Source organism: Dama dama, chromosome 15 (assembly GCF_033118175.1).
Source record: "Dama dama isolate Ldn47 chromosome 15, ASM3311817v1, whole genome shotgun sequence".
Taxonomy (NCBI): Eukaryota; Metazoa; Chordata; class Mammalia; order Artiodactyla; family Cervidae; genus Dama; species Dama dama.
Window position 1 is genome coordinate 65000329 of NC_083695.1, and position 288358 is coordinate 65288686.

The 288358-nt window shown below is 46.5% G+C and overlaps 3 protein-coding genes and 1 non-coding gene across 5 annotated transcripts; 1 reads left to right on the plus strand and 3 right to left on the minus strand.

Annotated features, from left to right (window-relative positions):
• Positions 1–6848: 6848 nt before the first annotated feature.
• Positions 6849–171497, minus strand: SLIT1 (slit guidance ligand 1). The gene is made up of 37 exons (XM_061163120.1): positions 171301–171497; positions 152383–152454; positions 150148–150219; positions 145115–145186; positions 64332–64403; positions 63189–63260; positions 62542–62613; positions 61977–62140; positions 59396–59543; positions 58918–58989; positions 58359–58430; positions 56035–56106; positions 55206–55349; positions 48551–48714; positions 47910–47933; positions 47642–47786; positions 46945–47019; positions 46656–46799; positions 43690–43833; positions 43240–43406; positions 41690–41822; positions 40607–40675; positions 38034–38105; positions 36027–36098; positions 35119–35190; positions 24377–24540; positions 20756–20880; positions 20377–20474; positions 17079–17222; positions 16811–16900; positions 13930–14067; positions 12398–12635; positions 10659–10789; positions 10013–10167; positions 8660–8948; positions 7891–8102; positions 6849–7088 (listed from the first exon to the last, which is right to left on the minus strand). The coding sequence occupies exons 1-37, from the start codon at positions 171495–171497 to the stop codon at positions 6850–6852; spliced, it is 4605 nt and encodes a 1534-aa protein (XP_061019103.1). The 3' UTR covers position 6849.
• Positions 171498–207518: 36021 nt separating this feature from the next.
• Positions 207519–268504, minus strand: ARHGAP19 (Rho GTPase activating protein 19). Of its 2 annotated transcripts, XM_061162290.1 has the most exons (12): positions 268434–268504; positions 241224–241489; positions 240194–240274; positions 238082–238291; positions 235253–235479; positions 233820–233906; positions 222087–222152; positions 220884–221075; positions 218281–218379; positions 216140–216250; positions 215540–215618; positions 207519–211407 (listed from the first exon to the last, which is right to left on the minus strand). In XM_061162290.1, exons 1-12 carry the CDS (start codon positions 268487–268489, stop codon positions 211403–211405), a joined length of 1479 nt encoding a protein of 492 aa, XP_061018273.1. In that variant the 5' UTR covers positions 268490–268504; the 3' UTR covers positions 207519–211402. The 2 variants fall into 2 exon arrangements, with proteins under 2 accessions (XP_061018273.1, XP_061018274.1); XM_061162291.1 differs by lacking the exon at positions 233820–233906.
• An 8225-nt stretch (positions 268505–276729) lies between these two features.
• On the minus strand, positions 276730–276862 carry LOC133070910 (small Cajal body-specific RNA 11). Its single transcript, XR_009696300.1, has one exon. It is a non-coding gene; the product is annotated as a small Cajal body-specific RNA 11 (non-coding RNA).
• Positions 276863–284053: 7191 nt separating this feature from the next.
• On the plus strand, positions 284054–286594 carry FRAT1 (FRAT regulator of WNT signaling pathway 1). The gene has a single exon (XM_061162292.1). The coding sequence runs from the start codon at positions 284189–284191 to the stop codon at positions 285023–285025; it is 837 nt and encodes a 278-aa protein (XP_061018275.1). The 5' UTR covers positions 284054–284188; the 3' UTR covers positions 285026–286594.
• The last annotated feature ends 1764 nt before the right edge of the window (positions 286595–288358 follow it).

Consider the following 288358-nt stretch of genomic DNA (forward strand, 5'->3'; position numbering starts at 1 on the left):
CCCAGGGTCCTCCTTTCAGGCTAGAGTTAATGCCTTTGAGAGGCCAGAGCGTCCTAGGAGGCCCATGCAATTTAACTGAAGCTCAGGTGCCGTGTTGGGTTTTTTATTCTTTTTAGGCCACAACCTTCAGAATGAGTTTAGGGCAGGGCTGCTGATCCAGCTGTGGATCCAGGGAGCTCTAAGATGAATCTCTACCGTTCCTGTAAAGGTCTTTCTGGTTCTTCCCAGTGTTGTCCTTGCTGAGGTCAGTCTCGTAGTTGTTCAGGTGTGCTCCTCTTTTGCCGTCTTGTGAGTTGTAGCCAGCGATCCAGATGCCCAAGGACAGTCTCCAGAGGGCCTCGCTCCTTCCCGGTACCATGTGTGTGCGCCTGACCTGTGTGAAGATGGTCTTGTCAAAAGTAGTGACATGAGAAATCCTGCAAATGGTAATCCGGTGATCAGCATGTTTCCCTTGGGCCTGGATTTCCACTATGTTAGTGAGTGTAGGAAAATACTGTGTCTGTTATGGATGAAAATTCAATGTATGCTGTGAATTTGTTGGTTTGAAACATTGAAAAATTTTCATTAGACAATGTTTACATACCTCACCTGAAGAACCTTTGAGAGTGTATATATGAAATTTAAAATATATTAAGTTGCTTTAAAAACAATATGTATAGCTATAAAAGTTGGAGTTATTTTAACTTTGAATATGTACCAAGTCTCAAATATTGAAATCTTGTGGACTCTGTGCTTCTGTGTTTTGCTTTCCTATTAGACTGTGTAGGAAACTGTGTTCTTGTTACTGGTAATGGGGCCCTCAATGAAATCCAAGCTTGGAAGAATTTCCTAGGTTGTTTCAGATTTTCTTGTTTGGTTTTGAGGGGTGGGGTGTGGAGCTGGAGGCTGTGTGGGAGGGATTTCTCTAACATTGACATCTATTCCATGAGCTTTTCCTAGGCGCTTATTTTATTGCAGTGTATTAAACTTCTTTGATATTAAAGTGTGTTTGTGTAGTTACTGGAGAGGGTGCAGAACACATGGAAACCTAGCGTTCAACTTGTAGTCTGCGGCAAATTTGCTAAGTTGCCAGAAGGAACCAGAAAGCAATACTTCCTGGGACATCCCTCATGGTCCAGTGGTTAAGACTTCTGCCTTCCAATGCAGGGAGTGCAGATTTGATCCCTGGTCGGGAAGCCCAGATCCCACATGCCTCACAAGCAAGAAAGCAAAACATAGAAACAATATTGTAACAAGTTCAATAAAGACTTTAAAAATGATCCACATTAAAAAAATTCTTTAAATAAACAACTCCAGAATACTTAACATGACTTTGGCCTAGGCCACCGATATTGGGATTTAAATCTGTTTGCTAGATCTGTGGCCATTTTGTGAGTTATGCCTAACTTCAAACAATAGGAAACCCAATGAATGGTCCTTGGGAATTCCCATGGCAGAACTGGGAAGGCACTAGTGCTTCATCTTGAGGTTCAGGGAGCACCTGAATCCATGCTCCTGACCTCATTGCTAAATCTAGGGGGTGAAGTGCACAGCATCCCAGCTCCCTAGCCCATGCTGGGTTGTGGCAGAAAGGTGGCAGGAAATCCTTCCATCTACTTGCCTCATGACCTATTCCATTATAGTCTTTCAACTCTCCTGTGTGTGTGTGCTAAGTTGCTTCAGTCATGTTCATCTCTGTGTGACCCTATGAACCATGGCCTGCCAGGTTTCTATGTCCATGGGATTCTCTAGGCAAGAACACTGGAGTGGGTTGCGATGCCATCCTCCAGGGGATCTTCCCAACCCAGGGATTGAACCCACATCTCTTATTGTCTCCTGCACTGGCAAGTGGGTTATTTACCACTAGTGCCACCTGGGAAGTCCTTCAACTCTCCTGGAGATGGGCATGTTGATGGATCCAGCAGGCCAGTGATTCATGGAATCAACCGTGATTTCTTTAACAGGTTCATCTGACATTGGCCATTGACACGCAGAACCCAATGGAAATAATCCAGCGGCTGGCAGTCATCCCGGACACTTACCTTGGAGAATTACCTTGTTCAAGATTAGGACTTTTTGTTGTTAAAATAGTCCTCTTTTCTTCCAGTATTCATCCTGTGGTAGAAGAACTGAAGTCTGACCTGAGAAGTACAGACTGGCTTGGGATGAGGGGTCATCTCTAACTCTGAGGGCTCAGGACATAGGGAGATTCATTATCGCCAAGAGCAGGGAATCTCGGCAACTTTAGGGCTTCCCTAGTGGCTCACTTGGTAAAGAATCTGCCTGCAGTGCAGGAGACCCAGGTTCAATTCCTGGTTTGGGAAGATCCCCTGGAGAAGGGAATGGCAACCCACTCCAGTATTCTTACCTGGTGAATTCCATGGACAGAGGAGCCTGGTGGGCTACTGTCCATGGGGTAGCAAAGTCAGACACAACTGAGCAGCTAACACACTTTGGCAACTCTAGTTGAAAGCCTGGGCATTCCTTTGACTGCCTCCACCCTCCAACCAAGCACTGCTGTGCCCATTCCTCTAGCTGGGCATTTCCTTAAAACTGAAATCTGCCACTGGAACTCAGAGGTTGCGGACTGGTGACTGACAGTTGTGTTTTATTTAGCCCAGTATTTAAAAAACATCTAAAAACTGAGTGTTTAAATAAAAATTGATTCCTGGCTTCTCTTTTAAAAAAAAAAGATCATGAAGACCTGACAATTAGCACATGGTAGGATCCACTGAAGCTGGGTAGGTTGGAAAGCATGCCTTTCAGGTCATTACAATCTCCATCAGTGATCGTTTGTCCCTTGCTCTTTATAGGAGGGAACCAGGTCCCTGTCCTGACTGCTGTAGCAGAAGTGGCAGTACAGTTGATGGGCAGGGGGCTCACTTAGGTAACCTGCTGGCCTCTGCAAACTCTGGAGCTGGCAATGCTATTTGAACACACTTTATCCCCTGAACCTGGTTCATGACATTTCCTCCCAAATCCTTGATTACTTTGAAGGCGCTGCAGCTACCATCACCACCCACTTCCAGGGTGACAGTGTGCTGTTTCCGTGTGATTTATATGAACATCACCACGAATGGGAGATTTGTTTATGCATCAGGGGAGGGCCAGCCGGGTCCCCTTGGTGTCAGGGGCCTTGTCCAGCCTGACTGCCTGACTCAGCGGGCCCAATTGCCAGGGCCTGTCTTCCCTTAGACATGCAGGTGACACATCCTACATAGTGCAATTCTGTGGTCTGAAATCCTACTAGAACCACTGTAGAGGAACATTTGCCTCCTTTCTCCACTGATGCCTAAGACCCACTGTTCTGGCGCCTGGCAGGTCAACCTTATGGGACAGTTTGAGAGGTCACACTGCTCGAATCTGTTGCCCGGATGCTCTGAAACCTTCAGAGCCAGGTTAAATATGGGTGTGGCTCGGTACACAAACTTAACACAATGTGGGTGTGACACCTGAAGAGAAGGTAGGGTGGACAGTGTCCCCAGATTCCTGTGTGCTGTGTCCTGTTGGGCCCTGTTCTCACACTGCCATCTCCAGGGAGCTATGACCAAGTCACCCCCCAGACCTCCCCTTGCTTCTTCATGATGAACAGACCTTCTCTGCTACTTCAGGTAGACTAGAGAGTTACAAGGGCAGATGCCCCACGTGTGCTGGCTCTGGGCTCCATCCCTCGATTGTGGCTGGTTGATGGACAGTCCAGAAACTCTTGCCTGTGTGAGAGTGGGTGTCAGCAGCCCCGGCCTCACCCGTGATGCAGAAAAAGACATCAACAAGACAGAACCCAAGTGAATCCATGTCATGTTCACATGAAGACAACAGACAATATCCAACATGTTCTAAAACAGCTTCTCAGGAAAGGGCAGGTGTGGCTCCCCACGGGCTTGTTCTAAACCAGTCTCTTTAAAGGAGTGATCCAAACAAGACTACAGAAACCCCCCCACCCCGAAACAGAACATCACAACTACGTAGCATCTGAAAATCAAAAACAAGACACTGGATGTTGACTTTAACATATAAAAATACTATAACAAAATGAAATACAAATATATATTAGAATCTGTTAAGTATTCTGTATAAAGAGATACTTTCATGGTTAGGCTAACAGCAGGCAAAGAGGAGATAAAGTCCAGCCTTTTCCATTTCCAACACCTGCAGGGGGAGCCCAGGCCATGCCGCCTACATCGCTGGCCAAAAGCAGCAGCACCCACGGGACGGGCCCTGTTTGTCTCTTCAGTGGAATCAGCCGATGACAACATGAGCGTGAACTGGAGGTCTTTACCAAAGGGGTGACAAGGCTTGGAAACGATTTCTCAGGTGATTTCGTGGAAGCTTTCTCCCGGGACTCAGTGGGCCCAAATTCAAATAGGCAAGATGCGTGGTGGTCCAGCTTCTTAGCAACTTTTGGGTTGGTGGTTCACTTGATGAAAAGTTGATCCTGGGACACACAGGTCTCTTGGGCCCCCTTGCTGTACTCACCCTGTGATGGATCCCAATCTTCCAGCTCAACAGAGGGTGAGTGTGGAGCTGGGTTGGGGTGTGGGGTGTGGTGGAGGGTTGGATGGGGACAGCGGCCAGCTCACAGAATGCTCCCTAACACTCCAAACACTTCATCCTCTGCCCTCCCTACCCCAGGACTGCAGGACTCCTGGCAGCCAGCACCTATCTGCAGATGTCCTTTCCACCTTCTGCAGAGTGAAGAGGCCCTGCCAGTCAGTGCCCCTCAAGCCCAGGGAGTGGCTTCTGCAAGTCAGCAGGCAATGGTGGTGGCTAGGGGAAGGTATGTGTCTCAGAGTTGGTGGGTTCCAGAACCGTCTTTTCCATGGAAAGGGACAAGTTAGCTACACTTGAGCTTTCATGCCGACCCAGCCTGGTGCTGGCTGCTGTCCAGGGTCCCGCAATGGCCCAGAAAGTCTAGGTAAGACGGGGATACTGTGCAATCTTAGGAGAGGCCCAGGCTGCTGCCCATGGGTGTGAGGGGTGCTGTGGCCTTGCTCAGAGTTTTGAGAAAATAGAGCCTGGCCCCTTTTGAGGGGCAGATCCAGCCAGGAGGACACGTCCTCAAGTAGGCAGGGCAGGGTTCTTTTCCCATTGCAGGGCTCCCAGGACACAAACTCACTGGCCTGAGTCCCAGGGGAGTGGAATGTGCCAGGTTTAGTCAGTCGTAGAAGGCCCTGGAGTACCCAATATCAAGGACTTTGCCCACTGCCCACAGGCACAAGGCCCACCTCAACACAGTCCCCTAACCCTGCCTTCTGTTTGCAGATAGAAGGACCCAGGAAAGGGACATGCTCACCCTCCTTGCCCATCAGGGGCCCCCAGGGGCACATGCTCTTGGGGAGATACTGGGACGGGAGAGCATGACCTATCCTCCTTCCAGCCAGCTTGCTGTTGAGGTGAAAAGACCATCTTCATAATGATCTTTTCATAAGAAAAGACGTCTTCATTATGCATGGAAGAGAAACACTTGTAGTCACATGACCATTTATTCGATGGCTCTTCAGATACTGAGTCCTTCCTTGCAAACACCTAGAGTGAGCAGCTCTGGCCGGGGCCGGGGTCTGTGGGTTGGAGCCCTCACTCAGCTCAGCTCTCTTCCCAGGCATCCTGGTCACTCCTATGATGCTCAGTTCACGTCCATCTGTGAGAGCAGAACACCCACGGTCCCCAGCCCTGGTTAGGCACGTAAATACTTGCTGATGTGATTAATGAAAATAGATCTTCCGACTCCTCCAGCTTCTCTCCTGGAGCCACAGTGGAAGGGTCTACCTTGTCGCGCGGTCATCCCACCTCCCCATCAGCTGAGCAGACTGAGGCCCATGGGAAAGAAGTTTGCCTGGAGTGACAGAGCCAGCAGAGGTTTCCTGATGTCTGAGCCACTGCTCCCAACAGGTCTGCAGCTCAAGGAGCCCTGAGCCCAATTTACATGGGACGAGACCTCTCCCTGGACCTGCAGCCTGGCCCAATCCCCCTACAGCCCCAAAGACCTCTGCCAAGGGCTAGCCAGCAGCTGATGGCTGGCTCGTGGCTGGGGAAGCCCAGGACCAATGCCTCCTTGGTGGCTAATGTCAGGAGGTGGTGATGTTTATTCAGCTGGAAGCAAGAACCCCTCTGTCCTCTTTGGTGGGGTCCCCACCCTAAGCAATCCCAGCGGTCATTTATCTCCACACGAGCACCCTCCTTGAAATTGTTAAGTCATCCCATAACTTTAGGATTCAGAGGTCTGGTCCTAAGATCTACCGCCACCCCCAGGCCCGTTCCCAAGCAAGGAGTGGCTTCCATTCAGCGCCCCGGGGTGGGGGGGGGTGGGGGGCAGGGGTTGGTCCCGTCCTGGCCAGCAGGAGGGCGCCCTTCCCCTCCGCAGCCCGGCCTACCACCGGCAGACGCGCAGCAAAAGCCAAAAGCCAGGCCGGCTGCCCCAGGGGAGGTTGGGAGTACTTCAAGGTTATCTGCAGGGGGCAGGGGGGCCTGCCCGGGCCACAGGGGAGAGGGGACGTCTAGTTTGGGAAGGGGCAGTCCCTTCCTGAGACCCAGGAAGCAGGCAAAGAGGAGGTGTCACCATTCTGCACTTCTTGGCCTGACCTCACGCACACATTCATTCAACAAGTATTTATTAAGCGCCTATTTGTGCAAGGCACTTCCGGAGAGGGCGGACTGCAGCCCGGGCCACGCCCCCCCGCCCCGCCCCGCCCCGCCAGTTGCGGCGCCCTCGGCTTCAGAAAGGTGGTTCTGGCCCGACCCGCCACCGGAGGGCGGGGTGCCTAGGCGACTCCGTGGTGATGGCCAGCACCCCGGCCCAGATGCCGGCCACTCGGTCTCTGCTGCGGCCGCGCCCCCTCTCCCGCCCTCTCCCCTCCCCGTGCACTCCAGGCGCTACGCGCAGAGGGCACAGCCACACTTCGTGGGCTTCTCCACCTCCTCAGCAAAAGAGGTCCCGTCGCTGCACTCAAAGGTGAACTTCCTCCGCTTCAGCCGCAGGCCCTGGCAGCAGCCCTGGCCCGGACATGAGCCCCGGCACTCCACCCACGACAGCGGGCGCGTGGTCCGGCAGATGGCATAGCCCCTCTGGACCTGGTGAAAGTCCCGGACAGGGTCCCCCCGGCATTCGGACTCTGGATGGGACAGACACCAAGAGAAAGCCTCAGGGCACACCCGAGGGCCAGCACTGCCCTGGGGAGGCAGGAGGAAGAGGAGAAGGAAAAAACGAGCAGGAGTCGGGGACAGCAGCCTTGGACCCGGCCCTCTGTGCTCTCAGACCCCACCTCCATCCTCGCATCCTCCCTACCCGGCATGCACATGCACAGGCCTCCTCCTGGGCCCACAGTGAGGGCAGAGGAAAGGAAGAATTTTCTAGCAGCCAAGGACCTCCAGGACAGATTGGGCTGCGCCAGTAAGGTGGGCTCAAGAAGTGGCTGGAAGCCTGGGAGGCAATGATGTCAGAGATGGAATTGGAGCCAGAGGGTCTGGCCTAGGGGACCTGAAGGTGCTTGAGTTCTGGATTTCTCAGGTTCCTCCCTACCCCCTTCAGTGGAAGACCCTTGACCATCTTGGTCATGTGGGCCAGAAGGGCCTGGGAAGGAGTCCCCAACTCTCAGACCTCCTGCTGTTCTCCAGGTCCCAAGATGACGGGCTAAGATGCTATTACCCTGGTCGTCTCTTCTGTGAGGGGAGACCCCAGCCAGAAGGGGCACTGAGCCCAGAAAAAGGGGTTGCAAAGCAAGCTGGGCCAGGGAGAGACAGAGCATTGGTCTGAGGGTGGGCTCAGAGCCCAGAAGGTTGCGAGCACTACTGCCCCCAAGGAGGGGAGAGGGGCACAGAGGGGCCGCTGAGGTTGGGGAAAAGAAAAGTCAAGTCGCTAAAGCCAGCTGTGGAGAGGGACCCTGCAGAGGGCATGTCAGGAGGGGGGCCCCTGACCTTGCTCACATAGCTCTCCCGAAAAGCCGGGGTCACACACACAGTGTGCCCCCTTGGTGGCTGAGGCCTGGCAGTGGCCACGCAGGCACCGCAGGCCCCCACAGGGGTCTGCAGGTGCACCGGCCTGGTTGCACAGGGCCCCCGAGTACCCATCCTGGCACTGGCAGCTGTAGGAAAGAGCATCCAGAGGCACGCACTTCCCGTGGACACACCTGGAGAGACAGAGAAGAGTCACTGTGAGGACAGGCCAGAGCCAGTCCAAGCCCACCCGAGGGGAGCCCTCCCCACCCCCCACCAGCCCTGCAGCCCTGGGCTTCACCGGCTGTTATTTAGTTCCCAAAACTGAAACAAAGGGAGCAAAATGTCCTTCTGTGTTTGTCCCTAGGGTCCTTTGCCTGTTAATAAAAACTGAAAACCAAGAAAAATTAATAAAAACCCTGTGTTAGGCTACATGTTCCAATCTGGGGGTTTAAATGTATAGTCTTTCCTTACCATGGGGGCTTCCCTGGTAGCTCAGACAATAAAGAATCTGCCTGCAATGCAGGAGACCCGGGTTCGGTCCCTGGGGTCAGGAAGATCCCCTGGAGAAAGGAATGGCAACCCACTCCAGTGTTCTTGCCTGGAGAATTCCATGGACAGAGGAGCCTGGCGGGCCCCAGTCCATGGGGTCGCAAAGAGTCGGACACAAGTGAGTAACTAACACTTCCTCACCATGGGGAAGTGGAACTTTCGGGGGAGGGAAGGGAACCCACAGGTGGGCAGGGCTCACTTGTGGCCATGGCAGGGGCCGTCGGCTGGCTGGTCACAGTGCAGGCCCCCCCAGCCGGCCTCACAGTGGCACACGGGCCCCGGGGTGGCATTGGGCTGACAGATGCCATGCAGGCAGTAGAGTTTCCGGCAGGGCTCGCAGCCGGGCACCACGCCTGGCTTCATCCGTGTCTTGGTGAAGTCCTGCAACTCGTTGTTGATGTACAGGTTTCGGATGCAGCCATGGAAGCTGGTGCCATTGAGGATCTGCCACAGGCGGAAGGCAGCTGAATTCACATCCACCGGCATCCCTGGGATGGAGGGGAGGGGTCAGAGCTAGGCTGAGCTGGGCTCAGACCATGCCCAGCACCCCACTCTGAGGTCTGCTGGGCATATCTACAGTGTTCCCTGGTGCCCTCAGTATCTGTCCCCCAGTCTCTGCAACCCAGAGCCAATGTTTCTTTTGCCACCTTAGAGGGGCCAGACTTCCTTCCCAGGAGAAATGGAAAAGCTCTTTTCCTTGTGATCAGCTGACAAGAGATGCTCTGGGTGCCTAAGCCTGGCCACCCCCATCCAAGGTTCCTGCCCAGAAGCTCAGCGTTTACCTCCCAGTAGCGAAGGACTTGGGCCCCGAACTCGTGTGTACAGCACTTTGTCACCCACTTTCGTGGTCATCACTTCACAGCAACCCTCTGACTTTAGAGCTGCTGAAACCCCTTTGATTTCCGTGCTCAAAGAAATTGCACGACCAGTAAACAGCAGAGCTGGGTTTAACATCCAAGACCCCATCCCTCATACCTGTCCAGAGTCTCAGCAAGGCCCTCCACGGCACTGAGATGGCCCCGCTGCAGCTAGAAACCTGTCCCATTGGGACCTAGAAATGTTCTCAGGTGCTGGGTGGGGTCATCTACCCGCGAAGACTGTAAGCCCCATTGGGAGGTCCCCAGCTGATGCAAGGAGTCTGTGCGTGGGACTCCCGAGGGCCCCGAGAATGGACCCTGAATGACTGACAAGCCCCCTTCTGGCCTAAAGCCAAGAGGAAAGGTGGCTACCATGCAAAAGGTGGCTGGGAAAGGCCAAGCCCCCTCCCAGGCCAGGCTGCAAGTCCAACCCACATTTCCATCCTTCTTGGTCAGTCTGGGGTGGGCAGCAAGGAGCGTGGGCTCCAGGCAAGGAGGACAATCCACCAGTAGCTTGGCCATTTACTAGGACCTCCCCAACCCTCACTGCCACCTTGGAATGTCCCCCACAGGACAGTCCTGATCCTGGCAAGCTTCAGGCCAGAGGGCAAGAGAGGCCCCACCTGGAATAACCACCACACAATGGAGAGGCCCGGGGAGGGCCGGCTACAGCTCCACCCAGGCCAGGTCCTCACCTCCCACATAGAGGGGGGCGTCGCTGTTTAGTGTGTAGTGTTTGCCGAAGTTGTCCATGGTCATGGGGCTGCCGCCATCGATGGAGAGATTCACCATCTGGTCAAAGGTGACCAGCTCAACTGTGTGGAACTGCCCATCGTTGATCGTCTCAGTGCTGGAAGAAGATGAGGTGACCCCACCCCAGGGAATGGCCTTCAGTTTGACCTGTGCCTGCCCAGGCACTTCCCCAGAAAGGCCTCTGGTCCAGCACCCACTTCCCAAGAAACCAAATCTCTGAGAGAAAGGACTGTGGGAACTCGGTGGCCTCTGACCTGGCCCCTCCTGTTCCCCTTCGGGGGACTCTCTTGGGAAAGCTGAGGAGTTTGAGGCAGGGGTTTCCAACTAATCAGCCTCCCCTCCTCACTATGGAGCCCCCGGTGAGGTGGTGGTGGGATGAGGAAACTTGGGACCACAGCTCAGGCCCCAGATCCTCAGACCCAGTGTGGGACTGGACTCAGCAGTTTGAATGCCATTTCCACTTGGGCAGCCCAGGTCTCTGGGAGTCCTGATAACCACCTGCTCTTGGCCCAGAAGACCTCTCTGTGGCGCAACCCCACCTCCACCCCCAGCCCTTGAAGGCAGCTGGTGGGCAGGAGGAAGCACTACCTGTAGATGGCGGAGCTGGGGTAGCTGCCCGGGTCATAACTGACGCGCACGTGGCCCTGGTAGAGCTCCACTGCAATGTGATCGTTGTCCCCATTGTACAGCAGGATCCCATTGTCTTCTGCCGTGGAGACCTATGGCAATGGCACTTTCTCTCCCACCCCACCCCACGCAGCAGCAGCACAGGCTGGCGGGTGGGGCAGAAGGAGGACCCACCATTAAAAGAGAAATGCGTGCAGAACTGTCCTCCCCTGCCTGTGTGAGTGACATAGCCTTCAGTGGGTGCTGACCCAGGCTGGCAGTCCTCTCTCCCACTCCCCCTTCCCCCAACCCCACTAGAATCCCATCCACTGCCAGTCCGGCCATGGCCAGGCAGGGGAGGACAGGTGGGCCAGCTGAGGTCTGGAAACTCTGTGCTGGGGGTATGTAAGAGCTTGGGACCACCTGCCCAGAGAGAACAGTTAGAGTAGCTGTGGGGTATCCTGTTCTGTGTGCCTCAGGAAGCTGCCTTGGGACCAGGATGGAACCTATAGAGAGGACAAATTCAGAAAGACTGTCAAATAGAACAACCGTGGAAGCAAGCACTTGTCACTGGAGCCAAAGCAAAAGCTGGAGTTGTGCCTCGGGAGAGAGATTCTGCTGTGTTGATGCTGTGGGAGCCATGATGGTTTTTTCCTGCTCTGTCCCTCTTCTGGGAAAGATGCTGACCCCCTGGTCTGTAGAGCTGACACGTGGGCCAGTCTGGTCCAGTCATAGTACCCTGTCCCCCCTGGACTCAGTAATTGGTCCAGGGATGGGCAAGTAGCCTGAGACAGGCCAATCAGCAACCTTCCCTGAGGCTGCTGACTGTGGTCCAACTAGAGTTGGCAGGGAGAGCCAGCAGTGGGAGAGCAGGCTAAACCAAGCGTCTCCAAGGATGTGCCCGAGGCAATGGCTGGGCAGGGTTTCCATGAGCTTTATTTTGTTGAAGAGTTAAGTTAGCTGTGGTCTTGCATGTGGACAATGTGAGTGGACAGGATTTTGGAGAGGTGATCAGGTGATGGAGAGCAGAGTGAGCATGTTTGAGAGGCTAAAAGGTTCTGAGAAAAAGGAAAGAGAAGAGGACAAATAAAAGAGAGAAGAAAGATATGGAGGTTGGGATGTGTGTGTATGTTTAGTCGCTCAGTCGTGTCCGACTTTGCGACACCATGAACTGTAGCGTGGCAGTAGGGACAGGGAATGGAATTTGGGGGAAAGAGATGACTAAAGAGGGGTTTAATTTTTTTATCATGTGATATGCAATACTCTCCCTCCCCCAAGAAATGTTTAGCAAACAATGCTGTGGAAGTGGGACTTGCTTTTCTTTCCCTCAACATAATGATGTTCTCAGTGGAATTTAAGACATGGAATGGCAAAATAAGGGAACACAGGGCGAGCTGTGGCCGTATTCCAGCCACATGGAGAAAGCCTGTCTGCAGCGTTGGAGGCTGAAGCTGAGGAGTCATTGAGACAAGTGATGGTGGGAGGAGCTCCTGGTAAGTTTGATTTTCTGGATCCAGTCACCCATGAGACCACCTCCACCCCTGCCCTTCTCTGAGACTGGTTTTGTGACCCAATAACCTTTCCAACTGTGCTTAAACTAGTTCAAGCTGAGATCTTGATACCCACATCCAAACACAGAGTCCTCCCCACTGTCCTGATGGTGCGCTGACCTGAGACCAGGGTCCCCTGTTGCTTTCTGACCGGGTGCCCCGGGCACGCACCTGCAGCGTGATGTTGGCCCGCGGCCAGTTCTGCAGGTCCGTGAACTGCAGGTAGGTGTCCCGATCCACGAAGTTAACACTGAGCAGCTTCTCACATTCAGGGCCGCCAAAGCCGGGGAGGCACTGGCACACGGGCCCATTGCCCTGGTCCACACAGTTGGCCCCATTCTGACACTCAGTCCCTTCACAGGGGCTCCTGGGGGCAGGTGGTCTGGGAGGGGTCTCACAGAGCTGACCACTGGGAGGGAAAGGACTCGGGTCAGAGACGGCAGGAGCAAGGGGGGCGTCTTCCTTTCCCACAGTGCTGGAGAGAAACTCACTGAACATCTTGGGACACTTTAAAGCCATGGGAGATGCTCCCGATGGATGCTCCCGATGAACACTCCCTCTGAGAACTAAGAGCCAGAGGATGCTGAGAAATCAGATGAGAAACAGGTGTGGTCCCTGGACCAGCAGCATCAACATCACCTGAGCACTTGTCAGGGATGGAAAGCCTATTGAATCTGGTTTTTAACAAGATCCCAGGTGACTTGTGTGCACATTGGCTTTAAGAAGCCCTCAGTTGCTCATATGAGCAAACTTTGGTAGCAGGTTTTACTAGACCCACTTTGCAGAAAACAAAACTGAAACTTACGACAAAACAAAAGAGAAGACTCTGTAGCATCCAATATGCACAATAGTAAAAAAAATAAAAGTAGAAACAACATAAATGTCTTATCAACAATGAATGGACAAACAAATGTGGTATATCCATACAGTGGAAAATTATTCAGCCATTAAAAGGAATGACATTCTGATACATGCTTCCACATGGAGAACCTCTAAAACATGATGCTAAGTGAAAGCCAATCACAAAGGACCACAGATTGTTGATTCCATTAATATGAAATATTCAGAATAAGCAAATCTATAGACATAGACTTAGTAGGTTGGTGGTTGCCTAAAGTTGAGATGGAGGAGGGTTGTGGTAATAGATAAGTATGGAGTTTCTTTGGGGTAATGAAAATCTTCTAAAATTGATTGTGGCAATGGATGCCTAACTCAGAGATTATACAAAAAAGCCACTGAATTCTACACTTTAACTGGGTGAATTATATGGTATATAAGTCATATCTCAATAAAACTGCTTTTTAAAAGAAGATACAAGCAGAACATGGGAGGTGGGTGACCAGAAGGAAGGCAGGTGCCCTGCCCACCCAACCTCCCAGAGAGGCCGAGATGCAGAAGTAAGTGACCTTTAATGCAGGGCATGTCTTCAGGGAGCCACTGGGCAGGTAAGTGAATGGAGCACTGCCTGGTCATCTATGCCCACCTCCTGCTCCCTCCGTCAATCAGGGCAGGCACCCTCTGCCTGTGCCCTGAGCCACTGAGGAACTCTCCCCAGGTGAGATGGTGACTGGCACAGCGACAGTTAATGCTCCCAGGCTCTGCCCTCACTCACTCCCGCTAGTCATGCCTGGGGGCTCCTGCCAGCCCCCGAGCTGACCGCTCGGAGGAGCCAGTCACCCTTGGTGCCTCCAGAGGCCGCTCACCTGTAGCCCTGAGTACAGAGGCAGGAGTAGCCATTGGCTTCGTCCACACACTGGGCGCCATTCTGGCAGCGGTGGTCCCTGCAGTCATCCTGGTTCTCACTGCAGTTGTCACCTGCGTAACCTGGCGCACACTCACACCTGGGGCGGGCACAGGTGACGGACGTCAGCCTCACACGCAGCCCAGACCTCAGCCCGGAGCCTGCAGTACCCTGGGGCTATACATGTGACAGAGAACCCCACGGTCCGGTGGGTCTGTGGGTCCCCCAGGAAGTCACATGGAGCCCTAGATGTCAAGATGCCACCATCCGTCATGGGACCCTGTACTAGTACAGGACGAGAGCTTGTGGGGGCTGCAGGCAGGATGGGGGTGCTCTGGGCTGGGAGAGTGGATACCCCACAGCTGGAGGAGAGAAATGCTTGTGGAGGACCCACCCTCAGCACCAACAGCACATCCAATGTCAACCTTCAGCCCCTTCTCAACCTGCCCAGCGGCCTGTCCCCGCACCCCCAGCGCACGGCTCTGAGTCACATACGGCTCATGATCCCCCTTCCCCAGCCTCCCAGCTGCACCGGCCCAGCCTCCTGGGCCTCAGTCAGGCTAGGGCTCTCCTCCCTGTGACCTTCTGGCTCCAGGCCAGTTCCCAGCTTCCCAGCTCACACCGTGGCTCGCTGCTCTCCTGAGTCAGTCCACATGTGCCAACTATTTGCCTATCAAATAGAGAGCATGCCCTCCACCCTGTTCAGTCACGACCTTGCCCGATGCTCCCCGTCCTGCCCCCCCCCCACCAATAACAAGCCACTCTGTGGTCAGACCTGTCTCCACGGGCAGCAATCCATACCCTGCTACACTTCTCTGCCTTCACGCCTGTTGATTCTGGTACACCCTCCTCTCTCCCTGCCTCGATCCAGCCAGGCCAATAGCTCACCTTCTCCAGGAAGCTGCCGGTAAGCAACCCTTGCCAGAAATGCTTCCAAACTAGACTCCACAGCTCAACTACACAACCTGGCAAGTAAGTGCACCTGTGTGATTGTTTAAAAACTCATTTCCAATGTTTTTCAAGTAGTAAGAAATACCTTTCACCCAGTAAACACACAAACACTCCTCTGAAACTAGTTTTATGCCACAATACAATCCTTACTATAAAAAAGGGTATGATGATCTCTGATATTTTCTTTCTTTTTTTTTTTTGTTTTAGCTTAATCTTGGTCCATCCAACTGATCACAGTATATTATAAGGTGGGTCTTGAGCTGCAGTCTGAAAAGTGTAACAGTAGCTATGCACCCAACCAACTCATTCATTGACATTTCATGAATGAATGAATGCATTCATTCATTCAGTGAATGAATGCATACTGAACACTTGCTAGGTTCCAGGTACAATGCCAGGCACAGCTGAGTGTCTGGCAGTTCCCACCTTCCTCCAAGACAGGAGGTTGAGTAAATATGCACTATACACTCACTGGGTGCTCCGTCTCTGTGCTGTGAAGGACTGTCTCGGCAGTATCTGACTGACAATGCCCAGTGCTGCTTCAGTCCGGCCTCCAAGGTCCAGTCTCTCTGCGGAGCAAGCACGCCACTTGCTCTGCCACTGTCTGCTCTGCCAAGCCCACATGCTGGCTCAGCCAGGAGGGCAGCATCTGTCCACTATCTGGATGGAGGCTCCTGTGCAGCCCCTTGATCTAAGATCTGGGCCTCAGTGTCCCCCAGCTCTCCCTTCCTGCCCAAGAGGTTCTGGCAGCTCCTACTTGGCTAAGTCCCTGAGGGACTCCATCCTCTGCCTTCGCCCGAGTGGCTGGGGTTGGGTCCCTCAGCCACAGACCTAAAGAAGCCCTACCACTGTGCTGCCCTGACAGGTGGAATAGGGTCCCAGAATTGAGACCTGCTTGCAAAACTGCAGGTGGGAGCAACATCTGAAAAACCCATGATTTTCACATTGCAGTCTGCCGGTGACAAGTACTTCTACATAGGCCAGTAATAATGATGGTGACAACAGTCAAGGACCCCTTATCCAACCTCCTGAGGCCAGACAGCTTTTGAAATTCGGGACTTTCTGGATTTGGGAATGGTAATACAATGTCTCATTAGTGTTAGTCGCTCAATCGTGTCTGACTCTTTGCGACCCCATGGACTGTAGCCCACCAGGCTCCTCTGTCCGTGGAATTCTCCAGGCAAGAACCTTAGAGTGGGTTACCATTCTCTTCTCCAGGGGATTTTCCCAACCCAGGAATTGAATTCCGGTCTCCAGCATTGCAGATGGATTTTTTTTTTTTTTTTTTTCTTTTTACCACCTGAGCCACCAGGGAAGCCCCAGTACAATGTCTCTAACTGTGTACTATGAAACATGTCAGTTGAATCTGGGGTCGCCCCTTAATTAAACATGCTCACATTCTACTGCAAACTCTACACATATTCCCTCTACATGGGATGAATGGTGACTCTAAGCAGCCTCCTGTCAGTGCAGGTCAGTTTTTAATACCAAATACATTGATTGGATCAAATTTTGCTATCAAACGGTCATTTGGTTTTCAGAGTTTTGTGTATTTTGCAATTGGCAATGAGAAATTGTGGACCTTGACTAGTTATTTATTGAGTACTTTTCAAATGTCAGACATGGAGGTAAGTGCTTTCCACCGCATTGGCTTATCTAATCCTTCCAACCACCCCAGGAGGAAGCTACTGGTGCGCCCAGTTTGCACCCATTCCAGGTCATGATGTAAACTCAGGTCTGTCGGACCATGAATACCACCACCCTGCCCCTGGCTCTGACTATACAGCCGAAACCAACACACCTGACAGGTAAGGAAACAGGCTGGGGAGGGCAGGGGGAGGTGACGTGGTGCCCCATGCCCTTCCCTGGCCCCAGAAATGGGCAACACTGACCTGGGCCCATCGGGGGTGCCCACACACTGGGCCTCATGCTGACACGGGTTCAAATCTGGAGCACAGAAGTCCACCAGCAGCTCACAGGCCCTTCCTGGGGAAAAGATGGGGGGAGCAGGAGAGAAGCTGCCCCCCGTGCTCTACCAGGCAGCCAGCCCAGCAGAAACCTCCTGCAGGCACCGAGGCAGGGCCCCAGCCTTTCGCCCATCGGGCCAGGCCTCAGGGCACTGGTTCTCAGCTCCCCACAGACCTTTGAACCCCACCACACTTACCTGAGTACTGCAGAGGGCATTGGCAGGTGTAGTTGCCCACGCCGTCCACGCAGGTGCCCCCATTGGCACAGGAGTGCTCCACACAGTCGTCCGTGTCTACCCCGCAGGTCGGTCCTTCAAAGCCGGTGGGGCAGGAGCACCTGTGGGGAGCAGGGAGAGATGGGTGGGCCCACAGCCAGGTGGCAGCCTTCCCGAGGCACTGGTGTAAGCCTGTGGCCAGTAGTCAAGAGCATCAGCCCAGAGTTTTGGTCCCTGCTCTGGATCAGGCCCTTGTTAGGTGCTGAGGGTTAGAGGTGACCAAGACCAGCCCGGTGAAGGTTTTCAGAGCATCCGGGCAACAGATCACTCTGTCTAGTGGGGGTGAAAACAGGGAGACTGGCGACCAAGGGAGAGACTGAGGACCAGGATGGTGCGAAACTGATGCTGGAAAAGGTGGACAAAGGGGCAGAGATCACCTAGCTCCTCCCTGGGGGGAGTGGCCAGGGCGGGCTTCCTGGAGGAGGTGGTGAGTTAGCTAAGGACTCTGACAGGGGAGAACAGGAAGGAGAGAGAAAGCAGCGGGGGTAAAAGCCTGGGGGAGAGAGAGCCTTACAGTACACCCTACAGTTTCCTCTATATAGTTCAGGACTTGAGGAGCACATATTTCAGGGATGGGGTGAGAAGAGGGCTGGGGGGTAAGCAGGAGTCAGGTCCTGGATATTAGTCATCTTCAAACTGGGATACACTCCCCGCTGGGGCAACTGTGGCTTTCTAAAGGATTTGCAGGTCACAGAGGTCTGAGCAATTAATTTCCATATCTTCAAGTTCTGCATGAACTCCTCCCTTAACTGACCTGCCCCAGAGCTCCAGAAAGGTGCACAGGTACCTCTTCCAGCCTGAAGTCAAGGTGGGCCATGCCTGGGGCTTAAAATCCTCTGGTGCCAAGTAAAGGGACAATTAGGAATATTGATGTTTTCAAAATGAAGGAACAAATGCTTTTGCAAGTCAAGAGGTTTCCAATCCTGTGCATTAAAAAGTAATTGAAGGAAGACCTCATGGAACTATCAGCTGATAGAGCATTAAAAATAATTTTTGATGACTGATCACTCTGGGTTTCTGACGTATTAACCTGGAAGGGTTTCAAGTAATTGAGAGACATGGCTATGATAAAACTCCTAATCCCACTGGTTTATTTATGTGAACAAACATTCTAAGCATTTAGAGCTATATATATACATACATATATATATATAGAGAGAGGGCTATCTATGTATTTTAAAAAGGAATAGATTGGCTGCTAAGTCCTCTGATATTCCATAATATTCATGTCTGGACATAGGAACCAATTAGGAGAAGAAAAGGAAGCACACCCACACACAAAAGCTCCATCTATCTCATTAAGAGATACAGTCTAATAAAATGTTACTTTTATGTGTAATAATTATCAATCAAAATTTGAAAAACAGCTATGTTGTTCTAATCAACTGTATATTATTGATCATTGTAATGATAATGCAAAAGAAACTTTCGTCAGAGGTTTATGGGGACAAGAAAGAAGTGAAAAAACTTCCCATTTAAACTTATATACCCATGTTGGGGCAGGAAGGTATGACAGGGTGCTCAAGAAAAGCCTCTCTAACATGAAAACAGATTACAGTAGAAGAAAAAGTCAGGGAGGGTGGCGGCGAGGGGAATAAAATAGAAATACTAGTTTGAGAAGAAACACAGATGACATGAGACTTGAAGCTTGTTCAAGAGGAGCTCCTTCGTGTGATTTTAAAATTTTTTGCTGAAGAATGAGAAAAGAGTGATTTAAAGAATGATACCTTTATTTTTAAGTGTTAATAATATGTGCAATATCCTGGAAATGACCTTCTTTGCAAAGAAAAATTAAATTTACCATGAAAAATTTTAGCTGTCACTTAATGCATGAAGTAGTTGATAATTGTAAAAAAATCTGTTTGGAGCAGCAGGTATGTGAACAAAAAGGTGTGAAGCCTGTTGCAGGGTGTGTCCTGGAATTTCATTCCCCCTGCGAGATTGCGGGGGACACCAGAGAGGTCTGAAGCGGGTTAAGGGGATCTCAGCTAAGTCCCCTCTGGTAGGGCTGGGGGTGGATAACAGATGAGACCCTTGTAAGTCTCAGGGTTGGGAGGTAACTCAGGGAAGCACCCCTTTCTACCAAAAGAACCCTTCCAACAACTCCCCCCAGTCTGTAGGAATGCCAAGTGTGAGGGGCTACCCCAGCTGCAACCCCAGTAGCCTAGCCAATGAGGTGGGGGCTTTGATGGAGCTGCTGCCAAGCCCAGAGGAGGTCAGAGCCTATTGTAAGGACGCTGTTTCCAAGGCGACACCTGCCACGAGGTCATTTACTGTTTTTTTTTTTTTACATCTGGTAATTTGGGTTTGCAGAGACAGGTTGACCATTTCTGCCAGTAGACTTGACATCACTTTCTGAAGAGTCAGTTTGCTCAGCTGGCAATTTATTTTCAGCAACTAAATTCTGTGTGCTCCTCAGAAAAGCTCTGGGTCCAGGAGAACTCTGGGAAGATGGAGGGCTCGAGAGGCTCTGGGAGAGCAGGGTGAGTGGGGGGCTCACGTGGCGATGTCAGCACTGGGAGGCCTTGCAGGATGAGCTGTGGAGGATCTTGGTGAGGTCTAGCCCTTCACTGAGCAGTGGGGAACCCGTGCCCATGATGCGACCACAGTGACCCACGAGCTGGTGGGGAAGACCCCGGAGGGTGGGACCAGGACTTGCTCCCACCTGTGGGCAGGCTTCCCTAGCCCTTCCCAGGGGCTCAGGTGGAGGTTTGATCCTGAGGAGCTGGCTCAGGGTCCTCCCTTTGGACAACACTGGCCCAACAAGCAGGTGTTTGGCTTCAACTGGAGGTTAATAGAAACGATAGGCGTTTACAACGTCCGCCACTGCCTCTTGGCACTGTCACTGAATACGCCCTAGGCGACAGTTCCCAGTGCCTTTGGAGGACTCTCCTGGAACCTGGCAAGAGCAGGGAGAAGCCTGGAGCAGGAGCTCTAAGCCCAACCCTGACCCAGCCTGCTGGGTGACCTGGGCATCCCCCAGAGTCTCTGTGCTTCCACTGCATCGGGGGCTTGGCCAGTGGGGGTGAGGGGATGGTGTGTGGAGAGGCCTCTGGCTGTGATCTGGAGTGAATGACTGCTCCCCCTGAGCTTGTCCCCCCCATCTTCCAGAGCACAAGGGCCCTGGGCCATCCCATTCAGAGGAAGCAGGCGCTGAGGTCGGACCAATCAACACCCTGCCCACCAGGGTCCAGTCCCGGACCCCAAGCAACTCACGTGAAGCCAGCATCCTCGCCCTCATGTGAGCGGCAGGTCCCACCATTTCCACAGGGGCTGCTGGAACAGCTGTCCAGGGACACCTCACAGTCTCGGCCCTGGGGAGGAAGTCAGTGATCGGGGGGGACCCCAGGGAGACCCGGGGCCAGTGAGTCAGCAGGGCCAGCCAGCCCCCTCAGCGACTCAGCCTGCCTGTCCCGGGAGTTACTTGTCTACTCAGCCACGTGTCAGGCCGTGGATGACACACTCACTTGGACTCCTGCTCTGAGCCAGGAGCTACCCTGGGCCTCATGGGCTGAGTGACCAAGAGGACAGCCCCAAGCCTGCTATACTGCGCCCTCGAGCAGGTCCCCCATCTCCTACCTCAGCCCCCACTCACCTTGTAGCCGCTGGGGCAGGCACACCTGTACACCTCAAGGGGGTCGTTGTGGCAGGTGCCCTGGTTCTGGCACGGGCTGGACAAGCAGGGATCACACTTGGCCTGGACAGCCAGGGTGGGGGGACCTAAGGCAAGGGGGAACATTAGTGCAGCGGGGAGGCAGGCGGACAGGGCTGGGCAGAACCCCCGCCCCTACCCCGGCATCCTGGTGTGCAGGGATGCATGGTGGAAGCCCTCTCCCCAAGGTTCTTGCCCCTCCCTGTATTTCCTCTGGATCACGCTCACCCTCCTTTCACATCCACCTCTCCAGCCTCCGGACCCTCCTCTGTAAAAACAGAGTTAAAAACAGCCCCTGCCTCATGGGGCTGGAAGGACTAAATGAGATAATCCCAAAAAAGTGTTTCGCAGGCAGGTGTTGGATAGTAAGGAGCTCCCACGTGGTGGGCAGAGCAGGAGCACCGGTGTGAGAATGTCATGGTCACTATTATAGAAATCAGTTGAGGTTTTCTCCATCCCCTCATACCCTTCCACAGCAACCACGTCAGCCTGGTCACTTGCTGGCCTGGACAGCAAAGGTGGCCACTCCAGCAGAGAAGAGATCCAGCTCTGAGAGGAAGCCACACTTAGGAGAAAAAAATGTCCATTGCCTAGAACTTGTTTCTCTCCAAGGCTGAACAGGGAAAGACCCTTTCCTGTCTCCTCTCTGGCCACAGGCATGACCTTCTCCAGCCCCTTCAGGACTCACTGGTGGCCCTTCCTTGAACTTGAACGTGGGTGAGGAGCCAGCAGCCAGACTGCCTGGGGCGGCCCCCCATGAGAAGCATGAGGACCTCACAAGAATAAATAGTAAGACCAGCCAGTTAAGTTACGTTTCCACATCAGAGGGGCTTCCCTCATAGCTCAGTTGGTAAAGAATCCGCCTGCAGCTCAGGAGACCCTGGTTCAATCCCTGGGTTGGGAAGATCCCCTGGAGAACGGATAGGCTACCCACTCTAGTATTCTTGGGCTTCGCTTGTGGCTCACCTGGTAAAGAATCTGCCTGCAATGCGGGAGACCTGGGTTTGATCCCTGGGTTGGGAAGATCCCCTGGAGAAGGGGAAAACTACCCACCCCAGTATTCTGGTCTGGAGAATTCCTTGGACTGTATAGTCAACGGGGTTGCAAAGAGTCGGACACAACTAAGCAACTTTCACTCACTCACTCACTCCACTTCAGACTCTTTCTAGAAGTAGAGAAACATCAGTTCCACTGAAAATGCATGAGTTTGACTAGAAGGAGAAACACTTTCTAGTAATAACTGCAGGGGAATCCTCATGGGTTACAGGTGGAGCTCTGTTTCTTGATCCGGGTGCTGGATACCTCAGTCAGTCAGTTTAGTTGCTCAGTCGTGTCCGACTCTTCGCGACCCCATGGACTGCAGGCTTCCCTGTCAATCACCAACTCCCAGAGCCTACTCAAACTCATGTCCACCATGTCAGTGATGCCATTCAACCATCTTATTCTCTGTTGTCCCCTTCTCCTCCTGCCTTCAATCTTTCCCAGAATCAGGGTCTTTTCCAATGACTCAGTTCTTCACATCAGGTGGCCAAAGTATTGGAGTTTTAGCTTCAACATCAGTCCTCCCAATGAATATTCAGGACTGATTTCCTTTAGGATGGACTGGTTGGATCTCCTTGCAGTCCACGGGACTCTCAAGAGTCTTCTCCAACACCACAGTTCAAAAGCATCAATTCTTCGGCACTCAGCTTTCTTTAGAGTCCAACTCTCACATCCATACATGGCTGCTGGAAAAACTATAACTTTGACTATATGGACCTTTGTTGGTAAAGTAATGTCTCTGCTTTTTAATATATTGTCTAGATTGGTCATAGCTTTTCTTCCAAGGAGCAAGCATCTTTTAATTTCATGGCTGCAGTCACCACCTGCAGTGGTTCTGGAGCCCAAAAAATAAAGTCTGTCACTGTTTCCATTGTTTCCCCATCTATTTGCCATGAAGTGATGGGACTGGATGCCATGATCTTAGTTTTCTGAATGTTGAGTTTTAAGCCAACTTTTTCACTCTCTTCTTTCACTTTCATCAAGAGGCTCTTTAGTTCTTCGCTTTCTGCCCTAAGGGTGGTATCATCTGCATATCTGAGGTTATTGATATTACTCCTGGCAATCTTGATTCCAGCTTGTGCTTCATCCAGCCTGGTATTTCACATGATGTACTCTGCATATAAGTTAAATAAACAGGGTGACAATATACAGCCTTGACATACTCCTTTCCTGATTTGGAACCAGTCTTTTGTTCCATGTCCACTTCTAACTCTTACTTCTTGACCTGGATGAGTTCAATTTGTGAAAATTCACTGAGCCTTTCATTAACTCTCTGTGTAATTTTCTGTTATGCATGCTGTATTCCAATAAAAAAAATTTTTTTAAGGAGCTTTCTTCCTATATATTATTTATTTACTTTTGGCTCTGCTTTGTCTTCATTGCTACATGTGTTTTTCTCTTGTTGCGGCAAGTGGGGGCTAGCTACTCTTCCTTGCAGTGTTCAGGCTTCTCATGCAGTGGCTTCTCTTGCTGTGGAGCAGGGCTGTAGGGCCTGCAGGCTTCAGTAGTTGCGGCTCGTGGGCTCAGCAATTGTGGTGTACGGGCTTGGCTGCTTCGCGGCATGTTGGATCTTCCCAGATCAAGGATCAAACCTGTGTCTCCTACATTTGCAGGCGGATTCTTTACCACTGAGTCACCAGGGAAGCCCCCAGTTAAATTTAAACACACACACACACACCCCACACACAAACCTCTCATCAGTACCAGTCCCACCCCATTAAATAAACACCGAGCAAATATTTCAACATAAACTGGCCTGCTCCCAACAGCTGCCAGCCAAGCCACAGACTGGACCCTTCTGAAGTGTTGCTCCTGTGATAGCACACAGGGTGGCCCGGGGCTCCCTCATTAACCTCCGGCTGTCAGTTTCACTTCCGCTGGTGGTCTGTGAGCTTGTGGAGGGCAGGAGCCGTGTCCCACAGCCTCCAGCGCCCTTCTGCAGCTGTGCCCCCGCACACAAGCCAAGCCCGGGTCAGCACCTCGGCCTCTGCCTTCTGCCCGGCAGGGTTCCCTTGGCCTTCAGTCAATCAGTCAATCAGTCCCCGAGCCCGTGTTTACAAAGGCCCAGGGTGAGGCGCCTCCAATCACACCAGGCCCTGGATTTCTAGAGATGTCCGGAGGGTAGCAGCTGAGTCCAGTGGCTCAGGGGTTTAAGCTAATTGCTGAGCACAATTCCTACCAAAGGGAGGCCTGAGTGCCTGTACTGCTGGGAGGCTTGGAGCTTCCAGAAACACTGCTGCTATTTTTATTTTCCTTACATAACCCCAGGGAGGGATTAGAGCCTTTACAGCCTGAGATTTTCCGCCTGGCTTTTTTTTTTTTTGCTTGCTGTATGTCAGGACGAGAGGGCAGTCATTCTAACAAGCAGCAGAGGCCTCATTCCTGCCACCTGTCCCCCACCCAGCCAGTCACCCCAGGGACACAGAAGTGTCTGGAAGTGCCCTGCCAGGGTTGATGGGGGAAGCAGGAAGTGGGGGGATGCAACCTGGTACCCGCCATCCCCTCTCGCGCTCCTGGGCTCACCTTGGCATTCAAATTTCTTGGCAGGCGTGGTGAGGAGCAGTTTGCCTTCCATGTCTGGGGGCCCAGCGCAGCGGGCAATGCCCGGTTCCTTGTAGCCTGTTTTCACCCAGCCGGACAGCCAGCGCAGGTTGCAGTCACAGTACAGGGGGTTGGCACCGATGGCCCTGGGTTAGACGGCAGAGAGGAGCAGACATTACACCTTCATGGAGTTCCTCACCCATTGGGTGCCGGGTACCAGGCATTATGCCTGGAGCTGGCAAAACCCTAACAATCCCCATTCAGTGAGCACTAACCGTGTAGCCAGGACAGATTTAAGTACTTTATACCTGTGATCTCGCTCAGTCCTCATCACACCCTACTAACCCCGTTTTACATGTTGAAAATGAAGCGCAAAAGGTGAAGACACTTGCCCAAGATGCACAGAGAAAGTGGGGAGGTAGGATTTGCACTCAGGCTGTTGAGGCCAGAGCCTCTGTCGGCACCACCTCCAGGGTGTACCAGGGAGAGACGAACCAACATTCACTGCTGTGATGAACCAGCTTCTCCCATGTTAGTGCATCTAATCCTCTCATCAGCCTCACAGTATAAGCTTTCTCTTCTCCATCTCAAAGATGTGGGAACTGAGCCTCACGTGGAATAAGTCATTTTCCTGGGGTCACACAATCAGTGAAGCACAGCCCCCTGATCCAGATCTAGAGCTGTCTGACTTGAAAGCCTAAATTCTTTTTTAAAAAATTAATTAATTAATTATTTGACTGCACCAGGTCTTAGTTGTGGCACGTGGGATCTAGATCCCTGACCAGGGATGGAACCCTGGCCCCCGGCATGGGGAGCAGAGTGTTAGCCACTGGACCACCAGGGAAGTCCCCTCTTTTTTTTTTGTAAGCCTATACTCTTTAATTTTTCTCTTCAATTTCAATTAAACAAGTGCATAAGCACATTCTCACTGTAAATCATTTTCAGACATGGCACACAACAGTCTCACTTTAAATGACATTGTGAATGTCCTCAATACTACTAAATTGTATTCATTAAAATGGTTAATTTTATATTCCTTGAATTTCACCTTGATTTTTTAAAAAGGCACATTCCTATGTTACTGATGGGAATGCAAGATGGCAGAACTCCAACGGAGGGGGATTGCCTGATCTCTATCTAGTCAGCAATGCAGTTGCCTTTTGACCCAGCAACTCTGTTTCTGGCGCATCTCACAGATCTGTGCCTGCACAAGTGTGTAAAGGCATCTGTGCAATGGTAGTGATCACAGCACTGTTTGTGACAGAAAGACCGGAAGCCTCCCGTGTTCATCAGTGGGGGAGTGGTTAAGGAAACTACAATACATCCACATTACAAAAAAGTCCACTGTCCCTGCCAACCACAGGACCCATGGTCACATGGTCATCATACTCCATATGTAGCCTTCCAATCCTTTCCCATATTTACACATACGATTGGTTCTTCATGAGAAGAGATCATATCCATCCAGCACACATAGTTACTGAGCAGCCTGCTTCTTGTCACTAAACAGCATGCCTTGGAGACCTCTCCAGGTCAGCTGTATGGATCCACCTCATTTTATCAAACTGCTTCAGAGCATCCCAAAGAATGGACACTTCATAGCTTTCACTGCCAGACACTCCAGTTGTTTCCAGCGGCAGTGAACACTTTGTCCATGCCTCTCTGCAAGGAGAGAGCATTTCTCTAGAACAGATGCCTAGAAGGAGGATTCATGTTGCAGAGGAAGTGCACGTAAAATGTTCACAGTGAAGTGAAAGTGAAAGTCGCTCAGTCCTGTCCAACTCTTTGGGACCCCATGGACTATACAGTCCATGGAATTCTCCAGGCCAGAATACTGGAGTGGGTAGCTTTTCCCTTCTCCAGGGGATCTTCCCAACCCAGGGATCAAATCCAGGTCTCCTGCATTGCAGGCAGATTTTTTTTTTACCAGCTGAGCCACAAGGGAAGCCCAAGAATACTGGAGTGGGTAGCTTTTCCCTTCTCCAGGGGATCTTCCCACCCCAGGAACTGAACCAGGATCTCCTGCATTGCAGGCAGATTCTTTACCAACTGAGCTAACAGGGGAGCCCAAAATGTTCACAGCCAGCCTCCAAAAAAGGTTGTAACGACTTACACTTGCCAGCAGGGTGAGGGTGTGCCTGCTCCCTCGCATCCCCACCCCGACACTGACACTGCGCACTGCCAGCCTCTTAGGCTTTGACCAGGCTGGTGGGTAAGCTCATAACCTTCTCACTAAACCACAGTGAGAGATTCAGAGATGAACAAGACATGGATCTGGGGAAACAAAGGTTGCCAGTGGTCTTTGCGCCAGCAAATAGAAAAACCAGAGCCTCGTATCTGAAGTTCATTTGTATCAACATTATTGTGAAAACATAAGGCTATATAATGTTCATGAGAATAAGCACATTTATTAAGTACCAAATGGATGCACTGTCATTTTCCGCCTGTGTCTGGGCAACACAGAGGAAGCAGTTCCCCTGGCGATGTGTTGGGTCTGATAAAAGCAGCAGCGACTCTGAGCAGGAATTCCCCCAAATACACAGCTGATGACGGCCCATCTTATAAAGCAGGCTCAACAGTCTTGGACTCCGGCCCCTGGCGCAGCTGCTCACTGCCCGGGTGACCTTGAGCGGCTCACTTAACATCTCTGGGGCTCACTTTATGATTCGATAAAGAGCCTGCAATCTGGAAGGGAGAGAAAGACAAGCACATCGAGCCTGAAATGGGCGCCAAGGGAATAATGTAGCTTGGAAAATGAAAGCCAGTTCAGCCTCGACGTGTATTTCATCTTTTCTGTCCTGATTTGCTGACAGCATCCATCCTGGCTAATGGGACAGGGCAACACCTTCCTCTTTTCCCTGAACACTGCCAGGGCTTCTCAGAGGTAGAGGAAGTTCAGACGCTTCGATTTTTTGAAGCTCCATTGTGTTAAAAAAGAAAATAAAGAGTGAAGTAAGCCAGAAAGATAAACACCAATACAGTACACTAACGCATATATATGGAATTTTAAAAGATGGTAACGATAACCCTATATGCAGGACAGAAAAAGAGACACAGATGTATAGAACAGACTTTTGGACTCTGTGGGAGAAGGCGAGGGTGGGATGATCTGAGAGAACAGCACTGAAACATGTATATCATCAAGTGTGAAACAGATCGCCAGCCCAGGTTGGATGCATGAGACAAGTGCTCAGGGCTGGTGCACTGGGAAGACCCAGAGGGATGGGATGGGGAGGGAGGTGGGAGGGGGGATCAGGATGGGGAACACATGTAAATCCATGGCTGATTCATGTCAATGTATGGCAAAAGCCACTACAATATTGTAAAGCAATTAGCCTCCAACTAATAAAAATAAATGAAAAAAAAGAAAAGAAAAAAAAGACTTAGAAAAATAACAAGAATACCAAACAGTGGTATATTTAAAACACCTATATTCACCAGACTGATACTTTTAACATAGTATGAGGTAATGTAATTATGTTATTCAAAAGATAAATATAGAATTTATTGAAAGTATTTTTGTAGCACACTGCAGGAGTGTGTTCTGCTAATGAGCCATGAGTAGAGAATTTATTCTGAAGGGCTTCTTCTCTCAGTCTTATAACTCATTTACAGAAAAAGTCCAGAAGACTAAATCTAAAGCTGTTGTGAATGTGGAGGCCCTTGACACATCTTAGGATGTCACAATTCCCAATTCCTGAATAAATCCTCCCCATAAATGGCAACAAAGTCACGCTCTTTCCAATTCTTCATACCTGTATGTATATATTTACATATATATATAATTCTCTATTTTTTTATTTTCTATTTTTATATATATTATTCTCTATTATATATATACAATATAGAGATAATAAAAGCTACCAAAGTCACATACAAAGCTATTGAAAATTAGGCATTCTGGCTTGACCAATACGTTTTACTTGTCGGTATACAGAGCAGATGGCGAGCAACTCCTGATTTCAACATTTCAAGCTTTTGTTTCTCCAAACACTACTTTTTTTCTGACTACTTTATTAGTTCGAGTAGTTCACTTTCACCTGGAGTCCATTTTTCCTGATAAAATGACTGAACTCCCAGGGCATGGACAGTCACAGGCCCTGCTGAGACCAGTGGTGGGGACAGCCAGGCCACTCATCAATCCAAAAGGACTGTGTAGTCAGGTTCATCCCCCAACAAAAGTATAAATAACCCTGTGTTGTTGATCTTTGGTATAACTTGGAAATAGTTGAAACAGTAGCTATTCCATCTGTTTGTGCCAAGGCCCGCTGGGCTTCTTCTATTAACATAACCAAGATAGAAATAGACCTCCTACGACAGTGGTGCCAACTATAGAGTTTAGCATATACTAAAACTTCAAAATCTCTTCACCTGAGCTATTCCTCCTCCCAGGCAACTTATTCATGTGCATCCCTGCCTCCTTCTACTGGAATGAAGCTCCCTGAGAGCAGGTGTCTCCAATCCCACATGGTGCCTGAACCAGCAGAACCCCTCATTTGCCAAATGAACCCCTGCCTACAAGCAGGAGAAATGCACAAACCTCAGTATGAAAGCAAAATAAACTAAAAAATAAAGGAATCATCTACCACTCCATAAATGTAACTAATTTAATTTTCATCTATTCCTTTCTAGCTCTTGTGCTCATGTGTGTATATATATGTATATATATACATAACTGAAATCATACTATATCATCCTCTTTATTCTGCATTTTTATCAAATAATAAAGTACAGTGTCATAAATATTATAACTAACTACTTGTTATTTTGTCATATGGGCATCCCATGATTTACCTAATCATTTCATATTCACTTTTCACAATGAATTTTTAATGAACTCAGAAGTCTAGTGTTTCCGCAGGCAGCAGATTAGGGGCAACAAAATGCCAGATTATAGACATGAAGGATGACATGGGGGAGCCTTGCCACAGGATTTGGCACATAGCAAATATTGGCTGATGGAAGGATGGATGGATACACAAATGGAGGAAAGACAAGTTAACTGTAAAATCCAAGTGGACAGCAGCAGAGATGTGCAGGCGGTGAGGAGCGCTCGTAATCACGATGGCCTGATTATGGCATGTGGTTAGAACTCTGGTGGATATGAGAAATAACCTGTGTACAGGCAAGGAAAGAACCCAGAGCTGAATGAATTGTCTGAGGTCCTGCTGCAAGCTGACAGCAAGACAAAGACCTAATGCCACATCCTGATTCCTACTCTAAAGTTCAAGGGGTTTAAATATGGTGGACCTCACTCCCCCACACACACACCCTCAGCCCACCCACCCACCCTGCATATTGCCAGTGAAGAGGAGAGGCCCAGGTCAAAGTCACACTAAGAACAGAGGTCACCTCTGGGAGCCAGGAACACCGGATGCTAACTCTTGGGCAACCCCTGACTTGGGACAGAGCCATGGGCCCCTCCTTCCCTTCAGACTGCCTGTGGCCTTCGTGAAGCCCAGAAAGAATGCAGTGAGTCTGTACTATCCTTTTCCCATTCCTTGACCCCTTGTACTTGCTCACAGAATCCTCAAAAAATAGTTGCATCTTCTCATGCAGAAGAAATAATAGTTACATGTGTGTATATGCACATATATTCCACTGGGCACACACCTGAATACAAACATATGTACATTTCTCAGACTGCTGTCTAGTTCCATTTGAAACCCTGGGTATAAAGGGAAGAATGTATTCACAAGGTTGCTTCATAATAATGGGAGATTTCTTCCACATAGATGCTATTTTAGGGGGAAACAGGGCAACTAACAAACATATCTAATTGCTAATGCCCTGTTTTGCAATTACCACTTCCACTGAACTCTACCAATTACCACTTCCAGTGAGCTCTACCAATTACCGCTGAGCTCTACTTATTGGGTTTTTTTTTTTTTTTTTTCTAACAAGTTAGATCTAGATCTGGCTTCTAGCCTGATATCACTGTTCTCCTAAAGTCTGAATTTATAGACAGGCATGGGCTTAAAATCTGGCTTTGCAGCTTCAGGTTTTTGTTCACACAAAACATACGTTGTCTTCCTCTTGAACTCCCCTTCCACCTCCCTCCTCACCCCATCCCTCCAGGTTGTCACAAAGCACTGGCATTGGGTGTCTTGCATCATACATCAAACTCTCACTGGCTATCTATTTTACATATGGTCATGTGTATGTACTAAAAGGCAGAGACATTACTTTGCCAACAAAGGTCCATCTAGTCAAGGCTATGGTTTTTCCAGTGGTCATGTATGGATGTTAGACTTGGACTCTAAAGAAAGCTGGGCGCCAAAGAATTGATGCTTTTGAACTGTGGTGTTGGAGAAGACTCTTGAGAGTCCCTTGGACTGCAAGGAGATCCAACCAGTCCATCCTAAAGGAGATCAGTCCTGAGTGTTCATTGGAAGGACTGATGTTGAAGCTGAAACTCCAATACTTTGACCACCTGATGCAAAGAACCGACTCATCTGAAAAGACCCTGATGCTGGGAAAGATTGAAGGTGGGAGGAGGAGGGGATGACAAAGGATGAGATGGCTGGATGGCATCACCAATTCAATGGACATGAGTTTGGGTGAACTCTGGGAGTCAATGATGGACAGGGAGGCCTGGTGTGCTGCAGTCCATGGGGTCGCAAAGAGTCGGACACAACCAAGTGACTGAACTGAACTGAACTGATGTTTCAATGCTCTTCTCTCAAAGATTGTTTGAATCAGTAAATTTCAGTTGAAAATGGAATTGAGAGTTAGATATATCATTTCAAAATACACATTTTGTTCTTTCTCTACCCATAAATATGCTACAATGTCTGAATGTTCTTTTTCAACAGGAAAGAGAGGACATATGTACACCTATGGCCAATTCATGTTGATGAATGCAAAAACCATCACAGTACTGAAAAGTAATTACCCTCCAATTAAAATAGATAAATTTAAGAAAAAATAGATAAATTTTAAAGAGGAAAAAAAATGTTGTTTATTTCCCTTTTGAAAAGCAAAGCCTCTAGATTTTGAGCTGAGGGAAAGATCAGAACATCCTTGGGCATCATTCAGTTTTCACAGGGAAGGAGGAGAAGTAAAGCCCAAGCAAAAGAGATAGACTTCCCTGGTGCTGCTAACAGTAAAGAACCAGCCTGCTAAAGCAGGAGACATAAGAGATGCAGGTTTGATCCCTGGGTCTGAAGATTCCTTGGAGGACAGCATGGCAACCCACTCCACTATTCTTGCCTGGAAAATCCCATGGAGAGAGGAGCTTGCCAGGTTACAGTCCATAGAGTCACACAGAGTTGGACTTGGCTGAAGCAACTTAGCATGCATGCGTGCAAACAGACAAGACACACGAAGGAGGAAGAGGTGGGCCAGATGCTTGAAAAGGCCTTTCCTGGCAAGCGGGAGAGCTGGAGCAGATGGTCAGCACAGCCCAGCAGTAAGCAAGGGAGAGGAGAGCAGTGTGGGCCCAGAGCAGCAGCAGACCTGGCCCATCAAAGACACACACGTGAACTCTCTAGAGAGAAGCATGACCAATTTAGGTCCTCAGAATTCCTAACATCAGCAAACAATGAGCTCACAACCAAAAATTACTAAACATAGATAGAATCAAGACCCTGTGAATGGCAGTCATCAAGAACAAGGAACAACACGACCCCTGCCTGGTCTTGGTCCAGAGCCACCGTCTCCAGCCAGGCTCCCTCCTGACTCTTCCCATCCCCTCCAGCTTCCGTGTGTCGCCATGGCTTTCCAGGAGTTTTCACAACTTAATTCTTCCTTGATTCCCTTCTATCTACAGAACAAAACTCAAACTCCTCAGCAGAGAGGCCTTTCACAACAGAATGACAGTGTCCGTTTCTACACTCCTGTCTTCCTACCCCAAATTTCTTACCTAACCTAACTCCCTATATCCACATATTACACACACAGTAAGCGTGTGTGTGTGTTCATTCAGTCATGTCTGATTCTTTGTGATTCTATGGACTGTAGCCCACCAGGCCCCTCTATCCATGGGATTCTCCAGGTAAGAATACTAGAGTGGGTTGCCATGCCCTCCTCCAGGGGATCTTTCCAACCCAATAACTGAACCTGCATCTCCTACATTGCAGGTGGATTCTCTACCCCCACTGAGCCACCTGGGAAGCATGCTGGACAGTGTAGTCTCCCTGAATACGTCATTCACTTTCTTGCCTCCGTGCCTTTGCATAAGCTATTCCCTCTTCCTGGAATGTCCTTCCCTATCTTCTCCAAATGGCAAATTCCTAGTGCCTTTCCAAAGGCAGTAAAGGTGGCACCTCCTCTCTGAAGGTCATCTGACGTCCCCAGAGTTAGTCACTGGTTTCTTTGAATTTGTTTTGTAATATCCCAGATGGTCACAGAAGGCAGCAACCTAGTGTTAGTAAATTCTTCAGCATTTGACTCACTGTGGCTCCTCAGGACATATTTATTGAGGCAATAAAGAATAAATAAAGAGCTTTGGAATCAGACACACCTACGTTCAAATCCTGTCTCTGTCATTTCCTAACTTTATGACCTAGGGAATCTGTTTGACTGAACCTGGAACTATAAAATGGATATAATAAACCCTGCCACAGAGGACAAAACCCCTTACCCCTTCCACTCCCGTGGCAGACATCACTAATCAATCATTGCACTCTGCCCACCAAGTCTTAGAATCTTCAGTGTGGATTCAAGGCAGCCCCTGTCTTATTTATGAAGCTGGCTAATGGCAAAAAAGCTACTTCCCATCTGAAAGTAAAGTCCTTGTCCCAAGCTAACTCACAATGAGTGGCACTTTATTACTATTTTATTTCCTCAAGCCTAAGATTGTTAGATGCCTGCTATGGGAAAGGTAGGGAAATGTTACCATATTAAGTACCCACAGATCATCTGTAAGATACACTCTGATCTCAGAGATTACAATGTGGAAATGATGAGTCTTAGAGCTGAGAAAATCTAGGGAGGTTGTTGAGTGAATGAACTTCAAGCAGAGATGCTGGGGACCCCAAAAGGCTCTCTGATCTGGATTTGCCTGCCTACTTGGGCCCTGGCCATGTGGCTGTGAGGCAGAGAGCATGAGGACGCGGTAATGCCCAGGGTCCCGACTGCATCCGTCTGGCCTGAACACGACCTCGGCCTATAGCTGAGACGATAGGAAAGGACGTATTTGCTCTGTGCCCGGCCCCACCTTCAGAATTAGGATGACCCTAATTAATCCTAATTCACGGCCCACTGCTTTTATACGCCCTCATTTTTAAATTATGGTAAAATACCTATCACATAAAATTTTCCATTTTGACCATTTTAAGTGTACATCTCAGTGGCATCAATTACACTCACAATATTGTGTAACCATCACCACTATCTGGAGAAGGAAATGGCAACCCACTCCAGTATTTCATGGGCAGGGGGATTTCATGGACAGGGAGGATTTCATGGACAGGGGGGATTTCATGGACAGGGGAGCCTGGTGGGATCGCAAAGAGTCGGACACGACTGCATACACAGCACCACTATCTGGTTCCAAAACTTTTTTATCACCTTGAACAGAAACTCTTTACCCATTAAACACAAATTCCCTTTTCCTCCTCGTCTTAGCTCCTGGCAACCACCATTCTTCATTCTGTAGCTACAGATTTGACTAGTCTGAGTCCCTCATTTCAGTGGAATCATACAATATTTGTCCTTTTATGTCTGGGCTCTTTCACTTAGCTATTTCACATATTTTAAAGGTCTGTTCACATGTCAGAACTTCATTCCTTTCTATGGCAGAATACTGTACCTTACTGTACCGTATTTTTTTATCCATTCATCTGTCAGTGGATACCTGGGTTGTTTCTGCTGTATAGTTATTGTGTGAATAATGCTGCTATAAACAGGGTGTACAGGTATCTGTTTGAGTCTTTGCTTTCAATTCTTTGGGATTCATGCTTAGGAGTGAAATTGCTGAGTTATATGGTACTACATTCAGCCTTTTGAGGAATTGAGTATACTACTTTTTAAGAATGCTCTGGTGTTGCCAGCTAAATGATTTTGGAAGCCCTTCTGCATCCAATGAAAGTGGAAGTTGCTCGGTTGGATCCGCCTGCAATGCGGGAGACCTGGGTTCTATCCCTGAGTTGGGAAGATCCCTGGAGAAGCGAACGGCTACCCACTCCAGTATCCTGGCCTGGAGAATTCCATGGACTGTATAGTCCATGGGTTCACAAAGAGTCAGACACGATTGAGCGACTTTCACTTTCATTTACATTTCATTTCAGCATCCAGTTATACCAATTATACTCCTTTGGGGTACTAAATTTCCAGAGCTTATCACCTACCATGTGAAGTCAGAGGCACAATACTGGCATCGTGCTTCAGAGAACGGGCTTTGAGACTGAAGACTCAGCCCCTATTGCCCTGTGCAACTCTGGGTGAGGGTGTCACATTTTCTGGATCTTCCTCCTCATGTGGAAGATGGGAATAATGGTAGCTATGGTAGGAGTGCTGCGGGGTTGCATTAGCTGATGGAGGTGCAGTGCTCGGCAGTCAATACCAGGTCATGACTACTTTTATTATTGCTCATGAGAAACTGTTCTCAATCCCTTTGTTACAACTGATGGTGCACTGAATGTGTAAGAGTCTGAAACAGGAAGCATTTGAAGCTCACAAGCTAAATTAAAAGTAATAATCTCCAGAGGCGACATCGTTCTTGGAATCCAAGTTCCATTTAAATCTAAAGAGGTGCTGAGGATTGGGTCAGAGTTACTTACAGGTGAGACAGGGAAGTCACGTCTGCAAAGATGCCCTCTTGGAGGGTGGAGATGTCATTGCCATGCAGGGACCTGAAGAGAAAAGAGGCCATCAGGACTCAGCCTGAGACAGAGACTCAGGAACTGATGGAGGGACGCCCTCTGCTGAGAGGGGTGTGTTTGAGGGAGAGGGTCCCTGAGTGAGAGATCCTGCTAGGATGGCCACTGGCAAAGAGAGGCTAGCACAGACTCTGTGACTGTCACAGGCCACGCTGACCCTCAGCCCCGCCGGAGGCCCCCACTTGTGCTGTCATGACTAACCCACGTACCACGTCTGTTCACAGGACACATGGACATGCGCCCTCCCTAACTCAGCCAGGGAGCCTGAGGGGGACAGGCTTCTTCCCGACAGGGAAGCTACTAGTGAGACCCTGGCTGAGGGTGAAGAATGCGCTGCCAGAGGACTTGGGGCAAGAATATTCCAGAGGCCGTGCTGTGAGCACAGGGCTGTGAGCCACAGGCCACACATCGCAGGGGGAATTCTTGAGAGCAAGTTCAACATTCACCATTCGACAGGAGACTCACATGCCAGCGAGGGGCTACCTTACTTTGAATGCCTAGGAACTTGCCCCCGTACACACACGGCAAACACAGCCTGGGGCCGACAGCAGCCCCTGGTTGCTGGATTCTCTGAGACAGAAGACTAAGCCCCTCCTGTCTATGCAACTTTGGGTGAGCATTCCCCAAAGTCTCCCATGTATTCCTGGGCCCTCTGTTAGAAGCCTGAATGAAAGTGGACTGGCCTTCCACTTTGGACACAGTTGGCCCTGCTGGGACCCTGGACACGGGGACATTCCTGTCCACCAGGGGATGAGGAGGCCCCTCGTGCGGCAGATTTCCCCGGAGGAATGGAGAATGGGGATACTCACAGCAGGCGCAGGGAGCGAAGCCCCTGGAAGGCCAGAGGAGGGATACACTGCAGGGCGTTGTAGCTGAGGATCCTGGGGGAAGGAAGAGCGAGGGAGGGTGGGGGGAAGGGAGGGATGAAGGGGGAAGAGTTACTAAGGGGTGCGCCTCTGGTGCTGATGCAGATGGTCACCATCTTGACCATGGTGATGATTCCATGGGCATGAACGTAAATCAAAATGTGTCAACTTTTACACTTTAAGGATATACTATTAGATTCTAAATATACTTCACTAGAGCTATTTTTAAAATAATAACAAGAGAAATGAGACATTTTTATCACAGGAAAGGGCTGTTTCTCCTTACAGCTGCCAGGATCGCCTAGCCCAGGATTTCTCAGCCTCAGCACTGTTGACAAATCCTTGTTGGGGGTGGAGGGGGGCTGCCCTGTGTATGCTGTAGGGGTGCTGAGCAGCATCTCTGGCCTCTGAAGATGAAATGCCAGGGGTTCCCCCTGCCCTCCACCAGCTATGACAGCCAAAAATCCTCAACTATTCCTGAGTGCTCCCTGCGGGGGCAGAGCTGCCCCTGGTTACCAATGCCACAGGCCATGGCAGCTTTACACATAGGCTCATAAAGAAAAAAAATTGCCTGCCAATCCAGTTCCACAAGGATCAAGCCATTATTGACAGTGCACCCTGAGGGGAATTCAGAAAAGAGAAAGAAAACATTCTGTGCTTTGAATATACTGGCCTTTAGAGAGTTCACATGCAAATCTAAGGAAAAAAATTCAAATGACCCCAGACTCTTGCATCCTCCCATAGGTAGAAAAGCACTAAAGTCATTCACTTGAGATATGTTCTTTGTGATTAGCAGTAACCTTTTGATGTGTGACTACATGTTTTTCTCAGCAAAAAAGTTCCTCTGTATCCTGGCTCCTCCCTTACCTCTTCAGAGCAGTTCCTCAGACCTATCTGAGAGGCCGTCTCTGGGCTTAACTCAACTTTTATGTTATGTATTTTTCTTTCAGTCAATAGGTTCATGAAGACTTTGAAGTGGGAACCCAGGGCAGGAAAATGCAGCAGACCCAGGGCAGGAAAGTGCAGCGTTTCATGGCCTCAGGCCCACATTTTGTTCCTGGGGGCCTGCCTGGGTCAGGAACCTATCTTTTGGGATACTGGCTCTGCTATTTGACCACAGCAGGGCCTAAGGGAAAGTTCTTAAGTTCTTGGCACATCATCTGTAAAATGAGGTGTTAGGAAGGCGAACAAAATACCTTCTTAAGCAGGCAAATATAAGCAATGCTTGTTACTACTTTCTAACCAATTTCTTGGAATGTAAGTAAAGCAATCATTAAAATATCTTAGAACATAGGCACAAAAATGTTCAGAGTCACCATTCGCAATAGTCCAAACTGGAAACAATCCAAATATCCATCAACAGTAGAATGGATGAGGAAAGTGTGGCATATTCCTACAAAGGAATACTATATAGCAGTGAAAATGAACAGACCACAGCTTCACACAGACACAATGGTAAATAAAAGAAGACAGACATAAAAGACTATATCCTATATGATTCAATTTATATAAGGCTCAAAAACGGGCAAAATTAAACTTCATTGTGTAGAAGTACGTATGTAGATGGCACTATAAAGACCAAAGAGATCGTTGTAGAAGTCTAAGTAGGGACGGCCTCAGGTGCAGGGAGAGAAAAGAAGAATCAGGAAGGGACAGGGGACTCTTGGGGTGCTAGCTGTGTTCTAAGTTTTGCCTTAGGTATTTATACATGTGCTAGTTTTATGACTATTTGTTAAATTGTATGTTTATGTTCTTTGCACTTTTCCATATATATGCTGTATTTCACAATTAAAAAAAAAAATGTTTCTGAAAAGTCTTTTTGGCCGGCAGGCCCTGGCACCCTCCCTGGAGGCTGAGGGAGGCTACGTGGGGACACCTGCTGATGACCGAGGCTTGGGGAGAGTCCCGGTAACCATGAGCCCTCCCTCCTCCTACCCCCATGGGACTCACAGAGTGGTCAGCTGACTCATGTTGGTGAAGGAGGAATTGCTTAAGGAACTGATCTTGTTGTTACTCAGGTCCCTGGAAAAGAAAAAAAAAAGTATCATCATTTAGAAAGAAAAGACTCCTTTCCCACTCTGGCCACAGCCATCTCCCAGCCAGGGGGGCAAGTGGCTCTGACCACTGGCAGGTGGGAGCTGATGGAAGAGGCATTTGGTTCACAACCAGCTACAGCTCCCCAGCTCTGATCCCTGAACTCCCTCTCTGTCCCCAGGGTTCCGGGTCTCCATTCCTTCATCCCACACCCTGGCACCACCCCTGCCCACCATGGAAATACTCCCACCAAGGGCATCCAGGTCTCACAACTGCCAGGTGTCAGGGGCTCTCTTCCTTTCTCTCTCACTAGCACCTTACGTGGGTTCGTTCACTCCCCCTCCCTATAATCCTACAGGAGAGGTAGTAAACCCATTCTACAAAAGAAGGGGCAGGGTCTCGGGGTGATGAGGTGACCCACCCAGGGTCACACAGCTGGGAGGAGGTTCGGCCAGAGTCAGACCTTCATCCATTGGCCCCTAAGGCCCTGGTCACTAAATGTGCTCTCAGAGTGACCCTTCAGTGCTGACCCTATTGACCACCCTCTTCTCAAACCTCTCCTCCGACTCCAGTCTTCACGCACTCCCCCTTACCGCTCAGCTGCACTTCTTTCTCAGCCACCCCTAACAGATGGTCATCACTAAGCCCTGTTCTTGCTCTTCCTCTTCCTTTAGTCCTTCAGCCCTCCCAGACGCTCCTGGATTCCCTACCCATCGGGCACAGACGGTGTCCTCTGTGGTCCCAGCCAGACCTCTCTTTCCTCGTGATAAAGGAGGTGCTGGTATTTCAGACCCGACAGGCAGCTTCATAGTACGAACTGCCTTGACTTTAGTCCCCTCTCCCTCCCTTCCTCTTCAAGCATATCCACATCACTAGTGAAGCTGCCTCAAATTAGACCAAAAAGTGCTGTCTCTCTCTTTGTCAGCCAGAAAGCACTCTAACTACCATCTTCACCTCACCATTGGAACAATCACTCAAAACACAATGGCTAGGTCATTAGCAAAGACAGAAAAACGGAAGTGTCAAAATTCTGTTAAGTCAGTGCTACTCAATATGAACTTGAACTGAATGTCCCCAAACAAGGGACCTGTGCCAAAATACAATCACCTATGGGCTTCCCTCGTGGCTCAGATGGTAAAGAATAGGCCTGCAATGTGGGAGACCTGGGTTCGATACCTGGGTTGGGAAGATTCCCTGGAAGAGGGCATGGCAATCCACTCTCGTATTCTTGCCTGGAGAATCCCCAAGGACAGAGGAGCCTGGCCGGCCACAGTTCATGAGGTAGTAAAGAGTCAGACACAACTAAGCACAACATAATACTAAACACATAACTTAGCTTAGCTGACATTTTTTCCATAGCAATACTTTCCCAATGAAGGAAGAAACTGTGTTGATAAAAATTCTGATGTGAGTTCTTTATCCGATTGCAGGCACTTTACAAAGAGTTCTCAAACTGCCATTGACCCACAGACCACACTTTGAGTAGCAGTGCTCCAAGGCATTTAAGATGAAATATTCTCTGGGCTTCTTTTTGACGGAATCTGGCCAATGGGCAGACAAAGACAATTGAAGTGAGCTGTTGATTAAACTGGAAGGCTAAGAGGAGCTAAACTTATTCTGAGGCTTACTTTGTACATTTTCATGAAGTAGAAAGGTCAAAGGTGGAAATAACAGAATAGTAGATGTTAGCCTACAGAAAAAGTTAGTTACAGATGTGTATTTGAGGCTGCCGTATTTCATATTTGGTTTGGAAGCCAAGGTTGGATCAAGAAGTTTTCTCTAACTCTCTACTTCTGCTCTGGCTCCTACCTTTGCAAGGATAACCCTCATTAATAGTAATTATCAGCTTCCAGGGACACTTCAGGGATGGTGTGGGCAGAAGCAAACCCAGTCTAACCCCAGGGAGCCAGGAACAATGCAATTCCCAAGAATGGCCACTAGGTGGCAAAACAGTTCTATCCACAGATGTTCCCAACAGGATGCAGTGAAATTAAAGAACGGATCAGTACCAGACAGGGAACATAGCCAATATTTATAATAACTATAAATAGAGTATATCCCTTAACAATTGTGAATCACTGTATTGTACACCTGTAACATATACTATTGTACATAAACTATGTGAAGTGAAGTGAAAGTCGCTCAGTCGTGTGAGTCGCTCCGTCGTGTTCAACTGTTTGCGACCCCATGGCCTATACAGTCCAATGAATTCTCCAGGCCAGAATACTGGAGTGGGTAGCCTTTCCCTTCTCCAAGGGATCTTCCCAACCCAGGGATCGAACCCAGGTCTCCTGCATTGCAGGAGGATTCTTTACCAACTGAGCCATAAGGGAAGCCCAAGAATACATAAACTGTACTTCAATTAAAAAAAAAAAATGAATAAACGGGTCAACCAGAGTGGGGTCTGTAGGGAATTCCAGGAAAGTTGGAGCAATAATAGCTAGATCCCAACGGCCCTCCTGTCCTCTGAGACGGGCCAGGATACTCACACAAGCTGCAGGTACTTGAAGGTGGACAGCTGTGCTGGAACCAGCGTGAACTGGTTCCCGTCCAGGTAGCTGCAGGAGAGAACCGCAGTTAGTGCAGCCACCTCAGCCTCAAGCAGAGTCCAGCACTGCAAGAACCTTCCCCTGCAGCCAGGGCCTTCTCACCCATGTCCTTTCCTACCTATGGACTACACATTTGGCCCTGAATCATTAACTGGAGGAGAAAATACAGACATTTCTTAGGCCATTTGGGAAGGTGCCACCAAAAAACTTGGTAGAGCCACGGACACGTGAAGCCTCCTATGGCTTCCTCCTGAGTCCCTGCCTGGCCCCCTCAGCATCCTCCCTGTCAGCGGACACCACAGGCTCAGTCCAGGGGCCTCTGCACTCCGCTCTCTCCTCTCCAATCTTTCCGGACAAACAGGTCTGATTGGCCTGTTACTACCCACCTGCCAGCCCTCAGCAGCATGCAGGTCCCTCCCTCTGTCTGCTGGTGAGGTGCCTGAGGCTGGTCCCAGACCCCAACACTCCCAGACCTGAGTTCTGTGTTTTCACACCCACATGGGCTTCCCCTGGCTCCATCAGCACCACACTGCCTGTTCCTAAACCATCCAGGCGCAGGACCCTGAGAGGAATCTCCACCTCCCTCTGCAGCCTGCTCCATGACTGACTTAGCGTCTCCCACCCTCTGGTCTCTAATCATTCACTTTTGTTCCGTTCTCATATCCCCCCTTCCCTGACGGCACCAGCCCCCAGGCCTGGGCTCCTGCAGCAGCTTTCTTCTGTTCTCCCCACCGGGGCCTCCATTCTGCTTCTTACTACATACACCACCACCCAATCACTGTCCTTAAAGCCCAGCCGCTGAACTCCCTGTCAAGTTTCCCAGGGCTCCCCTTGTCTACAGGGCAGAGCTTGGGATTCGAGATGCTGTGACCTGCCCTCCCAGCCCCACGACCACAGCCATCAAAAAGCTGACCTGAGCTCCTGGAGCTGCAGCCCCACCAAGAGCAGCCCTTAGGATGCCTCGTCCACCCTCCAGAGGTCCTGGTCACCCTCTCCTCCTGCCAGCAGGCGGGGGCTACTCACAGCTCTGTGACGTTCTTGGGGATGCCCTTGGGCAGGTTCTGAAGGTGCTTGTTGCTGCATCGAACCACAGTGTCCAGGCAGGCGCACTCCTGGGGGCACTGCGGGCGGGGCAGGCAGCCCCCCTCCTCCTGGCCTGGGGAGGAAGGTGAGAAGCCACGTCAGTGAGGGGACAGGCCTCCTCAGGGCCTCATGCAGCCAGGGCCCCGCTTCAGGGCACCTCGAAACAGAGGCGTCTTGCTGACACCACGCTGTATGCCAGTCAGTCCTCTCGGCTGCAGCCCTCCTCCACCACGGCCAAAGCCCCTTGGATCTGTTTTGAGGTTAGAATCAGTCTTGGGTTCACCTCTTCCACCTCATACTTGGGATGGACCCGGGCACAGCAGCAAAGGAGGATGGCAGCCCCACCATTTCTTGAGCACCTACTGTGTGCCAGACACTGTACCAAACGCAATTTCTTTAATGATGCGGTAAACGGGGACCACCATTGCTCCTAGAATGTGAGCGTCATGGGAACGGAGACCTATGTCCCCTTCTTCTTCTCTGTTCACTGAAGGGGCCCAGCACTGAGAGCAGGGCCTGGCCCATATCAGCCTCCAAACAGGTCAGTTGAATGAAGGAATGAAGGACTTTCTATCTTACTGAGATTGGGAGAGGCTAAATAGCTTGCTCAGGTCAGGAGGTTGATCAGAGGCAACATGGAATCTGTACCCAGATCTGGCTGGCCCAGAATCTGAGCCCCTTCTATCCCAACATCCTTCACAGATTCATTCATGTATTCAATAAATAGTACAGAGCACCCTCTGTGTTCCTCTCTTCCTTCTGCTTGAGTGTAGGAGGGACGATAAGGACGCCAGGGTCCCAGGAAGCAGACTGGAAAGAGGACAGGAGGTGCTGAAAAAAGGTGGGGAGAAGCCAGGAGGCTGAAGCTGAAGGCAGGTGGAGAAATTCCCAGTGCCAGGGCTCCTGAACACAGACAGCTGGGCCAAGACAGGACCTTGCTCTGTCACTTCCAGCAGTTGCCTGTGTGTGTGACACTCTGGAGGGGGAGGCGGGGGATGGAGGGATGGGCTAGATTCTGAGAGTGTGGGTAAAGAAGGATGTGACTCCAGGAGAGAGATCGAGGATTCAGGGAAAAGAGAACACTGACACAAGAAGTGAACCAAGTATGGAGGATGGGGGCCCCCAAGAGAGTCCTGGGGGGTACTGCAGACAAGCTGAATCCATGGTCTGGAGCCCTTACAAACAGCTAGGAGGTAGGTCTCTGGGTTAAACATACTTAAAGAAATTACACTAAGATGTTAACTATGATTTTCTCTGAGTGAGGAGCTAATAGGTAACATTTATGCCCTTCCTTTGTCTGTATTTCCCTATTTTTTAAAACAGTAAGCCCACTACTGTTCTTATAATCACACCGCAGACCCCACCAGGCTGAGGCAGGCGCAGAACTGAGTGGGTGTCCGTGCTTCTCGCCCCTCCCCAGGGGACCCCTCCTCTCTGGGGCACGACCACGCCCCATCCCCCCACCACCCAGGGGGATGCCCACGCATTACCTTCTTCACACCTGAAGTCGGGGGCAGCCACGTCCTGCAGGGGAATCTGCCGCAAGAAGTCTGGGTTCTGGCACCGCGGGTTCCCAGTCACGATCTTCCTCTTGCGCAGCCAGTCGCCCAGCCACGCCAGCTGGCAGTTACAGTTGAAAGGGTTGGCCAGAAGGTTTCTGGAAGAGGCGGGTGGTGTGACGACGAAAACCCCCCCGCCAGACTCAGTTGTCCCAGAAAGCCGGCTCCCGCCCGCCACTTGCTGGCCACACGGTCGCCCACCACTCCTGGACCGCCAGCAGCTACTAGGAGGTAGCATGTGAACGCGTAAGGCCCCAAACACCTGAGTCCTTCACAATGACCACGGAAGACCCGCCGCGTCCTGCAGCGGGGGACGAGCGGGCGGGGCTCCAGGGTTCAGCCCCGCCCGCGCCGGCCCTGCGCCTTCGGAGCCGCACTCACACCGTGGAGAGGGCCTGGAGCGTGTCGAAAGCTCCCGGGGAGATGGTGGCGATCTGGTTGTCATAGAGCGAGAGGAGGCGCACGTTGCGCAGGCCCGTGAAGCTGTCGTTGTGGATGCAGCTGATGCGGTTGTTCCTCAGCATCCTAGGGCCGGGAGAGGAGGGGAGCCAGTGCTGTGCCCACTGCCATCCGCCTGCCCTGTGCTCTGGCCACCAGCGGCCAGTTCACAAGTTCTCCTCCGGGACGCTGGGCCACAGAGCGGGGAGCCCGGCGCCACACCAGCGCCTCTCTCCTGGCCTCCCTGCCTCTGAGATGCCTGCCTCTCCATCCTGCCCACACCGGGCCCCACGCTGACGACCATCACCTTCATCCCGGGGTGCCCACAGCCTCCCCAGCCTCCAGGCCACGCACCACGGTCAACACCTGAGACTTGCCTAACACTTAAACCTGGCCATTCACTCTCCAGCCTAAAGCCCACAGCAGCCTCTAAACTGTGCGCAGAATCCTGTTTAAACTCTTTACTACCCAGCCCCAGACCAGCACCTGCCCGCCTCCCCAAGGATGGTCACACTCTCCACCTCTCTGTCCTTCAGGCTTGCTGCCCAGGCCGGCATCCCCACACCTTTCCCCAGCTATGAGCTCCTTCCAGAATGACCTTCTTCCTCATTTATAGCTGCAAAAGTCTCTGCTCGTCCTTGAACACCTGACCCTCTTCTCTTTCCCACACAAAAACTAAAATCAAGCCTGACATAGGATAGGCAATTCACAAAAGAAGTTAAATGGTTTAAATTAAAATGGATGTACTACGTGAGGGAGATTAAAAGGCACAAAATTCTGCTGTAAAATAAATGAGTCATGAGCATGAATGTACAGAAATAAACACTTTATGAACATTCATTGAAAAATGTTCAAACTTACTAGTAATCAAGGACATTTAACTGACATTGCATCTTTGCCTGCCAAATTACAAAATCATTAAAAACATAATAATAAATAACAATAAGGCCCAGGGCTGGCAAGAGGGTAGAAGGATGGGCACCTTCATGACAGCTGGCAGAACTACTGGGGACCTCCTGGAAGTGTGCCTGGTGAGATGTACCAGGAACCCTAACCGGGACCTGTGTGCTTTCACCCAGCAGGTCTACCTTTAGGGATTTATCTTTAAGGTAATAATCCCTGATTGGAATAGAATTTCATGATAAAGACATTAATCACAGCATTGCTTGTAATAGAATTAGCCTTAATCTCTAATAATTATGTAGCTCCTTTGTCCATGGGGATTCTCCAGGGAAGAATACTGGAGTGGGTTGCCATGCCTTTCTCCAGGGGATCTTCCAGACCCAGGGATCAAACCCAGGTCTCCCGCATTGCAAGCAGATTCTTTACCATCTCAGCCACCAGGGAAGCCCTATGTAATATGTATATTCATTCAAAGGAAATCATAAAGATGCTCACATATGTTTAAGGAAGAAAAAAGATTACAAAATAAAATGTATTCAAGGATTTCATTAAGATATTATCTATCTGTATGTTTGCATGCATGTATGTGGGTGTATGTGTGTATGTATGTAGGTACAAGTGTGTGTGTGTGTTAATAATTAAGCATGACCAGTGCAGGGGTTATGGGCACTCCTTTTCCTGTGCCTGCACCACTCCTGCAGGCTCTGTCCCAGCACCAACTCTTCCTCTCTCCTCTGTCTACTCCAAGTTTCCTTGGAAAGAACTCCAGTGACTGGTTGAATGCCCATGGCCCCCTCTCTCAAGGAATACTGCGTGCGTGTTCAGTTGTTCAGTCATGTCCAACTCTGCGACCCCATGGACTATAGCCCACCAGGCACCTCTGTCCACAGGGTTTCCCAGGCAAGAATACTGGAGTGGTTGCCATTTCCTACTCCAGGGGATATTCCTGACCCATGTATTGAACCTGTGTTTCCTGCAATGCAGGCAGATTCTTTACCACTCAGCCATGTGGGTCCTTCAAGAATTTCTAGGCACATATAAAAAAGAACGAGGCAGTCCTCTATGAAGAACCTGCCACACCAGTGGGGAAAAAAAAGCTGCAAAATACAGTGCAGAATTAAACCTTTTGTAAAACAGACAAATAAAAATCCACAGGGAATCCTCTCATGCATTCGTTTACCTTATATAAACTTCATGACACATGCTCAGAAAACAAATCTATAGCCTTACTGCCATCTGAGATTTAAATCCAGGCAGGTGGCTTCTAGAGGTGTTGTCCACATGGTAGACACTACCCACACGTGGCCATTTAGATTTAAATTAATTAAAATGAAATGAAATTCAAAAGTCAGTGCCTCCATAGCCGTGTCCACATGTCAAGTGCTCCCCAGACATATATGGCTATCAGACTGGACAGCGCAGATATAGCACGTGTCTGTCCCTGTGGCAAGTCTGACAAGACAGAACTGTCTCTTGGATGCTCTAAAGGTCTACACCATCACCTGAAGAGCTGGTGCTGCCTGGACCAAGAGAGGAGCTCCCTGCAGATTCACAGAGGAGTGACTGATTCCCGACGTCTGGAGAGCTCTGCCTGGGCTCTGAGTCATGGGGTCCCAGACTCCCACCTACACTGACTTGAGTCACCTCTGTCCCATGTCCCTGCCACTGTAGCACCGGCCACTCCTGAACTAAACACATGTGCTGTGATATCGCAGCCTGACCGCAGGGCAATGACAGGAGACCTCAAGAAGGGCCCACGTCCCCATTCCCTCACCTGCCATGAACCCCACACCCCAGGGAACAAGAAGACAGGTCTCATGCCACAGTGACCAGCGTCTGATGACTTGGTACGCTTCAGCCAGGGTCCTCAGCCACAGCCCCTCAACTGCTGCAAGCTGGGGCCAGGGTAGAGACACCCCCTCACTCTTCCCTGCCCTTTAATGCACGTGCCAATGCTGTGACTCGGCTTCTGCCCCTGCCCCTCTGCTTTCTGGCCGCACACTCACAGTGTCCTCAGGCCGTCCAGGCCCCGGAACATGCCGCTCCGGATGGACTCCAGTTGGTTGGCGGTCAGGTGCAGCTCGCTCACTGAGGCTGCGCCCTCAAAGGCCCCGTCTTCAATCTCCGACACCTTGTTGTTGCTCAGATTGCTGGGAGAGGATTGCGGAGTTCAGGACCCCCTTCCCTGCACCCAGCCCCCATGCACGGAGCCCTGACCCCCACGAGATCTAAGGATTTCCCTTCCCCATCCTGCCCAGCCTCCTGACTGCACCTTCCCGCCAATGGGTAACTCACATTTTCTTCAGATGGGTGAGTTTTTTAAACATCCCGGTGGCCTCCAGGATGGAAATCTCATTGTTGTTTAATCGTCTGTAAGAGACAATGAAGGGAACTTATACATCCATGAAGGACAGACATTAAGGTATCTTCCAAACTGAGATTATTTGGGACTCAAACAAAGGGGACCCCTGGAAGGATTTCTCTGGCTGGGCGAACTGATCCTATTTCAAAGGAAGGTTGCACCAAGTGCTGGGGGGTAAATGGGGGAAATTTTAACATGAAAAATGCCATGAAATGTACATGTGTAAATAACAGCCATGTGTAGGTGTCCATACACATGCATATACATGTGCACAGATCTTTAGTTTTAGAGAAAGAGCAATAAAAGAATGGCTTAGGCTACAACTTGAGCTAATGGAATCAGGTCCCCACAACAAAAGCAAAAGCATGATTGAGAGAAGCTGCCCTGGTTCAGGCTGGTGACCTGCTCTGGGGGCCAGAGACTGCCCTGGGGCGAAGGGGAAGTGTGTAGGACTGGGAGTCAGGGCACAGGGGCCACTCCCTGCCGGAGCCAGCAGCTGGCATGCTCCTGGGGTGGGGTCTCCAGTGGTCCCCAAATAAAGCTGCAGCAGAGGAAAACCCAGAGAAGACCCAGGAGGGTCAGTGGGAGCTGGGGGGCAGGTGAGGGTGTGGGGCAGCTGGAGACCCTCACAGCTCGGCCGTGGTCTGGGGTATGCGCTCAGGGATCTTGGTGAGCTTCAGGCTGGAGCACTCCACCATGCTGGCCTCGCAGCGGCACTTGTGGGGACAGACCACGTCGCTATTGCACTCGCTATTCAGCCGGTAATCCTCTGTGCCTGTAATAAGAGGGCGGAGGCCGAGGGTAGAGGGACTGTCTGCAGCCCTGGCCTGCCCGCCCCAGCCCCCTGCCCACCCACTGGCACCTTCCCACCCAGGCTGGCCTTAGTGCCCCCTCCTACCTGGAATGAAGTACTGCTCTTTGGCTGGAGAGAGAAGGAGAAACACTACGATGCTGGGATCATCCAGGACATGCAGGAAGCCCAGATCCCCGCCCTGCTGCCCATCAGAAGCCACCCCAGGAACCAGGCTAGGGTCGAAAATCAAGGCCCTGGACCCCACCCACCCAGCTCCTGTGTGCAGTCTTACTGCTGAGCACCGATGTTCCTTGCCCAGACTAATGGGAGTGGGGATGGTACCGCCCCCAAGTAAACTTCTCCCAGGGGGCACCAAAACCATGGTAATGTTCACAGGTGTGGATGGGTTCAGAGGCTGACCCCCTGCCACCCCAGAGCCTGGAGGAGGCAACCATCTCTCTGAGGAGGGTTCCCAGGCCTCCTGGGTGTCTTGTAAGTCTTGAAAGAGCACCGTCCTGGGAGTAAAGCAACCTAGGTTCTTGCCGATCCTCCCTGGGGGATCTGGCACTAGCTCCACCTCCTTCCCAGGCCTCAAAAGACAAGGACTGGGAACCAGTAGATCCAAGTCTACAGTGTGGGTCCTATACCCTCCAGCATGGGTCCAGAGTGATCAAGGTACCCTTGTTGGAACCACCCAGGAAACACCTCAGGGTCCCTGAGCAGCCTGAAGGCGGGTGAGCGGATACCTGAGCACCGGAACTTCTTGCTTTTGATCTGGCCGATGCGCTTGTTGGCGAGGCGTCGGGGGCTGGCACAGCGGGCACCACTGGTCTCGATGGGATTGGAGCGCAGGAAGTCTGCCAGCCACTTGAGGTTACAGTCACAGATGAAGGGGTTCTGGGCCAGATGCCTGTCCAGAGGGGGCAGATTGAGGATGAAAGACAAAGCTGCTCACTTGTGCTGGTGGCCACCTGGATGGGGCCTTGCTGGCTCGCGGTGGGGCCCACCTGGCCCCGACGGAGAAGTGCGCCTCCTGGGGACACCACCTGGGGGCGCCCACCCTCTGCCAGAGCCTCACAGTGGGGACAGACCTCCATCCCCCTGGACCTTCCAGCTGTCCCTTCAAGCCTTACTCTGTCCCTTCTCCTTCTACTCACGTGTCCCTCCCTCTGTCCTGTGACAGACAGGAGTGGAAGCAGGAGTAACCTAGAGACCGGCCAGGGTACCCCTGTCCTTCCAAGAGTGAGATGATGGAATGGGCATCAGAACCCAAGACGGTGAGCATCCAGGGGCCTTTGGACCCCCAGTGCTATGCGTCCTGGACTGTCCCCTCCCTGTGGCCCCAGGCAGCAGCAGCGTCTCCCCCGCAGCCTTGGTCAGGAGGGGGTGGTGGCTGGGGTGGCAAGGCTGCGGGTTGGGAGGTCTCCAAGTGCCTGCTGCAGGTCCCTCAGCTTTCAGTGGAATCTCCATTCCCACCCCAGGCCATGGGGCTGCCTCCCCTTGACTGTTTTACAGGATGTCTCTTGACACAGGAAACTCAGAAAGCATTGCTGAGTAGCTGCTTACTGGGGAGCCACTCATATCTTCTCACTGGCTCCCTGCGTTACCAGCAGGATACATGTGGGGAGGGGGCAGCTGACAGGTGACACCAGCTAAGGGCACACGGGTCACTCTAAGTGGCCACAGGGGGGCCTTTCCCATTGGCCCTAACCACTCTGCAGGGCTTCCCTGGTGGCTCAGAGGGTAAAGAATCCACCTGCAATGCGGGAGACCTGGGTTTGATCCCTGTGTGGGAAGATCCCCTGGAGGAGGACATGGCAACCCACTTCAGTATTTTTGCCTGGAGAATCCCCATGGACAGAGGAGCCTGGCTGGTTATAGCCCATGGGGTTACAAAGAGTCGGACATGACTAAGCGACTAAGCACGCATCCTGCGGGCTCAGATCAGCCACTTCTGAACCTTCCGGCAGCCGGTGTGCCCACCTGTGTCGGGGCCAGTAGTGCATGCCTGCTATCTACACCAAGACAGCCAGGGGGAAAGAATCCAGCACCTGTCCAGGCTCCTGTACCCAAGAGCCAATGCTTCTGCAGTGACCAGCCCAGAGGATGTGCCATGCCGCGGCCACTCTCCCTCCACTAATGCCATCAGTTCCAGTCATCTACATGTTGGTCCCTTCTGGGGTGCAGAGCTCTCCAAGCAGAGAGACGAGCCCTTGCCCAGAGTCTGCACCCAGCTCAGCTCGGACCTTGGCCACTCTCTCTCCATCCATCCCTTCCCGGACTCTACCTTCTGGTCACTGGTCAGGATGCCTGGGGACAGCCTTCCCTGCCAGGCTGTCCCTCCACTCCTCTTTGCAGTGCCCACCCCCCTTTCCTGCCTGAGTCTCAGCTCCTGTCAGCTCCACCAGGTGCGCCAGACCCCTCCCACCCCTTCTGCCGTCTGCTGGGTAAGTTTGTTTCCCGATTTGAACTGCCAGTTTACACAGGGAAGATGTGTTTGCTGACTCCCCAGGGCAGAATTTGTAGTTAATCTGAAATACACTAGGATTCGGGGGTTACTCTGGGATTGTTCCTGCTGCCCATCACATCTGTCTGTGCCTTAGTACCCAGCCTCTACCTGAAAGAATTGCTTGCCTCTATCACAATCTTGGCAGAAAACGCTGTTTAAAATCAACTCAAAAAAAAAAAAAGACAAAAAAATCAACTCAATTAATTATGTTATTCAGGCATGTATTAAAAATGTCCAAGGGGTGCAGAGTAGAATACATACTTTTTTAAAGACAGGCTATTTGTGTCAAAAGCAGCCTATAAAAATGCAAACACCCACCAAGGCAAGTGTCTTCTGTATAAAGCTAAGTATTTGACATACAGTTGAATTTTTAGCAGGTGTAAAGAGAGGGCAACTGGGAAAAGAAAATGCTCAAGAGGATAAAAGTATGTTTGGGAAAAAACAATCTTGTTAAAGGCACACCCAGGAATAGGTTGCACAAGCTGCCCAACAGTTCTTTTCATGGACATTTCTAAAAGTAGAAGATAGAGGGGAAAACTGATTCCTGGTCTCTTTCTTGGAGTAGGCATTAAGATGTCACAACTAAAATTTTCTGGGGCAGACACTCAATATCATTAGTAAAATTAAACCCACAATGAACTACCATTTCACACCTACTTGGACGGCTACAATCATAAAGAAAATCAATACCAAGTGTGGGCAAGGATGTAGAGAAATGGGAACCTTCATAACATTGCTGGTGGAAATGTAAAATATGTGTAGCCACTTTGGAAAACAGTGGCAGTTTCTTCAAAAGTTAAAAATAAATTTCCCACGTCATCCAGAAATTCCAAGAGAAATGAAACCCTCTGTCCTCACAAAGATGTATAAGCAAATATTCACAGCAGCATTATTCATAATGGCCCCAAAGTGGAAATGATCCAGATGTCCATCAACTGGGAAGGAAAAAAATGTGCATAAATGGAGACTTATTTGGCAATAAAAAGGAACAAGTACTGATACATGCTTAGAATATGAAGGAACCTCAAAAACATTATGCTAAGCAAAAGAATTCAATCACAAAAGATGATATATCATATGAGTCCATTTTTGTGAACTATCTAGAAAAGGCAAATCTATGAGACAGAAATTAGATTAGTGATTGCCTGGGGATGGGCTGGAAATAGGAATTGATTGCAAATGGGCACAAGGGATTTTGGGGGGTAATGGAAATGTTCTAAAATTGAACTGTAGTGATAGTTGAACAACTGTAAATTTACTAAAAAATCATTGGATTGTACACCCAGAACAGGTGAATTTTATAGCATGTAAGTTATACCTCATCCAAGCTTTAAAAAAAAATTTTCTTTAATCTCTTGGGACAAGTAAAACTACAAAATCAATACTGTGACACAGGGCCCTCAGCCACAGATATCAGAGCTATCGACAAATCAAGCAAGATTTGCTTAAATCTGCTTGGTTTTGACATAAGACTCAGCCAAGGGTTTAACTATCCAAGGCTGTAAATAAGACTATCTGATTGTACCTTGGGTTTGCATTTCTTTCACTCTTGTTCTGAACTGTACTTCAGTTTTTAATATGTAATAGTTGTTCATGGAAGTTCAGTTTTGTTTTACAGCCTTTAATAATAAGACGGTAAAGAATCTGCTTGCAGTGCAGGAGATGCGGGTTCGATCCCTGGGTTGGGAAGATCCTCTGGAGGACAGAATGGTTGCCCGCTCCAGTATTCTTGCCTAGAGAATTCCATGGACAGAGAAGGCTGGGGGGCTACAGTCCTTGGGGTCACAAAGAGTCAGACATGATGGAGAGACTAACACACACATTCTTAGGGAAAAAGCACAGTCTGGGGGCAAGGTACCTAATTTCTCAGTGCTGGTGAAGAGATACCCAAAGACAAATGCCTGCTCTGCTAGATGTTAGGTGACCTCAGGTTGGTCTATCTCTGCCTCAGTTTCTTAGAAGTAAGGCAGGGAGGACAGTACCTACTCCATAGGTTATTGTGTTAAGATAATACACACAAAGAATAGTGGCCAGGGGTGACTAATAAACAGTGACTAATTATCAGTAACGCTATCAATATTAATACTATTACCACCTCTACCTATGGGAAACCTTCCTCTTCTAACACCCTGCTCCAACTCTGTGCCCTACTATCGCCTTCATGGCAGTGGCCAAGATCTCAGGTACGGTGCCCAGGAGGGTAGAAGTGCTCTTGAAATCCAGCCGGGTAAATGGACACAGACAGAATCCAGCCCCCGTGAGCACAATCTATTTGATGAAACCCTTCCACCTTGAAAGCGAGGCAGCACTTCACAGGAGATCCTCAGCCCCATTCCCCATCTGCAAGCCTTTCCTGCGTGTGTGTCCCCAGCCCTGAAATCTCCTACTGCATTGGTCTCGGATGTTCTGCCAGCTTTGTAAAATAACCCATCTTGCCCATGTCTCTCCGTGACCTCTAATTTCACTTGCTTGGCAAGATTTCCTCATGGTGTTCCTTCCCTCTCTCCCTGGCTATCCATAAGTTAATTAGCAGGAATGGGCTGCAGGCGGGTGCCTGGGCTCTAATGAGTTTGTCTTCGTGGCTGACATCCCTGCTGACATGCAGGGTCCCCAGGGAGCAGGAGCTGTGCCTTCTACTTGATCTATTTCCCAGCCCCCATGCAGATCTTAGCTGATGGAGAGCACTGCCCAGTGGGCAAACAGTGGTGGGGGTGACAACGACAACAATGGCCCTGGTAATATTAATAAATGCCTATCAGGGACACATCAAGGAACCATGGGTCAGCATGTCAAGTCAAGCTGCAGGCTCACAACTAAAGATGTGGAATGTAGTGCCTGAATCTAACCAAATAGTAGAAGTTTCCCTGTATAGAAGCGTTCCACCTAAAAGATAAGGACTTCTTGTAAAGGCATAACTGCACCAGCATTATCAAATGGAGAAGGAATGTTAAAATTATCATATCACCACTTCAGGACCCCTAATAAAGGAGTGGGTCTAGGCACTGAAATCAGTGGCGGTGTTTACTAAAAAAGAAAGAAAATCAGATATCGTGAGCCTCCTGATGAAAGTACACAATAGTATGAGGTCATCTTGCCAGAAAAAGAAAAAATGCCTGAGCCTGATGCAAGTTCCTAGAAGAAAATTTCTATTTACAGGACATAGAACAGAGGAACACGTGAAACTATACCACAGGGGATGAAGTCAGCAAATCCAGACTGTGGGGAACTCTACAAATCCAGAAAAGCAGTGTCTTCAAAAAATAAAGTGCAAGGGAAAAGGAGATGGAGAGGATACCTATAGGTTAAAAACAATTTAAGTGGTACACCAACAAATATCAGTCAATTATATCACATAGACCTTATTTATTTATTATGAGGGAGAGGACTTTAAAATGCTCTTTATTTAAAATTTTATTTTTATACAGTTCTTAAATGTTACTTTCCATGTACAGTTACTACAAAGTATTGGCTATATTCCCTGTGTTGGCATCCTTAGTTTGTACCTCCCTCTCTCCTTCCCCCGTGCTTCCCCTCCCCTCTTCCCCCACTGGTAACCATTAGTTTGATCTCTGTGTCTATGAGCCTGCTTCTTGTTCATTATAACCACTAATTTGTCATATTCTTTAGTTTCCACATGTAAGTGATATCATACAACATTTGTCTCTGTCTGACTTATCACTTGGCATAATGCCCTTTAAGTCCACCTGTGTTGCTGCAAAAGGTAAAATTTCATTCCTTTTTGTGGCTGAGTAGTATTCCACTGTATGTTTATATCATGTCTTCTTTAGCCATTCATGTATTCTTGGACACTTAGGTTGCTCCATATCTTGGCTATTATAAATAGTGCTGCTATGAACATTGGGGTGTAATGTATTGCATTGGTATTTTTGGTTCTTTTGGATATATACCCAGAGTCGAACTGCTGAGTTATATGGTAGTTCTATTTTTAGCTTTTTGAGAAACCTCCATACTGTTCTCCACCACAAACATACCAGTTTACCTTTCCACCAACGGGGCATGCAGAGGCTTTATTTACATCCTGACTCAAACTATTTTTAAAATTGTATGATATGTAGGAGACATTTGGAAATTTGAACATTAATTAGATAGTTGATGATTTTAAAGAACTATTGTATTTTTAGATATAACAAGAGTGTTGTGTGTTTTTAGAGTTCTTGCTTTTTATAAATATGTATGAATTCTGTGTTGATGATAAATGATGTCTGGGAGGCATGAAAGGAGGCACATAGAGATGAAGCAAGATTGACTGGCTGTGAGTTAAAGCTGGCAGACAAGCACTGGGAGGTCTGCTGTGCTCCTTTTAAATGCTTTTAATTTTCTATAATAAAAGACTAAAGCAAACTCCTCGAATTACTGCTCTCTAATTTTAATTTATAATTATCACTGCTGCCACTGTCTTTCACTTAAGACATGATCAATTGCAAGATGCACTAATATTAATATTTTATGTATCATCAAGAAAGAACAAAATGCTGCCAATTAAATAAGCCATCAAGTATAACATGCAATCCAGTTCCACAGCTGTTACTGTGGAGACAATGCATGTCTTAGAATCAACGGGTAGTAATAATAATAAAAATTGTAGCCAGCATTTAAGAAGCATTTGCAGTAAGCTAAGCTCTATACAAACATCTCTTTTAATCTCATAACAACCCTGTGAAGATGAAGTTCTCATTTTATGAATGAGTAAACTGAGCCCCAGAGAAGCTAACCAATTTGCTTAGGGCCACAGAGCCAAGAGCCATAGCTGGAATTTGAATCCAGGGTTGTCTAAGCCAGAATCTGACCTCCACTAGACACCTGCCTATACCTAGAGGCTCTTATCTCCCCGAGATAAGGCTGGGGTGTGGGAGGGGCAAGAGGGCACTCACAGGGTCTGGATGGCCCGCAGGGAGGTGAAGGTGCCCTTAGCGAGACTCTGGATCTTGTTGTCATAAAGCGAGAGCAGTGAGAGGTTCTGCAGATCCTGGAAGGCGTCGAGCCGGATGCAGTTGATCTTGTTGGCATTCAGGAGCCTGTGGGCAGAGCCAGGCAGGTGGTGAGAGAAGCTTCTTCCTAGGCACTGACCACGTGTTACGTCAGGAAGGAGTCCACAGGAACAGGCACAGGGGACCTGCCCTCTGGATGCCCGCTCCATGCAGAGGAGCTGAGAACTCCGGCTGCCTTCTCTATGCACAGGGACCATTTAGCCCCCATGGGTCTCTCTTTCAAGGGACTGCTAGAGGTGCCTGCCCCGTGGGATTCTGGGACAGCCATGAGCACAGTGGCCAAGCCACCTCCCAAAGGCATTTGGGGGATCCTCTGCCTCCCCTTATGCTGGGTTTCCCAGGCAGCTGAGAGGGAGTGTCTGACTTGTGTGCTTCTCGGGTCCTAGGAGAGAACCTTGCCTGAACGCTCATGGTTCAAAGAGCCTGGCTGAGCCTGGGTGTCCCCCGCAGGAGACAACTCCATCCCCAGCCACAGTGAGCATTCAGGAACAAAGGCTGCATCTCATGGACCTCTCCACTCAGGCATCCTGCGATCAGCTCTGAATCCACCTCTCTGGCCCCTCACAGCCCTGCCAGGTCTGCCGTCCCCCAAGCTCCTTGCCTCCAGTGAGTCCCACACCCCAAAGAGGCTGAAGGGCCAGGCTGAGAGGCTGGAGGAATACCGCCCCCCTCTATGGGTCCCACCCAAGGTCACTCGCATTCAGGTCCTTACAGGAGCTGTAGGGTGAACAGGCCTCCAAACACGCCCCGGGGGAGGTCTGTGATCTTGTTCCCATAGAGGACCCTGGAAAGAAGGCAGTGGAAAGGGAGAGTTAGAGGACTGCCCCGCACAGCTCTCCAAGCCCTGCCCACACGATGGTATCATCCCTAAGTGTTTCACACTGCTGGTCCCACAGGTGTAGGCTTGTTCTAACAGCGGCCAGTAGATGGCAGTGAAGTGCACCAGGAAGGGGTCATGGTCCCTAAACAGTGCAAAGGTGACCTATAGGCTAGAGGCAGCCATGACCCCCACCACTTCGAGAGCACCCCCTCACTCACTCTCTGCCCTCAAGCACGGATCCCATGGAAGTCTGCAAAAGGGCCCTTCCAGGGAAGCTCATGGGAAATTAACCTGCTTAGGGATCCGAAAGGAGATTGTTCAGAGAGAAGAAAATCCCAAGGGCAGGAAAAATCATCTTATCAGAGAATTACAGGCAAAAACTGGGATCCCAGACAGCACATGTGGTATGAGCTCCAGCAGGTCAAGCGACACTTTCCAGCACAGATGAAATATTTATCACAAGAAGGAAACAGACCAAAGTGTCAGCTGGACTTTGATCTGGTGGCAGGATTGCAAGTGGGCTGTTTTATGCTTTAGAATTGACAAAATTTCCTTCATGGAACATGAAATATACTTATAATCAGAAAAAAATGCAAATGTTCAAAAAAGACATGCAGGCAGGAATGGGGTCAGACAGACGCTGGAAGTGTCATGGAGACCTGGAGTGGGGGGTGTATTTCACTCCAATTTCACAAGCTGCACCCCACCCCCACCCCTCCAGCCACTCCTGGAAACACTCCATCTGAGTAAAAACAGTGTGCTCTCTCTTTGAGATCTCTCTTGGAGGAGGGCACAGTGGGAGCTAAGTAGGTTCCAGGCTGGCCCAAGCAAACAGCTTCACTATGGTTTGGTTGCAGGAAACAAAGTGGACAGTAGCTTGAATCTCAGCCAGCCAGCACCAGGAGGACTCTGAGACATGATCTGATCTGGAAAGATCCCTCCAACTGCTGCGTGGGGGGTGGAATGGGTGGTAGTTGAGGCAGGGAGACCAGGTCAGGGCCTGCAAGGTGGACATTATCAAAGGGGTCTTTTTGCATGACCTCAGCATGAAAGTTCCTATATGGTGAGGAGGCATGACAGGAACCCACTTGGATGGGTTAGACGTCATGTTCCAATTTAGGAGATTTATTCACTTTTCTGAAAAAGACTCTGCATTTTAGCGGCCATCTTCAGGATCTGATCTCCTCAGCCAGTGATAGTGACCCATCACTAGGCTGTCAAGTACAGCTGTGCAGGTTGCACACTGCACAACTTTCTGCGATTCACAATGGCCCCACCCACTACCTTGGATTCTATTCCAAGAGAAGAGGGTGCATGTGGAAGGCACTGAGCTGACAGCCTCCTATAGTACCCTGGAGGGAGTTCCATTCTGTTCCACTTCCCAGGCCCCAAATCAATGCCAAGCATGTGTCCAGTGCTGCCAAGGAACTCATCCCCACTCATTTCCAAGAGTGATGAATAGCCCCCATCAACAGGGAGCCTGCTTCACTATAGGGCACCCTGAGTTCACTCGCTGGAGACAATGCACCATGAGACCTCAGAGAGTGAGAGGCTTGGTGAATCTGGGAGTGCAAGCAAGAGTTCTTGGAAAAAGAGAGATGAAGCAACATTTCCTAGACTAATTTTCGATGCCACACAGTGTTTTGTAGATTGATGGGTCCCCAATAAACTGTTGAGGGAAGTGAAATACTGGACAGGGTTAGGGAGCAGGTAGGCAGGAAACACAGTCTTCACCATCACCCACCACAGCCTAAGATCAGAGCATGTCTGGGACAAGAGTTATAAGCTGTGGCAGATTTCACAACTAGAGCTGGTGGTTGCTGCCATTCCCTAACCCAGGGAATGCTTAGGAGAACAAGAGTACTGGGCCTCTGTGTGGAGGCAGGGCCAACATGAAGGCTGGACTGAGCCAGATGACTGCCACAAAGAATGCTGGGAAAATCCCCACTGCTAAAGCAAGAGCGTCACTGTTGCCAGGGGCAACAGCTCTGCCTAGCTTTTCCATGCACTCAGCCCTTGATTCCCTCCTCCCCCTCCCAGCTGCAGAGGGTCCACAAAGAGGAATGGAAAGCTGAGCACAACAACCCTGGGCACTGCAGCCAGAGGGAGACCCACTGAGGCTGGGTGGGTGGCGACACGTTCCTTCTCTCACACCCACCAGAGGTGCCCTGGGGCGATGCCATGGACCACTGCAGAGCCTTGGCACCGCTACTCACAGTGAGTTCAGGGACCGGAGGCCCTGGAAGGCATCAGGCGCAATCTCCGAGATCTGGTTGTTGCTCAAGTCTCTGCAAGGTGAGCAGAGGAGAGAGAGTGGCTGAATCCCTCAGTGGCCCCTGAGCCCTGCCTGCCCCCTGCCTCCCAGATACCATAGGAGGGCAGAGGTTTCCTTGAAATTAGGAAAGAGAAGGGCCAGTTCTCTTATCCATCCAAGGACCATGCACGGGGGGGGCAACCCAGCTATCCCCTACACACACCCCTCACAGCCTCAATTGCTCCTATTGGTGCCCAAGCTGAAATGGGAGGATGACAGTCAGTTCTGGTCATGTGCCAGACTCGGACTCAGCATCCTCTTTAGGCCTCGTGACAACCCTTCAAGGAGGTGGCCCCACCACCATCCCCACGTCACAGATGAGCCTGGGAGGAAAGCCAGGTGATGGCTTGGCCCTAGGCACAGCCATGGGAGGCAGAGTCAGCACCTTTCCCGGGGCACTGGCATGCTTGGTCCGGGCTCTGCCCCATGCTGACCCCCAGGAAACAGCAGAAGGCACTCACATCCTCCGCAGCTTTCTGTAGGGAGAGAAGGCCCCTGGGGGGATGGACTTGATCCCGTTGAGCTCCAGGCGGCTGCAAAAAGAAACCACAGAAGAAGGTCAAGGGCAGGTCGCTCCACCCAAATTGTTATTGGAACCAGGCCCTTTACCCATCAGTCCTTGCTCCCATCCTCGTCTGGAGTAGGAGGGCTGTCACAGGCAGAGAAAAGGAACTGGTTTTGAGTGCCATTATCCCAAGCTAGCATGACTGAACTGGGCTCATGTACGATGTTAATACTAAGAAACCAATTCTAGCAAACTGGCCCAGCCGGGCTGGACAGATGGACCACAGAGGGACACCCCTCCCCAACCTTCCAGAGTGCCAGCCTTGGGCAGAGAGCTCAGCCCAACTGAGGCAAAGTGTAGAGGGGCCTTGGGGTAGGGCCCGCCCTGGCTCCTCCCTGGACCACCAGAGCCTGGCCGGCCATGCCTGTACTCACATCTCTGTCATGGTCTCGGGCAGGTTGGCAGGGATGGCGGTCAGGCCTTTGCCACGACAGTCCACAATGCCGTTGCTGCAGGCGCACATGGCCGGACAGGAGCCGGAGGAGAGGGTGCAGGAGGGCACGCGCCCCGCCTCCCCCTGGCCTGCGGAAACAGCGTCCGATGTTTGCTGAACTTGAATCTGAACCTAACTGTGCTGCACGAAAATGTGAATTGCACACTAAGAAATCCTAGCCTCAGTTCTGACGCTCTGGGTTCTAGTCCAAGTCACTGGACACTTCTGGCTTGAATATAAGAAGGACCATATTTATCCCGTGCATACGCTGTGCCACATGTTGTGATAAGGGTTGTGCATGTAACATCTCATTGACTCCTACTGCACAACCCTGCAAAGAGCATGATATCATTGTGGCCACTTTCCAGGTGAGAAAATGGAGTCCTCGATATTAACCTGTGGAAGTGACACCGCTAACGAGAGCTGCATTCAGGGTGAAGCCCAGTGTCTGATGAAGGGCCCATGTCTTTTAATACTGATGTATCACTTATACCGAGTGTACTGTCTTAAGTGTAGAGCTGATCCAATTCCCACAAATGGATACAGTCACAGGATCACCCCCTCAACATGGAATATTTCTGTCACTTAAGAAGTTTCCCTCATGCTCCTTCCCTGAGGTAGCCAGTGTTCTGAGATCTCTCACCAAAGCTTTGTTCTGCTTGTCTGTGGACCTGAGCGAAACCAGACCGTAGGCTCTCTTACATCTGGTTTCTTTTCACTCAAGGTAAAATTTTTGAGATTGGCCCATTGTATTGTATGAGTACACAGTTTTTTCTTTTTCATTGCTGAGTCATAGTCTATTGTATGGCTCTGTCATCACTGGCTAATTCAATCTCTTGCTGGTGGACATGCGGGTGATCTCCAACTTTGGGATATCATGACGGAAACTGCTTGGCTATTCTCAGCCCTGTGTTTTGCCTAACACACGCACACCCCCAGCCCGGAGCTGCAGGGTCGTGTCTCACACACACGGCAGCACTGAGCACAGGGGCACCGGCGCTGAGGAGGAGGAGACAGCCACCCCACCCCATCCCCAGCTTCATGCTGAGGAGAGGAAGCCAACCTCTGTGTGACTGGTGGGCTTGGGTCCACAGGCTCGGGAGGAATGGGCAGCATCTGATCCTCTGTCATGAATCTGTGAGCTGGTCACTTACTCAGTGAACATTCCCTGAGCATCTATCTCTCTGTCAAGTGTGAACAAAGCGCTAAGAAATGACCAGAGAATACGGCACATGTGCCCATGTGCTCATGGACCTTGCAACCAGTCCATGGGAAGTCCCATCTGGGGCTCTGCAGGGTGAGGACCAGGCGGGGGCAGCAAGGTGGGGACGGTGTACCCAGCAGGGGAACAGCCTGCCAGAAGGCCAAGTGGGAGGCACCTGCTCCCAGGAAGGGCGGAGATGAGCCCACTGGGACGGAAGAGTGGGGAAGCCACTAGGTAGCGGAGGCAGAGATGACCCGGCCCAGCCTTGACGAGCTGGGGGCCAGCTTGGACTCTACCAGGAGCACCGGGAGGCCAGGTGAAGACGAAGCAACAGCAACCAGTCCAGATTTGTCAGTCCCTTTAGATTTTTCTGGCTGCAGTGTGGAAATTGGAAGGACCAGACAGGAGGTAGGGTGATGGGAAAGGAGGCCCTCACAGGGTCCCAGGTGGAAGATGGAGGTACAGGCCCTGGAGTCTGTCTTGCCTCGAACAAAGGCTGCTGCTGCTGCTAAGTCACTTCAGTCATGTACGACTCTGTGCGACCCCATAGACGGCAGCCCACCAGCCTCCCCCATCCCCGGGATTCTCCAGGCAAGAACACTGGAGTGGGTTGCCATTTCCTTCTCCAATTCATGAAAGTGACAACTGAAAGTGAAGTCACTCAATCATGTCCTACTCTTAGCGACCCCATGGACTGCAGCCCACCAGGCGCCTCCGTCCATGGGATTTTCCAGACAAGAGTACTGGAGTGGGATGCCATTGCTTCCTCCGGAACCAAGGCTAGAAGGCCCAATTCAATGACTTTTCAAGGTAGCACAATGAGGGAAGGGAGAGGTGGGAATAGGAGGGGGCAAGGAGTGGAGGAAGTGAGGGGTGGGAGTTGAGGGGCTAGAGGGGAGAGGGGAGGGAGAAATGGGCTGGCAGCATTGGGTAGAAGCAAAAGGGAGGCATTGGGTAGAAGGGATGGGACAGAGGGACAATGGGTAGGCAACAGGAAAGAACTGAGGGTAGGGGACCGGAGGGGAAATGCAGTGGAGGCAAGAGGTGACGCGTAGAGACAAAGGCAATGGGTGAGAGCAGGAGGCAATGGCTGAGTCAGGAGACAGAGGTGATTGAGGACAGGAGGCAATGAGTCTGGACGGGAGAGAGTGGGTGAGCGTAGGAGATGGTGTGTGGTCCAAGAGGCATCACGGATGAGGACAGGGGTCTTGGTGGCCCAGATGTGAATGCGTGGTGACAGGAGGCCATGGGCGGGAACAGGATGTGGGCAGGAGGCAGGCGATGGGGATCCGAGAGCCCCGGCAGGGCCAGCACCCACCTGAGCAGCTGAACTCACTCTTCTGGACCTCGGCCACGTTGAGGCCACGCAGGCCAGCAGGGCCCGAGCACTGGGTGAAGAGCCCGACGGCTGGCCGTTGCCTCAGCCAGTGGGAGAGCCAGGCCAGGCGGCAGTCACAGAACAGGTGGTTGGAGTGCAGGCGACTGCAGGGGGTGGGCGGGGACAGGAGGCTCACACCCCACCTGGGTCCCAGGCCCCGGAAGCACTGGGGCGGAGCCCTCCACTCAGCAGGGGTAGGGGGTCGAGCCCCTGGCCCTCCACTCATCACGCGCTCACTGAGCTCACAGACACCCTCCCCTCGAATCACTTAACTCACCTTCAGACACAAAACCAAATTATCTGCTGTCCAAGGGAAACATCAAACATAAAAGGCATTCACTGTCCTTCCCATCTAGATCACTCCCCCTCCCCCAGCCCCACCCAGCCCCCGCCCTGGGGTGACCTCTGGGGTCGCAGAGGAGGCCGAGCTCTCCCCACCCCCACCCCAAGCCCCAACACCTTCCCAACTGGGCGCTGTGCTCTCGGGCGCCTCGGGCGGACTCACAAGGTCCGCAGCTTGGGCATGTGGTTGAAGCTGGACACCGGGATGGTGGTGATGTTGTTGTTGTTCAGGGTCCTGAGTGGGGGGGAACCAAGGTCACTTAGCATCGCTCCAGCAGGAAGCTGCGCAGGAAGCGGGGGGACCTGGCTTCTCTCTCACAGGGCACCCACAGTCCACCCAAGAGGGCCCAGCTGGGCTGGACCCGGGGGCTATGCCAGAGAGCCACCCTCAGGGGGAAACCCTGAGCTGGGACAATGACGAAGAGACAGTTGTGCCATAGACTCTGAGGCTGGTAGGACAGGGGACGGGGAGCCAGGAGGGGAGGTTGGGTGCAGGCTCTGGCTGGCTTGGAAGAAAGCGTGGGGCTCATGCAGACAGAGCGAGGAAGAGGGGGCATTCCAGCCTCGTGTGTTAGAAACTCTGGAGAGACACAGCCACTCACGCTGGGGCTTCATCACAAGCAGTTTAAGCCCAGGTCATGCTGCCACAGGCAGGATCCCATGAACACGAGCCCTTCTGTCCTCGGGCAGCAAGTCCTAGACCCAGAGCCCACCTCCCAGGTTCCCTCCCTTTCGTGCAGCTGCTGGGTCCCTGAGGCCTGGGTCAGCTTGGCTCTCTTGCCTTCGCCTCCCTTCCTAGGCTTTACTTACAGCACCTCCAACCCCCGCAGAGCCCGGAAAGCTCCTTCCTCAATGCAGCCAATCTGGTTCTTATCCAGCTGTCTGTGAAGCAAAGGAACACGGTAGAGAGGATGGCACGTTACCTATAGCAGGGATGACCGAGCATTCCACCCAGTGCTCCACTAGTTCCAAACACAGAGGCCTGACCCCAATCATCTGTCCAGTATACACACAGCGATCCAATTGGTAATTGTTAATAAAAAGCTTAAAGTCTTTCTTATTTTTAAAACAGTAAGTATAAGCAAGAGTTATATTATATTCCTCTACCCAACCTTGCACATCTCCTGGGGAGCAGGTACACCTCCACTTTAGAGACCACCTAGAGGGTGCTGGAAGCTGTAAAATGAGAGTCTACTATAAGAGCCGTCGCAGCCAGAGCTGGCAAACAGATTTCAGCCTGAGGGCCAAGTGAGACCGACTCGAGGAAGCTACCTGGAGTGCTGCTTCCAGGATACACTGAAGGTGTGATTGGGCTGCTTGTGGAAGAATGCAGTGACCGATTACCAATGTCTGCTACAGGAACGGGGAGTAGGAGGAAGGTGATAAGCATACCAGGCATTTGCCATCACTACGGCAGTCAGACCTGGGGTGGGCTGGAGTATAAGCTTGGACTAGAATAAATATGAATAATAGAAATAAACCATTACATTTACACAGCATTCAACAGAGTGTATTCATTTCCAGATCTCATTTCAAACTCAGAGCAAGCTTGTGACATAAATATGATGCCCCCGTTTTGCAGAACAACATATAGAGGCTCGGTGAAATTAACTGACTTGCAAGAGCTTATACAATTTGGACCTGCCAAGAAAAAGGAAACAGTCAAACCCAGCTCTCCCCACCCACTGAAGGGCAAGGGCACGGAGACTGTTCATTTCAATGGAACAAGAATCCCACGGTTGATGACACTCCTTTCAACTGGGTCCCCCAAGGCTGCTGAAATGCTTTCTCCCACCCCAGGTTGTTCCAGAAGACCATGCTGGCAAGAGCCATCTCAGAGCCCAGACCGGCTCCCTGGTTGCCTGGACCACAGGGCTCGGGAAGACCCATCAGGATGCTGCCAGGGGTGGCCCTGCAGCCCCAAGCCCCTTTCCTTCTCAGGCCTATACTCACAAATTTTTGAGATCTGTAGCTCCACGGAAAGCCTTTCTGGGGATGGCCTGGATGGTGTTCTCACTTAGGTCCCTGTGAGGACAAAGCCAGAGGGAGAAAAAAAATAATCAGAAACATTTCTCCAGAGCACTCTGAAGAGCCAGGGAGGTCAAGTGAGCCAGACGGTACCCGGACCAGACAGAGCTGTGTCCTGGCACCTGGGACAGTGCTCAGCACACAAAGATCACTGGCAAACATTTGTCAAATGAATGAATGAACGAGTCGGAGCTCAGGCCCCCACCACTGCCCCTTCTCTGGGAGGAGGGTTTGCAGCTGGAGTGTGCAGCCTGGGGCAGTGGTCAGAGATCGGCTCCACCAGCCCCCAACCCTTTACACCAGATCCGTGGGGGGTCAGTTTGGCCCCAAGGCCTCCTCCAGGGCCGCAAAGGAAAGAGCAGGGGCTTCTTGACAGAGCCCCTGGCTGCCCCAGATCTATAGCAAGTCTTCTCATAGCTCACTGTGTGTTTTACTGAGCAGGAACTGAGGTGCCAGAAGAAGGCACAGCTGGATCCCAGATAACCCAGCAGTAGGGAGCCCACCTCGGTCATGAACTCCAGGCTGGAGCTGACTCCAGGTGTTGTGGTCTCGGGGTTGGCGAGGACCAGGGCTGCTGCTAAGCCTGGGCCCACCCTGGGGACTAAGCATGCCCACCTAGGGAACACAGGATTGCATCCTAGCCCTGAGGTGTGGAGGGCGGGGACCAGCCAGGACTTCATCACCTCCCCCTTATTAACATCCTGAAGTGAGGGAGGAGGCACAATGGGGACTTAGCAAACCAGCCTCCCCTCCCTGGCAGGACTGGGCCGCGGGTTCCTGTCCACTTGCCTCTCCTCCCTCTCTCAATCCTCACTGCAGACTTTTATAAATGCCCCTTTGCTTCCCACAGTGGGGATAACAACCGCCCTCAACCCCTGCCCCACCCAGCACATCACAGTGTGGGGCACATACTATCACCATCCCCATTGCAGTAAGTGGGAAAGGGAGGCTCAGAGAAGTTATGCAGCTTCTTTAAGGGACAAAAACTGGGGGTGGGGGTAGGGGGAGTGCTCCAGAAGCTGAACCTAGCAGTCAGGTCCCAGAGCCTCCCCATGCGCTGCAGCCAATCTCTGACAATCTCTGGTGGCCTGGGCTGCTGGTCCCAACTCAGGACCCTATGTCGGATAGTTCGGCAGACCTCGGACCCTCCTCCTGGGCTAGACCCATGGGGCTTTGACCACTTCCTTCCTTTCAGCCATTCACCCCATGAGCCTCAGGGTTTACCTTGAGCCCCGAGAACACAGCCCACAGGGCTCCCCATTGGGAATTCCCTAAGCTGTGGGAACCACTCCCCTTAGCCTGAGTTTTTCTGGCTGAGACAATGAAGCAGAAGCACTGAAGCAGAGTGCACGGGGCCCTGACCTTGGAAAGACTGGTTCGAATCCCATCTCCCCACTTCCTGGCTTTGCATCTGTGGGTCTACCCTTTTTCCTCCTGAGCCCTAGTTTCCTTGTGTGCAAAGTGGGGGAACAGCTGCCCCTAAAACTCTGCCCCCTAGACAGGGTGTGAGCCGACATCTCTGAGCTCCCTTCTCTCCAAACCCCAGCCCCTCCTGTCCCCCAGCCGCCTAACCCACTCCAAGCACCTGTGGTCTCAAAGGGCTTTGTCACCATTACACCCCATGTCCCTGCTCACTCTCTCCTTGAAAGAAGGCATCTCAAGCCTGCAACACAGACTCTCCTCTTTCTCCTCCATAACTACATTTCAGCTGTGTCTGGCTTCATCTAACCTGCCTGTCTCTGTCCCAGCTAGCAGTTCGCCCTTCAGCCAAGCCTGGCAGGGAACTCTGGGCTGAACTCCCCACTGTTATTCCATTTAATCCTCACTACAGCCCTGCAAGGAAGGTTTTTTTATTTGTATTGATCAGTGTATTGATTTAGGCCAACCTTGTTCCAGAAAGGCTTGCAGGCGGCTTATAGGGATTTATAAAACAGCAAGAGTGCAGAAGTAAAAAGTAGGGCAAAGAGAAGACAAATCAATGCACCAAGCATGCAACATCACATGACCCATATTAGCTGCCGGGTCTGGGACTGAGGGTGGGTGCGAAGCTTTCTGAAAGCCCATGTGTAAAGGGAAAACTGGTCAGTTAATTGCATCCTCAATACATGTATAAACTCAAAAGAACCTATTTCTCAGGAGGAATAGCTGTTTTGGGCACTAAGATGCGACAAGAATTTCTCCAGGGGTCTTTGTAAAAAATGACTGAGTGTCCTAATCAATAATGTTAGATCCATATAATAAATGGGTTTCATGTGTGTTTCTTAGAGTAGCATTGCATCAAAGTATGACTCGGGCAGAGCAATTCTGTAAGGATGTGCACCAGGAGCTAAGTGGGGATGGGAGGGACAGGAACGGTCTGTCAAAGGCAGGAGGCATGAGCCTGGCTTGATCCGGGAACAGCTGGGAGCAGGAGGGGTGGGTGGAGGGTGTTGAAAGGAAAAAGCCTTGCCAAGCAGAGGAGGTGACAGTTGCACCAGAGAGGGGTGTGATCTGATGGCCTTTTAGACATGGCTCTGGGGCACCAAAGCTTATAGAGAAAAGATGCTGCCCCCAATGGCTATCAAGTGCCACTTAATGAGGTGAAAGTCCAGGGGTGGGTGTGGGTATGGTGTTCATGCTATCGAAAAGAGTAAAGGAAACTGAATTTGAGACCCTGGAAGAGGCCAACGTCTAGACCACAGCGAAACAGCTGAGGCTTGGAGAGTTGAGGACACGCAGGGTGCTGACAGCAGAGACCCCAAACTCTACCATGGAAGGATCTAAACGCAGCTCCTGCTTCTGCCTGAGGGCTGCGGAATCTACACAGCTGAGAGCTTCAGTTTCCCTATTTGTAGTATGAGAGTTAAACTATCTACCCCACAGGGCTTTGAAGAAGATTAAGAGAGTTCATGTATTTACGCTTCTGTTAAGAGTCCCTCCATTTGGCAGTTTTTAAGAAATGCTGGCTTTGTCCCAACCCTTTGCTAAGGTTCTGTTGTTTCCAATTTTCTCACTAGTCACTAGGGGGCGCCAGAAGCCATCCCTGGACTTGGATGCCTGCTCAGCCACTTGGCAAACCCAAAACTCTTTATACTTTTTTGCCCCAGCTGATCCCCTATCTGGTCAACAATTATCTTGTCTTTCCCAAGCCTCTGTGAAATAAAGTTCCTCATCTCCATTTTCACCACATTGGCACGCAAATTCCAAAGGTCCCACCTACGACTTTCCTCATCGTATTTCCCCAGGTCCAGAGCCTCCTTGTTCTCCCTGAAACGTGGTAGTTGCTCCCATTCTCCTCTCTTGGTGCCCTTATCAGAGACCCTGAAGTGAGGTGCATGCATGGCTCCGGGGGTGTTGGGGCAGGATGCGGTATACTGAGACGGGCCATCCTGGAAGAGGGGGTGCTCTGCAGCTGGGAGGACAAACCAGAACCCGGAGCGGCTGGGGGCCCGATCCTGGCCACAGGAGGCCCAGGGCACACAGCCATGGGGCAGACAGTGGCTCAGAAGGCGGCCTCAGGCCAGACAGCAAGAATCAGATTACCAGAGCAAGGATGCAGCAACAAGACCAGGGACTGGTCTACAGATAAGAATGAGGTCCTAGATCTCTGACAAGCTCCCAGGAAGCACACACTCAGAGGCCAAGGCGTAGAGGCCATTGGCTGAGAGCCACAGCTGAGTGTCACCATGGTGACTCGAGGTCAAGGAGCCCTGTCTCACTCACTTAAATCATGTTGTCTTGGATGAGCCACTTAACCTCTCTGGCCTCAGTTTTCTCATCTGCAAAATGGGGGTAAGAAGTGGCACCTAGCTTGTAGGATCTGATGTGACAGGCACTTGGGTGCTCTGACATAGGCTGCCGTCCCCTCAGATCGCTTCTGCCACAGCACCTCTGCCCTTCCTTTCCCTCTGCCAAAACTATTCTCCCTCCACTCTCCCCCTAGTAACTCTTATTCATCCTTCACATCTCAGTCTACAGACATCTCCCTTCATAGCTCCCTCTGCTACAGGTTCCCAAGGCCCCTGTGATTTTCCTTCTCAGCACAAATCCAGGCTTATAATGAAATATTTGTGTAATGAATGTAATAAAATATTGATTTTTGGTTTTTTTGATTTAGCCTCCAATCTCTGGCTCCAGACCGTTGTATCCTTCCCTAGACATAGTACACTGCAGGTGCTCAATAACATTTAGCTGAATAAAGTGGTTCCCTCCGTGAGTCTCTCTTGTAGCAATTCCTCTGCATTTTCCTGACTAAACAAGGAGTTAGGACAGGCCTTGGGGCTGAGAGAGGAAAGCAGGGACCTGGGGCAGGACGGCTGGTTCTGTGTCAACCTTGTGGGACCAAACCTCTTCCCGGATAAGGGTATGGTTGTCCCTTCTCTGCCTGACACCCAGCTATGGAGAGGTCTGAAGTGGAGGGGGGGGGGATCGCGCTGGAGAAGCACCTGTGGCCACTGGGGTTAGAATCAACCTGCCCTGTCCCACATCTGTGTTGACAGAACTCTGGTCACCACCCTCCGTGGCTCTGAGGTGATCCCAGCTGCATAAGCAGAGGGGTTGAGGAATCTCTGAGGAAGGTGACTGAGTGACTCTTGTGGGACCCAGAGGAGGAGGGGAAGCTGGATCTCTGGAGTCCATGGAGGGGGTGGGTCTCGAACTCAGGGTGCAAGCATCCCCTGCCTGAACCCCACCCCCCAAGATGAGGGGCCCTGAGAGGCAGGCTGCGGCTAATATCACCCTCCCGGAGTCTGGGACACCCCAGTGAGCCCAGCTGGGTCCCTTCTCTTCAGGGAGGCCCACACCGTGGCTCAGGCACCCCAGGGAGCCGGGCTGGGCCCCTCCCCTGAAGAGAAGAGGGCAGCAGACCCACACCCTGGCTCAGGTACCCTCCCAGAAGCCCTCGCTCCTGCCTCTCTCCTCCAGCCAATCCCTCCAGCCTCCGCCAGGGCTGGGGAGGCGGGGGCTGGGAAGCCAAGGTTGAGACCCCATGTTCTCACTGCTAATCCCCCTTCACGCTCTAAGTAGATTGGGTCCTGCCGGCAGCCTGGCCTCTGAGGAAATCAAAGCCAGACTTGGCCTGGGTTCCTGCCCGGCCCCACTGCAGAGCCCGAGGCCTGCTCGGTCTGCCTGTCAAGATGCGTGGAGTCTCTGGGCAAACTGGCCTGTCCTCTCGTCTGACTGGTTACCCTGAGCTCACCCAATATGGAGCCCGGAGGAAACCAGGGCAGCCTGACTACTCCAAGCCACTTAGCACGGGGCTCCTTTATCAGATTCAGGACCTAAGCCTTGGAGCAGAAGAAGGTGGCCGAGCACCTACCCACTAAGGGACCTCACGCCAGTGTCCTAATCCCTGGAGCCTCTGTCTCCTCCTCCATAAAGTGGGAATAATCACGGGGCCATGGGGCTTAACTGCGGCTGTGTGTGTGTGGTACTCTTGATTGAGGCTGGCAGTCGACTGGCACTGCTAATTGTCTTTATGGGCCTTGGGGCTGGAGGTGTGGGGAGAGTCAGGGTTGAAAATTCTAGGACTTGGAATCAGGGAGCAGGGGTGAGGCTGGAGGCTGGCTCTGCCACCAGCCTGCCGCGTGACCTCAGGCACGACCTGCAGTTAGTTCCCAGCACCTTGGTCTCCACTTCCAAAAGCATCAGCCTCCCCGAGAGGTCAGGAGGACGGAATGACACATGGGTGGGCCCAGCTCGGGGCAGCTTCCCTCACGCTGCTGCTGCTGCTGCAAGTGCCACCCGAGACCCCTCGGCAGGTGACAGCACCCACGTCTCTGGCACCTGGACCAGCAGCAGTGGAGTCACCTGGGAGATTCAGAAAGATGGACCGTCTGCATGTTAGCCAGACCCCCAGTGATTCACATGAATATGAAAGTTTGAAACGTGCTGCCTCTGACTGAGGGGAAAGTTTAAAACTGTCCCTATACTGTGTGTGCATGCTCAATCGTGTCCAACTCTGTGTGACCCCAGAACCTGCCAGGCTCCTCTGTCCATGGAATTTCCCAGGTGAGGATACTGGAGTGGGTAGCTGTGCCCTTCTCCAGGGGATCTTCCCAACCCAGAGACTGAACCCAGGTCTCCTGCATTGCAGGCAGATTCTTTATTGTCTGAGCCACCAGAGGTTCCTATCCTAGCTGGGGCTAAAGGCTAGGGGTCATAGCACCTCTGCCTGCCAGCATTTCATAGCCAGGAACAGAGGTGACAACTCCTATTTTTGGGGGTGCCAGGTTGGGGGAGACTTGGACACAAACACCCCCACTGGGTAGAGAGAGGGACGAGCAGCCTCTGACCTGTCACCTGTGGCATGCCACTGCCCACCTTCACAGGGAACAGAGGAGGCGCTCACCAGCGGTAGGGTAGTGACAGCCACGACATTAGTCCCACTGTCCTCCCTGCATCCCTGCTGAGGTTGGGGCAGGGCGACACTTGCTAAGAGGGCATTGGCATAGAGGAAGTAATCCATTCCTTTGAGAAAGTCAAGAGCCACTGCTCCAGGTCAGGACTCAGGCAAGGGGCTGGAGACAGAGTCCCAAGGGTCTGCTCGGCACCCCAGGTCCCTGCTGCAGGAGGACTCCAGAGGAAAGGTTCATGGTGCCCCTGTGGGATGCAGGTGCACAACCACATCTAAGGTGCACCTGGGGCCTGGCAGGTCCCTCCTTTGTCTCTGCCTGTCCTTCAAGTCTCCCCTCAAATCCTACCCTTCTTACCCAGGAGGGAAATTAATTCTGCAATTATCCCTCCCCGTCCAGTCTCCCCAGCCTAGGGACAATATTCAGGTGCCCCAGAGTTACCCTTGGTGGGTATGTGGTATGTGTGCACACCTGTCTCCAGGTGACATTGAAAGCAGGTTCTTGAGAGACATTTGCTGATAAAGACAGGTAGACACCTGCCTGACTCCAGCCTCAAGGCAGGGACTGGAACTTTGTCCTTCATAAATCTCAGGTGCTCCTAGAAGGAGCAAACTGAAAGCGTATCGGGGCTGATTCTCAACATGGATGAGTTTGTTTTGTCTCCAGAAGTCAAGTTTGGGTTGAGGGAAGGGGGGAGAACGCAGAAGAGACCATGGAGTAGGATCAAAGGGCACGCTGCTGCTGCTGGTAGGATGAAGGTGGAACTGGCCCTGCCATCCACAGCCTAGTTTCCCTTGATCTTGGGCCCCACTGCCTCTGCTGTTGTCAAAACAAAGGAAGACACCCCACCCCACCTGGGAGCTACCTGGGCCTCCTCCTAAGGGTCCCGGCTGCACTGAGTGGCCAGTTCCCCTAATTCGTGTGCTCCCCAGATCCCCTCTGCCCTGCTCCCCTGAGGGCCTGAGTCAGGCCAGCTGGAATAAATGGCTGGGCCATTAGCTAAACTCGTGTCCCCCCAAAAAGCTTCACTGAGAGAAGGATGAAGTGCTGGCCAGGCAGTAGCTGGTCTGGGGGGAGAGTCAGGCAAACTGGATTCAACAGGAAGCTCAGAATCAACTGACTGCCCCTTTGCACCTATTTCCTGGTCTGTAACATAAGCTTATAAGATAAATAGACAAAAGCATATGAACATATCCTGAAGACTATCTGGCACACAGTAGGTGACAACTGTGTTGCCACTAAGGCTTCAAAACAACCCCTACTAATTGCTGGGTGGTCCAGCTCTGACCCCTTCTCATTCTCCACCCCTCCTCCTCCTCAGATGCTGATAACATTCATGGAATTAAAGCTCACACATGCTCTGCGAAGCCTTAAGATTTGTTAAAGCATCGAGCACCCAATATTTTCCCAGGGAACTCCTGATGTCCAAACTCCTGTAGGTGGTTGTGGAGGCTGACACCATGGATGGTGGGGCTGGGCCTCTGCAGAAAAAATGGGTGGCTCTGAGTGACCAGTGCCAGGCACTGTTGACAGGAGAGAGACTTTCTCTCTCATGCCCACCATACCACCCCGAAGTCACACATCCTCCTGTGGCCAGCTCCTCCCTCCCTCCAGCCCCGCTGAGTTAACGTTGCAGAAACCTCATTAAGAGGAGACATTAAACAGCCCTGGATCATGGCGCTGTAAAACCAGCCTGGGTAACATTTCTGAGAACTGGGCTGTTTGTTATGCAGCTACCAAGCATCATTGCAATCAATTCCCACAACAGAGATATCAGAGGAAAGGCACACACCCCCACAAAGCAACCACGGAGCCCTGCCAAGGAAAACTGCTCAGAGGTTAGGGTCCCATTCAGGAGTGAGTGGCTCCAGGACAAGCAGGAAACAGACCAGCAGGCATAGGTCCCAGCTGCCATGGCAAGGACACAGTAATGGCAATCAGGCAAATGAAGATGGCCAGCACAACGTGAGCCTCCCTTAATTCTTCCCCGTACTCAACCACTACGCACCAAGCCCCCAGGAAGCCCCAGGCATGTTGCTGAGTCCTAAGCAGGGATGCACTGGGGGGAGATAAGGCTCTTGTTCCAGACATCTTTGAGTAGTTAGGACCAATGACTTCACAGATTCCCAGTCCAGGCACAGGGGACAGTGAGGCGGAAGGAGGAAAGAGACAGGGTGGGGCTTCAGCAGGAGAAAGATTTGAGACACAGGGGAAAGAACATGAACTTTGGAGCCAGATTCCAAAGCTGGATTTGATCCCAAGTTTCACCATTTACTATCTGTGTGACCTTTGGGAAGTTACTCAACCTCTCTGAATCTGGTTGTTTGTGTGTAAAGGGGAGTTCATCACAGCTCCCTCTTGCTGGATTATAGTGAGGATTAGATACCACATGTGCCTTTCATATAAAGTGAAAAAATAGGCAAAATGAGTCTATGCTGTGGGGAGCAGGATCATGGTTACCCCATGCGGGGGAGGGATTAATGACTGGAAAGAGGTACAGGAGGCTTCTGGGTGCTCATGATGTTTTCCTTCTTGATCTGTTTGCTGTTGGTTATGTGAGTGTGTCCAATTTGTGGGAACTCAGGAGCAAGTACGCTTGTGCACCACAACTGTTGCGTCTGCACTCTAGAGCCCAGGAGCCGCAACTACTGAAACCTGTGTGCCCGAGAGCCTGTGCCCCACAGCAAGAGAAGCCACCACAATGGATGCCCATGCACAGCTAGAGAGTAACCCCCACTCTCCACAACTGGAGAAAAACCTGTGCGGCAATGAAGACCCAGCGCAGCCAAAAATATAAATAAAGAAAATTATTTTTAAAAATTAGTAGACATATCAAATGACAGGGAGAAGCACACCGTACACACGCCTTCACGTGTGTTATACACAGGCCTGGACTTTCTCCAGACTCAGAGGACATGGAGATTGTTTTGCATACAGTTTGCCAAGTCCAGAGATGAAAGCAAGCTTGGGACAGGTGTGGGCTTTCCTGGCTCTAGAATCAAGCATAAAGGCCTCGTACCAGTCCCATAAAGAGGCAGCCGAATATTAAAAAATCAGGACACTTACCAGCATCCCCAAAGGAGGCTCGAGGACATTAAGTTGCCCCCTTCTGAGTCACTTGCCTAGAAGCCAAGCCACAGATCAGCCAGTTCTCCAAAAGGCAGTTTGCTAAATTTCTTTGTTTCCTTTACCAATTTCATTTTAGTTGGGTTGTTTCCCATTTGTCTTCACAAAGGCCTTTCAGGAGCTATTGGGTTTTCCCTGCCCCAGCTCCCTGCAGTCAAAGGAAGAGACTCAGGAGGCGTTCACCATAGTTCAAACACCTGGAGTGTGGCCAGGGACAAATGGATCAGTCCTTAAAGTACCATCATAAATGCAAAACGCAAACCAGTCAACTCACACCAAGTAGTTAAAGAAAGTAAGTCATTTTGATGAATTGGTCATTTGACAAATTGGCCATTCAGTGAATTGGCTTTGGGCAAATTGGCTTTTAGCAAAATGACATTTGGTAAATTGGTCTGCTTCTGACACAGCAACGTGCTTCACAGGGCAATTAGTTATAGGCTGCCAGTCCAGGCTCACAGCCTGAAACCAGACCTCAGGAGAAGTCATTCTGCACACAGGTCAGCCCCACGTCATGCACTGCCCTCCACTGGCCTGCCTTGAGCCAGGGTGGGTTTTAGAATATTTTGAAGGATGCAGCGTGTAGGCCATCCTTCATTCATATCATTTTTTCTCAGTTAAGTTTACCTAGACTCTGAGGGCATATTCTTTGGTTTGTTCTCTCATTAAGGACCTGGGAAAGGTATAGGCAGGACTCAGTGCGGTTTGGGGAAAGAGAACCAAGAACAGGGACCACAGAACTGGGCAAGCAGAATCTAAGCTGTGCTCGAGGAGGGGCCTCCACTCAGGACAAGTGATCAAGTTGCTAGTCTGAGCTTCCTCAGGGAGAACTTGAGGGCCCAGCCAATGCAGCAGGGTAGCTAACGCCAGAACAGATGTTTGATTGACGTCCATGGCAGCAGTGGTCTACCAAGGAGGCCAACAGGGTATCACTGAGGCCCTGGTACATTCCCAGTCTTCTCTCCCCTGGTGCAAGAGGGGGAAATGGGGCCCATTTCTTTTACCCAAGACCTCACCCACTATCTCTCTATCCCCTTCATAGCAGCCCAGGCTCTGTCTCAGTCTTGGCCTTAGGAGTTTCTCAGAAGAAAAGGGGAGCTTGGGGGACTGGAATGGCACAAGGTCAGCCTCCCCAGAATATTTGCAGCCCCTCACTTCCCCTCCACATACACTCCACATACACTTCTCCTGCCCCAAGGGCAGGAGACCCTTAATTACCTCCAAGACAGGCAAAAAGATGGAGCTTTGCCATGTTACAGGGCAAGGAAGAGGTCTAATTGGCTGAGTGTGTTCTGCAAGTGGCAAGAGTGAGAAAGCCCAGACAAGCCAGGATCTGCGGCTGATTGGGGAGCTGTCCGTGGTGCTGAACCCTCTCAGCGGCCATTCCTTTGATCAAGACTAAAGACACACCTTGGTTTCTAGGCACCTTCTACCTAGCCCACACACGAAACCTTGTAAAGTTTTTTTTTCATAAGCCCACAGAGAGTCTGGTTCATAGCATATACACAGAGGGTCAGGATAGCACTGTTATGAAGATCAAGGGATCCATTCTTAGACTCAGGAGAGGCATGTGCTGAGCACAGTCCACATCACTAAGCTACTTCTAGAGAGAAGGAAAGCTTCTACCCAACTTCTCCAGAAGTGGAGATTCTGCCGCACTTCTGCAGCAGTAAGACCTCTCACTTCCTGGACATAAAGCAAAGCACAGAGAAGGGCTGAGAAATTGTCTGACCATGCTGCAAATAACTTCCCCCAGATCCTTGCACAAGAGCCACTCATTTTAATCCCTAGAACCCTAATGATCATCACTGGTTCTTGTGGTTAATATACATTTACTATTATTGATGATGATAGCTACATATACTGAGCATTAAGCCTGGCACTGCATTTGGTATTTTATATGTTTTATATATATTACTATCTCACTTAGTCCTTAAAACAGCTTCCTGAAATCAATACTCCCACCACTCTAGTGTTGATATTGATGGTGGGAGAGGTTAGGGCATGGGATAAGGGAATGTGGGTAGAGAAGATATGGGAACACTCCATGCTTTCTATTCAATTTTTATCTGGACCTAAAATTGCTCTAAAATATAAAGTCTATTTAAAAAACAACAACAACCTCTCACCATATCTGTTTTCCAGGTAGCATAATTGAGGTGTTGTAACTTTCCCAGACTGTCTGACTGCAAAGCCCACAAGCTAACCCACTATGCTACACTGGCTCAGCACATTAGAATCATCAAAGTGACAGACAGGTGGGTGGGAAAGCATCTAGGAACACACACATGTCAGCAGTGACATTTGATACAAGAACTTGGAGGGAAGAGGTGAAAGCCTAGAAAACAGAGTATGATAATGAACATTCATAATGTTGACAATGAGCCATCAAGAAAAGGTTAAATTATGTTCAGGACCCTCTGTTTTAGAACTTCGATAATCATATAATAAATTTCAGATACAAGTCATCAAAAATGACACGAGGTTAGCATATCTTCCCAGAGAAGCCAGGCCCTGGGGAGAGCAGGATGCCAGCCCCTGCTGGGATGAGCATTGCCCAGGGACCTCTCCTTGTACCCGGATTCCTACAAGTATCCCAGAATCTGTCATTTCTTTCAAACCCCCGTAGGCTTGAAAGACAAAGAGGCAAGCTTAGGAATCCTGTGGTGAGGGGCTTCAATCACAAGTCAGTACAGACAGGCAGCATTCCCTGGGCCTCTGAGAAGGAAAGATATCTGGAGCAGGGAAGCCTGGAGGGAGGATCCAAGGCCACCAGCCACTGGCTTCTGACAGAGTCTCTGGCACACTCCCTGGGCCACCACTCAAGAGCTCCTGGCTGAATAAATGATGACCAGGGCTCCTGCCCTCCCCCATCTTCACCTAGGTGTAGCAATGAGGTTAACTGCAAAACCTGGAACTCAGGGGGCATCAGGACCTTCTGATGCAGTGGCTGTGGCTGGCTTCCAGGAGAAACAGACAGAGGGTGGCGGGCTCTGACCATCAGTGTGAACACTAGAAACTGACATCTAGGCTCAGAAACTATCCTCTGAGCATTCCAGTTTACCCAATCCCCCATTCTCTAGGAGGGATATAAATACCCTCCAACTTTTAGGAGGCTCCTGCAGTCCTGCCCTCCCCCAGGGGATGGCTGGGGTGGCCAGGTACCCTGCTGTCCTGCCTCATCCGCTCCACAACCCAGACAGGAGTCCCCACCTGTGGGGCTACAGAGACTCAAGGGCCCTACAGTTGTTGCAGCATCTGGGCATCCTCATTCACCCCAGCAACACCTACAGACTGAATGAGAGTTACATAGGATCCTGGCTCCACCTCTCTGAGCCTTATTTTCCATGACTGTAAAATGGAGACAGTGAGAGTCCTTATCTCAGAGAAGTGCCATGAGGATTCGGTAGGTCAGTTTGCAGCTTAAAACCCAATAAATGGGAGCTATTGTTATTGTTCTTCTTATGTCTCTCATATAGGTTGTGATAAATAAGATAGATATTCAATTAAAAGAACTGATGGATTCATAAGATCCTCTTCAAAGACACGATGTGTTTTCTCAGTCTCCTCATAACTGTATCCATGTTTTTCTTCTTATCACTTAGCATAGTTTTAATCAATTGATTATTCATAGTATTATTTAATGTTTATCTCCTCAATTAAATTATGCATTCCATGACGCAAGGGCCATGTCTGTTTACTGCCTTTCTAGCAGAAAGGTGTGATTCAGCAAATATTTGGTGATGATTGTGGCTACTCAAAAGATCAGACTAGCATTTGAGAGGTCCATGACATTGTGACATTAAAAACAGGTCCCCTCCAGGATGAGGTATGAGGTCCGCTGCTGTGATCCCACACATGGCTATTGTTCCTTTGTGGAGTCTGTTGTCCAGCAAAGGGCAAAGGCTCTGAGATGGATTCACACCTCCTTTGTGACAGTTTCAGGTGGGAAGGGCCACAGCCCCTAGGGAGGAAAGCTGAACAGCCTCTCCAGCCCCCACTCTGACCATAGTCCACTCTCTCTCCTGGTCCACCTCACCGTTCCACCATCCCCCACCACCTACCCACTCCTCCATATCTCAAAACACCCTCTGCTCTTTCCATCACTGCACTTGTCACATTGCATGTCTGCGAGTCTCTCGCCTCCTGATAATAATAATGACAGCACAGATGTCAAGAAGGATACATCTGCCCTCTGCCTGCCTCCTGGAGGAAGGCTCACCAAGGCGAGGGGACAGGCTATCACCTGGGTCACATCAACAAGGGGGCACAACCCCACCACGACAGAGCAGGCACACAGACACACCCCACCTCCTCACTCCCCACACACCTGCCTAAGTTCACCTTTCATCGCTTTCCCCTCCTGCACCAAGCATGCATCCCAGGTCTGATTTCAGCTTGGGGAGCCCAGGGCCTCTGGTCTAACTTTGTACTCCGACTCAAGATGACCAGAGCTCTGTACGGAGGTGGGGGTGGGGAGTCAACCTGGCCAATATTTCCCATTTTTCATCTTTTATTGTTTCAGAACAAAGCCAGTTTGGAGAAAGAGCAGTGGAAACTAGAGCCTTGCTTTTCAAAGTGGGATCAGAGAGGTGTAGGATTGGTATTGATAGAAAGACAGAATCTCAGGTCCCACACCAGACCTGCAGAAAAAGATCCTACATTTAATAAGGTGATTTATTCGCACATTCAAACTGCAAAGCTCTGGATAGAGCCATGGTTCTCAAATTTGGCTGCCTACTGGAACCATCTGGGGAGGTTTAAAAAAACCCTAATGCCTGGGTCCCACCCCCCAGAGATTCTGACTTCATTAGTTGTGGTTGGAGCCTGGGCACTACGATATTCCAAAGCTCCCCAGGAGAGTCTTACGTGCAGCCAGTTGCAGAATCCTTTCTACCCAAGTGGCCTTTAACACTGTCATCTCTACCCCTCAAGCCCCTCACCTGGCCTCCCCCACCCAGGACACCCCTCCCTTACAATGCCACCTCTTTCTCCAATCCTTTCTCTCCCAATATTTCCAATCCCACTGAATGACTGGTGCTAATCGATACTGAGGAAAGTGAGCCTGAAAGAGCAGTTCATACTAGATGGTAATGACGGACAGCCTCTATCCACAAAGTATGCACATTTTAAAAAGAAGATTCCTGACTCAGCCTTCATCAGTGGTTGACATCCTATGGGTCTGAGGAACATAAAGGAAACACTTTGAACAAAGACAACCTTCCTGGTCACCCTAAAATTAGCCTTTTCTATTCAGCCAAACTTACTACTCCGGAAAAGAGCTATTTATAGCATGGGTGAAAGTTTGCTACTAAATTCAGCTGGTTGAGCAAAGTTACCTGTGTATGTATTTATCTGTGTGTATGTATCCAACTTTCTATCTCCTGATGCTGGGCTGTTCAGGACATTTTTGGTTGGCAGGAGAAAGAGGAAAAGGGGAAAAGAGGGTTATGGAGAGAAGAGAGTTGAGCAGTGTGGGACTGACATGTACATTGCTATATTTTAAATGAATAACCAACAAGGATCTACTGTATAACACAGGGAACACTGCTCAATATTCTGTAATAACCTACATGAGAAAAGAATCTGAAAAATAATAGATATGTATAACTGAATCGCTTTGCTATACACCTGAAGCTATACATTGTTAATCAACTGTACTCTGATATAAGATAAACATTTTTTTTTTAAGGGAGAAAGGAAGAGGGCATCTCAGAAGCCAGGAGCAGGTGCTGGGGGCAACCCTGGGGGTGGCAGCATCCAAAGGCGACCACCTCCACAAAAGGAAAGAAGTGTCACATGTCACACTTCAAGGTGGCTCTAGTATTTGTCCCTGCACAAATGCACTCCCCTCATCTCATGAGAGGCCACAGGAAGGGTTTAGACACCAAGGGAGAGAGGGGCTGCACCAAGCTTATTTATCTGGGAGAAGCCAGACCAGGAGCTGGAATCCCACAGGCTCCCAGGCTGCCAGTGCACCTTGAGCTGTACCCTGCGGGGAGAAAGTGCAGGAAAGCAATGGGTGGTGACCTTGGGAGAGTAGCGACCAACTCCCAGGCTCAGGGTCCGTGCAAAGCCATCTATGGAAAAGCAAGGGTACCAGAGACAGAGAGAAAGAGACAAGAGTTTAATAAAGAAAAATGGGGCAAGAAGTGAAAGAAGCTAGATGAGAGAAAAAGACAAGGAAAGAGAGAGGCCAAGACTCCCAGACTGGGGACGAGGCTCTGAGGTGGAGACGGAGCGGGGCTGGGCTTTGCAGAACAGCGAGAACTGGCATTGAGTCTGCGTTGCGCCTGACAACCAGCTTAGGCGCAAATGAAAAGAGCTCAGCATGAGGGCCTGCTGGGGCTCCTCGAGAGCCCTGGGCTCTGCCGCCTGGCCTCTCGCAGGCAGACCTGCGGCCCGGGGATAATTTGCCCAGGGCTGGAGGTGTCAGGCTTGGATGATGAGTGTGAAGCCTGCAGGTGACCTGCCCACGGGGACACGTCCTGTGTGACTAATCACCAGGCAGAGGTGGGAATGGAGTCCTGGCCACTGCAGCCCCTTCCTGGCAGAATCAGATCTTGAGTGGAGGGCTGAAGGGAAGGGCTGTTGTCACTCGTGGCTGGGAAGGGAAGGGTTTTGGAGCAAGAAGGACCTGCAACTTGGATGGCTGCAGGCTAGGGGACAAGACACTGTAGGCATAGGCTGCCATCACGGAGGGACAGGGTCACAGGGAATGGTGGGGTACAGGGTGCATAGTTCGTGTTCTCTCGTGCACACCACAAATCCAGCAAACTCCACATGTAAGTTAAGAGTAGAAACTGCAGCCAGACTGTTTGGCTTTGAAACCTGGCTCTGCCTCTTACTAACTGGGTGACTCTGAGCTTGCTCAGAAGCCTCAGAAGCCAGGAGCAGGTACTGGGGGCAACCCTGGGGGTGGCAGCATCCAAAGGCGACCACCTCCACAAAAGGAAAGAAGTGTCACATGTCACACTTCAAGGTGGCTCTAGTATTTGTCCCTGCACAAATGCACTCCCCTCATCTCATGAGAGGCCACAGGAAGGGTTTAGACACCAAGGGAGAGAGGGGCTGCACCAAGCTTATTTATCTGGGAGAAGCCAGACCAGGAGCTGGAATCCCACAGGCTCCCAGCTCTATGACTCACTTTCTTCTTCTGTAGAGTGAGAATCATAAATAATTGTTCTATGTAGCTCATAGGCTGTCATGAAGGCTCAATGAGTAAATATGTGTAGAGAGTTCTGATCAGTCCCTCTGGAACGTGGTTAAGTGCTGGGTATGTGAGCCAGTATCACCCTTGCCGCCTATGTTCAGGCAGCTGCTGTGGATGCTGGGCTCTGGGCTGGGGGCTCAGGCCACAGTGACTGAGACAAAAGAAATTCATGCTTCTGTGGGTTTCCAACCTGCTGGGGGAGAGAGAGAAAATATGTAGTACAACCCCAAACCCGCCAAGCTGATTTCAGAGTCGGAAGAGTGCTTTTAAGGGAACAGAACAAGGTCCCACACGAGTGAGTGACTGGGAAAGAAGGAGGAGGCTGTGGTCAGGGTGGTCCGAGGCGGGGCGGGGGGCTGCCCTGTCTGTCCAAGGAGAAGTCAAATGGTGAGTAGGAGGGAGCCAGGCAGAGTGTTGGGGAAGAGCACCCCAGGCAGAGGAAGCAGCAGAGGAAAGACCATGAGGTGGGAAGGAGTGTGAAATGTCCAGGAACAGAAAGAAGGGCAGCGCGGCCAGCATGTCAAGCAGGAGCAAGGAGACATGGCTGGGAACACAGGCAGGGACCAGCGGTGAGGGCTTTGAGGGCATGGCCAGGGGATGGGCTGGGCTCTACATGAGGTAGAGAGGGTCAGACAGGAGAGGGGTAAGATCTGATTAGCATTTTTCAAAGAGAGCTAGCTGCCAGGTGACTGAATTATGGAGGAGCTGGGTAGAGGCAGTGAAAGCAAGCATTGTGCCCTCTTGACAACTGGGAAGTAGATTCTTCATGGTGAGGAAACTGAGGTTCAAACAACTGCTGCAAGGTGAAAGGGGTACAAAGAGGGACCAGAGCGGAGACCCTTTATTGAGTACTTACATCTGGCAGGCTCTGTGCCCAGGTACTCGCCCTGGTGCCATTTACAGAAGAGGTTCAGTTGGGAATCTGAGACCACGCAAATGGTATTGGAACATGGCTAGGCCCTCAGGTCAGGCTGACTCCAAAGCCCATGCCCTTGACCCCTGAAGTTGCCCTCTGCTATTGCTGGGGCGGGGGGGGGGGGGTGGGAGGGAGAAGACCCTCGAGGGGGCCTCAGGTTCTGAACACATCCTCAGGGCTCTGTCCTGCTCCAACCCTAGAATGCCTGTCTACTTCACAGATGGAAACTCCCCACTGTGATGAGAGGAGGGTCATTCAATGTCAGAGGTGGGGCTGGAGGCAGAAAACCTTTATAGTGTGTTTAGATCATTTACCTAAGTCGAGAAGATATCTACCAAATTGTGCTCCTATCAAAAGTTCACTCTGGCTTGATACAATTCTACCACGTAGCCCCAGAACTCAGAATCTGTCTCTTGCAGAAGGCGAGCACTATAGATTTTGATTTTTTTTTTTTTCCTCTACCTAACATTAACTTTGCAGCTGCTTGAGAAAACCCATCACTATAGGCCTGTTCAGACATGTTCCCTGAATCATTTCCACTGTCTTCTCCCTGGAAGCGAGCCTTTCCTGATGTCTCTCCATGAAGTTGGCTAGGTCCCCCAGAGACTTTACCTTGGTTTGTGTCATTACTACTGATTAGGGCCTATGCACTGTGAAGCAACTCCGGAACCTGTGGATTTTTGTGTGGTAGAGTAGCAAATTACTGCTGTCTGGTAGAAAAGATAACGTCAAGGGTTAGTTACTGCCTGTAAGATGTTAATCAGTTTTCTATCTAACTTTGTCATTTTACTTCAATGCTCTCTGTCTTTCACTGATTATAAGCTCTCAGCGCCTTAAATACTCCTTGGAACAACTTTACTGTCCTGCTGGCTTTCTCATTAATGAGTTAAATAATCACAATCACTTCCTATTTGTATGAGAGGCAGGTTTCTAACTTTTTTACAGTCGTGCTTTGGCAGCAGTTTTATCTTCATCTTGCAGATGAGACCCCTGGGGCTGAGAGGAGCCAGTGAACGAGCTCAGTGCACGGAGCCAGCAGGTGTGCAGGCAGGATTTGGATGCCCCTCGGTCTGACGCCAAAGCCCCTGCAGGTCTCATAGGGCATCTGAGCTGACAAGTACCTTAGAATGATCTGATAAAACCCCTGTATATTACAGGAGACCCTGAGGCCAAGGGGAGAGAGAAGACTTGCTCACAATCAGGCGCTGCTAAGGAGAAGGGGCACCTTCAGCTGAAAAGATGTTTCTCCTGCTGCCTCGTCTTCTTTCGTGTGCTCTGTCCTGACCACCCACAGGGAGCAAGAAAGTGCCTGCCCCACCATGGACTCACCCAGCTGCGGAACCAGTGAGGCACTTCCAGCACAGAGTCAGTCCTCAGAGTGTCAGGCAGGGCTCTGACCCAAGTCCCTAAAGGCCCTGAGGACCAGAGAGGGGCTGCCAAGGTCTGTGCAACCCTGGAATTGAAAGCAAGTTTCGCCTATGTGCACAGTGCATCAGATTCTCGAAGGGATAGGGCTCCGAACAGATTACAAATCCTGCTTTAAGACTATCTGTAGAAAGTCCCTGTTAGGAGCAACAGAGCTACCCAAAGGAAAACACATTAACATCTATACATGTGTATAGTTAGCCTGCTGAAATGGACCTGGTGGCCATAAGAACAATGCAATTCAAAAGTTATTTTTGAATTGGGGCATTTCATAGGTCAAGCACCTGAAAGGCTCAGAATCTCTACGATTGCATGTGAGAGTCTCAGGCCTAGAGACACATGGATGCCACTCTGGTGGCTCAAGAGCAGCCAAGGCCCAGAGGGTCCCGCCCAGCACAACGGGACATCAGCCCCCTGAGGTGGGGATTCTGGTCTGTTTGTCGATCAGTGATCCTGGCGTCTAGAAGAGAGCTGGTATATTGTCAGTAAATTCAATACATATTTGAACAGGCCTAGCACAAGGCCCCAAAATAACAAGATTAAGCCAGGCCAAGTGTAAGACCCCAAAAGAGCAAGATTAAGAGCAACTAATACTTAGTGAGCCCTTTGCTATCTGCCAGGCTTTACCTACCCCCTCTCATTCCCAGAATGACTCCCCAAGGTCGCTGTTCTGTGGGGAGCTCTATTTCACACATGAGGAAAGTGAGGTTCGAAGAGGTGTGGTGATTTGCCCAAGGTCACGTAGTTGGGGAGCCCAACCCACAACCTGGATCAGATGTGTCTTAATCCAGATCTTAACCAACACACAAACCCCACTGCCCTTCCTGGATTCAAGGGAGAACTGGCAGAGGAGAGAACCAAAGCAAAGAGAAAGAAAACCATTAATTGGAGGCTTCCCTGGGGTGGTCCAGTGGCTAAGACTCTGAGATTCTAATGCAGGGGGTCTAGGTTTGATCCCTAGTCAGGGAACTGTATGCTGCAACTAAAGATCCCACATGCCACAACTAAGACCCAAAGCAGCCAAATAAATAAAATAAATACTTCTGAAAAGCAATATGAACCATAGGATCCCAATTAAAAAAAGAAAACTGTTAAGTGGAGTGAGGAGAGGGCAGTGCAGCGGTCAGAAGACATGATCTGTTTTGCAAAGCTCCGCTAGGACACAGTTTACAAGACCCTGGAAGGGTAGTAGTAGAAAGGGAAAGGGGGAATAGCAGCAAGATGTGGCAGAGGCTGCTGTGGTCCTCAGCCAAAATCCATTCTCCCCCTTTTCCTTCTGTTAAAACTGATTTTTTTTTTTTGGCATCAATATGCCAAGAAAAAAACACACATTTCCTTCTTCCCCTGCAAGCAGGGATGGCCAAGAAGAGGTACGCAGAAGTTGTTTAATGAAAAAGCTTCCAGAAAATCTCTGTAAAGAAGGCTGACTCAGTTGGTAAAGGTGCCTTTGTATCCTTCTTTCCCCTCTTTTTTCCTTTTCCCTGCCTAGAACCCATATGAGATGATTAGAGTTTCAGCAGCTATATTGAACATTGAGGTGACCTTAAGGATGGAGGACAAAGCCCAAGAATGTTGGAGCAAAAGATAGAAGGATCCTTGGACCTTGACTCCTAGCTGACTCTGTGCTGCCATACTTTTATGTGAGAAACCCCTATATCTAATTTAATCCATCTTTTCTTTTCTTTTTTTTTTTAAAAAATTCTGTTCTGATGAGCCAAATCCAATCCTTCCAATTGGTACAGAAATCCACTTTGAGGAGGTCAGGAGAGGTGTGAAGCACTCAGCATTACATCTGCAGAAAACATCAGATGGAGAGTCTGCAGAGCTGACCACAGCAAAGAAGCCAAGTCCTGAGATGAGGGGGACACGCCTCCTTCCCACCCCAGACTCTCTCAGGGCAGGAAACATGGGAGGGTGGGAATACACAGACAAATGGTGATGTTGAAACAAGAGTGAAGGCTAAAGACTTCAAAGACAAAGATTTTGAGAAGGTGACAAAAACCACCTGGGGGTAGATTGTTCCAATACTGAGACAGTCAGTCACTTCGCCTCTGCAAAAGTGGCAACTGGGTGGGGTGCAATGCCCCAGGGGTCCTCTTCTTTCTAGCTGAAAGAAAGGCCAAGGCCCCGAGGCACGTTGACCTGTGGGACTATTTCTAGGCAGCAAAGTTCTAGGGCTAGTGCTGGAGTCAGAATCTCCAGGACTACAGTCAGGTCAGAATTAGAAAAAGACACCCCTTCTTCACTTCCATTTACTTGGAAATTATCAAGATAAATACACTAATTTACATCTAAGATGTGAATGTGTCCCTTAGAGATGGCACCCTTGAACAGTGTACAGCCTGTACAACTGTACACAATGAACTTACATATGCATCTGTCTGGTCCCACTACACCCTATTGACCTGCTGAATGTTATGCTCCTAAGGATGTCCCAAGCTTATTGAGTGATGATTGCATGAGACCACGTGGGCTCCGGTTAAGAAAGCAGGGGAGATTTCCACTCTAAAAAAAAGGCATAATGCCAAATTCAGGTGCCTTTGTTAAATGTCATTCATAAGGAAAACACAGCTGTCTGGAGCTGGTAACAGCTATACTAAGAACCAGAAATCATCGTATTTCTTGTCCACGACTATGATAAAGACCAAGCACAGGCCCTAGGCAGAAATCACAGTCTAATAAGAATTTGTGGACTGCGTCAATGTATAACAAAATAAATGCGGGTGTGACTACCTCAGAATTTTATTATAATTAATTAAAGCTACTTTGTGTAATTTTATTGGCTTATTTTTCTCCCATGGAGGGAAGGAAGAACTTTTACAATTTATGGAACTATTGTAAATAAACAAATAAATGCGAATAAATATATTTCCATAAATAAATCATTCAAACCTTAATTCCCTGCCCCCACTGCCAAAAAATAAAACTCCAAATTAAACTGCAACCGGGCTTTCCAGCCAGGGTCCAGCTTACCACACTTTAACGCTGTCCTCACACCAACCACTATTCCCCAGAGAAGGTCCCTCTGCTCGAGTCCCCTTGCTCTCCATACCCCATTTCCCCTTGAGTCATCTCACACCTTCAGATGCCAACTCTGGGACCAGAGAGGAGAGGTTAGCATGTCCAGGATGGAGGAGAGGCGGGACTGAATCAAGGGACACTGAGATTTGTAACAAGCAGCAGGTGCCCCCAGACAGAACTAAGCGGCTCCTGACAGCAGTACCAGGACAGAGGCAAGCCACCGTCTCGTGGCAGGAAGAGAAGCCACGGCAGTCCTTGTCGAATTGGTGCTTGTTCCAGGCACAACATTGGACATGAAGCTGAAATGGCCCTGATTCGGAGGCCTTTGTTAATACAGAGACCGCATTAGCTGTGTGAGCTGGGGTGAGTCCCTCTGCCACTCTGGGTCTCAGTGTCCCCACCGGCAAAATGAGGGTCCTGACTAATATCTGTGGGTAGTGCTTCTCTGGCTACAATGTACACACAGTTCCCTGGGGTCTTGTTCACAGGCAGCGCCGGTGGGTCTGGGGTGGGCATGAGAGTCTGCATTGCTGACAAGCTCAAACATCTCTCCTGGACCTGGCCTGGAGCTTCTGCCTCATTCCTGGGGTCCAAGCCCAGAAAGAACCCCTCACCCTGAGTGAAGCTGGCCGCTGACTCCTCTCCGGTCACTACCCCGGTGCCCATTAGATTTCAGCCAGCAGACAAAACAGCCAGCTGTGGACAGAACCCAGAGACCCAGACAACTGCCTTCTGCTTCTCCTTTTCCAAACAAAATTTGATCTGTCAGTGTTTTTTAAAGTCACAGAACAGAAAAGAAAGAAGTATTTCCTTCATATCTGTCTCTGCTTCCCACCCCCACTCACCACTTGCCAGAAACTAGCCTTGAAGTCTTCCTGTCCTCCTCTCCCAGCCCCCGCACCTGTCACCCGAGACTGACAGGGTCCCTCCAGCTCCCTCTGCCCTCCCCACTGCTCTCCAGCTCACCTCTGGCAGAGCCAGCTTGCCAGGCTTATTTTTAACAGCTCTGATTGAAGCTGGGATCCCGCTGACATTTACACTCCCTCATCATTATCAGCTCCAAGCTTCCAGCAGCCAAGCTAAAAAGGCTTCGCAGAGCGTGGAGTGGGAGGGGCTGGGAATGAAATGTCAGCAGCTCTGCATTGGCACCACAACCTCTTGGGGAGCTGTCCCCCACCTGCCCGCTGCACGGCCCACTCTCCCCAGTTTGACCGTGATGGGCGGGGGAGGAGGTGGGGGAGAAGATTAGGAGAGCCTCTGCCCCACACCAGCCCAGCCCAAGGCACCAGAGACCTCTTGTTCTAGTGATCACATTTTCTCTCCCAAGAATCAGGCCACGTGGTGTGACTTAGAAATGCACAGAGGTGAAAAGATGCACAGAGGCAGAAAAATTAAATCCCATTTAGTTGTGTGTTTAATGAGAGCCACCAACAAGCTGGGTGGTTTTATCCTCATTCAGACAAAAGCTGAACTTACAGCCTCTCTGCTTCTCTCTCGAGTCCCGGAATACTCGGAGCTCTGTTTTCTCATCTCTAAAAGGGGATAATCCTTCCCGCTCACAGGGCTCCTGGGAGGATTAAATGAGAACAGGCAGTGGTGGCCGCAGCCAGGCTCCACCCCAGCATCCCACCTCCCACAGCCAGACCTCTGCCCGAGGAGTCGCCCTCATCCTACATATCAGACATCAAACACTACAACCACAACTCATCCTTCAAGCTACTGAGCTGTTGAGTCTCAGAAAGAAGAGATGTGAGAGCGTGGAGTGCCTTGATACTCCCTTGTCTCTGAAGAAATTCATGGTTGTGTTTTATGTCTGCTCAGCAAGGTCAGAGTTCATGGAAACATGTCTGACTCACCACTAAATAATTTACTCCTGGGTCATAGCGGCAATAATTTTTACAGAGAAAGCATTTCCAACTCAATGCACTAAAATGCCAGTTGATTAAGGTGGTGGGGGTGGGGAGGGGTTAGGAGGTGAGAACCAGGATCATGCTGATGCTTTTGTTGGGAGGAGAAATTAACTGTTAAAAGCACTGGAAGGACACACACCACTTAGTTTTCTTTTCAGTTAGTTTGTTTGTCAATAATGTCTTGCCCCTATGGATAATAATAAAAAAGCAAACCTGGAAGATTTTGATACTGGATATCTTAAAATACAAAAAAATTTCTGTCCATTTCAAGGAGCTGCCTCCAGGAAGTCTTCCTGGATTTACCCCACTCTGACCATTCAAGATAACTTTGCAATCTTGAAGTACTTTGCTGTACATATGATCCGGTCTGCAATCCACTGCCCCTCAAGCCAAGCATTAAACTTCTCATTGTTTCTAGCATTCGAGGAGGGCCTTTGCCAGATACTGTCCGTGGGCAGCCACTGGCCTTGTCCCTCTCTGTCATTCCCTTGAAGAGAGCTGGCAGGCTGTACTTGGCTTGTTCAAAGCACTGCCTTCCATCCACTTCCAGACACACAGCTGCGATCACCAGCCTAACAATTTTGTTAAATTGTCATTTTAATATTACCATTTCAAGTGAATCAAGCAGCCCAGTTTATAGTTCAATTTGCAAAATTCTGTTCACACTGCCAGCTATCAAGTCTCTGGCAAAGCCAAGAGCCCTGAACTGTCATAGCTAGAACAACTATTCCTGGAGTGCCTTCCACATGAAAACAGTGATGTTCCCAATACCTAGGAATGCCGGCTCACTCCCTGGGTGCCGTACACCATCATGTTGCATCCTCAGGAGAGCCCTACAGTTAATGCCAGGACTGTCCCACAGAGCTGGTGTGTGATGAGGAGAAAGCCTGGTACCCAGGGGCCCTCTTGAATGCCAGTGTGAGGAAGGTGGACTCGAGCCAACAGCAACGAGGAAAGCTGGTGAGTTCTGAAAATGAGTGACTGAATGGGAATGATGCCTTTGGAAGGTGATGCCTTGAAAGGATGGCTGTGGGTAGCAGACTGCCCAAGGGGGAGGGACCACTTGGGAAGCCACAGTAGTCCTTAAAGCACGAGGCTGGGGGGTCCCAGCTTGGAGGACCTGATTTCTCCTGGATGTGAAAACTATCTGGGAGACAGATGAACACAGCCATGAGCCCTGGAACTGGCTTCACTGAGTGGCCCTGGGCCAGCAGTTCATGTCCCCAGTTTCCTGAGCACTGAGACAGGGCTCACGCTATAGCCCCATGAAGGGGCTGCCAAGGGGCTGAATGAGCGCCTGTGTGTGCAGCACTGAGCCCAGTGCGAGCCTAGCTCGCAGCACCCCTGGCTCATTGCACGTTACCAGAAACAGGCTGGCAGGTGGTCCTGGCGGCGCAGGGACTGCCCCTCCACCAGGCAGCAGGGTATGTGAGACAGGGCTAAGGAGAGGAGTCAGGGTGAGCAGTCTTGATTTGGGGGTGACTGGGGGAAAGGAAAGGCAAATGTCAGGGGAGGCCACGAGATCTCCCAACAAGATTCATGGAGGGAAGCAGAGTGCAGGCATCACCACATAAGTTACGTATTTGGGGCGGGTGCTTCAGTCTTGTCTTTAACTTCTCCTTTTCAAGCAAATTTGAACAGTCCTTGGGCTGCTGCCCTGACTTCTGAGTGGGGAAGGCAAGCTCAGAAGGTGAGGGGAACTCTGGCAATCCTTTGCCTGGAGAAAGCAAGACCTTGGGCAGTGGCCCTGCAGCCTCTGGTTGCCAGGAAATGGAATTTATACATGAAAATCAGGAGAGGAGCAGCCCCGGGCACCCCAGTCACAGCTCTGACAGAACTGACAGCTAATTTGAAAGCTCTATTGGAGCCTTACATTGAAAAGCCATTTAATAATTAAATGTCTTATCTGTATTTAAATTTTTCTGACAATGTATACTTACAGTATGGTCAGAGAACCAATTTTCTCACTTCCATCATCCTACAAGACACAATATTTGAATCCAGGCATCTCCCCCATTGACAATAAGTGAGATTATATCACTCGATTTGTATTCGGAGTGTTCCAGCATCAGGGGGACTCTTCATCCAGGTTCTTGGATTGGATGCATCACAGAGACCCTGACTCAAAAATAAGGTGATGTGAACACGGCCCTTCACAAGTCACTGAGCTGGGGCAGGACGGGCAGGGTGTCGGGGGAGGAAGCCCTCAGCCTAGTGGGGTGGTCTGGGGAGGGGCAGTGGGATCTGCTCCCCTGAATGGAGCCAGAAGGTGTACAAGGTGTGCAGAGCAAGAATAAAATTCTATAAATAATAAAGTATGTATTTAAATAATAATAAGAGAAAGTGAAGTGAAAGTTGCTTAGTCATGTCCAACTCTTTGCGATCCAATGGGCTATAGAGGCCATGGAATTCTCCAGGCTAGAATACTGGAGTGGATAGCCTTTCCCTTCTCCAGGGGATCGTCCCAAACCAGGGATCAAACTCAGGTCTCCCACATGGCAGGCAGATTCTTTACCAGCTGAGCCGAAACCCAAGAATACTGGAGTGGGTAGCCTATACCTTCTCCAGCAGATCTTCCCAACCCAGGAATCAACCTGGGGTCTCAGGCAGATTCTTTACCAACTGAGCTATCAGAGAAGCCCAATAATAAGAGAAATCATAATGAAAGATGGTCTGCTTTTCATTTCTGCAATGCACAGGCAGTTCTAAAGAATGTCAGTAATAACAGACCTCTCCCCACTAAGGAAGCTCCTGCCGCTACCCCCTCGGCACGCGCTGACTTGGCCTTAGGGACCATGAGCACACGTGGCTTGGAAGCCACAGGGCTCCCGGGCTGCTCAGGGAGGGGAGAGGGGACCACCGGTTTCGAGGAAAGAAAGGAACTGTGCTGCTGCGTGTTTAGAGGATGGACAGACACGGGCCGGGTTTGGCCCTGTGAGTGTGTTCCGCCCGCCCTGCAGGAGCAGGGGACTGTAAAGGAGGTGACCTCGGGACTCCCCTGGTGGCTCAGATGATAAAGACAGCCCCCAACACTCTTTCCCCAGCAGCAGCTTCCCAGGAGGTCCCACCAGGTAACCAAAAAAGGAAGACAACATGGGTCTCCTTAGGAACCACTTCCAAGGCCCCCCAGTAATCATTCTAACAAGCTTCCAACTCTCCCCTGCAAACTGCTTCATTTTTACAACAATCATGCTCTTCTTTTCTCCTCTAAACCTTCATCTCAGTGTATCTGACCAGAATAGTGTGATCTCCAAACCAAGTCAGACAGCGATTTCCTCACAAAGTGCAACCAACGCCCTCGATTAATGAACCCTCTGGGAATGAAGTTCCTCCTAACAAAGACACCATTAAAAACAAAGCTGAAAAAAAAATCTCACACGGCCCCTAAGTGTTTCTCACCCATCCATAACCAGTGAGGGGGTGTGCACAGTGGGAGTGACATGGGCATCTCAGAGAGGGGCAGGTTCTAGCCACTGCTGGCTGCTGAAGGAAGGAAAGGAGCAAGCTGTGGGTGAATCTGGAAGAGTAAGTATTCTAGGCAGAGGGAACGGCTGGTGCAAGGGCCCTGAGGCAGGAGCACCCTGGCTGTTCAAGGGAAAGCAAGCAGGTGAGTGTGGCAGAAGAGGGAAAGGGGGAGGGTGGTTGGAGGGTAAAGACTTTGGCTATCAGGCTAAAGGAAGTAGGAAGCCCTCAGAGGATTCTGGACCAAAGAGCAACTTTGATTTAGAAGGTGATGCCCTTAAGGTACTAACAGTACCTTGCACAGAGTTCAGTAAACATCACCCTCTAAATTTCTACCTGGTCACCCAACATCTACAAACATATATACCACTTAAAGCCCTTTGGTGTCACCCCTCTAGCTACTCATATGTCCCAGATCCTCCTGTCTGGGACTCCAGTCTTCAATAAGGCCCAGGGCACATACCATCCACCACCCCAACATACCTGCCCAGCTGCAAACTCACTCCCCTAAACCTGCACACCTTTCTTCTTTGTTTTCACCTTTCTATGCCATTTCCTTCCTCCAGGAGCCTCTCTCCTCTCAGCATCTCCTAACTCCCTCCCCAATGTCACATCCATCTCAAAGGACACCTCCTCCATGAAGGCTTCCCAGATGAATGCCATGTCCCCAGCATCAGTCAAGCACACCATGCCACTCATGGACCTTCTCATCTTTGGTTCTGGTCTCATCCTCCCACCGAACCCCACCTCCAGCCCCTGCCACCACCCATGAGAAAGTTACCTACTAAGCTCTCTGCAGGGCTCAACCAAGGCACTGAATATGCCATTACAGAAGTCAGCAGGTAATACAACAAAATCCCAGCCCCTATTTGCCCTCCTCCTCTTGAGAGAGATGTGTCCAAAACTCAGCTGGGCTGTGCAGGGAGCATAGCTGGCCTCTCCTGGCCTGTCCAAGGGGCTCATGTAATTTCAAGTGGAAATGGAGCAGGCGGGGGCATTCCCCTTTCTTAACACACAAACACTCAATAGACAAAATAAATCTAACAACTGCTCAGTTCTGTTCACCAGTCAAGCCTGAAGGCTTTGGCCCCTCTGTGACCACAGATGCAGGTATTTCACAAGATAAAAACAGTCACGATAAAGAGGAGGAGATCAAACGCCCTGCCCAACACTGCACACACACAAAAGTCAAGCGTGGCTACATGGCCACATTCAAGCTCTTGTGTCTGGAGAAAGGGCCTCCTTCACATCCAGGGGTCAAGAAGCAGGTCAGAACCCGCTGCTGTCCTTGCAAGGTCAGCAGTGGGAGCCCTTTGGCCACCCAGCAGAGGCCTCCAGTGACTGAGGGGTGTGAAGGCGGGGGACATGGCTTGCCACCCCCGCCTTTATCAAAGACTTACTAAAGAGCCTTGAAATCCCACGTGGTTTGCTGAAGCAGGCAGGAGAGACACCAGACTAAACAGGGGTCAGAGTCTTCTAGATGACTGCTTGCCCAGAGACGGATAAATCACAGGCCATAGAGTAGCCTCCAGAGGGTCTGAATTAAGGAACTCAAGGTGAAAACGGGGTCAGGACTCCTGAACTACTGTCCCCCAGGCCTCTCTGGGAGGCTCCCACCCCTCTCTCTCTCAAGCCATTTCACCAGCTTAGTTCCTGTGGGGGGCCAAGACCACAACAGACAACCAGCCAGGGAGGCAAGGAGCACCCAGAATCTGATCCAAGACAAGGACACGCTCAGATGGCTCCCAGGTCCCATAATTGGCACCTATAATGGACCCCCAATGGGTTTTCTTCTGCTCTGTCTTTGTCCACAGCATCAGCTCACCCTGCTTCCCAATGATAACCCCAATTTTTTTTACCTTTCATGGTCAGTCAGAGATGAACCCACTCCCAACTCCAGGGTTGCCCCGTCATTGCTCTATCCAAGGTGGCTAGTTTGAGATGATTATAGAACCCTTCACAGCCAATATGACAGATTATATGAGACTTCTGGGACACAGACTACCATTCTTTCTTGGTGGATCTGCAACTAAAAGCAGGAGCTTCTGCAGCCATCTTGGAACATGAATAGAGAAAGTGCTGAGAATGGGGTTAATGTGAAAGAGATTAGGGGAGGGAGGGAGAACAAGAAAGAGTGAATGAAGGGATGAATGAAAGAATGGACTTGGGCCCCTGATTCAAACTTAAGTCTTTTGACTCCAAAGGAGGGAAAGAAGTTAAAAGGTATTGAGTGGGACTTTCCTGGGGGTCCAGTTATTAAGAATCTGCCTGCTAATGCAGGGTTCGATCCTTAGTCCAGGAAGATTCAACATACCAAGGGGCAACTAAGCCTGTGCGCTACAACTACTGTAACCTGCCTGCTCTAGGGTTTATGCTCCACAACAAAAGAAGCCACTACAATGAGAAGCCCATGTACCGCAACTAGAGAGTAGATCCCACTTGTCACAACTAGAGAAGCAACAAAGATCCAGAGCAATCAAATAAATAAACAAATTTTTAAAAAGAAAACTTATCACTTAAAAAAAAAAAAGGCACTGAGTGTTTATTGCTGGGCACAGTGCAAATTTTATTGCATTTAATATCCATAATAACTCTGTGAGGTAAGCCTTATTTCCCTCTTTACTTGTAAACAAGTAAACTTGTAAAGAGGTTTTTAAACTGGCCAAGGTCAGCCAATTCACAAGAAGCAAAACCAGAGGGCACCCCCTCAAGCTTTGGGCTTTGGGCTCCACCTCAGGGCAAACAGGCCAGAGCTCAGAAGTGGCTGCAGTCCCTCGGGAGTTCACATTTTGATAACGGAGCCGGAATAAAGCTGCCAGTGAAATGTCTGCTCCAGGGGCTAACAACAGGCAGACCAACGCTCCGGGAGAGAAATGCCAGGTCTGCTGGGATACGTCTCAGAAAGATCTCTCAGGGCTGTGGAAACCTGCAGAAGAGCAGCTGATAAATGTCAGCGTGCGCAGCCATCCTGGGGAACCGTGCTAAGCGGCAAGAATCTAAACTTTCCAAGCAGCAGCGACTCTGAGCCATCAGTTATCATGCAAGGGGGAGCCCTGAGAGTCCTCCAGAGTGACTGCCAAGGACATAGGCCTAAAGTCAGAAAAGGCTCAAAGCTCAAAGCAGTGACACCACCGGTAAGGTGTCAGAAACAAAAGATACAGCATGTTATGTAGGGGAGAAACCATCCCCCTAGTCCAGGGGTATGTGTACCTTCCCCCGGCTGGCACTGAGCTCTGATGCTGAACGAGGTCTAGCAAGAACAATGTTTCCTAGAACAGGAAGCCGTGGCTGCGTGTTAACTCCATGCCTACTTTGTGAAGACTCGCTCTCCTTTGTTACATGAAGTCCTGGGCTTTCCCCAGGGAGGGTGGGGGAGCTTGTCAAGGATGCCAGTTCCACTCCCTGGCCCTCTTCTCTTGGGCACCTGTATCCTGACTATACCACGCATGCCCCCAAAGGTCTGCTGATTGCTCCAGACTGTTTGGCCATGAACCAGCTCCTGTCCTCCAAGACGTCACTCTTCACCGCCCAAAGAGGAATATCTGAAGACGGCAGGAAATACTAAAGAAGAAATTTGTTTTCTTCTTTGGAAATAACCAGGAAACACACCAAGGTCTGGTTAGAAAAGCTCAGTATCCCCGCCACCCTGCTGAGGCCCTGCCAAAGGTTGGAAGACCCTGCCCCGCCCCAGGGGCAGATATCCCAGCTAAGAGCAGGGTGAGATGGTAGAGGTCACGGGGCCCACTGAGGGCAGGGAGGTGCCAGCACACTGCAGAGGGGGCCTGTGCCCTAACGCAGCCCATTTCACCCAGGAAAGAGGAGGAGGGTCACTAGCATGAGGGGAGGGCCAGAGGCCATGACATGAAGAGAGATCAAAGAGTGAGACTGCGGTCTGGGTGAAAACAAAAGTCCTTATTGAGGTATATACACGTGTACCTGGGTCTTTCCAGGCTGGGGCACTCCTGTCCCCTCATCTGCCCAGGAGACTCCTCCTTCAGGAAGTCCTCATGACTCCTCCCCTCCTCCTCTCTCCACCTACTGTGCCCCTTCACAGACCGGCCTGGGCACACCCTCCCCTGGGACTACTCAGTACCTTGTAGGTACCTGTGTGAAGCACTTTCTGGGAGATAAAAAGTGGAGGAAGTGAAGTTAAGAGGGTGGGTCTCCATAGCTATATAAACCCATAGCTGCCTGGGTTTACATCCTGGCTCTGGCAGTTTGTCACTTTAACCAAGTCACTTAGCCTCCCTGTACCTCCATTTCCTCATTTGTAAAATGGGAAGAAAATTACTGTTGAGGGTTAAATAATTCTTGGAAAGCATCTGGCCTGGCCAGCACCTTACCTGTGCAAAAATATGAATTTCCATATCTCTAACTTGTCCTTTTTGTCCACAGAATCAAAAGCTTCTCAGGGCCCCAGGCTCTGTTCACCCCTGTTTGTGTCCCCAGCATCTCCTCAGTGGCAGCAGGAACAGCCATTCCTTGGGGTCATCACTGAGGGTCTGAAATGGAGTGAGGGATGCAGGTGGAGGCTGACAGGTGTGCTCTGGAGCCAGCAGTCCTGGGTTCAAGTGTGGGGCCAGGGTCAGGGTGCAGTGACAAAGGATTAGTTCAGTTCAGTCGCTCAGTCGTGTCAGACTCTTTGCAACCCCATGGACTGCAGCACGCCAGGCTTCCCTGTCCATCACCAACTCCCGGAGCTTGCTCCAACTCATGTCCATGGAGCTGGTGATGCCATCCAACCATCTCATCCTACGTCATTCAAAGGATAGGCCACTTAACTTATCTGAGCCTCTGTTTCCCCATCTGTAAACCCAAGATACAAATGACTCCTTATTATAAACAGGAAATGAGAAGGTATATTTAAGGAGCTTAGCACAGTCCCTGGCCCACTATAAGCCTTAATAAATGTAATGGTTCTATTGTTTTTCATAATAACAGTGCTGGCCTATCAACAGTGCACAGTGGGTACCCTGAGGCTGTTTACAGCCACGGCTGCTCTCTCAAGAGATGCTTCAAGAAAGAAAGCAGAACAGAAGGCCTGCTTCTGAGATGCTGGGGGAGAAGTGCCTTCCCATTCATAGGTCTGATCAGAAGAAGGTTCTGGAAACCTCTGGGCAGGGACCCTTCCCAGTGAGAAGCTGCACCCCCGCTGCTCTCCGCGTCTCTCCCCTCTCTCCAGCTCTGCTGGTTCCCTCCTCACTCAGCCGAGTCACACAGAGAGAGGACAGCATGAAAGGATGGAGTCTGCAAATTAACATTTCAAAGTCAGTGTTGGACGAGGGCCGCCCTGAGCTTCCTGAGTGGTTGTGCTGGAGAGCCCCCACTCCGCCCCACCCCGCACGGAGGAGGGCGGGCAGCGGTCGGGGGCTGTGATCCCCGCCTGATTAGTCATCTTGAATTCTCCTTCTGCGGCACATGAGGGAGAAACAACGGCAACCAACCTGCCCCAGCCACACCGAGCCCGCGCTCAAACACAGCCCTGCATTCTCTGCTCTGGCAGAAAGAGCCGTTTGCCTCCCCTCCTCTATCAGACCCCATCAGACTGGGCGTCCGAGATTCAGAAAGAGCATGCTGGACTCAGCCCAGTTGACTCAGACACCCATTTAAGCAGTGATTAGGCCAGACAGCTCCTCACTTCCCACAGAAAGGCACCAGTCACTTATCATCGATCCACCATCCATCCAACAACCGCTGCAATTAGATTTTACCTGTGGAGGGTTTTCTGGCTCCTTCTCTGCCTGTCAGGGACTCATGCCTGGGGGTAGGGGAGGGGAGTGGACACAGAGACAGCCTCACGGCCCAGAAACAGACAAAGGTACCTGCGGCCCATCGCTCTGCACACAGTCCAAACAGCCACGGGGACAGGGATTATCCCGAGAGCCTCCAGAATGACACCAGGGAAAGCAGCACCACCATTCTGTAAAACAATTTGCTAACTGTTTTACACAGGAGCGAACATATGTCAATCCCAAACTCCCAGTTCATTCCACCACTTGAGGGATGGGATGGGGAGGGAGCGGATATATGTATACACACAAGCTGATTCAATTTGTTGTACACCGGAAACTAACACAACATTGTAAAGCAACTACGCCCCAACGAAAACAACAGCTTGCTAAGAGCCAGTAAAGCTGACAATGCAAACGTCCATGACCTAGCCATCGTAGCCCCTAAGAATTCACCTACAAAACACTCCCAAAGGAGAGTTTACATAAGGGTGTTCTCAGCAGAACTGGCTGCAGCTGAAAAATCTAAAAAAACAAAATCCAAAACAAGAAAATGGAGACATTGTGGGAATTCCATACAATAGTGAAAATGCATGAGCCACAGCCACCCACATTGTCATGGACAAATTTCAGAAACATAACGCTGAGTTTAAAAAATTTTTTGCAGAAGGATATATATATATAGTTTGGTTCCTTTTATAAAAAGTTAAAGAATAAGCAAAAGTTTACTGCTTATATACACATACATATGTAGCAATACAATGAGAAAATCAAGGAAATTAGCGACAAAAAGCAGCACAGTGGCTCCCTCTGTGGCTGGGGGCTGGGGGTGTGGAAGCAGGGGGACTTCCGATAGCACTGCAAGGCTTTTGGCTTAAATTAAAACTAGCGACTCCATGGATACTCCTTTTATTACTTTGCTTTGCCACTAACATATACATTATTCATAACACATTGTAAATATGCTTTCGTATTGTAAAAAATTCACTTTAAAATATTTTCGAAAAGAGGGCTAGCAAAAACATTGGTAGGGATATCTGAAGGCAAATAGTGGCTGGAACTCTGAGGAATGCTGAAGTTGAACCAGACAACCACCAACGTACTGCCTGCTATGAACTGGGGTTATTAAAAACCACAGAGACAAATGAAGAATAATAAAAGCTGCTTTGACTGGGTGCCCATCGTGCCATCAGCACATGCAAGACTTTAGACATAGATTATCCTAAATCTCATCTGTGCAAGATGGGGGTCACAACGGCCACCGTAAGCGCGGCTCTGAGTGGGGAAGGGACAAGGCCAGGGTCGCCTCACGAGTAGGGCTGCCGAGTGCAAAAACAAACGCAGCCTGTCTGTCCGCGCCGGCAGAGACTGCATCTTTCCACGATGCCAAGCAGCCTCTCAAATATTTATAGACATAAATGGTGAATGAACCAAAGCGCAATTCAATCCAACACATATTTATAAATATTTATAACCAAATGTTTTGCTTTGATAAGGCCTATTCTCTGAAGTGCCTGGCGTCAGACAAACAGGGCTTTTTCCGTGGGAGCAGTCTGCGGCTCACCTGGGAACATTCGCTTATTTCCATGAACACACACTTCCGTCTGTGCTCACATCCGCACCCAGATGGCCCACCGTCCCATAACTCATTGTCATCAATTTAACACACCGTGAAAATAAGCCTCGGTGCTCAGGGACCACAGGGTGCTATGTTTGTGAGGGAATTTGTGCCTTTCCAATGCCCAAAATCTGCCAGAGGCTCCCCACTGCTTTCGGGATGAAATCCAAACCTCTCAGTAGAATGGCACGTCCTGGTTCAACCCTCCCAGCTCACATCTGCCCACTCACGGCTCACACCCACACCCTGACCGGCGGGCTGGGCTCCAGGGCCGGTTCTCAAAGGCATCGTGCTCCCGTGGCTGCCTGCCCTGCACAGGCTCACAGACTCTCCCCTTCTCCCCTCTGCCTCTTCACCTCCCTCCTGGCCTGGTTAATGCCCACTGGCCACTCAGATCCCAGGGGTGGTGCCTCCTCCTCCAGGGAGATGGGCTGAGCTTCCCTACTAGCTCTCATCACTCCCGCACAAACCATCCCCAACCTCTGCACCAACCTCTGCACCAGCACTCTGTTACTTTTCTGGTCTGTGCTCCCCAGGACCCTGAGCTCCTCTTTCTGCATCTCTAGCCTATAGGCTGGGGAGACACAAATTCAGAGCTCACGCTACATAAATGCATGTTGTCGCCTGCATTTCCTGTCCCGGGCTCACATAAAACAACAGCGGGTGGCAAGGGACAGATAGATGGTCCATGCTGATGTGCATGTGTCAGTTTTGCTGAGTCTTACCCAATTTAATCCTCACAACCACACCATGAGGCACGCCTATACCCATTTCATAGATGAGGAAACTGAGCTTTAGAAAAGCCCAGTGACCAGAACAAAATCACGCAGCCAGTCCACCTGCACCTATCAGACCCCATAGCCCATGATCTTTCATTTTTTGAATAAGCAATTGAATGCCCTCAGAATCTAAAAATCAGAAGACGGTAGGCCTGAAAAGCATCTTGGGAAGCAGTAACAACTTTTGGTAGTCGTTTCTCTGCCCCTGAAAGATTTTTAATCATCTGCAAAGATGCATTAGTGACAACACCTTAGATTTTTGTACTGCACATTATAATGTCAGAGGATTTTCCATGAATCAGCTTTTCTGAAATTTTCCTTTGAGGACTTTAAAGGTGGGTTTAATGGGTGGTCCCAAGGGTATCATGACCTGATATAAAGACCCTACCAGCAGGGAGGCCCTTAGCACTGCCATCTCTCTCTGGGACCTTCTTGGCAAGGTACCAGGTGAAGATGAGTGACCCCCAAAGGAGCACCGTCTGCCCGGTTCCTGACCACTTCCCCACACGGCGGCAGCATTATAAGCCAGGGGACCCATGGCACAGGCAAGAACAATTTACTCCAACCCTCAGGGCTAAGATGGGGGCAACCAAGAGGCCTCAAGTCCCCCACAGAATGAATGGGACAGGGCACAGAGTGCATTAGGGCCAAGGAGGTGATGGCATATTCTGGGATCTGCCCAAGGGGGGCCACCCAGTCTAAAGGGGGGTCCAGGTGAGCAGAAAGAGAGTCACAATGTACACTCTGAATTCTTTCCAATAAGGATGTAGAAGGCCCTCAGAGTACTATTCCTGGATACCAGGGGTAAGGCTGCAGCTCAGGCAGAGGCCAGGAGGCTCGTCTCCCCAGCCTCCTCCAAGCCCTCATCAGCTATGGGTTTTACATCAAGCCCTGGTTGCTCTGAGCCTCAGTTTTCTCCTCTATAAAATGGAGATGCTGATAATTTCAACCTTATATGGGCTGCTGAGAGGATTAAACAAGGCAAAGCACACAAACCCTTCAGCATATAGGAGGCATCTGACATATACATCTATTGCCATTCAATGTGCAATACTCAGCCCCGTGTTACACGGCAACAGGGACCATGTCTATCTTGTCACCATCAGAGCCCAGTCACAAAGCAGGTGCTCAGCCAAAACAGCAGCTCGCTGAGTGAACCATGAACCATCCAGGCATCAGAGGCCATTCTGGCTGGTCAGAAAGAGAAGGACGACAGAGTGTGGGGGCTGCCCAGCTCAGGAGCCCCTTTCCACCTTCCCTGCCCACCCAGGCTCTGCGTGAACACGCCCAGGGCCAGAGCACTCACCATTGCTGGAGGCCAGCATCAGCTCCCAGGCTGCCCTTCTTCAGAAGCGACCTAAGCCCGCCTGGCCACACTGACCCTGCTCCTGGAGACACGCTCCTGCACACGCTCTCAGTGGCTCTGGCAACACCATCACCTCAGCCTTCTCGTCACTGACTGAAGCCTCTCCAGTTCCTTCACTGACCCTCACAGGTCAATGCTGGGTACTCATGGGTTTGGCAAACTCACTGTCAACGTGAAGAGTGTGGAACCTGGCGCCACATTCCAGGGAAGGTTTCTGCAGCAGCCCTCAGCCCCTGCTGGCCCCCTGAACTCCCAGTCACAGGCCGGGAAGACCCTGGGATCCTGACTCCGGAGTCTCCCCCATCCTTCTGTGAGGCGGAGGTCATTGCTGAGGCAAGGGTCAATAAACAAGCCTGGGCGTGATGTGCTTCTCCCCCAGAAATCCAGTCCCTACCACTCAGGGCACTATATGGAAACAGCATTTCTCTGCCCTTCCTAAGGAACCGAGGCTCAGAAAGTAGTCTGTGTCGGATTCCAAGTCTTCTGAAAACTAAGAAAACATATATTCCTCCTACGAGGACTGGGGAAAAGGGTGCTTTCCCACAAGGTCAGAGGTCTCTGTCCTTGTCAGGCAGAGTACAGGAGGCATTGGCTGTGTCAACTCACCTGCTGTGTGACCTTGGGAAAATTGCCTGACCCCTCTGAGCTTTAAGGTGAAAGGAGAATCAATAACACATACCTCACAGGACTGTCATAAGAATACAATGAAATAATGTATGCAGAATCACTGGCTGGCCTGGGTCAGGGCAGGTATTGAATAATAATCTTCAGTGATGATGCTGAGGATGAACTAGAAGGATTGAGAGAAGAGAAGAAATACTAATTCATCACCACCCCACCCCATCTCTTCCTCCCCTCCCCCACCAGAGAGGGGGACCGTTTCCTGAACTGTTGTAAACCCACTGCAAGCTTCCTGGTTCCTCCCTCCTGTGAGGGGTCCTGAGGCCTGGGGTCAACAACCCTGTCCTACTTTACAGACCCGGGGAAAGTGGAAACCATTAATAATGGGGCACCCCCAGCCCACGGGACTGGCCTGGCCTCCTCACCCTCCCCAGTGCTGGTGACCAGGAGCCTGTCCTTGCTCCTTCATGTGAGTGGGAGCAACGAAGTCTCTCTCACTGGCCCAGCTCATTTCTGGAGACAGTGGGGCTGGGGGGTGGTTGCCTGCTCAATTAACACTCTCAAGAATGCCGGCAGAGCAGCTGTGGTGGCAGCCAGACTCCCCAGGGAGAGGGGCCCAGGTGTTCCTGCCTCCCCTTTGGTGCAGGCTTGGGGAGGGGGGAAGCCCAGGAGCTGCAAAGAGTCGGGGAGGCAGGTGCCTGCCTGCCAAGGGCCTGCCACCAGGCCCAAGCCCCGCCCCACAGCATCTGGGCTTTCTCTGTAGCAGAGGGGCAGGGGGAAGCAGCTGGCAGCCCATGGCCGCTCTATGACCTCTGCCAAGAGGATGGTGGCCTCTGGAACCAGAGATCCAGGGCTCACTGGTTACCCCCAGCTTATTACCTGTCTGGAAAATGACAACACACTCTGCCCCGCACTGTTGCAAGATAACATGACAGCATGTGGCTGGAACTTAGGTCCACAGTCGGAACCCAATAACATGCTGGTATTCTCTCTTGCCCTCCCACTCCTATTTAGAGTGGGTAGCAAAAAATAGGCCAATGCCTTGCTTTACAAACAGAGAAGATGGAATCAGAAACACACACATAAAAGCAATTTTATCTACATGCTTCTGAGAGACAAACTTGAAAGAAAGATGCCTGATGCGAAGAAAAATTTTAAAAGGCTCCAACATTGAGGAACTGTACCCTGGTGATCTCAGAATAAAACACATGAATGATGTGTACAAAAAATTAAGTAGATAAAAAGAACCAAATATTGGGAATAAAGAACTTAGGGATAGTATCTACTTAAAAATCATAAGGAAAGACAGCTTCTTGCCTCTAATAATTTACTTGCTTGTAAAATTTGCTCCAAACATTAGTATCCCCTTAAATTTTGATTGATGTTTCCTTGCATTTAGCTAGTTTAATAAAGCTATTTATCTTTGTGCATTTTTTAAAAAAGAAAGGATGTGACTATTCAAGGTGTAAGTCCATGAAGCTGTGGATTTCTAGTAACTTAACCCTTAAGGGTCCATGACACCCTCCTGCCACTTCATTATAGGGTACGTAAATTGGAGGGATTGATTGGCATATACATCTCTTTTGTTGCTGATAAGGGCCACGCGTCTTTGGCCATATCACCCACATGCAGTTTACTGCTCAGTTACCGGCCACTATTTTTAAAACTCAGAGAACAGAGATCCCTTCTCAGTCCTCCTTGAAGGCAGTTCATTTCCAAGTTGCAACCTAACCTCTCCCTTCTCTTTAAAATGAAAGTAGGGAGCCTAAAAGTGCTCTGAAGTCACTGCTGACACTGACATTTGAAAGTTCTATGAATGCATTTTAAAACCCCCAGGGTGTCTGTCAAGGTGCAGATTTCTGATTCCAGCCTCAGATTCTAAATTAGAGTTCTGGGGAAGGGCTCTGAAATCCACATTTTAAAAAATTAATTTATATTTTGGCTGAGCAGCATGTGGGATCTTAGTTCCTCAACTAGGGATGGAATCTGCGCCCCCAGCAGTGGAAGCATGGAGCCTTAACCAGTGGATCACCAGCAAAGTTCGAAAACCACATTTTGAACAAACAGATTTCCATCTCTAGTTTGAGAATGGCTATCTCAAGTCCTTGCATGTTATATTTAAGATGTTGCTTTATTACATCTAGAAGTTTTGAGGTGTCTGGGCCCATGTGGTACCCTAACATTAACTGAAGACCTGAATATCATGTAATACCCAAGGCAGCTTCACAAGGTCCCCATGGTGCAAGAAGGTTTAAGGCCCATTTTGCTGACGGGGAAATGGAGGCTCAAAGAGGTGACACAAACAGCCCCAGATCACAGGATGTGTGAGATGGGTCTGAACCTTCAGTTTTGCAATGTCCATCAGCATCTCAAAGACTGTGGAGCCTTCCTAACTCTAAGCAATGGTGCTCTCAAGGGCTTTCTTCAGCCTCATGGGACACACTTCAAACTCCAGCTCAAGCAACAGAAGATCAGCATCCGTGGCATCCATCAAGGTGCTCCTCTAGCTCCAAGGTGGTCATTGTGGGTTCTGACAGTCAACCAAGAAAGGCAAGGTGTAACCACAACCTGTGCTCATCTTGTCTGCCCAGAAGACACATTTCTTAAGGAGAAAGAAAAGCTGGCTAGTCTTTCCTACAACTTTAATAAACAAGAAGCAATGTGTTTAACGATTCAAACCCCAGCTCTGTCACACACCTGCTGTGTAACCTTGACAAACTACTTACCCTCTCTGAGCCAATTTCCTCACCTGAATAACGGGGATTAAAAATATTCTTACTGCATAGGGTTGCTGTGAGGATCTGTTGTTTAGTCACTCAGTCGTGTCTAACTCTTTGCGACCCCATGGACTGCAGCCCCTCGGGCTCCTCTGCCCATGGAATTTTCCAGGCAAGAATACTGGAGTGGGTTGCCATGTCCTACTCCAGGGGATCTTCCCAACCCAGGGATTGAACCTGAGTCTCCTGCTTGGCAGGTGGATACTTAACCACTGAGTCACCTGGGAAGGCCAAATGAAATAATACATATAAGGTGTTACGATGGTGACTGGGATATAGTAAGTCCTCAATAAATGATAGTTTAGAAAAAGGTATTTGCACACACTGACAACATATGACTTAGAGAGAAAGGAAAATAATTCTCTTCTCTGACCTGCCTGTTTCACACTGACAGACACAGGCCTACCCAGAGGCTGGAGGGGTACACAGGCAATAGTGGCACTCATCAAGGACTGCTGGAGGGGGGGGCTCTGTGCTAGACCCCATCTGCTGTCCCAGAGGGCCAGTGTCCTCTGCCGGGAAAGTGTTTCTGGCTAAGTTAAAATTACAAAGAGTTTCCCTTCCTCACTGCCTCTCCCACCTTGTTGTAAACCTGTAGGAAACTTCTCCAGGGAACCCCACCTTCAATGTGAAGGTCAGGGTGTCAGCTCATCACCTTCTTTATTACTACACAGATGGCAGGCAAATCCCGTTTCCGTGATCCTTGGAGGCAGGGGACGGGGGTGTCTGTTTATCTTTTAATGGAAAGGGGAGAAGGAAAGTGAGCCTTCCTGGCCAACCTAACCACTGCTGCTGTGTTCTTCAATTACTGGTACAAAATGATTTGATGAGAGGAACCAAGCCGACATCTGGGTTTCAGTTAGCATCTGACATGGGGCCTCGCTAATTAATGTGGAAACATGAATTGACAAAGGCTCAGATCCGCGCGCAGTCAGGGAGAAAGCTGGCTGACGGGCCGTGAACAGAAGGTGGTGCGTGGCAGGCAGCACCGAGGTCACCGGGAGTGTCCAGGAGGACTCGGAGACGGCGCCTTGTGTTCACCCCTCCTTCCCGGCTTTGTCATCTGACCCCCAGAGGACAGCCAGGAGGTGGCCCAGCGGCAGCTGGGAGGGGCACAGCTGACGCCGTCCCTGTGCTGGCGGCCAACTAGAAAGACAAAGGGACCCAAACGTTTCAGCCCCAGCAGCCAAGCAGTCATGTGTTCCCCCTGCCCAGAACTCGCACACTGTTACAGCTTCTCAGCTTCAAACCTTCCCTATACAGTCTTAAGAGTAAAAAACAAACAAACGACATATATATACACACACACACACACATGTATATGTATATATGTATATGTATATATACATATATAGAACACATAGAAATACATACACATTTAACAATCATTTATCAACCGATCACATACTAGGCACCATGCATGAAGCTAAGAGCTTTACACATTATGACATTTAGTCCCTATACCAAACTGGTAAAGCTTTATCTCCACTTTACAATTGAGCCAAATGAGGCCCAGAGAAGTTAAGCTAGTTGCCAAGGATTGCACAGCAAGCAAGTACAAAGCCAGACTCCAGCCTAGGTTTGGGCAGAGGAGGACCAGGCCCCCTGTTAGCACAGATAGCTCTCCACACCCTCCTCTTTCCCCTCCCCGTCCCTACAATTGTCAATGTGACTTCTTTGCAGGGAGGGAGTGTTGGAGACACAGAATCTCTGAAAATTAAGGTTGAGGAAGCCCCCAGATCATTGGTGGAGGTCCATGTGCATCCACACGGCTTTGGAGGTAGGCCTGAGCCCAAGAGGCAGTGAGCAAGTAGACGGGACCCCCACCCTCCCCACAAGATCTTTTCTGTACCACAGAGTTTTCTGTGAGATTTGGCTTTAATTTTTTAAAAAAATCGGTCACCTGTAAATTTTGTGGCCTGCTGATTCAAATCCACCACCTACATTCTATAGTTAAAGCAACAAAAACCCAGGCAGGTATTGTGACCGGAGCCAAAACGCAGGTTTCCAGACCCCAACACTTCCTGCTTCACACTGTGTCCAGTGGACAGCTCTGAATGGAGGTACAGTCCCTTCCTGGCACTGTGCTTCCTTGGGCTCTGCATCCTGCTAAGAGTACAGGCAAGTGCCTCCTGCCTGGTGTGTTTGCGATTGGAAAGCAACAGCACCTAGAGAGTGCTTGGCACACAGCAAGTGCTCCATCAATGTGAACTATTATCACCGTTTTGCTTCACTGCTCCATGATGCTCAGATAAAGGCTCCCATCAGCCTCTGGATGCTGGTCCTCCCTCCCCACCTCCCATCCCCCCACAGTGGGGGCAGTTGCCCATCTGAAATGAGAGCTGACTCAGACAAAATGCTTCCTTCATACAGTCCCTGGCTTGTAGAAGAACTCCACCAAGGTTGGTTAGTATTGTGGCGACCATTATTGTATTACCTATAACTCTTCTCCCTCCCCTCCTTCCCTCCATGACTTATGAGGCATCAAGACCTGTTTCACTGGCCTGAAAGTGCCAGCATCTCACACCTTTCTCCTGGCTGACAGTTGGCACTACTCTGCATTCTCTCCTTCTGTAGACCTAGTCATCGCTCCCCTGTTTCCTTTGGCTTTTGAAAATTAATTATCAGTGATTTGTTAAGTTCATTAGCTCTGCCTCTCAACAGCATGGAAGGCCTGCCATCTGGACCCGCATTTTCATTTTTTATGCGAGTTGTTCCGTAATTACACAATAAGCGGTGTCACCCTGAGAAGCCATGCTGAACGCACTCAGCTTACCCCTCCTCTCTCCAGACTTACACAGTCTCTCCCCAGGACAAGCAGATCTGCCCGCTCTGCTCTTGGGGCCGCCCTCCCTTCAAACGCAGGGCCCCCTCCATCTTCCTCCTCTTAAACATTTACTGAGCCCACATGAGGCCCAGATCTAGTGGAGGTGCTATTGGAGGTTGCCGTCATTAACCCATTAGCAGATGAGGAAATAGAGGCTCAGACAGATGAAGCAACTTGCTCACAATAAAGCATAATTTTCAAGTAGTTGAGCCAAGACCTGAACCCAAGTCCTAAATAAACACCAGAAAAACCATGACTGTAGCATGATCCTGGCAAGCTCATCCCCTGCCGTTTGCCAAATCCAGTTTCCCTCCTGCTTTCCATGACAGGACCTCTCTAATGTGTAGCCCTTCCTGACTTCCATTTCATCCACCCATTATTGCCTGATCAGCTATGGTCCAGCTCAGTTCCACTGCTTTATAGATGCCAGATTCTTGACAGGGTAGATGCCCGTGAAACCACATGAAGAATGGATTCTATTTATTGAGCACTCACTACATGAAAATATTAAATGCCTGGATTATATCATTTAACCCACCCAAGAATGTTACAGGCAAATAACTAAAGGAGTTATCATACCCATCTTACAGAAGATAGACTTAGATCTAGAGAGATAAAGCCAGTGCACTTGGTTGCCCAGTTAATAATCTCCAGAACCAAGATGTGAACCAAGGCACTCCAACTTCAGAGTCTATTACACCAATCTCCCTCACAAGGAGTCAACTGCATGTCTGAGAGGCTGCTACACACAGAAGGATGCTGACCATAATGAAGACAGATGTAGCATGTCATAGGCGAGTGCAGGTGACTCCCACAACTCCATTTTAGGCAAATTAAAGCCCATTTTCATGTAAACAATCAGTAGAGAAGATGATTTTTGGAACATTCATTCAACATTTGCTAAACACCCACTAGACAGCAAGGGCCACGTCAGGTGTTGGGGATGCTGAGAACAGCAAAAATGTGTACCCCGTCCTCCCAAGCTCCTACACAGATCATTACAACATCCAAGGGCCAGATGCATGTTACAAAGAGGTAAAGTCAAGGGCAACAAGGGAGCATGTGACAGAGGAACCCCATCCAGTCCACAAGGTGATGAGGGAAGGCTTTGCCAGGGAAGCAGTATCCCAGCTGAGACCCAGAGGATGGCAGAAATTGTCCCAATGATGTGTACATGAGCACGAGTGTGAGGATGCCTGCACACATGTGTATACACGTTCGCACACCTCTCCAGGGAGGGGCGTGTTCCAGGTAAAGAGGACAGAATATTGGCAAGTCCAGAGTCAAGCATGAGGATGGCACATCTGAGGAATGCACAGAGGCTGGTACCACCTGGAGAGCAGCAGGTGATTCATTCCTTCCACAAATGTTTACTGACCGCCAGCCATGCTCCCTGGGATTCCCTTGTCTGGCAGTTGCTTTGCCAGCAAACTTGGTCCAGCTTTGGAAGTCAGCCCTTCTAAAATGAGCTGCCCTGTTTTCTCAGTTTCTTGAACAGTCTTTTAGCCTGTGGTTCACCAACTCTCCTGAGAATCTCCCTAAAGTCAAGCAGGTTCTCCCTAAAAACCTGGCATCTTTTACCAGCATGCCACATTTCGGCAAAACAAATTGATTCCTTCAAAAGTTCCATGGACTATAAGAGAGTGAGCCAGAGTGAGCCACCAGCAGAAGGGAAGGGGAATGATTGCCTTTCACTTGGCAAAGAATGTAACCCAGGGAGAGGCTGGACAATTAGATTTCTCAGGAACATCTGGACTGTCCCCAGACAGTCCAGAAAAGGCACCCACCATGTGCCAGGCCCAGTGGCCGGCATGTGTGGAGACTGAACAGAAATCCAGTGCAGGTCCCTGGATTGAACCAGGTCACGAGGAGTGAATAGCTAGCATCGGAAATGTAAGGCACCCTTAAGTGCCAAAGCAAAGCCCTAAAGCTGGGTTCTCAGCCAGAGCCTTGCCTACCTTTGGGCAGCACAGGGTGTATTTTTCCAAGGAGTCCTGAGAATCCACCATCAGATACCGTCACCTGAATAAACAGTATGTCTCTCACATGTCTATAGACTCAGGGGGATGAGTGAAAAACAAATGCTCTTAAAAGCAGGATTGCAGTGGAAGCCTCAGGGCTGAGGCCACACGTGATTTCACTTTCTATGCGATACAGTTCCAGGATATTTGAAACTGTATAACAAATATGTATAACCTTTATAAAACTTAAATAATCTAAGTAAAAATAGCACTGCATTCATGATAGCTATGTCCCTGTATATTTTCTGATATGATACCTGTTCCAAAGTCCAGTAATGACCTGGCAGGGCAGTGGAGGGAGGCTAGGGCGTCTTTTGACATTCAGAAGCAACCACTGGCCGTGGGAAGGTTAGGCCTCATGGGTGGGGGCCTTTCAGCCCTGAGCTCCCCTCACATGGTGCTGCCCTCCCTCGAGCCCTGCTATTCCAAGGCTGAGGCCATTTCATGCCTTATCAATAATTCACGGGTACAAACAATAGTGCCAGCTGGGCAGCCTCGGTGGGTGGAGGAGGGGCCTCTGAGGAAGCTGGTGGGATAAAGCTCTAACCCTCTAGAAGCAAACAGCTTTGGAAACACTCTCAAAGCCCCCCACCCCAGCATTCTTCTCAAAGTCAGTGGGATTCCCAGGAATACCCAGCATGATGCCCATCTACCCCCCCTAGGAACACTAGGCATGGCCAGTCCCGCCCTTAGGCAAGGAGGCAGCATGGGCACTAGAAGGACCATTGGACCAGGAATCAGAAGGGTAGATTCTAGTCCTAGCTCTCCTATGTGCCTGCTGTGTGACCTAAGGTAAGTGGCTTAACCTCTCTGAGCTTCAACATGCTCCTAAACAAAACAGAGATGGAATAGAAAAATGGGCAAAGGACTCTAACAGGTGGTTTAACAACAACAACAACAAAAAGGAACACAAACAACCTTTATACTTGTTCAAAAATGAATAAACTCAAAGAAAAAGAGGTCAATTTTTGTACCAGAATCAAGCGGTAGGGGAGTGGGAGGGGGACCTGGATGAAGGTAGACAATCACTTCATGGCAAATAGAAGGGGAAAAAGTGGAAACAGTGAGATTTTACTTTCTTGGGTTTCACTGTGGACAGTGACTGCAGCCATGAAATTAAAAGATGCTTGCTCCTTGGAAGGAAAGCTATGACAAACCTAGACAGCATATTAAGAAGCAGAGACATCACTTTGCCCACAAAGGTTCATACTCTCAAAGCTATAGTATTTCCAGTAGTCATGTATGGATATGAGAGTTGGACCACAAAGAAGTCTGAGCACCGAGGAATTGATGCTTTTGAAGTGTGGTGTTGGAGAAGACTCTTGAGAGTCCCTTGGACAGCAAGGAGATAAAGCCAGCCAATCCTAAAGGAAATCAACCCTGAATATTCACTGGAAGGACTGATGCTGAAGCTTCAATACTTTAGCCACCTGATGCAAAGAGACAACTCATAGAAAAGACTCCGATGCTGGGAAAGATTGAAGGCAGGAGGAGAAGAGGACAGCAAAAGATGAGAGGGTTAGATAGCATCACTGACTCAATGGACATGAATTTGAGCAAACTCTGAGAGACAGTGGATGACATGTGAGCCTGGCATGCTCATGTTCATGGGGATGCAGAGTCAGACATGACTTAGCAACTGAACAACAACAAAACAAAAGGTACAAACTTCCGGTTAAATAAATACTAAGGATGTAATGATAATGTATTTGTTGTTGTTCAGTCATTCAGTCACGTCCAATTCTTTGCGACCCCATGGACTGCAGCATGCCAGGCTTCCCTATCCTGCTTTCTGCAATTAGAGAAAAGCCCACGCAGCAACAAAGATCCAGAACAGCCAAAAATAAATAAAATTATTTTAAAAAACTAAAATGGAAAAAGAAGAAAAATGAATTTGAAAGAAGTAAAAAAAAAAAAAAAGTTAAAACCAGATGCTTTTTTTACCCCATTAAATTGGCAAAAATTAAAAACATTATAACATTGCCCAATACTGAAAAAGGTGTTGAAACAGATTTTCATAACTTTAAGACATTAGGGTTTTGTTTTGCTTTGATGGAGAATATCAGCATTTTGTAAACTGTAGAAGATCACACACGTGCAAATTTCTATTAGTTTGCACACATGTACAAATTCCCACAGGCAACGTGGGCATTTCTTAAAAAAGTAAACCACTTTTAGGTCTAGAGGAGCAATGAATTGGGACAGAGTGCTCACCGCTTACTTGGGGTCACATCACATTCATCCCCAGAGGTGTTTGCCAAGCCATTAAAAAGGACAGGGTCCGAAATGGCCTTTACCTAGGAGGTTCAGGGTAGGATGGGGGTGAGGACAAACACCTCTTCATGGGCCTATTTCATCTGATGAACCCACTTCAAGGCCAGAGGCTGGCTCTCAAAGACCAGGGCTAAGGGATGCCTGAGGGCTTCGTCGTGTTGTATAGTCACTCAATTGTATCTGACTTTTTGCAACCCTATGGACGGTAGATCTCCAGATTCCTCTGTCCATGGGATTTTCCAGACAAGAATATTACAGTGGATTGCCATTTCCTTCTCCAGGGGATCTTTCTGACTCAGGGATCAAACTCATGTCTCCTACATTGGCAGGCAGATTCTTTATCACTGAACCAGCCACCAGGGAAGCCCATGAGAGCTTCATTTTACCATTTGACAGATGCCGACACCAGGCTGCCTGTGAGTGCCACCTGACAGCTGGAACAGGCCTGATACCCAATCTTGCTAACAGCTCGTTTGGTGCCAGGCTCTCAGGACCCACTCAGAGAACACGTGTGGAGTGGGGTGGATGAATGTGCATCCATGAATAGGCAAGCTCCTAGGAGCTCACAGACTGTTGGACCTGGAAGGACTTTCTGGAAGCCTACGAACCCCCCTCCCACATAGATGGAACTTGCCCAAGACCCACAGCGAGGAGAGACAGGGGTAGACTCAAATCCAAGACCTGTGAGCTCACTTGGCACTTCCTGCCCTGCCCTGAGTGTGCATGGAAGCCACACTGCTCTGGGCCCAACAGGCTACCAAATACTCCTTCCACTGGCACCACGTTCAGGCTTTAAAGGTTTTTTAAGTTGGTCCACAGTCCGACAGTTTCGTAAAGTATTCAGACCAGAGCCATCAAGTCAGCCATATAATTCAAAACAGGAAAGGAAATGCCTGTCCCTACCACGTACTGTACAGTCTATACTGTTCCTACAAGATGCCAGGAGGGTGCAACTCACTGCCCCCTTAGAAGAGGGACTCAAGGTCTCTCCCCAGTGGGGTCAGAGCATCTCAGATGTACAGAAGAAACTCTGCAAGGGCCTCCTCAGCAACCATGTCCTCTGGGTACAAAGATGAGCTTCACGGGCTCTACCAACTCACTCGTCTGTATTCGAGCTCCACTCTACACAGAACCATGCACCGCAGGGGGACCTGCCACCAAAGAGGGATCTGCTCCGCCCTGCCCCTCCCCCCGCTGGGCAGGGAACTCCTCCCACCTCTCTAGGCCTCACTTTCCTCATTGGTAAAGTCAGGAAGTGCTTTAGCCCCTCTCTCAGCTTCTTTCCAGTTCTTAGGAGGCTAAAGCAATGATTCCTCGGGGATGAGAGGTGGAAAGACCCCAAAGACAATGATTTTCAGTGAACTGACAAGCCACAGCCCTGGACTGACCAGCATCCACACCAGCCTCCTAGACAAGCTGAACAAAGACGCCCCGGGAAGCCACCACACCGTGTCAGAAAGAGCTGTGCGCTCTGGACCCCCTGCCCCTCTGCTCTACCACCTCACTCGAGAAAAGCCAGCCTCAGCTTCCGCCGTTCTCTCAATCCTCAGGCCACGCTGCCATCTCTCAGATCTCTACAGTCTCAGGACTCCATCCTTTCCCTTCCACAAATAGCCTGAGCCAGAGTCCCCATGGGCTCTTCACTGCGTTTGAAGTGCAAACCTTTTGAACAAACATGTGTAATTGCAAAGATGAGCCCAGCAGGATAAGCAAGAGTGTTCATCTCTCACCTGGCACAATGCCTGCCTCAGGCAGCCCGGGCCCACTGTGACTAAACACACACACACACACACACACACACACACACACTCCCCAATCCTGCTCCCCTTCAGCAGCTTACCTCACCTAAAGCTCTTCCCTCAGAACTCCCTAGAGCTGGCCCTCCCTTCTCCCCGACTCGAGGGAGCCAGGGAGCCAGGAGCCGGAGGTTAACACAACCCCTCCTCCCCAAAGCCCACAACCTGCATTGTGTGTGTAGGAGCCACAGAAAGTATTGCAGCAAAGAAAGGCATGCCTGGAGCCTGGAGCCTAGAGCCTGGGGCTGATGGCGGTTGCTAAGAGACAGAGGATGCCCAGCTGGAATCGTGACTGAGGTTTCTTGTTTATGCGAGAGCAACATGAAGAGGGAAGGAGAGGACTTGTTTGCTGTGATGAATTTCAGCCTCCATCAGATCCTGCCAGACGGAAAAAAGATCTCACTTAGGATTATACCCAATGACATTCTGTCTCTCCAGGCTTCTGGCAGCAGAAAATGCTATAAGCCCCATTCCTTAAATATATGCCCTCAAAAACTAAGCCTACACACACACACACACACACACACACACACACACACATCCTAGGAGAGGGTAAAAGTGAGGCATTGTATTTTGTAAGAGGCGGTGCTGAAAAAGAGTAGTTCAGCCTCAATCTGCAGACTCAGCCAGTCTCCATTCAATCCTGGCTTCCCTGCTGTGTGTCTTTGGACAAATCGCTTAACCCATCTGTGCCTCAGTTTTCACAAAGGTAGAATGGAGTTAATATAAGTCCCTCATAATGTATTGTGAGGACTAACTCCAGGAACCCATGTAAAGTCCATGGCACAGTTCCTGTTCTCAGGCCCCAAAGATGTTCATAGTTTACTAAACGTGGATTGCCAGAGCAAGATAGATCGTCCATGGCTCCTTATTCAAGTTGAGGAATTTGAGGTGCAGAATGGTCAAACCAGGAGTCCTGTGACTGCCTCAAATCCATGAGGGAAGAGAGGGTCATTTCCCTGCCATTCCACCATCTCTTTCTTCCCTCTCCTGAGAGAGGCAGCAGCCCATCTCCCCCAGTCTCCCAAGAAGGTGACCCTGAGTCCCGGTCACCAGAGCCCACTCCTCACAGCCCACTCCTCTGTCTTCATTCCTTCATTCAACACACAGGTCCTGAGCGACTCCACCTGCAGAACCCAGTCAGGCCCTGAGTATCGCCTGAAAGAACATGAGACACCCTGCTCCCCAACAGATGTGGACTCAGCCCCTTCCAGGCCCCACTCTGGGCCCCTGACTAGGACTAAGGCCCCTCTCCCCTCAAAGCCCCAGAACCTCTTCTCCTTACCTGTGGCCGATCCCCATGCCTTGCCTGGCCCTGGCATGGCCTCTAGATCCCAAAGAGGGTGAGGGCAAGAAGAGGGAAAGCAAACTCTCCCAGAAGGGCAGGAGGCAGGTCCAGGGAAAGGGGACTTTGGGAAAAAGAGAGAGGTTTTGGAAAGCATCCCCAGAGGGTAGATGAGCAAAGTTTCTAAATCCTAAGCCAGGTGTGTGCTCTGATGCATGGATTAAAATTTGTGTAAAAATATGACGTTTCCTCGGAAAAAAACAATTAAACACAGAATTACCATTTGATCCAACAACCTCACGTCTGGATATGTTCTTAGCAGCTTTCTTCGCAATGGCCGAAAGGCAGAAACAACCCAGATGTCCATTGACAGATGAATGGGTAAACAAAATGTGCCATATCCATGCAATGAAATATTATTCAGTCTTAAAAAGGAAGGAAATCCCATTGCATTCTACAACACAGAAACTTGAGGACGTTATGCTAAGTGAAATAAGTCAAATACAAAAAGATAAACACTGTATCATTCCCTTTATATGAGGTGGTAAACTCTTGGAGACAGACAAGAAACTGGTGATTGCCAGAAGCTAGGGGTCTGGGGAAATAGGGAGTTGTTCTTTAATGGGTACAGAATTTCTATCTGGAAAAAAGAAAAAGTTCTGGTGATGGATGGTGGTGACAGTTGTACAACAATGTTAATGCATTTAATGCACCAACCATACACTTGAATGATTAAAACAGTAAGTTTTCCAGGGAATTCTCCAGGCAAGAATACTGGAGTGGGTTGCCATTTCCTCCTCCAGGGTATCTTCTAGATCCAGGGGTCAAACCCGAGTCTCTTGCGTCTCCTGCATTGGCAGGCGGGTTCTTTGCCACTAGCGCCATCTAGGAAGCTCACTTAGCGCAGACCCTCCTTGAAAAAAACTGAAATAACAGGACATTTGGGAGCAACACAGAAAATCTGAGGGTGAGTTGTCACCTGTGAGATGGAAACTTCCAGAAAACAGCATTTGAGTAAAGCTCAAGAGCGCCAGTCCCAAGACCCACATGCCCCAGAGCAGCTGAGTCCAGGCTGCAACCTTGGCTATTGGTGAGTGTGAGATGTGGAAGCAGGGGGACATCACAAATCACTCACTAGGCGAGCAGCATGGGCGCCAGGACACAGGTGCCACCATTAGGTCTAACGCAGACGGGGCTCCAAATGCCCTGTAGAAGGAGTGGGTACTGAGGTTCAACTCCCACCCGGCCGGTGACCTCACACATCAGCTACCCTGTGAGCTCAGTGTTCTATTAGAAAAACTCGAGCCAATGCTCTCAACTCTGCAGGAGTACTAAGAAGATTAAAGAAATAAGGAGAGAAAACACAGTGGAATGGACAAGAGCATGAACTCTGGAGCCAGACTGCCTGGGTTCAAATCCTGGCTCTTTTAGTTTCTAGCTGTATGACCTTTGGGCAAGTCACTTAACATCTCTGTGCAACAGTTTCCCCACTTATGAAATAAGTGTAACTGCACTGACTTTGGATGGTGCCTGGGAGGATTAAATGAGTTGACATAAGTCAGGTGGCTCAGACGGTAAAGAATTTGCCTGCAGTGCGGGAGATCCCACTCCAATCCCTGGGTTGTGAAGATTCCCTGGAGAAGGGAACAGCAACCCACTCCAGTATTCTTGCCTGGAGAATCCCATGGACAGAGGAGCCTGGCGGGTTAAGTCCATGGGGTTGAAAAGAGTTGGACATGACTGAGCAACTAACACTTTGACTCATTTTCACGCACTTGGAACAACGCGCAGCATGTGTTAACAGCACTTCGGCACTGCTGCTACAACTGGTGGTGATGGCGCTGTGGGGGCCATTCTGTCCTGAGTTGAGGTGTCTGTCTTCCTTTCCTCTTACTCAGATTTGATCCAGAAACACACCCTGTAGTCTGGACACCCAAGAATCCCAAGTTCCCTGAGTGGGTGGGACCTGGGCCACGTGGACACAGCTTTTTGAGCTGTGCTCAAATCATGGGTGGCTGGGCCGTTGAGCAGAGTCTGTGGGGCCCAGGCAGACCTGAGGAGTGAGGATGGCAGCGTGCAGCAGGCTCAGCGAGGCATGGTGGACGATCGTGACCTTCGCCATCAGTCAGCACCCACACCGGGCACTTCCTCCTGCCCGAGGGACGCCCAGCCAGAAACAGCCTTTCAGCCTCTGTGCAGCTGTCCATCCAGGGCCCAGGAGGAGCCTCCAAATGCCCTTTTCAAATCCTGCCAACCTCCCTCACCACACACACTCTCGTCACAAACAGACCCACTCAAGCAACTAATTCAAACAAATACCGCCTGGGCGCTGGCTGCATGCAAGGCCTCCCTTTCGGGTCGCGCCCACTAGCCCCGGGCCGGCTGGAAAGGTGGGTGGTGGCTCCGGGCACACAGAACCAGGCCAGTCTGCCGGCCATGGGCCAATGACACCATCACCACATTCCTGACTACCCCAAGAGGTGCCAGGCCCTGGAGAACCCCGCCAACAACAGAGGCTAGTCCCGTGCTCTGGCGTGCCATGTCCCATAGGGTTCCACCGAAGTGCCCTAAGAGCAGAGTGCAGCTGACATGTACTGAACCTCTTGGAGGTCTCCTGTTTTATCTGAACCCAGTTTTGGCTTGACCAACACTCACGATGATGGCCACTATGTTCAGAACTGCCTTGTTTCAAGCACTGTTCCAAGCTCTTTATATTTACTGCTTCATTTGTTATAACAGGCCTCTGAGGCATCAATAGGTCCAATTAGTACCTAAACTGGGGCAAGGAGAGGTCAAGCAACGTTCCCAAGGTTACACATCCTATAAATGCAGGACTGAGATCAGAAATATAGCCTGGGTCCCGGCTGCTCTCCGCTAACACTATCTAAATGCAATGTGCAAAACTGTTTTCAAACACTTAACTGTCCATTTCCCCCAAAACTTCAAGTGAATCTGAAGCTCCAGGACAAGTGCCCCATTTAGCCCTGTGACTGTAGGCCCAGACTGGCTCACTGACTTGGCCCCTGAGGCAACCAAACTCTTCAAAGTTCAGGTTCCAGGTGCTGAAAACTGAAGTCCCCCTCTGCCAGCCACATCCACTGCCTCTGGCTCCCCGGACCCCTCCTTCAACAGGCTCAGGTGATCCCAGTTCCCAGACTAAGCTGACTTGAGATGCCCCTGCAGTCTCAGCCCCCTCTTCCTCCTCACAGTGAAAGAATTTACAATGATAGCATGCCTTGGTTTGCTGCCCTCTTAGGAGTCCCAGAGCGGACCCCTACATTTCTCAGCCCAGACCAGACCCCTGGGAGTCCCCGTGGTTCCCTGAGTCTCAGGACATATAATAGGCACCTGTGCCACAGATCCATAGCCAAAAACTTGGACCCAAATTCTTCCATCCAAACTCCACCTCGGGCCTTCTTTGTGGCTCAGCTGGTGAAGAATCCACCTGCAATGTGGGAGACCTGGGTTTGATCCCTGGGTTTGGAAGATTCCCCTGGAGAAGAGAAAGGCTACTCACTCCATCTTGGCTCCCACCCCAGGCAACAAACCCTAGGCTACAAACCCAGGCCATAACCCCTCTCCCCTGTCCCAGTTCCAGGTACTATCTTTAAACTCCAAACTACAACTGGACAGAACCTAAAATGACAAATGCTCACTCATTGTATTTCCAAGGGCCACACACCCTAACTTCTCACTGTGCACTGCCCTACTTAATGGGAGTCCAGCTACCACAGGGCTCCCCAGAACCCACCAGAATGTGTTGGAGAGGCCCGTGCCTCTGAGACGTTGTACCTTGTCAACCCAACTACATCCCCAGCATCGACTGGACCAGTACTCCCAGCTCCCAGCCCACCCCTTCCCTGCCTGAATCAAGATCTTCCTCGTGCGGGAGAATGGCCATGTTGTTAAGCAGCAGGAAAGATGAGCAACCACAATGGGTATGAAATAAATCACTGACAGTCCCACTTCCGGAAGGCCTTGAGCGTTTGGATGAGGAGCAAGAAAAACAGTCACCAGTTGATGTCTGCAGGTCATACAGGAAATTGGAATGGGGAGAGGCATGTTCATAGCAGCACTGCTCTCAATAGTCAAAAGGTGGAAGCAACCCATCGACGGATGAATGGATAAACAAAAGGTGGTACAGACACACAATAGGATATTATTGTGCTTAAAAGGGGAGGAAATTCTGACACAAGCTACAACATGGATGAAACTTGAGGACATTCTACTAAATGAAATAAGCCAGTCACAAAAGAACAAATATGGCATGATTCCACTTATAGGTACCTAGGATAGTCAACTTCGTAAGGATAGACAATAGAGTGGTAGTTGCCAGGCAGTGGGGCAGAAGAGACTGGGAAGTTGCTTAAGGGGTACAGGGTTTCCGTTTTGTGAAATGAAAAAATCCTGGAGATGGGCTGCAAAATAATGTGACTATACTTAATATTAGTGAACTGTTCACTTAAAAATAGTTCAGATGGTAAGTTGTGTCTTATATATATTGTATCACAATTAAAAATCTAAAAAATATGATAAGCTGAAAGTGAGGGAGGACTATTTTGAAGTAGATTACGCACAATCTATTTCATCTCTATTCAATAAATTGTGTTTATGAGAAGCTGTGCTTCAAGGTTTAGGGCAGGAAAGATCTGGATACATTATGAACCTGCTATACTGTGACCCCCCCCCCCCACTCTGTCCTCAAGTTTCCTGGCCACTGGGTCCCCTGGGTCACTCTGACTTGCCATCACTTTGGACAGCCTGTGTCCTTGCTGTGCTCAATGTGGACAGTCTCTTTGCTCTGAACCGTGCCCTCGGGCTGTCTGGTCTGGAAGCAGATGTCCCTCCAAGTTTGTTGAGCACTTCCTGGAACGTCAATAGCTCCATCAAGACTGGGGGGGGCGCCCCCAGCTCCCAGCAGGCAGCCCTGAACCTTGGTCAGGCCCATCACAGGCCTTCTGACATCCCCAAGAGGCTGTGGCAGCCTCACTTTCTCTCCCCAAAGGGATGTGTTGGCTCTGCTCTGGTGGGGCGACCATCAGCCGGCCCCATCGAATGCCCCTTGCCCTGTCCTGTCCACCCACCTCCTCCCTCCAAGGCCCTGCGTCTCCACTGTCATTGGGAGCCACAGTTGTGTGACAAACGACTGAGGAGGTCCTGGGGCTGCCATTTCATTCTGCAGGCGTCATTGTGCCTGACCTAAACCCGAATACCCAGGCCCCAGTCTCCCGGGTGACACCTGAAGGCTTCAGTTTCCTGGCAACCAGGAACAATGGCCCCTGGGAAAAGCACACACAGTTTGGGAAAGGGGAGCCTTTCTTCTCTGCGCCCCTGGGTGTGATGGGGGAACTCTCCTCCACCACAGGCAGCGTCTGGAGGGAAATTCAAGCCATGAGGGTGCCGGGGGCCTCCTGTACCCAGCTCCCAGCCCTACCCTAGGCTGCAGGAAGTCTCCCAGAGCCCGGAGTTCCCCCACCTGGGGCTTTATGAGCCGCCTCTTAATAGAACAAAGAAACCCTTTAAGCAGACCCGCTGCCCCACTTCCCCTCGGCAGCCCTTCACTCTGCGTCCCCTATGCTGACTTCGGGTGTTCAGACTTCTGTTCTGATGGACCCCAGGGTCACCTTTGCCTGAAGCAGTGACGTTCGCTTTCCTCTTTGAGCACCCTCGAAGGGCATTGGGAGGATTAGCTAGAGCTCATGTGATGTACATAGCAGGTGCTCAGTACACAGCAGCTGTGATCAAGGCCATGCTCTAGAGTGCAGAGTGTCATCTATTTCCCAATGGAAGCAGAGAAGCACAGGGATCAGAAAGAGCCCACACAGGTCCCTGGGCTGACCTGTGCCCTTCAGCAAACACCCTGAAACCACAGACATTCAGGAGGCCTGAACGTCCTGGGTGCAGAACCACAGCCTCTGGTTCCCCACAGACACAGTGGGCTCTCAGGAGGATCTCAGAAACCTCTCAAAACCAGGAACTCTACAGTGAATTCTCCTGTTGTAAGGTTGCTTCTGTGAGATAACTCTTGGCTACATGCTAGGGAAAGGGGATCACACTTTTATAATTCACTCAGGTCCTGCTCATCTAATAAATTCCTTCTGGCTAAAACCACAAGGCAGCTCCCGCAACATCAAGCAAGTGGATTTTGAAGAAAGGTGAAGAAATGGCTCTTCTTTTCCAGCCTCTTTGCTTTAGCTCTGGGGACTCCGTGTTGTCTCCCATCCCCAGGAGGAGAGGAAGAGAGGAAACAAGTGACTCCGATTTGAAAGAAGGGATACTGGTGTCAGGAGAGTCAAGGTCACAGCATCACCAAGGGGTCACACCTCCACTGGGACCCAGAGACAGCCAGGAACACAGAGCTCAACCATCATGTTGCCCACCATGTCCCAGGAGCAGAGGCAAGAGCCCAGAGTGCAGGTTAGGGGGGCAGAGGGCACCCGGTCCAGAGAAGCGAGCCCTTCTCCAAATCACAGACACAGGCAGAAGGGAGCAACAGCAATGCTCTGGGCTGAAGCCTCCACAACCAAGACTGTCGCGGAGCAGGAGGGTTGCGGGCTACCTGCAGTGCTGGTGAAGGTGGACAAGACCTCACGTGTCACAGATGTGACCTTCTGAGCCTGGATGGGCCCCGAGTCAGGCAGAGCCACTCTGGCCAGCCGGAGGGCAGAGAGCTGGGCTCCTGCATCCCGGCGTTGGTGGCCTCCTGACCTTCCCTCCAGCCTCGCCCCACCGGGCGCTGGGCCTGTGCTGGAGCTCCCAGAGCCGCGTCCTTCCCTTCCAGGTCTGACTGCCCTTCATGACACAGGGCAATGCATCGTCGGTGCCCGAAGTTTTGAATAAAACTCTAACTCGTGATGACTCCCACCCTCAACCATGACCTACCAGCAATGGAAGTTGAGACCATATCGTTTTCTTCTCACCCACAAACTGGACTGAGGAAGGCATGGAAATTTGGTGCTAGCGTTAAGTCGCTTCAGTCATGTCTGACTCTTTGTGACTCTATGGACTGTAGCCTGCCAGGCTCCTCTGTTCATGGGATGTCCCAGGCAAGAATACTGGAGTGGGTTGCCATTTCCTATGTCAGGGGATCTTCCCGACCCAGGGATCGAACTTGGGTCTCTTTTGTCTCCTGTGTTGGCAGACAGGTTCTTTACCACTCGTGCCACCTGGGAAGCCCAGGCTGAAACATTGGATTCCCTTAGGAGGTGCAGACAGAGAAGCTGAGAACCCATGGCAACCTGGAATCAGCAAGGGGGTGGGCTGAAGTTTATGCCCCGGGAACTGGAGCAACAGTGAGGATGCCCAGGTGGCAGTGGTTTCTCGCTGGGCAGCAGTAAGGCCTTGGGAGGCAGAGGCCGCAAACCTGAAACCTGAGGAAGAGTGGGATGCAATCAGTACCTTAGCTCAGAAGGGTCTCCAGCCTCTTGGCAGCTCTCACTGGAGGCTGTGCTCCAGGTCTCACAGACAGGCTCTCCCTCCAGAGCAGCTACTCGTCCAAGCAGAGGGAAGACTGCAGAAGGTGTTTAAACACCGCTGATGTGCCCTGCCTCCTGTTTCCAAAAAATGGCAGTGGGTGTGGGGACCATTTTTTCGGCTCAAAATGTTTCCCTTAGGCATTATAAGATACAATCCTGTTTTGCCTGCCCTTAAGAAAAACAACCAGGAGCTGACATGCCACGCCCTGGAAGAGGCAAGAAGCGATGGTGGCTGGTGAGGCCCCTCCAGACCCGAGTAAGTCCTGAATTTCTGGGGTTCTTTGGGTAACTATGGAGTTTAATACTGAACTGCAATGCTAGGGCTGGCTAGCCTGACGTGTCAGCTTCTGCACTTGGCAATGGTGATAAAGAATGTAGACACACCAATAAAACCATATTTTGAATAAACAACCCTTCTTGTTAAATGAAAATGAGAACCATATCTGCCAGGCTTTTTACGGAGTGCTGGCGGGCATGATAATGCTCACCCTGAAGGGCTGCTAAAACTTCAAAAAGAGCAGAAAGAAAGAAGTGATGCTCCCATGTGAATGAAGCCCTAATTTGAGAGCTTGGAAGATCTGGGGGCCCCATTCTAGGTGTGTAAGAGCCAATACAACCTCCTCAGGGCATGGTGTGACATGCCTGCGGGCAGCAGCTACATCACAGGGAGGCATCTCATCCCCCTCCTTTCTGGGTGTGAGCTGATACTCATAATGGGGAATGGGAACAGACTGAACAGAGCCAAGTCCTCTCTGCTAGAGTCAAAACAGATGACTATCAATGCCTACACCTCAACAAAGCCGGATGCTCTCAAAGTTAAATGAACTGTGAAGGCCAGCATCCTTCTAACCTGAACCAAGTGGATGTCCAGCAAAGTCAAATAAAAGACAAAGGAATCTTTCTACCGATTTAGCTCCAGCCCCTCGGTCAGCACTGAAAAAAAAAAAAAAAACAACAACGGCATTTTTATTTCTTGAAAAATAATGTTTTCCTTTTCCCGGAATAATCAAGGAAATTCTCCACAGAGCCTGTCCGTCAGAAAACAGTAGGTGTTAATGGATGCACTTTGGAAACAGGCATCATCTTCACGACTCATTTCTTTCTTGCTGGAGACAAAATTTCCAGAATCTAGACATAATTTTCAGAATCTCAACCAATTATCTTTGTTCAAAACAAACAAACAAAAAAACTACAAATCATCATAAACACCTTTGGAAAATTTTGCTCTCATATATTCTAAGCAGAGAATGAGGATGAGATGCTGGTGAACAGTAATGGAAATGTAGATGTTTTCTTGTGTCCTCTTCATTTCCTACTGTTAGAAAGACTAGGATTTAGCTATCAAGAAAAACACAGGCTTAACATTTCTTGCTGATTTACCACATGCAGAATGTGGGCTGGAATCCCAGGCCCTGTCACTGGCATCACTTTATTTTATCCCTGCTCAACAGTCTTGGCTAGGTCTTTATTATGTTCTTTTTCCAGATGAGAAAATAGTCTAAGCAGATGAAGCAACCTGCCTCGGTCAACCATGTAATAAGCAGCAGAGCTGTTGAATTCCTGAGTCCAAACTCTTAACTTCAGTGTTATGCCTAATCCTCAACTCTGGTTATTTTGGCAGCACCAAAGTATACGTAGAAAGTTCAAACGGAAAGTGCCCCATGGCTTCCCCAAGTCAGGGTCTCTGGGACACCCGCACCTGCTTGTACCTCCACCACCAACAGATGGCGCTTGTCAGCAAGGGACACACTCCTGCTGGGAGCCCAGGGAACAGACCCATTTGCAGTCTGCGGTCAATGTTCAAATGACCAGTTGTCCACAGCCTTCCCTTAGGGACAAGTGAGGTCTCATGCCATCTCCAGCTGGCTGTGAAAGATGCTATTGAACATCATTGTTAAATGCGTTCCAGCTTTTGCTCACACAGTTTACTGTAAGGACCTGTCAAAAGTGATTTCTGGTCCTCTCTTTCCTACCAATGGAGCTGATGACTTATAGGAAACAGGTTGTTTTTTTTTTTTCTTTCCAGTTGCCTTTAGAAGAATAAGATATTTGGATGCCCAGGTGTGGCAACCACATTTCAATATATCAGACACAGAAGCATGCAAGTTAATTGTTTGAACACTGTAATTGACACATGTGTGTTTATCCCTGTGAAACTTTTTTTTTCATTTCACTGTGAGAAGAAAAGCCAGGCTACCCACCATCCATCAAATTCTTACGGCTTATACCCACCACCTACTTATAAAATCAGCGACCACAAGAACACCAGTCAACACTCCTACCAAGCCCTAGACCACAATCTAATTCATCTGATATTCCCCACACCCCAAATCATGGCAGGTTTGTAATAAGTTGGTTGCAGGCTTGTAATAAGTTGGTTGGGTGAATGAATCTATCCATCCATTCATCCAGAGTGGGAAGCCAAGCCCAAGCTGGGAAAGTGAGAGTTGCTCAGTCATGTCTGACTCTTTGAAACCCCATGGACTATACAGTCCATGGAATTCTCCAGGCCAGAACACTGGAGTGGGTTGCCTTTCCCTTCTCCAGGAGATCTTCCCAACCCAGGAATCGAACCCAGGTCTCCTGCAGTGCAGGTGGATTCTTTACCAACTGAGCTATCAGGGAAGCTGGGAAAGAGGGCTGCCTATCAGCCAGGCAGCAAGGCGAGGGGCCATCTCCAGAATCATCATGTCCTTCAGGAGGGACACTTACCACAGGAGTGCACTGAAGGAGTCTTTTGGGCCTAGAAAAGAAAACAACAGTCTCAAAGGCCCCTTGCTGAATCATCTGACTTCGGAGAAAACAAAGCATAACTTTAGTTCCATCCTGATGCTCCAGGCCAGTTGCATCTATCTGGGACTTATCACCCCCTGTCCAGAAACCTACCACCCCCTACACCCGCCCAGAAGACTTTTCACCCCCTGCCCAACTACAAGTGTCATCTCAACAAAAGAATATTCAAAATATCCCGCCTGATTGACGTTTCCCTTATCGCTTCCACAAACCTCCCTATAAGTATGAAGCCTCCCTGATCCCTTTCGGCGCTCAGCCTGGTCGTTAGGCTGACTGTCGCCCCTCCTTGCCTGAATAAAGGTAACCTACTTCTGTTGAGGTCGTCTTTCCTGTTCTGCCTCGCTGGAACTATGCCTTACATGCATGTCCTGGAAGTCCTCAGGAGCCTGAGACCAGCCGCTGCTTTCCAAACACTGACCAGGAATCACACTAAGGATTCTCACCCACAGCCTGGGTGCAGAGCCTCTCACAGGTGAGGGCCCCAGGGTACCGACCGCAGAGACGCTCCCAATGCGTCCCCACCTGACGAGGCGCCCTTTAGTACCGCTCCAGACCTGCCACTGCGGACAGATGTGCCCCCTTCCTCTTCTTCCCTAAATGGTCCCTAAAGATTATGAAGAGGAGAGCTGGCTATACACACACAGATAAAAAGTCACTTTGCTGTTCTGTTTTCTAAGGCAAGAGTACTGACATGCTCACAAACAGTTGGTCTGTGACAGAAAACTAAAATCTCTACCCACAAACCACTGTTCTGGCCTCCAGGGTACCCCTGGTTGTTTGGGGGAACCTTGCGGAAGTCATGAAAGTCCAAATACCAACTGCTAAGTGGCTTCCTCCAAAAGACTCCAGGTGATAAACACTGTCTCTTTTGAGAACTGACATGATCAAGGATTCTCTGAGAAAAGCTGGGCAGGGTTCCCATTGGAATGGTGAGTTGTTATCTGTGTACTTATGGGGCATGAAGCCTTTGGCTCCCACTGGTCAGCTGAGGACTCCTGGGAATCAGCCTGGGTGCCAAGTCTCTCAGAGGTGAGGGCCCCAGGGTACCAACCCCGGGTCTCAGTACCCTCCACTATGAGGCAGTGATGGGAACCTTCTCTACCCTCATTCCTGGCACTCAGCCTCAGGCTCTGGCTTCTGCAGAGAAATGCTCTCCTCTTCCTCTCCACCCTTTCCGGGGCCCTGCAGGGCAACGGAACCCCAGCGTGGCTTTTACCCTTCCAGCCATCCCTCACCCCGGCCTCATTTCTTGAGAGTGGGAACATCTCTGGCACTGGCTTTGGGGAGGTGATGGAGTGGCCGCTGTCCCCCTGCCAAGGGGAATGTCACACCACCAGAATTTATGTGCCAGCTTTCCTTGTACCAGCTTTTCCCAGGTTACCTCCCCACCCATTACTACCCCATTAGTTGCCATGTGTTTTCCCCTAACTGTCACCAGTCCACACTGCCTCTTTGTTACCCCGCAGCTCTGAGGCCAGCCCCTTCCCAAGCAAGGGGCTGAGCTTAAACTCCACATTGTAAAAGAGTTCCTCCCTCTCTCCTATCCCCCCTCGCTGGCCTCCCCTGGGCCCCAGAGCCTTTAGTAAAACAAACCCGCCAAAAGGCATTCTCCACTCTGTTTGCACAGCACGAGTGGGCCCCTGAGTTGCCTGGCGCCCCGCATCTTCCACGAACACACTTCCCCTCCTTATTGGTATTCAGTCAATACTTTCCTTTCCTGACCCGTCCCTGCTTGGCCTCTGAAATCTGCCGACAGAAGGGCCTTTGTTGAAAGAGCAGAGGGTTCCAGAGACGCCATGTGGACTCCAAAAGGGAAACGACTCATTTCTCGGGGGGTCGGGGGGGGCACCCAGAATAGCGGGTCCTCTGAGCATCTCCAGAAGCAGACTCTTCCTGAGGACAAACCTTTCGTGTCTTCTTACAGACCCGACACCATCTCCAGAGCTAACTCGTTGATTTTTATTGTTCCAAATTTGATTCCAAAACATGGGCCAGAATCTGGGGTCTGGTAAATATTTCGTTACACAATTCGCTGGAAGCACTTAGCTGTAAAGCGTGGCTTCCAATACTGAGGTTCAGGCGAGGGGCCTCTCAGGCTCCCACCATCTGCCAATTCCATGCATCTGCAAGCAAATGCCATTAGAACCAGGCCTCTCTCCTGCTCACGAGTCCTTCATGTGTCCCTGGTTAGACTGCTCTGCATCTAAAAGCACCCCAAGGCCTTCACAGCCAGGCTCCCCAGAGTCTCAGGCATGCTGTCCTGTCCTGGCAGGCATGGATTCAGCCCCTTCTAGAACTCTCAGGGAATGAGGCAACAGGCCGAGCAGCCCACCCCTTGGCAGCCCGCTCTTTAGGAAGGCTGCCTGATACAGAACAAAACCCACTTCTTCATACTAGGTGTCCACTTGTGAAAGTCATGCCTCTGGAACAAATCGGTCCCTTGTCCTCATGACAGTCTGTCACGTAGATTTTTAAATGACTCTCAGGGTTCATCTATATTTGTTTTCATCACACCAAACAGCCCCGGTCTCTTGACTCTATCTCATATGAAACAGTTTCCAGATGACCCTTGATGTTGGTCCCCCTCCTCCAGAATATATCTCCTGTTCTCCCTGCAGCCTCCCACAATAAAACACAAATAAATGAATAAATACACAATTTTACACAAGAAAATCCAAATCTTAGTACTGAACACTGTCCTCTTGATGTGCTCAAATCAGCATAGATTAAAACAGGCCTATCCCCTCCCCTGAAGAGGATGTTTTGCCTCTATTAGTTCAAACTAAGACTGCATTCACTCTTTTAGCCACCTTACCGCACTCCCATCCTCAGCTTGAAATCACAGCCCCCTTTTCATTACAAAGGCTGCTTAGTCAGGTCCCCTCACTACCCCTCTTCAATGCTTGAACAGTCATCTTCATATTTATCAGCATTTCATTTCACCTCATTGATTCCCACCTAGTTCATGGAGCTCTTTTTCAGTCTTACTTCTATCATCTTGGGTATAATGGCCATCCCTTGCAGCTCTGAGCCACTTGTGAATCTGTTGAGCATCCTTTTTGTATGCTCACCAATCTATTAATAAGAATGGTAGAGCAGGATCCAGAGATACTAATGACTTGTCTAAGGTGTCAAAGCCAGATAAGGACGGGACAGACCAGAGCCAGATCTAGAACACAAACCTCCTGGCTCCCAGTTCAGTGCTCATTTCTATCACACTCTGCCAAAAAGTCCCCAGCTGAGACCCCTCAGACAGCTCTCACCCTGGCTATCTACCATACCTACATCCTCACTGGTCCATCCCGATTATAGAGAGGAAAGTCTAGTAAAGGCTGGGTTCCTAGAAAGAAGATGGGAAACTGCCCCCTGGCTGAAGGATCCTACTTAGTTAAACCATGCAGCTTCCTTCAGGGAGCCTCAGGAATACACTCCCCTCTCCCCCACCAACAGACCTGAAAAGGCAAGGAGCTCTCAGGGAACTCCTTCACAAAGATGCCCATAAATGAAACAGAACAAAGGAGACCACAGAGTTTCTGGGGATAGTTCTGAACTTTGGAAAGAATCTGTACAATGACAGTCACTTACAGAAAGCTTCAGCCCTCTTACAAACAATTCTCATTGATCTGTCCTCGAAACATGAATGTTCCCTTGAAAAATCTGCCAAAGATAATGGCCAATTAAAGAGCTGACCCTTGGCTTGCATTCTTGCTCTGAGTATAACTCTAGAGAGCACAGAAAGATCACTGGGCAAACATGTCAGGAAAACAGGGCAAGGTGAGTACAAGGATTCCTAATGACTCACCAAGACTAGCTGTCTTGCGAAATAGAGCACTCCCCTTCACCAATGTGTTTAAGTAAAGGCTGGAGTAGATTACTTTTATCCTACCTGGATCCAAAGATCGAAGCTCCCATACCCTCACTTCTACTGTGACAGGTTCCTTGTAATTTCAAGTAAAAAGCCATCACTGGGCCCAAATAGCCAAAACAATTTAGAAAAAGAAGAGCAAAGTTGGGGGACTCACAAGCCTTGATTTCAAAACATATCTAAAAGATACCGTAACCACTTCCAGTGATCAAGAGTCCAGTGAGTACACTGGAGTCCAGTGATCAAGACACCACCCTTTTACTGCAGGGGATGTGGGTTCAATCCCTAGTTGGGGAACTAGGGGAACACATGCCGCAAAGCACAGTCAAAAAATAGAAAAAAAAGAAAAGAAAAGATACAGTAATCAAAAGAGTGTGGTACAGCCCAGGTGGGATGCATGAGACAAGTGCTCGGGCCTGGTGCACTGGGAAGACCCAGGGGAATCGGGTGGAGAGGGAGGTGGGAGGGGGGATCGGGATGGGGAATACGTGTAACTCTATGGCTGATTCATATCAATGTATGACAAAACCCACTGAAATGTTGTGAAGTAATTAGCCTCCAACTAATAAAAAAAAAAAAAAAAAGAATCACCTCAAAAAAAAAAAAAGAGTGTGGTACTAAGATAAAGACAGACAAAAGGACCAATAGAATAGAACAGAAAGGTCAAGAATAAACCCTTACTTACATGGTCAAATGATCTCTGACAAAGGTGCCAAGACCATCCAGTGTTATTAATAAAAGGACAGTCTCTTCAACAACTGAGGTCCAGAACATGGGATATCCACATGCAAAAGAATGATATTGAGCCCTCATCTCACACCATATTTTAAAATTAGCTCAAAATAGATCAAAGACCTAACATAAGACTCAAAACTATAAAAGTCCTGGAAGAAAACATATGGAGAAAGCTTCATGAAATTGGGCTTGGCAATGATTTCTTGGGTATGACATAGGCAAGAAAAGCAAAAATAGACAAATGGGACTACACCAAAGTTTTAAACTTCTGAGCATCAAAAGACACAACCAGGGACTTCCTTGGTGGTCCACACTTCCACTGCAGGGGGCACGGGTTTGATCCCTGATTGGGGAACTAAGATCCTGCATGCCAGAGTAAGGAAGCAAAAAAAAAAAAGACACAGTCAATGGAATGAAAAGGCAAACTGTGGAATGGGAGAAAATATTCAAAAAAATATATCTGATAAAGAGTTAATACTTGGAATGTTTAAAGAACTCCTACAACTCAATAACAACAACAACCAAAAAAACCCAAAAAAACCCTAATTTAAAAATGGACAAAAGAAAAAAAAAAAATGGACAAAAGGAATTGCCCAAAAGCTTTGGGCATTTTTCCAAAGATGATACATAAATGGCTAAAAAGCATATGAAAAGATGCCTGACATCACTAATCATCAGACAATGCAATCAAAATCACAATGACATGTCACCTCACACGCATTAGGATGGCTGTCATCAAAAACAACAGAGAATAGCAAGAGTTGGTGAAATGGTGCACCCACTGTGGAAAACAGTAGGCTGATTCCTCAAAAATTTAAAACTAGAACTACTATATGATCCAACAATCCCACTTCTGGTGATATAGCCTAAAGAACTGAAAGCAGGCTCTTAAGGAGATATTTGCACACCCATATTCATAGCGACACTATTCACAATAGCCAAGAGGTAGAAGCAACCCGAATGTCTTTCAATGTCTGAGTGGATAAACAAAACTGTAGTGCATATACATATAATGGCTTATTATTTAATCTTAAAAAGGAAAGAAATTCTTACACATGCTATAATATAAATGAATCTTGAGGACATTATGCTAAGTGAACTAAGCCAGTCACAAAAAGACAAATACTGTATGATTTCACTTACAAGGCACCTAGAGTGGTCAAATTCATAGAAACAAAGTGGAACAGTGGTTACCAGGGACTGAGGGGAGGGGACCCAGATAATCACGATGGTGTGATCACTCACCTAGAGCCAGACATCCTGGAATGTGAAGTCAAGTGGGACTTAGGAAGCATCACGATGAACAAAGCTAGTGGAGGTGATGGAATTCCAGTTGAGCTATTTCAAATCCTGAAAGATGATGCTGTGAAAGTGCTGCACTCAATATGCCAGCAAATATGGAAAACTCAGCAGTGGCCATAGGACTGGGAAAGGTCAGTTTTCATTCTAATCCCTAAGAAAGGCAATGCCAAAGAATACTCAAACTACTGCACAATTGTACTCATCTCACACACTAGTAAAATGGTGCTTAAAATTCTCCAAGCCAGGCTTCAGCAATACATGAACTGTGAACTTCCAGATGGTCAAGCTGGTTTTAGAAAAGGCAGAGGAACCAGTGATCAAATTGCCAACATCTGCTGGATCATCAAAAAAGCAAGAGAGTTCCAGAAAAACATCTATTTCTGCTTTATTGACTACACCAAAGCCTTTGACTGTGTGGATCACAATAAACTGTGGAAAATTCTGAAACAGGTGGGAATATCAGACCACCTGATCTGCCTCTTGAGAAACCTATATGCAGGTCAGGAAGAAACAGTTAGAACTGGACATGGAACAACAGACTGGTTCCAAATAGGAAAAGGAGTACGTCAAGGCTGTATATTGTCACCCTGCTTATTTAACTTATATGCAGAGTACATCATGAGAAACGCTGGGCTGGATGAAGCACAAGCTGGAATCAAGAGTGCCAGGATAAATATCAATAACCTCAGATACACAGATGATACCACCCTTATGGCAGAAAGTGAAGAAGAACTAAAGAACCTCTTGATGAAAGTGAAAGAGGAGAGTGAAAATTTGGCTTAAAGCTCAACATTCAGAAAACTAAGATCATGGCATCTGGTTCCATCACTTCTTGGCAAATAGATGGGGAAACAGTGGCTGACTTTATTTTTCTGGGCTCCAAAATCACTGCAGATGGTGACTGCAGCCATGAAATTAAAAGACACTTACTCCTTGGAAGGAAAGTTATGACCAACCTAGGCAGCATATTAAAAAGCAGAGACATTACTTTGCCAACAAAGGTCTGTCTAGTCAAGGCTATGGTTTTTCCAGTGGTCATGTATGGATGTGAGAGTTGGACTATAAAGAAAACTGAGCGCCAAAAAATTGATGCTTTTGAACTGTGGTGTTGGAGAAGACTCTTGAGAGTCCCTTGGACTGCAAGGAGATCCAACCAGTCCATCTTAAAGGAGATCAGTCCCTGGGTGTTCACTGGAAGGACTGATGCTGAAGCTGAAACTCCAATCCTTTGGCCACCTCATGAGAAGAGCTGACTCATTGGAAAAGACCCTGATGCTGGGAAAGATTGAAGGCAGGAGGAGAAAGGGACGACAGAGGATGAGATGGTTGGACGGCATCACCAACTCAATGGACATGAGTTTGAGTCAACTCTGGGAGTTGGTGATGGACAGGGAGGCCTGGCGTGCTGCGGTTCATGGGGTCGCAAAGAGTCGGACATGACTGAGGGACTGAACTGAACTGAAGTGAAATAAGCCAGTCACAATGGCAAATTCTGCATGATTCCACTTCAGTTCAGTTCAGTCCCTCAGTCATGTCCGACTCTTTGCGACCCCATGAACCGCAGCACGCCAGGCCTCCCTGTCCATCACCAACTCCCAGAGTTGACTCAAACTCATGTCCATTGAGTTGGTGATGCCGTCCAACCATCTCATCCTCTGTCGTCCCCTTCTCCTCCTGCCTTCAATCTTTCCCAGCATCAGGGTCTTTTCAAATGAGTCAGCTCTTCTCATGAGGTGGCCAAAGGATTGGAGTTTCAGCTTCAGCATCAGTCCTTCCAATGAATATTCAGGACTAATTTTCTTTAGGATGTACTGGTTGGATCTCCTTGCTGTCCAAGCAACTCTCAGGAGTCTTCTCCAACAGCACAGTTCAAAAACATCAGTTCTTCAGCTCTCAGCTTTCTTTATAGTCCAACTCTCACATCCATACATGACTACTGGAAAAACCAAAGCTTTGAGTAGATGGATCTTTGTTGGCAAAGTAATATCTTCACTTACATGAGGCAAATTAGAATAGGCAAATTCATAGAGACAGAAGGTAGACTAGAGGTTACCAGGACTAGGGGGAGAGGGAGAAAAGGGGAGCCACTATTTAATAGGTACAGAGTTTCTATTGGGAATGGTGAGAACTTTTGGGTATAGATAGTGGTGATAGTTACCCAACATTGTGAATGTGGTTAGTGTCAGTAAATTGTACACTTGCAAATGGCTAAAATGGTTAAGTACTATATGTGTGCACGTGTGTGCTCAATCTTGTCCAATTCTCTGCAGTCCTATGGACTGTAGCCTGCCAGGTTCCTCTGCCCATGGGATTTCCCAGGCAAGAATGCTGGAGTGGATTGCCATTTCCTTCTCCAGGGGATCTTCCCAACTCAGGGATTGAACCCAAGTCTCTTACGTCTGGTGCGTTAACAGGCAGATTCTTTACTGCTGGCGCCACCTGGGAAGTACCAAAATGGTAAGTATTAAGTTGTATATATTTTACTGCAAAAAACCAAAAGTGTTATAAAGGGAAAAAAAGAGGGCATTAAGAGGCAACAGTCAGTTTTGCCTGGAGAGGGAAGAACTATGACAGGGAGGTAGCATTTCAGACAAACTAAGGGAGAAATGTGGGCCCATCTGTCCCTCGCGCTCAGGTGTAGACAGTAGAGGAGGAGAGGAGAATCTCTATGGTTCTCTGGCCATCACTCCTTCCAGACTCCTCATTCTAAAAGACATAACCCATCTACAACCTCCTCCCAGGCTGACATCCACAAAACACTCTGCAATTGCGGGGCCCCTGCTAGTGGGGCAACTGCACCCCCTCCACCCACCTATGTCTCCCACACCCTTCAATACCTGACTTTAAACCTACTTCCCCATAAGACTCCTGAGTGATCTCTCTCTTCTTTCTGTTTCTCTATTTTCTAAAATTTTCTATTACGAAAGGCAGTACAGCATGGTGGGTAACAACTAGCTATGTGACCAATTTACTTAGCCCAATCATGCCTCAATTCTCAACTGTAAAATGGGGATAATCATTGCTTAGGACTACAACAATTAAAAAGAGAAAATGCACAAAAATTATTTGGCAGATAAGTGCTTAACCAATGGTATTCAACTCTCTTTTTAAAAAATATTGGAACAATGGCTCAAGCATTTTTAAATGCCTTAACTGGAAAAAAAATAAATTTTATCTCTTATCTTTCTTAGCTTTTCTCTATTTTCCAAATGATCACGATCACAGCAGAATTATTTATATAATGTTTGAGATGGTTTTTTAAAAATCCCCACACCCCTAGAAGTTATTCACAATAGCCCCCTCCTGTGTGCACTCCCCTCTGTTCCGAATCTTCTCGATGCTTATGAATTGTTTATTCCTTACCGATTTTATCAAGCTGTAGGAGAGAACTAGCCGCTTTTCATTCCTTTGAGCCCCTCTAAAAGGTCCCCAGCAGGACGTAATCCCTAAGGATGACCTATCCACTGCTCTTGCCTCCAGCTCTGCCCCAGGCCCTGCGTTCCCTCACTATCCATATTTGTGAAGGCTCACAAAAGTATGGCTGTGAGGCAGTTGGGGGTAGGGGGTGGGTGAGGCGATGAGGGGAGTTGGAGTCGAAGGCTGAGGCTGTGCTGAGGACATCCTTCCATGCTGGGCCATGACAGCCACTCTGGCGTGCTGGTCACCAATCTTTTGCTGGCCGCCAATCTTTTGCTGGCCGCCCTCTTTGATACAGGCTCCGGGGCCAGCCCAGTGGGACATGTACATTTTCACTTGAGCCTTGACAGCAGGCAGAGATTTAATGATTGGAAAGCACTTGGAGAGCCCAGAGTGCTCCATAATTGCCAACTCATAATCCCCAAATCGCTCTCTGCATGGCAGCAAGAGGTGAAGCGTTTGCCCTTGGGAGGGTCTTTGTTCATGGGGCTCTCATTCCAGAACCAAGCCATGCAGAGGCAGACAGGGGCTCTGCCCAAAAAGGGGTCTCCCCCTAAGACTCATCAAGCATGCTGGGGAACAAGGCTTCTCAAAGTGTGGGCCAGACCAGGCTTACTAATAATGCAGATCCTTGGGCCCTTCCACACACATTAACTTGGGGTCTTTGATGACAGTGCTGATTCCCACACTAATTTGCTGATAGTTTAGAGATAAGAATGTGGATCTGGGATCAGGGGGACCTGTTTTCAAATCTCAGCTCTCTCTTTTACAATTATGGTTTTCTCAGGGTATATGCCCAGTAGTGGGTTGCTGGATCATATGGTAGTTTTATTCCTAGTTTTTAAAGTAATGTCCATACTGTTCTCCATTGTGGCTGCATCAATTTACATTCCCACCAACAGTGTAAGAGGTTTCCCTTTTCTCCACACCCTCTTCAGCATTTATTGTTTGTAGATTTTTTGATGATGGTATGAGGTGATAGCTCATTGTACGTCAATGTTCATTGTAGCACTGTTTACAATAGCAAGGACATGGAAGCAACCTGGATGTCCACACACAGATGAATGAATGAAGCTGTGGTGCATACAATGGAATACTACTCAGCCATAAAAAGGAACACATTTGAGTCAGTGCTAGTGAGGTGGATGAACCTAGAGCCTGTTATACAGAATGAAGTAAATCAGAAAGAGGAAAACAAAAATCATATATTAACATATATATATATATGGAATCTAGAAAAATACTGATGAACTTATTTGCAGGGCAGGAATGGAGACGCAGACCTAGAGAACAAACTTTAGATACAGCAGGGAAAGGAGAAGAGGGAGATGAATTGAGAGAGTAGCACTGAAACATAAACATTACCATATGTAAAACAGATAGCTATTGGGAAGCTGCCGTATAACACAGGGAGTTCAACTGAGGTGCTCTGTGACAGCCAGGTGGCGGGGGGTGGGAGTTGAAGGAAGGTTCAAGACGGAGCAGACATATGTACACTCATGGCTGATTCACACTGTTGGAGGGAAGAAGCCAACACAATATTGTACAACAATTATCCTCCAATTAAAAATTAAGAAGAAAAATCTCAGCTCTGATCCTTACTGTGCGCTCAGCAAGTTACTCACAGATCTAGGTTTTTCCTAAAAATAAAACTTTCAAGAATTTTGCAATCAGATCAGTTCAGCAACACCCTACATGTCCCCTACAAATGGACTAAAGGGACTGAAAGTAATTCCCAGAGAACCTTATTTGACCCCAAACTTCCCCAAACATTTTCGATGATCCAACAGATGTTGGCAATTTGATCTCTGGTTCCTCTGCCTTTTCTAAATCCAGCTTGAACACCTGGAAGTTCACGGTTCACATACTGTTGAAGCCTGGCTTGGAGAATTTTGAGCATTACTTTGCTAGCGTGTGAGACGAGTGCAATTGTGTGGTAGTTTGAGCATTCTTTGGCATTGCCTTTCTTTGGGATTGAAATGAAAACTGACATTTTCCAGTCCTTTGGCCACTGCTGAGTTTTCCAAATTTGCTGGCATATTGAGTGCAGCACTTTCAACAAAGGTCCGTCTAGTCAAAGCTATGGTTTTTCCAGTAGTCATGTATGGATGTGAGAGTTGGACTTATAAAGAAAGCTTAGCACCGAAGAAATGATGCTCTTGAACTGTGGTGTAGGAAAAGACTCTTGAGAGTCCCTTGGACTGCGAGGAGATGCAACCAGTCCATCCTAAAGGAAATGAGTCCTGAATATTCATTGGAAGGACTGATGCTGAAGCTGAAACTCCAATACTTTGACCACCTGATGCAAAGAACTGACTCATTTGAAAAGACCCTGATGCTAGGAATGATCGAAGGCAGGAGGAAAAGGAGACAACAGAGGATGAGAAGGTTGGATGGCATCACCAACTCAATGGACATGAGTTTGAGTCAACTCTGGGAGTAGGTAATGGACAGGAAGGCCTGGCGTAGGGTCGCAAAGAGTCGGACATGACTGAGCGACTGAACTGAACTGAACTTCCCCAAACCTTCCAACCTGTGCCAGAAACACCTCACTGACTTACACCTCACAGACAAAGCTCATGAAATTCCTTTCTGGGAAAGGGAAAGTCTAGGGGTGAAGGATGGTGTGTTAAGGCAGCTCTGACAGGAGGAAGCCCTGTTCCTCACGCCTGGGCTCCAAGGCCGGTTCAGTCCCGCAGATCTGCTGCCTGGAGTGGGTGTGTCGCAAAAGCGAGGTCACCTTCCTGCTTCGGGTAATTTCCCTCAGAGGCAAGACAGATCCATTTTTAACAGTTCTTCATTTCAGCAGAGAATGCCCCCTGCCTCTGATGGGGGCTGGTGACTAGGACAGGAAGGGAGGCTTTGTTCTTCTGACCAGTGCTGACAGTTTAATTAAACCCAGCTCGAGACGGGGTCAGCGGGGTCAGGCATTCTTCAACAGAGCTCCGGCAGGACATCACAGAGGCGCCTCACCAGCCACCACGGCCCTGGTAATGAGTTATCCTGGACCTCACGGCGGGGATATAAATAAGGGGGAATAAATACCCCAGGCTGCCCTTAATCACCCACCCTCACCCCCTCCAGGCCCAGCAGAGACACAAAAGGTCGACCCTGTCAAGGCTAAAAAGAAACCCAGAGGAGCAGGGTTTCCAGAAGCGGCCTCTGAATGAGGATGGGGATGAAACCTGCAAGAGGAAGGATGGCAAGGCAGCAGGAGCAACTCCTCTCCAAATCCCAAATCTGGGAGTTCACAGGCAGTTGACACACACGGTGCTCTCCAGCCAAAGTGGGTGAAGACTCGGTTTGTTGTTCAGTCACTCAGTCCTGTCCGACTCTTTGCAACCCCATGGACTGTAGCCCACCGGGCTCCTCTGTCTATGAGATTTCCCAGGCAAGAATACTGGGGTGGGTTGCCATCTCCTTCTCCAGAGGATCTTCCTGACCCAGGGATCGAACCTGAGTCTCCTGTATTGGCAGGCAGATCCTTTACCACCGAGACACCAAGGAAGCCTCATAAGAGAAGGAGAAAGGTTCAAATCTCTCTCTCTAACCCTAACCTTAACCCCTGTGTGCATCTGTGAAACAATATCTCCACATACTCGCATGGTGGCTGTCAGGTGAGGAAGCTGATCTTAGATCTAGGTAACCTGCCACCAGGGTATAACCACTTCTGGCAGGAGACACGGGTCCAGCCAGTTAAGCATCTGCTCCCTCCACCCCACACTGACACAGCACACTGCTGTCAGGTCAGAGGATGCAGACCGCTTTCAAAGAGCACTAGTGAGAAATCCTCAGCTCTGGGAGACACAGCGCCTCCCCGCTCCCGGCTGTCTCACAGAGCAGGCTAGTGTTCTCCGCACTGACAGTGCCTGGCCCATAAGAGCTCCTCTGTAAATGTTGGGTGAGTGGCTCAGTGGGTGGATGGGCCAGCAGATGGAAGGTGAGAGGGAAGTTGGATGTGGTGAGGGGAGGAGAAGGGGGGGGGCGGTGAGGCATGGGGGGAATAGATGGGTGTGTGGTAGGTCTGTGGTTATGTTGGTAAATGGGTAAGTGCAGAGTGAATGGGTGGGCCTGATGGGTAAATGAGTGAAAGACTGGATGGGCAGGCAGATGGATATGTGAGTGGGAGGGTCTTAGATGTGAGGACCAGTGGAAGGAGATACAGGATGGAGAGATGGTTGAATTGATGATGGGTTGGTAGATGGGTAAATGGGAGCACAGAGGAGAAGAAGGCTGGAAGGGTTGTGGTGGATGATTAGATGAGAGATGGGTGGGGGATCAGTAGGTAGATGGGTGGGTAAGTAGGTGGGTGAGTAGGTAGGTGAGTGTAGCAGGCGGTAGAGAGGGTATAGGTGGATAATGAGAAAAGATAAGCTTCAGCATCAGACAGAGCAGGGTTCAAATTCGACTCAACCCCTTGAATAAGTCATAAACCCTCTGAGCTTGCACTGCTTCATCTGTAAAAGGGAAATTCACTGATTTTCTGAGCACTTACAATGTGTTACAAGCTTACACCTGATATGAGAGGAAGTTTACACCTTTCTTTAATCCCCACAACAGCCTGTGAGGCAGACATTATCTTTATCTGGTAGAAGAACCTCAGACACAACGGGGTTCAGGGAAGTGTCCCAACATTATTTATATAGTGTTGACTTTAATTCAGAGAACAGAGGTTTTCCACTGCATATAAAGATGGGAAAATCTCCTACCATAAAAATATTGTACTCTGGGACCTCCCTGGGCATCCAGTGGCTAGGACTCTGTGCTCATGATGCAGGGAGCCAGATTCCATCCCTGGTCAGGGAACTGCCTCGACTAAAGGATCCCATACACTGCAGCTAGGACCCAGTGCAGCCAAATAAATAAATATTTTTTTAAAAATATACTCTTTTTATTGAACACCTGGGAAATATAAATAAGAAAAAGTCACCCAGAGATAACCCCTGTTGGCATTTTGTGGTCATTTTCCTGTGCACCCTTTAGAGTGATTTGTTTAGTGATCTTAGTCAAAACAAGTTTGCATCCTGGCTTTGGTATCACAAACATTTATCTGCATCACTCTACATCTTTCATAAAGGCCATTTCTGACGAGGAAATAAATATTCCACCAAGTAGATATACCAAAGTTTACTTAATCATTTCCCCAAGGTTGGACATTTTGGTTATTATATTCTTTTCAATATTCTATATTTCAACATTCTATATTATGCTGCAGTGAACATGTTTGTAATCATATTTTATTGACCTTAGGGTCAATCCCCAAATGTTAGATTTCTACATCAATATTTAAGCCCATTTTCAGACTTTTCATGGTCCCTTCAAGGCCTGATGTCTATTTCCAACTCGATTACCAAACTGCTCTTGGTCCAAACCAATCTCTCTCGTCCTGAACATGGAAAGAAATGGGCTGACTAACCCACCAACTGGAGAAACGTTAGTGAGAAATAACCAGCCACAGGATTTTAACTGCTGGAAGCTTCACAGACAAAAGCAGTTGAAACGTGGGCCACACACCACCTGACAGGCTTTGTGACTGCATACCTGGTCTCTCATTTTCATGCTGATATAGCATAATGACCCCTAGTGAAAAAAAAAAAATCCATGACTGGTTCCAGTTGAACAGGATTAGTAACGGATCCCTCAAAGGAGAAAAAATGTCACCAGATGAGAGACCAGAAACACCAAGCCCTGCCTCCCCTCTTACCCTCCTCCTAAGGGGGGCCTAGAGTGTGACTGGTCCAGACAGTCCCACCGCCCCCAACTCATCCCCTTGGCCCTTGCGTGAATGCCTGACCGAAGACGCACCAATCGGATTCCTTCCCTAGAAATCCGGGCTGGGACCACAGACACAAGGGGATCTGAGCTCCAAGGTCACAGGAAGCAGGAGAGCAGGGAACATGGTGGTGAACCAAAGTCACAGTGGAACTGAGATGTTGCTGGTAAACCCGGGACACTTGTTTGCCAGGAGAAGTGGGACAATAAAGTAGACGGTCAGAAAGAACTAGAAATACCCCTCACATCTCTGGTCCCCACTGTGCCTCACTTCCTGTCAAGAGGAGCCCAGGAGTCTGCTGCTGATGCCCTTACAATACCCCAGCCCACCCCACCCCCACGTCACCAGACTGCAGGTCCTGTTTCTGGAAGCAGGAATGCCCAAGTGCTCCTCAGCCAGACCACCTGGAGGCTAAACAGAGATGTTTGGAATGCCAGATGCTCAGGTCAGTGAATTGGGGATGAGAAGGATGGAAAAGAATATTAGCAAGTAAGTCTTTAGACACTTGCTCTTGTATCCTTCCCTATAACCATCACCAGGGGAAAAAATACAGGGTCCAGACACCAGGGACAAACATCCAGATCAATAACGTTTTGTTTAATCATTTCCCCTCCGCATGTACCCTTTTTGAGATGACCTGAGCTGGTGAGGCATCAGGAAGTACTGTCCCTGGTCATGAGTTCAAGCTCTAGGCTGATCTACATGGGGAGCACTGCACAGCAGTCCTCCCCAAAGTCCCATCGGCCTGCACACCTGTACTTATAGGTGGGCTTAAGAAATATCAAGAGAAAAAAAAAAAAAAGAAATATCAAGAGGAAAAAAATTACAATCGACAGACTGGGAGAAAATATTTGCAAATGATGCTACTGAAAGAGATTAATTTCCAAGGTATATAAACAGTCCATCCAGCTTAATATTTAAAAAAATCCAATCAAAAAATGAGCAGAAGCCCTCAATAGACTTTTTTCCAAAGAAGATATCCAGATGGCCAACAGGCACATGAAAAGATGTTCAATACTGCTAATTATCAGAGAAATGCAAATCAAAACTACAATGAGGTATCACTTCACACAGTTAGAATGGCCATCATTAAAGAGTCTATAAATAATAAATGCTGGAGAGAATGTGGAGAAAAAGGAACCCTCCTCCTATCCTGTTGGTGGGAATATAAATTGGTATAGTCACTATGGAGAAGAGTATGGAGGTTCCTTAAAAAAATACTAAAAATAGTGTTACCATATGATACAGCAATCCCTGAGCATATATCCAGAGCAAACTCTAATTCAAAAAGATACATGTACCCCATTGTTCATAGCAGCAGTATATTCAATTGCCAAAACATGGAAGCAACCTAAAATGCCCATCAGTAGATGAATGGATAAAGATGTGTATATATAGTTAGCTAGTGTTTGTCACTCGGTCCAACTCTTTGCGACCCCATGGATTGTAGCCTGCCAGGCTTCTCTGTCCATGGGATTTTCTAGGCAACAACACTGGAGTGGGTTGCCATTTCCTTCTCCAGGGAATTTTCCCGACCCAGGGGTAGAACTCAGGTCTCCTGCATTGCAGGCAGAATCTTTACCATCTGAGCCACCAGGATATACAACAGAATACTACTCACTCATAAAAAAAAGAAATGAAATAATGCTTTTTGCAGCAACATGGATGGACCTAGAGATTATCATATTAGGTGAAATAAGTCAGAAAGAGAAAGACAAACATGCTATGATATCATTTATATGTGAAATCCAAAAAAAATTATATAAATGAACTTATTTACAAAACAGACTCACAGACATGGAAAACAAACTTATGGTTAATTACTAAAGAGGATAGCAGGGGGTGGGAGGAGATATAAATTAAGAGTTTGGAATTAACATATACACAGTACTATATAAAAATAAACAACAAGGACCTTCTATATTAAATATCTTATGATAAACCATAATGAAAAAGAAATGTGTGTGTATATATATATATATATATATATATATATATATGGGTATAACTGAATCACTTGGCTATACAGTAGAAAGTAACATTGTAAATTGACTATATTTCAATTTTGCAATGGTTAAAAAAAAGAGGAGAGCTAGAGAAAACAGTTTCCCTTCATCCAGGCCAGCTATGCTCCTGGATAAGGACTGGCTTAGTTAGGGACCAGATAGATAGATAAATAGATAGGTCGACATACACAACAGCATCCCCACACACAGTAGAATATAAATCAGCCATGAGAAAGAAGGAAATCCTGCCATTTGTGACAGCATGTGTGGACCCCAAGGGATTATGCTAAGTGAAATAAGCCAAAGACAAATACTTCATGGTATCACTTATGCGTGTGTGTGTAAGTTGCTCAGTCGTGTCTAACTCTTTGCGACCCCACAGACTGTAGCTCACCAGGCTTCTGTGTTCATGGGATTTCCCAGGCAAGAATATTGGAGTGGGTTGCCACTTCCTTCTCCAGGGGATCTTCCCGACCTAGGAATTGAACTTGGGTCTCCTAGGCAGATTCTCTGTCGTCTGAGCCACCAGGGAAGCCTGGTATCACTTACGTGAGGAATCTTAAAAAAATATCAAATTCACAGAAGCAGAGTAGAAAAGTAGTTACCAGAGGCTGTGGGATGGACAAATAAAGAGAGGTTGGTAACAGAGTACAATCTAATGTATGACATGATCACTATTGTTGATAACATAGTCCTAACATAATTGGAATTTACTGAAAAAGTAAAACTTGAATGCCCTCAATAAAAAGATAAATATGTGAGATAACGGATATGTTGAAGAACTGGATGGAAGTAGGGGACACTTTCATCATGTTTGTGTGTATCAAATTATCACAGTACACACTTCAAGTAATTTTGTTTGTCAATTATACCTTAGCAAAGCTGAAATTTAAAAATAAATTTAAAAGGTTTTAAAAATAAAATAAATGACAGAGGATCAAAGCAATGTCCAGAACTTAACAGCAACAAGGGACCTGCTCCAAACCCTGGATGGTGAAGGGCATCCATGTGACCGAAGGGAAGAAAGTCAAAGCAGGTGAATAATGCTGGGAGAGTAGGGGCCAATGTGCAAAGGGCTAAGAGGGCTTGAGAGAAGGGAAAAGAAAAGTACAGAAGGGGACCAGGAGAAAAGATGTTCAGGATGAATTTTTGCAATGTTAAAGTTGTGATAACTCCCGTAAGAGGCAGCTCGGAGAAAGGACAGAACAAGGCTAAACAAGAGCTGCTAGGGCTCAGTCAGGACAAGGCCAGCTGCCCACCAGGGACCAGTAGCAGCATGGACCTTGTGTGCAAGAGCTGGCCCCCAGGATAGGGGCTGCCCAGGCTGCTGGGAAGGATCTTGTGCCTTCAGCCATCAAGGAAAGAAAGGTCAAGCCACCCTGGATGGGCCTGGCACCAAAGGGCCTGCCTACCAGTTATAGGGGGGCCGACAGAGAAGGCCCAGCTTGAGCCCAAGGGTGGCAAAGGCCAGCAGAAGAGATCCTCACTGAGAGACATCTCCATCTCTGTGGAGAGACCTCCAGGTCAGAAGAAGGAAACAGGAAGTGACCAGAGAGACCAACCAGACAGAACTGAAAGTTAGAGCTCCACCCTAAAACAAAACCTGGAAAGCAGGATCCATGAGAAATTCTGTGGCTGCCTTCAGACCACTGGGCTTACCAAGAAGTGGCAATCAGGACAGAAGTGAAAAGAACCAGCCGTATTTAATCAGAGGAGAGAGATCAAGCGCCAGGCTCCACAGGCACACCTCTCAGCACTCTGCAGCCCCACGGTGCCAACCCCCACCCAGCCCCCACCCTTGGTCTTACCCATTGCATCTCCAGACTTACCTGCACCATCACCTACGTGGGGTCCTATAAGCTTCTTTGGGGAAGAACTGGCAGCCCAGTATCTCACACAGTGCTCTGCTGGGCACGCAGGAGGTACAAACCAATGGTTTTTCAGGTTTGTTAATGATAACTAAACCTCCCAACTCAAAATTAAAAAACCTGAAAACCCCTCAAAATTAAACAAAAGTACTGTACTTGATTGTCCTAGGTACTTACAGAAAGCAAAGCTAGAAAAATCAAAACTTATTAAAATCGATTTAGGGCTCAAAGTTAAGAAAATGTTTCTAATATGCAGATGTGTCCAACAATGGAATTGGCTGCCCAAGGAGGTGATGAACTCCCCACTGGAAGTAGCCAAGCAAAGATTAAAAGACTATACATACACTAAGAGGCTGAAGAGGAGATTCCTTAGGTAATCTCTAAGGTCCTGTCTAACCCAAGATCCCAGAAAATGAAATGTACAGGAGAACAATTACAGACATATCTGGTAAGTCATGAAGCCACAGAATTGGCCACTACATTTTAAACCTGAAAGAAGCACATTTACAAATAAAAGCATGACTTCATGCTATGGTTAACAAGCTAACAGACCTCATTACTCTGAGTTGAAAATAGATGCAAAAATCCAAGAAGGGCTTATTTGAATGAATAACATTCCACCCAAGGCAGGTTATCAAAGGCAGCAAGAGATGCATGAGAACAGGCGTCCCTATAAAGTCTGGCATCATGACTGGCAAGTGTGCCCACCCCAAGAATATCACCACACCACACTGTCAGGGGCAGCACACAGAACTGGACAGACTACTGATTCTATCAAGTGCTTGCCATGGAGAAATGTCCCGAAAAGCACTACAGAAAGATGGCCTTAGATCACCTGGACGATGCCTGCCAGGTGAGGAGTGTGGGGGTCACGGGAAGGTCCAGGCTCCACTGACCACCCATTGCTCCCCCACCCCTGACAGGGCATGGGATAAGACCACAGATTTTATCTGTGGAGCATCCATGGAGCATCACTCACAGCCTCGACAGAGCCTGGTTATTCTGGAACAGCAGCTCTGGTAACGTGTGCAGCAGGTTCCGGTTGAGTCGTCTGAAAAAGAGAAGAGAGGAGAGGTTGGAAATGGCCAAACTGTCCAGGAAACCCAAAAGACTTTTCAAAAAGCACAGGATTCAGAGTCAGAGGTCCCAGCATTCAAATCCTAACATGTCACTGTGTAACCCCAGGGAGGCACCTTCTCTGAGCCTCAGTTTCTTCATCTGTAAAGTGAGAAATCCACCATCCAACTTTGGGGAGGATAAGAATAGAACATCTGAAAGCCCCTCAATGGAGGACCTGACATGTCTTGGCCAGTCAGTAAAAAGAGCATCTTTCCTTCCATTAGTCCCTCCATGCCCATCATTATCTTCACTTTAGATTTTCAAGTCCCTGTATAATGTATCAGGCACTGATTCAAATGTTATCTGTTTGTGAACTGGATACCTGACTACTCTTGAAATGTGAGATATACCCTAATGGGATAGGATTGACCAAGGGGTTCTGATTCTTTATTGCTTTCATCCACATTTGGCTCAAGGGTGATTCAACAGTTTTATTGCTTTAGGTCTTTTTTTCAAATTGAAAATATCATTATAGATTTTTTAAATTATTTATGAAAATACATGCTTAATATTTTTTTAAAAGCCCCAAATAGTAGAAGAGAAAGCATTAAGCCACCTGAATTTTTCTCACTCAACAATTTGTGGATGTCTTTCCATGCCAGACAGGCTTCCCTGGTGGCTCAGACTGTAAAGAATCTGCCTGCAAAACAGGAGACCCGGGTTCCATTCCTTGTTCGGGAAGATCCCTTGGAGAATGAAATGGCTACCCACTCAAGTATTCCTAGAGAATTCTATGGACAGAGGAGCCTGGCTGGCTGTAGTCCATGGAGTCTCAAAGAGTTAGACACAACTGAGTGACTAACACTTTCGCTTTCTTTTCCATGCCAGACAATAGAGAATGACAAATCTATTTTTAATTATGTTACTTTTAGTATGTCCATCATTTCTAATTCTTCTATAGCTGGAATATTATTTAGTACTATAGACATAGGCAGGAGTAAGAAGTCTGGTTCTGGAATGTGGCCTTAAAAGACAATGCAGAAAAAACTCAAACTTGTCTGAGGAAGGCAGTGAAGTTTAACCTGACTCATCTTGACACCTTCGGTAACCAATTCTCTGACACTGGAGTGCAGGATTCCTGCCCAACAGCAGTGGCTATGGGAGGTGGGGGGAGTGACACCTACAAAGTATGAAGCTTTGGCACTCACACTGTGTCCGTGGACCACCTGCAGGAGCATCACTTAGGAAGCTGGTGAGAGAGGCGCGTCCCAGGCTACCCCAGACCTGTTGATTGGGGCTCTGCATCTCAACCAGATCCCCAAGTGACCTGAGTGCACATCAGGGTTGAGAAGCACTGGTGTCAAATGCAGCCCCCGTCTTCTAGTCTATGTGTGTGGGTGCTCAGTCACATCTGACTCTTTTCAATTCCACCGACTGTAGCCCACCAGGCTCCTCTGTCCATGGGATTTTCCAGGCAAGAATACTGGAATGGGTTGCCATTCCCTCTTCCAGGGGATCTTCCTGACCCAGGGATCAAACCCAAGTCTCCTGCATCTCCTGCATTGGCAGGTAGATTCTTTAGCACTGAGCCACCAGGGAACCCCTAGTCTACCATATATTTTGAATTTCCCACAACCATCTCCTTTAATAGCTCGAGAGGATGATAAACCAACTGGGCATAAGCTTTCTTCTCCTGGAGGGAGGAGGAAATATAATTTGATGAGCTCCGTCTCATTGGTCTGTGGTTACCTTCTAGGAGGTCAACTTTTCATCTGACGTGTGAGAGAGGTACCATTTTCCAACACAGGACAGTTAGAGTTACTATCTTAGACCAGCTGGAAGAAGTTTACTCTAAAGGGCAGGCTCCTAGGGAAACACATCATTGCCTTGGGGGGAATAAAGGACCACCAATGTAATCCTTAAAGCAACAGGAGTAGATATCAGATCGCTTCAATTTCCTTAACCTCATCCAATAAATTAATCCTATATTTACACTGCATGGTAATCACTGGGTTTTGTTTTGTTTTGTTTTCCCCCAAGACTTTCTCACTTTCCTGGCTTCGGTTTCTGAAAAACACTTAAAAGGAAAAGACTTTCAACTGCTAAAGTGGAAAATCAAAGGACAACAAAGGAGGGACCTAGCATGTGGAGTGACCTACAGAAAGCTGAGAAAAATGACAGCGGTAGTAAGGCCCTGACCGGCCTCATTTTGTGCCAGGCACTGAGATAAATGCATTGTAGGCACTACCTCAGCATCGGAGGGAGGCAGAAGGAAAAGGTGACTTTCTCTCTTTTGAGTACAAAGCGCGCACGTAACCTCCCATCTCCTCGCTGAAATGACCCTGGAGAAGGTTTGACCATCACCATCTCACCACGTGGCTGGGCTCTCAGGTTCTGAGAATATGTTTGTAGGCCTGGCTGAGCTCTCTTTGATAGCTGAGGGAAGTGGGATGTCCAGAAGTGAATGACTCCCCCAAGTCACCACCGAATGGGAGAAGTGGGTTGTGAAGCCCACCTTTCCGTGGCTCCCACCCCACGTTAACCATGCTCCTCCCCCTCAGCCCACTCACAGTGACCGAGTGCTCTTCCCCCTTCAACATCAATCAACCAAACCCTGTGACCCACCCATCCTCACGGCCGGCAGCAAGACACGCGTCTCTGCCTCTGCTGCGCTCAAATCTGTAACTACTTACAAGAACCAATCATGTCTGTTCCGAAACCTGCTTATGCCAGAGGTACTTATAATTATATAAATGAATGATGATTACATAGATGAATGAAATACTAGTGTGAAAAGAGAGTCATCTCTAGAAAAGCTGGTTGGCTGCCTTGGAAAGAATCACTATAACGAAAGATGCTAATTAAAGAGCTGTTGGGTAAAAGACTGGGAGGGTGGCAGGGGGAGGTCATAAAAGAAATTCACAATTTTCCAGCCAGATTGCTTCCAAGGGCCCTCTAAAAATCTCTCTCTGCCTTAAAGAAACTAAAAAGTAAGACATTGGCAAAAATTGAAAAAAACAAAAAAACACAGAGCCAGGTCAGTAAATGCACATTTATAAGTTTTCACATCAAATGGATAGTTTCTATGACTCCCTACTTTATCCAACTTTTATGATTAACTGATCCACCACTGGTCTCCAACAAGTCAGAGGATAGGGTGTGGGCCATCTACAGCCGGCACTGGACTCCCCAGGGACAGAGCTGTCACACACCGCAGGAACAGCCTGCCATGCAGCTGCTGGTGACTCACCCAGGAAGAAAGAATCAGAAAAGGAGAGAAGGGACAAAAGTCTCCAGCTACACATCATGACTCAAAAAAGAGGATCCTGCCCACCCTTGGGTGTCAGCAGCAGGTGTGGTGTGGGCCACCAGTCCTGACTAGATTCCCGCCCACCTCTTCTCCTCCCGCAGGGCATGGCAGCCCCGGAGCCAGAGCTGAAATGAGTAAGGACCAAATCACCCCACACAGAGAGGTCACGAGCATGTCTTTTGCTCTGAGCCTTGGAAAGAAAAAAAACATGGGACGAAATATCTGTTGTAGCTCTGGGCTCCTTATGGCTCAGTTTTAGACCTGGATAAGAAAAAGTTCAGCTTGGTTTTTCTCCAGGCTACAGGAAAGCAATGAGACAATCATCTTCTTTCCATTTACTTAATACCTCATTTTCTTTGAAGTAAAAGAGGAAAGTGAGGTGTTAGATTACAGCCATTAAGAGCTCAGGCTTTGGCGGCAAAATGATCTGGATTCTAATCCCCTCTTCTACATTTAATCACTTAATAATCATTTAATAAGGCAAGTGCCTTAACTTTTGTGCACCTCCGTTCTCATCTGAATGACACCACTGGCCACAGTGTTGTTTTAAGGATTAAATGAGATATTGGAGGACAAAGTATTTATCTTGGTGCCTGGCATAGAGTAAGGCAATCGATAAAAGCTATAATTATCATCATAAACTCATTGGGTGAAAAAAATCCACAAAAAAGGAAAGCACAAAGAATAAAATTAAAGTGAGCTGTTATCCCACCACTCAGAGTAATGAGAGTTAACAATCTCAATTATTTTCTTCCTCTTGTACTCTGCACACATACAAGTTGATTTCATTCAAACAAAAGTCACTTCCTCCCTTTCCCACTTAACATTATACTAAGTGTGGACACATTCCTATGGCCTTAATAGTTCTTAAAAAAGGTGGTTTTATACCTTACATCTCCACCAGAATTTCTGTTTCCAACTTTTATTATATTTAAATACTGTGCAGTGAATACCCTGATATACATATTTTTAGTCATGTTTCTGATTATTTCCTTAAAATAAAATGGACTTTCTGATTCAAAAGGCATGAATTCTTGACACTTGCAGCCAAACCAAAGCAGAAAAATGAGGCCAGTGGCCAACCCCACCTCACCCATACCACATTCCTTTTTTTCCCCTCATTATTGCCAATCTGAAATGCAAAAATTATCAAGAACTGTTTTCAAACTCAAAAGCCCCCAAAGGAACAAAGGATGCAAATCAGAAAATACCACCTTCAATTCTGTGCTGTGGCCCCAAGCACCCCAGACACTGCTCCTGGGGCGTCCCTGCGGTTGGTCCCCTGGGCACACCAGTGCTTCCTTTAAAGCCACACAAATCAGTGACTGGTTATATCTGGGGTATAAGATTATAGGAAGGAATTTCGCTTCCTCTGAACTGTGTAGATTTTTTGCCATGATGTATTTTCGGGGAACAACAGCACAGATCGCTGTGTTTAGAATTTGGGGTGAGGACCTCTCCAGCTGTCTTTGCCATCATCTCACGATGACGCTGCGATCCCTTCCATGCCGCCCCTGGCCCCCATCTGCAGGCAGGAGGCAGGCTGGGTGTGCAGCACTGGCTCCTCCCACCAGGCTCAACCTGCTTCAGTCCCCTCTGCCAGCCCCCACCGCCCTCCTTAGCCAGCACCCACGGATACTCACAGCCGCTCCAGCTCCTTCATGTCATCGAAAGCCCCCCGTTCCACCACTCCAATCTGGTTCTCCATCAGCTGCCTGGGGAAGCAAAGAGACAAGGACAGCTCCAGGATGGTGGACAAGGACTCCTAGAAATAGCTGGCACGAGGGAGTGAAATAGGAGCAGTGCCCGAGACCACACATTCCCGAGTCCTCGCCTGAGTCAACACTTTTTCCCAGCTTCGTAAATTTCCAACACGGGCTCCTCAGCACACCCAGCCCTGACAGCAATTTGTGCTTCCCGCCCTACCCAGTACTGACCCTCTGAAGCTGTCAGCAGGGCAGAAGGCCATGGGGCACCAGAGCACGGGGCTATTGCTCCAAAGGCAAGCTCGGGGAAGCTGGCGCCCAGGCAGCAGGGGCTGGCCCAGAGGGCACCCGTCCACGGGGCAGAGCAGGGGGAACTGACCAGTCGCGGGGGGAAGCGAGCTTGTGCCAGCTGAGCACAGCCCACACATGCAGCAAACACACTCTGCAGTTGGCAGACGACACCCACTCGGCCAGCGCCCCCACTCCGCCTGGCCACATCTGCTGCCAACTGAGCCACCTGGCTCGGGGGACTCTGCCCCTCCTCACCGCCAATGCGGCCTGAAACCCAGGGCATCTGGCTGACAGGGCAGCATTTTTCACCAGAAGATCACTTGCTGCATGGTAATTTCTGAGCTCATCAAGTATGTCTTTCTCCCATGTTTTCCCCTCCCTCCCCTCAAGCAGGTGGCTTATGGGGTCCCACAAGGGCCTCGGATGAGGTCTGGGGCAGGGCAGGGGGCGGAAACTGCTGCTGGACACTTCTCTTCCTCTGCTTTGTTTCCAAACAACTGGGCTGGTGAGGAGGTTATGCTGGAGGCTAGGGGCGGGGTGGGGGCGTGGGGTAACACCAAGATGGAAAGGGGGCTTCACCAGACTCAGAAGAGGTTCCTGGAGCCTGGGAAGGGGTCAGAGTCAGGGGTCCTGGAGAATCAGAAACCCCCTCCCCAGTGATGGACAGCTATGATCCCAGAGAGGATCAACCACAGGCTCACCAGCTCCTCCAAAGATCTTCCAAGCCACAAAGTCAATCGTTCTGAAAGAACCAGGTCCCAGGACCCCTGCATTACCCCAGGAGTTGGGAATGAAGGACCGTATGCCCATAATGAATTTCCTGCCAGCCAGATGGGATGCTGAAACTGGCTTAAAGTCGAAACTGAGTTGAAGCAGAGAAAATAAAGAACTGCAGTTCTTCCCTGACACCTGTGTTTGCAGGCTGAAACATTCAGAGGAGGAGAGGTGAAGGGATTCACCCCTTCACCTCACTCCTCACCCCTGCCCAGCCCGACAAGGCAGATGCCATGGATAACTCCTTTGCTGGCTGGTGGCCAAGCCCAACAAAGCCATACCTGCCACCTCCAATGTCTGCCACTGCCGGGCACCTGAAGGGGTCACCTCTGTCCTCAACTGCCCCCAGTAACTTCCTCCTCAAATCAAGGGGTCTGTGGCCTCGCTGGGAAGTCTTTCTGCGGCACAAGTTCAAAAGAGCTGTGGAGACTGTTACAGACTGCATCGGGCTATTCTCCTCCCCAGAATTCATACACAGAAGTTCTTGGGATTCTGTTTAGAGGTAAGGCCTTCAGGTACAGAATTAAGGCTAAATGAGGTCTTAAGGGTGGGGCCCTAGTCTGACAGGACTGGTGCCTTCATAAGAAGAAGAGACACAGAGATGTCTCTGTGCACACACACAGGAAAGGCCACTTGAGGACACAGCAAGAAGGTGGCCAGGAGCAGAGGCCTCCCCAAACCAACCCTGATGGCATCCTGGCCTTAGACTTTTAGCCCCCAGAACTGTGAGAAAATTAATTTCTGTTGTTTAACCACCCAGTCTGTGGCCTTCTGCTATGGCAGCTTGAGCAGACCTGGTCTTCCCTCACCCCAGAAGCCAGCCAATGGACAAGGCAGACCCATCTGCCCAGGTCCTGCCAGGCAGTGACCACTGGTACCCACTCCACACCCAGTTTTCTCAGTCATGTCTGAGGCAGTGGCCACTCCAGGTCAGAACTTAGCAGCACCTCAACCCACTGCTCACGTCACCCCAAGACTGACTATGCAGCAGGGAAGGGGCCCTGCTGGCCTACAGCCCTACGACCCACAGCCAGGGCTCTGCCATGAGACCACTGCTGAGCCGGGAGAGCAGGAGAAAGGTTACAAGGGGCGGCATCTCATACTCACAGCACCCGCAGCTGCTTGAGTCCTGCGAAGTCGTTCTTGTGGATCCGAGTGATGTTGTTGCCGTTGAGTTCCCTGGTGGGGGAGAGGAGAGAAGGAGATGGTGAGCTGCCCATGGTGGGCCTCAGGCCGGTGCTCAGCTCCAGGCTGCCTCTCCACGTGGCTCAAGTCAGTCATCTCACCAATGAGACTGGGTGCTTTCCAGCCAAGCTCCAGGACCCCAAGTCTATGTTGTCCTAGCAAGCTGGGGGACTTCCCTGGTGGTCTAGTGGTTTGGAGTCTGCATTTCCACTGCTGGGGGCATGGGCTCGATCCCTGGCCAGGGAACTAAGGTCCCTCATGCTGAGTAGTGCAGCCAAAAAAACAAAACAAACAAACAAAAAAAACTAAGACCTCTTTGCAGCAGACGTTCAACCAACAGGAACGCTCAGGACCCAGGCTCACTACTGGGAGTGCTCCAGAACCCCAAAACATGGCTTTTACCTTGCAATAGCTCAGTCTCATTGAAAAGACAAGACATTCTCACAGGAAAGAGCTTGGAAATTATCTAGTTAGAGAGGCTCTTCAGGCAGAATCACCATTGAGCCTCAGTTTCCTCATCTGTAAACTGGGGGTAGTAACTGTTTGCCTCACAGGATTAAAATAAGGCATGAACAAGTAAAGAGCATGGCCCACACATGGAAAGGACCCCTTTGGGGATACCACTACCATCACCTGGCTCCCACGAGTTATCCATATTCAGAGCAGGAGACAGCAGAGAGGGCCGTGACATCAAAGGAGCTGAGAAAGTGGGACTCAAGCTGAGGCCCCAAAGACAAGGCACAGCCACAGCAAGAGGGATGGAGTGAACATTCCAGGGAAGGAGAAAATACAGAATGTGTGGGTATCAGGGGAGGAGACAGGCTGAGGGTTGGAAGCCATGGGAAGCAGGATTGGGGGATAGTGGGCTCTGATTGAAGAGGGCCTGAGAAAGCAAGCAGAAGACAGACAGGGAGCCAGTGTGGCTCTGGACAGGAGCTGCCTTGAGACCAGTCCTGCAGAGGGGAAAGGAGGACAAGGCCCAGGCAGGGAGCCCCGATCCCACAACTATAGTGGCTCCTCCCCTCACACCATCCAGGCCTCCAGTTCTTCCTCCCTCCCAAGGCCATGCTCCTCCCTCAGCCCTCCCAATCATGCCCTGGGCGCCTGGACATGCACCCCACCTCAGAGGCCGACTGGTCTCACCTCCTTTCCCCTTTCTCCCAGCCTCCCAGGGAAAGCCCACTCGGCCCCTGCAGGCCGTTCCTCTTCATGAGAACCCAGTCCAGCCTCGGAAAGGGAGGCCACTCCAGGGGTCAGGCACTCCACTCCTAAGAGAGTTCATCCACGGAGCCACACACAGCGGACTCTCACTCAGGGCCAGCTCCAAACCCAGCTGTCACCTTCACACCTAACCTGTCTTCCTGTGCAGCCCCGTGCTCCCAGTCACACGGCCTCCTCCTCTTTCTCACCATCATCATGGTCCCCAACACACTTAACAACAACCTAAGAGCACCCATCCCAACACACGCGCACGCGCACACACACACACACACACACTTACCTGCAGCCTAGTCTCCTCATTTACCAACTTTGGTCAAAGGTTCTAGCTGTGGCCACTGTCCCAACCCAAGTCCAAGCTATTTTGAAAAACACCAAGTTCCCTTTCCTAGAAGTGTTTTGGAAGTGTGATGTTCTAGAGTTGCTTCCACCAAAAACAAGGTGATGCTGGTTTCCACACACTTCGGGAGATGGGCTTTGTGTGCACCCTCACAAGATGCTGGAAGGCAGTTACTGTGTCTTACAGACGAGAAAAGAGAGTCTCAGGTGCAGCACCTTCACGAGATCACACCTGGTGATGACAGAGCAGGGATCCCAACCCATAGTCATCTGATCCTGGAGCCCAGGCTTCTTCCTCCCACCAGGCCAGGGTCTCTCCCCAGGTTGACAAGCCGGTAATTCATTCAACCCATCACTGTCTCTGCCCTTCCCCTGAGCCTGGCTCCTGATCCTTCAGAGCAGCTGGAAAAACTCGTTCCCTGCTCCTTACCTCTTTTCTAACAGGATCTCTCTGAGGGGCTTGAGGCCTGTCTAAGGTAACGGAGCCCTTCCCGCTCTAAATGCTGGGGATGCCTTCCCCACTCAAGACAGGTTCTTTTGAAAGTAAAGGACTCTTTTTGTTGAACTTAACACGTTCCCCTGAAACAGCCACCTCTGAGCCTCTCTTTGCTGCTCCTTCTGCAACATGACCCTGCTTCAAACAATGAGAATGTCTTCTTGAAGTCCTGAAACCTGGTCCCATACTTTGGGCTGTCCTGTTGAAACTTTCATCCCTGAATCCCAAACCTCAAGGTTTTTGATTATAAGCACAAAAATATGAAATTTAAATGGACAGCGACAGAGCAGCACTTTGTTAAGCTTCGGTGCCTCTGTGAAACTGAATGTCATGCACCCACTGAAAATGATAGAGATTTCTTTGTGTTGACCAGGGAAGACTCCTCGATGCAGCACTTGGGAAAAGGGTTTTAATACAGCTTGCACGCCCTGAGCCCCCTTATGTAAAAACTCACAGGCTGTAAGTACAGGTCTATGCACAGAATGAGTTTGCTGGGGGTGATTTGCCACATTCCTTTTTTCTACATTGTTTGAATTTTTAAGAGATCTATACTTTTTAAGCCAACAAAATAGGCAAGTTATGGTGCTGAAAAATAAGAGCAATATGTGTACATTATTGAATTTTTTCAATTTCCTGAAGAATAAAGAAAAAAAATAAAATCATACATAAGCTCATCACCCAGAAAGAACCCCCTGTTAATATTCTGGAATATTTTCTCTCAAGCATTTGGATACAAGTTTTACATTGTGGAGATAATTTGACAAATATTTTTTGAACACTTGCTATTCACAAAGCATTTTGCAAAACTCACTTTGTATCTAAAGATACAACAGTGAGTGAGACATAAATGGTATACACACCTTCTACAATGTCATTCCCTGCTCAATCTCCACTTATGATTTTATCGAAATGAAAGATCCCCTTCATTGGATATATCAAGTAAAGGGGCATGTCCTGATTCCTTGTTACTGGAACACATGGGCTGTTTTGATATTGTTCAATAATAAATAATATCACATAAAGTTCAGTGGGCATTTGGGAGGAATACGTTCCTGGAAACAGAATTACTCAGCTAAAGGTCATGAGAAATCTTGAATTTTACAATCATTCACTCATTCCTTCTCATGGCAACCACGGTTCATCAGGCAATTGACTACAATAATTATTCAATTCACAGACAGCAAAATGAAGCAAAGACAGATGTTAAGACGTGTCTGAACAAGGCAGAGCCCAAATGGAGCTCCGAATCCCTGAGGGTGGAATCCCCATACGCGGGCAGACTGTGGGGAGGATCGCAGGGACTGGTGGTGATGCTGTCTTAAATCTGCCTCTCTCCTCGTCTTTGCCACCAGGCTCCACAGAGCAGACTCTGGGGCGCATTCCTCAGCCATCAATGGCCTCCAACCTCTCCTCCTCACTTCCTGCACCCCCTCTCCACTCCCAGTCCAGAGCAGACCTGGGACAGGCAGACAGAGGAGGACAATGGTGCAGACATCAGAGCAAACACAGCCCTTCTCTCTGGAGGCCCTGCTGGTGGCTTCCAGGCAAGAATGTCGACAGAGGTCGGCCCACCCCCTCCCAACCTCCCCCATCAGCCTTGCTCTCTAACCCAGAGTTAAACTGAGTGCCTCCTCTCGAGGGAGAGCCCTCAAGAAGGCAGCCTGTGAGGCAGGCAGAGCTCTCATCAGGCTCCGAGGTCCAGGGCTGCAGCTTAAGAAGTCATTATGGCCACTTGGCCTGACAGACTGGCCTCCACTGTCCCCACTCTCTCCCCTCACCCAGGCGGCCCACCAGGATCGAGCTTCCAACCTGGCCCGGCCACTTCCCCTGGAACCCTCTGCACAGGCTGCTGGAATGAGGCAAGGGGGTCATTTTTCACCAGTGCCTGATTCCTGCAACAGGTGGTCCTTGAATGTTGCCATGGAGACCCCTCCCCAGCAAGCCGCCTGGGAAAAACGGAGAAGCTACTGTGACCTTCAGACCTTTGCAGCCAGAGCGGCCAAATGGGGTGGGCCCTCTGGGGGCAATTCCCAGCCTCGCTTCTCAGGAATAAGTTAGGATGCAGAGCTACCCTGGGCTCCCCAAGGTTCCTGCCACCAGAGCCCACACCTAGCACTTCTCTCTACTGGGCACCTCTGCATGTAGGCTCTGAGCCAACTCTAAGCATACTTCCTTTCATCTCATCACACACAGTAGCCCACGAGATGAAGCATGTTTTCTCCATCTTGCTGATGAGGAAACTGAGGCAGAAATTGGTGACGAAATTTCCCCCGTGCCATGCAGCTCATAAGTAGTGGGGCTGGGACCAAACCATACCCAGGCCACTGCATGTCCAGCTCTTTCCCTTCATCACGAGGTCTTGCACTGCAGAATTCTGTCTATCCCACCCCTCACCTTGAGCAACCAGGCCTTGGATGGGGCTGAGAACAACTTAGATAGGACATCCTGGGGCCCTATGGTAAGACCGTGGACTCTATCCAAGCAACACTGTCAGGTGGCTAAGAGCTCGGGCTTTAAAGCCAGATTATCCGGCTTCAAATTCCTGCTCTACCGTCGCTAGCTGTGTGACCCTGGGCACAAAGTCCAACTTCTCTGTGCCTCAGGTTTCCCATTTGTAAAATGAAGACAATGGTGACACCCACCTCTTAGAGATGTGGTGAGGTTTAAATGAATGACTTGACTACTTCTAAAGCACCAAGAGCAGTGCCTGGCATACATAAATGCTCTCTACATCAATATTGCCTGATGTGATCACTCTTACTCCTCCTGTTGTTGTTTTGTTTCCCACAAGGACCATAGCCCCACTAAAAGGCTGGTGCTGGCCTAGCTGGACCACGCTGAGCAGGGAAGAGCCAGCTGCTCCTGCCCTGCAGAGCCCCAGATGCCGCAGATGTCCTGAGACGATCCTCCCTCTTCCAAAAGTAATGAGTCTGCATCCATCCTTCTCCCTGATCCTTCTTACCAGGAGGAAAGACCCTCCAGTGGCAAATGGCCCTGATTCCCATCTGTTCTTGTGTGGTCTCAACCTGAAAGGAAAACCTCGGTGGTAAAAGATTTTGGAGAAAATCCTCTAAAGCAAAATTACCGAGGAAAAAACAAAAACACACCAGGATTTCTTGAATCCTCTCAGGAAACAAGAATCTGATCCCTAGCGTCTGGGTGTTTGTGATAAACCAAAAGAAACCCTTGGATTTCCTAAAGCTGCAGGAATAAACACCCTGGGCCCCTCTTGGGGTGTTCTGGGGGCTCCTTGAACTTCACAAGCATTTCTCGCGGCGCCAGGGATGGGGGGTGGGGGTGGGGACAGCCACTCCTGGCGCTGGTTCCCCCCACCAAGGGCCAAAATCTACAGTGGTCATGGGGAGGCTCAGCGCCCTCTAAGTTCCCTTCCTGCCAGGTCTCCAAACACTGAACACACGCACTCTGTGAATGAGACAAGCCTCGAGGCTGGGGGACTGTATTCCTTAGTTCCTTTGAAATCCTACCCTGGCCAAATCCACAGACCTGAGTGTCCGTATAGTCAAACGGGAGAACCCAGGGAAGGAAGAATTTCCCTGCCCAGCTGCTGCCCCTACAGCAGCAGAGGGGCCCCTACCCCCACCTGCAGGCGGATGGGCTGCATGGAGCGCCCAGAGTCACAAAAGCAGGCTCCCCTCATTCCCTCTGGCTCCCTTCCAATCTGTTCTCCAGGCCACAGCCAGAGTGATCTTTTCAAGATGCAAATCTGATCATGTCACTCCCCACTTAAGCCCTTCAATGAACCCCCATCGCTCTTGGAATCAAGACAAAATCTCCTTAACATGGACTTCAAGTTCCCATGTGGCCGCCCCCATGTTCCCTGTTCCGATTGGTGCCCTCAGATGGCAGGGCCTTTGAATTTGCCGTTCCCTCTGCCTAAACACTCCCTCCTTCCTCTTTGACTGACTAATTCCTCCCAATTGGTCCAGCCTCCCCACACATGCCCACAGGGCACTCCCTCTGCTCTGCAGCCCCCATCAGGGCGGCAATTTTATATGGGTTTGGGGGGTTCCTTGACTGATGTCTCTACCCTCCCATGAGGGTATAAGCTCCCTGTGGACACAGACGGTCAGTTTTTCCTCATTATTGTATCTCCAGGGCCTAACACAGTACATGCACCTGATACCTGAGAGATGTCTCAGTAGGTATTTCTTGAATGCAAGAATAAATTTGAATTAAAACTGACATATTCCAAATAGCATTGGGTTGGGTGGGTTTTCCATGTTTCTCAGCTCCTTGACTCAAAAAAAAGAAAGAAAGAAAGAAAACTGACACTAATTATGAAATACTCTCCCCAAATGGGCATCCACCAAGGAAAGCTTTACACACAGAGAACACTGCTGTTTCACCAACCGTTCCATAGCCCGCAGGTTAAAGGGCTGATTTTTCCTCAGTCCACTTGTTAGAAAAATACCAGCCCCTGGCTTCAGCCACCCTGCTCCTCCACTTTCAACAACCAGCCCTTCTGTCTCAGGGCCTTTGCTCTCCTCCTCCGCACAAAATCCCACAGCTAGCTCAGCCCACATGTTTTACAGGCCTGAATTCAAATGTCCCTTCCTTTCCACCACCTCCTCGGAGACACTCACTTAGCTCGTCCTCCAGATCTAGACGCGTGTTTAATACAAGGTCCTTTGGTAAAGGCCAGCCTCCCCTGCCAGGCTATGAGAGGCAGAGGCCACATCTGTAAGATATCACCTGTGAGGGTGCCTGGCACACAGTAGGTGTTCACTAAGTAGAACCCAGAAGAACAATCCTGCCCAAGGAGCCTGGCTGCTGCCCGCACATCGCAGCTGAGGCCTGGCACGTACTCCCATCAGCTCCCAGCCTTCCCCATAGTCCTCAAGCCTCAGCGGATCATGACCCAGAGGCTCCCCCAGCCCAGTGGAGCCCATGGGCCTGGCACTAACTCAAGGACTGGGGCTGCCCTCCACCGAGTGGCGAATCAAGAAACCCCAAAGATGAAAAGTCAGGGGCCCTGCACCAGAGCTGGTCTGCTACACAAGCTGGTCGGCCCAGACTCCTGGACTCCCATCTTGTTTCCTTGGCTTGAGGACTAGTGATATCTATGCTATCACAAGCAAGGGGCTCATTTAAGCCTCATAAGAGCACCTGGCTGTGACATAAAGCATTTAAGTAATGGCTCAAGATCAGCCAGCTGGTAGGTAGGTTGAGAATGTAAGAATTTGAACCCTAGCATGTCTGACTCCAGGGCCCAGGTTTTGTTTTTTAACTTTAATCACTATAAAAAACATATAACAAGATTTGTCATTTAACCATTTTTAAGTGCACAGTTCAGTAATGTTAAGTACACTTGCACTGTTGTACGACAGACCTCCAGAACTTTTCCATTCAATGAAACTGAAACTCTATACCTGTTAAACACAAACTCCCCGTTCCTCCCTCCCCCAGCTCCTGACAACCACTTTTGTCTGAGAATTTGACTACTCTGGGTATCTCAGATAAGGAGACCTGGCTTATTTCACAACGTCCTCAGGGTTCATCCATGGCATAGCATATGTCAGAATTTCCTTCCTTTTTAAGGCTGAATAATATTCCATTGCATGTCTACAGGTTCTGTTTATCTATTCATCCATCAGTGGACACTTGGGTTGCTTCCACTCTATTGTGAATAATCCAGCTATGAACATGGGTGTATAAATATCTTTGAGACCCTGCTCTCAATTCTTTTGGGTATATACCCAGACACGAACTTGCTGGATTATATGGTAATTTTATGTTTAACTTCTTGAGGAATCATCATACTGTTATCCACAGCAATTGCCCTGTTTTAAATTCTCAGAAACAACTCAAAAGGGTTCCAATTTCTCCACATCCTCACTGCCACTAGTCATTTCCTGGTTTTTTACAGTAGCTGCCCTAATGGGTGGGAGGTGATCAGGGCTCAGCAATTAATCCCAACTCCATGGTGTATTCTGTTCTGAGGCCCAAAGTGCACCCCAATTCCTTCACTATTGAGGTCCAGTTTTCTTCTTGCCAATGCCATTCTGCCCCGAAACCACAATGAGAAGCCCACACACCACAACGAAGAGTAATCCCCACTCACCACAGCTAGAGAAAGACTGCGCTCAGCAATGAGGACCCAATACAACCAAAAAAATAAGTAAAGTTCAAAAAAATTAAAAACAAACGTATCTATGAGCCTCGAGTCTCAGAGCACCACTTACCAGCTGGCTGTTTTACCCAGGACAGATGGCTCCACCTCTCTGAACCTTCTCCTCATCCACAAAGCAGTGGTTAAGTACAGCTGGGTTTCATCCCCCTTTTCTGGGGGTTCCACCTCCACAAATTCAACCAACCGCAAATCAAAAGTATTTTTTAAAAAATTCCAGAAATTTCCAAAAAGCAACGTCATTTACATTGTATTTACAACTATTTGTATAGTATTTATCTCATATTAGGTATGATAAGTAATCTAGAGATGATTTAAAGTACAGGAGAGGATGTGAGTAGGTGATATGCAGATAGTTCACCTTTTATACAAGGGACTTGAGGGTGGGGGATTTTGGTACCTTGGTGGTGGTGGGTGAGTGTATCTACTGGAACCAGTCCCTCAGGATATTGAGGGAAGATTGTAATGTCTTCCTTCCAGGACGGTTATGAGGAGTGAAAGTGGACGTGAGTAAAGCATCTGGGTCGGAGCCGGCACACAAAGTAAGGGCTGTGGATGGTGACCACCAACGCCGTCACAACGCCCTCCTTGACGCTCTCCATCTCTGCTCTTTGACCTGGCAAAGGTCCATCCCGCCCCCCTCCCCAGGACTCTGCCTCCTTTCCACAGTCGCCTCCCGCTCCCTTTCCCCCCAGGGACTCCAACCCACCAGCCTCTCTGCAAACACCTCTGAGCGGCTTCCCGCGGCGCTCCCGCACTTGTTCTCTCCCGCAGACCGCCTCACCACCTACTCGCTCACCACCATCTGCTTCCGCCTTCCACTTCTCCCGGGAAACCGTTCTGCCCAGCTTTGCCAGTGACCCCCAATCGCAGCCCCTGAGCGTTCCCTGGCCCTCATCCTCAGACAGACCGGCTGCCCTCCACGCAGTTAACCCTCTCCCCCACCCCATCTCCAAACGCCTTCTTCAGTTTGGGCAGTAACCGCGCCGCCCAGGTGGGAATCACAAACGTTGAGTCAGGACCCCGCATTAAATCCAGGATGAAAGCTCTTCTTGTTCCTCCCCAGCTCCCCCCTGGCGGCTCTCCCCTTCCAGCTGCCCTTTGGGCAGTCCTCCTGCCTTCAACAGATGCACTTTCTTCACCAGGAAACCCCAGCACCAATGAGTGTTTCACAGCTCCTCCCACAGCCGAATCACCAAAACGGCCTTTGCCTTTAAGACCTGTTGACTCAACAACTCTGGGACAGGCCTGGGAATCTGCATTGACACCAGCTTCCCAGGATATTCTTTTTTTCCATTGACGTCTCTGTCCCACGGCCCTCATGGATTCCACCACTTCCCCAAGAGACCCTCCCAACTGTCTCTCCAGTCTGAACACTCAACAGAGTCACCTTCCCCTATTTCTACCTCTAGGGTTATTTTTTTCACATAGTTTTTATTGGCAATTCAAACAAAAGAGGAGAAGCCAATTTCACCGCTTCTCCTCAAGGATCAGTCACCCTCCCCAACTTTACTCTGCAAGATCATTCTTCCAGGCTTGGCCATGGGGTCACTCATGATGGTCGCATTTGCTCTTTCTGCACTCTCAGCCTCAGTCCAGGCCTGCCTCCTCTCATGCCCTGGCCTCTACTGTACCCTCCAAACCCTTTGAGGACTATAGTAGATGCCAGCTGCTGCTATAACAAATTACCACTTAAACATAAGACAAATGTATTATCTTACAGTTCTGAGGATTAGAAGTCCAAAATCAATCTCTCTGGGTTAAAGTCAAGATGCTCCCAAGGCTGCAATCCCTTCTGGAGACTTTAGGGGAAAATCCACCCCCTTTCCCTTTTCATCTAGAGGCCGCCTGTATTCTTAGGCTCATGGTCCCTTCACATCAGTCCAATCGCTTGCTTCCATCGTCACATTTCTCCCACTACTGACTCTGACTCTCACTCTCCTGCCTCTCTTTAGGAACACTTGTGATTTTGCTGTATGTGTGCTCAGCTGCTCAGTCATGTCTGATCTTTTGTGACCCTATGTACTGTAGCCCTCCAAGCTCCTCTGTCCATGGGATTCTCCAAGTAAGAATATTGGAGTGGGTTGCCATTTCCTCTTCCATGGGATCTTCCCAACCCAGGGATCAAGTGCACATCTCTTTTGTCTCCAGCATGGGCAGGCAGATTCTTAACCACTTGTGCCACCTGGGAAGTCCATGATTTTGTTGAGCCCTCCCAAATAATCTAAAATCATCTCTTATCTAAAGATCTTCAACTTAATCACATCTGCCCAGTTCCTTTGGCCCAGTAAGGTAACATATTCATAGGTTCCAGTGATTAGAATGTGGACCTCTTAGAGGATCATTATTCAGCCTACCACAATGACCATATTTCCTAAAGCAAAGATCAGGATCATGAAATATCCTACCACCAGGTTTTTAAAAAAAATCATTAAACACATTTTTTTGAACAACTACGATGCACCAGGAGATGGAAATACAAAGATACAGGAGACACAGTCCCTGCCCTCAGGAAACTCAAAACCCAAGGCACCCATCAAGAAAACCACCTTCTTGAAAAGAAATAAGATTATTCTTCCCTACAGAAGAATTACAATTAATAAATTTAGAAGGAATAAGGGAAATAGAAAAGCAAAATTGGATAGTAATGGTTGCAGGCAACATCCATTAATGGATGCTAAAATTAGTAGGTGAGAATTTGAGGACAAAAAGGATATTACATACTCTCAAAGTATCTCCTTCCAAGTATTTAATAATTGCAAATGTAAAAATAATGTTATAGTGGTTAAACCTGGCAGACACCATCTTAACCAAGAGATCAAGAATAACATCACCAGCAATGAGACAGATCGATGTCACCCACCTCTGATAGGATGCTCTGGGAAGAATACATCACCTTGGTAGCATTCTTGACAAAACAGAAAATACCAAACACAAACTGAAGAGCAGTCTACAAAATAAATAACTAGTTATTTTTATAAATGTCAAGATCATAAAGAACAATGAAAGACTTAGGAATTATCACAGATTGAAGGAGACTAAGGAGAAATGACAATTAAATGCAATGTGGGATCCTGGATTGATCCTGTAATAGAAAAAGACATTGGTGGGAAAACTAACGGAATGCAAATAAAGTCTATACCTGAGCTAACTCTAGTGTACCAATGTTAATTTCTTGGTTTTGATCAGGGAATTATGATTAAGAAAGATGTTAACATTAGGGGAAGCTGGATAAAGGGTGTATGGGAATTCTCTCTACTATTTTTGCAAATTTTCTAAAAGTCTAAAATTGCTTTGTTTTCTTCTTTTGTTTTGTTTTATTTTATTATTTGGATGTTCCAGGTCTTAGCTGTGGCTGGCAGGCTCTTTAGTTGCAGCGCTTGGGTCTAGTTCCCTGACCAGGGATTGAACCCAGGCTCCCTGCATTGAGAGCACAGAATCTTAAGCACTGGACCACAAGAAAAGTCCCTAAGATTGTTTTAAAAATAAAAGTGTTTTTTAAGTTTTTTAAAAGAATAAAAACACAGCAGTGATAGAAAATCCACTGTCAGAAATCACAGTCACCATAACCAACTGGTGGGCTGCCGTCTATGGGGTTGCACAGAATCGGACACGACTGAAGCGACTTAGCAGCAGCTGAACATCAAGATAATGTACTAACACTATTACAAATTATAACCCAATGAATAAAATGATAATCTGCAGTCCATACTATTACAAATAAATAACAAACAGATGGAGAAGCTGAAGTTCTTCCTTACAGTAGAATGCCAGGTAATACTAAATGATGGAGTCAGAAATTTCTCATCAGTGGTACTAAAACAAGTGAATGAAAGTTTGATGAGCAGGATATTTACATGACCCCAAAGTATCTGCTGGCCAATTAATTATTAATAACAAGAGAGAAATAGTAACTTTTGAGCAGAGAAGCCAGGAAGACACCAAATTACCAAGTAATCAAAGCTAAAATCACCAATATTGGGACAAATTGACATCATGTGTCTTCTGACATCACCCACTGAGAAGAGCGCAACATTGCTTGTTTAGCATTCCTGGCAAAAATGTGTAACCTGAATGCAATCATGAGAAAAGAGCAGATGAAGCCAAACTGAGGGGCATTCTACAAAATAACTGGCCAGTATTCTTCCAAAATGTCAAGGTCGAAAAAAAGAAAGGCTAAGGAACTGGTCCAAATTAAAAGAGACTAAAGAACCATGACAAGCAGATGCCCTGTGGGATCCTGGACAGGATTCTGAACCTAGACAAAAAAAAGAAAGAAACAGCTACGAGAGACATTATTGGTACAATTGATGAAATTCTAACGTGAACCATGGAGTAGATTATAATATTGTACCAATGTTAAATTTTCTGATTTTCATAGCCTTACTGTCCTTAGAAAAATACACACTGAAATATTTAGCAGAAAAAACTTATGCCTCCAATCTACTCTTAAATGGTTCAGGGAAAACAAAGTGTGTGTGTGTGTGTGTGTGTGTGTGTGTGTGTGTGTGTGTGTGTGTGTAACATAAGATAAAGCAAAGTGGGCAAAACACAAACAACTGAGTCTGGATAAGGGATATTCTTTTGTTGCAACTCTTTGGTGTTTGAAATTATAACAAAATTAAAAATTACAATGAACCAAGGAATCTTTTTGGGTGATGGAAATATTTCAAAATTGGGCCATGGTGATGTTTGCACAACTCTGTAGATTTACTGAACATCACTGAATAGTAAAATAATAATATAAAATTTTACACACACACAACCTCTGATGGCTCCCCATTCCCGTGGCCTGTGCCCACCTGTTACTTCAGTCTCCCCCCTCAGAACTCACCTACACAAGCGTTCACCCCGTCACCTGAGTCTGCTCCTCACTCTCCTTCCCAAACGTACGGCACTCACCTCTGGATGCCCCAGACTCCCTTGCCCTGGCTTCACCGCTCGCCCACCTAATTCCTGCCCAACCTTCAAGGCCCGGTTCAAATCCCACCTCCTGCAGGGCTCCATCTCCTCCTCTATGTCTCACTCCCATCTCCTCATCTCTAACATCCATGGAGTACTTTCTACATGTCAACATTATTCTAACTATCTTACATGCACTATTTCATCTGAAGTCACGGCCCTACAAGGTAAGTGCTCCCATCTTACAGGTAAGGAAATTGAGTCACTCGTGAGCTGGCCGAGTTTTCTCAAGTGGTAGCTGACAAAGCCAGGATTCAAACCAGACCATTCTCACACCCAAGGCTGCCCTGGTCGCCTGCTGTGCTCTGCGTCCTGCATCCCTGTGAGCATCCTTACACATCTATTCTTTCACAGACAGACCTTTCTCCAGCCTCCAGGCTGCAAGCTCCCGGAGGAGCGGGTCTGTACCCTGGACCTCTGCAGACACTCTGCACACGGCAGGTGCCCAACAGCTGTTTGTCCGCCGCAGGCTGGGATCCAGAAAGAAGAGGAGGGGGTCTCGAGCTCAAAAAGAGGAGCCAATTCTCCACCCCGAGCACATCCCAGCTCCCTGGCTACTGCCCAAGGCCCGGCCGTCATCTGCTCTGGGTAATAAGTATTTGTATGGCGATAATTACAGCATTTGGGAAGAAAATCCCATTAAGCAAGAGCCCTGCCGAGCTGCTAATGCCGGCACAGAACTGGAGGCGGCAACTCCGCCAAGCTCCCGTCTGCTCCCAATAATGTGGGGGCTGCCTGTCCCCGCCTGCCGCCCGTCAGCCAGCCCCCAAAGAGCACGGCCACCCCCACTGGCAGCCTTGGGCAGCCTGGGCCACCACAGCCAGCCTCCTGCCTCAGAGAGGGGGCACCACAGAAGGGGCAGCCCAGTCTCCATGTCCATCAGTGTTCCCTGGGGATCCAGAGCCCCCGGAGGGTGCCTGATGAGAGAGTAGGGCTGTGCCGGGATCCAGCATTGAGTGGTGCCCAAGTTCCTTTCACGGCCCTGCAATTCTCTGTCACCTCAATAACAATAATACTACTACCGTTTATTGGGCACTTGCTGTCCGCCAGACCCACTGCAAAGTGCTTCTCCCAGCATCACCACATTCAATCCTCAGGACCACCCTCTGGAGCAGGTCCTGTCATCACCCCCATCTTATGGGCGAGGAAATGGAAGTCTCCGAAGTCACACTTATCCCAGTTTGCAATTACGTGATTCTTCTCATATTGTGTCATTCATCTCCATCTCCCCTGCTGGACTAAATTCGGAGAGAGAGGGGTGGTTTCAATTTCCAGCACCATGCAGACATTCAAGAGACAGCTATCTGTTGAGTGAGTGAATTAAACCCCATAACCTGCCCACAGTCCCCACAGCTGCTGAATGGCAGAGAGGGGCTAAACAGCTAAGCAGTCTGGCCTCAGAGCTGTCCACCCTGCAGAGAGGCCCTGCAGGACACTAACCTGCACCCCAAATCCTAAGGGACATGGGGTGGCCCAGGGAAGGAGCAGTCTGAGAGTCAGAATCCAGCGTACAGCCTGGCCAACACTCAAATGTTTGTCTCCTCCTACACTCTCTCCTGCCCCACCTGAACCCTCAAGCCTTCAGCCTGAGCTTCTCCAGTAATAAAAATAACAATCACCTCGCCTAATGTTTGAATCACAAAGCATTTTCACACACGTAGAGTAGTAGAGTAAGCGAAGTCTGGTAAAAGCCCAGAGGTAGCAGGTGTCACTCTCCCCAGAGGCAGAAGGGCGGTAGGACACCCTCCATGTGCCAAGTGAGCCTGCAGGTCCTCTATATGCATGCTCTCACTTAATCCTCACCATCGACCGACAGCGGTCACCCCCTTTTACAGATGGGGAAACCGAGTCTCAGGTCCGATGGAGTGGCAGCACCCAGGCAGCACCACCAGTCACTCAGAGCCCAGCAACAAGCCCAGCACATCTGCTACCACAGACATGAGCCTTACCAGATGCCAAAGTCTCCTGAACACCGTGGCTCTCCAGTCCAGGAGCCCTGCCCAGACAGCCCAGGCCCCAGAGGCAGACAGGGCTCCTATCTGGCCCTCTGAGCCCCCTCACTGCAGCCACCACCCAATCACTATTTGGAATTCCAAATAGTCTCCCAGACAATCAGCCTGAAGGTGCCCTGGGCAGTCTTCCTTGGTCACAACCACCCACCCCCATTGAAGGAGGCTCCAGACACAGGCAGCTAAACTGGGAGAAGGCAAGGGCCTCCCAGGCCTTGGCAACTGGCAGGGATCTAGGGCAGTGGATGGACTGGCTAGGAGGCAAGGGAACTTATCGAGGAAGGCAGGAACATAGACCCCCAGGGCCCAAAGAGCAGGGAAAAGTGCTCGACCTGGAGGAAAACAGAAGTCAGCAGGCCTTCCCAGGGCCCTCTCTCCATCCTCAAGCCTCTCTCCTCTCTGCGCCCTACACCCACAAGGAGCATCAGTGGCAAGCCTGGAATACAAGTGTCCAAGGTCAAAGGGAGAAGTGGGGTCCATGCACACTGTCTGAAACACTCTAGTCCAAGAGAATTTTTTTAATTTAAAAAAAAAAAAAAAAAAACCCCAACTGAAAGCCAAGGTCCTTGAGTGGAAGAAAAAACAATAGTGGCCATAACAGGGTCCCTCTGAGTCTGGGTCCTATAAAGAGACAAGCTCCCAGGCCTCCTCCACCATACCCCCAACCTTGCCCTGGATTTCAGTTGTTCCTCTGCAGTGAATTATTCAGCATCCCTTCCCCACCAGCCCAACCGGCCCACAGACCCTCTCGCTGAACCCATTTCCTCAACAGCTCTGGAGCCTGCTCAGCCTCTTCCCAGAAGTCCCTGCAGCAAACCAATTTCTTCCCACATGAGGAGACAGGCTGGACCCCGAGGTATGGAATACATGATCATAAAGTTGCTGGGCTGCACAGGCTGCTGGAGAAACTACCCGGAGGACAAAAGACAAACGAATGCACAGCTGTGGTCTATAAAAATTTCACAGCCTCGGAAGAAGCCGCTGTTTCGGGCTCTGATACTGCATGACACCCATATTGATTAGACAGAGCATTTGCCACAGTTATTTTGAGTCTGCCCAAGGCCTCTTTTCAGGATGTGCTTTTCCTCTTCAAATGGCTCTTTTGCGGCCTATCTGTTGAAAATGCAGACTCCCTCAGGTTTCACAGCCTTTCCCACTCTGAGAAGTCATGCACATAGCAAGGTTCAGACCTGACAACTCAGTCCTGGGTCCCAACCCTGAAGTCTCTAAAGGAAAAATCCAGATAGAGATAGGCCTTCCTGACCCTTCCCAACCTCAAGTCCCATCACATCCCCCTGGACACGGCATGTTTCAGCCCCGGAGCAAAGCTGGTCTGTTTGCCCAGCAGACCGGGCACACTCACATTTGTAGGCCTTTTGCTCATGCATTCCCTGTCCAGGCCACCTGCCCCTCCCCTTGGCAAAATCTGACCCAATCACTGTGTGTCCCAAGGTACCCTCATATAACAGTCTCTCCTCTGAGAACCTCCTTCACCTGAGAAAAGGCCTTCTAATCCCAAAGCTTCCCCCATGACCCCACTCTGCTGCCAGAGTTTACAGTTCCGTGTCCCCTTCCCCGTCCTCTCAACAGTACATCCCTTGAGGGCAGGGGCTTGCTCACTCCCAGCTGGAGCCTCAACACCCACGGCAGCTACTGGCTCCCTAAATGTTTGCTGACTTCAGTAACAAGACTCTTCTCCGGAAACTATCATAATGAAGATGGCTTTCATTTAGCAGGCCTCACAATGTACCAAGCACTTCCTACACATTATCTTCAGTCCTCACAAGAACAAGAGACCTTATGTATCAACAGCCTCCTTTTCCTGATAGAAAACAACAAGGCTCAGAGAAGTTAAGTAATTTGCCCAAGGTCACACAGCAAATGACTGACTTTACACCAGGAAATTTCACTTACATCTCATTCTGATTTGCAAGAATACAAGAGTTCATAAAAGTTAAAACAGACCTTGTCCTCAAAACTAAAGGAGAGCAAGAAAGGAGACGACTTCAAGATTCAAACCCAAAAGCAAAGGAGAGGGGCTAAAATTCTCAGACCTAGGCTGCTTCCAGGGTAACAGCTACAGGAGAAATGCCCCAAGGACAAGGAAAAGAAACAGAGAGGAGGTCCAGAGGGAACAGGTGTGGAGGGTGACCCTGCAGCCTTGGGGATCCTCTAGACAGATTTCTGACCTTCTGTTCCTCTCCAGGACCACACAGGATCCCCAAGGAATTTCAGTTTGTTCTAGCCTCTCCTGAAGCAGTATCTTTCCCCAGCATCACAACACACACACACACACACACACTTGCATTGATTCCCATCTAGATTGCATCTAGATTGCAAATTCTCTGAACCCTCCACGGAAATTTTTCAGTCTCAGCCAATGTGCTCATTGCTGACCTTGGTACAGAGTTTGATCCAGGAGACCATTCTCCCCAGGGTCAGATTTCTGCCTCTGACCAGCTGGGAGTCATGAAAATATGCTCAAAAGTTCCCAAGAGCCACTGCAGGGGCCCAGGAGTGTGAGAAGGAGAAGGCGGGTTTCAAAGGGGCTGGCAGCCTCCTCCCAAGTCCAGTTCAAAAATCTCCCAAGGCAGCCACCTCTACAAGCAGCACAAAGGCCCCGCATGAGACCAAAAATCTACACACACAGCCCATGGACATGGAGATTCTTCCAGCTTCGTGCGAATGACTGAGGTGACCCCACAGATCCCAGGAATTCACACACACACACATTCTGCAAGAGAATTGGGGAAAACAAATTATATAGGTCTATAAACACACATGCAAGCTAACCACATACACACATGCTAACCACTCACACACTACAAAGCTCAGCCAGTCTAGAAAGGGCTGAGTTTTCTCAAGAATTTACAAGTGGGAGACAAGAGAGGCTAAGAGAAATATTTTTTTTATGACTTGTCATGGTCAACATCTTTAACCTCATGTCTCCCACTCCTAGTTCCTGACCTCTCAGCATTATTCACGGACTCCTGGTCCAGGTCACATCTACCCCTTTCTGGGTGCTGAATATAACATATCCCAAGCCTCAAACCCCAATTCCTCAAGTCCATTGTCTGTGTTGGGGATGGCTGGATGTGTGGTAGGGGACCATGCCTTCCACCTGCAAGGGAAAAATTCTAAAGGCTCTGGGGCAAACAATGGGGAGCGATGCGGGGAGGGGGGCGGGTGGTGGAGGACTAGAAACTTCAACTCCATCCCCTCCTGCTGCCCATCAGCAACCTGCAAGCCCTCAGAACCCAAAGGCACACCTTCCACTCAGAACACAGACGGAGCCCCATGTGCCCAGAAGGAGCCACGGTGCCTGGTGAGCAGGAGGCACGTCCCTCCTGGGGCCAGCAAGGCTTTCTGGCACCAATTCATAGGCACCCTGGAGACACCAAGTGCTGGCGCAGTGGGAAGGCCTGTGATACTGAACGCAGGGTGCAGGTGTGAGGATGGGAGCCGACAGCCCCACAAGGGCCCTTCGAATCCCAAGAAAGGGAAACAGCAGCGCTCCTGGCTCCTGGCCCCTGGCAGGCACCGACTCCTTTATTCGCTGCAGAGCCCAGGCCCCGACGGTCTTGCCCCCATCTTTGGCCCTGAATAGCGTCGGGGTGGGAAGGCAACCTCCGGCATGCCCGCGGGCTAAGGATGGGGGCCATACTCACAGGCGCTCCGTGTTCCGCGGGATGTTCTTGGGGACGGCCCGCAGCCCGGTGCCGTGGCAATCCACCGTGGTGCCAGCGCAGGTGCAGAGGGCGGGGCACCCCGTGGCACCCAGGCGCCACGCGGCTGCCCACAGCAGCAGCCAGAGCGCGGGCCGGACGAGCAACGCCGAGGGCCCCCTCGGGGGTGTCAGCGCCATGGTGCCCTCACCGCGTCCCGCTTCCGTGCCAGACGGCGGCAGCCGCTCACCATCCCCGTCCGGGGTGGCCTCCAGGTGCAGTCCCGGGGCAGAGCCACCGAGGAGACCGTGAGCTTGTACGCTGCGCCCTTGCGGACTGGGTGGCACCTTGCTCCTCCAAGCGCCGGCGCCTGTGCGCGGACGGAGGGAGCGCGCCTTGGGCGGAGGGCGCTCGGCTCCTCTCGGTTTCTCGCTGGCTGCGTCTCCCTCCCTCCCTCCCTCCAGCTCCCAACTGACTGCTGCGAGGAGGAAAATGGGCTGGCCCCGCGCGCGCACGCACCCCGCGCACACACACATACACACACACACTCACACCCGCACGCTCGCTCCCACCCGGCAGTCATCCATCAATCGAAAAGCACACAACCAGAGCCAGACTCCTCCCCGCACTCCTCCCACGCCCCCTCCCCGCCCCCGCCTCCCGACGACCACTCGCCGGCCGCTGCGAGCGGGCTCAGTTTCAAAGGTGGAACATCCGAGAGCGGGCAGGGGCTGCGGGGGAGTGGGGGGCCCACAGTTGGACCTGTCACGTCCCGACCAGCTCTACACACACACACACACACACACACACACACACACACACGCCGAGGATGCACACACTTGGACGCAGGCACCCGGCACCCGCAGCCGCAGCTGCTGGTCCGAGTTGGGGGAGGGGATCTTCTTTTGCAGCCTGGACCCCTTTCCCCAGGCGACAGCCAAGCTTTCCCCGACGGCAGAAACGGCTCTAGGGCCCCACCAGACTTGCTTTTTCAATTCTTGGTGAAAGGACGCTCCCGAGCACCTGGTGACCTCTCTGAGTCACCTACATCACTTAGCCTGGGACCTTAAGGATGGAACAGGAGCACCAGGCTGTGTGTGTGGGGATGGGGGGGTTCGGGGAGGGGGGGGGCGGTTGGCAGTGCACATACACCAAAGGCCAAGCAAGTTTCCTCCCCTCCCTCAACACATTCTCTGACAAGATGGCAGCAACCCCACTTCTCCAAGGGGAGTGCAGAAGTTAACTCCCCCCAGAATAGAGTGACCCTGATTGGCACTGCTGGGAGATGTTTTTGCCCATTAGGCAATGCTGGCTTCCCAAAATATCAATGGGGGTTGGAAATCCTGCAAATACCTTACACCAGGTTCCTCCATTGTGAAGACAGTTGAAAATGATCCTGTCATGGAAGGATCGCTGTAAGACCAGTGTGAATCCGGGTGTGAACAGGAAATCCAAGTGGAGAGAGAATTCACCTCAACTCAGAAAAGATAAGGACCTCCCCCAAATCAAGGAGAGCTGTTGGTACCCCCTAGAGAACCCAGAAGTTGTTTGTCTGTGAGCTGGGGGCCCTGATTCAAGGTTGACTGGAGCCCAAGAAGAAGCAGTTGAACAGGTCAAGAATCACCTCCCTTCATTGGAGTTGGCTACCCATGTTTCTGCTTGAGAGAAACCAGAAAGAAAAGGTGACTGATCCAGGAGATGCCAGGGGTAGGTACAGCAGGGTACAGTTTATCAGAGTGTATTGATAGACTCCACAAGATTAAATCACATCACTCACTGTGTACCAAGGCTCACGGGTTTTCTTTTTCTTTTCTATCTTGATGAAAAATGTGCAGTATCTCTACTGTCATAGACAGAACTGGGACCCGTGTGTCACAACTACTGTGACTGATTTTATGGGCTGTTGATGGTTTTTTTGAGTTTTCACACAGTCCTGCCCATGACCTCTAACTAGGGCTATGGATCCTGGATCACCAATTAGGTGACAGTTCAGGCGGAAGGGATTTTCTCAGGGTCCCTATGTGGTGTGATCTTAGAGAAAGTAGTGAAAGTGAAAGGGTTAGCTGTTCAGTTGTGTCCGACTCTTCGTGACCCCATGGGCTGTAGCCCACCAGGCTCCTCTGTACATGGAATTCTCTAGGCAAGAATACTGGATTGTGTTGCCACTGCTTTCTCCAGGGGATCGTCCCAATCCAGGGATCGAACCTGGGTCTCCTGCATTACAGGCAGATTCTTTACCTTCTGAGCCACCAGGAAAGCCCTCTTTCTCGAGGGTCCCTATGTGGTGTGATCTTAGAGAACCTTCCCACAAGTCAGGCCAGAGCTTGCTGTCTGCAATGGCCTTTTCTCCCTTCTCTTTCACAAATTCCTTCTTCTCCACAGGCCCTCAGCCCCTTTCCTCTCCTCAGACCTCCCCCACTGCCTCAGGCAGAGAAAAATCCTCATTCCTCCGTTTTATCCCCTCAGCTGGATCTCTGTTTACACATGTGGCTCCTTCTCTGACACTCCTCCTGGGACCTAGTCACCCCCGTCTTCCCCCGCCCCCTGCAGCTTCCTCATTTCCTGGCTTTGGCACTTAACCCAGCACCCGGCGCTTAGTAGGCCTGTCACAGACGTCTGGTCTCCAACCTTCTGCTCCAGAGGTGCCTCCCTGGGCCCCTGACTTCAGAAGCCAGGACCCATGTGGGGAGGATGAGAGTGTTGATTAATGGGCAACATGCCCTGGGGGCTTCAGAGTAGCTGGGTGGAGAAGCAGGCAGAGGGGTGGGAGCAGGCTGGAGGCTGCAGTATTAGCCCTGCCAGTGGCTCCTGAGAGTAAGCCACGGCCTTAGAAGCTTTCAGACCAGCCTGGACAGTGAATCCCCAGCAGGCCTTAAGCCAAATTTTCACTGCCTGGCAAGGCCTGGCCTTTCCTTTAAAGGGGAGAAGGAAAGAGGGCCCCTCAGACCCAGGACAAAGACTCCTCGTGCCAGCCCATCATGGGAGGCCCTGCCCCAGTGGCAAGGCAGCTCCCCAACTTGGCTCCCATCCCCAGTTCCTCCACCCCAGAACCTGGCTGGCTCCCTGATTCTGGAAGCAGCTCACCATGAATGAACGCAACTCATTAATGTTCCCGGCACATTTACTCATTAAACAACTGCCTGGCCAGCCGCACGCCCCCCTGCCCCACCCGTTTGCTTTTTCAGCTTCCTCTCCCATGCCCCTCCCTCTGTTGGATCTCCCTACCCCCTCCCTACAGTCGGGCCACCTGCTCCCTCTGCATGGCTGGGGAGGAGGCAGGCCTGTCACATTGCTCCTGCCCGGAAGGCTCCTCCAAGAACCTCTCTGCCCACTGGCCACCAGCAGGGCAAGCCCCCAGGGCATGCTTGGGGCTGGGTCTTCATAGTCCAGCAGTGTGAGCCTCCTGGGCATCCCCTCAGCCTCACATGCTCTGGACTTGAGGGCCACCTCCTGCCTGTGACTCCAGGAGAAAGTGCCTCCTTCTGGCTTTCTGCACCACCAGCCCCTCAGAAGCACAAGAAGGTGGGGAGCCTGGATGAGGCTCACTGTGGTTTGGATTTCCAAACTACAAAAGGCAAGAATGAGACAAAAAGCCTGCTACTTAGGCATTGATTAGACACCATTTATTGACTACGTGTGTACTATGTGCATTGTACTGGAAGTCAGCAATTCAACAAGGAATACAAATGGCCCTTTCCCCCAGGGACCTGACGGTCCAGCAGGAGAATAGAAAGAAAAACCCACTCAGTGTGATGGGTGGCATACTCAGGGAATGTGGAATTGCAGAGAAGCTAGAGTGTGGGACCTGGGGCAAGGCTGGAAGACTTCCTGGAAGAGGAGGCATTTGAGCCGAATCTTGAAGGATAAATAGGCATTAACTAATGTGGATCTTAAGCACTGTTGTACTGTGCTTAGTCCCTCAGTCGTGTCCAACTCTTTGCAACCCCATGGACTGTAGCCCACCAGGCTCCTCTGTCCACGGGATTCTCCAGGCAAGCATACTGGAATGGATTGTCATCTCCAGCTCCAGGGCATCTTCCCAACCCAGGGATCGAACCCAGGTCTCCGACATTGCAGGCAGATTCTTTACCACCTGAGCCACGAGGGAAGCCCAAGAATACTGGAGTGGGGAGCCTATCCCTTCTCCAGGGGAACGTCCCGACCCAGGAATCGAAAAAGGGTCTCCTGCCTTGCAGGCAGATTCTTTACCAGCTGAGCTACATTGGTGAACAGCAGAAGAGGAAGGAAGACTTTCTGGCCAAAGAGAACTGCATGAGGTAAGGCACATAGACAGCCGCAGCATCCTCAGTGGCTGAGCTGTGGCAAGTTCCATGAGGCTGGTACCTGGCAGGGGGTTCAGGTAGGCAGTACTGGCAGAGGTCTGGTGCAGCCATTCTCTCTGGTTTATCGGGCTTTCAGAATCTCATGGTCTGTCCCTGTGCCCAAGACATGCCTATGCTTGGAATGTCCCTTGAACCAGTGACAGTGGCCTCCAGGGAGGGGACTCAGTGGTGGCAGGGGCAGCTTGAGCACGTGTTGTTGTCGTTTTCCACTGTTTGGATTTGTTTACCTGTGTAGTATGACATCATCCTCTATTACCCCCTAAACATTTTTTTTTAATCCCCAGGGATGCTTATGACAAACGCCTACCCCTAGGACCCACCCAAGACCTTAATCAGAACCTTCACTGTTAGTAAACTGGAGCATGAAGAAGTGCAATTCTGACGCAGGTGGTTCCAGAGACAGTGATCTAAGAATCAAGGCCGAGTGTGCTGAGTTAATGAGTTTGAACTTGGCCCTGAAAACTCTGGGGAGTCATTGAAGGAAGGCGGCCTGGCAGGAACAAAGGGTCTGAGGCCTGCCTGCCTCCCTCCTCTCCAGTTTCCACACGCTTTTAGCCGGGATGAGACACATCAAAGAGAAAGATAGTCACGGGGGAGTGGGAGGGGAGGGGAAGGGCAGGAACCTTGTGACACTGGTCAGAGTAGCTTGATCCCAAGCTATCAGAGCTGGAAAGGGATTCATAAGTGATCAGATCCAAACAGCACCGACCAGAGAAGAGTTGCAGAGGTGAGCCATGGACGAGGCCGCATCTTGCTTCACTAGACCCACACCTGGGTAGAACCCAGCATCAATACTCCATCCCAGACTCTCCTCCTGACCCTGTCACCCCCACAGGGACTGAGGAAGAAGGAGTCCCTGGAAGGTTGTGGAGGCAGAACCCAGGATATTTTAGCTTTAATCTCCAATCCCCTCGGTTCACTCAAGTTTGAAGGAGGCTGGACCATTTGAGACTGTCAGTGACAAAGCTTGGAGCACACTCCTAAGATTACTGGCCTTTATAGAAGCCGCCACTGCATCCAGAACAACTCTGGCAGATGAAGCTGGTGTGAACACCAACTCTTCCCAACTCTGTGGGTGCTTCAATGATGATTCTGCACTGGCTTTGGGATGAGGCACCACAGGGAAGAACTATTTGGAAATCCCTGGCCACTCTGTGGGCAGCAATTTCTCTCCTCTCTCCCCTGAGACCACTAGCCCCCTTAGCCTCCCAAACTCTCACCTTTGACTCTGAAACTCAGCTTCACACCAGATTCCGCCTGGGTGCCCCTTCTGCTCTGTGGCCTGGAAACTCTCTCCGGGCTACAAGCTGGAGGCAATTACAGTTCTCACCACCCTTGTTTTCCCTCTTAAAGGAATCATCGTCCTGTATGACCAGTTGCTCAATGTCCAAAAACGATTGTTTCATATCTTTTTTTTTTTCTGGCTTTTTAGTTGTTTAAGGCAGGATGGTAAATTTGGCCCATTCCACCCTCTTGGCCAGAAACAGAAGTTTGTGAGAGATTTTTTAGCAATTCTCTGTACCCTAAAAACACTCCCAGTGTGCTGCAGAGAGAGAAGCAAACAGACAATTACATGATTCTGACGAGTATCCTGAACTTTCCAGAGAGGAAGTGCCTCAGCCTTGCTGGGGACAGCGGGGTGCGGGGTTGGGGGGGGAGGTTGGGGGGGGGGGGGCTGGGCGGCCCACTTCTCTCAGTTGAAGAAGCTCCTCTCACTCTCTGCGTGACAGTCCCCACACCAGATCCCCTTCCATCACCCTCATCCTAAACAACATCTTCTCAAGGCAGCCTTCTCTGACCCGCTTAGGGGTTAAGTCAGCCCCCTGACCTGTCGTGTGATCTCCTGGCTCACCATGCCTCCCCCAGAGCATGAAATCGTCATTTGCAATTACTTGTTTATCCATCTCTCTCCCCCTCTAAGCTGAAGCGACAGGTTTGCAGCTATCTTGTTCCCTATTGCCTGTTCAGGGCAAGATGCAGGGGAATAAGTGTATTTTACTGAATTGTAGGGAGGTCATTCTGGAGAGAAGGAATCTTGAGAATTAAAGGCGCAAAAAAGGCAGGCCTCCAGTCAGAGTGGAAGCAATGAAGAGGCACATTTGGCTAGAGAGAGAATTCCTTGGGGGAACAATGAGATTGAATCAGGGTGTGAGAGAGCAAGCTGCTGAGGGACTGGAGGGCATGCTGAAACCCTCTATGGGAGACAGGCTGCAGGCCTCCAAGTCCAAGAAAATGACAAAAACTGTCATCTGGGAGCTCGTTAATTCCCTTGTATCTTGAAGTTTTCATCTGTAAAGAATAATCCTGACAGCTAACACTTTCATTGTGCTTGTAAATTCTAAGGGCTTATGCTATTTCAAGAGTTTTGCACAAATCATTTAATTCTCCCAGTAAACTTATGAGGTGGGTGCTATTTTTACAAATGAGAATGTTGAAAGCACACAGAGGTTTAGTAACTCCCCTAAGGTCACACAGCACAGAGGTGGCAGAGCTGTGGTGTAAAATGGGGATAATATCAACTTCCTGAAGAGGGTGTGAGATTGAATGGAAAGTACATATCAAAGTGCCTTATGCTGTCCTGGCGTGTGGAAAATGTGTTCATTTCAAAAACACCCAAAACAGGTAAGAGTTTTAGGTTAGAGGAAAGGTCTGTCTAGAGATAATTTCTTCTGACAAACACTATATAATTAATTTCGCAGCACTTTCTTCTCTCCTTTTTCTTCAGCTCCTTCTGCAAATGATGCTTTCTGCATCTGCCTAGCAATGTAACTGACACAGAGTCCAGATATTCTTCAAGCTTTCCTTGTCTTCATGGACCATACCCTGGGTCTTCCAACCTCAAAGGTAGTAATCATTCTCAAACTGAACAAAAACCTAAGTTCAGCAGCTCATAGCCTAAAAACATTGAATGTATTTCATTGTAAATCTAATTTATTTTTTAAAAAGCATCAAAGTGGTAACATCCCTGAAATTATAGGTGATTTTTAGCCTCTTATTTTATACTCTCCTCTATTTCCCATATTTTCTATAATAAAAAGGCTATAACTAAAAATTTAAACATTATTATAGAAATAAAAATGTAGTTACTAAATCTGTAATTATTGCCTGAATACAATTACTATTAAATTTAATATATAAAATCTAATGATTTTATGAGCAAATAAATGTGCTAAATAACACATTTTATATTCCTGCACTGTCAGAGCTGCTATAGATCTGCAGAGGGGGCTTTAAAAAAGTGATGACTTGTATGAAAAATCTAGAACATACAAATTCATAGAAACAGAGAGCAGACTAGAGGTTATCAGGGTCCAGAGGGAGAGGGGAGGCGAAGTTACTACCTACTGGACAAAGTTTCCATTTGGAGTGATAGAAGTTGTGGAAATAGGGGTGACAGTTGTGTAACACTGTGAATGTATTTAATGCCACTGAATCATGTTTTAAACAATGATCAAGGGACTTCACTGGTAGTTCAGTGGTTAAGACACCACACTTCCACTGCAAGGGGCATAGGTTTGACCCCTGGTCAGTGAACTAAGATCCCACATGCCACTTGGTACGGCAAAAAAAAAGAAAAAAATAATTATAAAATAAATTTAAAATGGTTTGAATGGCATTTTTAAAATATATGTATAACTGAAAGTGAAATTTGCTCAGTCGTGTCCGACTCTTTGCGACCCCATGGAATTCTCCAGGCCAAAATACTGGAGTGGGTAGCCTTTTCCTTCTCCAGGGGATCTTCCCAACCCAGGGATTGAACCCAGGTCTCCTGCATTGCAGGCAGATTCTTTACCAGCTGAGCCACAAGGGAAGCCCATACGTATAATTACCACAACAAAAAATAAGTGATGGCTCAGTTAAGGGAGTAGGTATGGCTTAGAAAACCTTCTCCTCCCAAAGGTCCTTGTCTCCTCCTGCCCAGGAAGGGCTTGATCAATGATGAAAACAATAGTGATCACTAACGAGGACCACTGCCTGGAGAATAACTTGCTCACCATGGACCACCAGCAGGGACAGGGGACTTGGACGTGAATGCACACGGTCTGACTCTAGATGTCACAGCTGTAACCACTTCACTGCACGCCCCCGTGACAGCGCTGTTGCTATAGATTTCCTACAAGACATGAATCATCTGCAGGTAACCTGCAGGGAGGTGCTGTTATCCCTGGGCACAGACAGAATCCGAGAATGAGCTGCCTGCTGGTGTTTCCAGCCAGGTGGGGAGTCCAGACCCAGGCTGAAAGGTGGGCTGGTGTCTGCAAAGCCCAGACAATGATAGCGATTGGAAACAATCTGCACAGTATTGAAATTGAGTCAAAGGACCAGGGGAGGAGTTTTCAGGGAGGGCAGAAAGAATTTTTTTAAAGTACTTGTTAAGCTGCTTTGGGCTTCTGCCAAGCCAGTTTGATTCCTTGGAGGGTCTCTCAGCATCTTCAATGAACATTCATCAACTGGCCTGGACTAGCTAGGGCAACGGCCTGGAACCTAGCGTCCTGGGATAGTTCACAGACACTTGCCCCCTTCTGACTTCTCCTTGATTGGTCACAGATGGGACACCTGGGGGGTTCCCAGGAGAGAGAGCAGGGCAAGTGTGCCCAGAGGGCGGGGTGGGGCCATTTGGAACCACTGTCTGCGTCTGCTAAGAGGGGCTTGGAGTTTTTGTTGGATCCTCAGAACAACGTCTGTGGACAAGTAGGGGTGAGTGCTGGCGGGACAGAGCCCCTCTGGAAGGATTCAGGCACCATCTGCATGGGGCCGAGGGCAGATTTGCACCCAGGCAAGCAGGTCCAGGGGCTTCTCTGGTGGCTCAGTGGTAAAGAATCTGCCTGACAATACAAGACACTCAAGTTTGATCCCTTACCCAGGAAGATCCCACATGCCATAGAGGAAAACAACAGAATGGGAAAGACTAGAGATCTCTTCAAGAAAATTAGAGATACCAAGGGAACATTTCAGGCAAAGATGGGTTCGATAAAGGACAGAAATGGTATGGACCTAACAGAAGCAGAAGATATTAAGAAGAGGTAGCAAGAATACACAGAAATGTACAAAAAAGATCTTCACGACCCAGATAATCATGATGGTGTGATTATCTAGAGCCAGACATCCTGGAGTGTGAAGTCAAGTGGGCCTTAGAAAGCATCACTACGAACAAAGCTAGTGGAGGTGATGGAATTCCAGTTGAGCTATTTCAAATCCTGAAAGACGATGCTGTGAAAGTGCTGCACTCAATATGCCAGCAAATTTGGAAAACTCAGCAGTGGCCACAGGACTGGAAAAGGTCAGTTTTCATTCCAATCCCTAAGAAAGGCAATCCCAAAGAATGCTCAAACTACCGCACTATTGCACTCATCTCACATGCTAGTAAAGTAATGCTCAAAATTCTCCAAGCCAGGCTTCAGCAATATGTGAACCGTGAACTTCCAGATGTTCAAACTGGTTTTAGAAAAGGCAGAAGAACCAGAGATCAAATTGCCAATATCCGCTGGATCATCAAAAAAGCAAGAGAGTTCCAGAAAAACATCTATTTCTGCTTTATTGACTATACCAAAGCCTTTGACTGTGTGGATCACAATAAACTGTGGAAAATTCTGAAAGAGATGGGAATACCAGACCACCTGACCTGCCTCTTCAGAAACCTGTAGGTAGGTCAGGAAGCAACAGTTACAACTGGACATGGAACAACAGACTGGTTCCAAATAGGAAAAGGAGTACCTCAAGGCTATGTATTGTCACCCTGCTTATTTAACTTATATGCAGAGTACATCATGAGAAATGCTGGGCTGGAAGAAGCACAAGCTGGAATCAAGATTGCCGGGAGAAATATCAATAACCTCAGATATGCAGATGACACCACCCTTATGGCAGAAAGTGAAGAGGAACTAAAAAGCCTCTTGATGAAAGTTAAGGAGGAGAGTGAAAAAGTTGGCTTAAAGCTCAACATTCAGAAAACTAAGATCATGGCATCTGGTCCCATCACCTCATGGGAAATAGATGGGCAGACAGTGGAAACAGTGACAGACTTTATTTTTGGGGGGCTCCAAAATCACTGCAGTTGGTGACTGCAGCCATGAAATTAAAAGACGCTTACTCCTTGGAAGAAAAGTTATGACCAAACCTAGACAGCATATTAAAAAGCAGAGACATTACTTTGCCAACAAAGGTACGTCTGGTCAAGGCTATGGTTTTTCCAGTAGTCATGTATGGATGTGAGAGTTGGACTGTGAAGAAAGCTGAGCACTGAAAAATTGATGCTTTTGAACTGTGGTGTTGGAGAAGACTCTTGAGAGTCCCTTGGACTGCAAGGAGATCCAACCAGTCCATCCTAAAGGAGATCAGTCCTGAGTGTTCATTGGAAGGACTGATGCTGAAGCCGAAACTCCAGTACTTTGGCTACCTCATGCGAAGAGTTGATTCATTGGAAAAGACCCTGATGCTGGGAGGGATCGGGGGCAGGAGGAGAAGGGGACGACAGAGGATGAGATGGCTGGATGGCATCACCGACTCGATGGGCATAAGTTTGAGTAAACTCTGGGAGTTGGTGATGGACAGGGAGGCCTGGCATGCTGCGGTTCGTGGGGTCGCAAACAGTCGGACACGACTGAGCGACTGAACTGAAGCAGGTCCAGCTCTGTGAATAAGTCTAGAAGCCCAGCTACTCTGTCCTCAGCTTCCTTTGGTGGGGACAGATACATAGCGCCCCAGCAAAGCACAGTATAAGGCTTTTGCTTCTCCAGAAACAAGCACTGCAATGCCCACATTTTACAGATAAGGAAATAGAGCCCCTAGAGGAGAAGTAAGACATCCAGGGTCAGGAGCCGATGGGGACAGAGCAGAATGCCCTCTGTTTACTTCATCACCATGATGTGTACATTGAGACTATGTGTCTGCCTGCCTGCCTATCACATCTGCTTCCACAGCATTCGTGTTTACAGGCTAACACTCACTTCAGTACCTGGAACTTAGTAAATACTCAATAAATGTTTGTGAAACAGAGATGAACTGGGATAGGAAACCCAGGTCCTTTGAGGAAAGACAAAATTAGAAATCCAGGAATAGTAAACTGTTCCCACCAAAGTGGCTAGAGTGTGGATAAACAGAGCCAACCCAGCCATCTGGGGAGGGGCACCCAGGCAGCTCTACTCCTTTCTGCAGTCAAAGTCAGTTCTGCTGATCCCCTGGAGAAGGTGATGGCAACCCACTCCAGTGTTCTTGCCCGGAAAATCCCATGGACAGAGGAGCCTGGCGGGCTATAGTCCATGGGGTCGCAAAGAGTCAGACACAAGTAAGCATGCACACACACAAACATTCAGTCCATAACAGCACCGAGCAGAACTGAGGGGTTTAGCCCACCAGACAACATGTACAAGAGTATTTATAGCAGCCTCATTCATAATAGCCCAAGTTTGGAAATGACTCAAACGTTCAGCAACAAAAAGGGATAAATACATTGTGGTGGATCATTATAACAGAATAATGAGCAAGAACAAACCACAAGCAACATGAATGAATCCCACAAGCATTACGCTGAGTGAATGAAGCTAGATATGAAAATACATAATGTTTAATTCAATTTATATGAAGTAAAACATAAGCAAAAGTAATCTACAGTAATAGAAATCAAAATAATGGTTGCATTTGAGAGAATAGTGATGAAAAGGAGCATAATGGAGACCCTGGGCTTCCAGAAATATTCTGTATTTTTATCTAGGTGATAGTTATGTGTGTGTGTGTGTGTGTGTGTGTGTGTGTGTGTGTAAAATACACCTAGTTGTACACTTAAAATTGTGATCTTTATGAAGGTTAGATCCTAATGAAAAAAGAAAAAGAAATTTTTATATGGGATGACATGTATGTGGTAGGCTTGCTACCAAGGTCCCTCCCTTGCCCATTAATTGCCCATTAATATTAATTAACCACCATACTGCTTTTTGTTGAGTTCAGCATCAGAACCATTCTCAATTCGGCACTCCAGCCAGTCTGCTTTGAGAAGAAAACAATTGATGTTCCTTCATGTATACACAAGTATCTTAATTAAGAGAGAAAGTATGATGCTATCATCTTCAATTTGTTTCTCCATGCTTTGGGAAAGCCTGGTGGCAGGCTCCCTGAATATTGTGTTCATTTCCCAGGAGAAAGTGCCTTAGGAAGATTATACTTGGAAGCTGGAGAATGAAGGCGTGAGGGGCACAGACTGGGAGGGAGCCCCCTGACCAAGGGCTGGGGGAGTAACCCAGTATCACAGAAAATGGTGTGTCCTCAGTCGTTCAGTTGTGTCTGACTCTTGTGACCCCATGGACTGTAGCCTGCCAGGCTCCTCCATCCATGGGATTTCACAGGCACGAATACTGGAGTCGGTTGCCATTCCCTCTTCCAGGGTATCTTCCCCACCCAGGGACTGAACCCGCATCTCCTGCATTGGCAGGCAGATTCTTTACCACTGAGCCACTTACGAAGCCCCACAGATAACAGTGAGGCCCAGCATAGGCTAGATTTGACAGTACCACATAAAGCAAACTGATCTTTCTCTACTAGCAGGAAGGAAGAGGAGGGAGGGAAAGGCTGGACTGCAGGAAATGACACCTCTTGATTTGCCCAAGGTCCTCTGGCAGCTGGAAACACAGCCACCCTGTGAGAAGTCACCCCAGCTCCTGGTGTATTATCAGGGGTGCTAACTCTTCCTGTTCATTCTTCACAACTTACAAAACCTTCTAATGAATACTTTCTCTCTCATACAGCCACTTGATCTGAACAAAGTGGAAATACCTTTCCTCCATTTGAAATTTTAAAACTGAGGTTTAAAATGCTAGAAAAGGTGTGGAGAAAAGGGAAGCCTCTTACACTGTTGGTGGGAATGTAAATTGGTCCAGCCACTATGGAGAGCAGTGTGGAAGTTCTTGAAAAACTACGCAATGCCTGTCATGCACAGCACATGTGTGGGGCCCCTGGATTCTTAGACAACCTGCTTCTGGGTCCAGGTTTCATACCTAGCAGAACAGTTCCCTCACTAGGATCTATTGAAAGTCAGCCCTTGACCCAAGGGTTTGTAAAATTTTTTTAAATGGGGGAGGGGGATTTTTTTTTAACTAAAAAATAGTTAGGATCCAGCAATCTCACTTTCGTACATACATTAAGAGGAAAACTGTAACTTGAAAAGACATAGGCACCCCAATGTTCGTAGCAGCACTATTTACAATAGCTAAGACACGGAAACAACTTAAATGTCCATCAACAGATAAATGGAGGAAGAAGATGTGGTATACTTGTACAGTGGAATATTACTCAGCCATAAAAAAGGAAATAAAGCCATTTGCCCCAATAAGGATATACCTAGAGATTATCAAATGAAGTGAAGTAAGTCGGAAAGAGAAAGGTAAATGTCATATGATATTCCTTATGTGTGGAATAAAATACTTATGAAAATTCTAACATTTATGTAACAGAAACACTTAAAGACATAGAAAACAAACTTATAGTTACCAAAGAGGAAGGGTAGGGGGAGGGATAAATTAGGAGTTTGGGATTCGCAGATACAAACTACTGTATATAAAATAGATAAACAACAAAATCCTACAGTACAGCACAGGGAACTATATTCAATATCCTGTAATAAATCATAATGGAAAAGAAAATACAATATTATATATATATATACACATATATCCAAATCACTTTGCTGCACAGCAGAAGCAACACAACATTGTAAACCAACTATGCTTCAATTTTTTAAATTAATTAATTAATTAACTAAAAGAACAATGGTAAAGACCAAAAAAAAAACAAACAAACAAAAAAAAAAACCCCTAAACTTAGAGATATCATGTAATTCATACATAGCTTTGTTAACTAAGCTGACAATTCAAGATTCAAACCCAGGCCTGCTTTACTCCCAACACAGGCTCCTTCTTTGTCTTTTCCTTTAGTTTGAGTTTTTATTTTTACATCAAAGCTATACATGCAGAAAAATGGCCAAGTCATTCTATAAGATTAGTTATAAAAATAACAGGGCCCCCAACCCCCAGCCCATTTGCTTTCCTTGGAGTCAACAAGTTTGACCTCTTTAAACTGATTAATTTATAATTGATCTCCACCATATATAGAAAATAGACCCAAACCAAGTTGAATCACTGTGGGGTTTCAGCATACTAAGAGCACAAAGAAGATGCTACAGGCTTCCAGAAAGAGTAGAAATAATGTCACCTACAAAGAGTTGGAAATTCCAATGGCCTTGATCCTCTCAACAGCAACACTGGAACACAGAAAGCAGTGAAATAATACCTTCAAAATTCTCAATGAAAATGATCCTCAACTTAGAATTCTATACACAGCCAAAATATCAATCAAATGTGAGGGTAAAATAAAGACATTTTCAGATATTCAAAGTCTCCAAATATTGACTTCTCCCATCCCTTTTCCCATGAAGTTCATAGAGGATGCTCAATCCTTTCCAACTCACCCAACATTTTGTTACCATCAGCCCTTTTCTGTCATCCCTATTCTTGCAGGTCTTACATCTTTTAAAAAAATCCTTTTTCTGTCAGTTTAATAGGACTCTAAGGGAGAAAAAGCAGACCAACTCAGTCAGTTATCACTACCCAGAAGTTATCTGCTTCTATTCATTTTCATAAGCCATGGACACTTTCTTCAAACAAAATCTTATACAAAAGACAAATATCGAAGACACACGAAGGTCATATATATTGCATTGCTTGTAGCATAGTTTCTCCCCATTGGCTAACAGTTAAGAAAGTTGCTGCAGCTATTTAATGGGAAAAGAATGATCAAATTAGAACAACACCATTTTGTACCCATAAATTAATTAATGGATCTAGGCACTGAGTATCAGTTGCTGTTAACACCCCCTACAGCACACACAAAAAATGAGAATGGGACATTGTATGTACTTTTTGATGAGAGAACATGTTACCACCTAGAGTTGCCAAAGAATCAAAACCTGAAATGTCTGGATCCAGCTATCAATTTACTGGAATGACAGAAGGACAGAAGGACATGCCGAACTGCATCATCAGTGCACAGTCTGCAAAACCCAGACTGCGCAAGGTCAACTGTATATATAAATTAAAAGAGGAGGAAAGAGGAATAGAGGGAGAATCTTTGGATTAAAAGAGATTTAAAAGATACATCAAATCAGAAATAGGGTAAACGCACACCCATGTTCATAGCAGCACTATTCACCAAAAGCCAAGAGGTGGCAACCACTCAAATGTCCATTGAGGGATGAATGGATAAATAAAATGTGGTATAAAAGTACAATAGAATGTTATTCAGCCTTAAAAAGGAAGGAAATTCTAATACATGCTACAACATGGATGAACCTTGAGGACTTTATGCTACATAAAATAGGACAGTCACAAAAGGACAAACACTGTATGGTTCCTCTTTTATGAGATATTCAGGATAGTCAAATTCAGAGAATTCAGAGAATGGAGGTTACCAAGGGAATGTGGAATAGGAGCTTGTTGTCTAGTGGGTACAGAGTTTCAGTTTTGCAAGATGAAAAATTCTAGACTTGTTGCTGAACAATGTGACTACACTTAACACAAGTGAACTATACACCTAAAGACAGTTAAGATAGTGAATTTTATGTTATGCTTTTTACTATAGTTAAATTTTTTAATTTAACTTTCAAAAGTGGGTAAGACTAAATGGCAGATTGAAGAAGGTGCCCATGGTTGATCACATTATATAAAAATGGAGGAAAATGATCTTCATAAAAGTTGGGATGGAATGAAGGAGGTGATCATCATAAAGGTTGGGATGGAGCCATTGGGAGAGAGGAAAGGAGTGGCATATTGGGACAGGGCATGAAGAGGCTCCTGGAGCTCCTGACCTAGGTGCTAACTGACTAAAGTGGTCACCCAATAATAATCATCATGTTATGTATAACATGTGTTTCCTGCAGTTTTCTGTATCTGTTTTGAATGCAATTAAAAAGCAAGACAAAAATACTGGAAAAAAAAAAGAAAGAAAGTTGCTGCCATCCTGTTAGCATATTCTGGCCAAATAACTCTTTCATCTGAAAGAGGAGAGTTTGGGAGCGAGGTGACTGGAAACCGGGTCTACCTCACCTCCCCATCGCTGAGGACTTTGGCAAAGCCCTGTGCTGCCCTGTGTCCCCCCGCTGCCTTCGAAGCCCAGGTCCTGCACACACACACAGCTCCCATCCACCCACAAGGGACATTCTCACAGAGTTACAACAGCTGAGCTCTGCCTGGGGTCACAGAGAGAAACAGGACTGTGCAGCGTGACAAGCCAGGGTTTCACCCACATGAATGCAGAAAATAAGACTCGGACGCTTTTGTTGTCAGCTGTCAAATTTCATTTTCTGGTTCCCAAATTCTCTAATGTGAATTCTGCTGAAATCCTTGTGCCACCATAATGTGCCGTCACAGGGTCACGACTGCACCAGCCTTCTGTCAGTCTACACCATGAGTGTCCCAGCATGGAGTCCTTGACTGTTACACAGCCTGCAGCATGCACGGGGGGCTGCTGGGGGTGGTAGCTGAAAGTGCAGCTCTGGCTCAGGCTGCCCAGCTTTAAATCTGGGCTTAGGTGACAGCTGCTTATGGTCTCAGGGCCTCTATCTCCCCACACATTAAGTGGGGCTTGTAAGTATTTCATAAGGTTGTTATGGGGCCTCAATAAGCTAAAATACATCAAGTCTTCAAAGAGAGAGCCCGGCTCAGGGTAAGGAATTGGTACATAGTAGTAGAGGTAGTAGTTATTGTTCCATTTAAAGGATGCAACCCTACAGAAGACCTAAATAGACATTTCTCCAAAGAAGACACAAATGGCCAATAGGCACATGAGAAGATCTCCTTATCACTAGTTATTAGAGAAATACAAATCAAAACTATAATAAGGGACTTCCCTGGTGGTCCAGTAGTTAAGAATCTGCCTTGCAACGCAGGGGACACAGGTTCAGTCCCTGGTCGGGGAACTAAGATCCCACATGCCATGGGGCAACTAAGCCCACACACCACAACCACTGAGCTCACGGGTCACAACTAGAGGGGAACTGCATTCAATACTGTGTGATAAACTATAATGGAAACGAACATTTATATATATATAACTGAGTCACTTTGCTGAATAGCAGAAATTGACAACATTATAAATCAACTTCAGTTCAGTTCAGTCTCTCAGTCATGTCTGACTCCTTGTGACCCCATGGGCTGCAGCACGCCAGGCTTCCCTGTCCATCACCAACTCCCAGAGCTTGCTCAAATTCATGCCCATCAAGTCGGTGATGCCATCCAACCATCTCATCTTCTGTCATCCCCTTCTCCTGCAGCCTTCAATCTTCCCCAGCATCAGGGTCTTTTCAAATGAGTCAGTTCTTCGCATCAGGTGGCCAAAGTATTGGAGATTCAGCTTCAGCATCAGTCAATGAATATTCATGAATAGTCATTCCTTCCAATGAATATTCAGGAGTGATTTCCTTTAGGATTGACTGGTTTGATCTCCTTACAGTCCAAGGGACTCTCAAGAGTCTTCTCCAACACCACAGTTCAACTATACATCAATAAAATTTTTTAAATAAATAATAATAATGCTACCAGGTACATGGGGTGTATTTATCTTTTTAAATTAGTGTTTTCATTTCCTCCAGATAAATTTTCAGAATCATACAGTAGTTCTATTTTAATTTTTTTGAGGAAACTTCATACTGTTTTACACTGTTGAAGCTGACTCTGGACGAGTCTTCTGTTACATTAAAAGCCACCTAAAAGACGAGGCAGGCAGCTGACACTTGCAAGCAAATGCTGATAACAGGCACCAAATCCCAAACCTTAAACCTCTTTCAGTACCACCACTTTCACCCAAAGATTTGGGAATGATTGTGCTCATTTTACAGTGGAGGGAGCTGAGAGCCAGAGATGGAAAGAAACTTGCTCTGTCACCAACTAAGAGCCTGGTAGACTTAGAACTGAAACCCAAGTCTTTAGCCCTTTTTCTACTACACCTACAGTGTGGAAGAGTCTGGCCATCATGTTCATGGGAGCTCTCCATCACAAGAACAGGAGATGTGAGCAGGGCCAGCCTCAACTTCAGACAGCATGTATTGGTTCTCTTCTCTCTTTTCTTTGCTTCTCTGTGACATCTTGCCCTCAGACCAGCTGCCCCTCTAGGCTAGACTCACCAGCAGCCTTAGTCTCACATCCCAATAGCCAAAGGCCAAAGAGGACAAAGGTCTCATTTTCCCCAGCCTGAGTTTTATTGGCCAAACTTGGGCCACAATTCACCCTTGGGTTGCTCATTGTATGAATCTGAATCCTGGTTCCGTGGCTTGGGTAACCCAACCTCTCTGTGTCTCAGTTTGCCCATTCTGAAATGAAGAAAATAATTGTACTTGCTTCACTAGGCTGCTGTGAGACTGATTCATCCATTAAAAACAAAAAACAAAAACATTCCAACTACATGCTAGGCAATGTTTGGGTGCTGGAGCCACTGTAGAGGACAAACAGACCCCTCTCTGCCCTCATGGGGTGTATAGTCTAGCAGTAAAGACAGACATAAAATAGACAAGTGCATAAGCAAATATCTCTATTACAGGTCTTGTACAGGACAAGAATAGAGCTCTGTGGGAGAGAAAGAAAGGGGACCTAGCTCCAATTAAACAAGCCTGACTCTGGGTGTGGTGTGGAATAAACAGTCTATGGTAGCTGTTACGTAGGTTCTTGTTCGGCATCTTCCCAACCATCTGGCCTCCCCCCAGCGACTACCCACAAGGAGACGAGCTGGTGATTTGGCTGCCCTGCTCTCCATCTCTGCGACCAATTACGAGTCTCCTAGGGAATGGAGAGAAAGTGTGATGCTTGTGCTGGGACAGGAGAAGTGTGGCGGGTCCCAGGCGGCCGTTCCTGGTGGGTGGCACTCACCCACCTCATCCGCAGCGGCAGCCCCTTCCGGCTCCAGCGGAGGCCCTGACCAGGAGGCCTGCAGAGGCCCCTGTGGCTTCTCAGGCTCCAGGGTCTCCCCAGCTCCTTCCCCGGGCCCCGAGTCAAGCCCTAAATGAAGGCGTGCTGGAGAGAGATTTTCTGCGTAACAAGCCAACTTTCCACTCACCAGTGCCAAGCTCTGCTGTCACCACAGCTCCTGGCCAGAGGGACGAGGGCCCTGCCTGGCCCCAAGCCTTGGGGCTGTCTCATTATTTCCTGGTGACTGCCTCTGGAGGGACCATTTGCAAAACTCTTCATGATCCAAGATGTGTCTGTGGACATGCTGTGCCCCCAGCAGGCTCTTCTGGGGCTGTCTTCCCAATCCCTCTTGTGCAGACATGCTGTTTCTTCAGGGAAGAAGGGCCAAGATTCGCTGGGTTGGATTAATTGTCTCAGACTCTGACTCTGACTCTGTTCCCGCTCCACTGTCACCACTGCCCTGATCTCGGCTCAAGGCCCCAGGACCCTAATCAGGACCCCAGGGGCAGCCCATCCAGTCTGGCCTCCTCTCCTCGTCCACCACAGATAGCCAAAGGGGCTGCCTGGAGCACGCATCACTCCTTCATTTGCCACCATTTGATGGTGTCTAGATCCGAATAATCTGAACCAGTCCCCTTGATGGAGCCAGCAGGGAGTTCTCAGCAAGTCGAGTGTATCATGCAGGGTTTGCCTAGAATGTCATATACTCTTTTCATCCAAGATTTTCCCAAAATGTGCCCTCCTTGTGCATTAACTTATCCATCATGCATTAATTTATCCATTAAATAATGAAAGCCTCTACACGCAGGCTCCTTTGCTGGGCCCAGGGATGTGATGGTGAGCCACACAGCCACTCCCCAGGAGTTCATGGTCCAGTGAGGGAGGCAGACATCACTGAAAAATCAAGAATCACCAGTTTATAATAATCACCCAGAGTAGTGAGAGCTGAAGGAACCATGTGGATCCTGAGAGATTAACAGAAAAGCGTGACTCTGCTGGGAGTCAGAAATGAAGCTCACCCTGATATGGGATAAAGTGTACGCACCATGGAGGGGAGGACTAGGGGGAGGAGGCGAGCTTCCAGACAAAAGCCCTGAGGCCAGAGGCCACCTGCAGCCTCTGGGGTCTGAGAACCTGGGTGGCAGGTGGGCAGAAAGTGCAGTGGTAGGCTGGAGAAGGAAGTGGTTACAGCCAGATAGGTATGTCAGCAGATTGCTCTTAATCCAGAGGGCCCGGGGAGCCCCGAGAGCTGAGGAGCTCAAATAAGGCTTGAGCCCTCCTGAGCAGGAGGGGTAAGAATGAAAACAGAAAAGTTTGGTGAGATATGACACAGGCTGGACTGATATTGCCACAACACAAATGCTGGTTCAAAGAGGACTTTATTTTTTGATTTTGTATTATGGAAAAAAATTTAAATATATCAGTGTAGATATAACAGTATAATGAACCACACTGAAGCCCTCATCCAGCCGCTTCAGCAATAATCAACCCAAGCTTGCTTCAGCTACATCCCCCACACATCCCTCATCCCCACTGGATTGTATTGAAGCAAATCCCAGATGCCATATATTTCACCATAAATATTTCAGTATGTACCTCTAAAACAAAGGACATTTTTGGTGGGGAGATCTTTTTTTTTAGTTGAGGCATGAGGGCTCTTTATTGTCACGCTGCTTATTTAACTCATATGCAGAGTACCTCATGCAAAATGCTGATGAAGCACAAGCTGGAATCAAGATTGCCAGGAGAAATATCAATAACCTCAGATATGCAGATGACACCACCCTTATGGCAGAAAGCAAAGAGGAACTAAAGAGACTTTTGATGAAAATGAAAGAGCAGAGTGAAAAAGCTGGCTTAAAACTCAATATTCAGTAATTAGCCTCCAACTAATAAAAATAAATGAAAAAAAAAAACTCAATATTCAAAAAAACAAAGATCATGGCATCCAGTCCCATCACTTCATGGCAAATAGATGGGGAAACAATGGAAACAGTGGCTGACTTTATTTTCCTGGGCTCCAAAAACACTGCAGATGGTGATTGCAGCCATGAAATTAAAAGATACTTGTTCCTTGGAAGAAAAGCTATGACCAACCTAGACAGCATAATAAAAAGCACAGATATTACTTTGCCAACAAAGGTCCGTCTAATCAAAACTATGGTTTTTCCAGTAGTCATGTATGGATGTGAGCGTTGGACTATAGAGAAAGCTGAGCGCTGAAGAATTGATGCTTTTAAACTGTGGTGTTGGAGAAGACTCTTGAGAGTCCCTTGGACTGCAAGGAGATCCAACCAGTCCATCCTAAAGGAAATCAGTCCTGAATATTCATTGGAAGGACTGATGCTGAAGCCGAAGCTCCAATCCTTTGGCCAATCCTGATGCAACGAACTGAGTCATTGGAAAAGACCCTGATGCTGGGAAAGATTGAAGGCGGGAGAAGGGGATGACAGAGGATGAGATGGTTGGATGGCATCACCAACTCAATGGGCATGAGTTTGAGCAATTTCTGGGAGCTGGTGATGAATAGGGAAGCCTGGCGTGCTGCAGTCCATGGTGTTGCAAAGAGTCAGACACAACTGAGCAACTGAACTGAGGGATCTTTAGTTGCAGCATGTATACTCTTAGCTTCAGCATATGGGATCTAGTTCCCTCACTAGGATCAAACCTGGGTTCCCAGCATTGGGAGCTCAGATTCTTACCCATCAGACCACTAGTGAAGTTCCATCTAAAAACAATTAATGAAAATACAAAGGGAAATTTTTAAGGCTTGATGTGGTGATGGTTAAGTTGCTCAGTCGTATCCAGCTCTTACGACCTGTACCCTGCCAGGCTCCTCTGTCCATGGGATTCTCCAGGCAAGAATACTGGAGTGGGTTTCCCTTTCCTTCTTTAGGGGATCTTCCCAACCTAGGGATCGAACTTGGGTCTCTGCTTTGCAGGCAAATTCTTTACTAACTGAGCTGCACGTATGCCCTACTTATAGTCAAACTACCACTCAGAAAAAGTCATCCCTTTCACTGTTTCCTTGCACCGATGCCAGCACTTTCTTAGAAAAAAGAGATTTCCTCCAGTGTCTCATCCTAAAACATTAAAGAGAGCTAAACCTTAAATCCAGGTTCATTTCATGAAAGGAGGCAGCTACATTACCAAGTCTGTGGAAATCTAATGGACACCCCCAGGTGATACCATATGCCCAGCAAGCAGGGTGCTCAGGACAGGAGGAGGTGGGCCCCTGCACTCCCCACTGGCTTCCCGGGCAGGCCCTGGGTCAATGGGGCAGATGGAGAAAGGGCTTCCAGAGAAGTGGGAGGCTTCAGAAACAACCCAAAGGAAACCGAGAGGGAAGGATGGTCAGGTGCTTCCTTCCCTGGTCAGGTCTACCCACCAACACCTCCACCCTTAGGCCTGCAAGTGTTTCCTGTTTGAGCTAAAACCTGGGGACTCCCTGTCTTGTCCGTCCTCCTGCCTCACAGTGAATCATTGGCCTCACATTCACACAAATATACAACCTGCACCCGTGGGTTTCCAGGTTCAGAGAGCGGTTCCCGTCTTCTGCAGTGAGAGGACAGCATCCACAGTTCCAGAATCCTCTAGTTCCCCGAGCAGCGTGAGCCCTGGCATTACCTAGTTAGGACGGACCTCCTAAAACAGCCATCTATTTTCAGCCCTTGAAAGAGGCAGCTTCCCTTCTTCCATGCCCTCCATCATTTACAGAGCCTACTGTGCTCCATGCATTACGCCAAGCCGGGAGACACAAAGGTGAATTAGACTCGGGCCCTTCGCAGAAGGAACTCACCATCTCCGAGAGAAACAGGCATATGAACACGGTGCAATTGGACCAGAGAGAGAGAGAGAATGCAGTCAAGAAGCTGCAGAAATTCAGCCCGTGGAACCAAGAGCTCTGCCTATGAGAGCAAGGTGTCTTGGGGGACATATCTTTTAAGCTGGGTCTTTTTTGGGGAGGGGGGATCCACACCTCACAGCATGTGGGACCTTAGTTCCCCTACTAGGGATGGAACCCATACCCCCTTCATTGGAAGGTGAAGTCTTGACCACTGGACCACCCGGGAAGTCCCTGAGTTGGGTCTTGAATGACACTGGGGAAAGTCGGGGAGGGGGACTTGCCCCATGGATCCAAAGCGAATCCATGCTCTTTGGACGGGAGCAGCAGAACTAAATTACACAAAAAACATTGTGTTTCTTTGGTCCTGCAATTCCACCTCTACAATTTATCTGATAGATTTACTCACTCATATGTGAAATGACATATGTTCAAGGAAACTTACTACAGCAGGATTTATAAAGCAAAAGATTAGAAATAATCTGAATATCCATCAGTGTGAAGATTTGCTTCCTGTAGCTGCTGTAACAAAAACTACAAACTTGGTGACTTACCTCAACAGAAATGGATTCTCCCACAGTTCTGGAGGCCAGAGGTCTGAAACTAGTATTGCTGGGCTGGGATCAACACAGTGATAGGGTTGTGATCCCTCCAGAGGCTCTAAGAATTCTTTCCTCCCTCTTGCAGTTTTTGGTGGGGTGGCTGCTGGTATTCCTTGGCTTGTGGTCATGTCACTCCGATCTCTGCCTCGGTGATCACACTGCTTTCTCTTCTTCTCTGTGTCAAGTCTTCAACCTCTCCATTAACAAGGACACATGTGATTGTATTTAGGGCCCACACAGATAATCCAGGACAATCCCCGCATCTCAAGAGCCTTAATTTAATCACATCTGCAAAGTCCTCTTTTTCCATAAAGGTAACATTCACAGTTTCCAGGGATTAGATATGGCTATCTTCTCAGAAACCATTATTCAGCCAACCACAGGATGTATCCTCACAGGGGAATATTGTGCAGACATTAAAAAGAATGAGGTATCTCTCTGCGTACTGATATGAAATGGACCCCAAGGTATATTAAAAACTTTAACATTTTTATAAATTTAAATAATTGTTTAAATTAAGTGAGAAAAGCAATGAATTCAAAGGATTGTGGGTAGCTCATAGAATGGAAAAAAGAAAAGCAAACAAAGAAACAGTTTGTATCTTGTGCTACCAACCTATGTAAAAACTATACTATATATGTGTGTGTGTTTATGTGTCATCTCCAGAAGCACACACAAAAAATTGATAATAATGGATACCGCTGGGGAATGGAATGTGGAAGTGGGGGACCAAGAAACAGCTTTGTTGAGATATAATTTACATACCATACATGACACCCATTCAAAGAGTACAATTCCATAGCTTTTAGCATATTTGCAGAATTGTGCAACCATAAGCACAGTCAATTTTAGAATATTTTCATCAGCCCCAAAGAAACCTTCAGGCCAACTGGTAATATAACCAAAATGTCAATAGACCATCCCATAGTCCTATCAGGCCAACTGATTCCAGGTTATACGACAAGTGCTGAGACTTCCTAAGAGAACAGATCTGTTGCTGTACTCACATTGCTCTGAAATGAGTTCCCTGGCCAGAAGCAATATTATGTAGAAAGAATCCCGGGACAGTAATGAGGTTTTCTGTGAGTGCACAGACGGTTGGGCTGGCAGAAGAATTTCTGGAAGGGATAGCAAATTCATATCCAGAATAAGTATCTATTCCACTGAGGACCAAATCAATGCCCCGCCAGGATGGAAGAGGTCCAGTGTAATCAATGTGCCCCCAGACAGCTGACTGACTGGTACCCCCACCTCCAGCAATGTAAGCTTCTAAACTCTCTGGAGGGCACTTATTTTCTTCTGTTCTTCATTCACTAAACAATTTTCTGAGGCCCCCTGGGCCCAGCCTTTATGGGGCATTGCAGGGGCTGGGCTCTTAGCCACTGTGTTTCGCTCAGGGCCTTTATACACAGGGACATGAGAAACAGTATGGCTGCGACTGCCACCATGTCTCAAACAGAGTGGCATGCTGAAAAGAGCAGTGAACTGGCAGTCCAGAGCATCTGATTCCTAGTTCTAGGTTGGCCATCAACACCCATGGGATGCAAATGGAAGCAAGTTGCCTAACCAGGCCCCATGCTTGAAACAGAATGGAAGCCCCAGGATAGCAAGTACCACTGGTGGACCAAGGGTGGATGCACAAGGGAGTCAGTTGTCCGTGGAGGATTTTTATAAATAATCAACTAATAGTTGATCTGCTTTTTATTATCACCATATACCTTCAGTTTTAAAGAATGTCAATGAGAAAATATGCCTCACCAAAAAAGTCTTTTAAGTTCTAAACAATTGCTACTGTTACTATTGTTTTACTAACATAAGTAAGCTTTAAATTGACATGCTTTTACTACTTATCCTTTAATAAACATTAAATTTTATATGGATATTAACTTAAAGAACTCCCAGTTATTCAATTGGCCCCAGACACACATGAACCCAGCTACACGTGTTTACTTCTAGAGTAGGTTTATCATGGAATCTTTTAAGCTTGCATGCATGCTAAGTCACTTCAGCTGTGTCCAACTCTTTGTGGCCCCCATGAACTGTAACCCTCCATGCTTCTCTGTCTGTGGGATTCTCCAGGCAAGAATACTGGAGTGGGTTGCCACGCCCTCCTCCAGGGGACCTTCCAGACCCAAGGATTGAATCCGCATCTCCTGCAGCTTCTGCATTGCAGGCAGATTCTTTACTGCTGAGCCACCAGGAAAGCCCTCTTCTAAGCTTGAGTGAGTGAGTGAGTGAGTGAGTGATAGTAGCCCAGTCGTATCCGTCTCTGCAACCGCATGGACTGGAGCCCACCAGGCTCCTCTGTCCATGGAATTCTCCAGGCAAGAATACTGGAGTTGGTTGCCATTTCCTTCTCCATCTTCTAAGCTTACTTCTGGATAAATTTAAAGAGAGATTGAAGAGAGGTCCCCATTCACCCAATCGCTAACTCCTAATGCTTGAAGTAGCGGGTGGGGGTAGGTCGCCTCCGCCATCTAGTGGCCGAGGTGGTGATTACTGGCACTTGTACCTGGACATTCTCGTCCCGGAAGGCCGTTCAATGGAATAGGGTAGTGAGATGTGGAGGCTATTGAGTTCTTGAAATGTGGTTTATCTGAATTGAGATGTGCTGTAGGTGTAAATTACATACTGGATCTTGAAGTCTTAATGCAAAAAAAAAAAAAAAAAGAAAGTAAAAGAACTTCTCTAGGGGTCCAGTGGTTAAGACTCTGCACTTCCACTGCAGGGGGCATAGGTTCCACCCCTGGTCCCGGAGCTAAGATCCCAGATGACCTGCAGCAAGGTCAAAAAAAGAGGTAAAATATTTCACAATTGTTCATAATGATTAAATATGGGTTTTATACTGATTCCATGTTGAAAGGGTAGTACTGGAGCAGGGGGTGCAGCAAAGGACCTTAATTAGACAAAGGCAGCTCCAGGGCTGATGGCCTGCCCTGTCTGTCTAGACAGCAGTGTGCACATATGTTCCTGCACTTCTCAGGGCCTTAGTTTCATCCTTCTTAAAATGGATTAATGATACCACTCTCATGGGATTTTGATGATTAAATGTGATAAGGCATATAAAAAACTCCTCAGACAGAGTGGGTGTTCAGTGGAATCTGGTCTCCTTCCTCTCAGAGCTGATAAAATTGCCAGGAAAACTATAGAGGAGGTGGCCTCCCCCAGGCACCATCAGAGGCACTCGATTTGCTTCTCTTCTCCCACATTATTGCTAAGTTGCAAGTGCCTTAGCTGAGTCATCGGGTTCCCTCATTGTGGAGGATCAGCCCCAGCTGTGGCCCTCCTGGGTGCCCCCCCCCCACCATCGGCACCAACTGTGCACCCAGCACCAGGCACCAGCTCGCTCTGCACCCAGCCAGGCAAGGCTGAGTCTGCCGTTCTGCCTGGGTGTCTCCCAGTCCACACACCTGCTCCTCCCCTTCCACAGTGAGCTACGCCTCCCCCGGCAGCCCCTGCATGTACACCCACGACTGGGCACACACTGCGCCCGCACTGCCACCTCTACATCAGCAGTTCTCAGAGCTGCCCCCAGTCCAGCAGCAGCAGCATGGCCTGGGAACTTGTTAGAAATGCAGACTCCTGGGCCTCCAACCACTGGAATCAGAAACCCCCCGGGGCCAGAGCTGCAGCACGTCCCCCAGGGGATTCTAATGGTCAAGTCAGAGCCACGGCTCCGCAAAACCTCGCTCAGCCACCAGGCCAGTTCTTCTCAGCTCCTATGGCCAGGTCTCGCCTTCTCCCCGCCACCTCCTCTGTCCTGTGACCCCTGGTACCTGACACCATCCTGTTCCCTCCCCCTTGCCCACATTGCCCACAGTGATGCTGACCACACCTCAGTCATAGCAAACCTCTCTATTTTCTGTCACATGGGCCAGCCACTTTTCTATTTCTTACTCAACAGTTTTAAGTCTGACACTAGTTCAAATATGCATGTTAGCCTGGCCCTAAAGAACCTATAAATTCAGACAATATACAAGTTATATTTTTCCACTGCACATTAAAATAAAGCCTATTAAAATGTGGAGTTCATCCAAAGCACCACCTAAAAGTCATTTGGGGGAAACAGGGCCTTAGGTGTGACCTGGCTCTCCCAGAACACACTCCACCCCCTGCCCATCCCCCAAAGCCTCAATTTCTCCTTTGTCTCTCATCTCACTTCATGCTTCTATCAGTGCACCCTTCCTTGACCACTGAGTTAACTACCCTTTCATTCACCCGCCCATGACTCTGATATCCCTGAGGACTCCCCATGAAATGTCACCAGCCCAATAAGTACATATGGGATGACTGAACTCTGGGCCACAAAATGTGGCCACAAAACCCCAGACCCCCTCCTTATACCCTCTGCTCTCTGCAGTATCTCCAGAAAGTTTCCCTGGGCCTCCCCACCCCAGTCTTTACACCTTCCCTCCAAGAGCTAAACCCTTAAATCATTAGTACCCAGGCAAAAATAATCTCCTTCATGCCCCTCAAAATCTAGTCCAGGCTGATGTACACTAGACACACACATACATACAGACTTTCTGTTGGGGTATAATATATATTGAGAAAAGTACACATGTAAGTTCTCAGTTCAATGAATTTTCAAAAACTGAACACACCTCTTTAACCAGCACCTCAGAACTTCCTCTTGCTCACTTACTTGCCATTAATTACTGCCCACTGTCCATCCCTACCCAAGAGTAAGCACTCTATTTTCTAATAGCAAAGATTCATTTTGCCCATTTTTGTACTTGAATGAGATCAAACAGTATGCAGTTTTATGTCTGATTTTCAGCCATATTCTTACATGCAATTATAGATCACATGTTCTCATGGCTGTGTACTATTCAAAATTCCACTGTATTACTTTCCTATTCCTGCTGTGACAAATTACCACAAATTTAGTGGCTTAAAACAACAGCTTATTATCTTACAGTTCTGGTGATCAGAGGTCAGAAATAGATCTCCTTGGGCTAAAATCAAGGTGTTGTCAAGGCTACATTTTTTTCTGGGGGCTTGAGGGAAGAATCTACTTCCTTGTCTTCTCCCATTTCTAGAGGCCACCCATACTCCTTGGCTCATGGCCCCCTCCATCCTCAAAGCCAGCAATGGGTGGTTGACTTTCATGTCACATACTCCAACTCTGATGCTTCTGCCTCCCTCTTCCACACTTACAGAGCCTTATGACATTTGCCCACCCTGGTAACCCAATATAATCTCTTTAAGATGATTAAACTCTTAATCCATCTGCAACCTTATTCCACCTTGCTATGTAAGATAACATACTCACACGAATTGAACATCTGAGTGTTTGCCTTATCCTGCTTATCACACCTACCACATATCTGTCTGCTATACTGCTGATGAGCCTTTAGGTTGTTCCGGTACAAGAGCGTTGGTGAGCATATTTCTGGTGGCTCAGATGGTAAAGCATCTGCCCGCAATGCGGGAGACCTGGGTTCAATCCCCGGGTTGGGAAGATCCCCTGGAGAAGGAAATGGCAACCCACTCCAGTACTCTTGCCTAGAAAAAACTCCATGGATGGAGGAGCCTGGTGGGCTAGAGTCCATGGGGTCGCAAAGAGTCGGACACGACTGAGCGACTTCACTTTCACTATAGACACATCAGGGGACGACTCAGGTGGCTCAGTGGTAAAGAATCCACCTGCCAATGCAGGAGATGTAGGTTCGATCCTTGGGTTGGGAAGATCCTCTGGAGAAGGAAATGGCAACCCACTCCATTATTCTTGCTTGGGAAGTCTCATGGACAGGAGGCTGGCAGGCTACAGTCCATGGGGTTGCAAAAGATTTAGACACACCTTGGCAAACCACTCCAGTATCCTTGCCTGGAAAATCCCATGGACCGAGGAGCCTGGTGGGCTGCAGTCCACGGGGTCGCAAAGAGTCAAGCACAACCGAGCAACTAAGAGACAGACTAGAAACTAAGCGACAATAATAGACACGTCAGAGGAATAACCGACCTACAGGTTAGGTGGTCAGCTTTAGCAAACTCTGCTGATTCTTCCTAAAATGGCTGAACAAATATAACACTCCCACCAGCCACATGATGGCTCAGTTGGTAAAGAACCCACCTGCAATGCAAGAGATCACCTGCAATGCCAGAGACCTGTGTTCGATCCCTGGGTTGGGAAGATCGCCTGGAAAGGGAAATGGCAACCCACACCAGTATTCTTGCCTGGGAAATCTCATGGACAGAGGAGCCTGGCGGGTCATACTCCATGGTGTCACACGAGTCAGACATGACAGCACTAAACCACCACATCAGCCACATATAAGTTCCCCTTGTGCTCTGTGTTGCAACACTTAGAATTTTCCGTGGCTTTCACAGACACCAGATGCTTCCTTGCCCCTCTGCCTCTCTTCATGTCTGCAGGGCCCAAAATGTTTCACACAGCCATCCACTCATTTCCATTGCTGTTCCCAAGAAGCAAAACATAGGTGGACAAAATCAGGCCATTTTCTAACCCAAATCATGAATCTGTGTGGCTACCTGAGGGCACTTTCAGTTCAGTTCAGTTCAGTTGCTCAGTCGTGTCTGACTCTTTGCGACCCCATGGACTGCAGCATGCCAGGCCTCCCTGTCCATCACCAACTCTCAGAGTTTACTCAAACTCATGCCCATCGAGTCGGTGATGCCATCCAATCATCTGATCCTCTGTTGTCACCTTCTCCTCCTGCCTTCAATCTTTCCCAGCATCAAGGTATTTTCCAATGACTCAGTTCTTCCCATCAGGTGGCCAAAGGATTGGAGTTTCTGCTTCAGCATCAGTCCTTCCAATGAACACCCAGGACTGATCTCCTCTAGGATGGACTGGTTGGATCTCCTTGTAGTCCAAGGGACTCTCAAGAGTCTTCTCCAATACCACAGTTCAAAAGCATCAACTCTTCGGCGCTCAGCTTTCTTTATAGTCCAACTCTCACATCCACACATGACTACTGGAAAAACAATAGCTTTGACTAGACGGACCTTTGTTGGCAAAGTAATGTCTCTGCTTTTTAATATGCTGTCTAGGTTGGCCATAACTTTTCTTCCAAGGAGCAAGCGTCTTTTAATTTCATGGCTGCAGTCACCATCTGCAGTGATTTTGGAGCCCAAAAAGATAAAGTCTGTCACTGTTTCCACTATTTCCCCATCTATTTGCCATGAAGTGATGGGACCAGATGCCATGATCTTAGTTTTCTGAATGTTGAGCTGTAAGCCAACTTTTTCACTCTCCTCTTTCACTTTCATCAAGAGGCTCTTTAGTTCTTCTTCGCTTTCTGCCATAAGGGTGGTGTCATCTGCATATCAACAAACCTATTACTTACAGAATCTCATGATAACAGCAACTTCAGGGGCCACATAAACTCCCTCCTCCCACTCAGAGCCATTAAGTCACACGCACCACAGTTGGTCTAGCATGTGCCCTCCAGGAAAGATTCCCCAGATCTCTCAGTTAGACTCTGTGCCCCGTCTCTGCTTCGACAGCACTCAGCTCTACCTGGCCACTTCCCGGGTCATATTAGGATCCACTGTCTCTCCCACTGCACTGCATCACAGGGGGCAGAACCACGATGGCTGGATATAGCTCCAGCCCTGGCGTCTTATCGCTCAGTGCTGGAAAGCCCACGTCCTCCTGTGTTCCTCAGTGACAGGCACCAGCACCCTCAGCACATTTCTATCCAGGAAGGAACCAGCTTCCCGGACAGATGATCCTTCTATTACTGGACAGGTCTGACCCAGTTCAGTACATTTACTAACAGCCTTCTCTGTGCCAGGCCCTATAGGAAGCATCGTGAGAACAGAATATGAAGAACAGCTCCTGCCTTCAAGGAATTCAGGTCTCCAAAAGCCCAGAATCAGTCCTCTCCTTTCCTGCCATGGGTCCCAGAAATACAGAAACAAGGGTCCTCCTTCCTACACCTCGAAACAGGTACAGCCAGCCAGGGAGTGAAAGGAGACATTGTCAACACACTCACTACAAATTAGGAGATGGGATTCGTGACATAAATAATCTCCAGTGACAGAAATGTTATGGCAGCCTGGGGCAGGCATGTGGGGGATTGACTGTTAAGTGCAGGAGAGAACTTTCTAGAGTGATGGGAATGTCATACATCTTAATTGGGGTGTGAGCTTCAGGGATGTAGAAATCTGTCAAAACCTATCAAACGGTACACTTGGTAGAGTTGATTTGAGGAGAGACACAAACCCAAGTGTCCGCACTGCCTCTCACTTGCGGGCTCATCCCAGCCCCAAGTCACCATCTTTCCAAATCTCTGTTTCTGCCAGTAAGAGTAAAAATCTTACTTTAAGCCAGAGACAGGGGAGCTCCCTGGCTGAAGCAGGCGTAGGAAAGCTGGTGTCCTCAGACCCCCTCCCCTGCTCACAAGGACCCCAAGGTACCACCACTTCTGCTGAGTCCCAAAGAGCTCTGACTGGCTCTGATTCTACATCGATCTCTACTTCAGACTAAATATATCTCCCCTTTCCTCCAAACCAGATGGTTTCTAGACTCGTCTGGAAAGAGGAGGCTTGGGAAAGCGAAGCAGAGACCAGGAGGAGGGCCATGTCTCTCCTCTTCGCGTTAGTTCATTCAATGCAGCACACACAGTGAGTGTTCAAGGCTGCCATACAAGACCCCTTATCAATGGTCAATTTCAGCTACATTCAAGTGCTTAATAAAGCCTGGATTACTGGGGCATGAGGTTTCCACTAAGTCCCAGGGGCTTTTCACCAGCAAGAGGCAGAAGGCCCTGGCCCGAGACTTCCAAGCGGTACAGTACCGCCTAATGGGTCCTTGTGCCCAGGACAATGGGGGAAGGGGGAGGGAGGTTGCATTTTTAATGCTTCCTCTCCTCTGACCAGCGCAGCTTCCATCTCTGCTTCCAGGAGTTGCCTGCATCTAGGAAGAGGAAGAGCCTTCTTAATACACACACATTTCAGTCTCCACAGTTTATAGCAACATTTTTACCCACATGGAAAATACAGGACACACCCTACCTACTGTGAATTCATTAACTTAAAAATATCTTGAGGGATCACAACATGGACAAACCCTAAAGGGCAGCACCCCCTCTGGGAGAGACGGACAGTGCTTGACACACACCCTGAGCAAAGTCCTCTTGGAGGAACCTCATCGCCCCAGGGCTGCAGCCCACAGGTACTCTCCAGTGAGCTGGACCACGCTAAGGATTCCCAGAGCCAGCCATGAATGGCAGGAGCCAAGCCCAGAGAAGCCAAGGGATAAACCTGTCACTGCTTTTTTCTGCCCTCGCCTCCACTCCCCATGGTGGTCTCAGGACTAAAAGAAAAGAGGCGATATGACCACAGGAACTGATGGAGTTGAGGAATAGGTTCTGGGGAAGAAACAATAGCCTTGGACTAGAGCCCCAGGAGTTGTGGGGAAAAAAAGCAACGTAAGTCATATATGTAATTTAATATTTTCTAGTAATCACGTTAAAAAGATAAAAAGAAACAGGTAAGATTAATTTTAATGATATAATTAATCTAATATACTAAAATATCAAGGAATGAATATAAAATTAGAGACATTTTTATATTCAAGTCTTTGAATTCTGGGGTGTATTTCACACTTGGAGAACATCTCAATTTAGACTAGCCCCATTTCAAGTGCTCAGTATCCACATGTGGCCAGAGGCTACCATATGGGGCAATGCATGCGGGAGAGCAACAAATGAGGATAGACTTTCCCTAAGCCCGGCAGTCGGGGGTGGGGGTATGGTGTGTTTCAGTGGGTACCAGCCCTCCTGGGTCTGAACACCATTCCTGGAGGGCACACCATGCTATCATCCCAGAGCCAGCACCGGCATCCCTGGAGGAAGTCCTATGCAGACCTGGGTCCCAGCTAGGAGCAGCGCAGCAACGTGCACAAGATGCCACATGGGGCTTGAGGGCCAAAGCCAGACTGTGGAGGACTTGTGTTTGGCTCTCATGGTTTGTTGGGGTTTTTTTTAAGTGTCATTGTATTTTTATTTTCCTTTATACTTGGCCCTGTTCTTCCCAATTCACCCCTCCCCCAGTTTTGCGGACTTATTAGGAATTTTTCCATCATGTGATATCTCCCCTTTATTCTCATCTGTTTGGCTGTTCATTTGAAGATAGCCAGTGGGAGGAACTTGTATTACAATTTGTTTTTGGTTTTCTTCAATATTTATTTGTTTAATTACAGGTCTTAGTTGAAGCATACAGGGTCTTCAATATTCGTTGCAACATGCTGGATCTTTAGTTGCAGCATGTAGGATCTAGTTTCCTGACCAGGGATTGAATCCAGGCCCCCTGCATTGGGAGCTCAGAGTCTTTGCCACTAAACCACCAGGGAAGTCCCTTCCATGGTGTTTTTAAATCTCTCAAAGTAGTTGTTGTTTTCATGACTTTACACTTCCTTCCTGGCTCCTATAGACATTGGGCTGTGTGACCCTGCTTAAGACCACAGTTCTTAAAGTCCTGGATGTTAACCTCAACTCTACCACTTTTTAGTTGACAGTGGATACATTAAACTCTTCATATGTGTCTTTTACTATAAAATTGGAGTTAAGACTACTTCACAGAGATGCATGACTTTAACGAGAAAAGGAATTAATTGGCCAGCACAAAGCTTAGTACATAAGCACTCGAAAAATTGTGGTATTAATTTTTCATTCAGATGTGAATTCCTTAGAGCCCCTACTATATTCCTCTTCCAGTATTGGAAAACTGGCAAGTACATGGGCAGGAGAAGCTCTTAAAAGCATCCCCCACTTTGGTGCCGAGGAATGGCTTCCACACTTAAAATTTTAAGATAGTCTGTTTCCCTTCTTTGTTGCCCACGGATATGGCTCTACTGAATTAAGCATTCCTTGGGACCAAGGCATTGAAAATTTTAAAAGACTGACTTTCAATAATAAAAGGAGAAAGCTAACAATGACACCAAGGGCCCCTGCTACTAATCTGCACACTGGTTCCAAGGTCAAAGACTGGGGATCTGGGCACTAGATGCTTCCAATGAAGGATAAGATATTAATGATCAACTAGGATCAAGACCTGGCCAACCGCTCAACCCCAATTTTTGTTTTTGCTTTTTATAGGGAATTTAAGAGGCTAGGACATAAAAGCAGCACCTAACAAACCTGATGGTCCCACCACAGCCCTCTAGCCTAGGTCTCAGGCTTCTTCACCATTCCCACCCTCTGTGCTTCTAATTCAGGAATCGGGGGGGCGGGGGGGGGGGGGCAAAAATGGGCCACCTGCCATGGGGCACAAAGGCCCTGGAGTGGGAGAGAGTCGAAGACTCCTCCCAGGTCTCTCTCTTCCCACCTCCTCTTCCCGCTGTTTAATGCGTCTGCATCTTCATTCCATTCTGTGACTCAGTGATTAATGGTTATGTGCTCAGCACTGGACTAGACATTTTGATCCTCTTCCTATTTTTCAGAATAACTCCTGTCCTACCCCTTTTCGTTTTGCATTACTGAGTTTCCCATGTGCTGTTAAGAGTCCCTCCACACTTTAAACGAACAGAACTAACTCCTTTTTCTACTGCAAATAATATGAACTGGTCCTTGGGGGATGAGGAGAGAGTGACAGACGGTCTGAGCAGCACCTTAGGGAGCTAACACGGCTCAAGAGGAACACACAGGCAGGTAACGGAGCAAAAACAGAAGAGTTTTTTATTTCTGTTCTGGATGTAACTAATTGTTATCCAAAATAACCATGTCAGCATCAGTAAGCAGCTGATTATAAAATGTGTCCTTGGCAGAGACAGAGAAAGTTAACATTTAATGAATACCTGCCATCTGCCAGGCACTATGTGAGGCTAGCGGTGCTCAGTATTTAGTGGTCAAGGACTCCTCTGGGATTCTTATGGAGGCTCTGAAATCTCTCCCTTAGAAAAATTCAAACATACACAAAATTTTACATAGAATTACAGGAGCAAAGGATTCCTAAAATCACAAACTCCAGATTAAAACCTTTGTGCTAAGCCCTTAAATGTGCCTCTTGAGCATGGCATCATTGAGATGGTTTCGTTCCCCACTCCCTTACAGAGTGGGGAACATGCCCAAGCCCACATACGTAAGTGACAGAAACAACATCTCAACCAGAGTTGTCTAAACACTACAGCTTGCTGGCCGAGATGAAAATGTCACTTGGTTTTTACTGTTACTATAACCATCCCTCCTTATTTTTAAATGAGGAAATAAAGATTATGTGAGAAACTGAAATCTGGGCAAAGCATTCTAGACTCAGCCAAGTGAAATCAGGAAACTCAAAATTCCCAGAGGTTCCAATCCCATGTCCTATCAGTCAAAAAAGCCTTACTCCCCCTGAACCCACCCACTCAGCTGGAGAGCAAGCCAAAGACACACTGTTCTTAGGTGTCAGAGTCCTCAGAACAAGAGGCCATCTCTGTCATAACAGCTCAAACTTGAAACAAACAATTTTTTTTAAGAGGCAACCTCTCTTTAAAATAATCCATCAGTCAAATGTAAATGAAGAGACTGGTCAAAGCCAATAGATATGAAACAAAAGAAATTTAATTTCCGAATATTACATGAATATAAAAGGAAAACAATACATGTTTCTTTACAGTTACATATATATATATAGGACATAGTTGAATAAGAATGAAAAAATAAAAAATGGTTAGACAGTTACGAAACCTTGCTTCTCTTGTTGAGCGAGCTTAAGGGTAGGGAAAAGGCAAGCCTTGCTGTGAAGAAAGGACCCTGGGGCAGGAGTTTTTCCCAACCAGTTCTGCTGGTCCCCATACATGTCTGGGGGAGTGCTCAATGGCTCTTTAGCATCTGCTGTGGCCTCGCACACTCCAGTTTCCATGGTAACCCAAGCACTCAGGCTATTAAGTCTTAACTCCACCTCCTCGCCAGCCCTCCCATCCACTCTCCACCTGTGGAAACGGCTCAGCATGACCTGCAGAGGAAAGCCAGCTCTCCCCCAGTGAGTTTTAAATCAGATTAATTACCACTGGTCTGAAAAGCTTGTGCATCTTAGAAACCCGAATCTTCCCCAATTCCTACAGCAGTCCTGCCAACTGCTGGTATCCAGCTTTGGATCCAGGTCCTGTCTTCGGTACCAAGGCTTCCAGATGGATGCGGCTCTCTCCTGGGGAAAGGAATTCTACTCAGAAAAGACTTCAGAATGAGAGCCAGTTTCAAGCATCTGTGTGAGGCTCTGCAAAAAGTAGGGAAGCAGATGAAATAGAGAGACCACTCTGCAACCACAGGATCTCCTGGAAGGCAGTGTTTTAAACCGTATCCTAGCAGAGGTTTCTATGAGGAAAGCTCAACAGAAACACTCCTGTTCCAGAGGAGAGAATGGCTCTGCTCTGACACTCTGGAACCACTGGCTTTCTTACAAGCCAATAAAACAGCCACCGCTGGAACACCCAGTGATCACCACAATTAACCCCAAACTGCTCTGTTTCCCAAGGTAGCCCATTGTCATTCCTGACCACAGAAGAATCATTTGGGGTAATGAGCTGGTGGAGGGTCAACTACAGTTTCAGTTACGATTCACGAGTTACCACCTCCTTGACTGTGTTTTGGCACTCAGGTACAATCAGTATCATCCAATCCTCTTTCACTGCTGCAATGGAGTCTTTCAAAGCAGGTACACTGCACCGCTGTACCAAGTTAGAAAGTTAGAAAGTCCAGTGCCCAAGGTTTTCACTGATTCAACCAGGATAGCTCACCCAGTGCCAACTGATCTGAATTAAGGAAGTGGTCTGCATTTTTTATGCTTGAGCCCACACAAGATATACTGCCCCACATTAATATTACATCAAAATCCACTGCAACTGACCCCAGAAAGAAAGGAAATTTTAAAAGCAACAAGAGGCATTTCCAAAGAAATTGTTTCAACATGAAAAACAAACATAAAACAGATTTTTAAAATATTACATATTTTTTAAATTGTTAAATACTGGCTCAAAAATGCCTGCCCACCGAGTCAGAAAGGAAACACAACCCTCCTGTAGCAAATGCTTAAAGGGTCTTTGTTTTTGCATTCTCCGTAAGATTCCACAGGATTAGAACAGTTACATATTATAAGGCAGAAGGTTATGCTGTTTATTTCTCAAATTTGGATTCCAACTAGATCACAGCTTCTGTTAAAAAACAAACAAGAAAAGACCTATCATACCCTTACAGCAAGGGAAATCATATTTAATAAATACTTTAATGAAACACACATGCCCAAATACCCACATAAACTGCCCAAAGGGGCAAGCTATATAGAAGCACAGGACAGAAATCTCTCACCACCCCAGCCCCAGAACACTAGCCTGGATTACTAACTGCAGTCAACCAACTAAATCTCATATAGAACCTCCCTCCAGTAGAACCACAGAACCAACTCGATGACAAAGAGGTATGAGGTCACTGCTCTGCTCCCTCCACCTGTGCCAGACCACGTTTAGCAGACCCCACCACTCCAGAATGAGATGCTTAGACAAACTAAGAAACAAGTACTGAGTTAAGGGAAGATATCGCCTGGTCATACCACAAGGGGTCCCTGTTTGCACTCACTGACAGCTGGTGCAGGACATTTTATAAGGAAAAAACTCAAATAGAACCCTATATGTATGAACTTGCTAATAAGTATTTTTAAAGAATGACATAAAACTACTGTAGAGAAAGGGACTTTTGAGCAGCTTTATACTCCTAACCATCTATTATTTACAATCTATCAAGTTGGATGGCCAAATTTTCCATTTTTCTCCACTACTGTTGTTAAGGCAACAGAAAAAACAGAAAATACAGCAGACAAGACTGCCTTCCAGATACAACAGCAAACTGTGCTCCCCAGAATCATCTTTTGTTTCAGCAATAACACACCATTTCAACAGTTTAAAAATAGGGCAGAAGTCATAGTTTGCTGGGCAACTGCCTTTCCCCTGAGGCCTGACTCAGCTCCAGCACATGGGGTAAGAATGGTCACACATCTAACAGAGCAGGCATAAAACAACACTCCCTCCTGCCCCTGCTGCTCTCTGGACAATGACATCTCACACTGGATCAGAGCTTTGCCACTCTCCTCAAAACACACGTGAACATCCCCAACCCAGTCAAAGCTCCAGCCCATCTCCAAACTACTCCTGGTGCCCACTGTGACAAGCAAAGGGGCAGGCCAGCAGCTGCCCGTGAACACAGGTGATTAACCACAACTGCTTCCAAACAAGAACATTCTTTCCTTTAAATCTCTCAGTCCTGCAGAGACAGATGCTCAGTTCCTTCCTCTGACTCCAGCTTGCTCTCAGGAGACGGTCCAGCCTGCACACCTGATCCCTTAGAAGGATGAAGGATAATCTCATCCATCAGGAGTCATCCTGGCCATAAAGCCGGCCCCAGCCTAATCCTACTCCAGAGCTTCCACTACATACAGGTACTTCAGCAAGCCTCAAGTAAGCTGTTGGTAACATGCCTTGAGTTACAGTGACTGGGCACAGAAGGCACCACATTGGCACCAGACATGTTTTAGGTGAGAGGAATCTGAATGAATGCAGGAGTTCAGCAACCATACGACTATTCTGACATCACTGAGGAAAGAGGAAGACAGGGAGGGAGACAGAAAGGAAGGAGGGAAGAAAGGACACAGTTTAACATCATTTGCTAAGATACTGCATCATTCAGAATTAGTCAATACTGCAGGCCAAATACCTATAATCTCAGGCCCAAGAAATCATAAAAAAAAAAAAAAAATTCCCAGGAAAGCGATAAATTCTTTGGACACAAATAGGTACTGAGGAGTACAGCCTCATAAGACAAAGAGCTTAAGGTGAAAAAGAGAAAAGACATCTGGCTTAGAGCCCATTTCAATTACTTATCCAAAATATGGCTTTTAAAAATATAAGAAAAAACAAATAAACAAAACAATACCCAACATATCCCCCAATACTATCAAAACAGAGAAAAGTCCCAACTATCAGTTAAAAATAACATCAATCCACTAGATTGACTGCACTTTTTAAAAAAACCACTGCAGTTGAGCACAGACTTCAAATTTTCAAAACACAGAACCCGCCTAAAGAAACACATGGAACAGGCAGGGGAGCCTGCCGAGTTCTGCTCATTGATGTGCTGTGTGTAAGCTGGTTTGGCGGTTTAGTGGTTTCCCCAGAACATTGTTTTTAAAGACAGAGAGAGAGAGAGAGAGAGAGAGAGTCGCTAGCACCGGTTCAGTAGGCAGAATCTGCAGACATCTCCGCTGAGTGAGGTTAGAGGTATCAGTTGAGTCACAGGATTAGTTGGCTTTCACAATTCAACACGCAGCAAGCGAGCTGCAAGTCCCAGCTTTTCTGAGGGTGGTCACGGCCCCTGGCCCACAGAAGAAAGAATTCTGGGTGGACAACAGGAAAACTCTGGATCCTTCAGAAGAATCCTACGCTGAAAGAGAAAAAGGAACATTAAACACATTTGTAAATATTTCTTTCTGCAAATATCCCACCTAAAAGCTAGAGAAATCTATACTTAGTATTTTCTACAACCTGAGGGTAGAGATCAATCTGTTGGATCATCTAAAAAGCAACAGAAACAGAGAAAAACATCTACTTCTGTTTTACTGAGTATGCCAAAGCCTTTGACTGTGTGGATCACAACAAACTGTGGAAAATTAAAGAGATGGGAATACAAGACCACCTGACCTGCCTCTTGAGAAATCTGTATGCAGGTCAGGAAGCAACAGTTACAACTGGACAGGGAACAACAGACTGGTTCCAAATAGGGAAAGGAGTACGTCAAGGCTGTATACTGTCACCCTGTTTATTTAACTTATATGCAGAGGACATCATGAGAAATGCTGACCTGGATGAAGCACAGGCTGGAATCAAAATTGCCGGGAGAAATATCAATAACCTCAGATATGCAGATGACACCACCCTTATGGCAGAACGTGAAGAACTAAAGAGCCTCTTGATGAAAGTGAAAGAGGAGAGTGAAAAAGTTGGCTTAAAACTCAGCATTCAGAAAACTAAGATCATGGCATCTGGTCCCATCACTTCATGTGATGGGATATCAATGTATCCTTCAAAAATAACTTATGCTTGGGGAATAGATGGGGAAACAGTGGAAACAGTGACAGACTTTATCTTTTTGGGCTCCAAAATCACTGCAGATGGTGACTGCAGCCATGAAATTAAAAGACGCTTACTCCTTGGAAGGAAAGTTATGACCAACCTAGGCAGCATATTAAAAAGCAGAGACATTACTTTGCCAACAAAGGTCCATCTAGTCAAAACTACGGTTTTTCCAGTGGTCATGTATGGATGTGAGAGCTGGACTATAAAAAAAGCTGAGTGCTGAAAAATTGATGCTTTTGAACTGTGGTGTTGGAGAAGACTCTTGAGAGTCCCTTGGACAGCAAGGAGATCCAACCAGTCAATCCTAAAGGAAATCAGTCCTGAATATTCACTGGAAAGACTGATGCTGAAGCTGAAACTCCAATCCTTTGGCCACCTGATGTGAAGAACTGAGTCATTTGAAAAGACCCTGATGCTGGGAAAGATTGAAGGTGGGAGGAGAAGGGGATGACAGAAGATGAGATGGCTGGATGGCATCACTGACTCAGCGGACGTGAGTTTGAGTAAACTCTGGAAGTTGGTGATGGACAGGGAGGCCTGGCGTGCTGCAGTCCATGAGGCTGCAAAGAGTCAGACACAACTGCGAGACTGAACTGAACTGAACTGCGGGTTGGAGAGTCTAATTGAGAATTGTTTACTCTCTACCAAGTAAGCATCATTTTGTTCTCTTGCCCTAATCTCACTTTATTAAATCATCTGAATGGCAATAACACTACTTTTACTGAGTGTGTATTTTGTGCCAGGTGTTGCTGAATTCTTTATGTACACTTTCTCATTCACTCTCACAAAAAACTGTGCATGAAGTAATGTTCTTGCCATTTTATAAGTAAAGAATCTGAAGCCTATACAAATGAACTTGCCCTAAGATATATAGCTATTAAAGCTGTGGACTAAAACCAAGTCTAACTGAACTCAAAGCTCATATTCTTACCACCATGACACCTCTCACCAGCAAATGTTTACTAAATGCCTACTGGATGCAAGGCAGTCATTACTGTGCAGAAGAGAAGGGGCGGGGGGTCACAAATATATTAAGTTTGGCCTTTGTCTTCCAGAAGAGAAACTAGCTAAAGAAGTAAGACAAAACATATGAAGTAAATAACTAAGATAAATCACATTAAATGTCAACATCTTCGCAATGTCAATAAGAGCTCAAAGGAAAAAGTACATGTCTTAGTTAGCCAAAGAAGATTTCACAGAGGAAGTAGGGTTTAGGCTGGGCTTTGAACAATGGCTAGGATTCTGACTGCTGAAAATAATGCCCATTAATACATAGGTGCTAAATCAGCAGTTCTCATCAGGGAAGGTTTCTGCCCCCTCCCCTGAAGGGGATATTTGGCAATGTCAGGGGGCAGACACTGGTTGTTACAACTGGAGGAAGGGTACTGGCATCCAGTAGGCAGGGGCCAGGAATGCAACGAACTCTCACACAACGCACAGAACAGCTCCCCACAACAAAGAATCATCTGACTTAAAATGTCAATAGTGCCACCTGAGAAACTCCAGGCTAAATACATGTCTTTGGGAATACACTATTGATGCTGATAATAAAATTGCATTCTCTTCTTCAAAAAAATATTTGTTCCTTTAATAAAGTGAAAGTGAAAGTCACTCAGTTGTGTCCAACTCTTTGTGACCCCGTGGACTGTAGCATACCAGGCTCCTCTGTCCATGGGATTCTCCAGGCAAGAGTACTGGAGTGGGTTGCCATTTCCTTCTCCAGGGAATCTTCCTGATCCAGGGATCGAACCCAGGTCTCCAGCATTGCAGACAGACGCTTTACTGTCTGAGCCACCAAGGAAGTCCTCCTTTAATAAAATCAACATAAAAAAAAAAAAAAAAAAATCTAGTACTGTGTTCATTGTGTAAAAGAAAGGTGGCAGGCACTTGGATCTGTGGAAATGGAGACTAGACAGAGCTCAGATCTGGAGCTGCAGGCTAAGGAAAGGGAATCAGAGAACAGAACTGAGCTGCATAAGTAGACCAAACACTAAGGGGACAGGCATGGGGGGAGGACACGGACAGGCAGAGCCTAAGACAGAGGGAAGAAAAACATGAAGAGAGGGAAGGGGAGGCGGACGACAGTAAAGCACTGCAGAGATGGAAAAAAATTAAACAGGAAGGAGGAGAAGGAGAATAGTGTGAAGTTATGACACCCACAGGTGTTCCCAGACAGAGGAAGTGAACAGGGAGAAGGTAAAGTGAAAATACCACTGCTTAATCTAGTGGGAGGTCATTCATTATCTGTGGGCCTCCACTTTTCTGAATCACTAACATTTTTGAGAATCTTAGAAAAACTATACATTCTCTCTTCCAGAAAGATGTTCATATGCACCTACACATAAAACTCCATCAATAATACCAGGAATTTTATTAGAGCCCTTAGGAAGTCCACAGTAAACAGGAAGAATCCTTGCTCTAAAACTTCTTGGTAAAATATTTAACTAGCTTATTTTTTTGAAGCATTTCTTTCTTCCAAAAAGAAATCTAATTTCCTAGAAAAGAATAAAGATTCATCTGTAAGGACTGGGCTTTTGTTCTCATTCTATTGTTTATGCCTCAAACAGTAAGTATGCTTGTATCTCAATGGTAAAATGAGCATATCAAACCAGAAATTACTTCATCTGCCATGCAAGCCTTATAGAACCAGACCAAGTCTTGCCCAGTTTTCCTTAGTAACAATTACTGCTGCCTGTTAATGCTTTAACATCACAATGTGCTTTCAAAACATTGTTTTAATTGAGACTCATTAGAAAACTAAGAAGTAGATACAACTATTAATATTATCTCCGTTTTCGGAGGAGAAAGTGGGCTGAGAAGGAGTGGCTGGTCCTAACCACAGATCCCCCGGCCTTTGCAGTGAGCCATGTGGCTTCCTCAGAGAAAAGCGCAGCAGTCGGTGCCCTCCATCAGCTGAGACTTGGGCAGTCAGCAGTCTCAGCACTAAATTATCCTTTTTACCCTAAATGTCCTTAAAAACATGTTGTATGATCTGATTTCCAGAGTCCTTTAGCATGAGCTCTTTATTTGGAAAGCCTAATTGAATAAACAAAGCTAAAGTCTACACAGAAAAAGAACGCAATTGTTCCATGTTTGCTAAGCACCTTCTCAGCTCTCCTGTACTTGGTTTCACAAGTTAGTTTACACTTGCTTTTAATTTGCTTAACACGTACTCTTAAAATATCTTTCCCATGTGTCCTGTCTGTCTTGAGGATTCAGGGACCCTGTGGGTCTGTGTTCACAGCTCTGCCCCCAGCACCTGGGACAGTTCTGAGGAGATGCTCAGTAACCATCTGCTACATAAACTCCAGGCCTTCTAATTTTTACATCACTTCCAACTACCACCATACCACAGTGGGAATTCAAAACCTGCTACTGACTGACCAGATGCAGAAAGAAACTACATTCACTAAGACATACAGAATAAGTACAATTAGTACCTTTTTTCCCCTCTTTCTTCCCCTCAGGCCATTTCAGTCTTGTTGGTGTCATCATGACAGCTGGAGAGCCAGAAAATAACTGTAACAAGGAAATTTTAGAGTGGTTTAAATGTCATTCCTATAAACAGATTTTGCTAACAGAGGAATTATTTATTTGTTCAATTTCAACATGAAGAGTTTTACCAACACAGTCATATCTCATTAATCTTCACTGTTTTACTGCTGGCTTAATGAAGTAACCATTCCTGGAAGGATGAGTCCATGGCCAACGCAGTGTCGAGCAGGCCTGGCTCAAATGTAATGCACCCTGTGGGCTCTCCCAATACAAACGGCTCCCTCCAGTACTTCGTGTGTGGAGCTATTTCACTGCATTTGTCATTTCTGCCTGTAACTGGCTATGTCCTCCCTGAACTTGAAATGTGTTTGTTGAATGAATCAATGAAAGCCTACAGAAAAAAGACAATCAGCATAAATGAAAAGATTGAGAAAAAAGGCTGAATGGCCCAAAGAAACACAGTAAAACAAATGAGGGCATATTAATTTTCTTCTTTTCTACAGATGAACACATACAGAGAAAAAGTACAAAGAACAGCATCTTACTAAGTTCATATTTTCTTTGCTGGCTCTCTTCAATTCACCAATGGCTACAGAATCCGGAGTAGGGTACTTGTTTTTCTTTTCTGACACCATCTGATTTCCCAGGACCTTCCGCTGATTTAGGAAAAGAAAATATTTGATTTACAAACAGCTACTACATCTGTATTATATATATCTATACTGGCCTTCAAAACTACAGTTTCTTAAGTTAAAAAAAAAAAATCTCAGCTCTCTGATAAAGTCCCACAGGCATCTTACACGAAAGGTCAAAGCATTTACTAAAAAACCTAAGATCATTGCCTTTCTTTAGGTGATCACTATTCCTCTTTAAACTATCTAAAGGACTGAAATGTGAAAAGAAACTTTATAGTTGATTTAAACCAACTAATATGGGCCAATTACAATGCTTCTGAGGCCATAAAAGAAATGCCAGTTACCTACCAGTATAATTTTTTCCCCAAAGACACGTCTCTGGCAGCTTTTTAAGAGTCCCTCCTCCCCTCCCTACTAAGAGACACTTAAGACAGGGTCCACTCTAAGATTTTGCTTCCGTGTCATGTCTCCCTCACACAGGATTGGAAAATTCGGAAAAATTCTCTAAGAGCTCCTATTATAACCACAAGAGGATACAGGCCTTCTTAAAAGGGTCATGTGACCATACTGACATTCAATGCAAGACTAAAAGCCCTTTCATCTCTGAACAGCTTAGAAGCTGATGTAACCTACTGTAACCGCTGACAGTGACAATTCTACCATCTTCGAAGAAATCCTCTCTTTCTTCTCCTTAGAGAATAAATTTGAATTCCAAAAAAAGAACATATCAAAACTAGAACATTAAACTTTACTATATAAACATCAGTAGGAATATTCTGATGCAATAAATCATTTACATAATAGTAATTTTGGAGGAAATAAGTCTAGCCAAAAAAAGGTATCAAAGCAGGAAAGAAATCAAATAGCTAAAACACAGAAATGCTGGAAAAATAAGGCCACTCCATCTTCCTTTCAGAAGTCAGATATCACCTCATAGTAAGCTGAATAGGAGATGCCAGGAGTCACAGGACTAGCTATAAAGCTTCCACTGAAATTTTTTTTTGTTTGTTTCCACTGAATTTTTTAACAGACCTTTCACTATTCCTTTGCTGTCAAGCAGAAACCTACATCTATTATTAGCTTGAAAGTCTCCTCATTTACAACGAAAACACTTAACCCTTCTGTCCTGTGAAACTTGTTAACACTGTTTAAATTATTGTTCTGATGTTTTCTCCTGATAGAATTATAAGCTCTTTTATAATTCTAAAGTTTTAAATTCTCTCTCAGTAAAGAAGAGGGCAGATGCCAAGAGAATATTATATTCTTACCTTTCAAGCAACAAATAACAATACTTCTAGAACCAACAGCAGAAGAACTCACTATGAAGAAAAAACTATACCCATCTAACTTCAGTTAAGGAACATTTGTTTGACTAACACAGAGAAACATTTATTTAACTATTACTTTTCTTATTATCAATCATCTCTATGACCAAGAAGAATGCCAGACTTTCCTTGGTTTCATGCCTGGAAATTTGAACCCCCATAATCAGCTATCTACTGCCACCTGCTGGCAATATCCCTTAGTTACATGTTCAGATCATCCATGAAAACTGGAGTAAATTGAATATACAATAACAATGATGGCAACAACAGCACAGAAGTATATACTGCATTTGTTTTAAAAACAAGATTTTTAATGAAGTTTTAGACGAAGAAAAGAAAACAACTGATCAAAATTTGGGGTTTACCTAAAAGTCACTAGGCTATTAGAAAATCTATTTCTAGTGTCTGTCAACTTTCTCACTTCGTAACTTCAGCAACCTGCACAGTAAATCAGAAATGAGGACTCTGTCCTTAGCCCCAGAAGACAGCAAAGGACCTTTATTTCTCTTATCCCTTACTTCTCCAATCACAGAGTCCCTTCTCTGATTTGAAACACAGCAGAATGCTATGAAAATTAAAAGCATTTCCAAATTCTATCCTTTTCTCTTTATAAGTGAACCCTTTATAGAATCCCAAAGAATGGAACAAAACTGTTTATGCCTAAGAAGAGCCAAATTGTTAATTTTCTCATGATCAATATTGAAAATGACAGCACAGCATGCCTACCTTAATGAGGCCACTGAAGGACCGTGAGCGAGCCCTTTTCTGCACCAGGGGAGTAGAAGGCTCGCGTCCCGGTGTCTGGGTCCCAGAATGCTTATTAAACTAGAAGCAAACATAGAGAACATTTTGTTACAGTCTCCTGTAACAAATCAAGAGACAGCATTCTGTGACAATTAATAGCTAAATGTAAATATTCAGAGACGTCCAGGAATAAGTGAATGTGTACACACATGGATTAGTAGGTTGGCAAGCAAATCACAAAGGCAGAAATTATGCCACCAAGAAGTCAAATTTTATTAAATTAGCCTGAGGGTAAGTTAAATACTACATACCCCAAAGCAATCAAATTGGAATCAGATCAAGCTTCTACAATTAGATCTAACTACCAGTTTACAGCAAATACAGAGGACTAAGGAACATCTTAAATAATACCACAGGAATGCAATCAGCAAAATCCTGACTGTGGGAGACAATCTGCCTTCTTTCACAAATAAAGTGCAAAGAGAGCGGGAGGATGTGTGTATGTGTGTTTAAATGCAATGTGGTATCTGGACTGGCCCCTAGAACAGAAAAAGGATATTAGTGTTACAACTAGTAAAATCCGAATAAAGTCTGCAACATTAATAGTAATGTACTAATGTTAACGTCTTAGTTTTGATAACTAAGGAAGAACATTAGTTAATATTAGAAGGAACTAGGTGAAAGGTATGTGGAAATTCTGTACTATCTTTGCAATTTTTCTCCAAATCTAAATTATTTCAAATTTAAAAGTTTAGTCAAACAAACAAGCTTCAGCAATTTTTAGGGAGAAAAAAACAGGAAGGGGAGAGAAAGGACCTATGTATTAAAAGGAACCTAGCAGCTGTATCAGCTTCCCCCAGAGAATGCATACCCTTTGGTCATGCCACTTCTAGGAAATAATCTGCAGAGAATACTTATGAACAAAAATGTATAAAGTAAAAAAATGCCTAATTTCCCCAATCTGTCCAGCAGAGGACAAACTATATACATCAGGTTATATACAATGAAATATACAAGCATTAAAAATGTTTATAGACTTTTAATGACATGGAAAATGTTCTGATGTAATGTTATAGGAAAAGGGTAGGGTATTTTTAAAATGGAATGTATATTTTTACCTCAACTAAGCAAAAATAATATGAAATATATATTCATGGAAAGAAATACAAGAAGGAAATACTCCAAAATGTGACCAGTAGATTACAGATGATTTTTAACTTGTTCTTGACACTCTTCTGGAGACTTCAATGTTTCTGCAGTGAGTATTCATTATCTTTATAAGGATGGAGAATAGTAAAATTAGAGTTTTTTTTCAAAAATAAATGGCAATATTTTAAATGTAGGCAAGGAGTTTACAAGCATGCATGAGAAAACACTTATGCTGTAATGGTTAATGAAAAAGGGGGAAATCAAAGTATATGGTATGATCATAACTATGTCAAAATATAAAATATCCATAGGAAACAGACTGAAAGAATATCCAATATGTAAACACTGGTAGGATAAGTGATTTATTTTCTTTTAATCCTTCTCTATAATTTTCCAGTTTTCTAAGAAAAGCAAAACTAATGCTAGTTTTTTCCTTTGTATTATCTTTGACCTCAGTCTTCTTGATGAGAGAAGTCATTTACACTTGTCCTACCTGAATTACTGGCTAAATTTCTACCAAGAATTAAACCACAAAACTGCTTTAAATCTGTAGTATTACTCAGCCATAAAATTCCAGTCACAGCACAATTTGCTAGATCTCAAAGTAACTTCAAAGAGAGTGACAGAAAAATTTCTCTTAAAGGACTTTGTCAACTGTTAAGAACAGCTCAGTTCAACATTTTTGGAGCACTTGTTTTTGTCTGGCCCCGTGCTTGAGATAAACTATAAAAAATAAAAATGAAAACACAGACTCATCCCTCAAGAAGGTCCCAGTTGAATAAGAAGTCAAGAGGTTGACCTTGCCTGTTTAGCTAAAATTCAAGAAGGGTTGAGACAAAATAAATTTCCTGAGAAAGAAACTAACCATGTCATCAGTATTTACACTGTGAATCTCAAGATGACAAATAAGAGACCTAATTTTGCTCCCACAGCTCCAAAATAAACAAACTTAGCCACTAGAATTTCTATTTTTAGTAGCAGACGAGGCTCTTGATTTCGTGTTTTCTAACTGCAAACAACTCACTGGTGAGAGCTACCACTTCTGTCCTGCCATGGCAGCCACTTTACATAGATTCTCTCTAATCTTTACAACCATGGAACATGGGCATTACAATTACCAATAAGAAGGCTGAAATTCAGAAAGACTGGGTTATTTGCCAGGCTTAAACGTCGTACATGACCAAGTTAGAAAAACTAACCACACTGGATCCTTCTGTTTACTCAAGAGATCCAAGAGCCTCCACCTCTTTCCCTAGTGGGCAGCAGACAGAGATCACCACTGAGGTGCCATAGACAAGTCTGTTTTCCTGACTAAACCAAAGCTTGGGCCAGTAAAAGACAAAAATTAAATGAAGCTGTTCAAACTATTCTCTAGTGATTCTACAAGCAAAAATCACGTCCCTAAAGCCCCGTCACTATCTCCCTGCCTTCGGCACCTGTCTGATGAGCTGTTTCTTCTTTGCCGACTCTGGCATATTGTGAACATGTTGGAACAATTCTCTTAGTGCCTCTTCCGTACGCTGCTGGGTCTCCTCCTGATGAGAGCAGGAATCTACCCGGTTCCATTTTTGAGATCTTGCCAGTTGGAAGGACCTGGTATGACATGAAGCTATCAGATCAAGATCATCCTGTGGAAAATTTAAAAGAACAGTGAATTAATATATCTTGCCAGCTTTGTTTCCAGATTCCCACAACACTGGAAGAAAAAAAAAGGGAGGGTGAGATGTGGGGTACATCATAGATGTAGGAACAAGAAAAACCTAAATACTATCATCAGATAAAGAGAAACCTACAATTAAAGACTGTATCAATAGCCTACTCCCATGACCTGCCCAGAAAACCTAAATTCATTTAGAATACTGCCATCAAAAAATACATTTATATAATAATCCACTATTCAGAGCATCTTTTAATCTCATATTTCTAACTGTTATCCTATGGGTTAAGCAGAAAAAGTATCATTATTACCATTTCACTGAAGTTAAAACTGAAGTTAAGTTGTAAGCTTAAAGTCATCTAGATACTAAAGTGACAGACCCATCTTGGAGACAAGATTCACTGGTTCTTGGCTGGTGCTCTTTCCCACACATGACAATATGTGATAACTACACAGCAGTAGTAGAGAAATAGAAACAACTTTCTAAGAAAAACCACACTCCAATTAAACTAGTTAAAATAAAATACTGTTTTCCTGGTCACACCAGATATTTGCTCAATGAGAGGTAGAAACCAACGGGAGCAGGAAAAAAAACATAAGATGATAGCTTAAAGTTTCTAATCAAGACAGACTAAACAGAAATCCTCAAAAAGTGCTTGTGATATTTTTTTAACTTCTCACTTTTAAAGCTCTATAATCATATGTAATCTTGTTAATAAGCATCACACATTTGCTTTCTAAGCTCATACAGTCTTAGGTCTTTTAGACATTTCAGTGTTACCTTACCAATGAACTTGAAAGAATGTCTTATATAAGAATGTTCTTTCATAGCTAAAAATATTTAAGACATTGGCTATTTACAGACTTTTCTCATACACTTTATCTTCCTATGTCTTCACGTTGACTCTGCTTTGTTGTAAAACCCCACTAATCTTAGTTAGCTCTCTCCTCGTTTGGGCCAAGAGCAATTTTCTATTCTTACCTTTGATGCTTGAGTTCTAGAACCCACATAGTGCAACCTGGCACAGTCCCGAATGTAAGCAGGAGCCTGGGCAGGATAAAAGAAAATCAAGAACAATTGGTTAGCAGTATCTAAAATTCTTGCAGATCATGAGGACAGTAGTTCTTAAAATGATCTGACTGGCAGGTTACTCTAGAAAAACGAAAGATCCTCAAAATGCCCTATTTCATAGTTTCACTTCTCTTGCCACCAAAAAGATAGCTCAAGAAATCTAACAGGAACGTTGTGAGAAGACACGACCATAGTTTTAAAAATCATATATGGCACCTATGTGTGTGTATATATAATTTTTTTCAAATAAACCAAAACAGACATCTGTACTAATGTTTATACTTACAAAAACTACCCCCAAATCCTTACAAATTTCAAGTGATCCCTAAATCACATTTTAGAAACACTGTATAGAAAATACCATTTAGAATTACTGTGGAGTAACAACAGAAAAGGAATAATTTAGCTTACTGATATACTACTCAGAATCCGCTGATAAGTACCCTGAAACAGTACTAGTAGAAGAATAAATAATATAACCACTACAGAAGAGAATCTGGCAGTATCTAAAAAAATTACATTTTCATTCATTCTTTAAACTAGAAATTTCACTTCTGAAAACCTATCCTGAAGATATAACTCCAAAAATACAAAACAAACTTGGATAAAATTAATAGATACAACCAGATGTCTATTAATAGGAAGTTGATTGAATAAGCTTTTATTAATATAATCCATACAATGAAGTGCTATGCAGTAATTAAAAAGGAGAGAAGGGAGGGAGGGAAGAAATACTTTATGAACTGATATGAGTCTTTCCAGGACCTGCTGTTGAGTGGAAAAGTTACACAGCAGTGTATAAAGTACTTGAGTGAGAAAGAAGAGGAAACAAGAGTATACACACAAATATACAGTAGTCAGACACTACTGAGCGACCGAACTGAACTGATACAGTAATATGCTTTTACAAAAAGAAACACTAAGAAAATAAACCAGCAAATAATGAAAATGGTTAGGAAAAGAACTCAAATTTCTCTTAAGTATACTTTTCTAAGAAGTTTTGACTTTTGAACCATGTAAACATACCACAGTTTCAAAAAAACAAATCCAAAAGAAAAAAAAGCAAACCCTAAACTGAGTAACAACAAAATAAGCATATCTGTATATCAAACTGACAACATTAGCACAGAGAAAGGAATTATTCCACCAACTTTTAAAAAATGTATTTTGACTATGCAGTATACAGCCTAATGAGATAGACTCAAGGGAAAAGGAACTGTAAGGAAATCTTAAACTTCCATCAGCAGATATACAGAAGTTTATTATTAGTAGTAAGAGTTGCACTATTTTGAAACTAATTCGTTATATTGCAGGATAAAACAAATAACAAATATAAATGCTATTAAAATCTAGAATTTGCAATGTAAAAATTTATATAAGTATAAAGTAAAAGACGTCAAGAAAAAGAAAGCTCTGTAGTGTTAAATCTGAATTGGAAATACTACTATGAACTAATGATTTCCTTTTTAAAAATTTTTGATCTACTTCCTTGCCTTCAAAAGAGCCTAGAAGCAATGACACCCAAGAAACAATAAGTAGGTACACCCAGTGTCAGTGGAATAATCTAGGACTCCCTGAAGAAAACAACTGATTCCAGGCCCAGGGCAGAGCAAGTACAAAGTAAGCTGGGGACATTTATACCAGAATGGAAACACTCCAAGACTAATGGAGTCCTGTCAAAAAGACAAAGCAGGAAAACAGCTTGCAAGGGCTATTACAGGCCAAATTTAGTATAATTTGAATATCAAAATTAACAACTGAAATTGACTAACACTTTGAATAACTAAAAATCCATGAGTCTACAGAGACTCATAAAAAAAGAAAATAAGAGGGGACTTCCCTGGAGGTCCAGTGGTTAAGACTCTGTGCTTCCAGTGCAGGGGACACAGGTTCAATCCTCGGTTGGGGAACTAAGACCCCACATGCCACATGCTGCAGCCAAAAAATAAAATTTATTTTTTTTTAATAAGAGAGAGAGAAGAAAAGCTCTTGTCCAAAGACAAAAGTCAGCTAATCAAGATTAAGTAATAGAATCAGAAAATCACTATTTTGTAATAGTGTTACAATATAGTTACAGATGCCAGCAGGATTATCAGTGGATGCTAAAACCATTACACTTGGTGATCACCCTGCAAGTGACTTGCTAACTGTCAAGGGGGAAAATGCACCTTGATAATTGAGAGATGTGGCAGCAATTAGCAAAACCAGCATCACTAAGGCAATCTGACATTCTGTGCCTCCTAACGTGATGCAATATGATGCAATACGTTGTACACAAATATCACCTATGAATCTTTGCCAAAAATGCTTAATCTGAATCTAATCAAGCCTCTAGACCCAACTTGTGGTTTATAGGAGCCACGGAGAAAGGGATAAAGGATAAAGGAACAAGCTAAACAACTCTGAGAAAACAATAAGACAAATTTAGAATATGGAATATTCTGCAACACAAGAGGCCTGAATAGTTCAACAAATCAATGACATAAAGAAAAAGAGGAGTGATTATTCTAGATTAAAAGTGATACAATAAGGCAAAACATAGCCTTGATCAGTTTATGTTTTTTAAAAAAGGAACTAGGAAATACATTCTTAGGACAGCTGGTGAAATTTGAATATGAACTGAATATTAGCTGATATGAAATTGTTATAAACTCTCTTAGATGTGATAATGATATTGTGAATAATAGGAGAATATTCGTACTCTTAGGAGATGCATGCCTTTTCTTAATTGGTACTTCTATATTACTATTTGACTTCTTTTTTCTTTTTTTTATTTTTTGAATTACGAAAAAAATGATAATACATTTATATACTTAGAAAACAGAGCAAAGTTACATATAGTTCTACTATATATCACCATTATTTGGGGGGTTCGATAAATTAAGATTCCCAGTTGGACTTTCAATATCCAATGCTCAAAAATTAATACAATGAATAGAAGAGTAGAGGGATATAGTCATGCTTAAGTTTTAAAGGACAAAATACCCTGTCAGTGGTTCAGCCAAAAAATAAAATAAAAAGCATGAACATAGAGAGATAAAGCAAATATGCCAAATGGTGACATTCATTCAATCTGAGAGTTTTATTTCAATCTTTCAACTTTTCTCTATATTTGAAAAACTTCATAATGAAGTTTTCAAAAAAAGAGTCTCATGACAAATACATTACATTATCTAAAGTTTAATGTTTCCCTTGGTAAATGACAGAAGAGAGCCAAAGGAAATTTCCTCCAAACAAGAATATGACAGCCCACATCACCTATTTTATAACTTCATTTAAACAAAAAAACAGAACTTCCCTGATGGCCTGGTGGTTAAGAATCCAACTGCCAATGCAGGGGACAGGGGTTTGACTGCTACCCCAGGAAGATTCTACGTGCCACGGAACAAGTAAGCCTGGGTGCCACAGCTGCTGAACCTGCGCTGGGGCCTGGCAGCTGCTACTGCTGAGGCTGTGTGCCACCACTACTGAAGCCCGCACGCCCTGATCCCGTGCTCTGCAACGAGAGACGGCATCAAATGAGAAGCTGGTGTACCTCAACAAAGAGCAGTCCCTGCTTACCACAACTAGAGAAAAACCCACGCAAAGCCACAAAGATCCAGCACAGCCAAAAATAAACAGATAACTTAAAAATTTTAAGAAACATAAAAACCATTGCCCCCAAAAAGATACTATGAGCTGAAGAGATACTCAGAAAGGGAATCAAAAGTAATCAAAACTAGATGGGTTTAAATGAAAATCTGAGGGTTTGAGGTATTTTACAGTTCACAGGAAAACAACAAAAGGCCAATTCACATAAAATAGGGATTGGCCTTAACTATATATATGTGTGTGTGTGTGTGTATATATATATATACATATATGTATATATACATCATAATTTCTGAGAAAAGATGTGGTGACTCCTGCTGAGAAGAGAGAAAACCAGACTGGGTCAGATGGACTTATAATAGTAGAAGACAGAACTTTAAGTTGTTAGGAAGAATTTTAGGGGAAAAAATACAAAGTACACAGAATGAAACAACATAAAATCTGAGGATTAAGAGATAAACGGTCCACCCAAGGAAACTGAGAACAAAAAGACAAACAATCTGGGGTAGAGCAGGGCCTCTCAGAATACGGAGCCCATAGAACAATCAACCGTTTTTCATCCAGAGAAATGCTCAGGGAAGAATCTACTGAGTCAAGAGGTGAAGCCAGTGCCCACAAGGACAACAATTCTGACTCAAATCCAAAGATGAAAGTTCTACGACCAAAACAAATCACAAAAAAAAACAAAAAAAGAAAACACAGCCTTTGTCTCCTTTAGAGATCAACAGAGGCTCAAAGAGTGCTCACACTAGCCTGGAAACAAAGATAAATAGCAAATAAGAATCAAAATCCCAAGGATGAGGAGCTAAACGAGGGATCTACAGAATGGAAGAGCAAAACTACACAATGTTGGAAAGAATGGAATAATTAGAACTTGTACCAAGTCAAAGAGTCGGAAATGCAGTACTTGGATGCAACCTCAAAAACAACAGAAAGATCTCTGTTTGCTTCTAAGGCAAACCATTCAATATCACAGTAATCCAAGCCTATGTTTCCGACCAGTAACACTGAAGAAGCTGAAGTTGAACGGATCTATGAAGACCTAACAAGACCTTTTAGAACTAACACCCAAAAAAGATGTCCTTTTCATTAGAGGGGATGGGAATGCAAAGGGAGGAAGTCAAGAAACACCTGAAGTAAGAGGCAAATTTGGCTTTGGAGTACAGAACGAAGCAGGGCAAAGGCTAACAGAGTTTTGCCAAGAGAACACACTGGTCATAGCAAACACCCTCTTCCAACAACACAAGGGAAGACACTACACACGGACATCACCAGATGGGCAACACTGAAATGAGACTGATTATATTCTTTGCAGCCAAAGATGGAGAAGCTCTATACAGTCAGCAAAAACAAGACTGGGAGCTGACTGTGGCTCAGATCATGAACTCCTTGTTGCCAAATTCAGACTGAAATTGAAGAAAGTAGGGAAAACCACTAGACCATTCAGGTATGACCTAATCAAATCCCTTATGATTATATGGTGGAAGTGAGAAATAGATTTAAGGGACTAGATCTGATAGACAGAGTACCTGATGAACGATGGACAGAGGTTCGTGACATTGTACAGGAGACAGGGAGCAAGACCATTGCCCAAAAAAAGAAATGCAAAAACACAAAATGGCTGTCTGAGGAGGCCTTACAAATAGCTGTGAAAAGAAGAGAAGTGAAAAGCAAAGGAGAAAAGGAAGGATATACCCATTAGAATGCAGAGTTCCGAAGAATAGCAAGGAGAGATAAGAAAGCCTTTCTCAGTGATCAGTGCAAAGAAATAGAGGAAAACAATAGAATGGGAAAGACTAGAGATCTCTTCAAGAAAATTAGAGCTAGCAAGGGAACATTTCATGCAAAGATGGGCTCAATAAAGGACACAAATGGTATGGACCTAACAGAAGCAGAAGAAATTAAGAAGAGGTGGCAAGAATACACAGAAGAACTATACAAAAAAGATCTTCACGACCCAGATAATCACGATGGTGTGATCACTCACCTAGAGCCAGACATCCTGGAATGTGAAGTCAAGTGGGCCTTGGGAAGCATCACTACAAACAAAGCTAGTGGAAGTGATGGATTTCCAGTTGAGCTATTTCAAATCCTAAAAGATGATGCTGTGAAAGTGCTGCACTCAATATGCCAGCAAATTTGGAGAACTCAGCAGTGGCCACAGGACTGGAAAAGGTCAGTTTTCATTCCACTCCCAAAGGCAAGGCAATGCCAAAGAATGTTCAAACTACCACATAATTGCACTCATCTCACACGCTAGCCAAGTAATGCTCAAAATTTTCCAAGTCAGGCTTCAACAATATGTGAACCATGAACTTCCAGATGTTCAAGCTGGTTTTAGAAAAGGCAGAGGAACCAGAGATCAAACTGCCAACATCCGCTGGATCATCAAAAAAGCAAGAGAGTTCCAAAAAAACATCTATTTCTGCTTTATTGACTATGCCAAAGCCTTTGACCATGCGGATTACAACAAACTGTGGAAAAATTTGAAAGAGATGGGAATACCAGACCACCTGACCCGCGTCTTGAGAAACCTGTATGCAGGTCAGCAAGCAACAGTTACAACTGGACATGGAACAACAGACTGGTTCCAAATAGGAAAAGGAGTACGTCAAGGCTATATACTGTCACCCTGCTTATTTAACTTAAATGCAGAGTACATCATAAGAAATGCTGGGCTCGAAGAAGCACAAGCTGGAATCAAGATTGCTGGGAGAAATATCAATAACCTCAGATACACAGATGACACCACCCTTATGGCAGAAAGTGAAGAAGAATTAAAGAGCCTCTTGATGATAGTGAAAGAGGAGAGTGAAAAAAGTTGGCTTAAAGCTCAACATTCAGAAAACTAAGATCACGGCATCTGGTCCCATCACTTCATGGCAAATAGATGGGGAAACAGTGGAAACAGTGACAGACTCTATTTTGGGGGGCTCCAAAATCACTGCAGATGGTGACTGCAGCCATGAAATTAAAAGACGCTTAGTCCTTGGCAGGAAAGTTATGACCAACCTTGACAGCATATTAAAAAGCAGAGATATTACTTTGCCAACAAAGGTCTGTATAGTCAAGGCTATGGTTTTTCCAGTAGTCATGTATGGATGTGAGAGTTGGACTATAAAGAAAGCTGAGCATCGAAAAAATGATGTTTTTGAACTGTGGTGTTGGAGAAGACTCTTGAGAGTCCCTTGGACTGCAAGGAGCTCCAACCAGTCCATCCTAAAGGAAATGAGTCCTGAATATTCATTGAAAGGACTGATGCTGAAGCTGAAACTCCAATCCTTTGGCCACCTGATGCAAAGAACTGACTCATTTGAAAAGACCCTGATGTTGGTAAAGTTTAGAGGTGGGAGGAGAAGGGGACTGCAGAGGATGAGATGGCTGGATGGCATCCACTGACTCAATGAACATGAGTTCGGGTAAACTCCGGGAGCTGGTGATAGACAGGGAGGCCTGGCGTGCTGCAGTCCATAGGGTCGCAAAGAGTCAGACATGCTGAGTGACTGAATGGGACTGAACCAAGCCAAATACATCTAGGAGACTGTACTCATGTTTTATCTCTAAGGTTTGTATAATCTCTATTCTTATTCTTATGATCCTCCACAGTGATACGTTACCTGACACAGTAAAGTAAAAGAGATTTTGCTGGTGTGATTAAGTTAAAGACCTTGCAATGGGAGAGTATCCCAGGTTATCCAGGCAGGTTCACTATAATCATAATCACATGGGTTCTTAGAAGCAGAGAACTTTTCCCAGCTGTTGTTAGAAGGAAACATGACTATAGTAGAAGGATCAGAGACATACAACATTGCTAGCCTTGAAGATGGAGAAAGGGGACTACAAGCCAAGGAATATGGGCGATCTCTAGGAGCTAGAAAAGACAAGTAAACAGATTCTCTGCTAGAACATCCAGAAAGGAATGCATCCCTGCCAGCACCTTAGTTTTAGCCCAGTGAGATTCCTGCCAGACTTCTGACCTATAGAAATGTAAGATAACAAATCTGTGTTGTTTTAAGTCACTTTAAAAAAATCCTTCACAGTGAAGTACAACTTCACCGCATACTTGAATTATGTATGCTGGACCATGGGCAAGAGAATGAGCTCCACAGATAACAGATCAGAAGGTAGGAAAGCTAAACTGTGATATGCAATGAGATCTCTGTGATCCCATGTCTCTTTCAACTTATGAGTGGTAGGCCACAAAAAGTTAACCCCATGGCAGTGGCAGCAAGAGAACTCAACAGAACGAGAGTTCTATCAGGAAGTACACCTAGAAATTCCCCTTTTTGATTCACGACTACTGCCTTACTCTTCATATTCACAACTCCTCTCAACTTATTCCCATAAAATCATGCTTTGGAACTAGTTCTTCCTCTAAATAAGGAGTATAAGAACTGATTTGAGAGACCTTTGCTCATCATTAAAAACTATTCTTTCTCCAGTTATCCTGTGACTACTGCTCTAATTTACTTACCTAGATCTTGACTTCTAATTGATCATAATCTTTGACTTGGGCACCTAAGCCTCCAATACAGTCCTGACCCTTTGTTTTCCATGCTACTAAGCCAAAGATTCTGACCTGTGTTTTCTAAACTCTGAACTTCGGATCACACCATCCTGAGTGGGTAAATTCTAGGGTGGCCTCCGTGTTCACATTCTGCATAACTCCCTCTTCCTAAATGTGAATGGACTTGTGACTTGTTGCTAACCAATAGAATATTGGTGACTGAGTGTTATTCCTGTGATGATTAGGTTACATGATACAGCTAAACATTTGTGATTAAATTATGAGATTATATTTATAATACACGATATATATAATACATTTTATATATAAGATATGTATAAATACATCTTAATCTCCATCTTGTTAGCACACACTAGAGAGACTCTCCTGCTGGCCTTGCAGACTATAAAGTAAGAAGAGAGACAAACTGAAGGAAAATCGGTTAAATAAAAAGGAACTAAAACTAGCCAGAGCAACTAGGCAAGAAAAAGAAATAAAAAACAGCCAAATTTGAAAGGAGTAAAATTATCTCTATTCATGGATGATATGGTCTCATATGTAGAAAACCCTAAATATTTCATAGAAAAATTGTTAGAACTGATAAATTCAACAAAGTAGCAGGATACAAAGTCAACACAAAAAATCAGTTGTACTTCCATACACTAACAATGAACAACCCACAAAGGAAATTAAGAAGACAATTCTATTTACATACAGCATCAAAAAGAATAAAATACTTAGGAATTAACCAAGGAGGTAAAAGATTGGTACAATAAAAACTACAAAAATTCACTGAAAAAAATTAAAGTTAACATAAATAAATGCAAAGACATCCCAGATTCTTGGATTGGAAGACTTATTACTGTTAAAATGTCAATACTACCCAAAATAATCTACTGCACTCCCTATCAAGATTCCAATGATAGTTTTTGTAGAAATAGAAAAATCCATCCTAAAATTCATATGGAGTCTCAAGGGACCCCAAATAGCTAAAACAATATTGAAAAAGAACAATGCTAGAGGACTCACATTTCCTTATTTCAAAACTTACTACAAAGCTACAGTAATCAAAACTGTATGATATTGGCATAAAGACAAACATACAGACCAACTGAATAGAAGAGGTTCCAGAAATAAACCCTCATATGTATGGATTTTCAATAAGAGTGACAAACAAGACTATTCAATGGGGAAAGGCAGTTTTTTTAACAAATGATGCTGGGAAAACTGGATATCCACATGCAAAAGGATGAAACTGGACCACTACCTAATACCATATACAAAAATTACCTAAAATAGATAAACATAAGACATAAAACAATAAAACTATTAAAGCATAGGGCAAAAGCTTCACAGCATTGGATCTGACAATGATTTCCCGCATAAGCCACTAAAGGCATAGGCAACAAGAGAAAAACTAGACAAATGGGACTTCATAAAAATTTTTTAAATTTTGTGCAGCAGGACACTATTAACAAAGTAAAAGCAATCCACAGAGTGGGAAGCAATATTTTCACATCATATGTCTGATAAGTGATTAATGTCTAGAATATATAAAGAATACCTACAACTCAGTAACAAAAAATAACAACCAATTCAAAAAGGGGCAGGAATTCTCTGGTAGTCCAATGGTCAGGACTTGATGTTTTCACTCCTGTGGCATGGGTTCAATTCCTGGTCAGGGTACTAAGATCCCACAAACCATGCAGCACAGCCAAAAAAGAAAAAAAGAAATGGGCAAAGGACTTGAATAGACATTTCTCCAAAAAAGATATGCAAATAAGCAATAAAGACATGACAAGATGTTCAACATCACTAATCATTAGGAAAATGTAAATCGAATCTACAATGAGTTGCCATCTCACACCCAATAACACAGCTACAATAAAAAAAATCCCCAAAACAAAATAACAAGAGTTGCTGAGGAAGCAAAGAAATGGGAATTTTTGTGTACTATTGGTAAGAAGGTAAAATGGTGCATCAGCTATGGAAAACAGTACAGCAGTTCTGTTAGACCATATGATCCAGCAATTCCATTTCTGGGTATGGAGTCGTACCTCAGAATCCAAAGAGTATTGGTTCTAGGATTTCCCCATAGATCCCAAAATCCATAGATACTCAAGTCCCTTATATAAAATGGTGTATTAACAGTATTTGCATATAAGCTACATAATCTTCCTGTATACTTTAAATCATTTGTAGATTAGTGATAATACCTAATACAATATAAATGCTATATAGTTGTAAATACAATGTAAATGATATGCCCAGGTTCAGAGAAGCATTATTCACAAGAGTTTTAAACGTGAAGGCAACCCAAGTGTCCTCGACAGATAAGCAAAACGTGGTATATGCAATGAATGAAATGTCAGCCTTAAAAAGGAAGGAAGTTCTGACAAATGTTACAACATAGGTGAACCTTGAAGACATGCCAAAGGAAGTAAGCCAGTCACTAAAAGACAAATATTGTATGATTGATTCCACTTTTATGACGTACTTAAAGTGGTCAAAATCACAGAGACAGAAAGCAGAATGGTGGTTGCCAGGGCTAAGATGGTGCCAGGTTCACCAAGGGGTGAACGGGGGAGTTATGGTTTAATGAGTTTTAGTTTTTTAACTAACTTTATTGTTTAATGGCATTTTAGTTTAGGAAAATGAAAGGAGTTCAAGAGGTGGATGGTGGTGATGGTTTGCACAACAGTATGAATGTAATTAATACCACTGGCATGTACACATATAGTAAATGTTGTCATATGTATTTTACCACTTTTTTTTTTTAAAGAAAGGCCAAAAAAGGAAACAGAACTGAGTGGTCTTAAAAATTCTCAGCTTTTCCAGATGGCAAAAGACACTAAAATTAAGAAATTCACCATCAGGAAAGTACACTCTAAAGAAAAAGACCAAGGATGTGACTATAAAACCTTTTGCTAAAATCTTGGAAACATCAAAAGGTCAAAAATATTCAGTTAACACAAAGAGCCCTTTCAAAAGGGTAAAGGCGTGCCTCCCAAAGCCTCTCAACACAACCAGAGGGCCTCTAGGAAGCTGAAAGGTATTGTCCCTCAGCCTTCTCAGCAGGAGTCCATGGAAGAAAAGGGTTTATCTTCAAATTTATCTTCTGAGTGAATCTCACTAAAATCCACAGAGACCCACAAAGTTATTGAGAAAATTACTGTTGGCAGAAACACTGCTAGCTTGTACTAAAAACGACTATGAATACAAGAAGAAAGAAGGCTGTCAAATTTCAACCGGCAGGAAGCAGGAAGGATAAAACTACTACTCTGCTTCCAACTGTTTTTCAAGAAAAAGGAAGGATGACTCAGAGGGTAGAGCCAACAGTCCGGGAGGTGGAGCCCTGCTCAGCTCTCAGGTTCCTTCATATTCCTTCCCACCTAGGTCGTTCCCTCTCAGTTTTACCACTGTCTAATTTGGTTTCCAGTTCCAGTCAGGGCCTTTCTTATTTAGCCATCTTTACAGCCCTCTCAGGATCCCACCTTGCTCCATCTCTTTATCTTCTCACTATCCAAATCCCATTTATTACCTACCTTAAAAAGTTTCTGAGAGTGTTTAATCATAAAAGCCATCCCATCATTTAATTTTGTGATATTCTCTTGAAGGTCATTTGCAGTGACCTATTCAGAGCAAAAGAAACCAAAAAAGAGAGATGAAGAGCTGGGAAGTGGAGGGCAGATACTCCCATTTACTTATTGATAAGCTAATTCTTTCAAAAGTATGATAGCGTCTATTGCCAAGAAAGTTGACTTTAATACAGTGCTTAATTCTGGAAAGACTTTTTGGTTCAGTAGGTTTCCACCTGAAATGATATAACCTAGGAAGAACCATGTGTCCTTGAAGTGACCAGGAAATCCAAGAGAATCGATTTTCCTTTTCCAATTCTGCCTGAGAATTAGACATGTATGCAGAAGATCATCTTTCCCAGGAAAAGGGACAAGAAGAACAGAATCCATACCAGTCACCAAGAACACTGCTCTCCAGAGAAATTAGGTTCTCCAAAGACAAAAGAGAACTGTCACTATGAATTCATGTTCAAGGTGACATCCGTTTCTTAAAAACAGTCAAATGGTCACTGACTCCCTTCTCCTGTTTCCCCTGTCTCTTTTTTAAGCACTTCAGTGTCTCTACTATCCAAACCCCGCATTCTCAACATGTATCTTTTTTACTTAATGTTTGCTCGTTCTAAGACCTCTTAACTTTATAGTCATAGATCACTTGTTTATTTTCAGTCTCATTGAGCTGGGTCTAAATCTCTTTTAGTTATGTTGTTTTATCCCCTTAACATGGACAAATCTTGGTATGTCTTTTTCCTCTCACATCCCTCCCCACATCAACCTTCCTCTGGGCAGAAGCTCTGTTTTATGAATGGACAGGAATATGAAGTTACGGGCTTCCAGGTCAGAAACTACCACAATATTGTTAATTGGCTATACCTCAATACAAAATAAAAAATTTAAAGTTAAAAAAAAAAAAAAAAAGAAGGACATTCAGCTTTATCTAAAGAGAGTACATCTACAGGATATAGAAAAGTTAGGACAAGGCAGCATCGCTCTATCTAAAAGCTCTTATCTAAAAGCTCAGTGACACTATCCTATACGATCATACAGCTCTGGTTTAAATTCATACCATTTGATCTTCAGAAATCAATTTAATTTCCCAAGAAGGCTTTCATGTTGAGTTTACACTGACCACCCAACATGAGTATTCTGGTATATTTCATAGCTATAATCTTCCACTAAGAGTTTCCACTAAAATTGTCATTCAGGCTTATCAGATTGATTTATAAGCAAAATTAACAGGAATTTGTGGTTTGATAACTCTTAAATGATCTAACAAAGTAAGTTCCTAATCTTATAAAGCTGAAGACCAGAACTTGGGCCCTTGATAACCTCACCAAGTACAGCTATAGGATGAGACCCAGCTCAAGAAAACCAAGCAGTCTTTATGTTCCCCCCACACTTACATTTTTTGGCCATAAGACATGGGGCGCAAACATAAGGGCTAGGTTATGGGCGGACATCTTATTCTTGTCTTGTTTCTTTGCTGTCTGGTACAGGAGATCAAGCAGTAACTTCAGCAAGTTACGGTTGGGTGGAGGGAGAATGAGGAAGAGCAACTGAAGAGCCTCGATTTGCCGTTCCTTATCTGGTACATTGGTCTTGTTTCCTTTATCATCAAACTGCATCAAATCTTGACAATAAAAGAGATGATTGTAAAGGATGGAAAAAATACAAGAAAGAAAAAAATCAATGTTCCTACTATGTATCATCCTCCAATAAGAGAAAGGAAAAAAAGAATCAAGAGATTATAGCAAAATACAATAACAAAATCACATCAATATAATTTAATAATAAAAAGACAAAAACCCAGTCAAAAATAGCCAAAAGACTTAAACATCCCTTCAAATAAGATATACAAGCAGCCAATAAGCATTGGTATACTTGGTATCATTAGCTATCAGGGAAATTTAAATGTAAATCAAAAGCCCAATAAGATACTACTTCGCAATCAGCGGTGTGGCTATAGTCAAAAAGACTGACAATAACAAGTGCTGGCAAGAATGCTGAGAAAATTAAACTCTTCTACAGGGACTTCCCTGGCAGTCCAGTGGTTAAGACTCTGCACTTTCACTGTAGGGGGTGCAAGTTTGATCACTGGCTGGGGAACTAAGATTCCACATGCCATACAGTGGAGCCAAAAAATAAACCCCACCACTCTCCTACATTGCTGGTGGGAATGTAAAAAACGGTGTGACCACTGTGGAAAACAGCTTGGCGGTTCCTCAAAAAGTGAAACATAGAGTTATCACATGACTTAGCAATTCCATTCCCAATTATATACTCAAGAGAAATGAAAACAGTCCACACATATCTCTGATAATGCCACCCCCTTCACACTTCCTCACCAAGATATTTTACTGCTAAAAAACTATGAGAGTGAATCATGAACTGATGCCAGGATGATCCAGGCAGCTCCTTACAGAGTCAGAATCATGGCTTCTTCTCTCACAGGCTATACAGGTTTATCAATAAAAACTGTCCCCTAGATCATCAGAATTTCAAAAGACACTGAAAACCATTTGGGTATAATCCATACAGACCTGAAAATGATTACAGTGTGTTATTAAAGCGGTTTAACTTCAATTATAATTCCAGGTTTAGGAAAGGCAAATAGTATTTCTAGAAACTGTTTCCTGTTAATATGAAATTGAAAACAAAAAATCCCTCCCTGTTATTAGCAGAGGCCATATCAAATGCTACACCTGTGCCATACCTCAGTGTGATCTCAAAGCCCAGTGACTCATGGGGCGGTGGAGAGTAAGTTTCAGATACTGTACTAAATTAAGTTAACTCAACAGGAAAGCAAACAGAACAGGCACTCTTCATGTTAACCCTTATAAAAAGAACTTATCAATATTTTCCATCTTTTTCGAAGATCCAAAAACTTTTATTTCTCCCCCCAAAAACTGTGATGATTTTGAGTGTTAGTCGCTCAGTCGCTCCCAACTCTTTGCAACCCCATGGACCGCAGCCCACCAGGCTCCTCTGTCCATGGGATTTTCCAGGCAAGAATCCTGGAATGGGTTGCCATTTCCTTCTCCAGGGGATCTTCCCAACCCAGGGATCGAATCCAGATCTCCTGCACTCCAGGAAGATTCTTTACCAACTGAGCTACGAGGGAAGCCAAAAAAACTATAAAGCTGTATAATATTCTAGTAATGTTTTCTCACATGTATCATCTAAATTGTTCCTGGAAGTGCTAACAAAATCAAATCTTACTTTAGAAATTCAAAACCTATTTTTTCTAAGTGGTAAAAATTATTCAAAAGAAAAAAAACCTTCTACTTATTTTCCTTAAGATTAGAAGTAAGAGGGAAAGGCTCAAGGGTAGAAAACTAAATAAATACAGTATGGATGTTGATGCTGTGTGCACTTGGAGCCTAAAGCAGCGTAACTGCTGTGTAATTCAAGAATGAATTCCTTACCACACAGGCATAAAAGGAAAAGAGGAAACTGTTTATGAGCTGAAAATGGAACATTCTCCAAGAAACATTAAATAAAAAAAGCAAACCACAGAACCATGTGTATAACACCCTACCATTACATAAAAAGAGAGAAACGAAATATATGCAGGTGTTTGTAAATGTGTAAAAATATCTCTGTGAGGACACATTAGAAATCAATAGTACTGGTTCTCTCTTGGAGAAAAACTGAGTGCCAGGGAACAGAGATAGAAAAGAGGTTTTTCACTGGATACTCTTGGAACCTTTTGAATTTTAATTCATGAGAATGTATTGCCTATTTAGAAAACAAGCAAAATTATTTTTTAAAGAGCAAATTTCCAACAGTAGAAATTATCTCAACTGAGGCATATTAATACTTAGCAAAAGTTCCAAACCAAGGCAAATACATCAAAACTGTGACCTTTGACTTGGGTGTGTCAATCAATCCAGTGAAAAGCACACATTAATTAAACAACTAAAATGTTCAAGGCACAATGCTAGGATCCATCAGGAACACAAAAATAAACGAAACCCAGACTGTATCTTCAAAGAAGTTTATTCAACAAAAAAATCTGACTAAATCAAACATAACTAGCCAATGCTTATGAGTATTCAGAGAGCCCAGAAATATCATGAAGTCTTAGCCAACATTAGCAGAAGTTACAAACAACAGAATGTTGTTTACAAGCAACAGAATATTCTGTGGGTTACAAACAACAGAATATTCCAGACGACTTTACTAAATTGAAGTAAATGTACCTACAGCCCCTTCTCACCTCCAATACTCACCAGCAATTTTGAGGTGTGCGTGAAAATGTTTATGTGTCAGCAAGGGCTCAGGTAACTCTCCTAGAAACATCTTCAGCAAGGTAGCAACATCATTTGAGTGAAACTCCCCTGATTCCAAGTCAATATCAGTTCCATTATTGAGAGCATCTCTTAAAATCTGCTGTCGGACACTATTCCCTGGTACTCTAAACAAACCCTCTACTCGTAAGTCTGTTCGGAGTGGAAGAGGAACAGAGGACATGAAAAAAGAAACAGAGAATTACAATTAAAACAAGTCATCTAAAAGACCACTTTATACTTGAAAGACCCTTACAAAGACCCTGAAGGAGGTTTTTGCCTTTCTTCTCAGAGGGGTTGAGACCTACTGGTCCCTGGGGAAACTTATCTGAGCATCTCTGAGCACCTAGAGATCTTTCAGGCTGAGAGATGGTCCACCCAGGAGTCACTGAACCTCCTAAGGCACATCTGGAGACTGAATTTTATCTGGTCTTTTTTTAAACTCCTATTGAAATAGTTGATTTAAAATGTTATGTTAGCTTCAGGTATACAGCAAAGTGAGATATATATATATATATGTGAACGCTGCTCAGTCATGTCTGACTCTTTGCAACCCCATGGACTACACAGTCCAAAGAATTCTCCAGGCCAGAATACTGGAGTGGGTAGCCTTTCCCTTATCCCAGGGATCTTCCCAACCCAGGGATGGAACCCAGGTCTCCCACATTGCAGGCAGATTCTTTACCAGCCGAGCCACAAGGGAAACCCATATATACATATATGTATTAGATTATTTTGCATTATAGGTTATTACAAAATATTAAGTATAGTTCCCTGTGCTATGCAGTAGGTCCTTGTTGGCTATCTATTTTATAAATAACAGAGCTTGGAAAATAAGCTGGTAGGAGAGCCACATCTTCCTGAAGTCCCCTCCCCCTAAGCCATCCCAGACTTTGTTGGAGGGGTTGAGTTCATCTGTGGAGGTTCATTGCTCCTGTAAACAGTTTCCCAGCCTAAAATCAATCGAGGGTCTCTGCACTGCCCCAGGAATTAGAACTCTAACCTGTCAGATCACCTTTCCATCTAAGAGACTGCCAGAAGCTCAGAGTCATTCCAACTAAACGATTCTTCCCCTCAACCTAGATTCTAAGCTAATCTAAGGGTTAAAAAAGATGAGACACATTGTTTAGTTTGATATGGTAGAAGCATGAGAGTTCCTGTTTTCAGCTTAGGTATGTATTTCTTTGAATAGCTCCCTAATTCAAGTTTCCAAGTTGAAATGCCTACCAGCCAGGCTAGCAACAGTAAATGAATGAAGAGGAACCCTAACAAACTGGTGAGCACCTACCTGTGCTCCAGATGACTGTGTCCAAGAGGCCACAGGGCTCAAGGATGCTAGATCTTCCTGTTATCCAAAGAAAGCTGAAAACCTGGACTTTTCCCATTTGAAAAAACTGGAAACTAATTTTAACTTAATCCTTTGCAAAACAAAATATGAAAATAGACAACTTAAGCCCTTAGGCTGTCAGTTTGTAACCTCTGCTCTAGCTCCCAGCACAATGTCCCAGGTAGAGCAAGCCAAAAATAACCATTAGTGTTGAATTCATCATGGCATCACATAAAGTCACATATACACTCAGCTGTGCCAAGTACTTAAAGCAATGACATAACCAGTATGACTACAAAAAAAGTGAAAAGGGAATTAAGTTGAGTGTATTTTAATCAGAGAAGTCTAGAGATGAACGGTATCTTTGGCAATAAATTATTATCCCTGGAATAAATGTTGAGACTCTTTAGAAGCAATGTATTTTTTCCAGAAGAAATGCCTCTTTCAACCAAGGGCGAAATGCGATTTCATAGACACTATCTAATGTGTGTGTGTGTGCGTGTGTGTGTGTGTGTGTGTGTGTGTGTGTGTGTTTGAGAGTATAAAGGAAATCAATACATGAGATGAAATTTATAAGGAAGTATATTTAGAAATATGCCACCTGAAATTATCATTGATTAGTGTCTTTGTTAATGGTTAACTGACACTAACTCAAGGATATTAAGCTCCCAACAGAAAACTGACAACTGTTCATTAACAAAGAATGAAAAAATTTCAAGTAGTCTTACTCTTGTGTAGATATTCAATCAGTTGGTATATCTGGGCAATGCCTTCCTCTGTCAGTGGGGATCCAAATACAACTCCTTTTTCTGAAAAAATCCATACAATAGAACAAGGCTATATTTTCCACAAACAGTACAAAATCAGCATACCCCTCAAGCAGCCTATGTTACAGTTGAGCAAGTATGTTCACATGGTCAGTACAAAAAAACTTAAGAGTTGGAAATGCATCAGATCAGAACACCTTTCAATCAACTCTCTGCAAGTTTAATCTTAGATAGTAGGTTCCCTGAAGGCAAAAACCATCTTCTTCTTTAATTAACAATACTTGGAATATTGATATTTAATTTAAAAACAAACAAAAAATAGAACTTAGACCCATGATTATTAGAACATGATAGATTATCCACTAGAGTTGGTATAGGGTCTAGCCTGTTATGTTTAAACATTTTTGCTGCCCTCGGGATTTCCTTATATTTATTTATTTTTTTTGGGGGGGGGGATTTCCTTATATTTAATAAAACAAAATAGAATCTCTTTCACATCTTATCAAAAACAGTGTTAATAATCACAATTTATAGTATATAAAACTAATAACTTACTTCTGAGAAGGCTTTTTGAGTGATTCATAAGTATTAATATTTGCCTTATCAAACATTCTATGGAATGAAAACATTAAGAGAACTACTGCAATAAAAAATGGTCAAACTTTCTTTACTGTACTCTCCAGCTGTATAACTTTGTTCTTTTAATATCATTTTAGTATAGTATTAATAGAGCATGAAAATCAAGGTGCTCCTGGTAACTACGTAAACTAATCATGCTATTTTCTGGAGACTGATATAATGGTTTAATTAATCTAGGTAATTTTTATAATTTTTATCAATATTACTTAAAGTTTTACTATTCATGTAATGAAAAAAATGACTAAAAAAATGCTTTACAATAATAGTAACTCCTCCACGAATGTGCAAATGTTCAGAGTAGAGAGCTCAGGAAGTAACTAAGACCTGCCCCCTTCACAGACACAGTTCCTACCCTTTCTCTTGAGAGACATTAGAGACCGGAAGAATCCTGATGCCGGGCCCGCCCCACCAGGCAACTTAAGATCCACTTCTCCCATCAGCTGAGCCAACTCAGTTCCAGGTAGATCAATAAGTCTTGTAATGTTGCTGACCACCAACTCAGTGAACACCTCAGGTTTCTCATGTCGGAGTTTCTCCACAAAAAAGTCAGGATTGAAGATAATGGGCTGACTTTGAAGGGAAGAGTCATTGCAGATAACAAAATTGCAGATAGCATCACTGAAAACAATGAAACAGAAGAATCTTTGAAGGGATCATTTTTGTATGTGTTTTTCATTCCCTCTCAACAACACAATTATTCATTCCTACTATGGCCTCATCTACACATACCAGTCTTTTGAAAACCTAATACTTAATCTGTTGACTGCACAAAAGAAGACAATCTGGACTTGCTGCTGTTTAGGTTACACCCACATAGATACTCCGAAATTTAGTTTAAAGAAAAGACCTGAATTTGCCTCTTAATTTCACACATTCAGTCTACAAGAAGATAAGACCCTTACAGCCTCCTGAGTCTAATAGTATTTTAGAATTGGCAGCCACATAGACCACATTTCCTTATTAAAAGTTAAACCCTAAACCATCATCATTGTTAAATACTTTTAAAACATCAGACCTGCAACTGTTCCCCTAACATGGCAATATGCAATCATTAAACTAAGGCCTTCTTGGGTGTACATGCTCAGTCGCTTCAGTCATGTCTGACTCTGTGTGACCCTGTGAACTGTAGCCCACCAGGCTCCTCTCTCCATGGGATTCTCCAGGCAAGAATACTGGAGTGGGTTGCCAAGCCCTCCTCCAGATCTTCCCAACCCAAGGATTGAAACGGTGTCTCCTGGGCCTCCTGCATTGCAGGCAGATTCTTTACCACTGAGCCACCGGGGAAGCCCCCTCTTGGGAGTACGGCCAGCACTATACGGTATTTCCCATCCAGGGATCAACTGCTGATAGTACCACAGTCAGGCTACTTGCAAAGTCCACAGAAACCACGTGACAGTGAGCGTGAGACTACTGAAGAGATAAAACTGTATCTACTACTATGAAGACATTTACTCTACCCTTAGGGTTTTCTGATTCCTAGGTCCCTACACAGACAGGTGTTTCCTTAAAATAAGTTGAGCCAAGTATCCCTGGATTCTGTTCCTCATAACCAAAAAGCCTTCACTAGAATGGCAGGCACTTACAGGTACATAAAAGAGATATTAATTCAACCTTGCCCAGGTTCAGAAATAGGTTTTATTTTAAATATTTCATTCTGGATGTCTCTGGCCCATCGTCTAAGTCCGAACTTGGCTCAAGATCCTTCCTCTCTAAGGCACTTGAATAAAAATTTATATTTTGCTTCTTCTATCTCTTCTATCACTGAGTAGTAATACTCAGCAGATATGCTCTGTTGGCCCCTGATCTTAGCTGGTTTTTCACTCCTACATTATCTGGGCTATACTTCTGGAAAACCTCCTTTCACTCAGAAATACTTTCTTCCTTATTGTTTTCTAATACGTAATTACTAAATTCTTTTTACTTTTAACATGTCACATACAAGAACTGTATTATTCCATCTCTTGTAGCAGACATATCACCGCCTGTTTGTATCTATTATCAATTATCTCTAACGGCTTGCTCCAATTCTTATTATATAAACAGTCATCTATTATACAACCTGTGAGTAGATGCAACACAAACCAGAAGAAACAACTGATCACATCTGTCAGGCAAAGCTGAAATTTACCTGACTCAATCAAACATTCCCACAATACAACAATCACAACTTTCAAGTTTCCACAACACCCTAGGTACCAAACCTCTGTTCCAGGAAAAATGATACCTCTACACATTAAATATAACTAGTCTCTACCACACTTTACCAATACTACCTGGATCTTTTTTTTTTTCTGCCCACAGCATGTGGGATCCTAGTTTCCCTGCAGTGGAAGCACAGGGTCTTAACCGCTGGACAGCGAGGGAAGTTTTACAAAGATCATTTTTAATTTGGTATAATGAAAACAAGGCGTGGGTAAACTTCAGAGTTCATCTCTACTTCCCTGAGAAGTTATTACCTAATTTTAATCAACAGCCCAAGTCTTCAGTTGGTGACTACTAAATTTCTTTCTTTTCTCTAAAATGATAATATAAGAATTCACATAAAACTTAAAAATTATAAATATGTGTTCTCAAGCCAAAGTCTTAAGAAAGAGAACTAAAAATGTTCTTTCCTCAACCTTTTTACATACTAAGGCTAAAGATGCCAATGATTTAAAGATGCTAATGATTATGATACGAGCCAATTAAAATCAAAAGAATCTTCATCCTAAGTCATTGACAAAGCCTCTTTTTATTTTAAATGTTGGCTTATTTCAGTCAAGATATGAGTCAATAGACTATTATTTATAATCATTGCCAATGAGAAATTACTACTCTACTGAGAGAGCCAGAAAATCATGAAATGGATTGGCACCAAAAGAGTCTTATAATTTATCAAATCTAAGCTTCTGTGGCTGCCACATCTCTTTTAATTCTGAAAAGCAATTCAGATCAAATTAATTCTAACATATAAATGTACATGAACAGCATTCATTATATTCCTAAAGTAGAAATACATACATACATATAACCTCCAGATCTTCAGTTTATTAATATCCAGAGTAAGACTCAGTTGAGATTCCAAAACTTACATCAGAGTTGACTTCAGGCACTAAACTGAGTTAAATACAGAGAAAGGAGCTGGAAGCACAAAACCCTACCGACATCGTTTCTCAACAGAATCCTTTCTGACTTGCAGTCTGTTCCCTCATAAATAGTTAGAATAGGGAGGAGAATAAGTAAGTTCAAGGCTGCCCCTACCTAATTACAAGGAATACAAGAAAAAGATAACTAAGGAGTCCTAATACAGGAGTAACAAATAAGCAAACTCAGTTTCTTTTCCCCTTCCGCTATTTCTCCCTTTCCTTCCCATAATCATTCACTTTTGTTTTGTCTCACTTTAATTTCTTTAACCCCATTCTTTTTTGTCCTCTTCCTCACTTTTTCTGAGTGGAGCATGTGGTAAGACAAAAATGGAGAGAAATGGTTAAAAAAGAAGTAAAACAGAAGATAAGAGAAGGAAAAGACAGATATAAGATATAGTAGGTTATGCTTTTAAATTATCCCCATATCACAAAGTCCAATAATCTCTTTCCGTGGAATACATAGTACCACAATGTAAAGCTAAGAATATCAAGGAACATGGTCAAGAACTTAAGAGAAGGGCTAAAGAAAAAAATAAATAAATAAATACTATTATTAAGCAAAAACCACTTTCCTCCCTCTACAGTAATTTTAAAATGAACTGTAAGTTTGTTCAAGTTTAAGAAAAAAATTAATTTCTTACATAAGTGCTGAAAGCTTCTGATGAGGCATTGGTAAATCGAAGAGACAGGAAAAAAACTTTCTCCTTGTTTGCTGTAACAAAGAAACCCTCCTTTCCCTGCCCCATCACAGCCTACACAAATTCCAGATATGTTAGAGGACACAAGGCACATTATGTGGCCTGAAAGGCAGTACTTATTAGGACTCTTAAGCATTCATCTGCAAGTAGGAGCAAAACAGAAATTAAAAACTGGACTGGTTAATTATATTTGCCAACACATAGACGAAGCTCAACAACAGTCTCCCATCACATTGAATTCTGTATTAAACAAAACAATCACACAGTATAAGACTATGCTGCTGCTGCTGCTGCTAAGTCACTTCAGTCGTGTCCAACTCTATGCGACCCCATAGACGGCAGCCCACCAGGCTCCCTCATCCCTGGTATTCTCAAGGCAAGAACACTGGAGTGGGTTGCCATTTCCTTCTCCAATGCATGAAAGTGAAAAGTGAAAGTGAAGTCACTCAGTCGTGTCTGACTCGTAGGGACACCATGAACTGTAGCCTACCAGGCTCCTCCGTCCATGGATTTTCCAGGCAAGAGTACTGGAGTGGGTTGCCATTGCCTTCTCCAATGCATGAAAGTGAAAAGTGAAAGTGAAGTCACTCAGTCGTGTCTGACTCGTAGGGACACCATGAACTGTAGCCTACCAGGCTCCTCCGTCCATGGATTTTCCAGGCAAGAGTACTGGAGTGGGTTGCCATTGCCTTCTCCATATAAGAGTATAAGGACAAGCATATAAAGGGAAGAAAGATCCCTACCTCACATCATACACAAAAAATAAATTCCAGACAGAATAAAGATTTAAATATAAAAAGTCAAACTTGGAAAAAAATAAATTAATGAGGCAGAGGAAAGCTTTCTTAAACACAGCATAAAATGTACAATCCACAAAGAAAAGATTGAAAGATTTAACTACATCAAAATTTTAAATGTCTGTTCAACAAATGACATTATAAACAAAGTTCTTAAAAAATGAAGTAACAGTACCTCTGGAGAGGGGAACTGGATGAAAGAACAGGAGTGGGAGAGAAACTTTTCACTGTATGTTGTTTTGTATTTTCTGGATTTTTGATTCAAGTGAACATATTAGCACTACTCATTCATAATAAATAAATAAATTTAAATTTTTTAAGTATTAATAAAAGATAAGCCATAAGCTGAAAAAAAAAACTTTTATTCATACAAAAGGATTCGTATTCAGAATTGATCAATATGACTAAAATTTGTAAGAAAAACACTCAAAGAAAGTTAGTCAAAAGATATGACCAATTCATAGAAGAGAGGTCTAAATGACTAATAAATATGAAAATAATCTTAACTTTAGAAGTTAAAAAGGTAAAGCAAATTGACAAATGGTATCTTCCTCCATCTATCATTTTGGCATAAACTATCAGATTCAGTGAAAGTGAAAGTCACTCAGTCGTGTCTGACTCTTTGCAACCCCCTGGACTGTACAGTCCATCAAATTCTCCAGGCCAGAATACTGGAGTGGATAGCCGTTCCCCTCTCCAAGAGATCTTCCCAACCCAGGGATCAAACCCAGGTCTCTCACTTTACAGGCAGATTCTTTACCAGCTGAGCCACCAGGGAAGCCCATCAGATTCAGGTGATATCAGATTCAGGTGATATCTTCTTACTCTTAGTCTGTTAAGTGTTATTTATTTATTATCATGAGCCGGTGCTTCAATTCAGTCTCTCAGTCATGTCCAACTCTTTGCGACCCCATGGACTGTAGCACATCAGGCTTTCCTATCCATCACCAACTCCCGGAGCTTACTTAAACTCATGTCCATTGAGTCGGTGATGCTACCCAAGCATCTCATCCTCTGTCGTCGCCTTCTCCTCCTGCCTTCAATCTTTCCCAGCATCAGGGTCTTTTCTAGTGAGTCTGTTCTTCGCATCAGGTGGCCAAAGGACTGGAGTTGTAGCTTCAACATCAGTTCTTCCAGTGAATACCCAGGACTGATCTCCTTTAGGATGGACTGGTTGGATCTCCTTGCAGTCCAAGGGACTCTCCAGAGTCTTCTCCAACACCACAATTCAAAAGCATCAATTCTTCGGCGCTCAGCTTTCTTTATACCCCAACTCTCACATCCATACATAACTACTGGAAAAACCATAGCTTTGACTAGATGGACCTTTGTTGGCAAAGTAATATCTCTGCTTTTAAAATGCTGTCTAAGTTGGTCATAACTTTCCTGCCAAGGAGTAAGCGTCTTTTAATTTCATGGCTGCAGTCACCATCTGCAGTGATTTTGGAGCCCCAAAAAACAAAGTCTGTCACTGTTTCCATTGTTCCCCCATCTATTTGCCATGAAGTGATGGGACTGGATGCCATGATCTTAGTTTTCTGAATGTTGAGCTTTAAGCCAACTTTTTCACTCTCCTCTTTCACTTTCATCAAGAGGCTCTTTAGTTCTTCGCTTTCTGCTATTAAGGGTGGTGTCATCTGCATATCTGAGGTTATTGATATTTCTCCCCTCAATCTTGATTCCAGTTTGTGCTTCATCCAGCCCAGCATTTCGCATGAGTATGTGCTTAGTATTATCAAATTTGATAATCACATAATTTTTCTCCTTTGTTTATGTAGTGAATGGCACTGATTAATGTTAAACCAACTGGGTATTTCTAGAATAAACCCAATATTGTAATGATGTTTTATCATTTTTATATACTGCTGAGTTTGGTTTGCCAATTATTTGTTTAGGTTTCTCCATATACATTCCAAGTGAGATTATCATGGAATTGTCCTTTCTCATATTTTTCTTCATTAGGTTTTATATAAAGGTTGTCCTGGCCTGTCAAAGTGAGTTGGGGAGTGTGTCCTATTTTTCTATTTTCTGAAAAAGTTTAAGTGCTATTGTCATTTCTTCCTTAAGTGATGGAATTGGCTGATGAAGTCTTCTGGACCTAGAGTTTTCTTTGTAAGGTTTTTAATTATATTATATATATATATTCAATTTGTGTTACAGAACTATTCAAATTTTCTATTTCTTCTTGTATTAATTTTGATAAGTTGTATATTTCTAGGGATTTGCCTATTCCACATAAATTTTCAAACTTGACTGGCATAAACTTGTTTGTAATATCCTCTGAGGAACTTATTAACGTGTCCAGGTTCCATAGTGATCTGCTCGTCCTTGTTCCTCATACTGGTAATTTTTTTTTAACTTATGGATCTTATTAGAGATTTATCAATTTTTATTAACATTATCAAGGTTCCAGTTTTTGGGTTTGCTGAATTCCTCTATTACATGTTTGGTATTTATTTCACTAACTTCTGTTCTGATCTGTATTACTTCCTTTCTTCTTTGCTGGACTCAGGATGAGGTGCTACAAATCAATGGGGAATGAATGACCTTTTCACTGAATGGTGCTGAGACATGTGGACAACTATAGGGGGAAAAAATGAAAACTGACACCTACATCACTATACACAAGGTCAATTTCAGGTGAATTATTGATCTAAAGGTGAAAAACAAAACAGTAAGCCTACAGAAGGTTAATATAGAAGAATATATTATTGAACTTAGAGTGGGGAAATAATTTTTAAATTACACATTAAAAAATAGCAACCACAAAGAAAAGGCTCAATATATTTGAGTTCATTAAAATAAGAACTATACTAGCAAAAGATACCATTAAGAAAGTGAAAAATATATCTATAATATATATGGTGGGAAAATATATCTACAATATATATGGTCAAAAAAGGCTCATACCCTGAATATATACAGACTTTGTACAATCAATATGAAAAAATAAATAACCAACAGAAAAACAAGCATGAGATTTCAAGAAACTCTCATTTTTAAAACTACTCAATACCACTAGACATCAAAGAACTGCAAATTAAAAATCAATGACATACTATCATCCAACAGAATATCTAAAATTGACAATACCAAGGATTAGAGGAAATAATTCTAACTATAAAGTAACTCTAACCATAAAGTAACTCTTTTATACAGATAGTGGGGCTATAACTGTTTCATCTTATCTACAATATTAATGAACAAGTATACCCTATGAGCAGCAATTCTTAAAACATGCCTAGCATGTGCATGCAGCAACATGGGCACCAAAAATTCCAAGCAAGAATGTTCACTGACACATTAATTTCTTTTTTTTTTTTTTGACACATTAATTTCTAAGCAGCCAAAACTGGAAGCAAAATGTCCAGGAGAATGGTTTTTAAAATGTGGCATATATAATAGCAATTTTTTAAATTTTATTTATGTAGTGATTTATTTTTGGCTGTACTGGGTCTTCCGTGCTACATGTAGGCTTTTCTCTAGTTGTGGTGAGCAAGGGCTACTCTTCATTGCAGTGCATAGACTTCTCATTGTGGTTTCATCTCTTGTTCCGGAGCACAGGCTCAGCGGCTTCAGTAGTTGCAGCGAGAGGGCTCAGTAGTTGCCGCTCCCGGACTCTAGAGAACAGGTTCAATAGTTGTGGCCCATGAGCTTAGTTACTCTGCAGCATGTGAGATTTTCCTGGATCAGGGATCAAACTCGTGTCTCCTGCACTGGCAGGCAGATTCTTTAACAATGGCAGATTTTATAGCAATGAAAAAGGACAAAGTCCAGTTACATACACAATCATGAATGAATCTCACAGATAGCTGAGCAAAAGATGTCCTTCTCTCTCTCTCTCTCATACACACATACACACACACAAACTACTTACTATATAATACTATTCATATCAAATTTTAAAAACACAAAAAATATAGTGTTTAGAGATAAGTCTCCAATATACAATGGTTCAACTTACAATTGTTCAACTCTATAATGGTGTGAAAGCAATATGCATTCACTAGAAATTCTACTTCAAATTTTTGAATTTTGATCTTTTCCTGGGCTAGCGACATGTAGTACAATATTCTTTCATGATGCTGGGCAGCAGTAACGAGCCGCAGCTCCCAGGTAGCCACGAGGTCATGAGGGTAAACCGAAACATTTACAACCATTCTGTTTTTTGACTTTCAATACAGTATTCAATATAGGACATGAGATATTCAATACTTTATTATAAGATAGGCTTTATGTTAAATGATTCTGACCAACTACAGGCTAATGTGAGTGGTCTGAGCATGTTTAAGTTAGGCTAGGCTAAGCTATCATGTTCAATAGGTTGGGTGTATTAAATGAATTTTCACCTCTATTGTAAAGCAAGGAAGAATTGTACTTGCCTAAGTAGCAAGTTGTAGAGAGAAGCAAAGATGTATTTACCATTCAGGATAATGGTTACCTTTGGGGGTTACTGATTATGAGAAGACAAGAGGGCATAAGGGGAGTTTATAGGGTGCTAGCACTGTTTTGGGAAAAAGTATTAGGCTGTGGGGAAACGGGAGTGATTCATTTGAAGTAAACATGAAAATGCTGAGATTTGTTGAAGCTGGGTATTAGAAAGAGTATTGATTATATTATTACTTGTATGTATAACCAGTATCTTTCATGACAATTTTTTTAAGAAACCAAGTATAGATTTGACCTAAATCTTGCTACAATTTGATGTAAATATCAGAAAATCAAAATACAGTATATATTAAAGGTTAATTTCCTCAACATAAAAGTTTTTGCACAGATGGCTAGTTCCAGAATTAGTAGCTAGGTATAAAGGCCAACAGAGATAGCAAAGACTTCAGTATTTAAAAGCATATACCAGGGCACTCAAAGCCAGTGCTCTGGGACAACCCAGAGGAATGGGGTGGAGAGGAAGGTGGGAGGGAGGTTCAGCATGGGAGTAGACATGTACACCTGTGGCTGATCCATGTCGATGTATGGCAAAAACCACCACAATATCATAAAGTAATTAGCCTCCAATTAAAATACGTAAACTTTTTAAAAATCAAAATAAAGGACTATAAAAATAGAAGGCAACAAAAAGCATATACTAAGCAACTATCCCAAAGAGTAACAGAGGCAAGACTTATCCCTTAAAAAGGGTATTTTTTAATACCAATAGTCTGCAGTGATTACTTTCACCACTAGATGGAACTCTACATGTAAGGTGATATGCTTAGTGAAGGACTGGAAACAAAATCCACAGCTGAAAAATCAATTACGTAAAAATGAAACACAAGTGCTTTTGAGGCATTTTGAACCTATGAATCTGTAAAATTCAAGGCAGTAGGGGGAAAAACAAAACCCTGTATCCTACAGATGTATCTTTTGGCTGACTACTACCAAAACTGCATACCCACAAAACTAAATGTTTCCTCCCTAGTGAATTGCTTAACTTGATTTGTTCTCCAAGAACCACAATCTTGGCAACATCTTTCAAAATATGAGCTATATTTAAAGATGTCTAAACCTGACTTACCACCCTGAGAGAAGTATGCACTCTCTTGCTATGTTTCCAACCTTAGCTGTGAAACATGGTCACTTTAATTTAAATGTGTCACTTTATTGAAGAGCTGTTAGATATGAATACATACAAGTATTAAACAAGAGGCTATATCTCTCCCTTTTTCTACCTGCCAAAGTTAAACTGGTATGAAAGTTGTACATAAACAAAAAGGATAAAGCGGGCTCCAGGTGTTCAAGCTGGCAGGTTTTTTATAACACAGGTTAAGGTTGATAAGTATTACCACAGTTTTTCAGGAAATAACATTCAATTCCTTAAACAAAAATTCTGAAATGCTTACATCCCAAGATCTGCCCTTAAGAGTAGCTGTCCAAGGTTTAGTAATATGAACCTCTTATCACTAATTTAGAAATCAGTAGTCTACAAAAATATATTTGGCCCTTTTGATCCCAACTTGAACTAATTTCAGACTACTAGAGCAACTTTATCTGAATTAAAGTGGCAGATGAAGGAATTCCTGAATATTTACCCTCTTAACCTAAACATTCTGCAAATGTGATCAAATTTTAACACTAAGAAATGACAATGGTAAGTTCTCAGTCTAAAAAACTAATCTGTCTTCCTCTGAGTACAGAATGAAGCAGGGCAAAGGCTAATAGAGTTTCGCCAAGAGAACGCACTGGTCATAGCAAATACCCTCTTCCAACAACACAAGAGAAGACCCTACACATGGACATCACCAGATGGTTGACACCGAAATCAGACTGATTTTATTCTTTGCAGCCAGAGATGGAGAAGCTCTATACAGTCAGCAAAAACAAGACCGGGAGCTGACTGTGGCTCAGATCATGAACTCCTTATTGCCAAATTCAGACTGAAATTGAAGAAAGTGGAGAATACCACTAGACCATTCAGCTATGACCTAAATCAAGTCCCTTATGACTATACAGTGGAAGTGAGAAATAGATTTAAGGGACTAGATCTAATAGACAGAGTGCCTGATGAACTACGGACAGAGGTTCACGACATTGTATAGGAGACAGGAATCAAGACCATCCCCAAGAAAAAGAAATGCAAAAACGCAAAATGACTGTCTGAGAAAGCCTTACAAATAGCTGTGAAAAGAAGAGAAGTGAAAAGCAAAGGAGAAAAGGAAGGATATACCCATTAGAATGCAGAGTTCCGAAGAATAGCAAGGAGAGATAAGAAAGCCTTCCTCAGTGATCAATGCAAAGAAATAGAGGAAAACAATAGAATGAAAAAGACTAGAGAAATTTCTAATTTATTCAAGAAAATTAGAGCTAGCAAGGGAACATTTCATGAAAAGATGGGCTCAATAAAGGACAGAAATGGTATGAACTTAACAGAAGGAGAAAACATTAAGAAGAGGCGGCAAGAATACACAGAAAAATTGTACAAAAAAGATCTTCCTGACCCAGATAATCACGATGGGGTGATCACTCACCTAGAACCAGACATCCTGGAATGTGAAGTCAAGTGGGCCTTAGGAAGCATCACTACGAACAAAGCTAGTGGAGGTGATGGAATTCCAGTTGAGCTATTTCAAATCCTGAAAGATGACGCAGTGAAAGTGCTGCACTCAATATGCCAGCAAATATGGAAAACTAAGCAGTGGCCACGGGACTGGAAAAGGTCAGTTTTCATTCCAATCCCTAAGAAAGGCAATGCCAAAGAATGCTCAAACTACCGCACTACTGCACTCATCTCACACGCTAGTAAAGTAAAGCTCAAAATTCTCCAAGCCAGGCTTCAGCAATAGGTGAGCCATGAACTTCCAGATGTTCAAGCTGGTTTTAGAAAAGGCAGAGGAACCAGAGATCAAATTGCCAACATCCACTGGATGATCAAAAAAGCAAGAGAGCTCCAGAAAAACATATATTTCTGCTTTATTGACTATGCCAAAGCCTCTGACTGTGTGGATCACAATAAACTGTGAAAGAGTTTGGGCATACCAGACCACCTGACCCGCGTCTTGAGAAACCTGTATGCAGGTCAGGAAGCAACAGTTACAACTGGACATGGAACAACAGACTGGTTCCAAATAGGAAAAGGAGTACGTCAAGGCTATATATTGTCACCCCGCTTATTTAACTTCTATGCAGAGTACATCATAAGAAATGCTGGGCTCGAAGAAGCACAAGCTGGAATCAAGATTGCTGGGAGAAATATCAATAACCTCAGATACGCAGATGATACCACCCTTATAGCAGAAAGCGAAGAACTAAAGAGCCTCTTGATGAAAGTGAAAGAGGAGAGTGAAAAAGTTGGCTTAAAGCTCAACATTCAGAAAACTAAGATCATGCCATCCAGTCCCATCACTTCATGGCAGATAGATGGGAAAGCAGTGGAAACAGCGGGTGACTTTATTTTTCTGGGCTCCAAAATCACTACAGATGGTGATTGCAGCCATGAAATTAAAAGACGCTTACTCCTTGGGAGGAAAGCTATGACCAACCTAGATAGCATATTAAAAAGCAGAGACATTACTTTGCCAACAAAAGTCCGTCTCGTCAAGGCTATGGTTTTTCCAGTGGTCATGTATGGATGTGAGAGTTGGACTATGAAGAAAGCTGCGCGCCAAAGAATTGATGCTTTTGAACTGTGGTGTTGGAGAAGACTCTTGAGAGTCCCGTGGACTGCAAGGAGATCCAACCAGTCCATCCTAAAGGAGATCAGTCCTGGGTGTTCATTGCAAAGACTGACGTTGAAGCTACAACTCCAATCCTTTGGCCACCTGATGTGAAGAGCTGACTCATTGTTAAAGACCCTCGTGCTGGGAAAGATTGAGGAGGAGAAGGGGACGACAGAGGATGAGATGGCTGGATGGCATCATCGACTCAATTGACGTGGTTTGGGGTGGACTCTGGGAGCTGGTGATGGACAGGGAGGCCTGGCGTGCTGCAGTCCATAGGGTCGCAAAGAGTCAGACATGACTGAGCAACTGAACTGAACTGAGTACCAATAATGCAAGTTAATTAACATATATTTAATTTGTCAATTTTTATCCCTTTGGGTGTCACAAGAATTGGCATTAATTCTGTTGCTGCCAATTTGCTTACTTGTTCTCACCAAGGCTGGTGAACAATTGGAACAAAGTTTACTTGTATTGGAAAAGTAACATGAAAATTCCCTATTTATTTGGAGAAAGTTCTATAGGATGCTTCACTGACAAAAGAGTGTCTCTCTTATCATTATATAAAAGCTGTTTACGCCTCAAAAAAGTACAGTCAAAGCTTCAGGAGACTCTTTTCCTATAGAGTTTAAATGCCATGAGTCTCAGGCAATTAAAACCAAAGGATTTCTACCTATGATCAGATTACCTTTCAAAAGACTACTTCTAAATCCACTTGTTCCAAAGTCCAGAATGATACTATCCAAGAGACTGCTAATGCTTTTGCTCTGGCACATGACTGTTCATATCTATACAACTTCACATATTGAAAATTCTTAAGAGTTTTAATCTCTTAGTCAGTACTCAACGAACCTAAGAGTAAGTCTCATCAGCTAGCTTAAGAAAGTGAGTTGCTTTTCTGAAGCACGTGTTAACCAAACAAGAAATCACAGTTACTCACGTGTCCTTTAAATTCAAACTAATTGTGATCTACCTAGTGCTTTATATTTATAATTTTAAGAAGCTGTAAGGTACAGGAACAAACTAAACTAAGTCTGTGGTGCCCAAAAGTTTAAATTTCACTGAATACTATAAGATGCTATTTTGTTTTCCACTATGTCTATTTTCAAAAATACAAATGGTCAGCTATCGGTGCAATTAGCATATAGGCACCCAGAAGGCCCTATGAGAGGTCTTTGAAAATTAGGTTGCAAATAATTTTTCTTTTACTGCATTTGCACATACATGCTAGTCTTTTAAGTGTTATTATTTTAAAGAGATCTTTGGGTATTTGCTAAAACTCCTTTGAAATTGGAAGTAATCATGAGGCTTTTTCCACTGTGGTAAATCTTAAGCAACCACCACTTTGGGGAAACATCATACACTTTCTCACTCAACACTTTCTGAATGACACCAACTTTTGAGATATGTGATATTGAAAAGATGGATTCTAATATATGAAATTTTATGGTGCATGAAATTTTTTTAATCTAAATATCCCACTTTCTTTCCAACACTTTTAAAAAATTATTTTATTTTTTTGGTCATATCTCGGGGCTTATGAGATCTTAGTTCCCCAACCAGGGATTGAACCTGGGACCTTGGCAGTGAAAGCACAGAGACCTAACTGCTGGACCACTTTTTATTTCTTAACTCCTAAAAAGAAACTATTGTGTCAGTTAAAATAGTTATGCTTTGAAAAATTTAGGCTTTATCCTCTGTACCCACCTTAATAATACACACACTCTCAGTTTAAATTTTAATGAAAATTTAACACAATGACATAAGTGTATGCTTCATACTGGTATACTTATTTTTAATATTTTTTATTTTTATTTTTAATATTTAAAAGCCATATTTACTTGATGAAAAATCCAGATTGAAAAATGACTAATCTCTTGCTTAGGGTCATCCTAACAAAAGCAGCAGATTGAATAGCAGATCTAATTAAGGAGAGCTTGGTCATAAGGACAGCTACTACAAAATGCCTTGATCAAAAGGAAAAAAAAATAAAGTAGACCTTATTATTTGAGTGAAAAAAAAACTATTATTGCAACCAATGAGAGACTGTAGGGATTCCAAAATTTAGAAAACTTTAAAATGATAAACAGACTTAACCATACAAAAGCTAGTCAGATTTAAAAAGAAAAAAAAAGGATTTCAAAGGGCTTATTATAGTGCATGTAGCCTTCTCTGATTAAAGTTTTACTTTCTTAGAGAGCAGAAAGTATTTGAAGATAATGTCAAGAATGTTACTAAATACTATTGCTGTACACTTTCTTGGTTTCTCATCTTTTCCTAATTGTTAGTTTCCTGTTATTTGGTGAGTTTTTCTTTAATTTCATTGTTTTTAACATTCTTGGTTTTATCCTTGTAATTGTGTTCAGCATAAAAATAAAACAAGTGAAGAACTTCTACATTATATAATCCCAATGTCATTCTTTAGAGTTCCTAAATTAATGAGGTTCGCCCCTTCCCAAACATATTGATGTAATTAATACACATACAGCAACTGTTCAATCTCATAGTTCAGCTTGACAAATTGCCTGTATTTAATTTCATAACTGATATTGTTATATCTGATTATCTTAGGAGCTATGGCTTTATATAGTTTTATAGTTTGATACTAACACATTTCCCATTATAAAATGTACTGTCATTAACTCACTCCATACTTTTAAAATTATCTATAAAGTAGATCACAAAACTTGTGAACTTCTGACAAAATTGTTCCTTTTTTATCCATCACTATATTTTAAAATTACAGAAAAGAACAAGTTTTCCTACAGTGGGCACTAAAGACTGTAACACAAAAGACATAACAAGATCATTAACTGCCAAATGCATGGTACAGACAATGAAAGCTCTAAGAATTCAGAGGTATCTTTCACTCTTATACACGGAGAGTTGAGATTTGTGGTAGGTCTTAAAGATGAGGAGGGTTTGACAGAGTTTGACAGTACTCATCTTGAGCACTCTGACTCCCAACCTCCTCCTTCGCACAGTTTCCGTTCTCCAAGACCCCGTCCTACAGGGCTCATCAGAGCTGACTCCAAAGCCTGCCTCTGTGGCTATGGCTGGCAGCCTCTACAGTAAGTCACCCTCTTGTTCCCATATTTTCATTTTTTCATTTTCATCTAGTCTCTTGCACTGCTCCCTTCCATACCGTTTTTCCAGTGCTTCCTAGTTTTTCACAAGCCACTACTATTGAGCCTGTGCTCTAGAGCCCACGTGCTGCAACTACTGAAGTCCATGCTCCGCAACAAGAGAAGCCACCACAATGAGACGCCCATGCACCACAACTACAGAGTAACTCCCCCCTCTCCACAACTAAAGGAAAGCCCATGAAGCAACAGAGACTCAGCACGGGCATAAGCTCAGCAGTAATCTGCCTGCAATGCAGAAGCTGCAGGAGATGTGGGTTTGATCCCTGGGTCTGGAAGATTCCCTGGAGGAGCAAATGCCAACCCATTCCAGTATTCTTGTCTGGAGAATCCCAGACAGAGAAGCCTAGCAGGCTATGGTCTACGGGGTCACAGAGAGTTAGACACAACTGAAGAGACTTGGCACGCACGCATGCTCACTGTGCATGGGCTTAAATAAAGAAAATTATTTTTAAAATTATACATATTTCAGATTATAAACATCAGTTTTTAAAACCTCATATAACTATATACCAGTAACCCCAAACAAAAAGACAAGAAATGTTAAAGTAGCTTGCTCAAAGACACATACTGTTTTAACTGAGGGAAAAGTTATCAGTAAACAACGTATCTGGCTGGGATCTTCCCAAGCTTGAAACTGCAAAGATCCATGCTGTTGCTGCTGTTCTGTCAATATATCCTGTACGACTCTTGGCGACCCCACGGACGACAGCACATCAAGCTTCCCTGTTCTTCACTATCTCCCAGCGTTTGCTCAACCTCATGTACATGGAACACTAATGCTACCTAACTATCTCATCCTCTGCCACCCCCTTCTCCTCCTGCCTTCAATCTTTCCCACCATCAGGGTCTTTTCCAAAGAGTGAGCTCTATATCAAGTGGCCAAAGTATTGGAGCTTCAGCATCAGTCCTTCCGATGAATATTCAGGACTGATTTCCTTTAGGATTGACTGGTTGGATCTCCTTGCAGTCCAAGGGACTCTCAAGAGTCTTCTCCAACACCACAGTTCAAAAGCATCAATTCTTCAGTGCTCAACTTTCTTTATAGTGGAACTCTCACATCCATACATGACTACTGGAAAAACCACAGCTTTGACTAGACGGACCTTTGATGGCAAAGTAATGTCTCTGCTTTTTAATATGCTGTCTAGGTTGGTCATGGCTTTTCTTCCAAGGAGTGTGTTTTAATTTCAAGGCTGCAGTCACCATCTGCAGTGATTTTGGAGCCCAAAAAAATAGTCTCTCACTGTTTTCATTGTTTTCCCATATATTTGGGAATAGATTATATATATTATATAGATGTTATATATTTATATTAATATTATTATATTATATAACTATATTTATAATTATATTTATAATATAATTATATATTATATATATTTAAATATTATATATAACATATTGTATAAAATATTATGTATCTTTTATATTATAAATATGTAGATTATATAGATCAAGGACTTCGCTGGTAGCTCAGACAATAAAGTGTCTGCCTACAATGCAGGAGACCTGGGTTCGATCCCTGAGTCGGGAAGATCCCCTGAAGAAGGAAATGGCAACCCACTCCAGTATTCTTGCCTGGAAAATCCCATGGACAGAGGAGTCTGGTAGGCTACAATCCATGGGGTCGCAGAGAGTCGGACATGACTGACGGATTTCACTCGCTATTATATAGATTTCCCATCTATTCCCAAGCTATGAAGTGATGGGACCAGATGCCATGATCTTAGCTTTCTGAATGTTGAGTTTGAAGCCAACTTTTTCACTCTCCTCTTTCACTTTCATCAAGAGGCTCTTCAGTACTTCTTCACTTTTGGCCATAAAGGTGGTGTCATCGGCATATCTGAGGTTATTGATATTTCTCCTGGCTACCTTCATTTCAGCTTGTGCTTCATTCAGCCCAGCATTTCGCATGATGTACTCTGCATAGAAGTTAAAGAAGCAGGGTGACAATATACAGCCCTGACGTACTCCTTTCTGGATTTGGAAACAGTCTGTTGTCCCATGTCCAGTTGTAACTGTTGCTTCCTGACCTGCATACAGGTTTCTCAGGAGGTAGGTCAGGTGGTCTGATATTCCCACCTCTTTCCGAATTTTCCACAGTTTGTTGTGATCCACATAGTCAAAGGCTTTGGCATAGTCAATAAAGCAGAAGTTTTTCTGGAACTCTCTTGCTTTTGCAATGATCCAACAGATATTGGCAATTTGATCTCTGGTTCCTCTGCCTTTTCTAAAACCAGCTTGAACATCTAGAAGCTCACAGTTCACATACTGTTGAAGCCTGGCTTGGAGAATTTTGAGCATTACTTTACTAGCCTGTGAGATGAGTACAACTGTGCAGTAGTCTGAGCATTCTCTGGCATTGCCTTTCTTTGGGATTGGAATGAAAACTGACCTTTTCCAGTCCTGTGGCCACTGCTGAGTTTTCCAAATTTGCTGGCACATTGAGTGTAGCACTTTCACAGCATCATCTTTCAGGATTCCAGCTCAACTGGAATTCCATCACCTCCACTAGCTTTGTTCATAGTGATGCTTCCTAAGGCCCACTTGACTTCACATTCCAGGATGTCTGGCTCTAGGTGAGTGATCACACCATCATGATTATCTGGGTCATTAAGATCTTTTTTGTACAGTTCTTCTATTCTTGCCACCTCTTCTTCTGCTTCTGTTAGGTCCATACCATTTCTGTCCTTTATTGAGCCCATCTTTGCATGAAATGTTCCCTTGCTAGCTCTAATTTTCTTGAAGAGATCTCTAGTCTTTCCCATTCTATTGTTTTCCTCTATTTCTTTGCATTGATCGCTGAGGAAGGCTTTCTTATCTCTCCTTGCTATTCTTTGGAACTCTGCATTTAAATGGGCATATCTTTCCTTTTCTCCTTTGCTTTTAGCTTCTCTTCTTTTCTCAGCTATTTGTAAGGCCTCCTCAGACAACCATTTTGAATTTCTTTTTCTTGCGGATGGTCTTGATCATTGCCTCCTGTACAGTATCATGAACCTCCGTCCATAGTTCTTCAGGCACTCATTCTCTCAGATCTAATCCCTTGTATCTGTTTGTCACTTCCACTGTGTAATCGTAAGAGACTTGATTTAGGTCATACCTGAATGGTCTAGTGGTTTTCCCTACTTCCTTCAATTTAAGTCTGAATTCTGCAACAAGGAGTTCATGATCTGAGCCACAGTCAGCTCCAGGTCTTGTTTTTGCTGACTGTATAGAGCTTCTCCATCTTTGACTGCAAACCATACAATCAATCTGATATCGGTATTGACCACCTGGTGACGTCCATGTGTGGTCTTCTCTTGTGTTGTTGGAAGAGGGTATTTGCTATGACCAGTGCGTTCTCTTGGCAAAACTCCATTAGCCTTTGCCCTGCTTCATTTTGTACTCCAAGGCCAAATTTGCCTCTTACTCCAGGTATCTCTTGACTTCCTCCTTTTGCATTCCAGTCCCCTATAAAAAAAAGGACATCTTTTTTGGCTGTTAGTTTTAGAAGGTTTTGTAGGTCTTCATAGAACCATTCAACTTCAGCTTCCTCAGCATTACTGGTAGGGGCAAAGATCTGGATTACCGTGATATTGAATGGTTTGCCTTGGAAACGAACAGAGATCATTCTGTCATTTTTGAGATTGCATCCAAGTACTGCATTTCAGACTCTCTTGTTTACTATGATGGCTACTCCATTTCTTCTAAGGGATTCTTGCCCACAGTAGTAGATATAATGGTCATCTGAGTTAAATTCATCCATTCCTGTCCATTTTAGTTCACTGATTCCTAAAATGTCAATGTTCACTCTTGCCATCTCCTGTTTGACCAATTTGCCTTGATTCATGGATCTAACATTCCAGGTTCCTATGCAATATTGCTCTTTACAGCATAGGACTTACTTCCATCACCAATCACATCCACAACTGGGTGTTGTTTTTGCTTTGGCTCCGTCTCTTCATTCTTTCTGGAGTTATTTCTCCACTGTTCTCCAGTAGCATACTGGGCACCTACCAACCTGGGGAATTCATCTTTCAGTGTCCTATCTTTTTGCCTTTTCATACTGTTCCTGGGGTTCTCAAGGCAAGAATACTAAAGTGGTTTGCCATTCCCTTCTCTAGTGGACCACATTTTGTCAGAACTCTCCAGCATGACCCATCCGTCTTGGGTGGCCCTACATGGCATAGCTCATAGTCTCACTGAGTTAGACAAGGGTGTGGTCCATGTGATCAGTTTGCTTAGTTTTCTGTGATTGTGGTTTTCATTCCATCTGCCCTCTGATGGATAAGGATAAGAGGTTTATGGAAGCTTCCACCTCACACTTCTCTATAGAATAGACCTAGGTAGTGTTGCAACAAGGGAAACCAGCAACTTGGAGATAAGATGATTTTCCATGTGCCAGTCATCAACTTATTGCCTCTCATCCATCACTGCCTACTCTGCAAAAATGGAGCCAGAGCCTCTAAGTGTACTTCCTTTTCTAGCTGGTCCGATGTTCAGCATTACCGATAAAGAACACTGCAGAGACAGACCAGGAGGCAGCGCCTTTCCCTTTAGGGTTTCAGGCTGCTCCTCTAGGCAAGCTCCTGCATCGTGCACAGCCTCTCCACTGCCAGGCTCCAGGTTATAGCAGTCAGCAGCACCCATAAGGCAGCTGTTTTCCACCACCCCCCCACCCCCCAACCCCTGAGACATCTCCCTATGAACAGCTTTCCCAAGTATCCTAAAGGAGTGGGTTTCGAGAAGGTTCCTGAAGGTGAATTTCCAACAAGTTCTACCACATTATTTCTCTGCCATTCTGTGGCTCCAACGTGAGATCTCTGCCCGAGGGTATCTATCTCTTCTTAGCACATTCTATCTCAGCCCTACAAATTATAGTGGATTCTTTTTATCCAGTTTTATCAAGGTATAATTAGCAGACAAAATGATAAGATATAGTATTTATAAAGTGTACATCATGATGACTTGATATACATATGCAGTGCATAGTTGACTCTGGTTTCTATCTGTAATTCTTCAGAGATCTCTTTATTTATTAGCCAATCCCTTGTTACTCCAATTCCCTGTTAGAATCAATAACTCTTTATACTAAATTTTCTTTGTTCAAATTACTGTATAGTTTCTGTGTCCTAGTTGAACCCTGATATATCACGTAAAACTAGCAAAACATCAGCACAAAATAGATGGACTCTGGCATTTCTAGAAACATGGTTAATAAAATGTAATTAATAGGGAACAATTAGAACTGAACATGGAACAACAGGCTGCTTCCAAATAGGAAAAGGAGTACGTCAAGGCTGTATATTGTCACCCTGCTTATTTAACTTATATGCAGAGTACATCATGAGAAACGCTGGGCTGGAGGAAGCACAAGCGGGAATCAAGATTTCCAGGGGAAATATCAATAACCTCAGATATGCAGATGACACCACCCTTATGGCAGAAAGTGAAAAGGAACTAAAAAGCCTCTTGATGAAAGTAAAAGAGGAGAGTGAAAAGGTTGGCTTAAAGCTCAACAGTCAGAAAACAAAGATCATGGCATCTGGTCCCATCACTTCATGGCAAATAGATGGGGAAACAGTGGAAACAGTGTCAGACTTTATTTGTCTGGGCTCCAAAATCACTGCAGATGGTGACTGCAGCCATGAAATTAAAAGACGCTTACTCCTTGGGAGGAAAGTTATGACCAACCTAGATAGCATATTAAAAAGCAGAGACATTACTTTGCCAACAAAGGTCCGTCTAGTCAAGGCTATTGTTTTTCCATTGGTCACGTATGGATGTGAAAGTTGCACTGTGAAGAAAGCTGAGCACTGAAAAACTGATGCTTTTGAACTGTGGTGTTGGAGAAGACTCTTGAGAGTCCCGTGGACTGCAAGGAGGTCCAACCAGTCCATCCTAAAGGAGATAAGTCCTGGGTATTCACTGGAAGGACTGATATTGAAGCTGAAACTCCAATACTTTGGCTACCTCATGCGAAGAGCTGACTCACTGGAAAAGACCCTGGTGCTGGGAGGGATTGGGGGCAGGAGGAGAAGGGGATGACAGAGGATGAGATGGCTGGATGGCATCACCGACTCGATGGACATGAGTTTGAGTAAACTCCGGGAGTTGGTGATGGACAGGGAGGCCTGGCGTGCTGCGATTCATGGGGTCGCAAAGAGTTGAACACGACTGAGTAACTGAACTGAACTGATTCAAGATAGCCAGAAGGTATCTTCAGGAAGAAAGTACTGGTAAATGCTGATTAAAAAACAAAAGAAAGCAATGATCTAATCAATCAACTGTAATAAGTCTCTTTCAAAGATAAAATGGGACAACCTGACATACAGATCAGGTATATTCTTTTTTTCTTTTTTATTGAAGCATAGTTGATTTACAAAGTTTTAGACAAAGTGATTCAGTTATATATGTGTGTATGTGTATTCTTTTTTCAGATTCTTTTCCACTACAGATTATTAGAAGATATTGAAGATAGTTCCCTGTGATATTGATGGATAGGTCCTTGTTGCTTATTTTAGATACAGTATGTGTCTACTGACCCCAAGTTCTTTAATTTATCCCATCCCTCCCCACCACCACCTTTCTTTCTCCTTTGGTAAACATAAGCTTGTTTTCTATGTCTATGAATCTACTTCTGGTTTGTAAATAAGTTCATTTATATACTTTATGCAAATTACCTAAATTGCCTTATCAATTGGCTTATGAACCTGAATGGAATCAGTTCTTAAATCCGTTTAACAGATGAAACAGTTTTTTGAACTTGCATTAACAAAAAGACTCCTGCTTTCTGAGGACCTTCCACACAACCACCCAGAAACCTCCTTCTTCAACACTGTTTAACCTTACAAACTCTACAGCTAAAGGTTAGAGGCAAAGAAAGGTAGGCCACTGACCAGTTTATAAAGATTAACTTTAAAATTCTATTTTCTTCTTCCCCTCTCCTTCCACCAAGATTGCCCTTGCCTGTAAATATAATGGTCAAACTCTCTAAGCCAGATAAACTGATAAAAATGCAAAATAAAAAGATTCTGATTCAAGAAAGACCCCTAAAGAATCTATTCCTCATTTCGGTTCACAGAATTTGACAGTACAAATAAAAAATTAGACTCAGGGAGTTCTCTGGTTGCCAAGTGGTTAGGACTCGGTGCTCTTGCTGCCATGGGCCCAGGTTCAACCCTGGTCGGGAAACTAACATCCTGAACGCTTCACAGCTTAGCAGCCAAAAAAACTGGATTCAGACATTTAAACCATGTTTTCTACTTTTACAAGTGAAAACAGAAAATTCTTCCTAAGATCAACAGGTTCTATCTATCACTTTTCTTGAAGGGCCACACTGCTGTCTTCTAAGAGAAAAGAACAATGTAATTTTAAAAAGGGACTTTATGAAGTCTATAGTATAGTGATTCAGCAGGATATAGGACACTTTCCCCATCTTCAGGCATCTTCCTCCAAAAACATTTCCAAACTGGGATGTAACTATCCCAAAGTCTGTTCCAACGCTTCCTGCTGTTCCTAAGTACCATGGGCAGGGCTCCAAAACTTAGACACTGCTGGTATATTAACTGTCTCCAACTTTTCACAAATGCTATCGCTTCCATGACTTGCTCTGCCTCCCTCCACTCCTATATGTTCTTATTTGCTTTTTCTGGTTCACAGTGGGTTTCTTTTTTTCAGGGAATATTGAGATTAAAAAGCTTGTGACTCTGTTATCAATCTCCCCTCTTCATCTAATAATAGTTAGGACTTTCTTTTTATGCCTCTTTTCAACTAAAAAAATACTGAGCCGTATTTCCCTACTGACAATTATGTGGGTAGGTGGCTATAATTCTTTTCCTGCTTTTTGCTTTTTCTCTCTTTGGCCCTTGAGAGTCTCTACTTTTTTTTTTCTATTATTTTTATACTACTACTGGTAGAGTGGATAGCTTCAATTTGTGGATTTCCCTTATTAGATGTAGGCTTAAAATAATAATGAAGAAAAAGAACTAGAAAGCTAAACAGTTCTAAACAGATGATCAGATATTCTCCATTCAACACACAAATATATATTGATTTGTGCAAATCAGACAATTCTTTCCTCTTCTTTATGGACTACAAGGGACCATACCACCAACAGAAGATTAGAAAGGTTAATATCTGCAGAGCATAAAGTAATTTGTATGGCATTTATCACAAGGTAATATTTTTGTCTTAAAAATACCCAAAACTATTATTCATTCACTACTGACCACCTTGCTACTGTCGTTCAGTCAGTAAGTCGTGTCCGATTCTGTGAACCCATGGACTGCAGGACACCAGGCCTCCCTGTCCCTCACTATCTCCTGTAGTTTGTTCAAGTTCATGTCCACTGAGTTGGTGATGCTATCCAACCATCTCATCCTCTGCCACCCTCCTTTCCTTTTGCCTTCAATCTTTCAAAACCATCAGGGTCTTTTCCATTGAGTCAGCTGTTTGCATCAAGCGGCCAAAGTATTGGCCAGTAAACTGTAGACCACCTACTCAAACCTAATTGTTGGGAACACATAATAAAAATATACATGACCTGCCCTCAAAAAGCCCTTAGAAAACTCAACTTCTCTATGAACTATTTCAGGTTCAGATAACAGTCTGTGAATATCGACTGATTATGTAACTAATACTATTGCCCCAAATTTAAATTCAAATGGCAATATCCTTTAAAGAAATTCAAACTATTCCTGCTGTCAAATGGTATTTTGTCTTCAGATTTTCATCACAATTCAAGATTTTAAAGCAGGCTAAAGGACAATCTAATCAAACTCATCAATTCCCTCTACGGTTTCGGCAGGGGGCAGGGACGGTAATACCCAATCATTTATAGGCAGCTCCAAGAGGGGAAAATTCTTCCCTATAAAATATGAAATAACATACAACCACTCCCATCTCTGCTAAGTAAGGAGTCCAGGTCCTACCCACAAACCCAGCTCTCCGGGATGTGGATTCTCCTATTCAGTACAAATAGCACCAACAGATACCAACCAAAGGTTTTACTCATTTACACTGGGGCAATGTATACAACACAGGCCTGGTGGGCTAAAGCCCATGGGGTTGCAAAAAAGTCAAACTCCCATATGTAAAATAGATAGCCAACAGGAATTTGCTGTGTGGCTCAGGAAACTCAAACAAGGACTCTATATCAACCTAGAGGGGTGGGATGGGGAGGGAGGTGGGAGGGAGGTTCAGAAGGGATATATGTATACCTATGGCTGATTCATGTTGAGGTTTGACAGAAAACAAAATTCTGTAAAGCAATTATCCTTCAATAAAAAAATTAATTTTTTTTAAAAAAGAGTCAGACGACTTAGAGACTCAACAAACACCACTATAAATAAGCTCACTCTACTGAATTAAGACTTCCCTGGAGGCTCAGATGGTAAAGCGTCTGTCTACAATGCGGGAGACCCAGGTTCGATCCCTGGGTTGGGAAGATCCTCTGGAGAAGGAAATGACAACCCACTCCAGTACTCAAGAAATTCCCATGGATGGAGGGGTGTGGTAGTCTACAGTCCATGGGGTCGCAAAGAGTCGAACATGTCTGAGCGACCTTTCTTTTTCTTTCACTGAATTCCAATATGCATTTTCCCCAATTAAGACAACTAAGTTCTTAAAGCTGCGGTAAAACCACCTAGAAATTCTTTCTAGGAAAAGCTAAATTTCAGTATGCCAACTTGGGAGAAAACATTCTGTAGAAATAAAGCAATGATTTCCTAAACTGATTCCTCTGATCTGTTCTTTAGTTCTACTAGAAGAACAAAAAACTATTAAGTATGGAGTGGTTATTAACTACTAGGTTCAGCACTGACAGCTTTAAAAGGATTGTCTGGTTTAATCCTGACATTCTCTGGAGTAGACATCATTACGTCCATTTACAAATGAAGAAACTGAAGCTGAGAGAAGTTTAAAAATTGGCCCAAGTATTTTATTCTTTTTAGTGCTCCTATAATTATGATTCTTTTCTTAATTTCCTTTTCGGATAGTTCATTCTTAGTGTATAGAATCATAACTGATTTTTGTATGTTGATTCTGTATCCTGCAACTTGAACTTGTTTATAAATTCTAGTAGTTTTTTCTGTTAGCATCTTAAGGATTTCCCATATATAAAATCATGTCTGCAAAGAGGGATAACTTTACTTCTTCCTTTTCTTATTTCGATCCCTCCTTGTTTCTTTTTCTTGCCTAACTGCTCTGGCTAGGACTTCTAATACTATGTTGAGCAGAAGTGGCAAGAGTGGGCAGCCTTGCCTTGTTCCTCACCACAGTGGATATCATCTCACATCTGTCAGGATGGCTATGATTTTTTTTAAAAAAAGTGTTGGTGAGGACCTGGAGAATCTGGAACCTTTGTATACTGCTGGTAGGAAAACAAAATAGGGCAGTGCATAGCTCAGTGGTAAAGAATCCACCTATCAATGCAGGAGACACCAGTTTGCTCCCTGGGTCGGGAAGATCTCCTGGCAACCTCCTCCAGTATCCCTGCCTGGGAAATCCCATGGATAGAGAAGCCTGGCAGGCTATAGTCCATAGGGCTGCAAAAGAGTCAGACACAACTTAGAGACTAAACAACAGCAGAGAGTAGCCTAGAAGTTCACCAAAAAAATTTTAAATAGAACTACCCTAGGACCCAGCAATCTCCTTCTTTGTATTTATCCAAAAGTATGAAATCAGGATCTCTAAGAATCATTAGCAGTCTCATGTTCACTGAGGCACAATTAACAACAGCCAAGATGTGGAAGTAACCTAAATGTCCATGGACATATGAATAGATACAGGCAAAACATGGTACATACATAGAGTGGAACATTACTTGCCTTTAAAAAAGAAACTTCTGCAGTATGTGACAGTATGGATGAAACTTGAGGACATTATGCTAACTGAAATAAGCCAGTTACAGAAAGACAAATGATTCCACTTATATGAGGTATCCACTTACACAAGGTGTCTAAAATACTCAAAGTCACAGAAATAAAGAATAGAATGGGGCTTGCTAGCAGCTGCAAGAAAAGCAATGGGAAGTTACTATTTACTTAAAGTTTCAGTTATGCAAAATGAATAAGCTCTTGAGATTTGCTGCACAACACTACCTACAGTCGACAGCACTCACCGTACTCTTAAAATTTTACCAACAGGGTAGATCTCATGCTAAGTGTTTTCACTACTATAAAATTTTTCAAATGTTTAACTGGTCCAAGGACTCAAATCCATATCTAAACGACACTCAAATCTGTGCTCCGACTGAACCATATAAACTGCCTTGGAAGAGATTAAAAAGTACTAACAGCGTTCTCTCCCAGCGCTGTGCGACGTTGGGGAATTCGCTTAACAGCTCTGGGCTTGTTTCCTCACCATCAAGATGAGTCTCAGCGCAAAGGCACGCAGCGTTGCCACCACAAACAGGTCGGTTTGCAGCCAACCCCGCTAGTGGACCTCCCAATAGCATCAGCTGGACCAAGCAGGGTCCTGGCTGTGCCCAGCGCCGGCGCCGGACCACCGAGCCTCAGCCCCCGCAGGCGCAAAGATGAGAAACGCCGCAGAAAAAAGGAACAAAGCCTGGCCCCCTGGGTCACCGTGACCCAAGAGAAAGGCGTCAGTGCGACCAGCCCACGGCCTCGTTTCCTAGGCAGCTGGACCAAGAACTGGGCTCACCTCCGGCCAGATTCCCGGGCTGGCACCTCCCCTTCACTTTGCGCCTCAGCCGCCATCTTAGTCAGCAAACTTCTTTCACCGCCCCCAACCCTGGCCCCGCCCTCATGCCTTTGGATTGGCTAAAGTGTTACCCCCCTTTTTTATACGATTGGATAACTTGCCCGCCCCCCCTCAGCCGGAATAGCTTCATGATATTATTGGTCTATTCAAATAACTGACCGTCATTAGTGGCCCCCTGTCGTGGCGGAAAAGAAAGGGGTGAGGGGCCTAGGAGGGGGCGGTGGGAGACCCAGCCCCGTGGCCTGCGGGAGTTGTAGTTTCTTATTTTGATTAACCTTTCGGATTCCACCGACTTTTAGGTTCAAGTCAGAAATATACAGCCTACGCTCAAATTTTGTCCTGATGCGTTAAGTCTCAGAATTACAGAACTGTCGAACTTGAAAGTGACTTAAAGAGTCACTCTTTGAAATGGCAAGATTACTTTTCTGTCCTGATACAGAGGTACAGAGTGGCAGCCAAGAAGTACTAACTAAATTTGTTTCACAGCCTGCTTTCTTCAGACAGCATACCAGTGGGTCACTTCTTCATTCCACCCGCTCCCTTCTGGCTTCCCAGGGAAGCCACAGTTTGCCTCTCTGATCTGAATCATGGAGCCAAAACCTGCATAATTTTGTCCCTGGCTGAGCTTTAATCCTCAAAGAGAGAAAGAACCATAATTATGCTTTCCCTCCCTGCCTCACAGGCTTCTGGTGAGGATTTACTGAGGCAATAGATGCTAGAACATTGTAAACTTAAAGCATTAATTTCTTTCTCGGTGTTATTTTCCTCTGCTGGGTTTTTCTATGGATGTATTTCTTGTTGTTCTCTCTGACAACCTTTCACCCGAGGATCACCCAGCACTCTCCTTTTCTTTCACTAAGTTCTATCCACTTACATTTCAGTTTCTCAAAAGCCTTTGCTCTATTGCTTTTCCTGGGTGGCCTGTCTTATTGTTTTCCACATCTCAGTTTAAAAGTCACTGGTTCAGGGAATTTCCTGGCAGTCTAGTGGTTAGGACTCTGCATATCCACTCTGGGGGGCCTGGTTTGATCTCTGTTTAGGGAACTAAGATCCCCACAAGCTATGTGGTGCAGCCAAAATAAACAAATAAAAGTCACTGATTCAGATGCTTTCCATGGCCCCCACTGAATAAATCAGTTCCCCTACTAAACTTTCACATAGCACTTGAACTCTTCCTTCATAGCTTTCACCACAACTTATATAGTTTATGTGACCGTTCATTTCATGTGAGGGTTCCCAACTAGACTTACCGCCACACATGAGTAGAAGCTACATCTATTTTGCTCCCCGTGGCATCTGGCACATCGTGGCCTTTTGGTAAACATTTTTTGGACAAATGCATAATAAGCAAACCCTCAGACTCTGTTATCCAAACCAAAAACTGAATCATGTGTTCTAATAGATTATTTCAATTGATGAATTTGTAAGATGGGTAAAAGTGTCTAAATAAAATTGCATTTAGTTTTATGTTGAACAAATTGTCCTTATTGTGCAAATGCATGAAAAGAAAGGCAAAATTCAACAAACAGTGAAACTTTTCACTAAACCCCAGACAGCCTTGAAAAATCCAGGTTGTATAATTTCTGCCTATACAAAGAAGGGAATCCAAGGCTCAAATCTGCCATTTCCCTGAAGTGTGAACAAGTTTTTTAGGTTTTTTTCTGGTCCCATGACACCCATGACATCAATTAATTGACTGAATTAAATTGATGCTGTCACACAAATGAAATGTTCAAAACTTTAAACTATTACCACTACAACTAGAAGAAGACCATACAACTGTATTTCTGGTTCATCTGTTTTGATGATTTTTTTTACACAATGTCCATAATATTTGGGGAACTACAGCACTACAATTTAGAATTAGGCTGTAAAGTTAGTGAGCCTAGTTTCAATTTTTGGCTCCATCACTTTGAGTTGTGTGACCCCAGACAAGTTACTTGATTTTCTGATTCTGTTTCCTTTTCTGTAACATGAGGACAATAATAATTCTCAGAGGGGTATTGTGAAGATTAAGTGAGATCATCTCTGAAGAGCTGCTTCACAGCATAGGGCCTAGCACACACTAGGTCTAGATAAATGTTCAAGGTGAGACGGTAAGCATTAAGAATGCTAAACTCCAGGGGAATTTCCTGGTGGTCCAGTAGTTAAGATTCTACCCTTCCACTTCACAGGACATGGGTTCAATTCCTAGTCAGGGAACTAAGATCCGGCATGTGGCATCATACGGCCAAAAAAAAAAAAATAGCTAAACTCCCTTCTCAGATAGCCCTTCTATCTCCATTACTGTGTGATAAGGACCATACATTGCACTTGTAGTTCCAGTTTAATCGGTTACCCTGAAAAAGGGAGGGTTCCTCCTCAAAACCAACTGTTATTCTGTGACTTCTGATTAAAAGCAAATATCACTGCTGACTGAGTGCTGTAAAAGTAGCCCGCAGCTGACAAGCCTGCACACCCTGTTTCTGCAAGGATGTCACGGCTCCCCTGAAATCATCCTTACCCTGTTGAGTTATTGATTGTCAGCGTGATGATAAGCACAGCTGTACACCATGCATTCGTGAAAGTTCAGAAAGTCATCTTGTTTCCAACTGCTTGGCTGAACAAAAGGTCACAGAAAAGTGGCCCCAGCCCTCAAGGAGATTACAGTAAACTCAAGGAGACAAATGAACACATGAGTCACATACAACAGAACACAGTTTAGAATTATGAAGGTCTAAATATCCAAGTAGAGAACAGATTGGCAGGAATTCAGAAATGTGGAGAAAGGAAGAAGGCAAGGGATCTAAAGGATGGTTGAAGAGCAGAGGCGTGGACTTGAGTTCACCGCAAATGTGACTGCAAATCCATCTACCTATCCAACAGATGTGGAGTTTGAAGGCAGAGGGGGTATTTGAATCATCTTTGTGTTTCCAGGCCCTCACCCCAAGGGAAGGGGGAGAAAAAGGAGGAGGAAATACAGGAGGGAAGTAAAAGAAGGAACAAGGTGGAAGAGAAAGAAGAGGAGGATCTACCCATGACAGCAGTTCCAACATCGTCCTCTCCACTCCCACCCTCCAACAAAGCAAGTGACTTGGAATTCCCAGATGCAACTTTCTGTTTTCCACTTTTGCTCCTGCTGTTCATTCTCCTTGAATTAAAGCAGGACATTTTGATGCCTAGGTCAAAATATAAAAATACCATGTGTTAAAAAAAAAAAAAAAATACCATGTGTACAATAAGCTTTTCTGAGTCTTGTATCAATATTGAGCCTGGCTAGGGATGGGATGAGGCTGCTTATTGAAACAAAAAAAAAGGGGAAAGGCCTAAAAAATGTAATGATTAGTTCTCTTGTCAAACAGGCCAGCAACTTCACCAAAATATCATATACTTATCTGGAATACCCATTCTCTCCCCCTTTCCTTGCCAACTAACTTGTATTTCTTATGATGAAGTCTTTGAAATCAACATTTTAATGGCTTTTTAATCACCTGTTCATATTTAGTTCTTTAATTTTTATATTGTTTAATAATACAAATAATACATGAAGACATATTCCTTGTTTAAAAAAATACAAATAATTCTTGCCCCTCCTTTAAGAAACCCTTATTTTTTGTTTGATGTATGTTCATTCAGATCTTTTTCTATGCAATACGTTTATTCAACAAATATTTATTGAGTGCCTACAATGTGCCGGCCACTGTTCTAGACCTGAAAATACAGGATAACAAAACAACGTCACTGTCATGATTTCTCATTCTACTGGTAACACATACATACACAGAGAAATACATAATTGTAAGTTTTAGATAAATGGTGAAATGCTGTACATATTGTACTTAGACTTGCATCTTAGAGATATTTCCATGTCAGAACACCTAGACCTGCCATAATTCTTTCAACTTTTTCTTATGGTCGAGCCTCGAAGTTTGTGGGATCCTAGTTCCTGGTCCAGGAATCAAACCCACACCCTCTAAAGTAAAAGCCTGGAGTCCTAACCTCTGGACCAGGGAATTCCCTGCCATTAATCTTTTGAACTGCTATGTAGTATTCCATCTTATAGACGTTCCCTGGTTTATTTAAAACCATCCCCTGCAGATGTACATTCATATTTATGTCAATCTGGATTGCAAGCTCTGGAAACTAACTTTGGCTAACATAACAGAAACTGGATTCACTGGAATGAAACTAGGTTGAAGAGCTGCAAGAAGGAAGGGGGCTAAGGAACAGGAAACCCAGCCAAGGTCAGTCCATTTAGTGTCACTTGACTCTCAGCAGTCACCCCTCTGCTGATTTCCCACCTGTCCGTGGGTCTCCAAGTCACCCCCCTGGAGAGGCAGTCATCAGAAGAACATCCAATTGACTTAGCCAAGGTCATTTGCCTCTACGCTTCTTCCTGGGGGAGAGCTCTGTCTCCCAGCAAAGCTCATCCAGTGGGGGATCACTGGCAAAAATGGGGAAAAATTAAACGATAAATGTGTGTTACAAATCATTCCCAATAGTTTACTTCCTGGGGCACATGGTTACTCTGGGCTGGGGCAAAGCTTAACCCTTCAATCTCCTTCAGACACAACAAAGACTAACATCTACATATTTCACATGTTGAAAAAAAAAAAAAAACTGGACAGTTTTGCTATGGAATCCTCTTCAAAACTGGCCACAGGGCCAGAAATCCAGGGAGGAACTCAGTGAGTGGAAGGAGAGGAACCAGTTCTATGCAGCTAAAAACAAACAAGTTTGGGGCTGGAACCCCAGAGTGAGAGTTCTGAGGGTCATTTTCCCCAGCCAGGACCACAAGGTCAGAGGCAAGAGGCTGGCAGAGAGGAGGACTGGAAGCTCACAGTCCTGAAGCATTACTCATTGGGAGTCACCATCTGGGGCTACAGTGTTGAATAAGTCATGGATCCTACACTCCAAAAGCTCAGACTGTAGCTGAAGGGCAAGGCGGCCAGGCTGTCTGGGCCACAGCAAAGGCAAAGACCAAAGTCTATGAAAGCCTGAAAGCACCACAAGCAGCCAGGCTTGGTGTGGTGCGGAGTTGAGGGAGGTGGCAGTGGTCCTCAGTTTTGCAGGTTGAGTTGGAAGACCTGCAAACAGAGTGAATCATTTTGAATTGGAATCTCTCTGGTGCTCTAATCAAAAACACCCCTGACCTCAGGTAAGGAGGCCCCAGGTGCTGATGGTAAGTTTCAAAGGAGTAACATACATGTGATGTTCAGAAATGGGCTGGTACATTATGATCTCTCCGTGCTGGGTGTTATCTCCACCGTCATGTGAGCTGAAGCTGGGAGGGATCCTTTTTTCCTGCCATTATAACCCATTCTTGTGCAGGTTGTTTTGGTACACAGATAAATTTTGCACATGAAGCTTCTATAGCTACTAAGAAGAAGGGTGAAGGTCAGCAAAGGCCTTATGACTTCCACACCTCTCCTGTCCTCTAGACAGGAGCCTTCAGAGCTAGCTTCCAAGTGTCCCCTAGTCAAAATCAGAAAGTAAAGGAAACTTCCTTTAGCCCCTTAAGCCTTTGCATTCATCCTCAACCACAGAATCTATCTTCTTTCAAGGATTTAGGAAGAGAGGGCTGCCTTGCTCATTCACACTTCAGCGTGAATTAAATCCAAGAGTACCTCTTCTGGAACATGTAAATTTAAAGGACCAATTTAATTGTGAAATAAAAGGCTTATCACCCAGTTAAAATAATTTACAGGATCCTGTGAATTAGAAAACCTGAAAACCTTCTCAGGATTCAATCACTATGTCTCGGGTTACCGTTTTGCAGCATTTCTAGGTTTGTTTTTATTATTGATTAGTTTTGGCTTCTCCCACTAGACTGTAAGTTCTATGGGTTAAGGACTATATTTGGGTTTTGCTTATGTAACTATTTTTGAATGAATAAAGGAACACGTGAGCCAAATATATCAAAGAGGTATTAAGTAAAATAGTGAGGTTACACAGGTCTTAAGGAAAAGCTACATCCTACCTATACTTGGACATAGGTCTTTGTTTCAATGCACCCAGCATCTCTTTAGGGGTTCCCTGCTCCCCTATCCTCTGTGTGTTTTGGGTGGCACGGATGCTGTCTCTGTCTAAAGGAGTGGGCAAATTACTCTGGTCGGGCAATCAAAGGACTCTCTGAATTTTACAGTCCGGACCAACCCAAGTTAATACAGAAAGTATGTAGTAAGAGCTCCACTGGGTGAGCTGAAAGCGGTGGGAAGGTAGAGGGCAGGAGGAACCACTCCCTGTCGGAGGAGGTTTGTAGCTGGACCAAGCTAGATTGAGACGGATAGAGATTTGGGGGAATGGTACTCTCTGCAGAAAGAATAGGACCAAACATGGGGAGACAGGATCATGTTAGATACATGTGGAAGCTGCCAAGGGTCCAGTGTGATAGAAGCAAAGGGCTTCTGTGAGGTCAAGAGAAGGTTGGAAGAGTGGACCAGGACCAGCCCTTTGAGTTCTGGATACTATGTTAAGAAGCTAAGGGTTTTATTCAGGAGGTACTGTGGACCTATTCAGAGTGGGGGTGGTGGGTAACCTGAGCAAGACGGGGCATTAGGAAGTTGATCTGCCAGAAGAGTGGAGTAAGGGGAAAGAGGGGGAAAAAAAATAAAGGGAAAGAGGGTAGGGCCCAGAAGCAACTTGCAGGAACCCAGGTAAGGAAACATGAAGGGTATGGCCGGTGGGACCAGAAATAGGACATGACAATTGGCAGAGGCCCTGAGGGCAAGAAACAGGCCTTAGGGAGTAAGAACCAGGCAGAGTCAGAACAGATTACAGAACCTGGGTAATGATTTGAGAAGGGCACCTTTTGGCATCAACCAAAACCAAGTTTGAATCCTGGCTCTGGCATTGGCAGTTTCTGTTATCTTGCACAAGTTTTTCTTAACTCTGGGCCTTGGTTTTCTTGTCCATGAAAGAGAATAATACTAAATGAAGAAGTTATTGGAAGACTAAAAAAAACAATCTCTTTAAAGTGCTCTTGAGACGTCCCTGGTGGCCCAGTGGCTAAGACTCTGAGCTCCCAATGCAGGGCACCCAGGGTCGATCCCTGGTCAGCGAACTTGATCCCACGTGCTGTAGCCACAAGTAAGACCCAGCTCAACCAAATAAATAAATAAATATTTTTTAAAATAAAAATTAAAAATTAAAATGTTTAGCTAATGGGTACAAAGTTTCTTTTTAGGATGCAGCAAATATTCTAAAATTAGGTTTTGGTGCTGGTTGCACAACTGTTAAAAATACTAAAAACCACTGAATTGTACATTTTAAATGTGTGAATTTTGATATCTAAATAAAACTGATAAAAATATAATCAATATGTGGTAGTTACTATTACCTGTCTCAGTTCCTGATCTGAGTACATCTCATAGGCCTTGCCTGACTGGCATTGCCCTCCAAACCACCTGTGCAGATTTTATTTAAATTTTATTTATTTATATTTGGCTGTGCTGGGTCTTCATTGCTGGGCAGGCTTTTCTCTAGTTGTGGTGAGCCTGGGCTACTCTTTGTTGCAGTGCACGGGCTTCTCTCTGCAGTGGCTTCTCTTGTTGTGGAGCATGGGCTGTAGGGCACGTGGGCTCCGGCAGTTGCTGTATGCAGGCTCTAGAGCACAGACTTAGCAGTTGTGGTGCACGGACTTAGTTGCTCCACCACATGTGGAATCCTCCCAGACCAGGAATTGAACCCTTCATTGGCAGGCAGTTTCTTAACCACTGGACCAGCAGAGAAGTCCTACGGTCTTTTTTTGAAATACTGAACTATGCTACCCGGTGTCTCCTGATTTTCAATGTTGTTGACACCCAGGCAGCCAGACACACACACAAAGCCTCTGCAGGTCTGAGACTGCCTTCCTCTGACACCTGCAGCCAGTCATTCTGTGAGTTCGAGCATCTACTTTTCTATTCTCACTGCCATGGTTTGGCAAGGGCAGTACTGCCCTTTCTGCAGTCCCAGAAACAGGCACACTAACCGCATCAGCCTATGTAGGATCACCCTAACAGTCCCTGTAGAGATGTGTTCCTACATGGCCACTTTTTACCTATGATCAAAATACAATGATGGCTCCTTGTCTTTTCATCTCTTCATTCTTTATATTTTTTTAATATTTTTAAAATGTATTTAGATTGCACAACTCATGGCATGTAGGATCTTAGCTCCCTGATGAGGGATCAAACCCATGCACCCTGCATTGGAAGTACAGAGTCTTAACCACTGGACTGCCAGAGAAGTGCCCCCCCCCCCGACTTTTTTTTTAACTGTCCCCTCACAGCAGCCCTATTCTTAGGACAGCCCTCCTAAACTACTGAGAAGGAGATTGCTGTGTATCCTGACAGACTCCCCTGTTAAAACTGAGCACAGGGAAGTTAAGAAAGCATAGACCAGGACCACATCTCTTCATTCTTTATTCCTATTCTGATGGTAGATCTGACTGGGCCTAGCATAACCCAAAATCCGTCAGAGACACTCATAGTCCTTCCGTTTTTTCCACTGAGTCTCAAAACTACCCCCAGGAATCTTCAGTAAATTTCTCCATAGCTTACACATTCTAAACCATTCCTCGAAACTATTTGCACTAGTTTCCTAGAGCTGTTGTGATAAATTATCACAAACTTGGTGACTTAAGACAACAGAAACTTGTTTTCTCACAGGTTTGGAGGCCAAAAGTCTGATATAAATAAGGTGTCAGTTGGCAGGGTCAGTTCCTTCTTGGGGACTCGGGGAGAAGCTACTCCATGCTCTCTCTTGGCTTCTCGTAGTTGCTGGCAGTCCTTGGTGTTCCTTGGCTTGTGGTAGCATCATTCTAATCTCTGCCTCTGTCCATACATGGCAACCTCCTGTGTGTCTCTGGGTCCAAATTTCCCTCTTTTTAAAATATTTACTTATTTATTTTTGGTTGTGCTGGGTCTTCATTGCTGCAGGAAGGCTTTCTCTAGTTGCAGTGAGTGGGGGCTACTCTCTAGTTGCAGTGTTCAGGTTTCTCATTGCTATGCTTCTCTTGTTGTGGATGGAGCACAGGCTCTAGGTGCTCGGGCTTCAGTAGCTGCAGCTCACTGGCTCTAGAGCAAGGGCTTAGTAGTTATGGTGTATGGGCTTAGTTGCTCCACAGAATGTGGAATCTTCCCAGACCAGGGATTGAACCCATGTCCCCTGCATTGGCAGGCGGATTCCTAGCCACTGTACCACCAAGGAAGTCCCCAAACTTCCCTTTTTTAAAAGGACACCAGTCACTAGATGAGGGCTGACCCTAATCCAATTTGACCTCATCTTAAATTGATTACATCTTCAAGGACCCTGTTTCCAAATAAAGTCACATTTACAGATCGTCAATGGACACAAATTTGGTGGTGGCTGTTGTTTAGTCGCTAAGTCATGTCCTACTCTTTTTCGATCCCCATCAACTATACCCATTAGACTCTGTTCATGGAATTTTCCAGGCAAGAATACTGGGGTGGGTTGCCATTTGCTCTAGGGGATCTTCCTGACTCAGGTCAAACCCACATCTTTTGTGTCTCCTGCATTGGCAGGCAAATTCTTTGACACTGCACCACCTGGGAAGCCCCATGAACTTGGAGGGGACCCTATTCAACTCAGTACACTACTCAAGTCTCCACCTCTGAGGCCGCATCCCTCAAAACCTTTCCAATCTTGAGTCCTTTCTACTTTTATAAATGGCAAAATATTCCACATTACTGCATCACTGTTAGGCCAATCCTTTAATTCATTTTAACTACCGAGTTACAGACCTGACTGATCCTAGCACCCTGTTTGACCTGTGGGCAGTTATCTTTCCCACCCTATAAACAGCCTCTAAGACATTGTCAAATTTTGCCTTCCCTGGTGTTTCCAGCTTTCTCAGCTGCTACTCTACAGAGAGGTGTTTAATAACTCATTAGCACCTTTTTGCATCTCAATGTGAATCCCCTAGATCTCTTAAATTTTCTCTGTAAAATTCCTCCTCCCTGACCAACCCAGCTTCTAGAGCCTCAGCTCTGGGAGGCAATGAAAGGAGGGATATAGGAGCAAGCCTGTGTCTGCTTTCCCGTTTCCGAGGCCCATTGCTCAAGGATGCTGCTGACCTCTAGAAGAGAGGCAAGTCTTATTCCTGCCATATAGTTTGAAATCCTCCACAGTGGGCAAGAATTTAGTCAACCCGCAGCAGGCTGTCTACATCTTTTTAACACTGGATTGTGAATCTACACAGTTGTCTTGTCAGGCATTAAGCAACGTGCCAGCAGGGTGTACACTTCCTCCTGCCTTCCAACAGTCAGCCCAGAGCCCCCTGTGCCCTGGCCAATTCTAAAAGAAGTCACAAAAGTAGTTGCTCCCTTTCTGTGGCTTATTTTTTTCCTCTGACATTTTGCTCTAAAACGTTCCAAACTGTCAATAAATTGGAAGGAATTTAATAGTGAACAACCCTATCACTCAGCACCTAGATTCTACCATTAACATTTCTTAGCATTTAAAAAATTGAGCTATACTTCACATAACAGAAAATTCACTTTAAAGTCGCTTTTGAAGTGTACACTTTGGGGAATTCTCTGGTAAACCAGTGGTTAGGACTCCATGCTTTCACTGCAAGGTCTGAGGTTCAATCCCTGGTTGAGAAACTAAGATCCCACAGTTGCACAGCAAAATAAATAAATAAAATCAAGTGTAAACTTTTGAAGTGTGCAATTCAGTGGTTTTAAGTGTATTCACTACGTAGTACAAACATCACCACTAATTCCAGAACATTTTCATCACCTCAAAAGAAATCTAGGGAGGGGGGATCGGGATGGGGAATACATGTAAATCCATGGCTGATTCATGTCAAGGTATGGCAAAAACCACTACAATATTGTAAAGTAATTAGCCTCCAACTAATAAATATAAATGGGAAAAAAAGAAATCTAATGCCCATTATCAATTAGTCTTAATTCCCATCTCTTCCCAATCTCTGACAACTACTAATTCACTTTCTGTCTGTACAGATTTGTTTATTCTGGAAATTTCATATAAATGGAATCATACAATAGGTGGCCTTTTGTGTTTCTTTCACTTTTGTCTTCAAGGTCACCCATTAGTCAGTTCAGTCGCTCAGTCATGTCCAACTCTTTCACCCATACTGTATACAGGTTCACCATACTGTAGCATATAACAGTATTTCATACCTTGTATGATAAATTATATTCCATTGTATGAATAGATAACATTTTATTCATCCATTCATTAGCTACTGAATATTTAGGTTATTCTACTTTGAGGTTATTATGAATAATGCTGCTGAAACACTTGGGTACAAATTTTTGAAAGACTATGTTTTCAAATTTCCAACATATATACCTAGGAGTGGAATTGCTCGATTATACAGTGACATTAGCATGTCACTCTACATGCTTTATCATATACCTACCTGTCCTAACCATCCTTCTATCTATGTATCAATCCATCTCAAGGTTTGGGGCACTTGAGAATAAACTGCCAACATCAGTATACCTCACCCAGTGTGTCTACTAACTAGAAATCAATATTTGTGAACAGTTTTTTCTTTTCATGTAAAATTTACATACAATGAATTCTAAGTGTAGGATTCAATGAGTTTCCTGGGAAACCTGGACTCAAGATATCAAGATACAGAACATTCCCACCATGCCCTGAATCTCCTTCATGGCTCTTCCAAGTCAGTCCCTGCTACTGCCCCAACCTCTCCAAAGGCAATCAGTTTTCATAAATTAATTTTACTTGTTCTGAAACTTCATATAAGGAGGATTAAGCCATATATGCTCTTTTTTGTCTGGCTTCTTTCAGTTAGCATACTGTTTTTGTTTTTTAAACATTTATTTATTTGGCTGCATTGGATCCTGGTTGTGGCACTCAGGATCTTCAATCTTCATTGTGGCTTGCAGAATCTTTAGTTGTGGTATGTGGAATCTAGTTCCCTAACCAAAGATCAAACCCAGGACCCCCTGCATTGGGAGCATGGCACCTTAGCCACTGGACCACCAGGGAAGTCCAATTACCATACTGTTTTTGAAGTTCATTCATGTTACTGCCTGTAGCGATACTCCAGCCCTTTTTGTTGCTGAAGAGTATTTTGTCACCATCATCATGTGAATGTGCTATAGTTTATCCATTTACCTGTTGATAAATCACTTATACACTTTCCAATTTATGGCTTTTATGAATAAAGCTGCTATATTCATCTGCCTATAGGCCTTGACATGGACCTATGATTTCGTTTCTCTTAGGTAAATATCTAGCTTTGGAGTTATATCATAGGGCAAGTGTATGTTTAGTTTTGTAAGAAACTGCCAAACCTTTTCCCAAAGTGGTTGTACCATTTTCACATACACAACAATGCATGAGACTTACAATATTTTGAACCAAAAAAATCAAAACAAAAATCCTAAACTGCTGCTAATTATTTTCATTTTAAAATTTTAATTAAGTTCAGAATATTCTAGCTAATAACTGGCTGCACTGACCACTCTCAAATGACTAATGATTATAAATGAGGGAATGTCTTCAATTTACATAAGGTATACGTCAATTATAACTCAAGTAAAGATAAAGAGAAATGATGCATTCATAATAAAAAATGCTCAACAAACGAGAAAAAGAAGGGAACATCCCCAACCTGAGAAAGGTCATTTATGAAAACCCAGAGCCAACATCATACTTAATAGTAAAAGACTGAATACTTTCCCTTAAGATCAGGAACAAGACAAGGATGTCTGCCCTCACCACTTCTCTTCAACCTTGTTCTAGAGGTTTCAGCCAGAGAATTAGGCAGGAAAAACAAAAGCCATCCAGATTAGAAAGAAAGAAGTAAACCTTCATCTGTCTGCAGATGATATGATCTTGTATACAGAAAATCCTAAGGAATCCACTAAAATAAGGTGATGATTTTTAAGACACCCTGTAGAAGTCCAGAATTCCAAGATTTAAAAATTCATTTGCTTTCTTCATACTGCCTCTTCCTTTATTCTCACATTCTTCCCTCCAAACTTGACAAAAATAAGCCCAACTCTTTTAACAACTTCCCACCTCTTCCCTCCATCCCACTCCTCCGTTAAAGGTTTGCGCCTGTTATTATCATCTTGGAACTGCCCACCAAGACCCTTGTTTCTACTTACCTGGATCCCCAGGCTCCAGTCTCTTTCCAAATAATGCTAGTCTCCTGCTCCATATTTTGAAGTAGTTCTCTACTGCCTGGCTTCTGTGTTTGTATGTGTATACTTTGTGGCTAATTGTTAAAACAGCTTATTTACATGCACAAAACTCTTTCACTTAAATGAGTTTTTACCCTCAGAATGGGAGAAAATAATAGCAAAGGAAACAATTGACAAAGGATTAATCTCCAAAATATACAAGCATCTCATGCAACTCAATGCCAGAAAAACAAACAACCTAATTAAAAAGTGGGCAGAAGACCTAAACAGACATTTCTCCAAAGACACACAGATAGCTAATAAACACATGAAAAGATGCTCAGCATCACTCATTATTAGAGAAATGCAAATCAAAACTTCAATGAGGTATCACCTCACACTGGTCAGAATGGCCATCATTTAAAAGTCTACAAACAATAAAAGCTGGAGAGGGTGTGGAGAAAAGGGAAACCTCTTGCACTGTTGGTGGGAATGCAAATTGATACAGCCACTAATAGAACAGTATGGAGATTCCTTAAAAAAAACCAGGAATAAAACTATCATATGACCCAGCAATCCCACTACTGGGCATATACCCTGAGGAAATACCATAACTGAAAAACATACATGTACCCCAGTGTTCACTGCAGCACTATTTACAATAGCTAGGACAACGAAGCAACATAGAAGCAATCCAGATGTCCACTGACAGATGAATGAATAAAGAAGTTGTGGAACATACACACAATGGAATATTACTCACCTATAAAAAAGGAATGCATTTGAGTCCATTCTAATGAGGTGAACGAACCTAAAGCCTATTATAAAAAGTGAAGTAAGTCAGAAAGAGAAAAATAAATATTGTATATTAACACATACATATGGAATCTAGAAAAATGGTACTGATGAATCTACTTGTAGGGGAGCAATGGAAACACATACATAGAGAACAGACTTTGGACACATGGGGGAAGGAGAGAGTGGGACGAATGGAGAGAGTGGCATGAAAACATATACATTACCATATATAAAACAGCCATTGGGAATTGGTTGTAGGACTCAGTGAGCTCAAATCACTCTGTGACAATCTAGAGCAGTGAGATGGGGTGGAAAGTGGGAGGGAGGCTCAAGAGGGCGGGGACATATGTATACCTATGGATGACTCATGTTGATGTATGGTAGAAACCAACACAATATTGTAAAGCAATTTTTCTTCTATAAGAAATTTTTCAGTCGCTAAGTTATGTCCAACTCGTCACAACCCCAAGAACTCCAGAACACCAGGCTTCCCTGTCCTTCACTATCTCCTGGAATTTGCTCAAATTCATGTCCATTGAGTCAAAGATTAAATTAAAAATAAATTTTTTTAAAATAAATGATTTTTAGAAAATTTACTGAGTTGTGCAACCATTACCATAATCCAGTTTTGGAATATTTCAATCACCCTGTTACTATCCCTCCCCTATAAAGGTTGGTCCACCTGAAATCTACCTACAAGGGTAATTAGTGTTCGGAAGTTAGGCCTGAGGGGTTTGGGATTTTGAATACAGGTTTTAAGACTCCAAACAATATGGTGATAAAGGATCGTTTTCTATCTCTCTTTCTTTTAAAAAGTGAAGTCTTGGTTAGTCATTAAGCCAACCACGATATCTTGGAGGGTTACCATGGCCGTGTCTCCATTTCCATCCAAATAGCTGACCATTTTTCTCTCCTGCTACCCCCCTCAGAAAGGATACTCCCCTACTGGGTTGAGGCATTCTTCTTAAAAGAACTTTCTAGCTTGCCGCCCCTCCCAAGACGAGCAACCTCCCTCCAGTCCCTGTCCAGGTCCCCACATACCCACGCTCCCGATCAAAAACACATTAATCAGTGGCTTTTCTTTGCCAATTTCCAATCCGCCACCCCCATCGCACCACAGGGTCCCCTTCTTCCTTTTCATCTGTCAGCCTCGTTTCCCTAATCTCCAGACAGATCCCTAGCCTGACGCCTTCTCTCCATCACTCGCCTCACTCACGCTGCCATCACTTCCCAAATGCCGGCATCCCTAACCTCAAAGGCGTAAATGCCAAAACCAGACAAGTTGACGCGCCTAGAGAAGTGTGTGGGTGTGTGGGTGTAAGTGTCTGTGCTTGTGTGTGGAAGAAACCAACGGAGGCCACGCCGGTGTCCATCTTCTGGAAATGTCAATCATGCCAGGCTCAGAGAGCGAGGATCGGCTCCCCAGTTCCTCCCGCAGACAGCATTCAGGGTTGTAAAGCTCAAAGGCAGCAAGGCTTCACCCAGGACCCTTGCCCAGAGGCTGCCCCGGCCCCCAAAGGTACGGAGCACCCCTCCCCGGCGCGGTGGTAGGGCCCGGCGGCGACGTCACCCATTGTTTACAAATCAACCCGAGCCGGTAGGATTCCGGCTCCCGCGGCTGCAGGCGCGCGGCGCGAGTGCCTGGCGGGCTCCGGCTTCCGCGTCCGCCCGGGCTCCGGCTTCGGCCTCGGCACCGCGCCCGGCTCTGCCGCGGCCCACCGAGCCCCCGGGACAGCCGAGCCGCCAGCGACTCCCGCACAGCTCCGGGTGCCGGCGCGGGGGGCCATGCCGTGCCGGAGGGAGGAGGAAGAGGAAGCCGGCGAGGAAGAGGAGGAGGAAGAGGAGGAGGACAGCTTCCTACTGCTGGAACAGTCGGTGACTGTGGGCGGCTCGGTTGAGGTGGACCGGCTGGTGGCCCAGATCGGCGAGACGCTGCAGCTGGACTCGGCGCAGGACCGCCCTGCCTCCGCGTGCGCGCCCCCGGGGCCGCCACTGCAGCCCCCGCGGCCCCCGGCAGCGGTGCGAGCGGACAAGGCCCGGTCCCCAGAGCAGCCGCTGCTTCTACCGGCCGCGTCGGTCGAGGCTGGGGGTCCAGCGCCCCCGGGGGCCTGGCGCTGTGCCCTCGGGGACCGCGGCCGCGTGCGGGGCCGCGCTGCGCCCTACTTTGTGGCCGAGCTTGCCGCAGGCCCCAGCGCACTGTCCCCATTGCCCCCTCAGCCCAGCCTTGATGGGCCTTTGGGAGCAGACAAGCGGGGCTCCCCGCAGCCGCTGTCGGGCCCTTGCCGGCGAGGTTGGCTGCGGGACGCCGCCGCTTCCCGCCGCCTCCAGCACCGACGCGGGCTACAGCCTCCAGCCCGCAACGGCGACGACGACCCGCACCGGCTTCTGCAGCAGTTGGTGCTCTCGGGGAACCTCATCAAGGAGGCCGTGCGGAGGCTTCATTCGCGACGGCTGCAGTTGCACGCAAAGCTCCCCCAGCGCCAGCTCCTGGGCCCTCTGTCGGCCCCAGTGCATGAGCCCCCTTCGCCCCGCAGCCCTCGCGCGGCCTGCAGCGACCCCGGCGCGTCCGGGAGGAGGGCGCAGCTCAGAACAGGCGACAGCGTTCTAGTCCCCGGCAGCTAACACCTCGAGAGTGGTCACTGAGCCAGCTTCTGCCTGAAGGGCAAGGGGTTCCCCTGAGGGCTATGTCTCTACTCAAACTGGTGAAGTCGCACTTCTGGAGGCGGGAAAATACCTTATGTGAAAATGAGGAATCGAAAAATTGAGAATGTGCTCGCGGGAACTGAGGTCGAGGGCCCCGACGTGGTTGGGTTCGTCGGTCCCACTGAAGGCAGATTACAGAGTGCACCCTATTCGCAGTCAGTAGGACTCCTCATTGGTGTGACCAGCCCCGGTGGCGCAGCGTGCAGTTCCACGCAGCCTCTGGGGTCCTCCAGCCCGGCAACCATGTGGCCAGAGTCCATGCTTCTCAGGATCGCGGAGCGCCCAAAGGACAAGGATGATCCCAGTTACTTGCTTTACCTCTCCAGGGCTGGTTCCTGATTCACTTTAGAAGAGGGGAACATTTGTAGATCATTTAAGGAGTACCTCAAACTGCCAGACTTGAAATTTTACGACACTTTAAAAAAAAAAAAAACACCTATCTTGTGTGTTTTGAGGTGCTTGTTCTTGGTATAAAACACGCGGCACCGTGAAAGAACCTTTTGGAGAACTGAAGTAACCTTTTCTCTGCACACCCCCACCCCCACCCGCTTTGCAACCGTCGGCGTTTCTCAGAGCGGCGGGGGAAGGCGGAGCACCTGGGATGCTAATTGGACATGGGGGTGAGAGGTCCTGGGGAAAGGTGAGGACGCGGCGCGGAGTGAACCCGCGGTCCTCTTGGATGTGTATTTTCACAGTCTGCCCGCCTCTCCTCGGGCTCAAGGTCACCATTTCCTGGGCGCAAACGAGATTGCGGGGCTCTAGCAGGACAGAGTCGCCCGGTTCTGCCTGTACTCGGAGTAGTACGCGGTGTTTTGCAAGTGCTGGAGTCTCCTGAGGACACGGGCACCGCTGCCACCGCGGGTTGAGGGAGGTGGCGACGTGCTAGGCGCCGGTGCCTCCTGCGGGCGGCCGCGCCCCGGGCTTTCACGGAAACTGCCCGGAGAAGTGGCCTCGAGTCCCTCCTCTTCCCCTCCGCTCTGCTGTCCAACTCTAGCTGGTGGCGCTGCCGCTCCTGGGGGCCCAGGCTGGGGGCTGGGAGACACCACGTGATGGGGCACTCCAGGGACACACAGCCTAGCGCAGCAGCTTATAATGGGCTCTCCGGGGCCATTTGCAATAACAGCTGCAATTCCCTGGATAGATGGAGTTGATTTCCTCCCTCTGCCCCTCCCCCCAGCCGTGCCAGCTTGCCTTTGTAAGTGAAGGAAACCGAGTAAAAAAAATGTGACCCTCCGAATGGAGAAGCTGCAGGATTTGCCATTGTGAACCTGGTGAAGCGCTCGTAACACAACGTTAACGCAGTCTAAAGGCTCTGAGACGGTATTGTTGATGTTTTAGTTTTATAAGATTCAATGGCATGTTCGTCATCCAGATGTGGCTATTGACATACCTACACTTCGCACCGGAGTGTTTGGAATTGTGGCTATCCTGATTATAGGATGTTAACTTAACTGAAATATCTGTTTTTAATAAATGTGTTGGGTTTTTTGTTTGGTTTTATTTTATACTTGGCGTCGGTGGGAAAGATGCACAGAACACATTTCTCTGATCTCCATAAACATGAAACACTTGAAATCCTTGTCAGGCCTGGCTTGTGGATGGTAATTAGAGTGCCTTTGTGTCTGAGCAGCTCCCTAGTTAGGGTCTGCGCCGGCTGGGTGTGTGTTGGTGCTGGCATGAAATTAAATGAAAGTGAGGTCAGGTTTTGGACCAGTCCCATTCACTAAAACCTTAGAGCTTCTGGATTACTAGTCAGTGCTGGAGAAGCTGCCCCTGGCTGTATTAGCAAAGGACATCAGATCAGTCAGTCACTGCAGACTGGGAAGCTTTTATCGCCTTTTTCTTTCTACTGTGGTCATTAAGTGGACTTGTTCCACAAGGTGGCCCTTTAAGAGCTGGGGTCAGCTCTTCGTTAGGGGCTACTTAGGGTGCAAACCTGTAGTGGGAAAGCTGCCTGAGGGGTATGAAGGGACTCCTCTCTTTGCCCTTGGCACATTTACTCCCAGTTTCTCCCCAACAGCCCATCTCTATCCCTCCCGTTAGTTACTTCAATCCTTTTCCTCCAGGAAGAAGCCATGGTGGACAACAGGGCATCCAGAGTTCAAGTCCCCTTATTAAATTGGGACCTTGGACAAGTTGCTTAACCTCTATGGGCTTCAGTTGCCCCATTTGTATAACAGATGAGAAATGAGATGATAAGAAAATGAGTTCCTTGTGACTGGCACATCCTGGAGATAAAATAAGCTAGTCCCTGCCCCTTCCTTCCCAGGACTGTCCCTTGGTAGCCAATTGACTGGGTCCTTGGTTTCTCATAAAACAAGGGCACACCATGATCCTAAGGGTACTTTCTGGATAGACTGCTGCATGATTTAGAACCCTGGTTTCCTAACTCCCTTTTGGACTCAATGCCTGTTGTTTATACCACCTCATTCTCTCCCTCCAAATGCACACACAGACCCTGATGGTAACTGCAGAGTACACCAAGGCAGCCATCTCCCTCATCCTCCCCAGGAAGGGTTGTGGGGGAGTCAGTCCTGCGCTACCCAGCAAGGGAATGGTGACTGGAGGCTCTAACACAAACTGAAGAGGGGTGGGGGGCGGGCTCCAATAATGCAGTGGGCTCTCACCCCCAGGCACTAAGCAGGAGGAAACTGATCAGGTGTCAACTTCCCCTGGCATTGGAGGAGCCCTAACATCCTTGCTTCTTAATATGGGGTGGTATTCCTGGAGGTCAAAGAGTTAGGAGCAATCCAGGGCCAAGCTGGCTGTGATTCAGTGCCACTGCCCGAACCATGCTGGCTTCTTGTAAAGATGGTTAAGGCTAGATTCAACGATAGGGTTCACATAGTACAGCCCCCTTCTTCAAAAAGGAAAACTGGAGAAAACTAGTGCCACCATGAGGTCCTTTAACTGCACTGTGATTAGTGGCTCAGTCTATCCGTCTCTTTGTGACCCCATGGGCTGTAGCCTGCCTGGCTTCCCTGTCCATGGGGATTCTCTAGGCAAGAATACTGGAGTGGGTTGCCATGCCCTCCTCCAGGGGATCTTCCCAGCCTAGGGATTGAACCCAGGTCTCCTGCATTGCAGGCAGATTCTTTACTGTCTGAGGCACCAGAGAACCCAACGATACTGGAGAGGGTAGCCCTATCCCTTCTCCAGGGGATCTTCCCAACCCAGGAATTGAACTGGGGTCTCTTACTTTGTAGGCGGATTCTTTACCAGCTGAGCTACTGGGGAAGCCTTAACTGCACT

What these genes read in the sequence shown, in the direction of transcription:
- SLIT1 (XM_061163120.1), bottom strand. Translation starts at nt 171,497, where the DNA reads ATGGCGCTGACACCCCCGAGGGGGCCCTCGGCGTTGCTCGTCCGGCCC. An exon ending in CTGTTCACCCTACAGCTCCT is followed by an intron (nt 55,350 to 56,034) that starts GTAAGGACCTGA and finishes CTCTGCCCACAG; the next exon opens with GCTCCTGAATGCCAACAAGA. An exon ending in CCCCAGACCACGGCCGAGCT is followed by an intron (nt 47,020 to 47,641) that starts GTGAGGGTCTCC and finishes TGTCTCTTACAG; the next exon opens with ACGATTAAACAACAATGAGA.
- ARHGAP19 (XM_061162290.1), bottom strand. Translation starts at nt 268,489, where the DNA reads ATGGCGGCTGAGGCGCAAAGTGAAGGGGAGGTGCCAGCCCGGGAATCT. An exon ending in GCCCGGGAATCTGGCCGGAG is followed by an intron (nt 241,490 to 268,433) that starts GTGAGCCCAGTT and finishes CATTGTTTTCAG; the next exon opens with TGATGCTATCTGCAATTTTG. An exon ending in CCTTCAGTGGCCTCATTAAG is followed by an intron (nt 216,251 to 218,280) that starts GTAGGCATGCTG and finishes TTCCTAAATCAG; the next exon opens with CGGAAGGTCCTGGGAAATCA.
- FRAT1 (XM_061162292.1), top strand. Translation starts at nt 284,189, where the DNA reads ATGCCGTGCCGGAGGGAGGAGGAAGAGGAAGCCGGCGAGGAAGAGGAG.